This window comes from Stigmatopora nigra, chromosome 16 (assembly GCF_051989575.1).
Source record: "Stigmatopora nigra isolate UIUO_SnigA chromosome 16, RoL_Snig_1.1, whole genome shotgun sequence".
Classification (NCBI taxonomy): domain Eukaryota; kingdom Metazoa; phylum Chordata; class Actinopteri; order Syngnathiformes; family Syngnathidae; genus Stigmatopora; species Stigmatopora nigra.
Window position 1 is genome coordinate 5164590 of NC_135523.1, and position 218628 is coordinate 5383217.

General features: G+C 39.3%; 3 protein-coding genes and 3 long non-coding RNA genes across 22 annotated transcripts in view; 3 read left to right on the top strand and 3 right to left on the bottom strand.

Annotated features, from left to right (window-relative positions):
- Positions 1–1763, top strand: part of LOC144209462 (uncharacterized) — an 11369-nt gene extending 9606 nt beyond the window's left edge. The window contains exons 2-3 of the long non-coding RNA XR_013329136.1: positions 817–1085; positions 1170–1763. This is a non-coding gene — a long non-coding RNA (uncharacterized LOC144209462). The remainder of the gene's footprint in view (positions 1–816; positions 1086–1169) is intronic.
- LOC144209459 (uncharacterized) overlaps positions 1–11488 on the bottom strand; it is a 28482-nt gene extending 16994 nt beyond the window's left edge. Inside the window, exons 1-9 of one of the 12 annotated variants that reach the window (XR_013329127.1) lie at positions 11412–11488; positions 7746–7823; positions 4284–4337; positions 4144–4197; positions 2562–2705; positions 1969–2059; positions 1155–1256; positions 965–1079; positions 789–882 (exon numbers count right to left, since the gene is read on the bottom strand). This is a non-coding gene — a long non-coding RNA (uncharacterized LOC144209459). Of the gene's footprint in view, positions 1–788; positions 883–964; positions 1080–1154; positions 1257–1968; positions 2060–2561; positions 3134–4143; positions 4198–4283; positions 4643–7745; positions 7824–11411 lie in introns of those variants that run through there. The other 11 variants (XR_013329125.1, XR_013329126.1, XR_013329131.1 and 8 more) reach the window with 11 other exon arrangements.
- Positions 11489–21858: 10370 nt separating this feature from the next.
- LOC144209787 (uncharacterized) lies at positions 21859–182995 on the bottom strand. 4 transcript variants are annotated; one of them, XR_013329236.1, is made up of 11 exons: positions 182941–182995; positions 182748–182833; positions 182396–182531; positions 180178–180238; positions 166508–166580; positions 153081–153138; positions 114418–114571; positions 111182–111292; positions 110135–110308; positions 34518–34690; positions 21859–21929 (listed from the first exon to the last, which is right to left on the bottom strand). It is a non-coding gene; the product is annotated as an uncharacterized LOC144209787 (long non-coding RNA). The 4 variants fall into 4 exon arrangements; XR_013329239.1 differs by lacking the exon at positions 182941–182995 and having other exon boundaries at positions 182795–182833; XR_013329237.1 differs by lacking the exon at positions 182941–182995 and having other exon boundaries at positions 182716–182833.
- LOC144209785 (phospholipid scramblase 2) lies at positions 74010–76058 on the top strand. Its single transcript, XM_077736288.1, has 7 exons — positions 74010–74105; positions 74477–74556; positions 74636–74678; positions 74764–74984; positions 75052–75213; positions 75594–75755; positions 75850–76058. The coding sequence occupies exons 2-7, from the start codon at positions 74488–74490 to the stop codon at positions 75877–75879; spliced, it is 687 nt and encodes a 228-aa protein (XP_077592414.1). The 5' UTR covers positions 74010–74105; positions 74477–74487; the 3' UTR covers positions 75880–76058.
- plod2 (procollagen-lysine, 2-oxoglutarate 5-dioxygenase 2) lies at positions 80392–97844 on the top strand. 2 transcript variants are annotated; one of them, XM_077736289.1, is made up of 20 exons: positions 80392–80815; positions 85891–85982; positions 86169–86305; positions 86904–87067; positions 88557–88669; positions 88747–88810; positions 88973–89070; positions 89755–89856; positions 91433–91558; positions 91642–91763; positions 91980–92084; positions 92536–92661; positions 93049–93190; positions 93727–93789; positions 94583–94696; positions 94920–94985; positions 95135–95239; positions 96316–96462; positions 96685–96810; positions 97012–97844. In XM_077736289.1, the coding sequence occupies exons 1-20, from the start codon at positions 80713–80715 to the stop codon at positions 97165–97167; spliced, it is 2271 nt and encodes a 756-aa protein (XP_077592415.1). In that variant the 5' UTR covers positions 80392–80712; the 3' UTR covers positions 97168–97844. The 2 variants fall into 2 exon arrangements, with proteins under 2 accessions (XP_077592415.1, XP_077592417.1); XM_077736291.1 differs by lacking the exon at positions 93727–93789.
- A 3327-nt stretch (positions 182996–186322) lies between the features above and the next one.
- Positions 186323–215553, bottom strand: dipk2ab (divergent protein kinase domain 2Ab). 2 transcript variants are annotated; one of them, XM_077735889.1, is made up of 5 exons: positions 215342–215553; positions 206443–207320; positions 194437–194740; positions 191131–191467; positions 186323–186883 (listed from the first exon to the last, which is right to left on the bottom strand). In XM_077735889.1, the coding sequence occupies exons 2-5, from the start codon at positions 207094–207096 to the stop codon at positions 186829–186831; spliced, it is 1350 nt and encodes a 449-aa protein (XP_077592015.1). In that variant the 5' UTR covers positions 207097–207320; positions 215342–215553; the 3' UTR covers positions 186323–186828. The 2 variants fall into 2 exon arrangements, with proteins under 2 accessions (XP_077592015.1, XP_077592014.1); XM_077735888.1 differs by lacking the exon at positions 215342–215553 and adding an exon at positions 212535–213000.
- Positions 215554–218628: the final 3075 nt, after the last annotated feature.

Below are 218628 nucleotides of genomic sequence, written 5' to 3' on the forward strand. Positions count from 1 at the left end.
GGCGCAGAGGTTAAGTCACCAGTCTCCCGTCTGGGAGGTGTGGGTTCGAAGCCCGGTCGTGAAACATTTTCCCTTAATTGTTTTTGTGTACTTGTAGTCAAGACCTTCAAGTGATGACGGAGAAAAGTGTAGCCACTTGGTTGGCGCAGAGGTTAGTTCACTGGACTTCCATCTGGGAGACCTGGGTTCAATTCCCAGTCGAGACACATTTTCCCTTAGTTATTTCTGTGTACTTCTTGTCTAGAAACTCAAATGATTACTTAGGAAAGTGTAGCTACTTGGTTGGCGCAGAGGTTAGTGCACTGGACTCCCGCCTGGGAGACCCGGGTTCGCTTCCCGCTGTCGACTTTGGCTGATCACTACACCATGTAGTTCAGAAATTGGAATGACAAGGAAAAGAAGAAAAAAAATCTTTTTAATTTATATTAAACACTTAGTCATACTTTTCAGCAAAAGGTTATATTCCGAACTGCCTTCGGCAGTTCGGAAGACAGTTGAAGGACCTGTCCGTGCGAAAGGCGTTCTCGGGTCGGCCTTCGGCCGACCCTCGACCGCTTGCTTGGTCAGTCAACCGCCGACACCGGGGATCGATCCAACACCTCTCCGGCCGAAGGCGAGTGTGCAACCCACTACACCAACTCGTGCCCCACTTATACATAGGTGTTGAAACGTTTTATCCCTGGAAATGGGGTGAAACACTTAGTCATTTTTTGGACAAAATGCTTCATCCACTACTGAAGACTTATTTATTTAGTTAAACACTTAGGCATTAGAACTTATTCTTTTACCTGAATAATATTTGGAAAATCTTTGCAGGCACTGGGATTCGAACCCAGGACCTCAGCGGTGAGAGACTGATGACTTATCCACTGGGCCACCACTCTGCAAGATGAAATAGTAGTATTAGTTGTTTATTCTGGGAAATGGGGTGAAACACTTAGTCATTTTTTTTCCCAGATCATACTTAGAACTTTATGGTATCTTCAAGTGGGAAATGTTCGGTCAACACCAGCACAAGTTAGGTCACCTCCCTAGAACTCCTCCCACATCATCCACCTGGTGAAATCTACATACTACATCTGCAGGTGAGTAAGAAAAACAAAAGTAAACAAGTATTTTCTGCACGGCAACATGAATGTCTCTTTTAAACTTACTTTTTTTGTCTTCAGGTGTCCTCGCTCTCCACAGTTTGGGAAACCTTTGGCCGATGTCGCTGTCCATCCCACAAGTCATCCATTGTTGCCTTTGTCCCTAATCTGAAAAAATAAAAATAAATGTTGAAAGCAAAGTATCTCTTGTTCTATTATGTGATCTTGACTATTATTTATAAGAAATATATATATATTTTTTGTAAGGGGATGTGGCTATGAACACAGACATACTTTGATCGCTGCAACTATACTGTCGTTTTTCAATAATAAAAAAACCTTACTATACTCTGTTGTTTTTTAAAAAGCCTTACTATACTCTGTTGTTTTTTTTAAAGCCTTACTATACTCTGTCTATACCAGGGGTGTCAAACATACGGCCCGCGGGCCGGATCCGGCCCGTCTGGTGGTTTGGTACGGCCCGGGGAAGAAAGCTGCATTGTATAAAAAAAATATGAATTTTCTTTAAAATGTGTAGTTTTAGTATTGTTTTAGTACGCACAGACAACATGACTTGACATTTACTTATGTTCTTATGATATTCTCTTGTTCATAATATATTGTTCATAATGTAAAAGGAAAATTCTGTTAATAAACATTTTGATAATTTACTCATTCTTTGGACTAATTATTAGTATTAGTGACTAATACAAAGGAAAAAAAGTGGGCTTATTGTTAGTTCTATGTAATTTTGCAATGAGTTTACTGGTCCGGCCCGCTTGATCTCAAATTAAGATGTATTCGGCCCGCAGACCAAAGGGAGTTTGACACCCCTGGTCTATACTATGCATGGTCATTTTTTAAAGAAAAAAATACTTACTATACAGTGTGCGTGGCCACCGATTCAGGATGTTGTCCCCCCGCCTCTGGCCCGGAGACAGCTAAGATTGGCTTCAGCATCCTGTGCTACCCTAATGAGGATAAAGCGGGTCAGAAAATGAGATGAGGCTTACTATACATTGGAATTTTTTTTATATAGAAAATAGCCTTAGTATACTATGTCGTTTATTTCAAAGAAATAAAGCCATACTATACAAGGTCGTTTTCATTCAAAAAAGCATACAACGTCTTTTCTATTCAAAAAAGCCTTACTACACATAGTCGATTTTTAAGAAAAAAAACCTTACTATACATGGTCATTACCAAAAATAAATACATAAATCAAGTAGTCAGATATCACCAATATTACTGGAGAGCGTCTTTCCACAATCAGGATTTTCGGTATTATGACAAATGGTCTAATCAGGGAATTTCGAATTGGAAAAGCCATCATTGAGCAGGTTTCTGTCCTTGTGCGATCTTTGAAACGATTAAAAATACACTAAACGCAATTCGATTTGGAGATATTATGACTGCAAGTGGAACTATATCTTTATAGAAGCTTGCAATGTAGAAAACGGGAGCATTTCTTACCTTTTGGCCATGCGTCGAGTAAACAAAAGTCCGCCAACGTAAAAAACAACAGCTTCTTGGTGGACTTCTGTTCATGTCCTTTAACAAACGTGTCTTGGTTGGATCTGACCCAAATTAGGATGTTTAGATCGTGCGATTAAAAACCTGAAAAGAAGTTTACAAACAAATCAGAGAAAACAGGTCAAAGAAAACACGTTGTTTTCCCCAATGTCGTTTCCGGTCTCTTTGACTTCCTGGTCCCTAATGTGACGTCAATTCAGGGAACGCCCTCGACTTTTTATTTTATTTTATTTTTTTAAATATAGTAATCATTTGAAAAGAAAGATGGGATGCTACGCCCTTATATCAGATCAAACGTTTTTATTGTCATCATACACATCTGTGTATGTGTATGTTAATGAATAGTGTAGTGATCAGTAAAACTATAAAGAGATTTGAACCTTAGCTGCCCACATAGAGGTCAGGGGAACAAACCTCTAGGCCACAAAGTAGCCACACTCTATGTAGTAATTATTGGAAGGTCTTGACTACACATTGTTGTTTCTACTGAAGGGGAAAATGATTCCACATATATTAAATGATGGGTATATTAAATGGAGGGGGGGGGGGGGGGGGGTATATTAAAATATTTAATATACTCCCCATTTAACCATGAGTAGTCAAGACTTTCCAATAAAGGCAAAGTTAAATGTGTCCACTTTATATTGTAAAGGTTTGTTCACCTGACTGCAGTCTGGGCAGGTGTGGTTCAAATCCCAGGTAGAAATAATTTTTCCCTTTAGTAGAAATAATTTTTCCCTTTAATAGAAATAACCATGTGTAGTCAAGACTTTCCAATAAAAACGTAGAGAAGTGCGGTCACCATGGAGTAGACGTTTGTTCACCTGACTGTGACGTGGGCTGGTGTGGTTCAAATCCCAAGTAGGAATCATTTTTTCCCTTAAATAGAAACAACCATACGTAGTCAAGACTTTCCAATAAAGACAAACAGAAGTGTGACTACTTCATAGTGTAGTGGTTCACTCACCGGACTGCTGTTTGTGCAAGCGTGGTTCAAATCCCAGATAAGAATCATTTTTTACCTTAAATAGAAACAACCATGTGTAGCCAATACTTTTCAATAATTTCAAAGTTAAGTGTGGCCACCATGGTGCAGTGGTTCACTCACATGACTGTGGTCTAATCCCAGGTATGTATAATTTTTCTCTTAAATAGAAACAACCATATGTAGTCAATACTTTTCAATAATGTCAGAAATAAGTGTGGCCACCATGGTATAGTGGTTCACTCAACTGACTGCAATGTGGGCAAGTATGGTTCAAACCCCAGATATTAATCATTTTTCCCTTAAATAAAAAATAAAAAAAAAACACATGTAATCAAGACTTTCCAATAAAGACAGAGCAAAGTGTGTTCACTTCATAGTGTAGAGGTTTGCTCAACTGACTGCAATGTGGGCAAGTGTGGTTCAAATCCCAGATATTAATCATTTTTCCCTTAAATAAAAACAACCATGTGTAGTCAAGACTTTCCAATAATGTCACAGGCAAGTGTGGCCACCATGGTGTAGTGGTTCACTCACATGACTGCCGTCTGGGCAGGTGTGGTTCAAATCCCAGGTAGGAGTAATTTTTGCCTTATATAGAAACAACCATATGTAGTCAAGACTTTCCAATGAAGACAAAGAGAAGTGTGGTTACCATGGTGTAGAGGTTTGTTCACCTGACTGTGATGTGGGTAGGTGTGGTTCAAATCCCAGGTAAGAATCATTTTTCCCTTAAATAGAAAAAAAAACATATGTAGTCAAGACTTTTCAATTAGAGACAAACAGAAGGGTGACCACTTCATAGTGTAGTGGTTCAGTCACAAGACTGCTGTCGGAGCAAGTGTGATTCAAATCCCAGGTAGGAATCATTTTTCCCTTAAATAGAAACAATCATGCGTAGTCAATACTTTTCAATAATGTCACAGTTAAGTGTGACCACCATGGTGTAGTGGTTCACTCATCGCCTTGCGCCATCGTCTGATGCAAATGACGCGGAATGATCAGCAGCATGGCACTTTATGACGTGTCAATCACGCTGAAACAAAAGGAGGCAATGGAAAAAGTAAGGGTAAGGCAGAGGGAGGGAGTGAGCAGTCAAGAAGTGTCACTTTGATGAGCAAAGCATATGGACGTGCCCCGGTGGAGGGTCACTGCCTCTTAATCATGCCCCCAGTAACACATACATAATCACAAACATCATCATAATAATGGCTGACATGCAAGGTTCTACTTTTTACAGTGGAAGAAATATTAAGTCGACACAGACACTCATCTGGGTCTTTCCCACCTAACAGTTGTCACTATCTAAACAAAAACAATAAAATATAGCTTAGTATTACTTACTATTGATACAAAAAAAATATATATATATGTATGTATGTATATATATATGTATGTATGTATATATATATGTATGTATGTATGTATGTATGTATGTATGTATGTATGTATGTATGTATGTATGTACGTATGTACGTACGTACGTACGTACGTACGTACGTACATACGTACATACATACATACATACATACATACATACATACATACATACATACATACATACATACATACATATATATATATATATATATATATATATATATATATATATATATATATATATATATATATATATATATATATATATATATATATATATATATATATATATATATATATATATATATATATATATATATATATATATATATATATATATATATATATATATATATATATATATATATATATATATATATATATATATATATATATATATATATATATATATATATATATATATATATATATATATATATATATATATATATATATATATATATATATATATATATATATATATATATATATATATATATATATATATATATATATATATATATATATATATATATATATATATATATATATATATATATATATATATATATATATATATATATATATATATATATATATATATATATATATATATATATATATATATATATATATATATATATATATATATATATATATATATATATATATATATATATATATATATATATATATATATATATATATATATATATATATATATATATGTTTGTTAAACATGAGTATGGATTGGAGCATCCCTTTGTGTGTTCCCCCAACTGCTTCATCATGCCTGATTTCTTTTGAAAAAATATTAATAATTGTTGGGACTTTGGAGTAAGTTGTCTTGGTTATATAAAACAATATACTACCAAGAGAGCATTTACACTCAAACCTGAACATCATTTAAATTGCAAGCATATAGCTTCGAAATCAAACCCGGCTCAGGTCTTGTCTAAATCCTAACCGGCATCATTAAATTGACGCCCCAAATCAATTGTTTCCTGCACACAGCCAGGGTCGGCGGGTGCAAGCGGTGAGAGGCCCATTTGAGCGTGCCGGCGAGCAGGAAGCATCGCCTACCTGCCACTCATTAAAGCCACCACGAGTCAATAGAGTGTGTGGTGGTAGGGGGGTACGGATTAGACCCCCTCGTTATACCTGCCGCGCAATTAACACTACTTATTCTCCTTAACAAATAATCAACCGGCGGTGCTAATCATACAAATGCTTTAGTTTCTTTGTCGTTCAAGTCAAGGCTTTTTCCGCTAATGTTACTAAGAAGGAATATGAAATAGTTTGTGTGTGTGTGTGTGTGTGTGGAGGGGGTCTCGATGGGGTCTTGCTCAAGAAAACGTCGCGTTGAGGTGAATGGAAAAGGAGCAGCACACTTGAAGTGAAAGAGGACTTGACCTTTGCCTTAATGTGTCCAAACCGAAGCCCCCCCAGCTCTTTACTTTACAATGTCCCTCCCCCTCAGGGACAATTGTCTCTTTTGTAAAGAAACGCGCGCCGCCGTCACGCGTCCTTTTAAGCTTTTTCTTGCACGTTAGTCAACTTTTTCTCTATTAAAACTAAAAGGTCCATTAAATCCGATTAAATGTGGCAGAGGAGGGGGGGGAAAAAGCTTGAATGAACATTTTTTTTGGGTAAGTCTAGACTAATTGTGTCCATGAAATTGACTTTGGACAGGATGTTTTTAGAGGGATGTGGTTTGGTGAGCTTATGATGTGTTAAGATGGTTGAAATTGAAAGATAGAAGCTTTAAAAGGTGGTGGAATGGTATAAAATCATCAAGTGTTTGCTCCATTAAGGAAAGAAAAAAATTAGAATGATGTCTTGATAGTGGAATGTAAAAATGATCGGAAATTTGCAAGTGTGATGAATAGGATTGTGGTAAAAGATTGGCTGATGTGTTTTTTTTTTGTTATGCCAGAGCAAATATGACAGACAGAATGATGGTGTTGGGTTTACACCAACAATTGTGTCATTTTCTGGCTAAAGAACATAAAAGTTTGACTGTCAATGACCAAGAAGGTCAGTGATTGGACAAAATAGTTCTTCAGTTTGATTCTTTGTTTTATCTAAAAATGCGTCACTTTCCCAGGACACTGTTATCTATTAGAACAGCATCTTTTTTTCCAAATAGTTGTGTGTACTGTATATAAAACTGTCAAATAAAAGAGTGAAAATGAATTTGTGAATAAAATCGCACCACACTGAGCCGCAATAGGACTACAAACGACATTTTCCAAGAAACTTTGTGGTATCTCAGTGCAGATCTTTGCAAATTCCAATCTCACTATTTTCATTTTCAAGCTAGTTGACTGACCATTGTGGCTTTTCCTTCTTTCTGGTCTAGGAAAGAAGGGTGCCAACAATTTTGCTTGTGTTGTTGTACACATAAAAGGAAAGTGGGAAACATTTGTGTTCTGAGGGGCTGCTTTGCCACATGAAGCAACAATGAACTTGTCTGGAGTCTGAAGAAGGCACCCACTGAGTTAAAGTTTACTTTTTACCGCCTGGTGAATGTTGCGCTTTTGAGGAGAAGGATAGCCGAAACTAAAGCCCCCCAAAACCCCCCAAAACTAACCCCTCCCTGCCCTTCTTTGCCAGTCTTTTGGCGGATCAAAGCCGGTGAAAATTGGTGCCGCCGTGATGAACATTGTGGGCATGACAGGGCGACAAAGCAACGCGCTCCGCCAGACACGACACGCCGTAGAAAGGCTGAGAAAAGGCTAAAGGTGTTGATTTAATACCTCGACTCCAGGCAATGGCAGGATCATGCGACGAGTGAGAAGAGGTCAAAATGATGCTGAACACCAAGGATGATTGCCCTTAAAATAAAGAGAGAGAGAAGGAAAATCATTTAATATATAAATAAGCAACAACAATCCCACCCAAAAATGAAATAGATAGCACTTATAATACATAGTAAATTTGACCCAACAAAATAAAAAACAAAACAATGATTTTTAAGATGTGAAATGATAGTGCAATTATTATAATAGAAAAAATATTTACAAAAACAATTCTATTGTCAATTTTTAACATACCTTTTATCTAATATCAGCATAGATAATGAGTTATGTTGAAAATTGACATTATAATTGTTTTTGTAAATATTTTTTCTATTATAATAATTGCACTATCATTAGACATCTTAAAGCATTGTTTTTATTTTTTATTTGGGGATATTTCAATTCATAACTAGTGTATTTTTAACTTTTTTATTGATTTATTTACAACCAGTTAAAGGGTTAACTTACCTTTTATCTAATATCAGCATAGACAATAAGTTAAGTGAACCCTTTAACTGGTTGTAAATTAATCAATAAAAAAGTGACAAATATAGTAGTTATAAATTGAAACATCCCCAAATAAATATATATTTTAAAAGAGCAAAATGAATGACAAATCATAAAAAAATACACGATAAACAGACCTAAACGTACATATAACATGCAAGACAAAAAAGGCCAATAAGTGAATGAATACACCAATATCTGACTAAATAAACAAAAGACAGACAAAGCACAAAAATGAAATGACACGTGCATTCCAAAAGTCAAAAATACACAAGTAGAAGGAAACGAAATAACACATAAAAGGAATAACGTATCTGTATAAACAATGATAAAACATGTGCATGAATAGTCAAATGGACTAGTCTCAGGACTGTTGTGGCTCCAACAAAAGCTTCAGAGGTTACTGGAGCGCTTGGATAAATATTTGTATTCATTGGAGAAATGAGGATATGAACATGACACATCAACCTCCCCCCCTCAACCCCCCACAAAGCTCCCCAAGCGTGAATGCCAGCATTGTCTGCGGCTTTCGGATTGTGATCCACCATATCATAACCCCTGCGAAGCAAAAAACATCAATATCCCCGTGGAAAAGATGGGTTTCTATGGAAAACCCAAGAATTCTCTAGCATGGCGGGTAGAAAAAAAAGAGGGGAGGCTGCAAATGAAAGGGATCAAAGAGAGTCCACCCGGGGATGAGAGGGGGGAAAAGTGGACAAAAAAGATGGACCACTCTCACTCTTGAATGTTAGCAAAAGGTTTGTGTGTTAGAAGGAAAAAAAATGGTGCCACCATGACACATTTATTCCAAAACAACTAGTCTATATACCGCAATCTCCATTCCCCCATTTTAAAATATGTTTTACACCAATATAATTTAATTATATATACCAGGGATAGGAAACCTAAGGCTCGGGAGCCATATGTGGCTCTTTTGATGGGTGTATATGGCTTTCATATTATTTCTTCATTAGAATATTCTGCATGCATTCTCTCATTGATTAGCAACAGTGAAATATATTCCCAGAAGAATTCATACTTTTTTTTTACCTTCAAAGTGGTGAAATGAATAATAAATGCTCACATTTTCATGTATTATTACTTTTAAATTCTGAGTATGGCTCTCAAGGAATAATGTTTGAAATTATTAATTGTTTATGGCTTTCTTTGTCAAAAAATATCCTAAAATACCTATAAATGCCTATAAGAAAAAGTTGATACATGCCCAAACCATTCATATTTTACCTTGTATATCACTCAATGTAAATAAACAGTGATTTTCTCCATCATGATGTATTGGCTGGAAAAAAAAAACCTCCCATGATGCATCCTAGACTCAAATTAAATGGTAGCCTGTAAACAAACTAGGCTGACGTCTCAATCGTAGCCCCTCCCTTTACGGGAACTGGCTCTATCCAGGTAGCGCATCTGCATGGAAACAAGTCTAAAATCAACAAGGACTAACAGGAGACTGGTCCCTTTGTTGCAGCTCAGACAGCTGGCCAACCCTCTATTATTTCCCCACAGACTGACCGCATCCGTCCTTTAGACCCCCGCCGCCTCCTCTTCCACTCCTCCTGGCCGAACACAAAAAGAGAAGAGGGCTGTTCTGCACACTCGGGCCTCTCCGGGCATTCCTCACGCTTCCCTGTTGAAAAGAGTGGGAGTGCTGGAGGACACGGCCCGAGCCGTGGCAACACAAAGGTTTCTCCACCGGCGCCGTGAAAGACATGAAGGGGCGGCCGGGGTGTTTTTTTGGGGGGGCAGCGGAAGTGGTGTTATGCTTGAGTTGTCCTCTAACTAGCCATTGAGCCATTCACTTCACTTTACTCTCAATGAGGGCGTCTTCATTGAAACACTACCATTGACACATTTCACTCATTCTGCAAAAACTGTAGTTTGCTCATAAGAAACAGCATAATAGACTTCAAACTTATCAAGTACCAAATTCTGAATTTAGAATTTACCTTTGCTATTTTGTAGATCAGAGCCAATCAGGGTCAGTGATTCTTAGAGTATTTTGTATGGCTAATAACCAATAAAAAAACAACAACATTAAATATCTAAAACTCTGGAAAACGCATAACCAAAAATCCTGTTCATTACTCAAGGGAAGTGAATACTGACTTAGTGATTTTTTATTACTGTGACCTGTCAGAATTGGGCCTTCAATTTAAGACATTACTTCAGCAATCATAATCTGTAGTAAAATCCAAATGAAAACAGGCAAATATTTGGAACCAGTCATATTTTTCCTAATGGAAAAGATAACCTCAGTGTTTTAGTACTAAGGCTTACAGATATGGCCTAACTCAAGTTAAGGCTAATCCACAAATTCTATTATTATGACAGAAATGTATAAAATGCCTGTCAATATAAAGCAACACAGTTCAACATCATTGCAATATACATTGACATTAGTAGCCCTAATAGAGTACTTCTGACAGATTAAATTAAAAGTGACTTTTATTTGAGTCATGCTTTTTGTGGACTAGTCATTGTAAATAACAACAGTATTTGGAACACGTGGGGGTCCAAGTCGTCGGTATGCGTACATGTGGACCCCAAAGCGATTTCAAAATGGCTTCGTGATTTACACCCATCAGGCTTATAAAGGGCCCAGGCAGTGTTGACAGCGCCAGTTGACAGCTTCCTGCTCGCACTGTTTTAATGGCGGGCACGTAGCGTGCAGGGCCGCTATCACGCCGAGCAGCTGGCTCGGCCACCACGCACGCGTACAACACTTTATTTATTTTTTAACAGCCTAACTGCTACTTTCCATTCCTCTGTTACCTTTACGGTTGCCATGTCACTTCAACAGGGGGAAAATACAAGCGGCATGGGAAGGCAAAATGTCCTCTTTTGAAGGCACATTCCACAGCTTCAGGTGGTCAACATTTTTGGAGGCCATGGAGATAACCCTTGGGCCAAAAAAGTGTCCTGCCGCTTGGGATTTAACCTAATTCTTTGGATGGGTAATCATCGAGGCTTGTCTACTGTTTGGCCATGAATAGAAAACTGTGCAAAACTTTTGACATGTTTGCACAAATGAAGCAAGTGCATGAATCCTAAGATTTATAACAAATATGAAATAAAGAATAATGTTTTAATTATTACCTGTGTCTGCAGAAACACGGGGAGTCTGTTGGTTTTCCTTCTGTATGAGGTCCAATCGCCTGATTACTTTTGAATTCCTGGGATGGTACAAAAAGAAACACAAATATTTAACCATATTATCTGCAATTCATCAATATTTTTTTTAAAGAAAAAAGCCTGATTATACTTAGTCTACTTCATTATACATTATTATAATATGCCTTACTATACATGGTCCTTTTTTTAAAGAAAAAAGCCTGTTATTCTTACCGTAAAATTCTACCGAATGACTAAATTAGGACAACACAGAAGCAAATCGCATACATCTTATTGAGTGTTTTCAAAGTACTTTGACTCAGTGAGTTGTCAGCGGATGTGTGGGAGTCATGTGGAACACATGGTCCCCACAAACACAAGTGTCCTCTTCAAGCTTGCCTGCTACACGCATGGCCTCTGCGCGATGGCCCTTACACTTCACACATGTAGGTAAACAATCCTGCCTTGTCTGCAGCCGGGCCCTCGCCTTTCTACATGGCTGCAGAACATGTGTTGTGGCCAGAGAAGCAGCAAAGGTCGGGCCAGTAAGCTATGCTTTGAAAACTTCAAAGCAATTGGATGGGACTGTAGCTTTTAAGTTTTATGGCAGGTGTAAGCAGGGGTTGCTGACCAACACAGGGTGGTCTGCAACCAGGGCCGCGGGAGGCTGCCGTCAGGGCCTGACCGTCGGGGGTAGCAAAGAGTGGACCTGACCAGAAGGCCTCCTGTGCAGCGGGGGCCGCATTTGGAGCCTTGGATGTGAGCGGGAGCAGACCGGACACTTCAAGGGTCTCTGGTTTCAGAGGACCCCAGCAGGGAACGTCTGTGGCCAGCTTCGGGTACAGATACATTGGGCTAGAGGATGGCCGGACGGACGGAGGCCTGATGACCATGGTTTGGAGTGACCATGCTCTCAATGGCCCCCCAACGGAGCACAAGCAGACCTTATAGCAAGTTCAAAGGATGTGCTGGGGGTCATTTGCTGCATTTCATTTGTCTCGTCATCTTCAATGCGTGGCATTTCAAAGATGTCTCACTGTGCTTTAACCACTATATTACCTCCAACGACTTGACCTCATCCAACAGGTTGCAAAGCAATGATCTGAATAATTGATTAAAATCTGAGCATTTCTCCTGCTGCAACAAAGTAGGACCAAAACGAATTCAACCCAATCTGGTCAGAAACTGGTCAAGGGTGATAATTCTAATTGTTAAATCTATCTTGCAATGGTCAACACCAATTCAGTCCAAAACCTGCACTAGGTCAATTGTAAATTTCGGCCATTTACTGCTTAGAGCAGGTGAGCTTTGGTATGATTGAGGGACTTTAAATTTCAATAGGGTGCCATTCATTTGGAGTTTAAATGAGTTTAATGGTTAAATAATGCCTTGCCACAATTTGGACCTGCAAAAGTATGGACTTTTCTTGGTTTTCTACAGATAAACAACCAACTTCTTCAGAGATTCCAAAAGCAGGCTCCCCTAAGATTCTGACTGTCCACCTACTGGTGGCTATACTTCCATCTGGTCCAATAACAATTGGAACAAAATGGATGGAGGGTTTCCTCCGTAACTGTATCATTACCTGGCATCTATGTCGCTCAACAAAGCTCCAAATTCCCACCGTCAGGTGCACTCTAAGCGCACCATGGCGTGAACATTCAAAATGGAAACAAAATTGTCATAATAGCTCCTCTGGCGACAGAGTCGTCTAAATGGATCATCTCCTCAGCGTCACAATATCCATAATTATGCGTGACGAGCCCTCGGAAGATGTGGCGCCTTCCGCTTGATGATCTCGGAATGACAGCTCCCGTGACAGGCCGCTGCGCATAGAAGGGAATCCATTACTGGCGTAGGGTGAAGCAGGTGTGTGCATCCCAGATGGCTGGTGGGTGGGGAACGGGGTGGTCTTAATGACACAACGGCAAAAGTTAGCTCATGCCAGCCATTCCAAATTTACCAAGCGGATTACCATGTGTCAAATGACAATGAAGCTGTGAAACAAAGTGCACGTTTAAATGTTCATCCTCCACACAAGCACTAACAAATGTGAAAGCAGTCTGCATAAGTCACCATTACAAATAGAATGGCTGGCAGCACTCTTCCTGCCTCTCTATTAAATCAGCCTCGTTTAAATGAGAGTATTTTGCACCACAGAGGCAAAAAAATTATCCCACTAGAATGTTTAACTTCTCTCCATGTTACTGTTACGTCGAGCTCCTGGCGAGGCATGATTAAAAGTGCATTACCTGGGCCGGGCGATTCCCTGAATGAGCTATGCTAAATTGCTCCTTTTCTCTCTACCTGGTGATTAATTGAAGTTGCAGGGCCACATTTCAGCACACTTTGTTTTTCAGTCGGCGCTCATCCGCCGTTTATTCCAGACACATTTCGAACGTCTCTCCGGGAGTCCAATTAAGGATTTACATTGTGACAGAATTTTTCACTTTAATTACCATACGTTGAGTGGGCCTTTGACGAATTCCCTTATTTATCAAACAACACCGAGGAACGGAATTCATCAAGCAAATGTAATTGCGTCGGCTTTTGTCTCAAGAAAGCATTTTGATGATGATGAACAACTGAGTGTTGTCCTCACCGGTAAAATTGACTGATGTTTGATGCTTGCTTGTGAATGCTTTTCCGCTTGATGTAGTTAAGACATAAATTGGAACCAACAAGTGATGTGATCTTGGGTCCTGCATCTCATAATTATATTGTGCTAAATAAACATATATACATATATACAGAGATATAGACAGACACAGACATAAACAGACATATACATAGACATAGACAGACATTTTCATAGACATAGACATAGAAAGACATATACATAAAAAAAACATAAATACAATTTTTGTGCCTCTTATTTAACACTCATCTCCTAATTTTTGGGTAATTCAAATAATGACATCATGTTGTTGTTGTTGTTCTTTAAAGCAATGTGGAATTAGTCTTTGCTAAAATAAAAATATAAAAACTTTTGACTTATACAGTGCTAGGGTCAGACCAGAAAGTGGTTACAACAAACAATAAATACTCTAAACCAATCTGAAACTTCAAAAAGCCTGGAAGGCCACTGGCCCTGAATAAATGCAAATTCTTTCCATTTCTCGTGGCTCTGCGGGCTGACAGTTACACCACGACACAGGCAGACACTCAGTGAATAATCATCTCATTTCTAGAAAAAGACTTGAATAAATAAAACGGGAAAGCACAGCGACCCTCCTCCTGGTAGCAAGGCCGCCGGTAGTTTGGAGCTATCTACAGCATTTCCGCTTAATGCCCAATTTTCTGATGCCACATCCTTGGCATGACCCTACAAATATCCTCTGGGCCTCTTCATTAGTCCAGCTACGACTCCCCACTTAATTTGTCCCGGCAGGACATTTTCTTTTCCTTTCCAAGTGGGAATGACATGGGTGAAACTTGAAAGCATCACAGGGGCGCATTTGATGCATTTATATAGCGAGTAAATGTAAGACAAATCTTTCCCTTTCCTCACTGGCTCGTTTTATGACTCCGATCTCGTCATGGATTGATGCATTTTTTTTGTTGGGTGGGTTACCACTTGCTGCTCTCCAATTGACCTATCAGTGGAGCTTATGACAACGATGGGCGACCCCCAGAAGGTTCGCATCGGGGTTAACCACGCAAGGGTAGACTAAGCTGCTGTGTTTCGTTTTTTCATTGCCACGTGATGTCTCGTAATATCACCGTCCACACTTGAAAGCTTTCAGATGTTCAAACTTTGACTGGTATTGATTATATACTCATATACACACATATACACATAAATACATATGTATATACTATGGTGCACTTATAAATCTCAGGCTCAGCCAATCTACAAAATCATTATGAATTATAGTTCATATATTACGCTAGTCAGATTGATCATTAATAGGTCAAATATGTTGTGAGACAGAAACACCCAAGGGTAATGCAAAGGGAAATATGTAGGCATTAATCACTAAATGACTTTCTTAAATGTTGAAAGAATGCCTGTAGACTCCACAACAAATATTCAAGTGTAACTACTACTCGGCAGTGTCCACCTTAAAAAACACCATCCAGTCTTAAAAGCAAGATGCTCTCTCTCCTCCGAGTGGACGTCGCGTGTCGTTATGAGAAGCCCCCCTCACCCTCACCACACACCCACCTCCCTTCCTCACATTCACAGCATCCCACCTTGCAGGTTGCCGTCTGCCATGTAATTAGCACGGTTTCCACGGCGACCGGGGCAAGGTAATGGAAAGATAATGAGGGAACATACAAACCAGGTGGAGGATGTGGATACGACTGTAAAAAAAAAAAAAAAAAAAACGGTAATGAGGCGTTGGCGCTTGACCTTAAGATTGGTTCAGGAGAGGCGTTGGTGTTAAAGATGTTGGGTGGGGGGGGGGAAAGTTCATTTACTTTTTTCTTTTTTTTCATACCACTAGGGATTATTCCCTTTGTAGTTGGACCGAGTTGTGTGACTTTCTGTGTTCGTTTCACTGATGTTTTCTTTTTGTCGAATATAAAAGTCGATTCCCATGGTCGACTCGGCCTGTTGTTATAAGCTTTGCGTTTGATCTGTGATTAATATATACATATTACTTTTACTGTCCCACGTGTTTAGTCTTTGAATGATTCAGATGGGATTCGTCATTTTACACGGATGGATAACTTGAAGGAAAATGTTAACCTCTGTGGAGGACCAAACCTTTTTCTTAAGGTTTATAGGCAAAGAAATAATCATCTGGGTAATGCAGCTAGTGACACAAAGATTTTGATTTTGAACAAATTGATAATGTAATATTTCAACTAGATCAAATTAATCACTGTTGTTCTGGGGAAAGTGTAACAGGAATGTCTTTATACTTGCTATGTGCTTGTGAAATTTTACAGTAGTTTCCTTATGTGTCATTTTTTTTTTTTGCTAGTGAACAAAGAAAATATTTACTACTACAACTACTACTACTATTCACTACTTTAGGAATACACCAAATTGTAAAAATATTCAAGACGTCCCTGAAAAAAATGCTGTTTTATAATATAAAATGTAAAAAAAATTAAGATATAATTTTTAGAATGATTTATACTCCAACTCAATGGTTTAAAAATACTTTTGGGATTATTATATTTTTACTAGGTTTTCATAGCGAAAATCAGGATTAATTTCATGGCCAAAAATTTAAAAGACAAAAGTTCTCCTAATAAAAAAATAATACTGTACTTACAGTAAAGGATGATGCATCATCCTCGTCATCCTTTGGGGCTTTTTTGTCACTTTTTCGTCTGGATGAAATTTTAAACAGCAATGGAAACATCCTGGTATTTGATCAGAAGATGTGGACCTACAAGACAATAATAGGGGAGAAATTAAGTATGGGAAGGAAGAAATTGGTAGTAAATTAAAAAAATGGTTACTTTCATAACACCTGCAGCTATACCAAAACACATGGCATGAAAATGTCTTCATAAGAATACAATCAAAACCCCTCAAAAATAATGAACATCAATAAATCTAAAAACTTCAGCTTTGTGTTTTCATTAATTCCACAAGTTTTAGAGTTGTTGTTGTGACTTTTGTGCTCCTGTCTTTCATGTATTTGTTTTTCCTAAAACAAAAAAATGCTTCCCATTGAGCTTTTGATCTTTGTTGACTTCTGACATTTACGAGCAAAATTCAGATTGAAGTCCCCCCCCGATTTAGTCGAGCAAATCTTCAAACACTGCTACTACCATCGAGTCGTGTTGATTGAGTGGACGTTTTCTGTGCGCTCATCCCGGAGAGACCCCTACAGATTTACGGGGAGTCTCCACCATGGAAGGTCTACAGATGTTTGCAAGATGTTTTTTTTTATTCGCCCCCCCCCCCTGACCCGCTCTCAGATTATCCCCTGTAGCAAAATCTCATTAAAGCGCAATTTACAGAGCTGCACTGATGTTGCCATCAAGCAAAATTAAAGGCATTAATTTTTCACAGACACACACACACAATAAATGATGAAGGACGTTATGGGGGGAAAGTATTATCTTGAAATGAAGTCGCATTAAAATAAAAAAAGAAATAAATAAAAAAAAGACAAGAGAGCAACGGGATTGGACTAAGGGAAGATGTGCAAATGCGGCCCATTTAGTGGGAGCGAGGCGGTGCCGAGACGTGCACATTACGGGGCCTCCATGCTGGGATGGGATGAGGGACGGGGGAAATATGAAACCCCACATGGAGGCAGGCTATCACATGCAGCGGGCCGGAGGAGGTTGGAAGTGCACGGGCTTTTACAACTCCAGTTCAGAGAATGCGAGTGGGGTATTTGTTTTTAAAAAAAGTCGTATTTTTGAGTCATTATTACAAGGTTTTAGGAGCCATTAGGCCGCAAAGTAAACACAAAATCAGGAGGAAATGCATTATTAATAATGATGGAGATTTTTTGTTGTTGTTTTGATCGCCTTTTTAGTGAAATGGTCCTTATGGGTGGCCTCATGATATATGTGGGTATTCGTATATGAAATAGTAAATCATATTTTGTCAAGAAATTACAATTAAAAATTAGGCCATTGTTGTTTACGCTCATTAAAATAGTTATATATATATATTTTTTAAACTCATGGGACTGAAATATTGTATTTTTTTCCTTTTTGTGAAATTAATTTTGATAAAATGCCTTCAATTTGAGGGAAAAAAATACACCCAAAATTGAATTCATCACATTTAGTCATTAAAATACCTTTTTGTTCATTTGTATATTCATCATCCCATATATACCATAATTGCATCGTACATTTTTAAATATCACTTTTAACCAAGTAGCTAATTCAACACTTTATATTAATTAATAAGTATAATTTGTAATTGTATATTTTCATTAGATTTGTCGAACCCTCAAGGGGAAATTCAATTGAAGCTCAATGCATTATACAGTTTAATTTTTAATTGGAAATCTACTCATCCACATTTGACATAATCGTTAATTTTGGCTTGTCATTTTAAATATTTAACGCGTGGGAATGTTAACATATTTCCCTTCAATAATCCCGCTTTTCCTTTTAGGACATTTCTAACAAAGCTGTCGCATGAAACGTAGCAAATTTGAGTGATAACAATAATAGAGCAAAGCAATGCAACGTCTATTGATGACTAAATGGGGACTCCATCTTTTATGCCCATGAAAAAAAAGGGGGTGCACGTCGCAAAGCATGCAGAGCGGCTGAGGTGATTTATTTTGCAGCTACTGCGCTCCACGTAGGGGAACATTAAAAAAGTGGAGCGTAATATTGTAGTGCGCTGATTTATGTTAGCGTTTATGATTCGGAAACGCTGCGATTAACATTCAGGAGGATGAGGAGGAGGATGAAGAGGATGAAGACAATGTTTTGGATGCATGAGGCCTGCAATCATTTTCTTTAACCCATTAATGATCTCTATTATTGGTAATTCAAAGTAAAATTATCACGTTTTGCAGAATATTTAAGATGTTTCACTATGTGTGTATTAAAAAAGATTTGTCATCTACAAATTTTAGTCAGTTAAAAATATAGATTTTATTAATAATAAGAGTATAAATGTTATGTATTGTCTATATCAACCCTATTTTGTTACATTAAAAATATTAAATGCAAGACTTTATTTTAAAAAACTAATTTTACGACATGGAATACCATGTTTTATTCATTTTAATATTAATCATTCATTTGTTCATTCATCTAGAAACAAATATTCCACAATTCTTATTCGTTCCTCCAATCCTTCCCTAATTTCAAAATAATAACACCAACCTAATCCTAATTAAAACAATAATTTCAACTACTTTTAATTCCATTGAACCTTACATTAATACACAACAAGAATATTTCTAATGACAAACATGCTGTATAATTTTCCCCCGACAATTTTGCTACACAAATGCAGGTGTTTAGACGTTTCATTTGGTTTTTTAGAAAGGGATGCCTCAGCATGATGCACATTAATAATCTTGATACGTGTGTGCATGTGCATATGTGTGTGTGTGTGTGTGTGTGTGTGTGTGAGGGAGAGAGAGAAAACCAGACAGAGGAAGACTTGTTTTCTCCCCCCCAGCTAATGCCGTCAAATCAACTAAATATCAAAGATCTTTCCACGAGCAGTGCATTTTCTCCCCTTTTCGCATCCCATCCCACCTGCTGTCCCGGGTTAAGTTGTTTTCAATGCGGCTTCTATTGGGAGGCTGCACACGTCTGCACGCTTCAAATTCCATTGTCTTTTTTTTCTTTTCCCCCCCTCCTCCTCAATTTATCCTCAAATATCATGATAGACCATCTCTTTTGCATATTAATTTTGTTAGACTTGCCTCCTGTGGTCAGCGTGACCATTAGTGAGAGCGCTATGGAATTTATTTAGATTCAATTTGAGGAGGAAGATGTAGAGTTTAGAGTCATGTACCTTCTGCTTTTATTTATATTTTTGGGCAAGGTGAATGCGGGATCTTAATTACACATCCTTAATAAAAAACATCTCATAAAACTTCACCAAAATGATACTAACACCCCTGCACAAGGTGAAAGTTGATATTTTATCATTTGGCTGGCAGATTTGTTTGAAAAATCCCCCCAAAAAGAGTGAGATGTTCTGTTAGGGAGGGTTTTTTTCTTTTTTTTTTTTTTTGAATGGCATGGGAAGGGAGGAGGGATGGCTTCAAAAGCTGCTTACCAGCAGGGGGCGGCAGCATTGCATTGGAGTGCCCCCCCCCCCCACTACCACCACCAACACCACCACCCATGACCCCTCCCCTCCTTTCTCTTGCTTGTGGACTTTTCAGACATTATTGACAGTTGTTTCATCCCTGAAGACCATGGCAGAGGAATTAAAGCTGTCAACATGCCAGCCGATATCCTACTTTAAGTTGGTTATTATTCATCATATCTCAAAAAATGTTGCACTGGAGTGTGACAATATCAGAGATGAAGGGCAGAAGGGGGGTTTAGTGGGATGTAGAAATGTGGGCACCATTTGAAAGATGAATTATGTCCACTTTAGGGGCGAAATATTCAGCTTTATTGCCAAATAAAATGTCATCTCCTTTGCGTTGCCATGTGAATAGAATCTGCCCAGATAGAGCAAATATTTCAAAGGGAACACAACCTAACATTTTTGGGGGCAAGAATACCTATTTTTTTCTAATTAGTCATCTTTTAGGAAAAAATATGGGATTCTATTCAATATTATATCAGTGGAATAAGAATTAAACTGAATAATTCATCAATGTCAGGCATACTCAGGGCCCCTCATCTATAATTTTTTAGTTTTTAGTCATTTTCCCAATGGTGGTCTTCACCACAAAAGTGTACGTGTATGTGGCAAGAATTCAAACTAAAAAGTGCCAACTTGTCAGCTTATCTTTAGTGATGAGAAGTCATGAGTGCCAATATGACCATTTCATCAGAGAGGAGTGGTCCAGTGAGGGGGATGGGGAGGCAAAGGGGGCTAGTCGGGTGGTCATTTAGAAGATGAATCACACGATCCATTTTTTAATTTCCACATGGTGGCCTGGCGCCAAATCGCCTTGGAATTGGGCAGCGTGCAGGCCGGTAAGTGCATGGCGGTCATTTAAAGATGTGATTTACGAGAGTCATTAGGATTGGGGAACGGCCAGGGAAGGGATCAGGGGCAAGGGGGGTGCCGTCCTGGGCCACTTGTGCCCGGAAAATTCCATGAGCCGACTCAGGTGGGATTGTGGTCATCGCTCATGTCCTTGAGGATTGCACTGTGGATTTGCTGTGTGTTTTTTAAGAGGCGACATGTGTGCTCGATGAGCTCGTCTAAATTGTACGTCACCAGCCCACACCTGCCATTGTGCAAAGATTATAGGGCATCCTCACCTCTGCTCTTTGTTCACGTACAGCGCACGGGAGCCCGGCGGGGGTTCGCCCTTGTCGCTGTCAGGTTGCGTCACGCCCGACACGGGTCGCTTGTCAGCAGGTTTGCGTACATGTCAACAAATGACATGTCTGTTTTCAACGGAGGAACTGGTTGTAGCACTCTTATTCAAGAGTTTTAACTGGCTTTTCTTCAATGGGCCACTTTGGTAAAAGTGGCAATACTTGGATAGCGCAAAATGACACTATTTCCTCATTTTAATATTGATGATGTGACATCGGGAGCAGCGTGGGGTTCAGTATTTTGCCCAAGGGCGCTTAGACATGTCCTAAAGGCAGAAGAATGATACCTACAAGCTTTTGGCCACTCAACTATACCCATTCTATTTGTGATGAAGCTTTGGTCTAGCCAAAATGTTTGTGTGTGACAATATTTAAGGCAGAAGTTGATGTAGATACCCAAATTGAATTTTCAATCTTATTTGAAGGTTCTCCCTGTTTCTGATGTCGATTTTTTTCAATACTTTCTTTTCTACTTATTCTGACAGTGGGCTTGATATAAAACCAAATTATTTTGTAGCTTACCTTCCATTTGAAGGGTGTCAGCGACTGTCTTCCTGACATCTGGCAAGTCATCAGCTGTGATCGTGTAGCCTGGGGAATGAGAGAAAAAAAACAGTTTAAAGGCGATCAGAACTTGAGGAATGAGAAAAACAAAGGTTTTAAGTATTTGAACATGTCATGAATAGATTAAAAAATGTATGAGGTTCAAATTTTTCATGATGCATAAACTATATGAGATACATTTGTATGTGTGCCCTGCAATTGTCATTCAAATAGAGTGGCACAAAATGTTGACCAATCGGCTGAAGCAAAAAATACACCAAAAAATGGGGAAAAAGTGACAGGACCACCTCCGGAGCGACTACAAGCCCAGCATCTGTGTCAGATGTTGTTAATTAACGTCAGTATGTTCCTGCCTGCCACTTGGCTTCCTGTCCTTCGTGCGGGGCAGATTCCCAATGAGGAGGTGGTCGGGATGAGGGTACATATTATGAGGGTATATATTAGGCTTTAATCCAGCCTATTACAATTCCAGTTTTGGGGGAAAAACATTGTCTTATCAATATGTATTATACCATTATTTTTCTTCTTTTCAAGTCTGGCCTTTTTGGTAACTCGTAACTTCTAAAAAGAGATATTTGTTTGGAAAAAAAGCAAATTTTTTACATTCAGGCCATAATGTCTAGTTCTTGGTAAGATTGTAGTTTATATTTATAATTATTTACCTCCACGGGTGGTTCTACTTATTATTAGAGGCCATAACAAGTACAGTTGTACATCTTTACTTTGAAAAACACACACAAAAAAACACATACTGTGGGCTCTGTCATGTCTTTAGGGGATTTTTGAACTTAAAGACACTAAATTATTTTTAATGCCCGTACAAAAATAATAGGCTATTTTCTAAACGATGTGCCACGCTGGCGCCCGGCGTCATCAGGACGCCATTTCCGCCTCCCTGTTGATCTGCTAATTTGCGAGTGAGAGCACCTGGTGCGTGATACGCCGAGCACGGGGGCTCGGAAAATGCCCCATATTCTCAGCCGGTGTAGTTTATTCCCGTGTGGGGTGTCAGCAATGACGATGTTAGCATTAATGGCCGTGATTCAAATCAAGGATTTTGTTACAATTCATAATGTGGTTTGACATTCACAATTCATTTTCTTGCTTTTTATGTTTAGGTTACAGCAAAAAACATATTTCTTTAACACTAACTTGGTACCAAGGAACTATGTTGAGGTGAGCTCTTTTAATATGTAAATATATAATATATATATCCTTAAATATTTAGCTCAAGCTTTTTTTATTTGCATAAATTATATGCCAATCCATTACAGTATCAAGACTTTAAACTATGTATCTATGTGTAAATGGGCTGTTTTAAAAGGATTTTAAATTATGAATATGACACACTATTATTGTTATTTTTAGGAAGTGTCAATTATTTGAAAATATCTGTCTTTGTGTGGGTTTTGGTCCTTAACCATACTAAGCTTCTAGTTTGGGATATTGACTTCTATCAGGCGCTTATCTTGCTAACAGTGTTTTTTTCCTTTTTCTTTTTTTTTTTTTGGTGAATAGCCAATCGTAGCAGCAGAGGACCTGAGCACAGTTTGGGGTGGCGCCGCACCTCGCCACTAATTTCAGGGTTAGCAGGAAAAAAGCCCAACAGGAGGACAGCATTGCCATGGTAACCAGCTAAAAAAGCACTGTCCAAAGACTTGATAGGGGCCCTCGAATAATCAGTGGCCCGATGTCACAATGGTTTGCCACCAGTATGGAACAAAAAAATGTAACGCTATTGAATACGATTAGGACAAAAATATATATTTTTAGCAGCATTCTAACCAGGAACCTGAAATTCCATTGCCAATGGGCTGTAATTTAATTTTTTTTGGTGACTAAGAAGATTGACCACCTACATTCATCAAAAACTGAGATGATATGAACACGCAGGTACGACCCCCCCACCATCAGTCTTCATTTATATTTTTAGATGTGAGCACAATGGCCTCCATATCAAACATTTTAAATGATGCTTGAAATATCACGCGTTTGACTTTGATGTCACAGGCAATTAAATCCAACCTTACCCCCTTTCCCACCGTTAATAACAGCAATCTCGCCAGGGCCCGGTGCCTAATTAATATGTGCTATTTGTCACTTTGCCTTGACACATGTATATCAAAGTGGGGGACAAGAAAAAGGGGGGTGGGTGAGGCACTGTTTGGGTAAAAAGGCTGGGTTTAGGGGGGCTATGGGAGAAGATCTACAAGGGCTTTTCTTGCTGCTTAGCGACTATGCAGGTGTGGAGAATTTCTCAAGCTTTCATACCATTTTTCATATCTTTGTTCAAGTTCACCGACTATATGACGCTATCATGTTAGTTGAAAGCATTTCATTCATTTGAATGTATTATTCTTTGGGGAATAAAGGGATCTGGAACATTTGGATCTAGGGAGATTCTGCCAGGGGTCTGTGATCGAGACATTAAGAATATTAGCAGTTGCCTAAATAAAACAGAAATGACTGGTTGCATTGATTGTTTGTCTTGCTCACAACAAAAAAACTGACAAGCAAAAATATCCCTCAACCGCAATGTCATTACTAGATAAGCTAACAATCTGCTACTCAAATCCGAAACCTTCTGGCAGAAGCATATCACAGCCTCGAGATCTGGTCTGGCATTCGTCCTATTCGGGGTTCACATCTAAGGAAAGCAGTTTTATTGGGTGAACCAACTAATGTAGCATGCAGTGTACTTGCACTAGGATTTTATGCCACATCAAATGAGTCAATTAATTTGTACAATTCCAAAGGAGCGCATATTCAGAAGGCATGGCTCGGCATCCTGGCTTACTCACGCCGACTTGTGCTAAATGAATCATTTTGCCACACAATTAATTACACTTATGACAATTGCGAACGCCGCACCCAGACCTACTGGCGTGGCACTTTTCCCCGCCACGCTCCAAAGTGCGGGAGCATCCCCGCCCGTGATTTAGAGAATACCTAAACAGAAAGACCGCATGCCTCAGGCGGAACAAAATTAATATTTTGTTTCCCATCTGGTGGAATCAGCAGAATTAATGAGGGAAAGAGGCCCGTAGTGAAGCGTGAGCCGGGCTTCAATCTGCCTCTCTCTCTCTCTGCTGTTTGCTGTAGGAAGTGGGCACATTTTGGGGAGGAAGGGATGGGTGGGAGGTGTTTGATAGGGGGCTGCAGCAGCATCTATCACCCACAATGTACCATACTTATATACATATATATTTTCTATATATATAAGTGAATAACTGCAACTGTTTCAGTCATAGTACCTTGGCAATACAGGAGTACCTTCACTAGTAAGTGTCCCATCTTAAATTATTAGATGTATCTTCTTACATATAATACTGTGATGAATAAAGGAATACTACTCATATTTAAAGATGAGATGATCCAGAATGAGGTGTGAATAGAACTGCACTGAATTATAAAGAATGTGTAAGGGAAGCTCATCATTACTTTTCTTTTTGTAAACCTTTCCTACCCCCAACCAAATCACTTGTGTTTAACTTGAACGCTCACATATTAATTTTATTCATTCGCGGCTTCTATTTGCCTTTGTAGGGTGGTGCATGAGGGGGGTTTACTTTTATTCCAGGACGGGCACTCCAATGGTGTCATCCAATCTGACCACCCCATTACCTCCCTGGTATTCTTTTTCTGCACGTGTGATTCCCCCAACACTCTGTATCGCTCGCTCCATGCAGCATGGTACAGCCGGCAGAAGGTGGCAGTCGCCTCTTTGAAGCATAACTTCAATTACAGGGTTTAACCTCACAGGTCAGCCCTTGATTATTTACACAAAGCTCGTTGTCGTTCGGCTTTAAAGCCCCTATTTTTCTGCCTTTGCCATCACTACAAAGACGGTCTTCACTTGAATCAAATGTGCACCAACACTCGTCCCTCTCTGACCCGAGGCTGATATTACATGGTTACACTTGATGTACACACAAACACATTGGGTACAAAGATTTGTACAAAAAGAACATCTTAAACGAAAAGACTATTCACTTAAGTGCTGACCTTTACAAAGGTTCAACTCAAATGTCAGAATATATTTTTATAGGGGGACGAAAAACAAATACAGGTAAAATAACCAAACTTTTAACTTATAACACAATCCCCCACTACTACTACTACTATCACTACTACTACTATCACTACCACCACCATTACTACTACTACAATCACTACTACCACCGTTACTAATATTACTACTACTAATATCACTACCACCACCATTACTACTATTACTACTACTACTATTACTACTAATAATATCACTACCACCACCATTCCCACTATTACTATTACTACTACTACTAGTACTACTCAACCTACCTTTGAGGTTTTCCCACACACTCAAATGCCATTAACGTTGTAATAAAGTGACTTGAAAATGTGATGTCTTATGACTTCCTCACCCCTCTAAAAGCTTACTCGTGTCTTCTACATCCTGATAAATTGGGTCCAGGTAAAAGATGATCACACCAACAATGTCTTTAAATAATAGATTGCTTTACTGATCAGGTTGTTGTTGACTTAGCCTTTTCAATGCTCACTGTTGAGGCTCCACACAGCTGGTGGCTTTCTATTGACTTTTTGTTATTTTTTTCATGAGAAGGAAGTGGGCCCACTATCACTCCTTCTTAAATAATATACACAGGAAAATGTCAACAACCCCAAAATGTAGCGTGTCCTCCATTTGAGCTTTGGATGGCTGTCGTGCGCTGGAGCATAATGCGTGTACAGAAAACTACCGGGGCCTTGGTCCCCTCTGCACCAACCCCCATAAAAGTTGCAACTGCCAGCTCAGGTGGAAAAATGTAGCTGAGTAAAAGATGTATTCAATAAATAGCAGAGGCCAGCATGGGGCCGGGGGAAAGTGTGCATGAGACAGAGGTCTGTAGAGAGGAATATAATGGAGGACAAGGTAGATGGGGCATGAGTGTACATTAAACAGCAGTGTTTGATGCCTGGGAGAGAAAGCGTACCGCTGGGAATATAACTCTTAACTAGCATTGTCTGCTTTCAATTTTAAAGGGGAAGTCAAGCTTGGAATGTGTTCACTAGGTTAGGTATTATTTTTGGTTTTTCAATGATGGATCATGTTATACTTTGGTAAATTGTGTCAGAAATGGATGATTTGGAAAATAATTCATCTACAACTGTCCGATGTGTCCATCAGTTGGATACTCAGAGTATTGCCAGGAAGATCCTCAAAGGTTGAAAGCAGTAGGAGAGCATGTCAAGACCAAGAATGGTATGTTAAGAGTTGAAGATTGGATCAAAGTCGAGGCCAAGTCATGACTATGACAATTTAAAATATAATGAGACTAATATTGAAGCAATGAGAGACAGTAGAGGAGGAGCCTAAGACTGACCTTCATCAAGGCAAAGACAAGATGGAAAAGTTTGCAGACAAGCCTAATTGAAGCTAAAATCTGATCATAACAAAAGACAATGTGATAACAAAACGAACTAAACCAATACAGCTAAGAATGACCTCAAACTGTCTTCCTTTATGAACAGACACAAACAGATTAAAACCGATTTTAAGGTTAATTTAATGACTGCCTTGCCATCCTATAGTTGTCTCTCTATGACCAAGACAGAAACATGGCCTTCTATTGGATAAAAAAAGTTTTCATCAAAGATAAACACTGATAATATAGTGAAAATGACTCACGGCTCCCATCAGGACCTCTTCACGTTTGAATAGTGCGCCACCAAAGGCGATTCAGGTCAAGAATCCTACAGGAATATCATTTCTTTGTATCACCAAATTGTCTTCACTATGACTACCTCGCACACTGTTGAAAAAGCATCAATTTGAAGATGCAAGGTTTCAGGGTGCACAACAGTTGTTGTTTCCCCCTGCTTGTGTTCTTTTTCTAGCGGTCCCCAGGCGAAAGATTTGGCCTCGGCATGCATCACCGCAATCTAGTTTTTCCCCCACAGAGACATTGGAGAATGAGTAGAGTCTCCCTCTGTTCTGGACACAAAAAAAAAAGAAAGGAGAAAAGCTCCATTTTTCTTCACAAAGGAATTACCTACAATTCACCTTGTATGAATGTTTTTTAAATATGCGAGTCACGTTTTCACGAAAACAATACAGGAGTGGTCTTTAAAAAAAGTGCTGGAATTGTTTACACACAGCTGCTTTTGAATCTCAAATCTCCTGTTTGGTATTCATTGTGTTTTTTGACTTATCCAATCTAAGTTCGGTTGATTGATGGCTATAAGTTTTCCTCTGTAATTCACTTATTGTTTTAAAATGCACTTAAATGTCTGGTTAACAAACTGCAGTAGGTGGGATATAATTCAAACTTAGTTTTTTGCTTGTTAACGCAGAATGATTTAACTCGACTCTCCTCATCATGTTCCTCGGAGTTGAGTGATTTCAGTCCGCATGAAATCAAATGATGGCGACTCCCCCTGCATGTTATAGTTGTTGTCGTTACAGCCCGCAGACAAAACCCTAATCAGAGACGAGGCAGCCATGCGGCTAGGGCTTTATAAGCATCACTTTATCTCCGATATCATCAGCGGCCGATCATCAACTAAAAGTTAACAGCACAAACCCTGAGCTCCTTGATCTCCACGCGACGCACCACCATCATTTGTGGAGTTGCCCCCCCTTCCCACACCTTATTTTTTTTATCTTGTCTCTTGACGGATTATCATTACCTTTTCTTGCAAATACCACGCTCATTACGTTAGTGTACAGCCTAAACATTAGCAGTGCGAACCTATCTCTCTCCTTGGAAGGGAACGGGAAGAGAGGCGAAGAGCAATGGAGGCAATTTTTTTTTCTTCTTCCCCCCTCCAGCCTTAGCTTTCCAGCCCTGGCGCGCTCGGCTATTAACCACAATGAACGCGAGCTTTTGTTATTAACATCTGTTCATCAGGGATCGGGCCCAGGCCTAATCACCCCTCACACCTTCTGTTTCTGCACAAGAAGAGAGGCAATCAAGGGCATCATTTGGCAGCTGGCAGGAACTACTAATGCCTTTCTCCTGCTCCAACACCCCCACCCTCCACCATTTCCTCCTCCTCTCATCCTAAAAAAAATGTCTCTCTTATCCTCTTATATGATTCTTTGATAAAAGGAAACTAGCCACAGTGAAACGAATGTTTTTTTTTTTTTTTTGCAAGGGTCCGCATAGTCCGGCACCCCCTTGGGTGGCTCATCTCCATCTCTAATATCTATCCATTCCAGGCAGATGTTCACAGGTTCATATCAGTGACCCCCCTCTTAACTCCCCTCCTTTCCTATTTCATTCCCCTAAATAACATTCAGACCACCAGAGCAAGGGTGGAACCAAAAAAATATGGGCACAGTAAGAGATCACAAAAAAATAAAAACAAAAACAAAAAAAACAAGGAGACTCCACTGAAAGGTAACAAGATTGTAAGATTAGCAATAAGAGACATTTTGTCAATAACAAGTGAAAAATAAAAATCACTGTTTGGAATTCACCGTGGGAGGAATGAAAGTCATGCCGCTAAAGTATGTGACACATACACAAATACACAAAAAAACATTTTGGGTTCTTCCTATGTCGCAACGATTTCATTCCTTTGGCATCTCGTGCAAACTGCGATGTGTGTTTTCTTCCCTACCGCGACTTCATGCCAGACATGAAATTGTTCAACCCGTTCCAGCACATTTTGTATCCTTCTGTTACCCCAAAAAGAAGAAAAAAGACAAAGAAGAAGGACAGGGGGCATCTGTGTTTGTTGTGTCTGAATTGGTGGTATTAACGATGAGGACAGGACGACTAAGAACAACATGTTCTTTTCCTCCATCAGAGAGGGATGTAGATCACAAAAGTCGGCTTTGTAATGGCAGAGCCATTCTGGCCAAGTCAGCAGCGCACACGGTCGACATCTTTAGAGGACCGCATTTGGCAGGAGCTCGCTTCCAATTAGAGAAACCGCTACGACTGATCTCCACAAACCTGCTGTTAAAGAACGGGTGGTCCACTTAAATCTTCTAAGATGCGATTTTGACACGTTTAAATGACGTGTGATTATGTACCAAATTATTGGAAGCTGCCACCTGGCAGGTGAATTGAAGGGTTTTCGTGCAATGGTGGTATTCTTCATTTGACCACACCCATGGCAAACTACCCACTGGACACGCATACCTTGATCTGTTTTTACATTAAAGTAGGACACAAATAAAACTATGGACAGTACTAAACTGTAAACCTAGCATGCTTCTGGCTTCTGTTGCCATTTTTGTTTGCCATACAAATATGGTTGTAAATCAAAATAATTAGCCATTATTAAACGTTTATTTCCTTACATTCGAGTGTATTATTAAAAAAAGTAAGAGTTATCAAATATCGGTAACTTTCAGACTACAAATTGCTATTTTTCTGCCTGAATTATAGTCCACTATGGCTAATTTATGAATTTTTACAGGTTAGTCAGCTTAGTACATATCTCAAAATACAGTTTTTTGTTTATGCACAAATAAGTTTTTCTTATAAACTGGGTGAAAGTGGCCTATTGCCAGGTGTGCTATATAGTCAAATACATTATGGAAATTACTTTTCAATACATATAATTTGAATAGTTTCACCTAAGGGTTCATCAAGTTGTGGGCCTGATTTTGTTGGAAAACAAGGCACCGTTCTTAAAACATACATTACAGTTAAATCCAATATTAATTTCAATAAATATACACTACCAGTCAATGCAATCGTTCTCCAGTATTGGTGTCATGCTTCATAAATTATCATAAATGCTCAAATGTGGAAAACAAAGGCCTCCTTGCAAACTGCACTTCACTATTTACTATTCTAGACAAGAATCAGGTTTGAAATCTGAACTGTTGCATATGAACCGTGTCTGTGTTGCTTCTCACATCATAGGGAGTGATAATTGCTATCATTTCAATTGACTTAAGTCACCATCCATCCATATCCAAAACAAATTGAGCCCATATGCGTTGGTGCACGTGTTTGCACTGGATGTGTTTGCCCTCTTGTTCCAGCAACCTAATTGACTTAAGACTTTGGCGCCAAGACAGGGCGAAAAACAAGCTTTCTTACAACACTGAACCCACACACAAACACGGCCCCCCACCTCGAACACTACTGCTAAGTATGAGCAGGAGCTCTCTCTAATTAGCCTGTTTGTAGCCTTCCAGCATCACTTTTAATGAGCAATCCACTCCTCAAGGTCATTTTCATTTTTCCAGCTTGTGTTAATGTGTTTGTGTGCATTTTCATTTATTTCCGCCCTCTGTTTGTTTGTGCTTTTTTTCCCCAATTAAAAAATGTCTACTCAGGGCGCGTCCATCTGTTAAGTCAAGCGCAGTTATTTTTAACATCTTAACAGTTTTTATTTGTATTCTTTTGCTAGCTTTGAAAAAACCAAAGACGTGATAAGGACAATTTCCGAAATTGTGTTTTTCTTGGTCTTAAATTATGTTCATTCAGTTAGTTTATTAAATTTAGGGAGTCCCCTACCTGTGGCCTATAGTTGGCAGGAATAGGCTCCAGCACCCCCAGAACCATTGTGAAAAATGCTTAGTTTTAGGGGTTAATTTTATTTTATGTTTTTATGTTGCATTTAAGATTAAACATAAAACCAAGTAAATAGAGAGTAAGAATAAACTACTATTTCTGAGAGCTAATTGAGTGCAGTATTCATAAATGTTGAGTAAATACATTTTAAATTAATCCTATTATTTAAACCCTAAGCAAAACTAAAAATATTTTTAAAAGAACTGAAGAAATTTGAACCTTAAGTGATTCTATCTTCGATCTGAATATTGTAAATTGGAAGACATTTTACCAATACTCAATAAAACTAGCTCTTCTATTTTTTTGTCATGCAACATATAATTTATCTCCTATTTATATTTATTTATATAAAACCTATCACAACTCAGTGTCACAGATTAGGATTGAAAATATTTTTTAAAATATTTAAGCCTTAAAAATGTCTTTTAAAGACAGCAAACAGTTGGGCGTTTGCTGAAAATGATTGGTAGGGATGGAAACTGCTCAAATGGATCTGTAATTATGACCACGACCATCCGTCTTCTCCCACAATGTCATTTGTGGGTGAAAAAAAAAACCCGAAAGAAAAAAAAACAAGTGGTCACAAAGGAAAAGCAACCCTTGTTTCACTTTTTCTATGAATACAAATACATTACCAGATGATATTTGTGTCATTTTGAGACTCATTTGGAAAAAAGGTCCTCCTGTAATTCATATTTTGAAATGTTTCCCCATTTGCTCTGGTTTTCCATTCCCAGCCACGGGGGTCAAAGATGAAGCAGTCGCTTGGCATTAGTCACCAATGGCTTTTTGGTCATGGCTCACGACATTCACGCTTTACCCCAAACAGACAGGGGTCGTCAATTTTATTGTTTAAAAGTCATCGCGCCCGGGCTGTGATTGACTCCATTTTCTTTCATTTCTTGACCTAACTACCCGTTCAGCTTTCATATGTATTCAAGACCGCTCGTTTCCCCGCTTCCGCCACCCTCATTCTTCACTGACTGCTCTTTTTTCCGTAATGGCGCATGGTCAACCATTACCTCCCCAATGGATCCTTTCACCTTGGCGTCACCTAGACTGAACCAAGACCTAGAATTCAAGTCTTGGAAACCATTGCCCGACTGCTTAATCTTCGCCTAAATAAGGGCACGTGCAGAGGGCGGTGGCGTGCCACAGCGAGAATGATAACAGACAAGCTGGTCTAATCAGCGGAGTTCTCACATCCCTCTTAGGTGGCAAAACAAGTCCCACTCTATATTTATTTTAGGGAGAAAGTCAGATAGTTGTGCTGATTTCACCCCTATACTAACATGGACATGGACATATTGTTGAGGTCACTTTTTCATAGAAATATATATTCCAATGGTGTAGGTATCAATTCTCTAAAACATAATCTTTAATTTTATGGCCATCTTGAGTGATATAACTCAGGTTCTGTACACATTGTAAATATAACGTTGCATGGATCACCAAATTTTAGGTTGATGTTTCTTTGGGCAGCCTTAAATTGTCCAAACTTGTTTTTATTCTAAGCTTGGTACCATATCCTTACCATTAAAACAACATGTCTAATAGTTTTACTAAATGTGAATTTTAAAAAAAACAACAACACTGTCCTGTACATATCTAAATATTAAATTTTTAGCAACTGAGTTTTAGGCCGACAGAAGACTCGCCATAAATCATTCATGGACTGAAACCCACAAGCAATCTGTGTGGAACGTCTTGTTTCTTGGAAACTGTTGCATAATCATCATTCAAACAGGAAACATACTGACAAAGTAGTTCTTGTACTTTTCTACAAAACACTCTTCTCTCATGATAACAATTTACGAGGCCCTAAACAACGCCACGTCAATACGAATCGGGCTAGTGCCAGTTTCTACATGCCAACGACAGGGCGGGTGCTCTTGAAAACGATTGAGGGGGGGAAGGAGGAGGGATAGTGACGGATGTATCTTCGGAAAGTCATGCTAATGATTGAATATGCACAGATGTGCAGATAATGACAGAAGCATACGACTGACACGCAAAGAGCGCAATTGCGTGAGTTAAGTAAAATAGGCCGGGCCTGGATGGGTTAAATGGCAGCGATCCCCCCCTGTGTCGAGTGGGGGGCGGGGGATGTGGGATTCGTACTCCTGCTGCTGTGAGCGATCGCTTCCGCTCTCCGGGGCTCCAGTGTGGGGCCCCGGACTGGTGGCTGTTAGCTAGAGATGGATGAGCTCTCATCCCTGTCTCTACCCGACAAGTCTTCCACAGGCACAAAACAACACGGAAAACCACAACATGGAACCAGGAGGGAGGGGAACCCAACCAAGCAGACGGAACGATGACATCAAGTCCCACAAAAAAAAGCACGAGTGGAATTTGCGTTTAACTCTAAAATGGCATGTCGTATAATGGACGGCGCCACAGAAACGCTGTTTGAAACGACTAATGAAATAAATTGCTTCCATGAAGTAAACGTGTTGCTGAGGTTGGTGAGAAAAAAACGTCTTAGTGAGGATTAGAGGAGTGACAATTGGCTTTTAAAAAAAATTCCGATGTGTTTCGAGCTAACATTAAGAGAAAACCACAGAATTTAAATAGCAGTCTGCCGCTCCAATGGGAGTAAATGTCAATCACCTCCAAGCAAATAGATTTGTTTAAACCTTTTCTCTCCATTGCTGTATTTCATTTAGAGTGCTAGCTTGACCTACAAGAGTGTAAATTTAAAAGTTATTTGATTTACAAGCATGACTCGGTCTATTTTTGTTCTGTGTCATGAGGTAAAAATGTTATTACGAGCGAGCTTCAGTGAGAGCACCCTCCATGTGTTAAGGTTTAACATCTTTTATCCAGGAGTGTAATATTATCCTATTTTTGATCAATACAACATTTTTAAACTTGCTTTTATAATTCGCATATATGCTTAAAAGTCTATGTTGATTGAAAGTAACTTGTTTTTCAGTCATGTTGCATGTAATCACAATATGGTTAATATTAGTATGAAAAATTTATGGGGGTAAAAAACTAAACAAGCAAATAAAAAAAAGTAAGGATGCAGTTTTAGTATGTGTAGAAATTGTGAACCCCAAATTTTTGTGTTGACTTTTGTATAACTCACCTGAAAAATGTATCCAAAGTGAAGTTCTCCCAGCAGGTGGGGGTTCAAATAGGTCCAGGACCAGAGGTACCCTCAGGGGGGGTGGATCGGATGACTGCTACCCACAGGCTTGGCCACAGCTTGACCCGCACTTAAAATCAGCCCTGTTCTACCTCGTTGCTGCTCTCCCCGTGCTGAAACAACACAGAAAAAAAATGTGCGTCAAATTTTCGCAAAGGAGGTCACGTCGAGGTGTCGGGAGCACCTGAAGACACCGACCCGAACTTGGAAAAACACACAAAGGGTCGCATCATTGCTTTTTTCCTCTTTGAACGCATGTGACTCAGCCAAATGTGTCAATGTGTTCTACGTGTGAGGCCAATTTTTTTTTATACATTAATTTATGGTCTCAGTTTTATCCTGTTGGGCAATTTTAAAGACCAGTTCAAACAGGAGTGGAGCTGCTGAACATCTAAACAGCCGTCGTTGGCTTCCAGCTGCTAAGCCCAGTGACTGATGGGCCAAACTTGACCCTTTCTCTTAGAAAAAGGGATACCTCCACATCTTTTCAAAGTGACAGGAGTTTCATAGCAACAGAGGACTGTTTGTGGCCATTGCTGACCTTTAACAGGTCACCCAATGGCTTTTAAGGGATGTTTTGTGTTTGGGACTGATAATATAAACATTTTTACAGGCATGGATGTGCAAAACCAAGATGGCCTAATGGCAAAAGACAGTAATCATGACATATTTTCCTGACTATTAGTTGCACTTTGTCATAATTTTGCTGGACCTCCAAAAAAAATAGTTAAGTACACCCTCACCTTTCTGACCACCGAGAACCTGTTATGATTTTTTTTTAGGCTGTAGTTATAATGAAAAACGTTTTAAATAGATGATTACTTAGCCTGTTGTTTCCCATGTTATTGTTACTTAAATGTAATATAAAAATTTGCCATCCAGTAAAGTTCTGTAATTGTCTTCATTGATTATAGTGTGACAATTAAAATTTAAAGGAAACATACATATCTGCAAATAATAGAGCACAGTGCATGTTGTTAAATATGGTAAATAGAAAATTGTGGAAAAAATAGATTAATGTGATTGAGAAAAAAAGTACTGGAAATTTTGGATTATTAACACAAACATTGGTAAACAGCTCTCAGACCTAAAAATATTATTATAAAAGGATACACTGACAGTACTGTAATGATGTTAATGCTAAGCGCAATACATATTTAGTGATACATTATTTTTTGTTAGACCGCAAACGGCAAGCAGAAATTTTTGAAATGTAGTTTGGTTAGTGTTCCTAATAGTGTGGCCAGTGTTAAGCGTACCATGGTTTATTACAGACACATGTTGTAAGCCCTTACAGGTTTTCTCTTCCCCTTCAATGACAAAAGCAAGTCTAAGTGGGATTGTAGGGACGGGGGTCCGCGTGGAAGCATGCAGAAGCTGGTGGGGGGGTATGTGAGGAACCATAAACACCCACCAGGACTTCTGCTTCAAAGTGATGAACACCAACGAAAGCTGTGACGGTTGTCTGGTGCCAGACGACAACAAGAAGAAGAAAAAGAACATTTGACCACCTGCATGCGCATCATTTTCTTCTGTCGCCTCTCGAGCGTGACCGTCATCAAGCCACATTCTCTATCACAACGCACACACTAAGTACAGATAGAAAGCAGGTTGGACCTGATCCCGATGTCATACTGAGCTTCCTGAGCCTTCTCCTCCTCTTCCTGTGGCCACCAGGTCAAGACAGCTGTGGGATGCCATGATGGCTTCAAGACTCAAGGAGGAAAAGGATACAAGAGCATAGGGGGACCGAATATATATTCAGCCCAGTGATTCGGCTAGCTAGATATGATTAGCACAGGGGAATATTTAGGGATTAAAAAAGAAAGTTGCCTCCAGATGCTATTTAGAGCTGATTTTGACTGCAGGCTATTGAAAATCAAACATCTACCTCCTCTTATGTGCAAAATGGGGGTCCTTTAGCTATTACAATCAGGTTTTTTTGGAACATTTTACAGCAAACTCCCTACCCATACCACCTTTTTTTCTAGTTTAAATGGAGATAAATGCACGAACAAAATATAAACTGACATTTCTCAAGTGTATACTTCATTTACAACAACAACAACAAATTAAATACTGCTTGCTTTTGGCTGTGCACCTAATGAAGTATCCAATGACTCTCTATGTATTGTCCATATGGGGCATGCCCAATTTATTTGATTCTATATGATATGTATATGTATTCATTAGGAATGGCAGGCTGTTGTCGCCTAGCGGTCGTTAGGCAGAATTTAATATTTGCATAGCTATACTACATTGAAACCCTAGAGGAAAAAAAATAAAAATCAACACTAGAATGATGTCACTACACTTGAACTGGTGTGTCCATAAATTGTGTCACCAGATCGGGGGCATATGGACGTACTAGGACACGACTTCTTGTAATGGAGCTCCTGAGCAAGCGCCCTATAAAGATGCCAAGACATGCTTAAATATTTATGTAGATGAATGGAGTCATAAATAAATGGTTAAATGAATGATGGCCCAAGCCGACTCGACGGCAATAGATACGTTATGTTTTATTCAGGGGCCCCCCTATCTCGTCCGTAGAGAAAGCGCACTTATTTCCCCAGAAATCTTTTAATACGCCGGCTATCTTTATATTCGGTGTTAGTATATTAGTGCTCCTCTATCTAACAAAGCCATTTCCTCCCTTTAAAGACACATGAAAGTGGCCTTGTGTGCGTCCCCCGTGGGGCTATTGTGTGTCTGCGGGGTCCCCCGCTGGGGGAAAGCAGATTGCTGCTTTGGCACGCCCTCTATAGACCATTGCTGGAACCAACGAGAAGAGACGAATAAAAAAATAGCCTTTGAGAAGTTTTGGAAAAGAAGTTGGATTTATACAAATTAAATAAACTATTGCCTATCAAGCTTATGAGTGTTCTCTGTAATTATAGTCGCAGAAATATATGAGTTGCAGTATTTTATTGGCATGTGATTTCATGCCTATGTTAGTAAAATAATGTTTTGAAATGGAATTATTCAAGTGCAAACAGAAATGAAACATCACAAAAGTTACACTAATGTTTTGTAGGTATGCTTGGAGTTTTACAAGATCAATATGGATGATTTTTTAGGAGGTAAAACTTAAATACATCTGGGGCCCACCCCATGGTGCTTAAATAAAATACATTAATCTTCCACCTAGAAATTTGTACTGACCAAATGAGTATATTTCAATTTTCAAGGATTGTGATATTTAATAAGTTGACTGCTATTCAAATTTATGAATTGTACAGCTTTCCAAAATTGAGTTATTGTTGATTAATGCGTGATTCTCAATTTACATATTCCAAATTTAAATTCCAATTTAAATCAAAATTGCTCAAACATATACTTTCTAAGGTAATAATAACTTTCCAAAGGAAAGCCCATAACTACTTATTGCATCAATATAAATTCACTGATTGTCATCACATGAAACTAAATAGTAAATAAAAAACACTTGATATTTATCTTTCAAGAAATGCCAAATATTCTGATTCTAGCTTGTCATATTGATCATGTGATTGATTACAGTTCAAGATTTTACCTATTTTCTACTCTACTATTAGATAAAAAATAAAAAATGGGACCAAGGGATTTTGCATTGCATTTGCATTTTGAAATATTAATTACAGAATTTTCACTACAAAGGTACCTTTTGCTCTGAGGTTGTATTTAATTCATGTGAATAATGCATGGCTCTAAATGACCAAGTTCATCTATCATTTCTATATGAATTTGGTACACATCCAAATAAGGCTTTCTTGTCCTCAGAGGCAGGTCTGCGTACTCATTAGGATATTTACATTTATTTCTGACCTCAAATACACAATAAAATAAAATGTATTGACCATTTTACTGCGTAAATGTCACAGTTAATGTGTCAATTGATAAAACATATTTCCCCCTCATGTCCTCTTTGACCTGATGTGAACTTTTGCTTTAGTCACACTAGCAGTTAGCAGCTGCCTCTTAATTGTTCCGTATTTCAACTTCTATTTGCACTCTTCGTCTTACCGTGCAAATTCAACTTTATGTGCGTATTGGTGTTTCTAAATGACTCCCCGAGGGACCTAAGCTGTGTTTTTATTGAGATGAATTAAACAAATGCAAAGAAGCGGCCCTGACATCCCAGCAAATACATTATTTTTCGGGGGGGGGGGAGGTTAGACCAAGCAGAAAAGTAAAGGGACACAGCGGCAGTTTGCTACAAAACAAAAACAGCTCAAAAACCAAAGTGATGTTTCTTTTTTTTAGGGATTGGAGGAAGGTTTTTTTTTTGTTTAGGAGGGGGTGTTTGTTATTTGTGTGAGTGTGTATGTCTATGTGTGTGTGTGGGTGAAGGCTTTGAAGCCACTGCTTTGCCCAATGTGTCTTTATAGTGGAGCAGCTGAGGCCCCGGCCTGCAGCTTGCCCCAGTGATGCGGCTCAGACACCAGCTGCATTCACTGTCACAGACCTCTGGCGGGCCTTTTGAAGTCTTGGACCCCTGGCCGCCTCGACCAGGCACAACCGAAAACCATCTACAGTTAAATTTGTGAAGCAAAAAAACCAAGCAAAATCAACAACAACAACTAAAAAGAAAACCGGGAGGGGAGGAGTCACTCTTATTTACATGTATTTTATCTGGTGAAGAGAAAAATATATATAAGCCGTTTGATATCCGCCGACAAGAAAAACAACAAGCTGCTCTGCTTTGGGCACTCTGGGGTGTCTGACTGATTGACTGCATGGGCAAAGTTCCCAGGGTCCGTCTTTGTGTCCGACTGCTTTTCAAACAGCCCCAGGCTTGAGAGAGTTTCGCCTGAGGCTGAAAAATGATAAATTAGAATTACATTTTCCCAAATCAGTGTGTCTAGTTTGGACTTGAGAAAGGTGAGCCAACCAAGACGAGGCTGGGTCTTTCATCACGAGGGAATCAAATCAAAGAATTTGTTCCATTGGGGGGAAATGCGGGATGATATTAAGATGCAAAATAAGAAAGAGAGGGCCTCCTGCTGCTCTGCTCTTGCAGTCATAGGAGACTTTGTGACTTTGATTTGATTCCTGGTTGACGTGTTTACAAATTAGCAAAGTGAAACGGCCAACAAACATTGGAGGGAAAGTTGAGCTTATTAATGGAAACAAAATGAATGGAGTGAGTTAAAAAAGTGTTTGGATTTTTGCTTACCGCAAACCTTTCCAAGCTGACATTGGGCGAATGACAGATTAATCCACTGGCTAGTTGCCACTCACTAGACTGGACTCACTATTTCAAAACCAACCAACAAATTCAAATTCTGCAATAGTAGACCATTATATATAAAATGCCTCACCGTGTACAAATGCTTTAAACAGACATACAATTTAAAACCGCAATTAAACCACAAATTATCATCCAACATGACCTTGAAAAATAATGTGGCTATTGTCTTTGTCGTGTCTTAGTTTCGGCCAAGTATCAAACAACTGCAAATAACCAGACATGACTCTCCAGAAAAATAATCCACATGTGGCTTCACTTCATCTCAAGACAAAGTCATGATTATCTAATATCTTTTGTGGGGTAACAACTTTCCGTCAAAGGTTGGATGACACCGACATCCGTATAGCGATTGGCTTCACGAGAGTTGTTAGCCTTAAAGCCCTTATGCAAGCAACCCTTACATGTTTAATGGTGTTGTGATGCTAAGTGCGGGCGCCGCAAAGGTTACGCATTTGACGGATACGTATGCTGCCATACCGCAATTGGTCGCCGGGCAACGCGGCTGACTGATGCTCCTCTCGACCGTTGCGCCCTCCTCTTGATGGAAGAGGCTTAGCGTTAAATAACAAGTCAGCTAAGCAGGTGAAATATCTGCTGTTGCGTAAAGGTTATCGCAATATAACTGACGCAGAGTTACAGCCCAGCACAGAGCAACCGTGGTGAGGACAAAAAAGTAGGAATACTAAAGTCCAAGAATTCACAAAGCGTACCAACCTCTCTCACCTCTGCAGAATAATGAGATCTTTGAATTATGGGTTGTGTTACCGACTCATAATCACATGATAATATCTATTGACCGCCTTCGATTTGCTATTAGACCACTAGTTTAACTCTGAATGATAGCGGCAGATCTGTCAAGTCCAAGGCCATAGAGATCATTGACAAGCACCAATGACCCGTCTTAACGTCCCCCCAAGGTCCCCTTCAATGGCCGATCAATATGTGACCTCCACCGCTATTATTTACTGAAAATAGCATTGAAATGCCCATTTGGAACATTGATGTACAGTATCTGTCTGGGAGAGAAGGGGCTATTTTGCTCTTAACCTTGAACTAATGGCCATAACATGGTTGAATTATGGAGGATGTGAAATGATTGCAGAGCCTTGGCTAAAGGATTTGCTACACAAGCCAATAAAACATACGTACTGAAGATGTAGGGGTGGAAAAAGAGAAAAGGGCTTATATTCTTATAGAGGAAATATACAGGAATTCTACAAATTGTAAGCTAAAATACGACATGTAAAGTACTAACTAGAAATCATAAATACCAGATCCACATTATAGAAATCAACACAGGATTATCAATGGCAATGATTTAGTCTGACACCATTTTTCAAGATGTTATGAGTTGTTGGAAATAATTTTAGCCAATGCCATAGATCTCATTGGATCACAGATGCATAGTTCTTGCCATCCAAGCACCAGGTTTGTGTGTGTATAGTGGAGGTACAGTGGAATGGGGGTAGGGATGTAGGCACCCCATTACAGAGAACCTGCGGGGACAGAGTAGCTCTCAATGAGTGACCTTTATTACGAGGCAGGCCAGTGGGTCATTGAATGTGACAAATATGTATTAGTCTGATTAGGGCAGTGGTCTCAGTAAAGTCCGCAGGTGTCCAGCAGCACGACACCGAACTCTCTCTCTCTCCCTCGTGCTCGAATTACGAGCAGATGACTGAGGCGGCCATGTGACCTTTTTAAAGGAGAAAATGACTTTATATGTCAAGTAGGCAAAATAATACTGGGAGTGTTTTTTTTCACCCTTTGGCTTTGAGTATGTACTAATACTAGGAAAATAGAGTTTCTGTTGCTAGGGATTCAAACATTGTATGAAACAAGGGAGAAATGCCTGTTACAATGAAATATACTGGGTTACATTTTTGCATAAAAATATCAGAACTATTTATGTATGTTGGTGAGTCCCTGCATGTTTTTAAAGTTAAAAAGTCAATTTTGCGGACCCATTTTTCTAACATTATCGTACCACTCATCATTTCAACAATGCTCGCGTCAGTGTTTAAAGAAATGATTTATCTGCAAATTTGCTATTTGTTTTTCTCTATTATTTAAAAAAAAAAGTCAAATCTGGAAAGCACCGAAAAGACTACAGTCACATTTGGCCAATTAGTCTTTGTTTTCTGAAGTTTCCAAAGTTTTAGAATTCCCTTGGCAGTACAACAACATATGTAAAGTATGATTTGCAAACAAGCTTTTCATTATTTTGCATAGGATGTGTGTAACAGCTGTACACTTCCTAATAATAATCAGGATTGATAGATTCTATCTAGCACCAATTTCAGCCCAACCTAATAACGGCATGACCGCTTTGGGTTATTTTGACATTTATTCATGCTGCCAAACAATTGCAGAATCGTGTCTGTCTTTCAAGAAAATACGCTTGGACAGGTGATGCAGGTGAGTAATCCATTAGAAGGATACCGAATCCCTTGCTCAGCAGAGCACAGTTTGAGAGCGCCCAGCAAGACCCTGACGTGCTCCCGGAGCCAGGGCCTTGTCAAAGCCGAGGGGCGGCATGATGGAGAGCCCTCGCCGCGGTGCGCCGGGCCCCGGCCCTCACCCACGTACGATGATGCTACACCGGCTACGCCCACGGGCGCCCAATGGTCACAACACAATCCAGATGTACTTCAACTGCTGTGCGTGCGAGGACGCTCAGCAATTGTGATCTCCACGCCGACAAAGACTGGATACAGATGAAGACATTACTCCTGTCTGTTTGTCTCACGGGCCTTGGGATATTTCCATTATCGTGGGGAAAAATGTACTAGAATCCCTCAACCTTGTCAGCCAATGGCATGCGGCCCCAGAGGACGCCAGCCTTTAACTCAGAGGGACATTAATGAAAAGGCAACCTGCAAAAATATCACAAGTGCACCAGATAATGGCCAAGAGACCCAAGGCTGGATTTTGTTTCCTCATATATCACCAGTGACATCCTTAGTGTTCTGCATGAACCTGAAACCATTAGAGTGACAGCTCCAATGCCGAAACACTATCAAGTCAGGAAAATATGCATTTCCGACATGATTTGAATTAGTTATAAAAGAGGAAACTCACTGATTATCACCCATGTTGATATGCTAACTGTCAGAATTTTCAATTCTAGAAATGTAATGAAGGATCAAGCAGGTTTTTTTTGGTCCTCTAATAAATAAACGCTGAAATCAATACAAGTTGTATTGTTACAAATTAAAGCAAACATTTATTTTTTACTGTCAAAAACAAGATTGGGACACTAAATGTTGCCAAGATTATTGTGACATTGCTGCAAAATTTTGCCAGTGCATAAGGTCAATATACTACCTCGGTATATAACCTTATTGTTCATTCTCACAGCGAAGATTTCAACATTATACATCCATCCGATAAACTCTACTATCACTGCTATTTTTGTTCCTTTCTATTTCTTATACAAGCCATCATTCAATATTGATACAGCTGCGTTTTGACAGTAGCACAACTTAAGCAGACCTCATCAAAATACCATTACCAGTAATTGGAACTCTCTGTGTCTGGCTGCCCTCTAGGTGTTAAGAGCTGTCAAGATGAGTTACGTAAAGGACATGATGACAGGAGATGACAACGCTTGTGTGTGTGTGTGTGTTCATGTGTTTGTGTGCGTGAAAGGTCGGTCGCTTGGACAGTTCGCGACCCAGCGGGGACAGTGGCGCTCCGGCTGGGTAGGTAATGATATCAGATGCTGCTCTACACAACAACAGGTGCCTTGGCAGTGCCACCTTCTACCCCCTCACTGCGTCAATGACATCAGTGCCGACCTGGCGGGTAATTATAGCTCACCTATGCCTTTTCTCTTTACTATTCAAGCATGAGAGGAGAATATTTTTGTGGTAAAGAAGGAAATGGTACAGAGCTTTTGACAAGTTAAAGGAGGATTTACTTTAACTCTCTGCATTGTAAGTTAAAGTACCCTAAATACAATACACAATGAGTATAACATGTAAAGGAGAACTTAAAGGAATAGGTATAGGTATTGGATTGGTATCAGCAAATAATAGCTTAAAAATGATCAGTTTGGAACTACAAAAAATAGATTTGACTATTTAAGATTGACTATGGTGAGCAAAAGCGAAACTGTGCAAACCTTCAGATTTTTTTTCACCAATTCTACACAATTTCCTGTACTGTTTTTAATAGGCCGGTTTAATGTATGTAAGAAAGTTCAGTTTAACGATCATAAGACTTAACCCAACCTTAGGGGTCATATTAAGTGAGACATCATTCAGACCATGAAGTGAAGATACGGTCTGTAGTTTATATATTCGCATCCTTCACATGCTTCGGAAGCCTTGTGACTAATTCAGTGGAAAGAGCTCAGCTCAAGGGTGGAGAGATTGAGAGCAGATTTAGATGCAAGCATTTGGATGACCATATGGAACTCTTTGTGGCGCCAAGAGACCATGCCGTTCGGAAACCCGATCACCGTCTCTACAGTGACAGCTGGAGCCTTTGCATCATAACATTCATAGACTTCTAATTTGTCATAACCAACCTCCTGTGGCATAGAAATAACCGCCAGCATTATCTGAAAAACTATTAGGAAAAACACAGAACAATGGAACACAATAGTGTAATTTGATTAATCTACTGATATAATTCCGACAAAAAAATCCACCTTGGTCGATATTGAACAGATACCGATGAAGTTCATTTCTTAACAATGATGGCAGCCTTCCAGTGAAGCTTTTGAGGCCAGTGGTGCTAAATCAGGCTTCATACCAAAGATCACCAACAGAACCACGGTCCATGTCCAGACCAGTCATGACATAAGAACCACTGACATGCAAGATTTAAAGAATATACGCCATATTACATTATGTTCTCCCAGACCTCCGCGACAAGCAATGTTGCAAAACTGGATTACCTAAAATTCTACTTGCATAATCCTTATATAACACACAGCAACAATCATTCCAAATTCAAGCATTTCACCATTGCAATCACACCCAGCAAATCCCAATCCCAGGATTCTCCTTATCAATTATGGTATAGTATGCGATGCATCAAACATAGTGCGTAAAAAGTAGGCTTATTTCTTTAATTGTTCTTCTATCACTACACTATTGTTGCATATTTCCAAACTTTGGGTGGTCTACTCCTCCATATCGCCTCTCACCGGTTAGTCCAAACACTACAACACGTTTTGTCCATGCATAAATTAAACACGCGAGCTCATGAGTGTGTTTCTGTGTTCAGTGTGAGCATGTCCCACTGCACAAAAGGGCTTGTCAGTCGAGCTCAAGCGCTCTCAACTCAAAGGTCCCCAAAGAGTGCTGTTGGTTATATAGTAGCTTGCCTGTAAATATATAACATCAATATTTCATTGAACTGTTTTTTTCTCCCTTCCTCTCAGTGCACCTTGTTGTTTTCTCCCCATTTGTCAGAACAGGCCATGTACTTCATGCTCATCAACTAGAAAATCCTCCCTTCAATCTCCAGCGTGTAAAATGTTTTCTGCCTCAAGGCACAATTCTCTTGTCATTGTTGCACACACGGGGCCTTGTTTTCTTGTTTGGCTATGATGTAATTGTTTTCCAAAACAAAAAAGGTCTTGCGATCTATAAGCTGTTTCAACTCGCAGTAAGAGTGCTCAAAACCCCGATTGTTTCGCGAACAAATTAACGACTCTTTAACAGAGGCTGGCAGTAACGAGGGAGTAATTGCTCGAATGGAACCGACGTACCAGCGGGTCAAATAGGTCTTTTGGGCCGACGGCGGCGGTTGTAAACGAACACTTGAAGTCTCATTGCACTTAGAAGAGCTCTGGGAAAGGCTTGTAGCCCTTGCATTCACTATGGGGAAATAACCCGAGTGTTGCATTTATTTATTTATTTTTTTGCTTGCACAGTGGTAATGTTCTCTAATGCTGATGGTTGACTCACAGCGGGTGGTCTTGCAATTCTCAGGTGGGCCCTCCTAAAGCAGCAACTGCATTAAGTGGATGTGAGATTTTTTTTTCTTTTTCGAAATGCACCATTGCAGACAAGCTGCCGGTTTTGGCGTGACACCACTCGGGCTGTCAAGTGTTCTTGTAAGGCGCCATGTGTCTCTGACGAAGCAGAATGAGGGGGATATCAAATCCGGTTGGGCCGAAAAGCGATGGATCTTGTTTATTTTCTTCAAGCAGCAGCTCGGGGAGATCAGCAGACGGAAGAGACACGTTCAAGTGGCCATTGGGGAGAGTGTAAAACAATATGGGAATAATAGGCGCTCCCAGGCAAGACGGCAGAAACATTTTTCCACTTCGAAACTGCCAAGAGTTTTCCTCACACTGTTCGCATGCCCTAGCCTGACAGCGGCAGTAGAGAATCTAATTTATAATAAAGGAGCTAGTCAACAAATGTGAACACTAACAATGGGAAATAGTTTCTACAAAAAAATAAAACTGTACATATCTGTATTGCTGAAGTGTGTATTAGAATAGTATAAGTAAAATTGACATTTGGTGCACTACATTTTCCATGATATTGATGTGACAGTGACATTCTACTTTATATTTAGATAATGGATTAACAACTGTACAACTGTACTAACAATATATTTGAGCATTTTTGGTCCTTGTACAATAATATATTATGTTTAGTTTTAGTTAAGACAGTTTACAGCCCAATTCAAGGGTGAATAACTGCAATGTTAGCATCCTGAAGCTGTTTTTGAGCTTGCAGTTGGAAGCACAGTCGTCAAAAGCATTGAGAAAATATCATGAAAGCTGCCTGCTAGGCAACTTTCATATTTCGTATTTACAGATAGAGTCAGAAACATTATTTTACAATGTTTGAGCAAAGCATCTCGTTTGAGTGACTCACATACAGTATTGCCAGTGAATATTACTGGAAGTTCTATTTATATAAAGCCAGAATAGAATTGGCTAAGAAAATTCATATTCCTCTCGAGAAAATGTTTCCATGAGCACAGAACTTGGGCAAGAACGGGCAGTAGAAGGGTGGCGGGGGTAAAAGAAAAAGACACATTAGAAATGCCTGAGTGGTGAGAGTGAGGAGAAGTGTAACTTAGATATGTGTTTTTTGAGAGAAAGAGCTCACTCGAGAGGGAGAAGGCTATGGATTTTAATCCGGCAGTCGATAAAGGTCAGTGGTGGAAAAAGGGCTTTATTTCCTGGCTCCACATCAAAGTGTAAATCCGCTGATTGCGGTGCCGTGAATGGCGAGACAACAAGGCTCCATTTGTGGTCCGTTTCTATGGCGCAGTGTGTGTAAGACCCCGCGTGCGTTGCGACCATAATACAGGGGAGTTTCTATCCGGGGTGCCCCCCCCACAGATCAATGGGCCGTGTGACCTTTGCATTGTGCTGCCAGCTTGGCCCGTGATGTCATGCCATCTATCCAGTGCTCCACTTAAAGGGGGTGAAAGAAAAAGCCGAGCAAAGTCCCACACCTTCCTCCCACTGGGCAACAGAAAGGAAGGCGTGAAAGGCGTTGTCCCAAAATGTATCCACCTGGAATGGGAATTTTAACGTGGGCGCTTGAAAGATGATTTTAGCTCTCAGATTATTGCTGATTGGGGGCTGCGTAACAGTCTAAACAAAAAATAGGACTATCATCATGGATTCTAAATACTACAAATGTCTTTACTTTAGCTCAAAAAGTAGTACAATTATTTTTGGTTGAAGGTAGTATGGCTTTAAAATCAATGTACAAAAGTCAACCTCTCCCATTCTGTCGGATACTAAAGTATCAAATTACCGATTGCCATTCTTTTTTCTCTTGTTTTCTTTTGACCTTCCTCATTTCTTTTCGCAGTGTAAGCCCCGATCCCGTTTTTTGGAGTGTTGTTCGCCATTGATCTATTGCTATTGAAATCAAAACGTGGCGGTCTGGAGAAAAGAGGAGCCCTCTTATTGTTCTCAAGTGAAAGGTCCTATTTATAGGCGAGGAGAGACGATGGCAGCTGGTAGGTTCTTCCCTCTATAGAAGATAGAGCACTGTTCACACAGTTGTGGAGTGCGTTTGAATGGCAATCTAAAGAGGTAGGCGTGAACCATTTGTTTTGCCATGTTTGTGTTTGCTGTCAACATGTCTGTCTGTGTTGTGGGGCAGCCCCTTTTTACCGCCTCCCCAGAGGACCCCGCCCGCCCCGTACAAAAACCCACCCCCCCTCGCCCAGCACCAAACCCCCGCCATCAACCCCAACCCAAACTCAGACGTAATTGTGGCGAAGGACGGGTCGCGCCCGAAAGAGAGCCATCTTTGTGGTGGCGACAGATGTTGTAATTGCCAACTGATGGATCGCTTGTCCGAGACATCATTAGGACTTGGTTGGCCCCCACCGACCCATTGGGAGGGGAGGGAAGGGGTTAAATGAACGACGGGGTAAAGATGGAGCGAGCTCAGTCGGTTGAATGGATGGCAGACAGGGTCGCATATATCAAGGCTTTTGACTGTGGCCTTGGGAGGTTAATAATGTGATTGGCCACGCGTCAGAGGAGACACCATCCCAGATAAAAGAGTGGCCCTCTTGGCTCTTGGTGTGATGGCATGAAAACATCTCAAAGAAAGAAAACAAACTTTCAACGGTTTACTTCAAAGCCAAATAATGCCTGCTGACATTCTTGATGAATGGCGTACACATGCACATGCTCCCACAGATCGACACAACTATCCGAGTGATTGTAGTTAACGTCTCTAAAGAGAAGAAAAAGAATAGAAAGGGGACAAAAACACAAACTTTGTTGTCCACTTTCAAATTAATACTATTTATACTATTTTTTTAAGGGAAACTGCCTGCCCTGATAGCAAAAATATTGACAAAGAGAGGAGAAAATTTGTATTACCACTCTAAATTGACCAATAACAAAAGGTTTGGTCTCAAAAATCACTATCATATGACACATTTTAACTATGTATTCTGATCACAAAAATTCCAGACTAAAGATGAAGTAATACTTCTGACCTGGCTATTGTACGTATTATTGTTCAAGTGACCTCGTAAATGTAAAATTTTAGATCGTGTCCATGTTCAGGCATCCGAAAAGTATCCCGACCAAAGGTCACTGCAGTGCGCATTCACTCTACCCGCTCCCAGTTCACCCAAGATACATTTGTTTGTACATGCCACTGGATGGCCACATGCCCCGCCCCCTAATGCACACACCAAAAGCTCCCCAGAGGTCAATTAGGCCAGACAAGGAGCGTTCAAACAAAGGGTGCTAGAGGCCCGGAGCGGCGAAGGGAAGCACGTAATTAACAGTTATAAAGTACTTTAGTCTGTTAATTAAATTAGTTAATCCTTTTTATCAGTAATGCTTTGTTGAAGGGGGGAGTCTTCTGCCAGTGTCAAACATGGACTCCTTTCTCTCCCTTTCTCAATCGTCTGTGTGTGTATGTGAGGCATGAATGCCTGCTAATGGAGACATGCTAATGTGTTGCGATGAAACACTTGAATGCCCAGTACAACCCTTTTTTTTTTTTTTTTGCTCATTAACCTGGTAAAACGGAGTTAAGCTTACGGATGATGGCGTTATTTTACTTTTGATTAGATATCCACTCAACAAGAAAACGCAAGTGAAGATCAAATAGGACCAGATCATTTGAAATGGCTTCTGTTTCCTGATCAAACGATGACATCTGAAGTCAAATGATCATTTTCATGTGCTGCCAAGACTCATTCCTTTGTCCCTTCTGGACCCCCCCGCCCTAAAAATCCTTCTGTCTCGCACTCCAGACATTATTTAAATGAGGCCAGCTTGCCGTCAAATTTATTTTACAGCGCTACTTGAAGTCTTAACAATAACACGCATGTAATCCTGCCTGATGTCACCTCACATGGTGTGGACGTTTTTCAGGTGCGGTAACCTTTGAACATCAAAAAATCTTTTTTCCCTCTCGCTCCAAAAGAAAAACTATTTCAATAATCACTATTACGGCCTCCCGTCAGCTGCTGGACAGTTGGAACCAAAGTCCATTTGTAGAAAAAGACATGAACATGAGGTGAAAATCTACCAAATTAAAGTCAAGGTACATAAAGAAAAGTAATTGGAGTATTTTGTACTAAGTTTCCTATTTTGTAGTACTCTTCTTGTGCTTATTAGTAGTTAGAGAACATAGCACATGAGAAAGAACTATTTTACTACTTTTAATGTGCAGTTTTGTAAAAATCTAGGCTTGTTTTCTGTCACTTGGTTAAGACATTTGGAATGGAGGTACCCCATGATTGATCCAAGACATTTGCCAACGCGGTGGGTCAGCGGCAGACAAAAAGGAGGAGTTTGCAATCAAACAAACACTCCACTCGACCAGCTTGATTTGTTTACTCGTGTGACGAAAGCGTGGCTCTGATTGCAATCACTCTTGAGCATCCGAGGCTTCGTTAGGCCTGGCGAGCTCCTGATGATGCAGATGTGGAAGCGCATAATGCTCGTTACCCCGTGAATGTTGATGTGAATTCGGAGGTGGAGAATTAGCCTGGGTTAATTAAACGCAATTCCCAACATCCTCTATAATTGTGGCAACAAAAGAACAATGAATCAAATAAAATTAAGCTGTAAGCAGCTTGTTCAATGGACAAAAAAATATGGACAAAAAATGTTTCAGATGTGGCGCAATTACTTCTACAGAGAATCATTGGTTATTACAGAGGAAAATATTCCAGACATATTCATTATATGTATGAAAGATCAATATTGAGAAACCCCCAAAGATTTTTTGCATCTTTCTACTAGTCCCATATAAATGTATTAAAACAAATGTATAAAAACAAAAAGCTCAAGACATTAGAGAGCTGTTTTGATCAAAATAGAAGACTGACTCATGTAGAGGCAAAGCTAAAATAATAATTCAACATTAAACAAGAAAGCGCTCAACCAAAAGCAGAAAATTATACACAGGGTTTCAATTTGGCGGACCAAATTGCCAAATAAATTTAGTCTACCTCTAAAACTCACTTCTACCAAAGACTAGCCAAGATCCCGAATCGGATCCATGTAGAAAAGCACGTTCCTACAACAAATAGAACATTTTGTATTCGACATTTCCTTGATTTTTACTTCTATTACAAGTAACTACAATGTCAAAATGCAAGGTGTGGCCAGTAGTAAAACACACTTCTACTAAATATGCTGTCTATGAAATTGGATTTCCCATTGGAGACGCGTCACACAACAATGGAACACGCCACTCTTATCTGGTAACTTGAGGCTATAGGATGTAGTTGACAAAGTCCCCCAAGTGTGAAAAATTGCTCCTCTATAATTTCTGGCGCTCTTTGATGGGGATTTACGCTCAAATGAAAATGCATGCGAAATGAGCAGCCCTCTGTGGCCCCCACAGCGTGCAAAGATGGCATGCCGCAATAATCTTAAAAAATGTAATTAAACACAGATAAGATTAATACAATCAGGGAGAGATGATTGAAAGATGCTGTTGTCGTGCAGGAGGGTGGCGAGGAGCCCCCGGGCCCCTGGGCCCCCCGAAAACGAGGCGGCTAGCTGTGGGGAAGGAGGCCCTTTCGCGCTGGGATTATCTGAGGCCAGGTGGGGGAGCCTCGTGGTTGGAGCATTTAAATTAGCGCCGAGATGACAACCCCCATTAGGAGGGATTAAAGGCCCGCTGGCAGGCAGAAATGGGCTGGCACTGACGGGGGCATCCGTCAAAAAACACCCGAGGAGAAGTGGCACAAGTCAGTCACTGCGCCGCTGTCAGGTATTTTTTTCTCATCTTATTCACGCTTGATGTACGAAAGAATCGCAGTGGATACGTTTTTTTTTTTAGACTCAGCCATTATAATTGAAAATGCTTTAATTTTTTTGGGGCAAACTAAAATGTCGCTTTGCTATCATAGGTCGTGGCATCAAGAGGCCCTTAGATCATTTGTCTGCGGGGGGGAAAATAAAAGGAAACTCAAAGAGTCTAAACTCCCTTTTTAGGTCCCTGACCAAGATGACGGGAAATTTACAATGACCAAGAAAAGCAAATTTGTGATCCATTCAGCGGAAAATAACATTTTTTACAATGTCTAAATCCAATATGACACCCTTTGGAGGCATAAGATTATAGATGCATAAATAAAAACATTCATTAAATGAATACAAGGTGAATTCTTTCACCTTAGAATATTTCACGGGCAGCTACATAGGCAGATTTTTTGCAGCCTTGGAAAACAGGTTAAAGGCAGTTAAAAATCAAAATTTTAATGAGTAATATTTATGTCCATAACAAATTGTATCTTATTGCTATTTCCTATTGTCAAAAGTGACAACTATGCTCTTCACCAAACAATATCAAGTCCAAAAATAGGAGACACAAATATCATTACAAACTCTCACTATCAACATCCATTGCTAGAGTAACACTGCCTATTCCAAGCACCAAATGTTTTACTTCCAAATTCTCCTTTTCTAATGTAAACAACTCCAACATCAACAAAAAAAAAGCAACAGCCCAATCAAAGATCTAAAACTTCTAGTTTATACACACAATCTGCAGTTGACCAAAAGTGTGGTCTTCAATAGATTTGGCACAAAACTGAACTCAATGTCAATTCTGACAGAAGTTGTACTCTATGTTCAATTGAAAACAATAAATATTGCAGTATGTGCATAAATGAGCCTAAATACTACTTCAATGCGACTCTATTCCGGCGTATCACAGGAGAAAAACGGCTATGTTGATGGTCGGAATGTTAATACCTCTCTGGTCATGGACTCCTGTTTTAAGGTTTCTATAGTAACAATGCAACCTCTATCCTCATTACCACAAGTTCAGAAGTGAAGCCGCCCAAAGAAGCAGTCACCGCAGAGGTCCCCGCAGAGAGTAGTCTGCCTGGCGGGGTTGTGTAAACGTCAAAGAAATCTCAGTGAGGAATTACTGGCTTATTGCCACCTGACAGCACCACTTTTTTTTCTCTCAGGAAATCAAAACAATGAGTAGCAATCCGATTAAAACAATCTCCCCAAGTCCTGATTATCATAAGTCTGCATAAGAATAGCCCCTCGTGATGAAAACGACGCTAGGCGAATCCACAGCACTAAATATGTGGAGCCGCAGTCCTGTAGGACAATCACCGGTAATGCATCGCTCAGCTCGGCGGGCCGCAAGATAGGGGGGGTGGTGGTTTGCCGACGCTCGGCCGTGTTCTGGCTCGTTGACCGGCGCTGCTCGCTATAAAAATGTCATCTAGTTTGACGGCAGCTTGCAAACGAGAAATTTGACTGTTCGAGCCAAGCGGGGATGCAAGCGTAACCATTTTTAATGTCTTTTCTTCAGAAAAAACAAAAAAAATGCACTAAAAAAGGTGCACCCATTTATAATCATGTATAGTGTATGATTCATGAATATATGCTCACCATAGACACTTTCATTCCAAGGTTCACATCCTAATATTGTGATTAAAGGTCAGATTTTTAAGCATATTAGAAAATAATAACAAAAAACACCTTGCTATCTTTCTTTGAGAAGCTTTTACATGATTATTGTTAATGGGCAGAATAACATTCAGAAGTCCATTCATTTAAATATGAATAATAGTGGTTACAATGATTTATGTATAGTTTTAGTGCAATGGAATATTTTGGAAAAACTACAAGTATACAACAACAAATTGGCCACAAATATGACCAGCATTGTCATGCTATCATTTTTCAGCTATCATCTTTAAGTTTAATATCGAAATGTTTAAGTCTTTGGCTTGGTTGATTTCACGCCAAGATTTATCATCATAAAAATTGCATGTTTAACATTCATGATTGTCCAGAGTCTGGACAATCATATAGTTTGGGCTGCAGAGCTTTCTAAGGTGGAGGGGGATTGGGGGGATTTAGGGGGGTATAATTACAAACTACAATCCACACCGCTGGATAATTGCTTTGGATATCCAACAATTGCTCCTGTGCTGCCTTTTCAACACAATGGAGGAAAAGAAATGTATTCTTCTATGCATAAATTGTTCACCTTAAATGGACAAGATTGCATAGCAGGAATAATGGTTTAAACAACACAGGTGCTACTTGATACCAGGATGGTGGAACAGGGGGGATACGAGGAGAAGATGAAGAAAAAAAATGGTAACAGACAGATAACGTCTCATGTCACTGTTTGGTATTTGTAGAAAGCTCTTGAGAGAAGCTTGCCTGGAGCCATTGCACCGTTTCCGACAAAAACGAGTGAAGCTGGGCCATGTCCCTCGGCCTCACCCACACTCTACACGGCTCTCCAGCGGCAACAGGAAATCAAACAATTAGCGGGTGGGAAAGTAAAGGTCCCTTTTCGCCCTCGGGCACTAGTAAACACAACTGCAGCATTTTTTTTGTTGTTGTGTTTTGCGGCAAAAACGTCACAGTCATCTTTTGGGAAGTTTGTGACATGGCTTTCAAGTTATAAATATAGTATTCCTAAAAAATGTTACTTTGACAAATAGTGAATTTAGGGTGAGGGTTCAAGAATTTAGATTCTAAATAGCTCTAATCAAATGTCAATGAAATGTTGGAATCATTTGAAGCTTTTAGATATTATGAAGAAAACCTAACACTGAATTTTCAATGTTTTACAAAAAAAAACAATAGGAATAACAAATATTTTAAAAAAATACTTTGAATGTTAAATGAATATACATTGCAGCATTAGACTATTATAGTTATAAATTTCAATGCCACAAAAACTGCACTGCATCCAATGGAAATATGTCTATATATATTTGAATAAACTTAAATATGCTCCCAACCATAACTACAATAACAAATTGTCAGATTTAACACAAATTTGGTAGTGTGTGTGTCTCATATGAATGAAGTATTTATCAAAATTTTTTGGTTTAGACAGTTAATGACTGAAAGTTCTATGGTTGATCGTCCGTGCGTACTGGAAGAAACGTCCAACTGGGCATTGAAGCTACATTTAGAGTGACATGGAGCGGCTTTAAAGTATTCAGGAAAAGAAAACATGAATGTTGGCATATTGCTCTCTCTAAGTGGAATTCTTAACTATGGGAGCCCTTCACAGCGAGGGTTTTTTTTTTTGTTTACATAGAAAAAATGGGGGGGAAAGAAGTCAGTCCATGCAAGAAGACATTGCACACGGGACCTAAAGGGGCATCCCACACCAAACCCCCCCACCACCATCATCCAAATGGAAATATGGACGTTAAAAACATAAATGTACTCTCTAGCTAAGGTGGAATTTTCCTAGTTTGGTTTACAAGAAGACGACGCCCACTTCAATAGTACAATTATTAGCATTTTTGGTCATTGCAAACGCACTGATATTTTGTCAATACATAAATAAATATATGTATTGTAAATCTGGTAAATATGTAAACACGTCACAAGTAACTATAGAAAGTAATATTTTTTTTTTCTAGTATTGACCATAAAACGATTAGGTGGGATGTGAAGAAAATCTCTTTTCTACTGATTTCTTTTCCTAATTAGTTATAATGTAGTATAATTAGACAACTTAAAATCTGGGGACATATGTAAAATATGTATATTGAACTATTGCAAATTGCATCCTGGTTCTACTCAACTGTATACATTGACTTGATCTATGCACACATTCCAACCTCAGCATTACTACCATTGCTTGTTTGTGGAAGTCACATAAGCGAGGGATGTGCTGATACTCTACTGCCATCCAAAGGCAGCTGAAAGACACTGCTGTATCGTTTTAACTTGGGTGCACTAAGGAGACCGAGCCAAAAGGAGAGAGGTCTTCACAAGTAGAAAGTGCCATGCATGGATAGCCATGAAGAAGATAGAATCAAGACCCCGACTAAAACGGCTAATAGAGAGCATGTGAAATCCAATTTCTTCCACTTTAATATCCTGTGCATTATCTTGGCGGAATAACAAAAAGCTTGTTATGAAAAATAAAAATGTATTTTTGGGAGGGTTCTCTATCCCTATATGGAGTTTAAAAGTCTACAATCTACTGCAAGTTACTTTTTTACTTCTATAATCCAACCCCTATGGTTTGTTGTAAAGTCCATCATGTACAATGTATGGATTATTAAAGGCTAATGATCTTATTGATGGTGAAAAAAATAGCCTTGCCCATTGTGGGAAGCCTGCACAACCAAATTTTCTCTCAAAATGCCTGCCCGCTATAAACCAAAATATCACTACTTCCTTTTCACTTTTCTACTATAGTCCGTGCATCGCATCATGACATCCAATTAAATTTGGATCAATTAAAGAAACCAGCATCAGGACCAGCATCACTGATTGCTGGACATAATCTACACCGTTACATTTTAACAATCCAATGAAAAATGTCAAATTAGAGTGCTGACAACCCAGGAAACCAAGTGAAATGTTAAAAAAAAAATTGGTCAGTCCATTCCTAAAAAGTAGGACAAAACTTAAAAATATCTAAAACCTGACAGAATTCACTCACAGAGCAACAGTGCTCATATGGAGTGGCTATTATGTTCTTTGCAGAAACACTGTTACGCTGTTGCTAGGCGAAATTCCGAATAGCCCAATGAAGGAAAAGCACATAGAAAGTTTGAAGCTGACAGAAAAAAAGCATGTAAGGATTAAATACCCTCATTCTAAGAATAGTTTTACAGCATATGCACAGTACTTGTACTTTCCCACTTGACGCCCAACGTATACTTGCATAAATACACAATAGGTTGAGTGTAAATATGTGTAAAGTTTTCGCCGAGACAGATAAAGCCGTTTTTTTTTTGTTTTTTGTTTGCCGAGGCCCAGATGGCCCTGTCCCGATGGTGGTACGGCAGCTTTGATGGCTGTGAGTGATTGATTTCAGGCTTGACTGGCTCTGATAGAGTCCCCTCAGGAGGTGCCTGGCAACCGCGGGCCTACGCCAGTGGCTCTCAGTGCAGGGGGAAAATGAGATGGAGCCAGAAATTTTGCTCGCGTGCCCAGCAACCCCATTGGCGTCCCCCGTAGAGGTTCCAATACATCCTGGCCGTTTGCAAACCGCTGGAATTGGATAGATTTTGTCACTGGCCTCTGCTTTCAATGAAAAAGTGTTTTTAAAGCGGGGTAATTGGTCCTTCAATATGTCACAGCATGTTACTCGCAACACTAAGCACGTCTATTTTCGAGTACATTTCCCACCCAACTGCCTGTTATTTCTTTTACGCCGCCAGTTTAGCTTTAAAAAATCATTGGAATATTCGTCTCAATGAAAAATGTCACAAGTAATCTTTTATCTTTGGCTTATCAACAGTTCTTTTCCCTTTTGTCACTTTTAACAGTGCAAAATGCTATAATTTGCTCGGTTAGAAGATATTGACTGATAGCCGTAATGGAATATGACTGTCATCTCGGGGTGACAATTTTTCCGAAGCGCTGCCGCTGAGCCACGAGTTGCACTCGTCCAACGGGCCCAGGAGGGGGCTGGGGGGAGGCACTTGGCGCTGTTCATCGACATGTTTTGGCCCACCTGAGTCAGCTCACATAGCCAGCTCTACTAAGACGTGGTTTGACGATCGATTTGCCGTAAAAGTCCAAATGTCGTCCCGTGGAGAGACAGAAATAAAAAATGATGTTATCATCTCGAGCTGCTGGATATGTTTGGATGTGCTGGAAAGTTCTTGATTGAAAGGACAAATACATGAGCAGCATGGTGGACGAATGGCATGTTGACCTGGTTGAAAGAATTTTCCAGGTGGTCTAAATCCCAAAATGATGTTGGTAGGCATCGTGTTTTTTAATCGGAGAAGTTTCCCAGGTTACCTACTAAAAATAAGCCATAAATAAAGCCACCCCTCGAAGCGAAAGATTAGCTCGCAATTATGCTTTCACAGTGAATCACAGCGGTTAATTGCTTTAACCAAATAAACACACTGTGATTGGTCGCAGAGTTGGCGTTCCTAAAGAAATAATGCGAGTGAGCTGACACTGACATTAAGCAGGTAGTCCTTGGCTCCCTTGGAGAATTAACAAAGAGCCACAGTTCACTTGCATTGTATTCCATTGATTTCCATTATGCTTGTACTTATATCTGTTATGCCATTTATTGGCGCTCCTCAAAAGACAATGGAATGCATATTGGATTTAAAATGAAGCCATAGTGTTATACAATATGAAGTAGGAGAACCTTGAGGTGTCCCCCGAACAATCAGTTATTTTGATAGTCAATAATTAAATTTAATGTACTGACAGAGAAGTGTTTGAAAATGAAATGACAAAACTGGTTCTTTGACTTATGCTCTGAAGCAAATTACTGACACTTTTTTAAAAGTGATTATGAGTAAGGAATACATTAGTACGTTCTACTACTACTTTGGGTACAAAAGGAAATCGTAAAAAACATCCTTAAAGAGCATAAACAAACATTTTTCTGGCCTAATTGTACTCATGTGATTTTTTTATGTATTTCCACATGCACTTTAAAATACCAAAATGTAGTACTATGTTTTTATCGAGTTATTCAACTACAACTACTACTGACATTTGAATTAGTATGAAAGAAAGGACTGCACATGTTGGAAACTCCTTGTTAGTTCCCCAATATTTAGTCTTATTCCCAAATACAGTTACAAATGGGTGAGTCCAAGAAGAAGAAGAAGAGTACCAAGTGTAAAGCCTAGGCCAAAGCAAACAAACCTATGGAAAAACCTGACAAAGGCAGTCGAAATTCCCTTCCACAGTAAAACGAACTACTTTCCTTATACATTAAGACATACGACAGCAAAAGTACACAAGTCCCCCGAAGAATTTTACAGACTCATCGCGGTAGAAGAAGGAGGGTATGGTCGCCATTTCTGCCGCCTTTGCCGCAAGAAAACGCTCATAAATCTAGGTGGAGTCGAAGGGGCGGGCAACGAGGTGAGAGAGAGGGCAGGGACCGATCTGCCCGCCTGGGGTGTTTGGCATGTGCCCTCCCCGGGCCTCCCACTGGCGTAGGGTCAGGGTAAATAGAGGGGGGAGACATGGGCTGCCTATAGCAACCCCTTAGCAACCCCCTTTGCACGCCCACTTGCTTCCCTCCCTTGGCCCAAAAGTAACATGGAAGCAATAGGGGTGACCACGCTTTTGTAGCAAAGACGCAAGGCTACGGTATTCTCACAAATACCTCGACATTTTGAAGGCACTTCCATACGCATGTACGATAGATTGCGTAAGACTTACAAGAGCGGCGGGGGCAGATCCTGGCCGAGGGAAGTCGTCTCGATTTGAATGCGATGACGACTTAGCAAGCTGGCAACTGCGTTACACGCAATAAAAAACTATAGGAAACCACAGGGCCGACTGAGCCCGTAGGATTAGCAGCATGAAAGGAGGCTAAAGCTGTTTTATAACGTCGCATTTAATGTTCCATTCTTCGTCGGTGGCTCCAAAGGTTAACTTGCTCGCAGCTTGTTTGACGTTACATGAATATAAAGCATGGCGTACTAACGCCATGTATGGCTACGGGACAATAATGTACAGCAGGCCCTCCCCTCGTCCATGCCTCCCGCAGGAGGAATTCCCAACCCTCTCTGCAGGTAGCCAGGCAGCCAAGACCAGCAGAACATATGTTTTCCTCCCCTGGTCGGGTCAAAGATAGGTTGGCGGTTGCTGGTAAGAAAGGCTGAGGCTCAAAAGAATAATGATATCCACAAGAAAAGAAAAAAAATCTACGTATGGATGGTTTTTATAACAAGAGATGAGTGTGTGTGAGCAAATTGATCTGAATTTAGGATGATAAATATTGAACCATAAAGACAATTCTCGTATTTTTTACTATCAGCACAACCACATTGAATTTTAAACAAGCATGTGCTTTCACTGGATTTTTTAAGGAACAAAGAGTAATGGGACAAATGCAAATGAATTGTTCCCTTTTTGATACATTATTGTAAATTCTTCACAGTCAATTACGGCCTAAATTGAGTGCATTTACATCACATGAAGCTAGATTTCATAGCACAGATTTACTGCAACTATATTCATCTCCTATTCATTTTAAGCAGATTGGTTTCAAGTCAGGTGATTGACCTTGGCCCTGGTTTTTTAATTAGGTCTACAATGTCTTGTGTGTCTTGTGTCTGCCTTGCTACTGCAACCAAGAATTTTCCTGTATACGGGATGTAATAAAGTTCTAACTGTGGTGTACTTCATGTACAGAAAGCAATATGAATAACAGCGAGAAAACAGCAGTATTAAATGTAGCAACTACTCATTCTATAAAAAGTCTTCTAGTCCAAACTACGTGTTACCCTGCTTTCCCACTGCCCCCTCACGCCACATGTTCAAGCTGGGAAGCTCTCTGAACTTTGACCGCACAAGTTATGAATTTTCTTTTAAGACTTAAAGCAACTTATGGGAAACTTTTTTTTTTTTTAGTGCAGGGGGGCAATGTACACAGGATATTCATGTTTCAAAGCAAATGTGGAATTCAATAACACGCAATGGCTACACGTGTTTGTTTTGGTGCTTCCTCGCGTCTTTCTTAAAGCAAAATCCAAACCCAAATGATGTTGACGGTACCGCTGAGCAAACATATGTTAGGACTTAACACCCATCACTCAAATGTCTGAATACGCAATCATATTAAATGGGATATCATCTGGGAATAGAACTCAACAGGATGCTACGTGTGATCAGACAATAATATATTTGTCTTTAAACATAGTAAAACAGCATGCCGCTCATTATCCAAGTTCTATTTGAACCCCATTCCAAGGACTTGTCCTTGCTTTTTCATGGCGTTACATTCCTAAGCAGGGACATAAGCTTAATTTTTCAAAGTCCAACTCGAATTGAAGACTGAAAATCATAATTACAGACAATATTTCCATGAAAAGCACTGGTAGAAACATCCAGATAACGACAAAAAATCATGCCAACATTACTAAAGCAGTGTTTGTCTTGTTCCCCTGATAAATGTGTGCAGAAAATTGCTCAAATGGGGTAATTCTTTCAACTCCAAGCCAAATACTTTTTGATAATCCTCATCAAAATGATCCAAACTGATGCAATCTATGCCTCGGGCTAAGTTGGTTTTGCCTTCTGATTCCAAAAGTCAGCAAAGCACATACTGAAAGCACAAGTTCACAGATGTTTGCTTATACGTACATCTTGTATAGAAACTAAAAAGCCTGGAAGACTCCAGGGTCCCGTAAAATGAAACAACAATCACACTTAGGCAACCTATGCTTATTGTTTATCGGGTAGGTGGCAGCCATGACAGTGCCACGCACAACAGGAGGCCTCGTCTAGGCCTCGTCAACAGCGTGTAGCCACTGACAAAACCCTCGACAAAAGCCAGGCAAAAAAGCTTTCTTCCCCTCCAAAATACGCACATGAACTCCACTTCCATTTGTTCTTATTATCGCAGATGCGGAAAGGTGGCGAGTACAAAAAAATAACTAAATCGGACTTTCTTAATGTGCCAAAACTGTCTCACGGTTCCCCCCAAAAAAGCCGGGAAGAAAGCCCACTCTCCCAATCGGTCCTATTGTAGACTACATTTAGTCCATCATACAGTGGGCTACCCCTCAAGGACGGTTTGGATGAATTTGGGGGGGACATCTTGTGGGAGTGTGCGAAAAGCGAGTTAATGGGAGGAGAGTCGGCGTTGTTTGAGTGGAGAAAGCCGGCGGAGGAGGTAGTTAAAGAGCACAAGTGTGCCTGAGGGGTACTCAGTGTATCTAGGCTCACACTGGGAAAAGTGTATTTATCAACTTAATAGCGGGTGTCTGATTGAACATGACTATGATTACAGTAAAGTTGTTTCTTCTTTTGGCTCCTATTCCTCCCGCTGCTCTTCCTTCTCCTCATACTCCTACACGCCTTTCCCGCAATCCAGAAAATTGGGTTCATTTGTTGTAAAATGGTACAAAAAAATAATCATAATCACGTCGTGAAAGCTGAGAGACAAGCATTCACAATAATGCAATCAGCAGTCAAAATATTTTACCCAATCGGTGACAGACGACTTTTCGGTTGCATAAATAAATTTGAATCAAATCCGGTTAAATGCTGCACCCGTATTGGCGATCTGGATAGTTAAATGTTGTATTTTAATATTGGGAGGTGTCCAATAAACACAAATGTTGAAGCTTATGAGTATTGCAAATCCTATAAGTCAAGTTTCATCACATTTTTTTAAATGAGAGCCAAGTTAAAACAGTATACAGTGTAAAAACTGTCCATGTTGCATCTATTATTCCAGAATAAAAGCCACGAAAGAGGCAAGAAGTCCAAATAAACAGAAAGAGAAACGATGATTAGGAAAGAGAAGCAAATGCATTAACAAGACGAGGAGTCTGACTGTTGCAAGTGGTAGAGAGGGAGCTATTTAGCTGATAAGGCAGCCAAGGCCCTTCAGGTGTCTCCTGCTCCACTGCTGTGTAAATGAGCTCCAATTAAACAGGCGGGCCCTCGTGCTCGGGGTCTCCCCGCAGCCCCCAAAAAGCCTCCCCCTTGCTGCTCGCCCGTAAGGCCAAACCCACCCCACGGCTCCTGCAGCTGCTCGCTCACTCCCACTTTGTGTTTTTTGCTCACACTGTGACCCAAAGGTCTGCTTAACTTCGATGTCTGTCTGTGTGTATGTGTGTTTCTCTACGCTAGTCTGAGCGTGTTTGTTAGCCCCGCAGCATTTCCGCTTATTGTCAGCGCTCGATAAGTGGCGGCGTGGTGGGCGTACAGCATGGTAGGGTTTGGTTGTTTTGCGTATATTGCAGTCATTTATCCAAGTGTCGTGTTGAAGAACTCACTGGCAATTGGACTATATTGCACGTTTTGTTTGTTTGTTTATAGAATAATGCAAAAAATGTACTCAATTCAATGGAAGACACAGTATGGAACATTTATAAGAATTTGTTTGGTCACCTGAATAGTTGACTGTATGGTTTGATAATGAAATGACAATAAATTTGGGTGTTCACTTGTTGTTTTTCACATGAAATGCAAAATGAATCCTTCCAACTATCTTTATTTATCTTGTATTTTGTTAAAGTGTAATTATTTTTTTTTAATATAAAAATATTTCGCAAATGACTGTGGTTAAAAGTTGCATACAAGACAAAAAATGACAAGTACATCATGTCAATCTCACTTTAAAGTCTATTGTTTGAAATCACCACAAGGCTACAAAGTGGTAAACAAATGAGCCTTTGTCTCATTTCCTCTAATTTTTGGGCCAACCAAAATTAGGGAGTTTTTTTTCCTCTTTTTTTTCTATCCACAGCTTTTTGGAGAAGCCTTCAAGCCCTGACCAAACACGACATTAACAGTTTGCAAACATTGTTTGATTTCTCGCAAAGGCCTTTGCCATGCGGCGACCACGGGGGGTCCGCGAGCAGCGGGTGATTCGGGGCAATTAGATAAGGTGGCGATTTCGGCAGCCAGATTGGGAGAGTCGCCGCTTGGCCACGGGCCAGGACGCCAGGGGTGCAACCCCTGATCTGGCAGGAGCCAAGTTTAAATGACCACAGCCAGAAGAGGAAAGGATGGGGTGGGGTTGCAGTGGCTCTATGTGTGTGTGTGTGTGTTTGTGTATGTGTGTGTGATTCCAACATTAGATGAGCAGAAGGTTCGAGATGATATCAGTTTTGGCCCTGCAACAAAGCCTAAAGCTTGCTAAAATATGGTCATTTCAAACCAAACTAGCTATAAAAAACGGCATCTTTAAGTCCAAAAATGCACTGTACAAAAGTCACTTAATAAAATTACAATATTTATACTTTCTGAGATACTTTTTAAAACGCTATTTCACAATAAGAGCAGTTCTATACTCACTGAGCTTTGATAAAGGCTTAATTAACAGCATAAAATCTAGCATTTCCTTGAATCAAGTTCTGCAACATACGTTTTTCATTAAAAAAATATTCACTTGGCCAATTTTATGTTCTCTGGCTCAACAAAAAAAAATTGGAGTATATTATAAGTAACCATCAAATATGCCGCCCCCCCAAAAAAATGAACAAATACATTTCTCAAGAGTCCAACACTTTATGATTTCCATCAAACCCAAAGATTACTTCACCATGGAACCCTTCAAAAATTATTCATGTCAGCTAGTATATTCTTAAAGAAATACTATTAATAGATACATTAAAAGAAAAAACTATGGTTTTAATAAAGTACAAATGGTTTGATCTACATAATGTAGTATCTTTGAAGTTCTATGCAGTGAAAATGAAAATGAGAGTTTAGTATAGAAGGGGCTTTTGTTCCCGGTGGTCGAATACAATTGTCGGGTCTTACTAGATGTGAATGAAGCGATGGCGGCCTCCCGCCGATCGGAAAAAGGACAATTACCCATTCTTGTCAGCCACGCCTCGTGCATAATACATACCTGACATTATGCTAGCGTTACCTGCCACGTGTAACCAGTCTCACTCCAAATGATGAATATTTAAAATTGATGGCCGTGATTATAATACTTCCAAACCCCCACAAATGGGACATTTAGACATTAAGCTACATGTAATTAAGCGGGGGTGACATATTTGTCCCGTTTGTTAGAGGTAATTATAAGAATTTGCATCAAGGGATTTCTTATAGCTTGACTTTAGCCATGGTCGTATTTGATTAACATTAAAGTCAATTGAAGTCTTTAATTTTTTTATTTATGAGGAGGAGGAAAGATAGACCCAAGATAGAGACGGCCAGACTGGTGGCCCTGGATTGGTCACTAGTTCATTGCAAGTCTTATATGTAAAGACAGACTTTTCACACTAATTCCCAATTACCAAAATTCAAGATAAGGACAAAATACCCAATCCATACATTAGTCAATAATAATGGAGTCAAAAATACTATTATAAAACACAGTGTCTAAAAGTAAAAAGTAGAAAAATATAACCTCAACTTACATACAACTACAGGAATGTATCTAAGTGCATTTTAGCCAGGTATGGAAATTAGCATTTTATCACTCTGCTGACCAAGACTCAATGAAGTGATTGTGGTTTAAAAATGTACAAACTATTTAAAAAAATACCCCCACATAAAACTCTTCTGTCCCTTCCCATTGATGGTGTTTTTTTACTACGAGTGTATTTAATTGCATACATGGGTGGTTCAACCCAGGCGGTTGACGAGCCGAATCGTTGGACCATGGGGAATGATGGCCTAGTGGGAAAAAGTTACTTGGGTCAGCAGGCTTTTCTGTATGTCGCAAAATGCCGCCTGATGTCTACCTTGTCGGCAATGCTCTTACACACTGTGTGTAATGTCCCATAGCCCATCAGGCTTCCTTGTTAAAACTATAGGCTACCAGTGAGTAAATGATGGACTCATTTACAAGCAGAAAAAACACTATGGAAGATGAAGGAATGGATGAATGAACACTGTATTGAGATATTAAATGAGTAGATAAATTGACTATATATGTTTTAAATATAATGTCACAAACCCAAGCATAAACTGCGATAAGGTAATATATTTTCTTCTATCCCGTGATCTGCTGTAAAACAACATTTAAATGTTGGTCATTTATCTGCTGTCAGCATAAATATCAGTAAAAAATTGGACTGTTATACAAGGTGCAATATTTAAGATTATAAATCCGACATTATGATTCACACTTTTAATAATATGCTAAGATAGTCAGAATGTGCTCATTCCTTTTAAGACGACTAAACAAATCCCAAAAATTTCTGCCGATGTTGTCCATCATAATGACAAACTATGTTAGTTTACATTGGAGCTGCTTTACATAATGGGCCGCTAATAACTGACTTGGTCCAAAATGGGCGTCACTGTAAAGCAATATGGCTGAAAGTGAGTGACACAAGCCTCTTATGGGTAATAGTGTGACCCGTCGAAAAGATCAAACCCAGCACCCAGCAGCGATTCCTACCTCGGAATGTTATTACAGAGACAAAGCAAGGTCAAATTGCAAGGATGATGATTCACGGGAAGTGATTTTCAATTTTGGGATTTTTTTTTTGTTATATTGACCTTGGCGTTTTTGACAACGACATCCATCATGACCGAAGGCGCTTCAACAGGCAACTGTGCGGCCAAGTGAATCCGATTAAGGGATATTAGCAGTAGATGGATGCCGGACGTCAACGCGGTGGAGGGATCGAGCACTCAACATTCTTCATGCATTGCACTCACTTGACACACTGATTTAGACGTATTTGATCAACAGCTGCGTTGAGATTTTGATCGATTTGACAGCATCTTGCTGCAATCAATTGAATTAACAGCTTGCCAAAAAGTTTCAGTAAAAAGTTTTACTTTTCTATAACACACGGCGAACTACAAATACATGAGTAGACGTAAATAGCCACTAAAAAGTGAGCAGGATTTATAAAATAATATAAGAAATGCATGCAAAAGTGAGTTCAAATTAAAGACTAATGCATTGTACTTAGAAAAAAACAACCTAAAAGTTAGTGGCACTAAATTGTTGAAAAACTAAGAAAGTAACAATATTAAACAGCGGTATAGTATGTGTATAAACAAATAAATAATCTAGAGAGATTGATAGCATTTGAAAGCATTACAAAATAACTGTGATATGAGAGCCTGGCCTTGTAATAAAGTTGATCCACAGCTTAGCCAATATTTTGGCAGGATATGATGTTTTCTTTTCAGTGTTCACAAATAAGGGTGATTTTTACGAGTATTTCTGGACACTCCGGCAACACACACAAAAAAAAAAAACACACGCTAGCAATAACAGAAGCAGAAACATGTGAGGCATTCTAAAACATTCCGGGTTGAAAGAAAAAGGAAAAAAAAAACGCAACAACACCAGCATGGAATAAGACATTAACACGGTGAACGTGTGTGTGTTGGAGGTACTAACTGTTCTCCGCTGGGAGCATCCAGCCAGTGACCCCTAATTTCCAAGTGGCGTCGGCGGGTGTGTGTGTGTGTGTGTATGAGGTAGCAAGAACAGCACTAAGAACAGAGGAGCTTTGTGCATACCACGAGTGGCGTGCCGTCCACATGCTCCGGGCAGCTCATGTTTAGCCCACGGCAGCCCAGGGAGGAAGTCCCAGAACGCCGTGAACTTTGAACCCTTGGCCGACACTGATGCAGGCAGGGTGCTCGAGTATGTGTGTGTGTGTGTGTGGGTAGTCGAGGTTCAACACGCATCAATAAAGTGAACTACAGGCATGTGTATGTGCATCTTAATCTACAATATGTGAATAAAATTTGGACTAATCATAATATTTTATAATTATATGGATTATAATGAATACATGTATTGCCTCACATGAAAAATTATGCCTATTTTATAATTACAGGTGTTAAAAATGAATAAAATATTTTTTCTTACAGGAAATATTCTGCAAATTTTACAATTATAGGCGTTAAATTTAATATATTTACGAAACAAAATGCACATAATCTATTTAAATCAAACTGCCGACTACAAATTATAATGCACTAAGAAATGCTTTATGGAAAAAATATTTTTCCCCCTTTTCGTTAAAAGTAATGTGGAACAAACCAGATTAAAAGCAATGCAATATGATGAAAGATTTTAATATATTTTAAACTAACTTTCAAAATTGAATTACATTTTTACTTTAATGCAATCATTGCATTACTTTTGGCATTTTTAAAACTACATATTTAAAATGAAAAACTACATTCTACAAACCCTGACCAATTCAAACTTCACCTCTGAAAATGTTAACAATTACTTGACACATTTCTCTAAATACTCTTATTACTATTAAAAGTAATGGCACACTAATTCATCCAAACAACTTAATCATTTCTTCTCAATTTACAAATACATGACTCCAATTCCTCCTAAAACTCCAACTTTAAAAATGCTAAACAATTACACTTTTGACAGAACTACACCTTAAACAGGCCCTAAAAAATATATATTCCTAAATCCCATCCAAAATGTGTCCTCTCACAAACATACGCACATGCGCCCTCCTAAAAAAAACTGAAAAAAAAATCCCATTTTTCCTTTTTTATCAGCCTCAGCGTGATGGTGTTTTTCCACAATGGAGTTTTACGGCGTGCCAGCATGGCGTCGTGTCCACCCGAGAGGTGAATACCAGGTGCGGGGGGATCGTACTCGTGTTTTTACCACCATACTGTCCCATTTTTATCCAACACCACACACAAACATACATACACAACCTTAATACTACAACAGATGCAGTTATGCAGTTTGCATTTGTTTCCTATTGTTTCCCTAAGTGAAAATACAAAGCACAACGCTGACCCTCTACATCCCAAACATGGACTTTGAGCACCCTCTACACTCCAAAAACTAAAATGCATCCACCAAAAAAAGGGGGAATTTACAAGGAAAGGGGGGCTGTCAGAAGGTCCGGTCAAAAGCAACCGAGCGGCATCAGCAGTAAGCCATGTTTTGACACACTCAAAGGGTAAAAGAAGCTGGGATCTAACAGGGAGGGGTACAAGGTGGGTTTCAGAAGACCCCCCTCCTCCCTTTTTTCCAGACCCTTCCCTTCAACCACGACGGCCGGCCCTCGGCAGGAGGTAAACAGGGATTTGAAAAATAACACCTTCATGATCTACGGAGTTTAAGGGTAGATTGAGCTCTGCAGATGGGAATACATTACTCACACTCAAAAAAAAAAGTGGTTTGGAAAGACGGTTGAAGTTGTTTCCTGGTCATTTTTGAGAAGGCAGATATTTAGAATGTGAATACTGGAGTAGAAAAGGACTAAAGAAATACTCTGCAGTCCTATGGCCAAGTAGGAATAGGTATAAGTATATATGTACATATATATATAGTATATATATTCTCCTAATGTATACAATATGCGTTTTTTCAAATGGCAAACAATTGTGTTCCTGTTTTATCGTGGCTGGTATAGATAAAATAATTTCCATTTGTTATATAAATGTTTTGAATTCCAAATTTGATCAGGAAACAAACAGAAAGTCTTATGTGAAGATACAACTGGCCTCAGCTTGTATTTGTACTTTTACTTGTCCATAAACTCAAAAAAAAGGAGGGATTTACAGTAAAGGAATCTGTGGAATTAACTTTGGACGTTTGGTAGACTATCAAAAGTGGTAAAATCAAGTCTTGCTATAAATCATTCCTACCGTCCTCTCAAAATGCAGGCAAATATATTTTTCATTCCTTCGTTTTCTGAACCACTTGTCCTCACACCGGGGTGCTGGAGCCTATCTACATCCAATATTTGTTTGAGTTGACTACAAACAAAAATAGAAAGCCTTTCATTCTTTGACAGTTTTCTACTATAATAACAGCTTGTTCAAAAAATATACAGCTTTTTTGTCCTTTTTTAATGAATTCCATTTTAATAAAAGTGTATATAAAAGTCTATCTGATTCTCTTTGACATTCTGTGTTCTATTCCTCTCGCTCGACCGCCTACTTTCACGCAAAACACGTGCCTGATGATTTCCCAACCTGTAAATGTAACCTGGCCTTAGCGTTTACATAATAAAGTCAGCGTGAGTGCCAGTCAGGGTAGCAAACTAACCACAGAAGATGTGATGGTGCAATTGCCTCCCAAACAGTCATAGTACCTGTTTTGTTGGGGGGGTAGTATTTTGAAGGGCCTATTGGCATGACTCCATTCAAGGCTTTCACACCAGTCTCACTCACTTCTCACTCCACGGGCTATGCCTCGCAGGTCATAAATTAAGATGGAGAGGGAGTGAGGAAAGGCCGTGGAGGTAGCTGGGGGAATGTTGGAATCGAGTAGAAAGACCATATATTGGATGGCGGTTGAAGTTACAGGCAAGGGAAAGAATATCAAAAACGATTGACAGAATGAAAGAACAAATGAGTAAAATACGGATTTGTCGTTTAACGTGCAAAACGGTACCAAGTATAAATAGCATTCATATAAAAGAAGGGTTTAAATATGGAAATTGCTAATCTGCTGATAATAGGTGAAATGATATAATGAGTAACAGTGGTTAAGTTAGGATAGTCACTTTTGATTAGCTAAAATAAATATTGGCCTCCCATGTTGGATAGCCACTTTCTGGATATACAATTTTTTTTATTGAATCTTTCTTCTCTATTAGGTTCCGAATTGTTTATTTATTTATTTTTTGACTTTCAGTTCTTTTAACACAATTTTGTCCACTAGGAAGAGCAAGATAAAGCTTATTTATATTTTCTTTTAGGGTTATTTATGACTTATTATTTAAGTACGGGGCGTGCTTGCAATGTAAACAATATATATCTATTTTTTTTGTAATGATAAAATAAGTTATGCTCACATTCTATTTCTTAGTGGGCCAAAAACAATGTGCATGAATGAGAATTGCGTCAAAAGTAGCATCGGGTGGTCGTGGTGTGTCAAAATATGGTTACAGTGATCAAAACTAGCTCTTGTAAAAAACAAAGATGACAATGATGTGACTTTGAATGAAAAGTTGCTACGATGGAACGCTTTTGGGTGCCACCATGCTTATTCACATTGATAATGCGGCGTGATGGACACACATTGTTCTCAATAAGGCTGCCATACTCCACCCAGACATATGACAATGACCTTATGACCTCATAAGAGAAGCAGAGTATTGCAAACAGCTGGATGTTGGTGATACGCATTTTTGGAATCACTATATTACAAGACGTATGAACTCCATTGACAGAAAAAAAGAAAAGAATTGACCGATTTAAGATGAAGAAAATGAGTTAGTTGGTCTGTTTTCCATGTGAGAGCGTATACAGAACCATATGGACACCTTCTACATCTTCTCATTTCATACATGTTTCTTTTGACATCAATAACGGCGAGAAGTCCAGCGGCGTTTGGACCCCGTCCAAAACAATTATAAAGTTGCCGTGGAAACTGAGGTCCTGTGCCAGAGCGAAGCATACTGTCTCGGCTCAGATAACCCCCGTCGGAAAGTCACGGCGCACAAAAGCACTTGACGGGGGTTGCCCAGATGGGAGGGGGGGGGGGGGGGGGGTGATTTGAAAGGAAGGAGGGATGGGCTGAGGTGAGGAGACAAAAGCTAGGATGCGCATCAACACTGACATCACACTATCTATTCCGAACCATTCACTTGGTCAAAAACTATAGTACAGAATTCTCCACAAAAAAAATAATGCAAATATAGCTAGAATTTAAATGTAGATATTAAAATACACAGCACCACCATGCCCCTCGTGAGGATAACCGGCTTAAAAAAAATGTATGAACAAGCGACTTAAGAGTAAGAGGCTACCAAGTATTTTTTGGGGGATGTGAAAGTACCCGGGGAAAACCCACACGGACATAGGGGAGAACAAGCAAAATTGACAAGAAGGTCAATAATCCAAGGATTGAACCTGTGATTTCAGAACTGCGAGGTAGACATTGTAACCACTGTGCTGCCATTCCACTGCAAGTTAGCAGGAATATATATTTTTAAATATCTCAAAAACTGCAAAAACCCAAACTTTCACCTACACCAAACCATTCCCAGATTATGGGAGAAAATTAAAGCATATATTGGAGGAAAATATGCACATTTCACAAAGCAGAGACCTCAATGTTAAACCTCAAAACTATGATGCAGATATGCTATCCACCAAACTGCCCTCCCAAAATCACAATTGCAGTAAATATTGATAAATGCCACGAATACAACTTCTCTATTTATAGAAAAATGTGTTATACTTCAAATAAATGAAAAGCTCTAAAAAGTTATCTCAACAATTGACCCCATGGTGTCCATAGTTGTAACAGCAATACTTTTCAATGGTATTTTACCAGATAAAAACAAAAATATCAGAGTAAACGACTACCAAGTCTCTTCTGTGACGTACAATTCTAGGCTGGGAACACTGGAACCGAGGGTAATAAATTGTAACCTTACGCTAACCTAATGAAGAACGAGAGGGGAAAAAAGTGAAAATGGAGGTCTTTTTTTCAATTTATTTTTATATTTTTTTTAGATCCATCTCTCGGCGACCTCATTATACGGCCGAGGCGACAAGCTCGTTAGGAGAGCACGAAAGATTACTGGCGTGGCTAAAGAGCACGGCACAAACACAAACAGACAGATTGTAAAACAGGTAGGAAGGAATGTGGCCATCGTGCACACAAAGAGAAAACGAGTCAAACCCCCCGGTGGTGTAACGGGGCTCTTAAGAGGCAGAAAGACAATCTGAGCGCTTTTCAAAGACCCCCTGACTGTTTGCTGTGTTTATTCAGATGGGAACAGAGAAGGCCGGGTTTGTACTGCTTTGTTTTGATCTCACTGATGAAGAACATCAGTGTCAGTGCTCTTTTTGGCCATTCCAGGTGATAAAATGCTCCCTTGATGGTGCACACGGTTCTATTTTTTTGGGGGTGTGTGATTGCCCGTTATATGTTTGATAGCTTGGTGGGTAACATTAAGGACAATATAAAGAGATTTGATGTGTATAGTATAATAAAAAAATATTTTAAGTTAATTATGGAGTCAATATTAAGATTGCTGTTTAGGGTTTACTGTGTGGAATTTGTTAAATTACAATATGCTGTGAAAACCTAAACACTTTTAGCATTTTAATGCTCTGTAATGACCTAGAAAATATGGTGGGATCATTTTTTTTAGTGAATAAGAAAGCAGGAATTCGAGATCTCAAATGAATGATTGCTGTATATTTGTATTATTATGGACAAAATTGATTTTAAAATTCTAAATATTTTCTGCTGACATATTGTGGAGGCACAAATGTTCTCACATTCTAAAGGTTTTTAAGGTATTGTGTTTATAATTGCAACAAAAAAAATCACACATAAATATATGTGAATAAGAAAAGAACATCCGAATAACCCAAAATAGCAACACATTATTCTACTATGATTTGTTGCCATTTTTTTATTTCTTGAACTGACTGGCACACTTGCAACTATTCATAATTCTACCCACTATAATTTTTGCTACTACTTCAATGTTACCTTTTTGGCAGCCTCTATGAGAACGTCTAACTTCTTATTTCCACTTATTTTTAAGGAACAATCAGTCCTTGGTAAAACTGCTGTTGTTGAGTTTTGGAGTATATTTATGTCTTTTAAAGGTATATTAAAGGTCAGAAGAATAGTGGGGAAAAATAAAATTGATTTTAGTCTATATTTTTTAATGAATAGACTTTTTAACATGTTATTTTTGGAGTCAGGATTGTAGAAATTATATTCAAAGTTTTTACTTTTCTTTCCTTGAATGGAAACAGCAATTATTTTACTATTTTCCTATGCTGGCTAGTTTCACTGTGTGCAAAAATAACAACAAAACACGTGGGAGACCCATCCACCTCTTTGTTAAGGGAGCATTGTTTTTTTTTCTCCTTTTTTTACAGTTTCTGTTAGAGCTCGTTAAATTTCACGGGTCTTCGAACGTTTTGTCTGCTGACAAAGTCTTAATCAAAAGCATGACTTAAGTGTAAAAAGCCACGTAGTATTTCTACATCACATTTGTCTTGTGGCAACAACTGACGGTATACACATTGTTTTCTGGGTTACGTTGGGTCACTTGGGCAATTTGTGTTACCCGAATCAATTAAAAGGGGGTTTTAGTCGACGGAAACCAGCTGAAGTGTCAGCAGATCTGCGGCCTAGTCATCATTTGTTCTCATTAGTGTATCTCGGGAAGAAATCAGCACTGCTTGAGGGAATCTGGTGATTTTTTATACGCAAATAGGGAAAGTCGACCCGCTGGCGTCCAACAATTTGTAACACAGAGACACTGTGCATATCTGTGTGTGTGTGTGTGTGTGTGTGTGTGTGTGTGTGTGTGTGTGTGTGTGTGTGTTTGTGTCCGTGCACTATGTGTTTGATATGTGGGAATATTGTTGTGCTAAAATGAAAAAGATACAGCAGGGTATTATTAGCTCAATGCTGTCCTCTACTGGGCGATTTACATTAACAATTTAAATGCACTGATCATTATGAGATAGGCAAACTTTACCAAATGAACATTAAATTACACTTTAGAAACATGTAAACTAAATATAATTATATTGATACTTGAAATAAGTAATAGTTGACATTAAGGGATAGGAAGAATTTATCAGATGTATAGTTGACAAAGACTGATATGAACATACACTTTTTAGACATGTAAAAAAGTACAAGTAATATACTTATATTAATAGTTGAAATAAGAGTATAATAGTTGACAGTTAAAATAATATATATTGCATATTTTAATTGATTTCCCAATATCCCTCTAAATTATAAATAATGTATATTCTATAAACTGATATGGACAGTGTAGGGTCTGTAAAATGGTCTTGTATCAAATTGTAATGCATAAATTCTATCTTTTACTACAAAAAGATGCTGTTCAATAGTTGCCTCTTCATTGGATGGCAAAGAGGGAAGCGACGTGACGTCGCCCAATGGCATTCCATGTTTATTCTAAGGGTTCCGTTTCTGAGCGTCTCCTTATTTATACGAGTCACAGACCAAAATTCGGTGAGTAGTCGCGTATTTGACGGCTGGAATAATGCGCGCACGTGACGTCATTTGACACGCATGTCCACGGTCGCTCAGTGCGTGTGACGGACACAACAGGGACGCGCGCGTGCGTCTTTCTCTTTCGCTAGACTGTCATTGCCTTTCCACATGTGTAAACGGAATAGTATTTCATTTAACGATTAGTAATAATAATGAATCTGAATAATTGTATCTCCTACGTCAGGTTCGTATAGCCAAAATGTACTATTAATCCAGGGGTCGTGTGAATAAAGCCCACCGGATTAGTCTCCCGTTTGTTTACTACCGTATTACTAAAAATGAACGTTAGATGGTGACAAATATCAGTATTTACTGTCCTTCCTCAACAGGTTGAAAAGACATGAACATGTATGAGGTTCCTAGTCCGGGAATACCAGGATGTCCACCTGGATTAGAATATCTCACTCAGGTAAAAAAAAAACTATATATCCTGCAGATGTATCATCTTCCAAAAGAGCAAAGTAAAAACTAAAAAACTGCTTTTCTAGGTGGACCAGCTTCTCATCAAACAGAAAGTTGAGTTGGTTGAAGGTACGAAGCAAGTTATTGCTCTGAAATGATCAAATATTAAACATATTCAGGTGCCATCGTTTCAATGCACTGTCAAACTTTACAGCTCTGGTGGGTTTTGAAAGCAACAACAAGTACGAGGTGCGCAACTCCATGGGCCAGAATGTGTTTTATGCCGTTGAGGAGAACGACTGCCTGAGTCGCCAATGTTGCGGTCCAATGCGTCCCTTCTCTATCCATGTCCTGGACAATTTGGGCCAAGAGATCATCACCGTCACCCGCCCACTCAAGTGCATGTCCTGCTTCTTCCCATGTTGTCTACAGGAGGTGAGCCCATGTCCGAATTTTAATACCAATGTGAAAGAACCACAGATTAAGCACAATCTTTGTGCAGTTGGAGGTGCAAGCCCCTCCAGGTAACACTGTGGGGTACGTCGTGCAACAGTGGCACCCCTTTTCCCCCAAATTCATCATCGCCAATGAACTCACAGAACCAGTTCTTAAGATTCATGGACCGTTTTGTGGATGGAGCTGCTTGCCAGATGTGGATTTTGAGGTGGGTTAAGTGGTGAAGCCAAACACAGCAATCTGGTCAAGTTATCCAAACATAATTGAGGGGGAGGTAGGGGCGTTAAGGGGCTTTTACAATGCTATGAAGTATTGGATGCTGTTTCAGTTAGCACTGCAAATTCATATGATACAAGTTGGTCTTCATTCTATGGCTCAGTTCATTTTATTTGATTCGGGAGTCAAGATTTCAGCACGCTGATACAGAGCTAGAAATAACTGAAGCATAATATCAGAACTAGTTATTTGCCTGAAGTTAATAGACCAGCAGCCGGAAAGCCTGGAATTGAATCGGAATTCTGCCAAAGTTTGTGCGGTTTAAAAATCCAGATGTAACTAGTTTGTATTAATATACGACTCTTCTTCCAGATTCTGACCATGGATGAGGTCAACAAAATTGGGAAAATCAGCAAGCAATGGACTGGCCTTCTTCGGGAAGTGTTCACAGATACAGACAACTTTGGAATCCAGTTCCCGATGGACTTGGATGTGAGGATGAAGGCTGTCATGATCGGGGCATGTTTTCTGATTGTGAGTATTAGGACATATTTCCACTTCATCTATACATTGAATCATCGCCAGTTCACTATGCTCCCTATAACATACTTTGTTGTTTTTCCTACAGGATTTCATGTTTTTTGAGGCCACTAACTAAAGACTAATATGCTAACAAGCCATGCAGGATAATAGAAAGATGCTACAGAATAACACAAAGTGAGCTTCCCTAATGCCATAATGTGTCACAACTGTTCTGGAATTAATAGTATATAAAGAAAGAACATTTATAGTTCTAAGAAAATATGCTATGAAAAATGCATGGGTATGGAGACAAGAGGTTGGGGTACAGTGGATATTTATTTATTTGTGTTTTTATTTTGTCTTATATTCACATTTAAAAATGAGTGATGTAAAACATGCTCTTTGAATGCTTAAGCACTAGTTTATTCAAATAGTGTAGAATGCAATGCATTGAGTGTGGTCTGTGATTTAAATGTTTAATTTTAAAACTTTTATGCACTGAATTAGGTAAGTGTGCTTTAATGTGAATGGAATGTAAGCAATTATTTGAATATTAATTTGGGCATCAGAATGCACATGTTTTAGCTTATTCCACGTGAGGTCGCTATCTTTTCATGTGAGATACATTCCCAAAGACAACAGTCTGCATTATGTCGTGTTTATTTATTCATTCAAATAGCACTCTATACTTTTGAGCAAGCTCAGGTTTGAAAAGCATGCTGCTTGAATTTTAATTTCAGTGACTACTGGCTCACTTGGAAATAACTATGAATTGTACACATAAAATACTATGATGTTTTACTCTGAATATTTATATTTTGTATGTTTAGACACCAGCTGTTGACTGTGAACTACATGTATTGTAGCAAGAACTCTTAAACATGATTATTACTGATATAGAAGTATTTTTCTGGAATTAGTGTTTGCTTTGTTTGAAAAAAGTGATTTTAGTTAAACAAATAGCTTGTTTTTATCATGAATGTTTGTGTTTCACTGCAAAAAATTATAAGTATATTTTATGTGTCTGCTGTTTAGTGGAATAATTCATAAAGATACTAAGTGTGAATAGCATTTTTGACATAAACATTGGGCGATTAGAATATTTTGTGATGGATATTATTAGATGCTGGCATTTCATAGCACTCAGGATGGTTGTTAAAACCTATTTTTATGGGTAAGATACTGCAAAACTGTCATATATTTAATGCACTAATCTATTTTGAAGAAATACTGATAGCTCTTCAACAACGAATGTGAACGGATGCTTCAATATTTTAAAACACGTGTCAATATGTCAATTAAAACACAAACAATACAATCATTACAAGCTCTGTCTAGGAAGCAGACTAGTTCTGGAATCTCTGGTATTTGTGCACCAATCCAGTGCGATAAACAAATTGCCTTAGTGACATCTGTGCAAAGAGAGGGAGGACAACTCGTGTACACATTTGGAGTTGTAACAACAGATGCAAAACAATGAATGGTAATTTACATTTACCAAAGCGTTCAAGAGACGGAAAAAAACATGTAGCATAGCAATCAAAGTAATACCTATCCATTAAAGTAGGTGTGGTGGCACCAACATTTAACCTTTGGCTCAGTTTAAACAAAAAAATACTCCAAACAGATCCACCTAATGAAGTAATTCAAATCAAAGACAAAACAAAAAGCTTCTGGTGTATTATTAAAAGAAAAAATTGCTACCATGCAAATGTAAAAATCAATTACCTTTACATTCATTTAATGCAATGTGCTGCTCAAAGCTTCATAACTAGTTATTACTTTCTTCAAGGCCAGTTGCCCAGAAAAACTGCAATATTTATCTAACAACTCACGCCATTGAAAATTAACTTTGTGGGAAGCTGAATTTAAAGTCAAAACTTGAGTGAGAAAATATGTTGGTTATGGCTTATTTCCAATGTATAACATTACAGTTGCTCTTTCACCATTAGCGTCCAAGAATTCATGATTCTTCTCAAGCCGAATAAACACCGTAGCAACATGAACACACCAACCAGGGTCATTATGACATTTCAAGGTTTCCTTCAAACACATTTTTTTCCTCAATTGCTCTCAAATCTGAGCCATTTCCTGCAAGTCAGAACCACAGTGCTGAATTGAAAATAATGAATGTCATGATCGCATACGTTGGCAGTCAAATTTGAACATTGCCATAGAACAACAATGTTTGACGAATAACTGCGTCATTTAGAAATGACATCGATTGCTTTTACTAAAAAGTCCGACATAAATAAGGTACTGTAACCTCTCCAAAGTTTGTTTAGAAGTAGCCCTGCACATGTGGACGCAAGGCATAATTAAAAGAGGACTTGCTGTGCGTATAAAACTTCAAAGATCGTGTTTAAAATGCTGTCTTTGCATGTCCGACCCTTTTTAAGAGGGCCCACCATGGGCTCCATTGATGCAAAGTCAGTGGTACAAAATGACTGAGAGATGGAGAACGTTCTAATGATTTGGTGGAAAGTAATTGGACTTGCAGAGTGGTCAAAGGTCTAAAAATAGAAAAAGCCAATCTCTACCAGTCGTGGTGGACTTGTGGCTTTTCGGGGGAAATCGGAGGGGACCAAGTGTCTCGGAAACGTGGGTGAAATTGCAAATACAGCCAGATGTACCACCAAAGAAGAGTAACGTCATACTCAAAGTGTTGCCAAACCACAGGCAGTTATGTGGATCTGCTATAGCATTCAGTAGATAATTCACAAGAACTGACACTATTTTTTTTTTAATTCTAATGTTGTTGATACCATTTGGCTTTAACAGTTTTGCCACTTTTTCTTGTTCTGTTTCTCTTTCCTCAACTAACTTTTCTCAGCCAGCTTTATAGATTGACACCTACTTGGCAGTCTAATGCATCATCTGTTTCTTCTTTCAGTTGATTGCATACAAACTCCGCCTGTAAAAGGCAGTCTCCGTGACGGTGCCAGGAATAGAGGACGTTCCATGTAGCCAGGAAGCCGCCACTCTGTTTAGCACTGTTGCTAAAGTGAGGACAGTACAGTCTGGGTGTTTGGGGCTTTGTGACACCCAAATGAACTTAGATGAAAGCCCAAGATGTTACCACGTGTGCTTCACTAATGTGCAAGCTGCCTGGTAGCCAAACTGTAGTATTAAATGCAGGTGTTGGTCCACGCTTGGGTTCTCATGCGACCTAATTTACCACAGAAACTTTCCTGCTTCTGTATTTGTTGTTGTTGTTGTCGTTTTAAATTAGTGGCCCTCAAACATCTGTAACATGATCATCAGTGCTTTCGAAATTGAACTAAGATCTTTAGTGTGCCACAGTAAGGCATCAGGATGGATTTGCACCAATAACTTTTGGATAAATTATCAAAGGATAATGAAATCCAGATTTTTTGACATGTTCAGGTCATTTTTTTCTTTTTTTTTTGGCGCCCGATTGAGTGCATTGAGGGCAAGGCAGAAAATTACTTTTTCACATGCTGCCAAAATGGAAATGGATTTCAGTGCAAAATACACTATTTTTTAAAGTTATTTAGCAAATCTCCATTGATAATTGGGATTTTGCATGTAAAAAACAAAGAGGGGGGCAATTGCTTCTGTGCTAAACCTGCTTTGTGTCGAATGACCTTATTTTCTTTCGGTTTACAGTACATAGGATTACCAATTTATCTGGTGGTACTGTGACTAATGGAGAAACAATACTGAACTTATTTCCTTCTCTTTAATTTCCATTCATCCATTTTCAATGGTGTTTCACCTCATTAGGGACACGGGTGAGCTGAAGTCTTTACCAGCTGACTCTGAGCAAGAGGCACCCTTGGAACCCCAGACTGGTTGTCAGCCAATCGTACATTGCAAAACTCTATAGAAAAACAGCCGTCCAGTGCATGGTAAACGTCACAACCGAGAAACTGACATGCTAACTACTTTTCACCATGCCACTGCCCGTTCCGTCCTTTTATTCTTTTCTGTCCACTTGGCAGGCACTTCTGCCTCACAATTCTGGGATCTAGGGTTCAAGCTCGGCCTCTGTCGTTTCAATTTTCTCTCCATACTTGTTTGGGTTTTCTCTAAGTACTAGGGTTTCCTCCCAGACTTCTGAAACATAGTGATTAGACACTCTAAATTGCCCGTAGGTAGGAGTGAGTGTGTGAATGATTGTTGGTCTCATTGCACACTGCGATTGGCTGGAAACCAATTCAAGGTGTCCCAACCTATTATCTGGAATAGAAGGAATCAAACACCCCCCAACTCTCATTAGAACAGACGGCAGGGAAATTGAATGAATATCGCAACAGGCTTTCCATACTAGGTCTCATATCTGACTTCTCTTCCCTCCTTTTATAGACACTTCTCTCCTGCAAACACTCATGTTGACAACGAGAGGCTCTAAAAACACCCGCCAGACAATTTAAAGACTTGCATGTCAAAGCCACTGACACAAATACCTGATCTCACTTTACAATCCCATTAAAAGTAAAGTAAATACATACACCTTTGGGTATATGTACAGTATCTTGTCTTGTCTTGCTCCACTGAATGAACAGTGGCGAGCAAAGAAGGGGGAGTGGCGTGAAGAGGGGGTTGGTGTAATTGAGTGTGTAGAAAGGGAAGGAGGGAGGGTACATGGGGGGCTCAAATATAACTGCACTTGGCCAAACTTTCACGCTGGACGTACGCGTGTCAAGCACTGCTGCTATCTTCCCTCCCTCCTCGTCGCTCGTCCAAGCCTCGGGAAATTCTGTCGCTCCTTGTGGACTCTGTAACTGCGACGCAATTAACAACTGGAGGTCCCCCCTTAGAATCATCCTTGGAGTTAACTTTCTTCTCTGCGACTAACTAAGTCATTCAATGATTTATTGCCACTGTGCATTAAGAAGGGCGTAAAGACCCTGTGGGGTTTTGCTTATTATTCTGACCAAGGGTTTGGAGGCAAAATTAAGTCAAGACAAGTCCCTTTAACTGGAATCCTGCACTTTAATTCGGGATGGAGTACCTCAAGTTTTACCTTGTGTTTTCGTGCTGGATGACCTGTGCGAACACCCTCGGGTCCACTGACACCCCCCGCGGCGCTGCGTCTATTCCTAATGGTAAGAGGTTGCACGACTACCCCTTATTTATTATTTGTCCGACTGCGGCAATGTAGATGAGATGCCGGTTGCTTGCTGATGTGGGGATCCGCATCCAACACAGATGACTGTGCCGACTGACAGTTATCACACTGTTTTCATTATGTTATGCTGCCTGACATAAGTTGTTAAGTGTCATGAAAACAGTAAAACTCAAACATACATCACAAAGTGCGTGTTAGGCATGCTTTAGAAAACTAGAAATCGAATTTGATTTAGAAGTGCAGAAGCAGTTGTTATCCTTTGATTTTAAATGCTCTGCAACAGCAGTTTTTGCAGAATTTGGGTGAAATGAGTGTTAGGGCTCCCCAAAAAATATATAGTTATTTTTATTCAAGTCATAGAATTTTGTGGTACAATGGTTCAACATATATTGCAGCAATTTTCAAGAAAACATACAAATCATCATTTAATGCATCTACCAACATATCCGAAAAGAATTGCCTGCTTTGCCACAGCAACATTTAAACAACAATTTTGCCAACAATTATCTCTTTGACAACTGACTACAAAGAAAGAGGCATAAGGAACCTTTCAACTAGTTATACACCTTTCCATTGGTTCACCACCCTTTGTTTAAGTTACGTGATGCCAAATCAACATAACAAGCACGTAAAAACTAAAATAAAATGTGTTGAATGAATGTGTTCAATATGTTGAATTATATAAAGTGAGGCAGCTGAGTTACAAACTACATACTGTATTATTATACCTACTGCAAAGTTTACACGTGGATGTCTCCTAAATGCCACCTATGCAACTATTTGCCTGCACACTGCTTCTCTTTGACTTAACAGAGCACAATGGTGTTGATTCTGCTGGGTAGGGCCACCTGTTGGCGAGGCCCGTTTGGGAAAGTAACGTAACATTGGGACAACACCGACCCCCATCCCCCCAGTCGACTATTTGACTGGCTGAAAGAAGCCTTTGACTAATTTTGACATCATTTCTGAGTACTCCACATACCACTTTACACCTTTAAATATATATTTTTATCAAATCACAGTCAACTGCAACAGTGCCAGAAACAAAACAATCCATAAAAAGAGTGCATATCACCATCTAAATTTGGAAAAGAACTTTTAACAGGACAATACAACTGTACAATTACAGACATAACAAATGTATTTGGAGTGATGGTTTAGAATATTTCATGGCATATGTCAAAAGCATTCATTCATTTTTATGACGCCTGTCATGTAATTATTATGACATGGTCATAAGGAGTATTAACCAAAAGTACACTTTTTAGATGCCTGAAATTAGGTTGTAGAAAAATGTCATATTTTTTCTTTGCCTTATCCTACTGACAACTAGATGAAAACATAAATGAACTATTATTAAGACTTTTCATGACTGTTAGCAAAGTATGTGTGTGAGAATGTTCACAAATGATTCTAGACAGTGCGAATTTGCCGACTGTAATTTGTGACTGAAGAAACGGAAACTCCACCCACGTTTGTCCAAAACGTATAACCACTCTCCCCATTGTCTCCACCTCCATTCTAACAACTCTATTTGGCAGACATTGCCTGTAATCATATCTTGGGACACTACCAGTAATTCACCCAAAAATGTCTGCCCAGTGCCTTTTAAGAGAAATATGAACTGTATTGTCCAGTCATTTTTTTTTACAATGTGAATATGTGCATAGTCCTCTTTTTAACTGACTGTAAAACAATTTTAAGCATGCATTGTGGTAGCTTCATTCTTTTTTCTCTGTCTATTTTCAGACAGTAGTCAGAGAAGACGAAATATGCTTCCGCCAAAAACAACGCTGATGCTTATTTTCCCCCTGAAGGTTTTATTGAAATATAAAACTGCACAAGTGTGCTCATTCCACTTTAGTGGTGCAGAGTTCAGGGCTTTTAACTACTGTACGTTTTATTAGAGCTAAAATTGATCAAGAACTGTGACAATAAACTGAGAAAAAGTGAAATGAGTGCGGCAGGAATGCACCCAATTGTGAATAACTGCTGAATGTGATAATTGAAGGTTTCAGTAAACACAGAGCCAACTAACGATATTCTGAGCTTGGTATTTTTTTTTCCTGCAATGCAGCCACGTGGCTTTAAGTTGCAGTGTTGCTGCAATCCCATTAATTAAAATTACCTTTAATTTGAAAATAAAAATGAGAGCATGTGCAGTGGACAACCAAAATAATGTCATGGCAATTGGCTTTGTCACTTTTGTAATCCTCCCTTTGTCTGTTAAGCTCAGATAATTGCAAACACACGGTGTTATCATCTGACAGTACATGTAGAGGGGCTTAAGACTTTCCTATTAGAAAGATTAAGTAGCATTGGAATGCTGAAAGATATATTATTGAATGAATTGTATCAGATATGAGATAAGTAGACTACATGCCAGTAAATGTAATAAAATAATGTAAAAACTCTGAAATATTGTTTTGCTCACTTATATTTGTTCTCACGATCCATTTCTGAGCTTCAACGCACCAGTTGGTCATCCTGACATGTCACTATTCACTTAACATTTCACAGATCATATGTGTATGGTGTGGATGGATATACTACGGCAAAGACAATAACTACTATGCAAAACTCAAAAGGTGTACAAAGCTATAGACTAGATATTGTCGTATATTCACTAAGTGTCCGTGCTTATGCAGTCAGGAAATTCAATAATGATTTGTTCCGCCAAGTCTTCCTCTTATTGCTCCATTATTTCATTCCAATTTCAAAAACATGCAGCGTCTAGGTTATTCTCTGAAAGGAATTTTGTCCTGGATGTGTCATCCACGGGGAAATATTCTCTTATTCGCATGGCCCCGTTCGGCAAACATTCCCATGCTGCACATATTCCCCGCCCATGTGGGTTTCCCAGCAAAGTGCGAGTCACAAACGTTTTCACATCAATGCGTGAACCTTTTCTTTCGACAGCTGTGGTACGGTAAAAGAGAGAGAGAGGGGGCTTGGGGTAGTTATTCCAATTAAGTCCAATGACTGACTTCCTTAGGCAAGATTGAGATCAGTGGCAGCTACACAACACCTTATTTTATTATGAATTGTCAACAATATTTTGCCATCTGTCATTTAGCTGTGAAGTATTGTTAGTCTGTTTCTATTTACTTCGAGTTCAGGAAGAAGCAAAGAAATATGAAGTTATAAAAGCCTCTATATTGCAACTCAAGATAAATGGAATCACTTGATAGATTTTCCCAAATTACAAGTGGAAAGTACTTTAAAACACCCAATATTTAAACTACTTTATACACAAGCCCTTCAAAAAATGACAACTAATTGCATAAAATGGCTTCTCTCCCTACATTACACTTTTTTGTGTGATGTAAAGGTAATAACTTATTATAATAGTGATCAAGCAATAGTTCATGCAAGGCCACCGTGCACTACAAGTTTTCTTCCAACAGAAACTACATACAGAACATCTTAGTGACTTTCCAATAACGTCTCAGGAGAAATGCGTCTCATCCATCTGTTTTTGGAACCAAGATGTTTGCTTGTTCAGGCAGGAAAAACATTTTTGGCATGTGTTGTTTGCCAAAACTTTCCACTGATTTACATTTTAGGCCAGTTCATTTACAGCATAAGGCTATTATACCATAATGACCACGGCAAGCAAGATACTGGCATTGATGTCCCTTTATTCGGCCCAGTCTTATCTGAGTGTAATTACATTAACAGACCATGTTACTGAGTTGTCCAAACATTTTGATCGGAAACTCTTCTGGGAACAGACTGAGTGAAGTATGTTTTTCTTTGGGTCATCTTCTCACCATGGCGGGGGCAGCTGTGGGTCAGTGCTCGAGACCTCACTTACTGCTTATCCCCATCTGTCAATTGTAACTCTGTGTGGGCCTTTAAGAGTTCTTTTGTTTATTTGCCCCATTCACAAATGTATTTCATGGCCTAGTCTCACTCTTCTGGTAATGTTGTAGTTGTTTTTAAAGAAAACACTCACTGTTCATTTATATAGAACAGTGGCCAGAGACGCAGTCTGAAACTAGTTCATGCTGGTCCAGCAAACAAAAATCCATAGGGGAGTGAGTTTGCATCCACATTATCCCTACTGACATCTATGATAGCATCAGAAATAAATAGTGATTTCATATATTTACATATATTAATGGCCGCAATGGGAGCAAGCTCCAGGTCCCTGCTCGATAAATTTAAATAATGTAAGATCCTCAAAGAGCCATTAATATCTAATGTTACAGATGAGAATGACAGCATGAAAAATATGTTTCCCAGATGCCTGTGTGATTACTGTCCTGCACGGTGCTACATAGACACCTCAAGCCAACATTGATTCACTTGGATTAATCAGAAAGGGTCAGTGAAGTGCTATATGAAATCCAATGTCTTAAAAGTTTCCTTTTTCCCTTTTATTATGTGTTATATGGAGCTTTTCGGTGCTAAACCAGGAATCATTCCCAGTCGTAATGTATTACAAAAGAATGTCAGGAAATGGAATGAGACTATCGTTGTCAGTGGGAGTGAGATGGGGGTCGGATACATTTCATTGCAATCATAAGTACGAGAAAAGGAAATTACGTATTTCCAATCTGTCGGGTTTTTCTTTCAGTTCAAAGAAACCACTGTTATGTTCTTCATACTTTTGAGATTTTGGGCTTCACTATCACAACAGAGTTGATGAATAAGTACTTATTTGCACATTCTAAACTTGTAGTGCAGCCTTTTAAGGGAACTGATCCCATGGAAAATGCTTTTTTTTTCTTTTTAAAAATGCTAAAATCAACAGAATGGATGTAAACCAACTCACTATTTGAGGCCAGTGTCTACAATTTATGTTTAGTCTCACCCTTCTTCGAACCCAGTGCTTTGTGTAATGAAATATGATATCAATCTAGTATGTTGAAATCTCTCGCTTAGTATCTTATATCCAAATGAAAACCAGTGTTTAAGACCCCAACAAAACGGATTCACAAACAGCAATCTTACCCTTAGTTTGAAAATAAAAATGACATGGACAAACACTCCTGCTACATATTGTGGGCGTATTTCATTAATAAATTTGCATATTTTCCCCTCTAGAAAAATTGCTGGTGCTAACCGTGGCAACTGAAGAGACAGATGGCTTTCACCGCTTCATGCAATCTGCAAACTATTTCAACTACACTGTGAAGGTAAAAGATTTCTTTTGATTACCTAAAACATATTTTTCCTTCTCTCTTTCAATATCCATTCTTGAGTTAACCAAGCAATTACTAGCTTTTTTTACGACTGGGTCTGCATTCAGCACAATTTCTCACTATTTTACATGGTACTATCCCACTGTCCACTATTGGACTTGACCACATGTTCTATCACAGGTGTTGGGAATGGGAGACGAATGGAAAGGAGGCGATGTTGGCCGCTCTATCGGTGGAGGCCAAAAAGTCAGACTACTAAAGGAGACCATGGAAGGTCTAGCTGACCAGGTGGACCTTGTGATCCTCTTTGTGGATAGGTATGTGGCATTTAAAGATTGCCATTTCCTGCCTCTATAATTAGACCGATAGTCACGATTTCAAAGTCCTCATTCAAAAGGTGTTCCTGCAGTTTTTCACATCCTATCCCTTATTCAAGCAAAGGTGTTATATTGTGACAGCAATGTACTTCACACAGTGCTCCTAAATGATTTATGGCTTCACAAAGCCAATTGAAAGTTTTACACTGTTAATGTGGTTTGGAATAATGAAAGCTTTAGGAGTCAAATATGGCCACCCGAGCCGAAAGTGCTAATCTACGCGATATGTGACATCAATCATTTCTGTGAAAAGTGAACTCCACTCAAACACAGTTTTAGACATCAGAAGTGTTAGAAACAGCACATGCGCTTCACAGACTCTTCAAATGCAAATGTTAGAAGCCTACAGTTATGAATATTTCCATAAAGTGAATAAATGTATTCAATTTATGTTAGATGGAACAAATACATCTTTCCCATAACTGTTATGTGCCATAAAAAGGTAAAAAACTATATCATGACCCGAAGCAAGTATAGATACCAAAATGGTGACGGATTGAGCCAGTTATGTTTCATTTGGGCCCTTTTTCCATTCTAGCTATGATCTTATCTTCGCTGGAGGACCAGAGGAGATTCTCAGGAAGTTCCAGCAAGCCAATCATAAAGTAATTTTTGCTGCAGAAGGCCTGATATGGCCCGATAAGCGATTGGCTGAAAAATATCCCTCAGTCCGCAGTGGCAAGTGGTACCTCAACTCAGGAGGTGGGTTCCAAAACATTCCAAATATGCTAGGAATTTACTTCTTACTTTAACCTCTTGCTTTCTGCAAGATAAGGATGAGCAGGCCACATGATGCAAACAGAGGGGAGGGTTGAGTTCTGCTTTCTTTTTTTCATCATAGCACCCCCACTTAAGCCTAACATTTTTATTCACCCTCTCCCTGGCCATGAAGATTAAATGTAATCTAGAATTTCCAATCTGTAAACTGCTTATCACTCTACTTCAACTACTTGAGGGAAGTTCACCATTCACAAAGTAGTGGGCTGTCTGAAAGGAATGGCAAAAGACTCATGTTCATTTTTTTAAGCCCAAAACCACAAAACGTATATTATAGTTTTCTTTAAAGCAAGTGTATATTTTGACTGTCATTGCTATTTCCTGTAAAGGAGATGAGTCTATTCATATTACAGAATTATAAGAGCAACCCAAAAGGTCATCAATAACAGTCTATTTATTACAAATAACTGCATAACTGGACCATATTGGAAAAAAAGGGTGACTGCAGTACATTGTGATTTTGAGAACATATTGTATACCCCAAACCTGACTAAATGAAAGCAGAAAATGTTTTCCATAATATATTGATTGCAGTGCAGTCCAAGTGTCATGGGTACTGCATCCTACTAGGTCTCCAGGACACAAAATTACTGCCTTTACTGCGGTCATCAACATGTTGCGACCTCCCGTACTGGAGCCTTACTGCCTTGCTTCAGATCAAAGGCTGATTTCAGCTTTCATTTTCACCAGCATGACATGTGGCTTTGTCTCAGCTTTCTTAATGCGCCATATAAAATTGCTGGGTTTGCAAGCATTCAATACGATACTACAAAAGTGACCATTTGAATATTTTGGCCTTGTGACTGTCATTGTAGTCTGTTTTGATCTCATATGTGCCTGTTCTCAAGGTGGAAAAATGTATTTAAAAAAAGGAAAAGCTTTATATCTGACCTTGGATTGACTATAGAAATACATTTAATTTCAGTCCTTTACTGGCGATTGTTTGGCTCTGACACAACCAAAAATACTTTAACTACACTGTCATATTTGGCAATTAACCGACGTGTCAGCTCGTTTACAGTCTTAGAGTGCTTTTTTTCTAAATGATAGCCCCAACCTTGCAATCAGTCCATGTGGTCAGTATCCTTGAGGTACAAAAGCAGACAAGGAGCCAGTGGTTGTGGATATTGCCTTGAGACTATACATTTAGATGTGTTTTAATAGCACACAAAGCACTTGTCACTCTCCTGTCAGACTTTCAAATCATATGGTTGAAGTACATTTGGATCTCCTGAGGGATAAGTCTGAGCTTGGGAAAATTGGTGACAATTATACGGAAATCGTAGTTTATGGTCCTGGCTGACTTACAGTAATTGACTCCAAGTGGTTGCTAGTTGTATATGTATCCTTTAGGTTCTCCTGCACCCTATGTTATTACACTCGAAATGTGTTTCACAGTGTTTATCGCTTGCAGGGGTAATTGGGTATGCCCCATACATAAACCGAATTGTTTCACAGTGGAACCTTCATGACAATGACGACGATCAGCTCTTCTACACTAAAATATTTGTGGATCCTCTACAAAGAGTAAGTTCTGTTAACACACCTTCAAAATAACGGTATTTTCTTAACAAAGTAAGACTCAATCCACTACAATCTTCTAGGAGTCCCTCAACATGACACTGGACCACAAATGCCAGATTTTCCAGAACCTAAATGGAGCAATTGGTGAGAAATTCCAGAGAGCACACTTATTACATCATCCCCATGTCATTGACAAGTAGGAGGTTGGCTCTTAATATTTAAGTATTAAACCATTATAGGTTTTTGGCCATGCATTATGTCAAATTCCATGAATCCTGTTCTAAATGTGTTCCCCCCTTTTGGCAGATGAAGTGCTTCTCAAATTTGGAACAAACCGCGTGAGAGTCAGAAATACAGCGTATGACTCTCTGCCGGTTGTTGTCCATGGCAACATGAATACCAAAGTGAGTAAGAATTATTCTATTCATGGCACCATTCCATCTCTATTCATTTGTCAAAATTATGATGAAGCTATCCGAACTAAGATGGCACTGTTAAGTTAAAACTGATTCTTGTAAGATTGCATTGTCGGATTATTTTCTACTGACATGCATCTCCAGATATTTCTGATTGATTTCTCACTGACCAGCGAAATGTACACACTGTTCCTTCCTATTTATGAGTCACATTTACTATTATCCTTCATTGGGAGCTTTACAAGAAACTAGGTCATCAAGAGCCAGCCTATTTTCTCTGCTCTTTGGAATTACAGCTTGTGGATCATTCTCTAGCATTTTCTCTTGACTACTAAAAACTGAAACTGTTGAGTCATTTTTCCTAGCATTAGAACATCTGCATGATTAACTCAGAATGGTACGTGACACTACACCAATCAGAGCCACTCCCTCAAATGCATGATTAGTATAAATTTGCTATAAGTGAGGATTGTGCACAGCGTCATTCCTATAAATCCATTAAAATTTTACCCATCATAAAATAAAATTACTGAACTGTCATTCCTATAAATGGCCTCTCCCATGCATTAAAATGTTAGCCATCATAAAATATAATTACTGAACCAGGATAATGCCATTTTATTATCTTGACAATAATTTTCTGTAACGAGATTTGGATTTTCTCCCACGCAGCTGTACTTGAACTACCTGAGCAACTACGTTCCCAACACGTGGAACTATGAAAATGGGTGCAGCCACTGTGACGATGATGTCGTGCAGTTGTCTCAATTGAAAGTAAGTCCCAATTTTCCTAGTCAGTGTAATGTTTGTCTTGTGAAAAGTTTATCTGCGTCACTCCTCCTTGAGGATGAAACACTGCCTAACATCCTTCAGTGACTGTCTAGACAGTTTTGAGTAATGCCCTGATAGAGCTATTTCAACAGATAAGCCACACGATTGGTTCTAGCCACGCCCCATGGGCAAAAATAATAGGTTTTGTGCCCTCTGGATCTTTTAAAAAAGCACTTGTACAAGGGAAACAACTCGCACACCACCGTGGCACAGGATATGGCTTGTGTGGTTTTCGCAACGGCTCATTTAAAGGGGTGTCACTGCTGACCAGCCTTCCTTTATGTGGGCTTCTCAGCATAGGTTCGATACAAAATCTTCAATTATAGTGGTCATGTGGAAAAGATGTCACAGAGTTCAGCCAAGATTGTCAAATTACACTGAAGTGGAATGGCAGGAACTTGGAAACATTGCAAGCTATGTGGTTGTCTCTGTTAAAGCTAATCAAATTTGGGAGCATAAAACCTGCTTCAGTTCATTAATGTAAAACTTGAGCGTATAGTGTTGGAATATGGATCTTGTTTTAACTGTTATTGCAATAAATTATGAACTTCTACGCAGATGTAATTCAACTACATTCCCATTAGGAAACTCGCTTTTTCTCTCTTGTCTAGGTTCACAAAGTGTTGCTCTTTTACTTTACCTTATGGCTTCATGTTGAGATATCATATCTAGTTAATACTGAAGTTTTGCTTGCTTCTTTGTGTACTTTTCTTAATATGCAATTACATTTTTTTTCTGCCAAGGACAATCACAAGCTACGCAACCACATTCCGATGTTTTATTTTATACGGTAGTCTTCTCCAGAGTAAAAAAGCAAAACAACACTCCTCCATTTCCACTGGCAGAAGTCTCAACTCTCCCATTATGTGCATTAAAGCCAGACTTTACAAACCTTCAAATTAGATGCTGGATTTGCATCCCTTTTTATCCACTTCCCAGACTTTTACTGTGAACTGGTCAGAGCGACTGGCAGTCCAGGGTGAACTTTTGTGGCTGGAGCCAGGATTCGTGGGAAAAATCTATCCTCTTTGCATATTTTTTTCTTTTTGACAGGCTGATCTCACCAAACAAAGTTCTACGTGGCAATGTTTCTCAGTTTTAACAATAATTTGAACCAATAACTTTAACAGTGCCCTTTCATTAGCTCATCACAACCTGCAAACTCGCAGTAAAAATGCAGTCAATTGCAGCTGAATAGTCAATATTTTAAAAACCTGATATTTATTCACCCGATTAACACATTATTTTACTGAGCACTAAGAATGTGCGTTATAATTTTCCTCTCAGCTATTATCAAAAAATGCAACAAAGAATACCCAGCTTAATGTAAATCATGTCAACTAAGCCAAATTTAAATAAACCACAAAGTTCCACTGCTGACAATGCCATTTGTCACAATTTACAAGTTTAAACAAAGCTAATGTGAAATGTCAAATGTTTCTGTGATTTATGCCTAACAGGACCGACTCATGAACCTGTTTGAAATGTCTCCCTTCTGTTATCTGTCAAATTTCCTTAGGAGTATCCCAATGTGTTGGTGGGCGTCTTTATCGAGCACCCGACACCATTTCTTCCCGAGTTCTTCCAACGTTTAATTTCGTTGGATTATCCCAAAGACAAACTCAGTGTTTTTGTCCACAACAATGTGAGTATGTGCAATCAGAGCCACTTCTCGTTGTCATTGTTGGTATTACGCCTGTCTCATCTATTGATTCTTGCAATTGTCAGGAGGTTTACCATGAGAAGCACATGCAAAAAATTTGGGAGGAACATAAGAATGTGTTCCGCAGTTTAAAAGTTGTTGGACCGGAGGAGAATCTTAGCCAAGGAGAGGCCAGAAATATGGCTATGTATGTACAAATTGACCTAAGACATTTCATATTTGCCTTACTAATTTCATGTAAAGTGCTTTCAGATAAACTTTTGACAAAAAATGTTGGCATTTCCAGGCCAGTACCAAACTACTCCAAGTTGTTTAGTCTTTAGAATGTCTTGACACATACCTGGAAATCAAACCTACATAACAAGCCCAGTTATTTATTATAATAACTTGTCTTTGTCTTTAGGGATATTTGTCGCCAGAACGATACATGTGACTTCTACTTCAGCATGGACTCAGATGTAATGCTTACCAACACGCAGACTCTGAATCTCCTCATAGAGCAAAACAGGTAAGGAGTGGGCAACTAGAAAAACCTCCCACGTTGCTATTGTTGTTCATCAGTCTGTTGAATGTATTCTCCTAGTTTCAAAACCACAAGCACATTGCAGCAGAGCAACTAAGAGTTTAAAAATAATCTGCGTCGGCTTCCTGTTTTTGTCAACCACATGGAAATAGAGAAAGCATAGACTGTGCTAACCTCCAAGTGCCACTTTACATTACACAAAACAACAAACATGCAAACGCCTGTCTCCATTCTCCAGCCTAAAGAATACAAAAAGCCTTCCCACAAACTATACATTTGGCTACAATGTCCATAGTTTAGTGCTTCATGGGTTATTTTGAGGGGATAAGGGAATTCTCCGTTGACTATAGATTTATATTTCTTTAACCGCAAAGAAAATCCAGAAATTTTCATAACATACCACGCTAAACATATACCTGTTTCTCGACTCTCGCAGGAAAATTATCGGTCCCCTCGTTACTCGCCACAACAAGCTGTGGTCTAACTTTTGGGGAGCGTTAAGTCTGGATGGTTACTACGCACGCTCGGAGGATTACGTTGATATTGTACAGAGAAAACGAGTGTAAGTATAATGCCTTTTACTACACTTTCAACGCCTGGCTTGAAATATGCAAATTCCTGTTTCATGTCTGATGACAGTCCATCACTAAATTATCTTCAACTAGTGGCTAGCCATCATACCACATTTAAATCCAAAATCTCTTACATAAGATCTAAAAATACATAAAACTGCACCCAGATGGGGGCAATGGGATAAACACTGCCATTAAAATAGATCATCCATGCAAGGTAAGGTGCAGTAAGACCTCAAAAATGCAAATGATAACATTACGCCATCGTACCACACACCTTTAGAGATGTGTCATGTGGATTACAATAATAAATCTCCACTAACAGCCCAGCAACGCCCCAAATCATGCCTCATTTCTGTATGTTTCATTGTTTCCAGGGGTGTGTGGAACATTCCATACATGGCACACATCTACCTGGTTAAGGGCAGTGTTTTGAGGAAGGAGTTAAAAGAAAGGAACTACTTTGTTCTTGAGAAACTGGATCCTGACATGGCTATGTGTAAACACACAAGAGAGCTGGTAAGAACAGCTTTTGATGTAGGCTATATTTCTGCAACGACATTTGATTTAAATGCTATGAATGATGATGCCATAAAAGTCAGCAGCGCAATGGAAGGTGATGAATGGCAAGTATGATTTCTGTGTATATGTCATTGTGGCATGATGGTATTGTGGTGATGTAATGGTCAGCTTTTTGTGTTGTTGCATTTTATACCATTGTTTTTTTTGGCATTCTTGGGATAATAAGCACATGTTGGCAATGCGCGGTGCAAGTTTTTCTTTTCTGTTTATGACATTCTCTCTTTATCATTGCTTGAAGTTGTTGACATCCTACGTGTGAAAAGCACTCCACCAGTCCTAATTCCCACTCAGTGCATTTTGGGTTCCTGCATGTACTAGTTCCACTCTAACAAAACATCAGCTTCAGAGGGAATCCTGCTTCTTTTTTCCATGCAGCCACAATTTCTCGCCTCCCGTTATGTTACTGTGTCACGTGTATAAATTTGATATAACACATGTTATCTGATTTACATGATGCTTCTCCTTCGTTTTAGACCAGTCAGAGAGAAAAAGAGTCCCCTTCTCCGGAATCATTCCATATGCTCAGGCCCCCAAAGGTTTCCATTTGTTTTGATTACTGTTGTTATCTGAAAAGTTAGCTGAAAAGCACTCAGAAGCCATTCCAAGCTTCAGCTTGTCATCATAACTGGGTGGATGTTTAATTATTTCATAGCTACACATTGCAGACCGAACATCAACACGCCACTGTCGAGTTGATGTTTAACAAAACAGTGTTAAGGTTGTTTTGAAAACGATTCTGCTGTTTGAGGAGGAAGAACGCGAGAAAAATCTGCATACATTCAAGACCCCTGTTCTGATGCTGTACTCTAAAACCAACTGCTTTATCTCGACACACTGACCGACATCAGACTAGGCCTTTTGTAAAATAGCACAATGAAATCCTCACGTTATTTCCATTCTCATTTGGTGACAATGATATCCTATCAACCCAAATGCCTACCCAGCCTAGTCTGATTTTGAGTCCGAAACCTCCCCCGTGCCTCCTGTAGAGTAAAATATTGCACCCCATCTATCCCTGTTCTCCAACCCTTCCTATCACTTCACCAACCCCCCCAACCTGAACTCCCCTCATCCCACCGACAACCGTGTGAACGGCCCCTCCTAAGGCACTCTCAAACCACCCATAAATAATCTTAGATTATTTATATGGCTTCTGTTTCTGCTCTACCTAAATCAGAAGAACAAAATTTCAATTTGCTCTCAGAGTGCTAACCTTTAATTACGTTTGGGTATTAGCATGAATAATATATAGCTGGACTTTCATGTGAGACATTTTTAGGAGTGCATTTTATGATTTGTGTGTAACTAAGTCTTTCATGTCTACTGCAGGGAGTCTTCATGTATTTAACAAACCGCCACGACTTTGGAAGGCTCATTTCCGCAGCCAATTATAACACTTCTCATTATAACAGTGACTTGTGGCAGATATTTGAAAACCCCCTGGTAAGTTGCTACTGCTGTTACCTTGAATTTAAAGAGCTAATGAGTAACCACATGTAAAGCTTTATAATCATCACAAAAAGATTCAAGTTATGCGAAATGAGGCCTAATGTGGCAAGTGGCACCATGGGAGATTACTCTAAGAGGGGAGAGGATTAGTGCTGCCCAGTATTCAGCTGGTCAAATAGTTTGACAAAAGACTTATAGTATGAGTTTCTCTTTGCAGGACTGGAAGGAGAAATACATTGATCCAAACTACATGAAAATATTCACTGAGAACCACATGGAAGAGGTGTGTGTGTATTTTTGTTGACAAAGTCCAGCTGAATGCTTGACATGGATTTGACCATCTGTTTTTTATATAAATAATTGACATTGCACTGCAAACAACTGGAGGAGAAAGTGGGACTTAAAATAAATCTGTGTCTGTTTGGCCGGCAGCCTTGTCCAGATGTGTTTTGGTTCCCAGTCTTCACAGAAAAGGCCTGTGATGAAATAGTGGAAGAGATGGAGAACCATGGCTCATGGTCTGGCGGCAAACACGAGGTCAGTCCTGTTAGCAACACATCGCCAAGTACACTTTGGAAATCGATACATAGTTGCACTAGCCTTTTCTTCGTTCATGTGTCTGCCAGCTCCATTACTGTTACGGACAATTTGATCTGTGTCTAGATTGCTTTTTAAAATTTGTTTCTACAGCATTTAGTAAGAGGCGTTAAGCTGGAACTAAGGGAAGAGCCCTATAAATATTTGATAGACCTAATAAACATTCCAATAGTTTAGAGGCTCTGGCCAAAGAATAAACTTTCAAACATAGCAAAAAAACCTGGGAAAAATAGTCTTAGTTGGGTTCCGCATTTTTTAAAGCAACTGCCAGAATTGTTTTTCTGAAAAACAGGTCAAATCGAATTTTGTAAAAGAACTGCATAATTGACTTTGGTGCTGGTGTAAATTATCATTCAACCCTATGAGGCACATGGGAATCTTATAAAATTCATGGCAAAGGAGAATATATTACATAATTTTGTCTATCAAATCAATCGGCAGCAATAACCAGTTATTCTAATTTTGAAACAACAATAAAAATTGTTTTTGTTTCATTGCAAATAAGTGGTGTTTTAAAGATCAAATAAATAAAAAACAGACATGAATAAAAACAGTAGAGAATTAGGGACACCCTCATGGAGACTTATAAACTTTTTTTTTTTTTTTTTACAAGAGAGTCTGAGTCTGTGGCAGAAGACAGACATGGGGCCTGTAACTTAGAAGCTACTTCTTTTTGCTGGAGCGTTAAGGTCGTATATTGACCAGATGTGAAAGCAAAGTCGGCTGTCTTTAGTTCACAATTATCCACATTGCAAACAGTAATAAAGGGGGCTATGATGTTATGTTGATTACAGTTTTCCAGTTGTTGAGAGATTTACAATCAGCGCCCCACCAAAAATAATTATGTCACAACAATTACAATCAAACACCTCAATATAGCAGCAAAGTTCTCCTTAGTCAATTGTCGGTTTGGGAATGTCCTCAGTACATTTTGTCAATAAAACGGCATTAAGGAAAGAGCTATATTCGAGGTGCCTTAACAATTTAACTAATCTACGTTCCCTTTCGTCCACCAGGACAAGCGGATCTCTGGAGGCTACGAAACAGTTCCAACAGACGACATCCACATGAAGCAAATCGGATTTGACAAGGAGTGGCTTCACTTTATCCGAGAATTCATTGCGCCTGTTACGCTGAAAGTTTTCTCAGGATACTATACGAAGGTTCGTAAAGATTCAAGGAAGTTGTTGTTACAATATCCTATTTCCATTTCCCCAACTACAAGATAACAAACCTGGTACATGTCTGACACACCTCTCTAGTAGGCCAATACAAAACAGCTTGAGTAGCATAAAATGTCATCATCCCCAAAAAATGTGCACTGTTTGCTATGTGAAGACAGCTGCCAAATTCCTTGATGTACTGCATTGTTCATCCCATTGCAGGGTTACGCGGTCATGAACTTTGTTGTCAAATACACACCTGAGAGACAATCATACCTGAGACCACACCATGATTCCTCCACCTTCACTATTAACATTGCCCTCAATAACAAAGACGTTGACTTTCAGGTAAGGCATGTGCAAACTGCAGTTATGATATTTGTCATCTTAAACCCAAGGTACACCTATTACATAAAGAAAATGTCCAAGCAAACAACTTATATCCACCTTCTTTGAATTTAGGGAGTAACTAATAGACATCCAACCCAATTCAGACGCTCAGGTTGTCCATCGCAAATACGCAATTGACAATACACTTCTTCCTCTTAGGGTGGTGGCTGTCGTTTCCATCGGTACAACTGTTCTATCGAATCGCCAAGGAAAGGCTGGAGCTTCATGCACCCAGGACGACTAACCCATCTGCACGAAGGTCTACCCACCACCAACGGCACACGCTACATCGCAGTGTCCTTCATTGACCCCTAGAACAAAATTGTCTGATTCCACTGTAATTCAACTTTCTGACTGATCTTGTGTAGATATTCTTTTTTTTAAAGCTATTTGCTTTAAAAATATGTTTGATTGCATTCAGTGAATCTCTGTCAGACAGAGTTTTGACTGGAAAAGGGACGTGTTCAATTTCAACATTAAATGCACAAAGAGAAAGGCATTTGTCGAGCAATGTACAACTATTTAAGATGTTCACACTTAGTCCATAAATCATACAGTGTTCATTGTGTATTTAGTGAGCTAAACATCATGTTACCTCATTGCTGAATCAGGGTACAGTGCTGATTCTCTTTTGTGTAGCAGATGTTGTAAAAGTTAAAAACCAAAACATCATTTAAGTGTGTAAATTTGTCCTAAATCATCTTGTGCTAATCAACTTTTTTTTCTTTTTACAAAAATTGGTGAATCAAGTGAGTCGATGAGTTTGTGGTCTGATAATCTATTTTTGTATTTTGCACAACAGGAAAAAAAACAGGTCAGCAGAATTTATGGCATGTTCTTTGAATGAAGTTTGTTACTTGAAGGCCTGTCACTTGCCTCTGTTAAATTTGACATTCTTCATTTCCGAAAGAAACATTTGAAAAAAAAACAATGTCCTGCGTGAATGACATTTGCAGCTTTGCAATTTGCCGTTTTTAATTTATTGCCAAGATACAATAAAATCTTGAAGAGATTAACTATGGTTTACTCCAGAATTCTTCACAATGTAACCTTTCCTCTGCAGCCAAAATATCCTTGCCTCCCAATTCCTTTCACCTGTCCTTCACAGAACATATCACATGCAAAAATAATCTCTGGCTTCAGTACTCAACACTACAACAAATGTTTAAATGTGAACTGATGAGGTCCTTTAGTGCAAATGTAGTTCAGTTTACCTTGGGGAAAACTGTGTATACACATGCATGTGTGCACATGAAAGTTGGACACATGAGGAATGTTAAGCCTGGAAGAACACTGAAATGGGAGGGTCAAAGGTGGGGGCAACATATGGAAAGTGGAGATTTATTTATCTTTGTCTATCACTATGATGTATGACGTGTCGTAACCAGATCTGTTTGGATAGACTTGTAATCTAGATTTTTTTTTCTTGAATAGTTTACACATAATTTCCCCACACTGGAACAATGTAAACACCTCCACTACAGTTATGGTTAGATTTTACAAATCAGACTACACTGACTTTCCTGCCACAACGAGGCCCAAATCAGAGTCTCCCTAACCTGAAACATTATTTGCGTCTACCCCAACTTGGCTAAAGGCATTATGCATGAGTAACTGAACTAACTAAATAGTGAGAGTGATGGGGAAGACTGGGTCAGCTCCCTCTTCTCAAAGAAACCTTTGTGGTCATCATTTCGCTAAGACTACCATGCCTCCAGCCCCACTGAAAGGTGACATTGAAGGCAGAAAAACTTGCATACCTCCCCAACTTGCAGGTTTTTACAAGATTCCATTGATGCAATGAGAAAAACAGAGACAAAGAAAATATATATAAATATATATTGTAGTTATTGTGGGTGTCTGCTTGAAATGAGATGTATACATGCTGAGATCATTTGCTTCCGTGAATTCTGTGAAAATTCAACTAGGAGACAATCTTTTTATAGCCAAGATTTTGAGAGTTGCAATCTCAACTGTGTGTTGGGATGGAAAACATACTTTTATACAGTAGCGATTTAAAACCACCACTAACTATGGGGTGTAAATACTCCTCACTCAAAATATGGTTTTACAAAATGTATGTAAGTGCAAAAATGCCAACTTTGATTAAGACAAACAGAAACATGTTTTTTTTCTATATAAATAATTACAAAAAATGATTTTAAATAGGCTTCATTGTCAGTAAGATCAAGGTTTAGGTATTTCTGTTAAACTGAGTTTAATGGAGGACAAAACTAGTTCTAGAAGTGTTCTATTAAATTATTTTGAAGAAAAAAACAGTTGATAAACTAACGCCATACATGGTGTCTCAAACAATAATTTTAATGCAGTATTGGCTTAAGATTTAACCACAGAAAATGCAGTCTATGTCATGCCACTGTAAATTATGCAAATAATGTTTGAAGAAGTAGTCTTACACCAAGTAAAAGGCAGATGTCTATGGAAAATTCCACTCCAACTTCTAACATCTACATGGCAGCCTTTCTTCAACATGTTGGCTCAGTAAACTTTTCAAAGATCTTTGTTGCGTCATTTTTGGGCTTTATTTTCTTATGGAAACAGTATCTCATAGTAAAGTGTTAAGGTTGGCTTAAACTTCAGTGTTTTTCTTTAATGTCAGAAGAGGAAACTCCAATCTACCCTAAATTAAGATTGCCTAAGCGATAAAACTAAACCATAGTGTTACTGATGTTATGCTTTGGAGAGAACTGCATATTTACCCCCTATTTTTCCCCTTTTAACAAGCCATTTTTTCCATCAATAAACTAGGTGAAAGTACTACTTAGTCAAATTACACAGCAGCTTTGTAAAAAGTAATCAGCTACTCCACCCTCTCAGACAGATAATGATTTATGAATACGGCAAGATGAAGGAAGGATGGATAGGAGATGGGAGTTGTCCAAAACCACTGAAGCTCTGTTTAGAACTCGAAAAATACAAGTTGTACTGCATGCTTTTCTAAGAGCTAATTTGGGATACTTTGAATGATCCTTCATTCTGTTTTGTCTGGTTCCTATGTCTGCTGATGAAAGAATGGGTGTGTTTGGTATTATGGGGTCTTAGTGAGGGTAATACTTAAAAAATCGGTACAGAGAACCCATGAGCCCACAGACTACAGACTTTTTGGAGTCACACACCTAGTCAACTGGGTATTTAGGATGATAAATTGAGAGTAATCAACTTGGTGTGTTATCTTTTCAAGAAACCCTATATAGAATTATATGATAGTAACAGCAATACCGCATGAAAATGGCACTGCATTTTAAGGTGCTTAATATGAAGTCAGTGGAGAGTTTCCAAATTTGGAGATTGGCCAGAAGGAATGCTGCTTTCCAGTCAATCACCGCTTAAGCGGAACCATAAATGATAGGAATCACAGCACCGGTAGACATGACATAGAAAATTCTGGGACTTTGACTGTAGTAGGAAATTGGTGACAGCAAGGAAAATGATAGTAAACACCAGTGGGTGCATTTCAACGCCGTGAAAAGGGAGGAATTGCATTAGCAGGTCATTGAATTTGATCAAGTTTTATAGTGACAAGGGTTATTAAATTAACTTTCTGATCTAAATAATTGGGGTCGAGTCAGCGCTTAGGCCACAAAATTCAATTGCAGATGAGCAGTTTCAGGTTAAGATGCAGTCGTTTCTGGGTTGAAATCTGTCATAATAGCTTTTTATTTATTGCTAAAGTATAATTTGAAGTTCTACTTTTTTCTCGTAAATGGGTTTCTTCCACATTGCAGTCCAATTCCGAAGAGGAATTGCCGAGGGGGAGTGTATTTTTTTTTCCCCTCTCTGATCGAACCTTTTGCCCTCTGAGTCCCAAGCAACATAACGGCCACAGCAGACTAGTAATCACAAGCCATCTTGACAAAACCAATGGTTATTCACCACGATCCTCCTCAAAAACACTCTGGCATCGTCTTATGACAGACCGCAAATGGGGCTTTTTCTTTTTTCTACCTCAACTGAAAAAAAAAATGACCCAGCCTGGGCATTGTGGTTTGTCCAACAAAGCTGGGCCAGTCATTGGCTATGCTACCATTGATCTGCTTTATTTTTACTTTGACAGTTTGACAGGGAAGATTTATAACAGGATGTAATGCCTAAAAAACACATTTCCAGTTTTCCAATACCAAAATTCAGTTGATTTTGGTTTCTCACAAGGTATGAAGTATAATTATAGCTATGGTAATAATCATTCTTTAAGATAGGATCTTTCAGCACCATTTCCAATCAATTTTGGTAGGAGCACGATATGCTGCATTCCAATGAAAACACTTAAAAATGTCAACTGGAACCCAAGTGCAATAAAATAAAAGATTAGCAATTACAAAGTCTTACTTGAATTCAAAAACATTCAGTGGAACTTTACCAGATAAATCTACAATGAATTTTTTTGGTGTAATATCTTCATCACCTTTCTTTGTATCATAAAAACTACAACACTGGTCCTTTATATAATAGCTAACGTAGGCCGAGACACACTGCAATTATTACAGTATATACAGTTTATCTGTGTAATATCCAGGTGGGTTATGTCTTGTCTCGAGGACCATATTTAGCTTTTAGAAGGTCAAGATGGTAACACAAGTGCGAAGTGCAGTGCCAAAGTCAAGTGTTGGTCATTACAAAAAAACCAAGGACCACCCTTCACTTTTCCTCACTTAATCCCTCCACACGTAGTAAATGACAGAGTTAGCAACCGACGGGGGGAACGAGGAAGCCCTATTGAGCAACACAACCTCCCAGGAATGTAAATCTTGAGGATTGGCTTGGAACTCAAACGTTCTTCCGAGCCTCTGCTTTCTATAGGAATACCACCCATGATCCTAACACACCCAAAGTACACGGACATATTACAATTAATAAATAAATACAACGTTTTTTGGGACGTTTGTTAGTGTTATTGGAATTTTTTTGGCCTGCCATCTGAGCAGCTGTCAGTCATTTGCTTCCGCTTCTTTTTCAACATCAGCTTTTTCTCTAAACCATGTTGAAGCCATTTTAACTTCCACCGAATGACCTGTACATCTCCTCAAAAGTAAACTAACTGAAAAATCAAGGTTCATTTGACAACTAAACTTTGTTCATTGAAATATTTCCTGGTAGAAATATGCTGCACGTCTAATTTCATTCTGTTCTGAGGCTGAACTGAGGTCAGTTTGTGGTTACCGTGTGTTTGCCTACGTGCACACTGGCACTCAACATCCCATAATTTGTACTTACAGCAGCCGTATGCAACGCGTCCACACATCTGGCCACCAACTATGTACAGCTGTTTTGATGACTGCATTCATCTATCACACCCAATCACAACTTTGTATCCTAACCGCTATGCGCATTCATTTTCTATTGTACATATTTACATCACCATTGTAGGGAGAAAGTTACTGGCACAGCTGAAGCATATACTAGGCATCTTTAGTATACCTGACTTACAATTCTCATAGTTTTAGGTCAGGTTAAGAAATGTAAGGCACTAAACTTGCATCACAAACATACCAACATTAAAAAGAAATGAGCATAGATGTGTCTATTTTTAACTTGGATTCACATTCCCTATTGCATAGGACAATACTGTAAGACCTAAAAAGACAATTACTGCACAATAAATAACTGGTTTGTCATGGCCCTATTGTGGGTAGTTAATCACAAAACGCACTCAATCTCAACCATAAGGGAGAAAAGTTTTTCTTTTTAAAAGTATTTGCTCTTAAAGAAAAATGTCTTAGCGACAGTGGTCTGCTTCCAAATGTGGGCCAGTATGAAAAGACGGCATGAACATAACAATGAGTCACGGTAGTCTGGGCAGGGCTGACATAATTTCCTGTAAGCCACAGTGGGTCTGGAATTCAACTCCCCTTTAACAGACACACACACACAAAAGCCTTCGCTATAAATCTTGAAGGGATTTTTAAGATCACTGATCAACCTATAGACTTTTGTGGAGTTCATAAGCAGCAGAAAAGAGCAATAAAAATTGTAAATATGAGAATTTTCTACACTGCTTGGTGGGGAAATGCAGTGTAATTCAATACTCTCTTCTGCTCCCCACAAAACAGGCATCCAATGTTTTCCCTCTATTACGTCCCAGTGTGGATGGAACATTAAGCTAAATGCCAAAATGTCGAACTGTGAACTGATGAAGTTCTGCTGCCATCCCACAGAGGAAAATGGAAGGCCAGAATTTCAAACCGAAATCATTTGAAAAGATATACATACATCATCCACAGTCACTCAACTGTGTGCACTGCGTGATGGGAGTCACTAAATGACGATCAATCAAGACAGTTCCCTCCAGGTGGTTGGAAACTATGTGTGAATCGACAATTTAGTCATCGCAGCTGTATCTGTACAGACTGAAGTATGGGATAGACATCTGGTCGGTGAAGAACAGAAGTGGATGATAGCCAATTACGTTTGGCAGCAAAAATCTTTTACGTTCCTCGGGTCAGATTTTTCGGAAATCACCCCCCCAAAAAAATCTATCAAAATCATGCACACCGCCAATCCATGGGGTATCCCAAGACTATGTTCTGTAATTCAGCCTTCGAAGCATTAACTATATCAAGTTTATTTTGTATAATTGTCATTTTTCTAGCTGATTGTATAAACTACAAATACCACAAGATTAGTATTAAAACTTGAGTAACAATTTGCAATTGATTAAATAATCTACCATGTAAAATTTCACATGACCAAACGGGTTGATAATATGATGGTTTGAACCTCAACTTGCAAGTACATACAACAATGTTGTGGGATAAAACAAGGGTGTCCAACTCACAGCCGGTGGGCCATACATGGCCGTGCTACCCTACTTTTAATGGCCGGCAAACATAGTGGTTCCCTTGCATTCTGTACCCTTCAAATTTCAACATTGCTGTCCAAACCCAGTAAAGAAGCAAAGCAGATCTAATGAATGCTTTGCAGTATATACCTAGCACTCTGAATAATATCAATGTTGTTATGGTCATGTGTGCAAAATGCCGAACTAATTAGTGTCAGTGAGAGGCTAAGAAATTTCACTTTAAACAAAATCATCTTAACCTTCTCAAATGGCTTCAAGACTATTCCTTGAATGAAAAACCTAATTAAAATATGCTTTCAGCGTGAAGTTATGGCCTACACAATTAACAAAAGCAGAAAGTTAAATATTTGCTCAAAAAGATGAAGGAGCCTTGCGGCTAGTATGCCCTCCTGTGGCCAGCTTAGGGCCTGCCTGAGTTTCATCTAAATTGAGGGTCACTGGGTACTATCAGTCTCCTATCAGTGATTAGGAGGTCTGCAAAATAATTTGCAATCCATTTTTACTCTTTATACTTGAATAAAACAAAAGCCCAGTAAACAAAGTAATTAATCACCCCAGCTAAAATCAGTTTGAGGCCAATTAAAAGGCGCAAGATGAGTTTGACATTTAACATCTATATTGCAAGATGATTATGTTTAATTAGCTTGAAGATATGAGCAGGGTCCTTTGGTGAAATTCCAGTCCCTTACTCCCCCTCAAAATAAGCATCACTCTTCCTGTATGAGGCACAAGGAGGCGCCAACGAGTTGCAAATGTTTTTTAATCTCCAAATTCCCAAGCCCCTGAGAACAGTAGAAATATCTGAACTCCTAATTGACGGTGTGGGTTTTAAGTTTCAGCACTATTCATTGGGGGCAAAGTGGGTCAACATTTATAAACATCATTTAATAATAATGCCAATTCATTAGCGCAATACCCAAGCAATCTCTTTCATCAGCGGGATAGAAGAATGTCAGTGGGGGCTTTAAAGCACATCAGGCTTGGGGGCCGCGAGATGAGCGAGGGAATTGGGAAAAGGGGGATCGCATTGAAAACAGCAAGCGGCTCGCTCGTGAGGCTGCTTGGTGGATTTTTTTGCTCCTTTAGTGAATCTGTGATCACAACAGTGCTTCATTTGTAGAGTAAATAATGTTCTCATGTGGGACTCATTGATGTCTAAAACAGACAGAATAGAATGCATCTCATTTCAAATATGAGTTGTTTCAAAAACCTTAAATGGATGATGTTGGATTGAAATTCACTATCTAGATTTTATCGACAGCCGGAGGATACTAAACAAGTAAAAAAGATGGGAACAGTTGAGCAAACATTTGCATGCCCTAACATGTGATGGATGGCGGATGGCAGAAATGGTGACGCGACGCCAAGCATCATAAGATGTGAGGGATTCTTTTCAAGGTGGCTTTCAAATAGCTGGAAGAGGAGGACACTTATCTGGCAACCTGATAGACCTGGGAGGCAGCGTCAGGTGGCAAAGGGGGTAAAATTGGATGTCTGTGCTCTTCTTTGGGTCTGATTTATGATGGAAACCACAGGCACTTTGGTGCTGTGTAATTTTAGCAGCTGGCCACTGACTGCTGCACATTAACAACAACAATCCGATATGCAAATATGGGGAAAGATGAGGGATAATATTTCAATCCTAAATTTGAATGCAAAAAGCACAAGCCTAAAGAACCCTCTTGCAATTCAGTATAAAAATGACTAGTGAAAAGGTATAATAATATGTGAATAATTTCACACATAAGTTACACTGCAAAATAAGTCACAAAATAAAACAAATTATAAAAACTGCGATTTATAGTCCGGAAAATGCGGCAACTGTCCCTTTTTTTCTGAATATTCACACCAGAATGGTTGAAAACTATTCATGTATAATTCTAAATAGTCTAACAGACAATTGTCTTGCTAAAAACATGACCTTTAAAAAATGTTTGCTTTTCAAACTCCATGCGAGGGCGTTGGAAGAACATTTTCCACCTGACTGGAAATAACCAAGTACAGAATAAAAATAACCCTCTGTAGCTTTTTTTTAATTCACTATCACTTGTAGGACTGCATTTTCAGTAAACAAGCTGATTTCAAAGAGCAAAAGCTCTCACTGTGGAGTTAGTTCTTGTATTCTAGAAATGAATGTGCTCGTGGAGTGGCGTACATAGAAGTAGTACCTGAGAGAAAAAAAACCTGAGTTGTTAGGGCGGCGTTTCAATCATCCAGTTATCAAAATAATATACACCTATGGTATCAGCTGGGTCAAAGATATCAAAATGAAATACAGCGGATGGATTCTAGATTGACCCAATACACGTTTTGCTCACGCTGGGCTAGATTCCCCCTATCTTCTCGATCCTTATCACATGCTTCCTGTATGATTTTCCCGTGGTCTATCCAAACAAATAAGCAATAACAGATAAAGCGATATCTGCAACCATCCTTTCATAAGCCCTTTCATCATTGCTTGTTGTTGCAGTAATTCATCTTTGCGAAAGATGACAGAAGGCAAAAACTGAACAAAAAAAAATGATGACAAGTCGCCATGCTAACAACAGTAGTATTCCACAACAATTAATAATTGCCAATGAAAACCACCAGATTGGCAAATGGAACATGTTATAAAAACTGAAAAACTAAATGAATTTTGCTTAGAATGAAGAAGACATAATTGCTATAGGGGAATATAAGCAAGGCTAAAAAAATACCTCCATTATTGCCTCAGGGATAGAAAATAAACACATATTAATACTCAATAAAGCCTTCAGGCTGACCTTCATGGCTATTATACCATCATAATAAACAAGAAGAGAACTCTCACTAGAATGTTAAAGGTCAGACACACACTACTGCATTTTCTTAATGTATAAATTGTAAAAATCACTATTTACTTTACATATACACGTCTTTATCCATTATTTTGTTTTTATAAAGGGACGATCAAAATTCCATTTCATCTCAGAGAAGAAACCCTCTGACAATCTATGCAGTATTTTTATTTATTATGTTTGGCAGTAGTTTGCACTCCATCCCAGTGTAAATGCACCGAGGTTGGCCGTCTTTCAGGGATGCCAGCAAGTCCCTTTCACCCAGTTAAAAAAAACTTTGGATCCGTGTTTGACGACATCAAAAAGTATTCAACTTGGTATGTTTTCTAACAGATGGCTAGAAGAGCCAAAGCACAGACTGAATATCCTTACTGCACTGTCACTCTTCGTACCCCCCCTGACAGCTCGGAATGCATTCTTCAAAAACATCCGACACTCTAAAGGGAGCACGATAACTATAACTCTGATGGACTCATTTCCAAGGACCCAGCGTAAAAGTGAATTTTGCTATGCACCATATCCAAACAATTAATATTACAATTGCGCATAGGCTGATGATTAATAGCTCATGTTATCATAAACATTCATGAGCATTGTGCAGGCCTGAAATGCAGATAGTCATGATAATCATAATATTTGTATAGCGCTCTTGCTCAGAATACCAGAAGTGAATCACTGCTATTAAAAAAAGCGTTGATGTTAGCATTGTATTGGGAAATAGAAAGATTTATTAATTCCACTGTTAACAGAATGGACATTGATTTTTGAGTGTTATGAAGATTGCTGTGGGAAGCACCTCCATGCAAATTTAAGTTGGAGTGCAATAACAAAGGGATTAATCAGACAATGACGTAGGAAAATGACCAGTCAATATATGTATTAAATGAAGTTGACTGATAATTTGGCGGCCTGATGTCAAACTACGCCTACTTTCTTGTGTGTTTATCTCATAAAACAAAAGCAAATAAAAAAATAAAAATAAAAAAATCAGCACTTTATAGTCCCACAGCCTCGATATTCTTGTAAGAAAATCTGTTATTTACTCTTTGTTTCTCTTTTCATGGGAAGTGAAATGCACTCCAGGGATGTTTTTTTGACCTTTTGAAGCACAGTGGCTCACATCAACAGCAGGGAGCCGCTTCGTTTGGATTTTCTTCCTCTCAAGGGTGGGCTAACAATGAGTATGCTTCTTTGTTACTACTATGATATGGCAGTGTACATTGTGTACAGTACAATATCACATACTACGAATAATTAACTGTGAAAATATCGCAATACTGCCAATTCCTTCTTTGTTTGACACTCACACTAACGTGTTTTTTTTGCTCATGTCATTTCTTTTTCCACAGAATACAATAATTTCCAAATTAGTAGCTAAAACATCACGACGTGCGCAGTGGGAGGAATGTTGTTTACGAAAGAAATGCCAAAGCCTCTCTTTGAGGCGCACAACCACTTTACATCACAAAAGAGGCGAGCTATGACAGGGAACGCTAATTATGCACCTGATATTTACCATTCAGTCGGACAATCTGATATCGTGGGTTGTTCATTTTTTTTTCCTGAGATGATACTGACTTAATAAGGCAGAGGTGGTGCACTGGCTGACTGAGATCTTCCAATCAACATTCCACCAGAGAGGTAGAAGAAGAAGGCATACTAATTAGGAAGTCATTATTTCTTCAGAAAATACAGTCTTAAGCGTCTCCTTTGGTAGCCAAGCAATGGGAAACGTGTTCCCCCTTTGCAATCTGTCTGTATCTCACCTTTGTGCATTTCACAAGCAGACAAGCGCTGATGTGCAATGAAACCAATAACCTCAATCGTAGCCTCGAGGGCAACTGTTATTGCTTCCTAAATAGTGTTCGACAATAATCCAAGCCAGGATTTCTAGACTGGTTAAAGAAAAACAAACAAACCAAATTCCTCATCAATAAAAAGCAAAAAAAAAAGATTTATTACCTGTAATATGATGGAAATATCTTTTATAGATAGGAAAAATCAAAAGTAATGTGTTTTTGTTGTTGTTGCAATGATACTAGCGATATAAAAAAAGAGTCCATTTAGATTGTAAACAAGGAAATTTGAAAGTATACCCTGATGGGAAATAAAAGATGAATATAACTATTTTAAATACCATTGGCTAACACTACTTAGTCTGAAGGCAAAGTACAGGTCAGATCAATATGGCAAGCATGTCACTCGGATTGAAAAACAAACATCAAATACTCATAAAACAAACATTAGAAAGATTTCAGCGAGGAAAAACAAGACAAAATGTGCAAAAGATACTGCCTGAATTACCACAATTTCAGGGAATGAATACAATTTAGGAGAAAAATATAGGTTGTCCTCACAGAAGAGGCATAACCATAAACTACTGCAAACCAAGACAAGATATATGCCAAGTATGAAGAATCCGAAACCATTAAGGGCTCAGTGAATAATTCTAAAAATATGTTTCCACAACCTAAAGCTAGTCCAAGGATAAAAACGTAAGCGATTTAGTGGTTAAAGTGGTTGTCGTTAAATTCAAGACCAATCAGTTAATTCTGTACTTCTTATAGATGACCAAGAGGGAGTTTAATTGATACTTCATTAATCAATGCCACTTGAATAAACATTTGTATTCCCATCATGGATTACATTTATCTAAGTTTTAAAAAAAAATCATTTACTTCAATAGATTCTATCGTCGAAAATAAACGGCCGCATAGAAACGCCGCCAATCAGGGAATGCTCAAGAACAGCTAATCATCAGCTGTGTGGGGTTTTGCAGCAATCAGTATCCATGCAACTGTTTGAACTTTAGCCTGCAACATGATTATTTCTTTATTTTTTTATGTCTCGCTGTTCATGTTGGCATTTAATTAAAGTGCTGGAATTTTTCCTGGATACGAAACATGGGATGTGATGATTTAAGTCCTTTGTTGTTTGAATTTATTTCTCAAGTAAACGTATCAGGCCCCATTCAGTATTTAATTGAAGTCAGAAAGAATGCAACAGACTTAACTGTTCCCAAGCAGAAATGAAAATACTGCAAATTCCTATTTTACGCAGTGCACAGTTCAGCACTTAAAACTATTGGAAATGAAGGCGTATTATAATGAATCGACAAATTAACTCTGTGCGGCTGGCTGCAGATGTTCCTGCGCGCCATTATCGAAAAAGGTCAGGTTGTATTCTCGCAGTTAGACAACGCATACTAATTATTCAGACAATGCACAATATGTCAATGTTCCTTGAATTTTCCCTTTTCGGTTTACAGCTCTATGTCGGTTGGTCCAAATGATGAAGAAGGCTTAGGGCGTTAGGGAAATGTTTGAATAGGGGATTTCAACACAAATATTTGAATTGGGGGAGACCACTTTGAGAAGAAAAAATACACTTAGAAGTCTGAAATCAAAGTTATGAGTTCCTTCTATCCAACTACTTGGGCATCCTAACAGATGGCTATTCAGTCAGAGATGGTCAATATTATTTGCATGTTAAATCACTTACCTTCACTTTTGGCCATGGCCATCAGTTTTTACAACATATGATTTGTTTGAAATGTATTTTTAGCATTTGGGATTGGGGAATGTCTAATGGCGAACCTGACACATTTCTTATAACATTTAAAAAGAAAATACCATTACGGTCTTACCTTATTAATGAAGTCCATGCGCTGTCCTTCTCAATGATTGCATCCATAATGCTTTTGAAAGTTTTCCTTTTATGCCTTGCATTTTGAATGTCTCGAGTCCCACAGAAGAAAGGCATTCTCTTTGTTTTCAGTCAATTCAGCAGTAAAATGATTTCTCCACTGACTCTGTAATAGCTGGAACCGAGAACACAGGTATGAGCAACTTTGTCACAGCCTACAAATAAATCGCTTATTCCATTGCCAATTCCTGGGACTATTAGACCCCACTAGTTGGAGGTCCGGCTTCACTAATGCTTCATTTTTAAAGCCCAAATGCTAACATTACAGGAATACAGTTGCTTTTCTATAAATGATCTCAAACCATCAAAATTTAGTGCATACAGTATTCATATTTGCATATACAATAGTGAAATAAAGAGAGCACAATTCCAGTCAAAAGTGGCCACCTAAAATTAAAAAAAACAGTAAGTTAAATTCCTGATTAGTTCACTTATTTTTCTATCATAGGAAAAATACAATAATTATTTTTTTCTTCCTTTTCAGCTGTTGTCATATAGACAACATTGCAGTATGACTTCACATTTTACCTCTCTTAAGTACTCATAGTTGTTTAATGACTATAAATATATAGAGGTTGGTAATTTATGTAATAAGTGACAGCACCAATTTCCTGAAATTCCTCCTTTTCTTGTATAGATGGGGTCAGCATCATGCTCCATCAATCACAGCAATTTTGAATTATTTCTGTCCCTGGCTTCCCTTTCACAATCCAACATTTTGCTCCCATAAAAAGTTTAATAGAACAATAATTTGAACTGACAAATTTGTTACAGGGGATATATTTTCCCATGAGAAGACAGTCCAAGAATAAAAATCAGAATGCTTTTGTCAGCATTCCTGCAAAAAAAGAAATTTCAGTCGCGTTTTTTCTTTTTTTTTTCATGACCTCAGGTGACCATGATAGAAAAAAAAACGCACCTGCATTGACTCCTCGCTGTTTTCATTTTTCCTTCACGGTTACGGACAATGAGATTATAATAAACTTACTCTTGCATTGGTTGCTTTGCTTTTTGGGGGGTGTGAAGAGGGAAGAAACACCCCCATTTTCCAGTTTCCCTCTTCTGTTCCTGACCTGTGGCGGTCCTGCTCTCTCGCCACCTTAAATCAAAGACGTCAAAAGTGATTTACCCACCTACTTTTGTGGTTCCATTTAGCTGACTGGAGGAAATAACGACAGGCATAAATAGAGATATTAAAAAAAGACATCTGGACGCTCAAGAGTGCAGTGTGTACTAGGTTATTAACAGCTGGCCATGAGGCAGTGTCATAGTAAAGTTTATACATTCATAAAGCAAACTGACAGTGGGCCACTTGGATATACCAAAATAGCCAAAGATCAACAAGGTCATTTTTCCAATTACAACGCGCCATGTTGGATGCGAATGTAAACAATAGCTGCCGGTTAGCTTACAGCCAACTTTTCTATTAAGAATCCCTCATATTTCATCTTTTAGAATATGTTAAAATCTATAAATCAGTGTCGTCCCTTTAGCAAACAAGCATAGGCTGACGTTAGTACGTGTCTAAGAAAATCAGGATAAAATGTGGACATAATTTTATTATCGAATCCTGTTTATTTTCAGAAGTCTGGACTACTTGTAAAAAAGAATTCCAATTAAAATATTGGCAGATTGAAAAATAGCTCAGGAGCCATATAAAGTGAACTTTACACTAAACTGTGCAACTTTGTTTACCCTCTGTCATGATTTAGTCTGTTAAATCCAATTCAAAAAGAAGAGTGAGCTCCCCTCTTCAATATTTGCCACGTTCAAACGAGTAAAAAATATCAACACTCTTTTAAAAGCAGCTCCACAGCTCCAAAATAACACAAACACGTCTTGAGAGATACAGCTTAATGAGATGGAGCGCGGAGAGAGTTTGCATTATGGATGGAATGAAAAAGAACAGATTGATTTCAGATCCAAACATTGGTTTCTTTCATTTTGTTGTTTTTTTTTTGGAAGGGACGAGGAGAGCTCATCCTTTGAAGTTGTCTCTGGCATTATAATTCACTCAGTTATGAGACAGGAGAGATTCAAAAGAAGTGTTCTCTATTGGGGTTTCAAAAGGTAAGTGATGTCAGAGCCGAGTCAATCTGACTTTTATAGTTAAGTGCTTTGGATGAAGCCATGGATCAAATGTTGTCATTCAAAAGTTCTGTTCATATTAATTGGAATTCTTGGACTTAAACAACCAAGGATAATTTACCATTAGGACCGTTATTTTAAGCATTAAAGAAAATTAAGACATTAAGTAGATGTAAAAAGTCAAGTATGAGCAAAATCCATAAATGTTAATAAAGGATAAAGCTGTATGAACCAAGGAATAGGAGCAGAATAAAATATGGGACAGAAGAAATTTGGAGATAAAGTTTTTTTGTTGTTGTTAAAACAGATAAAGAAGAAGAAGAAGAAGAGGAGGATGAAGAACCAAGCATTGAACTGATCTTCAGAAGTCACCATCCCCACAGGGCAGCAAGCAAACAGATAGACTGTTAGGGCACATCGACATGAAATGCAGAGCAGCCAGATGGCACTCTGTGGGTGGCGCCAAGCCTCCTCTGATATCGGAGGTCGTGCTGCGTGAGGCCGGGTCCACCTTGATTGGTGTCTGTCCGACCCGCTGCCGGCTTGATAACTGGCATCGCTCGCAGTGGGACGGCAGTTCGTCCTGTTTGTGTGCTGACGGCACGCTCAGAACAGTCATTATGAGCGTGAACTGACTCATGTGGTCGATCCGTCGCTTGACCGCAAATAGCCCAGCCAGACTTTTTCTGGCAAAAAGACATCATGCGGAGCGCGGGGAGCAAATTGACACTAATGTGTATATTAATGTGTTCGTCAAAACAAAGTGCAGGATGTTACTTGTAGTCAGAGTATTGAGGTCTTTTACTGCAGACAATACATGAACTCTATATCCTTTGTCTTCATGAGGATTATAGGGTAGCTGAAGCCAATCCCCAATTCTACCGAGATGGTAGTCGTGCTTGTGCTTAATTTAGCACTGGTTCAAGAAATGGTCAGCAAACCACTAACTATGACAATGTGCATCATTGATGGTTAGAGCAGAAACATACAACTGGGTACTTGCAGTTTTCATTTGAGGTTAGTACTTGGCATTTTGAGCTAGTGTCATAGCAATGGTTTCTGTTCTGCATACTCATGTTTGCACACAGTGGATCTGTACTGTTTTACCCCAAAAGGGGCAACTATTAGAACTATGAAAATATAACACCAGTTCAGTTGGGGTACGACGTCTTAAAGTCTCAATTTCTTTTACTCCAATATGTTTATAATCGCATAGAGCTGCCACAAGACGGTGGCAAAAGCCTTTTTTTTGCTATTAGGCAACGCCATTGTTTTAAGTCTACTTTCCCCCTATATTAGAACTCTTATATTACAAAATATCCAATAATGAATCCTGCAATAATTATGGTAACATATTTACTCTGACTAATTTATTCCATTGATTTTTCTTTCCTCTATGGGAAACTGACAACTAGAATAAAATTGAAAGATATAAGGAGACAGGGCGAATCTGTCTTATGAAATGAGACATTTACTTGGTTGTTTAATTACACACTTACGAGGTGGGTGGGAAAGCAATTTTGGCAGCCAACTATTTGTAGATTCTAAAATGTACCCCTTTAAGGTGGTCTTTATTTCTACGTCATTTATGCAGGCTGCTTCACAGCATGTGACCATTAGTGGAAAATCACCGATTCGCTTTCAGTGAAGGGAAAAAAAGACATTTTGATCCATTCCTTAGACTTTTGGAAATACTGCATAAAGATTTGTGTTATGGATGTGATCCGGCAGGTCAACCATTACGACTTCATGCTCATTAAAAAAAGCTCCACTATGCCACTTTGGAGTTATAAGTCTGTCAATTCGCTTTATGTAGCTCACCGTGACAGGTATTGATGTTACTATATTGATCGTCTCTATACCAATAATCAAACCATTGTAGACTGAAAAATGAGTTGAGCTTTGAAAAAAAATAGTCTTTAAGATATCATTCTTTAACACCTGATTGTTGGCAACTGATTGGTTGAAATAAAACATGGCTGACACTACAGCTCAATATGATTTGATTTCTTTTTCAAGACTCTGAAACACAACTAAAACCTCATGGATTCAAATGCCGTGATAAAAGACATTGGGGTTTCTTAAAATAGATTTGCTAGGCTTCCTATAACACTGCATTGTGCACAAAGCTCTTACCATGAAGGGTTGTGTGACCCAGCTGCTCCCGGCCCAGAATGGCCTACACATCCTTGCTGCCCTTGTCACTTTGCTGCCTGCTCACCACCACTTGCCTTTCGCTGCCATGTGCAGATGTCGCACATGCCTCCTAGCAACGGCTGCAGCTCCAACCCTGAAACACACAATAGAAACACACACTCACACCTGTTCTGTTAGCACTTTTTGTGCAGCGAAAAACAGGCGTGTAACCACCTCATCTCGACTTAAAGCTGAACATGCATAAACAAGAGCATCTGTAGGGTATTTGGAGAACAGCCTTAGTGCTGAATCAAACTAATGAGAGCAAGTATTAGCCATCTCACACGATTTGCATGTTCATCCATCGGAAAATGTCACGCCTTTGAATCCACATATGTACACATCTCACAGTCTAAACAAGTCTGTGGTGATAGTTTGCATTATTGTGGTGTTTTTAGGGGGCTTAAATTTGGCTCATTTGGTCTTTGGGGGAATATGAATTCCAATTAATTGGAGAAGAGGACAATAACAATACTATTTTCAAGTAGAATCACCCAGTTGTCAGTTATGTTGGTAGTTTGGCAATTTCTTTTACACGTCTTTAATCTGTGACTGATTTCCAATAAACACATTCAATTTCTGCTAGAAAGCTTGCATGAAATGCTTTCCACGCGCCATGTGAACTTTTGAGGGATCTGCAGGGGTTTTGGGTTAAGGAGCAATTCCAGCATGTTATTACTTTGCCTGAAAGAGATGAGCAAGTAAGAACTGTTCGGTTGTTTTAATTTGTACGAGCAAGCGTTGGTGAAGGCAGTATCCTCCAACGTTTGCTAGCGGAATCAACTGCTCATGTGCAGAAGGTAACGTGATGAGAATAAACCTCTTAATATTGTAATAGTTCATTTGGAGAGTCTGTGAACAGCTGTTGAACAGGAGCTTTGATGCAGCCTTGACAGCACATTTCTAAAATGTAAGGTCCCCCACCCAGTCCAGCTGAGGCCTCCACACAAGCCTCAGAACCCCCTCTCCAAAGACTTTTCCCCGCCAGCTTCCGTTAAATTACCAGAAGGCTGTGGCGCGTCGACCTGATCTTGACCAAGGACCTTATTAACAGTTTGACAAGGGTCTTATTCCTTGGGTCTCGCCTCGAGAGAGCTGATTAGGCTAATAAAGCAGATCCACGGGCATGTACGGCACGTTGATTTGCCCAATTAGGGATGTGACAAACCCCAGACATATTCTATATGCAAGATGCTCCGCATCTCATGTTAGGATAATGACGCAAGGGAGGAACATTTCAAACTGGACTTGAAAGAAAAGGATTTAATATAACCCAGTTTTTTTTAGCAGACTTTGGCGTGTGAAAGACTGGTTTGAATAGAATGTTTTTATGGGTTTCTTCCATGAGAGAAAAATGAGCAAGGATCTTATTGACATGGAAAATGCTGTCAGGCATTTAGTTGCTTCAGTTAGTAGACAGTCTTTTGGTAAAGTTAAAACTTCTCTCTGCATAACAAAGCCTGGAGTCCCAAAGCCTTGGGATACAAAATATCGCACCACCAACGAAACAGCGGATTGAAGAGATTATCCTCAGGGTCAGGTTAAAATGAATTTTTGAGCACAAGAATCAAGCCCTGAGTTATGGAACCTAATTAGAGTGGATCAGCAGTAGGGTTTGGATTGAATATAGTGTTTTTAAAGGAATAAAAGTCAAGTAAGACCAAACTAGAAAGTGTGTGCATGTGTGTGTGTTGCTAGGATCATTATCCAGGGTTGTAGGCGAAGGTGACATAAATCACTCCTTGGTTTTCAGTCACATTTCACCTTGAGAGCACCTCGTACCGTTTTTTATCAGTATTAATGGTTGTTCCCCTCCTTAACTTCACCAGAGCTATTTCACACTTGGCTAACTAAGGAATGACAATGTCTCCTTGAATCTATATATAGCCTTTTCTTCCAAAATATTTTTAGATCTGGAATCTCAAGGTAAACATGTCTTTCTTTTAATTATGTACGGTCGTTGCCAAATGTACAATCCTACCGAGTTTTGATTTGTAGTAGTCCAACTTAATGGTTAACACAAACTCTGGCTTTGAGCGATACCAAGCAAACGACACTTGAAAAATGTGGGACGTCAAAGTATGTGAGGGACCAGGTACCTAATTCGAATACGCTGAAAGCTGTCGTCTTCCACTGTGGCTTAGAATGATAAAGCAGAAACAAGACATCAAGCCCAGGGATGAGATTAATAGTGAAACAGTGGTGAAAGAGCGGCTTCACGAGGAGAGTGGAAGCAGATCTCTTGAGCAAAGCCTGAAAATGATACTTCCTAGGGCAGAAGATTTGCTGGGTGGGTCTCGTTAAGCTTCCGCAAAGACGGTCTTCATGTCTCACCTCATGTGGCCTTCGAAGGAGCACCGAGCCTGGTCATTATCCACTTTAAATTTTGACAAACACTCAATCACAATTTGCAACCTGCAGCTACAATGTATATTTTTTAGATGTGTTGCATACAAATAAAAATGTTTAATGACGTAGTTGTGCTGCCACCAAACAGGACAGAATTTTATACTGGAGCTACAAAATGTCCTCCATCGTGTTGTCACCTTCAACTTGGAAGGTGAAGAAGAAGAAGAGTGTCCTTCCTGTTGGGATGCCAGCCCAGCGCAAAGTGAATGCATAAATTGCTTCTCACTTTAAATGAAAGCTCACATCACGATTCGGTCGTTTAAAGGAGAAAATGTGCACTCGGTGAAGCCAATTGGGATAATATTTCCCAATGACACCATTTTTTCGTCCGCCCCTGTAATGTCATTTAAATTTCTGCACATCCCTTCAGGTGAGAAAATGTGCCATGGGAAGAAGGTAAACTTCATTTCCTCATTACTGTATATCTATACAGCAAATGCAAATGGTGACCCCTCCTCAAAATCAATTATCTGAGCTCTAACGGGAAAGAAAGCTAAATGCTGATAAGACTTTGCAGACCTGTTTTTTTCCTTATTTTAAAGCAGAAAGAAAAGCGATTTGGTCCAATACCCTCAGGTTGAGTTTTTTTCGCCACTTTAGGTAAGAGAGAATTATTCATTGGACCCTCTAAGGAAAAGGTCGATCATTGCCAATAAGACACAGAATTGTTGGCACTTTTCGGTCACGCTCAGGAGGACGCGCGGATAATGTGGATTTTATGCCATATGCTTGCCACTGTTTTTTCTTAAAGGCACGGTTGTCAGCTGGCGATGAATGACTTCACGGAGGGAGCATATTCATCAAGGCACAGAGGGACTGCCACGCCAGGTGCGCTCGAGTTGTCACAAGGCAACATTGCCTTTACCTCAATGATGCTTTCAAATTTGAATGCCTTTAACTGAATTTATGCTAAGTACCAAACTTTTAGGGGGATTTGATCAATATTTAGTGATGATAGATCAATCTTACACTTGAAAAAATAGTTGGGAAAACTGGAGTTACTGAGAACTAGACTGGGGTGGGCTTTAAAAATAGAAGGATTTAATATTCTATGGCTGCAATACAATTAGTAGGATTCATATTTTGGTAGTTTATACGTCAATTGATGCTTAGTCGAGAAATGTCTTGAGTGAGAAAATCTGATTCACCTGCAAATGACGATTTTTTCCTTGGATGACATTATTTATTATGTGATAACCTTCAGTTTGATTTCTTGGACATTTTTCTCAGTTTTGTAATTTCAATTTTGTTGTAATGTCTTCAAATATGTTTGCCTAGTAATACACAGTTAAGTATTGTATTTTAGTATCTTTCATAACACAAGGTGAAAGCGTGAAAAAGTTTGGACAACTCTGCAGTTAGACAAGGACCACCACTTCCTCTAAAGGACAATCATATTGATTTTTTTGTGGGGGGTGCGGAATTTTAGCGCACTTCACAACCGTCATATGAACCTGACAAATTAGCCTCCTTATTCCTTTTGATTTCCAACACAGCACCATGACTCAAAGTCGTGCTGACCTTTTACAGGCAACATCTGTGGGGAGTTACGATTTATGTACGCCTGTGCGGGCTTCATGCCAGCACGCTGGATGCTGTTTTTCTACCATTAAACATGAGTTATATCACAGTTCCCATTTAATCATAAGCCCTTTTGTCTCCTTTTTTTTTGTATCCCTTGGCCAAATTGCAGACTTCGGATAATGATTCACTGCGAGCAACCTATCTGATAAATTACACCTCAAGTCACATTTAAAGGTAATGTTTGCGGGGCCCCGAGGACGAGTCGAACAATTCCATTAAATGTTTTCAATTGACCTTCACGGGTGTTGCTTTCCGTAGTCAATGTTCCCAACAATCAATATTGCTGCAATTCAACAACTTTATATTTCACTTCTGTCAAAGACATAATCAGCATCTGGCGAGATACTTAAAAAATACAATGACCAGTTAGTTACTCTATTCTAAAGCAAAAATATTAAATGTGAAATTTGACTAAAGTAGAATATACTGCATCTGACAAAGGCATAAAAAAAAGTCAAAACTGAAAAATGGCATGTCATGTATAATGAATGTAATGGGATTATAGCTCGTATATTTAAACTACTTAATGGAATAGTGCCTGAAAGTTTTTAGTTTTCTTTGTAATAGGATGAATTAAAAATGTCATTCCATGTATCGAATCCATTTCCTCATGTAAATGCATTTAATAGCTACTTATGTGTCCTTCTTCCATGAATAAAAACACATCCAAGACTCTGATATACCTCAAATTTGAGCTATTTTTGTAACACGTTAGTCCACCCTCACACCAGCCAAGTTTAATATCCCCAAACTACTTGAGTGTTTTGACAAGGGTGGACGGGCGAGCTTTGAGTGCAAAACTCACTTTCACGGTCCACTGCTGTGGCTGAGATACTTGCATTACCTACCATGGAGAGTTCCCAAATTGCCTTGACAGCAAACAAAGACAAAGTGTGTGCCGGAAATCCGTTTTGTCAAATACAACCAGATTCAGAAAGGAAAAAAGATTTCTGGTAACGAGCACATTTGCAAAATTAGAAATGCATCAGGGCTAAATGGCCACCCAAGTGTGTTTGTTATCAATTATGTCAGTTTGAAAATGTTTTCAACTTGAACAAGAACATGAATTTCCGAGATAGGAAATTTAGGGCAAATTTCACGGCAAATAAATAAGGCAACACACTATTTTACGCACGGTTACGTTTAAAGAGCCGGACTTACACGAACTGAGGGTGTTCAAACACCTGATGCACAGTGTTATATTAATGGACTGAATCAGATAATGTACATTGTATTTAATGGAACATAAATTTGAGATTGGGGCATATTAGGTTTGCTTAACGCTTTAATGAAACTGGACTTGTGTTAAAGGTCCTTTTTGTATTTCTCTCAGTAATTAAATGACTCTTGAAATATCAAAATGTTTTGCTTTGAGGAATTTTAACCCTTTTCGTTAGCTTAAGATAATTAAAGTTAGTACACGTTTATTTTATCCAACGGTGCCTTGGTATTTTGGGCATTTTAATTTAAATTGATATATGCTTTAAGTGAACTAATGGGATCAGATCTTAACTAACATTAAAAAGTGGCTTAGTAATTACTGCTGACTGCAATCCTACAGCTAAAAAGTACGTATTGAGGACTCTTGTGAGAAAAAACCTTCGGTAAAAGCAACCTACAGGTTTTTTAGGTTTTTTTTCTCCTCATCCTCAATGCTAAATGCCTCCATTGCCAATTTATGGATGTTACTCTTAGCCACAGAGGGACCTTGAGAGATGAATGACCCTATTAAGAAAATAAATAAGAGCTTGTTCAGACACTTAGCTTGACCAAAGGAAAACATTAAATAATTACTGTAATTCACTTAAGCTTCTTTTTTTAAGATGTGTAATGATTTTCCCCTTACCTCCTTGCAAAAAAAACTGCATCCAATGAAAAGAAGCTTAAACAAACAACCTCCGAATTAAATGGGATTCTGCATTAAAGTGCAAGAAAAACACTTCCAAAGACTTACTATCAAAAACACAGTTTTAAAAATGTACGCTACATATCTTTAAAAATGTTTGGCCAAATATTTGCATAAATATAGCTTTACACATTAATGTTGTTTTGGTAAAATTAGCCTGTTTGAGTGTGTAAAGCCCCAACGAATAGGGATCAGCCAATCTGATTACTTTAATGACTGCTTCAAGGTATGGACTTTATTTGTTCCATGGCCAAGTTTGTACCTCAAATAACTTTGCCATCTTATAAGTCTAATCAGAAAATATTTTTAAAGTACTAAAATGGCAATGCAAGTCAACACAACAGCTAAAAACAAAAACGGCTTGTCAATTCTTCACATACATTTTGACACACAAACAGCAAATCGGATCAAATACTAGATAGTAAATTTCAAACATGAATGGGAACAGAGTATTAGAATAAAGTACAGAGAACTGAAAAAAACTTCTAATTTCGCCTATGTTACATCACCAAGCCCAGGATGTAACATTGAAGTCGACAAGGTAGGTGGGCTGCGCAAATTAAAGGGGCAACTTTCCTTTTTCCTCAGCGGTATCAAATCAAACGATCTATCCAAGGTGGCCGACGGTCACCATCCATCTTTCCGAGCTGAATGTCCGCAGGACACGGCGCCACCCACCTCCCGCTTACCTCAATCGCAGATCAAACGTACCTTTTGAAGAGTGCACTTCCTCTCTACTTTCCACAGGCTAATGAATCAAACCGACCTGTTAATTATTCCGCTTGTAGGATGAGAATTTGAAATACATCACAGGGTTTTTTTTTGGGGGGGTGGGGGGATTCGATTTGTGTTTGATTCAGACTTTTAAATGTCACTATACTAGGAAGATAAGAAATGGTCATGTCTGCTAACACAGGTACACCAGCAGGGAGGAAATCTTAGAACAGGAAAGCAAAGTAAAAATCTCAAATAATAGAAAAAAGAATGATTTAAAAAAGAAGACTATGGATAGGATGAAATAGCAAAGGTGGGTTGAGCCGCTCACATACCAGTAGTGCAATTATTGCAATTATTTTCAGAGGAGCTCCACTAATGTAGTAAATATACAGTTATTGGAAGGTAATTACTACACAGTAATGGGTTGATTATTCGGGCATAGTGTGAGTATGCAGTGTTTGACTTAGAGCTGCGAACAAGCACCCTCTACAGTACTTCCATAGTTGATAAAATGAGTCAAAACAAATGCATATAACAAAAGCAAAAAATGTAGCATACTACACAAGCTTATCCTGCAGAAGTAAACTTTTTGTATCTTAAGAAACAGGAAGATAGATAATGAACTATCCATTTTACACCGTCAACAAGCCGCAAATGAGTTGGAAATGCCAAAAATGAAATAGATTTAAGGACGCCCCTGTTCTTGTTTTAGATCAATACTCGCCTCCTGAGTCATGATGTTAAATTAGAAACCAACGCCAAAACACGATCGATTGCACAGGCTGCCGTTTGTTCTTTTCATTTTCCTCCCCCTAGAGGAAACTCTCTTATATCATTATTTTACAGTGTAGCATTAATATTGTCCTAAAAGCAAAGGACTGGAATCAAATGATATACTAGTATGTAAGTCAAGAAAGTATAAAGACACCCTAACTAGTGATGAGCTGAGAAGCTTGCCTATACAAATCAACTGTCTGTACAACTGACATGATCAGCTATTGAATCAACCAAGTGGAATTCCTCCTAAGAGTGTCCATCATGTATTTTTTAACGAAAGTTGCTTACTAATATATTTTGCTGAAATAGTTCAATCCACACAAGTGAGTGGCAGTCTGTTACGGCTGTCAATCTGGATACACACTGTAGTAGAGTGTGTTGTTTTGTGTGTGTTGTATTTTTCTTCTGCAGATACCTGGAGCTGTGGCTCCACCCCTGTGGCAAAGTCTTGCCCAGGCCAACCCAGCTGTTACTAGTTCCCCATCATCTCTCCACCAATCAAAATCCGCTTCCTGACCATATTTAAACCCTTTTATTTTTCAGGGTTAGGGTTGCATATTGATAGAGGGTGTCCGAGGTCAAGTTCAGTTGTCTTAAAATTGGACAAGAAAGACATTCTTAGAAGATTTAGGAATTTGACACTTAAAATGTTAATAGCTCTAAATTTACAATGTGTAACCTATGTCTGAGTGACACTTCACACATTCAGACTAATGCTAAAATGATCAATGATCAACCCAGCCACATGGAAGATTTTTTTTTCTTACATGTGATGCCATCAGACATTCCCAAGGCTTTTGCCACCCTGAGAAACATGTGAAATTATGGTGAAATATCCTGTAAGTGTGAGCAAAGATGGAAGAATTACTCTTGGGTTTCCTAGTTCGCAGTTCAGAATTAGCCCTATAACTTCAAGTGACAACAGAATATAGCCAACATCTCTCATCGAATCAATTTGTCTCTGACGCAGGTGGACAAAAAAGCAGGTCAGAACGTCCGAGTTAACCTAGCGCAGCCTTCTCTAGAGACTTGGATTAGGTGTGATATTTGTCAAGCCAGTTCAATCAGATACAGCCAGAAAAACCAATCAACAGCCGTAACAAGATATCGTGAAAATTGCAAAATACCAGCCAAATATCTTATTTCCTTTTTCTTTCCCCACTTGGGCTAAGGTTAAGATGGTCTTGATAAAACTGTGCTGTTTTTAGCTCGACGGAGGCTCCAGATTGGGGAACATCTGCGACATTGGAAAGTCACTTACTGGTGTCTGAGGTGCAAGCTGGGGAATGAGGCAACAGCAGACTGCGTCTCTTCCTTTTGGATGAATCAATGCAACATGGTCCCTAACTATTTAGGCCAGTCAAGATAAAAATACCTTATACAGTACAGTGTACCAGAACTGTGCATTGACAGATAGACTATTGTAAGGCCGCGCCAGTTTTGACAGGCATCATAACTTAGATAGGGTTTTTGCACTGCTGAAAATGGAAAATTCTGTAACCAATCAGAGTTGGTACACAACCTCTTGTCCACACAGACTGGGGGGAAAAATACCACTAAAAATATACACCAAATGGCATGTCTTCCATCTTAAGTAGACCAAAGCACCAAAAACTAAAATAAGCTAATATAGATCTTCCTACTTCTACATCTAAACTACATCTTTGCTCTTTGGCGATGTTTATTAAAAAATATCAAAACACTACTGAATCACACTATATTGAGCTCATTGCATCTATAAACTGGATTTTCACGAAATAAAAGTGATGTTTTCCCCTGAGTGGAACACAAAAATTTGATCTGGCAATTGCCTGCTGAGTAATAAAACTTAAACGCCAACAGGCTTTATTAAGGCAGAGATCCCATTGTGGCAGATTGTGATGAATCACATATTTCAAATCTCTTGCAGTCTCATCTTGTTGTTTGCAGCAAAACGGCTGCCAAAGTGTCAACCCACCGACTGGGCCCGGCACCTTTACTCAACTTCCAAATTGGCTACAAATGCACATACACCCTGGTATTCCTGGTCTGCCCTCAAAAACATGCATTTGCAGGAAAAAAAACTCCATATTCCTGACATCTGATCCCATTCGACTGTCATTTACTATGTGTTTGCCATATTCGGTCGGAGGAAAGGCAGGTGGCTAAATTACTCCTCTTTGGGGCAACACAAGGCATGTAAATGACAAGATAGCAAAGCTAGTGAGGTGAAATACGTGTTGGAGCCAATGTGCCATGTTTCAGAACCACGGACAGCGGTACCATGAGATAAGGTTTGATTTAATTCCATGAAATGTAACTCAAAACTATCATGTCAGATTATCTTTTCTAATTGAAATGAATGGAGTTCTTGGTTGGTAAAACTGTTTGCTCGACTTCTCATTCATCTACACTCCCTGTCTGCTCACTCGTGTGATATATAACTGTCCTCATTCATACAATAATATTAGCAAGAATTAGGTTGTTTAACAAGTAGTGGGAAAGTGGCAGACAATTTGTGAGTTGTTTGGCTACTTCTTGTGATTTATTTATACAAGTCCTAAATAGTAGATGAACAAATCCATTGTGTCTCTAGAAAGGACACTTTTAGGTGCGGAATCTGGGCACTATGATTGTAAGATAGAAAATGCAGCGAGTACAGTATGTATTTTAAACATTGCAGGCCATTTTCTGAAATCAATGTCAAAAAATGAGTGGTATTAACAGTACTTAGTTACCTGGTGTGGTTGTTCAGTACTTAATTAAATTGTGGCATGCTGTCCCTATCCATTTCTCATTTTAAAAGAGTGGATTTGGGGCATCATTTAAAAAGCTTTTCACTGCTGTTACTTAAAAGCCTGCTGCGATTGAGAAATTGCCCCACAGGGTTTTTGTAGAATTCTTCCTTCCAAACAATTAGGGTCAAAGTTCTTTCATCAACTTTTTTTTCTTTTCTCTTATGGATATGATTGAATTAAAATGCATCCTGGGATGTAGTTAGGATATAATTATATTGTCACTATCTTTTTAGCTTCTCCAGATTCTGATTCACAAAAGCACAAAAATGACACCCCCGAGCCTTCCTTCCGCCAAGCTCCTTTTGCCTAACAGGTCGACTAATGGCCACTTAATAACCATCACCATGGTACCCTCGGTGCTTCAGTTGAGTGACAGCACTCAGGCGCCTTTATTACAATTTTTCTTTCTTTTTTTTTAACCCATGTCTTTTTGAAGCTTCAGACTATTTGAAACCACAAACGGAGCGATAACGTCACTGGAAGAAAGAACTCTCGAGAACAATTGAGCAAAAGCACTTGGTCATGCACAACCATGTTGAAGCTTGTGGAATTATGCTTGGCATTTCTGGGATATTTAACAGTTAATTGGCAAAATGTGGCTCTTTCATACACATCAAATTGCTCTTTAAACAATTTATTCCCAATCCTTTCTTTGGCAGCCATGGAAGTGATTACTTGGCCAGTAATTTTGGGTTAGAGTCGAGGGAATATGACACAAACCTGCCTTTCTCTGACGGAACAGGTTTTTCTGCATTTTTTCCTCTGTGACCACACAATGATTGCATATTTACATGTTAATTTTTGTAAATCTGAAGATTCATATGTTTTTTTTCATAAGGTTTAGAGCACCAATGAATAATCAGTAAAGCTTCAATAATAATCCTAAATCCATGATACATAAATGCCAATTTGATAATCTCATTAATTAAAATAGACAGAACATCTACACTATAGACTATATAAGCTAGATACCACAATACTCTAAGTACAGTATTTCCTTTACACTTGATTTCCTTTTCATATCTTTTAACAAAGTATGCTTTCATCTCTTTAAATATATCAATGCCTATGGACTATCTATAAAATATTATATTCCTGACATTCATTCCTCTTTATAGCATACATGAGACGCACATCATGAACCGTAATAGTGTTGCACTAAATCAGTGTACGATCTGCAGGAGCTACACTTCCATCTTACAGGAGCGGAAAAAAAGCTGATGAAATTTGGCCCCTCAAGCCTCAACTACGTACATCTTCGCATGCTCTGATTTGCCACAGAGTATGCCATTACTGCGAAACGTGCACTCTAACTCTGCAACCTACTTTTGAAGCAGCAAGGGCTTATTCCTCAAGGAAATCTTTATTCCTTCTTTTTTTTTTTAAAGGCGCTAACCAGATATTTACTTTTATCTTATGGTGCTCCCACTGTAGCAGCTGAAACATTATTGTTAGGCATTCTCACAGGATGCTGATTAAGAGGCATACAACATATGGATTTTACTGCTAAACAGCAGTGCAGAAAATAAGTACAGGGTGTGAACAAGGTATGGCTGAAAGAACTCATTAGTGTACTGTCACTAGAAATGTATTCCACAAAAGTAAAATGCTGCAAAAGGATCATGTATTTACTCGTGTTAACCTATTTGTGGCTGTGAGAAATCATGACAACAAATGCTTCATTCTCGAGAAAGCATGTGTGTAAAATCAATGTTGCCGCTCTTGACATTCTTTCAAAATTGTTGTCTAGAAGTACATTTGTGAGTCAAGTGAGACATCATTTGAGGAACAGATATGTGGTTACAACACCTGTGATTGTTATAAATTACACAGTGGGTGACCTTTAAGAAACCATTAGATTATAAATCAACAATTGCCTTAGTATACTAGAGCAATCCAAGTCTATCTACAGTTATTACAACAACTGTTTACATACTTCATTTGTTCTCATATATATATGCAACATTTTGTACTAAGCTTGCCATTAAAATACCTCAAAATCATTCAAATTTGATGGTTTGCTCTGATTTTGCACAATATAACTGCGGTCAGAAACTGTTTAAGAGCTCAATATTGACACCTCCCAAACTAAAATGGATCAGCAACTACTGTTTAGTGACTAAACTGAATTATCACAAGGTCTCATCCGTTCAAATATTTCCACAGGAACAAATGTCAAAACTTACAGTGCAACAAAGGAGTGCAAGTGATATGCACTATTTTCAACAAGTGATGTGATAGTGCAGCAGTTGGGGGGGTTAGGTGTTAGTGAACTCAATTAACATGTTTTGTTCAGCTGCTCAAATGGCAAGGTCTCAGCGCGGTTAGGCATATTACGAGTTGTCACTCAAGAAAACAAGAATAGAAGTGGAATTTCTAAACAGAATCTCTCAACCAAATTGCAAGTTGAATCAAAATTTAAAAAAAGAAAGAAAGATACACAAATACACTATGATGTAATTACAACGACCAGAATTGCACTTTTGCAGTATTCAAGGTTTAAATAACAGTTTTGCTTTTTGTTTAGTTATAGATATTCAAAAAGAACAAACAGCACTCTCTTTGGGACAAAATCTATTCAGGAAATAATACATGACCTGGAGTTTAATCATGTTCTATTCCAACATTAATGAAGAAAAGCACCACTAGTCATTTTACTGTTAACCTTTGTACTAGCCTTTTACTGAAAAGACAAATCGTGTGATCATTTAATGGTTGTGGGTGTGTTAAGAGTAATTTTTCCTTACTTATCTGCTGTGAAAATGGTGGGGAAAAGCAATTGGAGATGTTAAACCTATTTATTGTTTTCTGACTGACGTGATTTCGATCCATAGTTAATTTGGGTGTTAGTTACTAGATAAGCTACCAACATGAGACATGTTTTCTGTCTTTACCCTTCTTTCTATTTCAATTACTTTGAATAAATGGTGGCCACAAAATTTAGAAGTATGTTGCTCTGTGTCAGTCAACATTTTAATACAAGTGGACAGTGGCATATATGTATATTTATATGTGGGCCACAGACATTTTGGAGGAGCAAGAAAGTCTTTAGAGACATTTTCTAGAGCCGCCTGCTAGGAGATAGAACATTACCACAAATCCAGCCTCTTGAGGACAATATCTATATACAGGTTTGTCTACAACAGTGGCAGTTTTACCATTGTTGGATTACAATAAAAAGGGCAAGACTCCCTCTCCTCTGGTGTGGAGCTCGCAATGGTTTCTAAAAGCAGATATATCGAGTGCCATGCTGCTTTGGCGTTCCTCCTGTTAAGTCATCGCACACATAACCACGTGTTGTCATGCTCGTGTAATTTGGAATAACGACAGCTTGATCTCACATAGCGAGTCAAACACCATTGCAAATCCTATTTAGATGATTTACTATGAGTATTTTTTTCTCATTTGGTTGGGGGTGCGTGACTCCTTTTGTTCCATCTACGGAATGTCCCCTTGGACTCTATCGTACGATCACTCATAGGGATAAACGGCAAATATGAGATGCCGGGGAGGAGGCGAAGTGTAGATTTTGATTCTGAAAATGCATCAGCGATGGCATCTGGAATGAAAAATGTCAAGCCATTTTTAAACGTCAAAAAGGCTACGATATGAATCGGACTAAATTCGCTGTTACCGATACTGTATTCGTGGCAGGTGTTTTAATTCAAAGTGTACAGGCTACATATCTGTCCCCTTTAAGTACAGAAGAACAAATGTTGTTTCCAATCAGGGATCGCAAGAACACTGATCGTCACACGAGCAGGGAACACATTAAGAAATAACCTCACAGGGGCAATCTTTGAGAAAGAGCAGGCCACTCGGCATTCAGAGGCGCGCATCTCCTACGAGCATGGCATTAAGTCAAATGCCTCCCCCCTCGCCCCGCCGAATAATTTGCCGAGCCTGACCTCTGCTGAGATGATACCCGCCGAACACCGCGTACGCGGCAATGGGGAGCAAGACGAGCAAACTGAATGAATCATGAGGTTAAGAGTAAAATGAGGTATACACCTTCTCACTCAACCCTTTCATTTTCAGTGTCTGGATGAGACTGAAGAAAAAGATGAAAAGATTGCATCATGTAATTACTAAGACCTGATGCAATAAACGAACTGCTACCACTACAAAAGATAACGTTAATACATAAATAAGTATATTTATTTTAGTTGTATCGCTCGTGGAAAATAATAAAAACCCCAGTATAATTCCTGACAATTATATTGTATAGTAAACTGTGCTTTGCGTATATTTAAGACAGAGTCAAATTTAAATTCACTCAATAATAAATAAAGAATCTACTGAGTGGGTTCAGGGTTGCAGCCCATAGCGACTGTTCCAATTTAATTAAAAACCTAGCTCGGCTAAAAATACAGAAACTGATAACTGAAATAATGCCAGGTGGGCGGCTTGATTGAGTAAGGATTTTTCTGTCATGCTGGAAGGCAAGGTAACCCACGCCTTTGCAAAACCTTCTTTCTCTAATCCCAGCAGAGGCCCCCACTCCACTGAGAGATCAGAAACAGCAAGCAAAAGAAAGGAATGAAGCCATCTGCCAATTACCTGCCCCCTCCCAATAAAATACGCTCAATGGCTGAGTGACAGCGGTCCACCCCCACGGACCTGAGTGGGCTGTCATTAAACGCTGAGAGTCGCAGGTTCCATCAGTTACATGCGACTCAGGCACCGAGCGCTTTGACGTCGTAGGCGGCGTGGCAATAAAACACTATTAGAACTGTGCCGCTTAGCAGCGCCGTTAATGGGATTATTTCACCGTGGGTTATTACGCCTCCAGGAAACTAATTCAAATTTGAGAGGGAATGCGGAGGAACCGCAACATGTTACGGAAAGCTGGTTCGTATCCAATTTCCTATCCTCAATGTTTAAGGTGAATGGAAGGCTTGAACCTTGCTGATTCCAAGACCATCGACCAAATAATCATTCCCCTTATGGCAGATTTACTTGTATCCTTAAAGAGAGTACATATACTTTTGTAAAAAAAAAATAGACTGTACAAGAAGCGGAACATGAATTGGCGAAGATGTACAGCATTATTTGTTGAAAAACTAAATTGTACTGCAGAAAGTTCTGAGAAAAAAACTGCACAGACAGCCCAATATTAGGTTGAACTGAATCTTAACGAGTTACAAATTTGGTCAAAATATCAATAATCAAAGCAAACAGTAGCTGATTCAGCAAAGCAGCCCCAAATTACAAAACACAGTCATTATATTATAGAAAAACATTGTTCTGTGCATGTGGACATTAAAGCCTGTAAGAAAATGTAAAGTACCTCATCTTTTCACCCTGTAAATGCATAAAGGTTTTAACTGCCCACATCTTCTCAGAATTCAGCACAGAATGTGCAATCAACCAAAGATTTACAATAAGTGTGTGGAGGTTCAACTCAAGAGCCGGTATGACGTGAGAAGCGTAATGACTTTAAACTGTGCCACTTTTGTGGAACTCCCATGTAACATGGCAGCGAGAAGTGGCACCAAGTGGAAAGAGAAAAGGAAGGCGACAAATTGCTCTCCCCTGCTGATGCGAGTGTCCACTTTTAACGGAACGTTTAGCGCTCATACACGGGAGATAATACCAAGAGAATGACATCTTTGGCACACAATGCAAGGCATTGCGAGGATCGGAAAGCTACCACCTGTGTATACTCAGCTGTTGTCAACGTCGAGCACTCTACCGACAGCAGAGTTTTGTTGGCGTAACACAATATTGACAGAGCAGTGCCAGAACAAACGGCAGATAAGATCTAAATGAATAGTGTATCAACACATCAAAACATAATGACCCGAGGAAGCTAATCACAACAGCCAAGCGTTATTAGTATTCTTTATTTTTCGTGTGTCAAAGGGCCTTGAACTCAATTCCCTTTGTCCCGCTTACGGATCGATCCTCTACGCAAATCTCATTAAGTGCTTCAGTAAAGAGCCTCGTGCATCCTCTTTTGTCCTGCGTGGACAAGCAATGCAAGCCTGTGGCCCCTCAAGGAAAATCAATGGCAAAGACAATGGCGGCTCTATGCCAGACCCTCCAAGATAGGGACTATCAGCACAAACATAGATTCAAGTGGAAATTAAAGATGCTAGAAACAATGCACTGAATAAGACAGTGGGCAAAAAGAAGACTGTTTGTTGAAATGCTGAAAAATACAGAAGTAAATGCTCAACCACCATCCTTGCTAAAAAGTATACGATTTCTTATTTTTTGCACTGTTTCACTTTGAATTTCCAACATTGTCATCTCACATTGCAATTCCTCTAGAAAATGGCCAAATTTTAATAAGACCAAATGTTCTATAGATGATAACTAAAGATATTTGTTGCTTGGCAAAGGTAAATAAATGGTGCTTTTATTTCATTTTCACAATCTACTGTTATACACTATGTATTTTGACAATTCCATGGCTCTCTTTCTGAAAACGAGGGTATTTGTTAAAGAATGCCTGTATTACAGAAGTATATGTACAGACCATTTAATGACGTTTAATTGGATCTCTGCAATGATAATTCTTGTTTATTCAACTTGTGATGACGTCAATATTTGTTTATAAGGACTTGACCGCGTTTCCTCCGAGTGACATAACGCAGAATCCGTGGTCAAACTCTCTAGGGAAAACTCATTTCGCTCCCTCCGCAACCTCCCAAATTACACTGCCAATTACTCGGAGTGAAGCACCGTGCCACGGCAGGTTGCTGTCAAATTATTTTTTCTCATTTCCTCTTATCTGCCCAAGGAAAACAAGATATTTCACACGCTTATGCACATACGCCATGAGAACCCTGAGTGTCCTTGGTGGAAAACTGCAGAGAATTTATGGCTCATGGTGAACCCAGTGGCAGATCTCCCCTTCTTCTCTGCTGGCCTAAAAACTGTTGGAAGAGATATCTACATTTAAAAAATACTTTCTAATACTTGGGTTTCTTTGTGTGGGTTGTAGATAAAGACCATGAAAGGGAATATATTTTCTTTCTCTCTGGAACTACTGACGTCTTGTGTGAAGATAACCCAAGACCCAAATTAAATTAGAGCCTCATGATTTTGTTGTGTAACCAGCGATGACGATTGAAGTTAAATTATGTAACATTTTAGGCAAATGAACTATAAAAAGTGCTGAATTCTTATTTGTGTACCGTTTCATCCATCATATTTTATAATGGCGAGGAAATTTTCCATTTTTTATGTATTATTTTTTCAATGAGTGTCTAAGACAGCTCCTTTGTGCTCAGAATATAATGTATTTTTCATTGAAATATGACGAGTGCACAATGTGGTCTTTAGGTTTTAAAAAGAAACAGTAGCTAATAGCGTATACCCAACAGCCTGGGAGGCAAAATGAATTTAAAATCAAGAAGAACAAATGGATCGGATTAAATTTGCAATGCTGATGAAATGACAACATCACAAAATAAAGTATAAGAAACATTTTCAATGGGTGTCAAAGTGAAATACGATTCCGGCGTGAGTATTTAAAATGCTCGGATTAGTGTTGCCACTTGCTGTGACTCACCAGGGCCATGAATAAAACACTTTGCCTATATTTAACATGTTATCATGAACCCACAAAGGGAGTGTTTCAATGTGCCACTAGCAAAAAGTGTGCAAAGACGTATTCAGCAGAGGATCACTATTTCATCTTCCCCCCACAAGCAGAAATACAAATTATAACGTTTTCCTCAGCTTCGACTGTTACACAAGAAAGAAAAGATGCTTTATCTCCAGTTAGTGACCTACTCTACAACACTGCAAAAAGAAAGTATCTGATGTGTATGATTTATTTTCATTCTTTTCCTGTCACAATGTTTCCTTTATGAGACTGGAAAAACATGCTGAAGTGGGATGGCATTCTATTTTTTTTAACCGAGAGTGGTGGGAGGACGGTCAATGTGGATGTGTTGACCACTATTGTTGGGAATAATGGGACATTTTGCTATAAGCAATGATGTAACCCAAGCATATTCACTGCATACCTTGCAAACTGCGAGTGAGAGATCACAATATATCTAAATAACATTCATGCTAGTTTTACTGGCACATCTGTTATTTTGCGTTTTGTTAGGATTCAGCTAGTTAGTAGATCCCTGCTGTGGATGTCAATAAGAAACATCAAGATTCTTCTCAATGGCAATGCCTCCTATATAAGTTGTTAAAGTACCATAAAAACCTAATCATCATTAGGGCATAGTCATAAGGAAATAAAAAACACAAGTAGCAGCCTGCTGTGGTAATTAGATTAAACAGACTGGTGATACTAACTAACTATACCAAATAAGGGCTTCCATTGAAAACAGGCAATCTCTAACCTCAAGCAGGGGCACAGGGATGAGATGTTATCACATACAAATCAAGCCGCTTATCATTTGAAGCTGTGTGACGATACTCGGACGTGTGCAGTCCTACACCATGATGTCTTTTTTTTCCCAGTTAATGAAATGTCAGTCAAGATAATGAAATGCTGCAGCGCTTGACCCGTGTACGAACCTAGACGTGTCCCGTTTTCCATAGGCTTCACACGATGATGTTGAAAAAAAATGCATATTTTGTAAATGATCATCTTTTATAATATGTGTATAAACAATTGTAAACTTCCAAAACAGTTTTGAGACGCAGCCTTCCCTGCATTCAAATCATCAGTTTGGTATATTCCAACATTAAATCCTATATCTAATGCCATCCACAAATGAAACCTCAGAAAGCCACAGGAAAGGTTTAACAAAAAACGGCAGCCCATCACATTAAGGCGACAAACATCATTGCCTGCTGTTAAAGAGTTCAGCTCAGGCTAATGGGTTTTTTATTGACGGGCAGTTGGGTGGTGCACGGTAAACACAATGTCCCCCCTCCAACCCCGTCGGAGGGTGTTTGTGCCCTCCAAAGAGTGTCCATGTTATGGCAAACGTCAGTCAAACTCCCAGTGTCGATCCCGAAACAAGACCAGAAGGCAAAGGTTCTGTGAATTGTTTGCACTCTGATAAAAATCATCCCAAGCGGACAAATGAAGTGTCTTTTCTGCAGGGGCAGCGGCTTAAGTTCCACAGGGGGCTAACACTACCATTATTGGATTGCACTTTCCTTTCGGAGAGGACACCGTTTATCTCCGAGGTGGCTGATTCGTTGAGATGTCTTCCTTTAGTGTTGGTATTAGGGGTGACATTTTGAAAACGCTCAAAATGTGATGTCTGGAGTCGGGCAAATGTGCCGAAGGCAATGTCATTCTTTAAGAGAAATTTCCGAGACTTTCACTGTATTCTCGGTTCTCAACAACCTCCTCCAAACACAATTGACCAAAGAGTGTCACGTTCCCATTTACTGAATACATCTGTTTTGATAACAGCCTTATCATACATTAGGCATCTGAGACACATAAATAAACAAGCAGCTGACAGCCCCTGAATATTTATTGCTTTAAGCAAATGAAACCAGCTGCGATAAAATTCTTCAAAAAGGAGAGGTCAAGAATCAAGTACAATGGTGAGGCTTCCTGGCATCAATTGACAGCCTCACACTCCAACTACCTATTGTAATGAGGCCCGCGGAGACATAAACAACACACTACCAGCAGCAGGATATCATTATTTTCTCATGCTCCTGTCAAGAGCCACGCCTCCACTTCTGGCTAGAATCATTCAAATTACATAAGTTTTCAGTGTTTGATTAAAAACTGGTTGTTACAACTTGTTTCTCAATCGCCAGAATAAACATTTCCAATCTAAAAATAAAGTATCTCCAAATATGAGGCATGAGACTGAATTCTATTCCGTGTTTTGTATTTTTTTTTATTCCTACCTCCGACATGGAAATCAAGACACCATTTCAATTCAAACAGTCACCTGTCACATCACATCTTGTATACACTACTATGCAATCCACTTGCGGACACATAACGATGTCAGGGACACTTTCTATTCCGTGGCAAGCTATTTGTCATGTCGCTATCAAGCCAGTTTCCTGCAGTAAATCACTACACATGTTGGCTCAGCCACTAACTGTCAATGACGTAGCTGCCATTTATTGGTCATCATACCGACACAAACAGACAATGGCGTCACGCTTTTTGCAAGTGGGGGACTTAGACGTCCAGATTTAAAGACCCTGTAAAGTCAATTCGGAGATTTATTCCTACACGGTGGTACACTGCGACAACTGAAACACAAATTTTGTTCGTGACAATTCCCAGAGCTTTTTTATTTTTATTTTATAGCCACAGCCTAGCCAAGCAATGCATGTAATAAATCCACCACAACAAGCTTGTTGTCAATCCACACCCTAAGCATAGTGTAAACATTACTCTGTCAAGGAAAGGGAACTCTTTTCAGATGTTGTACTTCTCCCAACCCCGCAACTACAACTTATATCTCCTGTGACATTATGCTCTTCATACATTTTTAATAAAAACAATATGCGGCTGCTCTTTCAAGTATGAATGAGTGCAATGAAAAGTCAAAGATTTTTATGCTATTCATCTGCACATCATAAATACTAAGTCAAGATATAGAAAAAGGCTTTACTGACCACCATAAGGCTAATTTATACATTACCCAGAGAACAATCTGCGGAATAAGCACCAAGTTCTTGGAAGTTAAAATCTTTATAAAGCTCAAACACAAGGAAAATGAGTTTTGCCATCAAAAGAAGTCAGTAAATCTCCAGTTGATAGGATTAACGTTTATGTTTTGCAAGTTTTATTCCTTTTTTTTACCTATTCAACATGCAGCGTGACAACTAAATCTGCTGCCGATTCAAACACTTTTTTTTTAAATGCAGTGCGCTCATTCAGAAATATCCCAGGGTGATGTAGCCCGTGTGGATAATAAATCATGTGGTAAAATCATAGGTGTGAGCCTTGAAGCAAGTGTTGCTCTATAAATGTTTCCACCAAGGAGCTCATTTTAGACCATAAGCCTTTGAGAGGGAACCAAATCAAAGTTGCACTGTCCTATTTATAAAGAGGGGAATAAAATATAAGAGAATTTCATAAAGTCACATTGCCGGGTTGCAATTTCTGTTGCTTTCATGAGGACATTCTTCCAGTGTCTGGACACCATCTACTACGACATCTGACTCAACTTAAAACTTGAACTTCACTCGACTGGATAATCACATCTCCTGTTGATTTACAATATCTTATCTAACTGCCTAACACAAATGTCAAGAGGCTGATGAGTCATGGCAGAAGGGAGATGCAAAAGCAGGAAATACACACACTTGAGCAAAGGCAGACGTCTACTGTAATTAACATGGAGTAAAAGTAAAACATACCTTGATAAATTACTTTGGGGGGAAAAAACCTACACACAAGACACTAATATGACGATAGCTGTTGGCATTAGGAAATAATCCGACATCTACCTGCTTCCACTGCTGCACCTATAATCCTTGCTGATTTAAGTGTCTAATAGTGAAACGTACGAGGCACCGATGTTTTCAACCAGACACAAAATGTACCCCAGTTATTTGACAATTGCCTGAGACCACTTTACATCATAAACAGATTCAGCTCTGTCACTTTGGCAGAAAAAGTGATCCTCACGTGATTCCAACCTTAAATGTCATTTGTATAATTTCTATTAACAAAGATAACCCGGTGAAGACACATCGTCCTTGAACATCTTCAATTGATTTGGTTTCAATTAATTCAAAGGCCCAAGTATTACAGAGAGATCAGCAGGACTTTCTGCATGAGTGCACCCACACAAAAGGTTATAGACAGAGTGGATACAACACGTGAGATTTCCTTACACAGAAGCAATTGCCCATATTTGAGCTCTATTCTCCACTACAAGGACAGTAGTTCATTACTTCTATTTCCCAACAATGTGTGTATGTAAATGAATCACCTTAGGCACATGGCAGCACACAGAATAACCATTCCACTTTACTAGCTGAAAATTCCCACATTATATGCTTTGCTTGCCTTCATATTTCAGCTTGGTCAACAAATATGGCGTTTCATCAATAAACTCAACCCCACAGCTCAACCTTTACCCTAATGCTACACTTTGCACATTACAAAATAACTGCTGAGCAGCACAGTTGGAATGACCTCGAATTCAAGTGTAACAACACGCAAGGAATTTAGGTTGCAGTTATTTTTATCACCTCCAGTAGTCTTTCCCCTACAAAATAAATGTCATTAGGTCCCATCTATGCCTTGACGAGCAGCTCAACTTTCAGATGTAAATGATAAATGTTCACAAGAGCTGAAAAACAATACATCCACTTATCCCGAAGACAGTCTTCCATCAAGCTCCCATCTGAAGCCCCTTTTCCACACATACATTACCATTCACTCCCAGGTGGTATGCAAAATAGCAACGGCGAGTAACGTGGACTCCATTTCTCTGACAACTGTAATTTGAGGCGCTTGGCTATGATCGCCTGAAGACTGCCCACAATCTCCATCCCACTCTTTATGACACAAGCAAGTGCCGCTCCTGGTTCACACTTCATTACCCGCGGTAATGCGGCGGCACAATGATGTATGGAGCTCTCCGCCGTCTCAAGACTCGCTTCCGGCACAAATGGTCCAAGAAACTTGTAAAAGGCCTACAACAAAAGAAGTACTCCCAAACTAAATTGGAACTTTTTTAATTCCCTCTAAAAGTTGGAATCACAGCCACACAGAGCAGTCTTAAACATCTTTTCCGATCGATGTGGGAATGTGAAGGAGAAAAAAAAAATCATCTATGCTGTAACTGTTCTTTTGTGGACACAAATCTTGAACAGCATTTGGTACAATCTAATTAGATCCAACATAACTGAATGGCCCTTAACAAATTCACTTCAATGAAATACAGAAATCGCAAGTTGATTCCACTCCAAATACATTTGGTGATGGCTATGTGCATTGTAAGATAATTACCGCCAAGCCACCTGTGATATACGATAAATCCATTAATCGCAATTAAAATTAGGCCGGCAATTTTCCAGGCTGCAATTTATTGCTGCGTGGATGTTAAAACTTTGCCCATTGATTGCAAAGTTATTCAAGTTGTTGCTCATTGAGACACTGTTGAAAGTTCAGACCCAAAAACACCCAAATAAATACATTCTTTTTAAAATCGGAAAACACATTGTACAGAGCATTTTTACATAAGCCATTGCAATCTTGAGTGACACTTCAAACACGAAAACACGCTGGCTTACTCATTTGCAAAAGATGCAAAAAAATAGCAAATGTGTACAACAAATGACATGAAATCCGCCAGCAACATACAAGTGCATTTTTCCTTTTCAAAGATTACAGTTAAGCATAACCATTTCAGGTGCACAATTTCTTCTCATAGTATCATACCGACATAACAAAAACAGCAGTTGAGGCAAATTTGACTGATTGTAAGACACAATCATGTCAAATCAAGTTGTTTTCTGGTGTTAAATGTGCAAAATGGATGTCATCAGTAGCTAACTGTCAATTGTTTTAGCCCCAAAATTGAAACATTGGATTTTAGGCTGTAATTAGTGTTTGTTTTCCTAGCTTTCAACAAGAAAGAGATTTCAAAATCAATAAGAATTACCAAAGCAATCACATCCTTCAAATGTGAGTATATATATACCAAAAAAGGGACGAAATGTGCACCTTTTTATAGTTGCTTTACTATTGGAGTAGTCGTTCTTATAGGCGTAGTCTTGCTTTCAATAAATATTGAATTTTACTACATGCTAAATGCTGCCAGACATTTTTTTTCCAAGATGAATATTTTACGCCAACACCGAAGAATGGAGAGTCATTAAAAGCAAAGTGTGTCATATATTCGCGACAATGGGAACTGAGTGCGTCGTAGAGACACACAGTTCAGCGTAGGCTGCTTCGGTGGGTTTTCACGAGCCGGAACGTTATAATCCTCCTGTCAAACCTCAGCAGCACTTGTTTTATTCTCTCCTTTACACTTTTACTATTCCGTTCGGACCCTTTTTTTTTTGTTTTTCACGAGTCACCTAATTCTTTGCCCTGATCACCCTCCGGAGAATGTCACGCTCAAGGTTTAATTGGAAGAGAGTAGTGGCCCATACAAAGTATAGATTGAAGACACAGTAATAAAGATAAAGGGGATTTTGGATTAGGATACGGCACTAAGGTGGTGTTTTTGACTCAACTACCTGGTGTGAACCTGTGGGGCAAAATTTGAATTTAAAATAAATGGAAAAAAAAGGAAAATAATGAAATATCTAGTCGTTTGGAAGCAAAATCACAAACAGCGTGTGTGTATACGAACATAATATATATTTTTTCCTCATTCATTAGAAATGTATAGGCCAGTCAAAAACAATCTCCTGCTCTAGGTATTCCATCATAGTGGTAAATTATCTGCAAATAGGCATTTGCTTCGAACAGATGCTCAGCCTTATTGGAGGTTTTATAATGTGAAAATGGGATAATTTAAGTTTGTCCAAGTAAACTTTTGTTAAAAAGGTAGACTAGCATGTACTGATGCATAAACATATATATCTTTTTAAAACCTCAGCAAATAGCTATATAAAATACCATTAATATTTTATTTTTATGAATAGAATTTTTATATACAAAAATACCTAAAATAGTCATATTGGATATATACTTTTGTTATGCAGTATATATTTTATGCAGATTACTGCATACCAGAATTAACAGGTACAACAAAACTCATAAGTCATTTAATTTTCAACTAATAGGTGTACAAATATATATATATTATTTTTATTTTGTGAGTCTTAATTTAGTATAAAAAAAGTTTTTATGAACATTCTATAGGAGTAAAAAAATGACTTGTTATTGTTCATATCTTCGTATGTATGTAAAGAAAAAATAAGTCTTATTTGGTCTATCTGCTGCGGAACTAAGAGTGATAAAGTATGGTGATACATTTTCCAGACGTATTCATCGTTAACATTGCAAGTTGGTAACGAGGCCGGCGCATTGAAGGTCTGAGGGGTTAGTTATTTTGTCGTCCTCCGCAGACTGATTTATTGAGCTATTTTCCCAGAGAGGGTGGCAGCGTTCAAGGCGCCCGCCCAAACGCGCACGTTCTGAGAATAAACATGCAATTTTAATATACCAGGCAAGGTGAGGAAATGCGCAGCGGTTAATCAGGCTGTGGACTTTGAAGACTGCCGAGGGGTCCTGACGGAGCGCAATGCACTAGAAAAAGCCCATCTACAGATATATAACAAGAAGTCTATAAAACGTAAAAATTAGTATAATAAATAGAGTATAAATTGCATTCATGGGAAGGCAACTTATTTTCTCAAAGTTGGAAAAATAAAAAAACATTAAAGTAACAATACTACAATGGAGAACAATGGGCTAGATAGGCAGGCATCTGTTAACATAAGATTGTCAGATAACTATAGTTTTCAAATGATAAACCATAATGAAGTGCATTTAATTTTCCTGGCCCTTAAATTATTACCCTAGACTGCCCGGCTGGGGAACGTGGTTTAAGAACCACTACTCTAAAGAGTTGGTATTATCTCATTTAAAAGACACTACAGTAGAGACGTGACACTTTCATGGAATGCTTCCAAGAACGAAGGGAGGCCCAACTACCCTCAAAACCCGACACAGACTTCAGATCAAACGGTACCGATTATCCCCTCATTAACCCGCAAAGGCCTGCAAACAACAGTCACATAACAGCATCAAAGTAGGTCTTCTAATAGCTCTGTGTCGGCTAAAAGCTGCGGCGGGGCTGAGAATTACAATTATTACTGTTCCCCGGAGTGCATGCAGGCCCTTCACTTTTATTAGAGGGTCAGTGACTCGGGTGCACCATTGGCACAAAAATGTCTCCGAGCTAGTAAAATGTAGCAATGCAGCAATTGCGCTTGTTGATAAAACATGCAGAAAACTGCACACAAGTTACTCATTTAATGAGATCCAAGATAATAGCTGTATACAAAATTTGGCTTTAACAGTATGTTTTATTCATGTGGTCAAGGCCTTCATTGCGTCAAACAAAAAGCTTACTCCTAATATTTTGGCTCATTTATTTCCCAAAGAGGAGCAACATCTTGGAAACTTTTACACTTATAAAAGTAATCATTGCAATCATTGGTTAGGGTTTTATACATTGCATTGTTAAAATGGTTTCGTTTTATTTCTGAGCACGATTAATAGTGTTTTAATTAATTTAAATGGGTTTGATAAATTCAGATAAGTGTTTTAAAATGGGAGTATAATTGAGGATCAAACTAAACTAATCTTGTGGTACGAATGCATGAAGTAGAAGTGATCAAAATTTTAATATAGAAAATAGGTAAATCATTTATTGAGGCACAAAACATTGAAAGTGCGTTGGAGGAAAGCTCTGTGCGAGATAAATTGTTTTTCAGTGCTAATAAACCAAGAAAAACTGTCTAACGAGATGCAAGTAACAAAAAGATCTTTTTTGTGGAAGCCTATCAAGACTTCAACGACAGCAGCAACGAGACTAAACACTCCCAAGAAATAGAAAATTGAGAATTTTCTGTGTGAAGTTGATGAGCTGCTCTCGGGCCTTTAATGTAACGATTGATATGACACAACAAAGACGCCCTTTTTTTCAGGGGTGTTTGCGGCAAGATGAAAACCAAAATCGACTGATGGGGCATGAGAGTAATTTTCCATTGACCTTCAGATTTTTGCTGTAAGACTGTCTGGTGAACATAAACAACAGATAATTAGAATGGGAATTATCTCAAAGTTTTCTTTAATCTATTTTTATGGTCTATTTTTAACATGCTATCTATACTTATCCTACTTAACTTTATAGAGACTTAAAAGAAGCATACATTGTTTAGTCATTTAAAAAAAGGTCTTACAAATCAGTGACATTAATTTGTTAAAATTAATCAAAAGTGCTTGTTTTTCTGTTTTCTTTGGTGTGTGCAGGTCACTGTTGAGGACCTTCTATGACACTGTGGTGGCATCTACTGTGTTTTATGCAGTGGTCTGTTGGGGAAGTGGGAGCACGGAGAGGGACAGGAACAGGCTGAACAAGCTGATCAGGAGGGCCAGCTCTGTTCTGGGCTGTCCTTTGGACTCTGTGGAGGAAGTGGGAGAGCGGAGGATGCTGACCAGGATGAGGTCCATCATGGACAGCACCTCCCACCCCCTGCATGAGTCTGTGGAGTCCCTCCAAAGCTCTTTCAGCAATAGACTGCTACACCCTCATTGCAGGAAGGAGCGCTTCCGCAGATCCTTCCTCCCATCAGCCGTCAGGCTCTTTAACTCAAAAAGGCTGTGGGTTAGGACCTCCCGAATTTCGGATACAGTGTAGATGTGCTTGTATATATATGTATGTGTATGTATATATATATCTCACCAACACAGTTACCTATTTATATATTTATTCACGTATTTATTTACTAACTTACTATTAAGTACCCATTTGTGTATAATGCCTTTCCTATTCCTGCATCCTCACCCTCTTCCTATTGCAACAAAGAAATTTCCCGATTACGGGATGAATAAAGTTATCCAATCCAATCCAATCCAATCCAATCCAACTTAAAGTAGCACTGTCACCTTGAGTACGTCACTAATTCGATAGTGCATTGTATCCTCCTACGTTTTAGTTATTTTGTCCAAGAAATTCAATCGTTCGTCAATGAACAGAATGAATAAAGTTCCAGCTATTTAACTGAGCCATTGCTCCAAATGGAGACAGTGGAACAATGTACATCTGAGTGCGGAACAACTTTACGATTCGTTTTTAAAATTGAAGATTATTCAAGCCCCTTTGTGACCAAGTGATTCTTCTAGATTGGAAGCACATTAACATGCAGCTTATTATCATACCCAAAGGTGGTCGTGTGGATCAAAGACAGCAATGTCCTCTTTAATATTTCTGCCTTATTAAGGTACAAGGCTTTTTGGGAGTGGTGGCTTTTGTGTGCCATCTTCTCTTGTTGGCAGCCATGTGTCCTTTGTTCGAGAGCAGGAAGTGCAATATTAATAGCCGGGGTAAGGAAGCCCTCAAAGGGGTCTGCCCGGCGAGCGCAAGGCCTGTAATTGGTCTTCATGTGTCACCTGCTTGACTTTGACATGTTCTCCCTTACAGGGAACATACTGCCCATTAAACTTACTTTGCAGTCTATATTCATCACCCCTTTTCCCAATGTCATGATGAACTGACTTTTGCCAGTGCATTGTTAATGGAAGAATATCCATCAAGAAAATTGCACTATGAAGAAGTAGAGTTAACGGAGATACTGGAAAACCATACATATACATTTTAAAATTATTTGTATTGTTTTTGTTATAGTTGAAAGATGGAGAAATATAAAGTGGCCAATGCTTCATGAGTGTCAAAAAACTATGACTATGCGGGCGCAGCTCATTTGGGGTCCTATGTAGTATTATGCATATGAGTCAATTAAGTACTGCCTTTTTTGATTTCCTTGTCTTTCAATGAGATTCAAGTTAGACACTGTGGAAGTGCCCAATGTACAGCAGCAAGACTGAGTCGACTTAATACTTTAATGCTTATGTTTTGCCTGCCTCCCCCAAGTAAATGTTCTGATGAGGTGGACTGACGGATATCTGCTTACTTATCACATTGATCCTCTCTCAAGGAATACAATGTGTGCAATGTTTTTCTGGACTATACCAACAAACCCAATCTCATCCACCGTTTAGGTAAATATTCCCAAGTCCCTCTTGTCACTTTAGTCCAATGGCTTTGTAACTAAGGAAGTGGTGTCAAGTGTGCTCAAGCAGAGAGTTGCATGTATTCTTTGAGCTATCCATCATGTCAATCGCAAGTAAATTCAAAGCACTGTTGTTAAGTTGTTAGGCGGAAAGTAAGAATTGGAGAAAATTGGCACACTTTGTACAAGCTGGCACGGATTGAATCGTGCTTAATGTGAGCGTACGCTTGAATTGCAGCCGTGCAATGTCGTCCGTTGCACCATTCAAGTGAAGCAAATGGTTTATCGACCTCAACCTGTACGCAACTTAAGAGTGCAAGATGAGATGTAAATAAAGGCTGACGTTTTAATGAGATGACACCCACGCACTCTTTATTCAGTTGGGAGCATGCACGATCGGGCATGGGTCTGTTTTTGTTCTGATGGGCCAAATTTCATACTATGCATGTCATTTGGAATTATGACAGAATTTCAGGCCATTTTTAAGTTAGCTGACAAAAATGTAAGATCTGCAACCCCAAGTGCAGAGGCATGAATAGAATGCACCATTCTGCGCAATGATAAAGTGCTTACAAATTAACCCGTTGTTAGAGCCGTCTTTTTAACAGTTTTTCTAAGACTCAGACACAGTCCAAGTTGGCCCATACAAGTTTTATTAATGAGATGAATCAGTCCAAATTGATCAGGAGAGCCTTAGAGAAGATTATCAAACGCATTTGAGGAGCGAAAGCGAGAGAGAAAACGATCGATTCCCTGGATGCCTCGCAAGCTTTCCCACTGAAATCTCATTAAGGATGAAGAGGCACACCGCTGCCCGCCTTTGAGCACTGTTTACCATCTTCCGCATAGGATTTTCTAATTACGCCAGCGGGATCGATAGCGATGTATCTAACATACGTCGAAAGTTTGGCAGTGGAAGAAGAATTAAGGAATGAAAAAAGCAGACTTTTCGATTGAAAAGAATGTGTCCTTCAAAGCTTTGTCTGACAGGCGTCGAAGCCACTTTTTTTCCCCCACAATGAGGAATTCGAGTCGGGTACGCACCAATAAAAGAATGATTAGCTCAAGGTTAGCTCAGTTACAGCTTGCCATTTGCATTTGAAATCTTTTTACGTGTGGCTTTTCACAAGTTCCAAGTTAGCACGTCAAAGACATTATTTTGGGGGCTAAAAAAAGTCATTTTGACTAATTTGACATCACATTACTATCACATTACTTTAACCAGCATATTGTGTATCAATAAGCAGATTTTACAGCTCTCATACAAGCGAATGAAGCTAGCCAGCATATGTTAGGCACATTAGTCCTTGACTTATGAGTCCAAACCACAAGTTTGCGTCACTGTCAAATGTTGTTGAGGGTTGTTTTTCCACCCGCATCTGTTTATTAATGATTTATCATCTAAAACTGTTGGGAAACAATTGTTCATTGTCATACATGAGACTGACAGAAAGACTTCAGAACCTCTGTCTTCAACTTCAGGCAACGTGGCAAAAACCCATTTCACAAAGCTGTCAAAAAATACTCGCTGCTGTAATAGTCGATTTGAATGCACAGAAACATTGGTTTTGAGGAACTCCTCTCCATGAACTAATCAAAGGAAACATTTTACAGACATCTGCAGTGCATTTTGTACATATGGCGTGTACCAGGATAAGAATGAGTCAATTATCTCAAATAATGCTTCCTGATCCATCACAGTGCCCCAACTGGCATACAAAGCATTGTCTATTGACGTCAAATTTCCCATTTAGAACACGATAACTATAGTTAGATAAAGCTCAGACTACGTTGCACTCTGTTATCAGCTCCAAGGTAAACAATGTTCTTGAATTATATATCAAATAATGATTCATTGTTTGGTAGCTTATTATACTGAATAAAATTCAACCTCGTAATTATTCAAGACAATAGCTACATGCACTGTATAGGATTCCTCTGCAAAATATTGTGAAATAATAAAATTCATGTTAACAACACTTAAAATGCCAATGTTAAGTCTTTGTTTTAGGCTCAAGCAAAAAAAAAAATACATCTTTGGCTGCCCAACTTTGAACAATAAACTTGCATTCTACCTAAAACACTAAAATGCCAAAATAACCATGTTACCCAACTAACATTGATCCAAACAAAATGAGCCAGCCAACCTAATGAAACGATAGCTAAGTGCTCATTTGTCTGTTCCTAACGATGACAATAGTGTGACTACAATACTTTAAAAGGTCAATAATAGCAACATTTTCTATTGCACTGTAATCCTACTCACAACGGTCACCGCAATGCAACTTCCGTTAATTGCACGCAGGTGCTATAACACAGGGCAATAAAAGCCGGAGGATATTGCTGAGCACGGGCACGGACGGGCAAGAGGGACCCGTAGAGGAGGTATTGACACGTGGCGCATAAGCAGCCTCGATGCCCGTCGTCAAACTGTCTGTTTTCAAAGCCATCTGCTCTAATTAGCTATGGATTCTGCTCTACAATGGCTACGGTTCATTGTTTTGGCAGAATGGCATTTGTCCAAGGAGAAAATGTTTGAGACCAGCTGCTGCAAGCCAAAGTGAAACCCAAGAAAAATAAATAAATAAATTAAGAAGTAACAGCGGTGTTGGCCTAAGGATTTTCTTCGTCGTGACAGACTATTGCCTGAGGGATCGGCCATTTTTCATATTGAAAAACTGGAGATTCCTCATTATGGGGCAAGTATTCGCAAAATCCTGCAGCTTAAACCCTTATTACAACCGTTTTTACAGCCATTTGGAAAGCAAAACACCTAAGGGAAGTAACTGGAAGAAAATATGGCAAGGCTTTCCACGGTATTTTGGAATGTGCATAGAACGTTATTGGCTGTTCACACAAAATTGGCAACATATGTCAAAAAACGCCTTGGTTAAAATAATACATTCAGGATTAACCATCGGATCAATGAGGCCTCAACGGATTTGATTTGTTTGTTCAGAGAAGAAGTGTGGAAACTCAATAAGTTTATTGAATCAGTTTTCAGACTAATTCAAAATAATATCCATTTGTCAAACGTTTTCTTAGGTTTTTGAGAAATAGAGATGGAATTATTGTTGGTCAAGTTAACACTGTATTCATCTTGACTTTTCAGTCGGAACTTTACTCCTATTGACCAAGAGGAGTTGAAGAACTACTCCTACGTTCATCCCAGTCTTTTCTAAAAGGAATGTCTCTTTCCCTACTCAAGTTCAGTGTACTTTCCAAATGTTTCTGGCGAGGTAACTGTAAAAACATTATGATATTTAGTCGTGCTCATTAGTGATATCCCCCATTTTGGATTTATTATTCTCTGGCACTGCCCATTAAATCCCCATTAGCCGCTATTACAGAGGACCAACAATAACACCCGAACCGGGATTCCAACTGGAAATGTGTGGCAATTACATCATGAGCCAGGCCTATGTCAGCTGTAGCCAACGTACAGCTTACCCAACAAGCTCTATGTCAACAATAAGGCTAATAACAAATGGCCGGATTCATTTGCTTTAAGTGCAAAACATCCGTTCTGAATTAGGCCTTAAAAGCACACGTGTCAAGAGGAAAAATATTGACCCTCCATCTGCAATCCTATTCTTTCTCATTGCGCCACAGTGTGATGGATTAGAGTCATACTACCGAGTCAACGGACGCTCATTACCACCAGCAAAAAAGGGGAGTGAATTCAAAGTGTGAGATGCTAATGATTCGGCACAACTCTTGCATTTTCACATGAATATTTAAAAGACAACAACCAGAGGGAAGGCCATTAAAAGGGTGCAAGCATACGAGGCTATTTGTTACTCCTGCCTTGATTATTTCCAGTTTAAATGCCTTTAAAACACAAAAATTAGGACATAGTGTATGCAGCATCATGGCGGCTATATAAAAGCCACACTTTGCTTATTAAGCCTCTTTGTGGTGTGCTTTCCTTTAAAAAACACATTTTATAGAAGTTCATGCTTTCACATTCGCAATGGGGCTCAAATCACCATCCACATTACGGCATCATTTGTGCGTTAGAGACTTCTTGGTGCATTATGGAGGAAATGCAAATTAGCACTGTGGTTCTGCAACACAGTGCCATCGAAGCGTGGGTTTAATGTGCTAACATCACATTATCACAAGATATTACACAGAATTTTACAGCCAGTAAAGACATGACTAAGGAATAAAATATAGGAAATGTCTTTGGTAACAAAGTTAGGATTTTTTTTTTTAGATAATCCAAGTTACGTATATATGTATACATAACCACAGGTGCACACATATGAATTGTTTTTACCAATCAAAACAATTGCTATATATTTTACCACGCATAAAGATACCACTGATCAAGACTGATGACTATCAGATGAAATACAACTTTGCAGAACTATAAGCAAACTACCATATTAAATGCACTTTGGCCAACTTGGACTAAATCACAATTTAGCACAGAGTACCGCAAACCAATGTAGAAGCGCTTCCATTAGATAAAAATGTCGACAAATCTGCCTTTTGTCTGCCTAATTGCCAAAAATATTCCAAAACCCATGCGACAAGCTTCGCACAAATGTAAAATACCATTTGTATATATAATAAAATCATAATAATGGCATTTCTTGTTGACATTTTAAAATAAAATTACACAATCTGCATAGGACTTAAGTTAAATATAATAAGAACCCGCTAAACACTAATGGATAGAGTAAATATTTTCAAGGTGGAGTAAATGACTTGCATTTTTTTTCTACCATCGCCGAAAACCTCAGCCCATTCCCTAGACGTAGTGTATGATTGCTTCAATATCATGTGATCGATGCAGTGCACCACAACGCGTTGTCCTTTTCTGACAGTAGTATATATCACTTGGCTGGCAGGCATCTTGCGTTCAGGGGTAATAATAAGTGCTGATGGATGTGGCTTAAGGCCTATTAGCTGAATCATGTTTGCGAGTTCGTGCAGGTTCTGGCGTTCTATTTACCAGAGTCCCTTGCCAAGTCTTGGGATGCCGTGGTGTTTTGAGAGGATTTGCTCACCCCGGATTTTAGAAGTACTACTAGTATAGTATGTTTGCTGAATGGTGGTTGGGACCTCAAACCTAAAATGCTTGAAGATATATAGAATATATCCTGTCCTGTATACACAGCTTAAAAAGCAACAGAATTTCCCAAATATGGGATGAATAAAGTTATCTAATCCAATCCAATCATTAAAAAAACATACTGGTCAAACAGACTGAAGACAGATGACATAAAAATTAAAATAAGAAATCAAACTAAGTATTGAATCAATTACAGTCAATCCATAGCTTTTGTGTCACGAATCTTGACCGCCAATATGGACAATACAGTCCACTTAAGACACATTGGGTGATGCATGGTCCCCAGATACCCACAGGCAAATTGTGCTCACGCCATTACAGTTTACTGAAGCAGGGACTGTACATTTTTGATTAGTGCTCCATCGGGAAAATCTTTTAATGCACTATTTATTAAAAGCGTCTGTAACAAATAGGCTTGTCACCGATATCCGACGCTGGCAAGTACTTAAACTAATTGTGTTTCCTAGCTATGAAAGAGCCATTTCAATGACAAGTGTGGGGGCTCATGCTCATGACAGGAATAAGGATGCAGCGGTGGAGAGAATTTATGGAGATGCTGAAACAAAGTTAGGCGTAAAGAGGCCATATCAATAAACAGGAGACCCATTTTGTTTTGGGTGAATATGATAATATAACTGATGCATCACCTCTTAGTGTTATGATAGTGATTACATCCCAAAGCTCTTCCTTAACCGCCACTCAACAAGCTGACTCTTGTGCACATTTGGGAAAATTATGAGGACTTTATGCCAATGGATGTTTTGAATTATTTATATTTGGAGATTCATTCATTTTCTACAAGACGGTCAGTGGGTTAAAGGAGATGAGAAATATCCACAATAAATATCAATGAGACAACTTGACGACTCATCCTTTGACTTTTTAGCAGTACAAATATTCCCAGATACAATGAACATGTCAGCTTTTATTACAGCTACATTTTGCCCATGGTCTTTAAACCTCAAGAAGGCAGTGATAATTTCCTTTTCCCATTCCAGCGTCACTGTGGGACAAGTCCTTGCTTTCAAAATTTAAAAAGTGTGGAAATCAAAGCAACAGGACACAAACAACAGGAACAAAAAGCTAGGAAGTCTCTTGACTTTTCGTTCACTAAGAAATGTTAGCTGAATTAACAATTCCAGGTTGTTTGCAGAGTCCTCTCGCAAAAATATAAGCATGACTCGGTCCATAACAACATCCATTTGCAACACAAATTTCTCACGCTACGTGAAGACATTAATCACAGTAACAGCTAGAACTACCAACTCCAATGATCAAATCCATAACGGAGAGGCAATCAAACAGCATGTTTGCACTCCAGCCCACTTGGTATAAAGGAGCTGACACGTAGGAGGAGTGAGACAGCTTTATCACTTTGCTCAATTAATATGAAAACCATGCTGATTTTTGCCTTTGGGCCTTATTTTGGGTATGAAGCAATATAACAGGCAGGCATAAAATCAATACCATTACTGAATGCTACCTATTAATTTACCTCTCATTTAACCGTCCTATAACTTGAAGGTTAAAAAAATAAACTGGAAAAAACAAATCGTTTTCTCATATTGAGAGAAATTTACTCTTAATTTAACAAACTCCACTAACATAATCATCCATCATAATCCATTTGAGACATCTCTTAATGGTGCAATAGCTTAATCTGAAGGGCGTCAGTAACAGTTTCATTTATTAAAATCAACTAAGCAAAAAGGTTTGACATTCCCCATTGTTTTCTCCAATTGTTTTTTAAAGCGATTGTTTAGGAGATGATTAAATCCTTTAATTTCAGGATATACGATGATAAGGTCATTGTCCTTAAAAACTGTTTAATATTTCACAAGTCAATCAAGTAAATTTAACAAGCCGATAAAGTTCACATCTCCGTGGCCAATCAGATTGCACGTGGTTCCTCCCATTTGTGTGTTTTATTCATGAAGCCTTTAGCAGGAATGGAAGATGGAAAACTTGGGATGCTCAGTTATTGGTTCTTGGAGGGGTCATGGCTCGGTCAATGCTTCTTCTCAACATTCAAGGTAAGCCTCTGTGTGTATTATTTTTTCCATGACATTGCACCACGACTTATTTTGAACAGTGTTATCTGAAATATTTCAGATCAAGCTCATCAGATACTTCTAAAGTGTTCACAATGTGAACGTAAACTATTGGCAAAGAAGATTGATTTTTTTTCAATGTTGAAAGCACTGGGGTTTGATTCTTGCAGCATTTGTGCAAAGTCCCAAACACATTTTGCTATTTAGACATTTTCTCTGTTAGAGTGCTAAATGCCATAAGTCATTATTTTTATCTTACAAGATGAGGAGCGCTAAATTATAATGAGGCATGAAAATCATTAACACATCCTTAGTCCAATCAGGAGGGAGGGGAAAGGTCTCAAAGTTAGACTGATTAGTCGTGTATTTGCCACACTTGATTGGCAAAAAGATCATTTCAAAAGTCTGTGGTAGTCTGTTTCACTTTCAAATATGATTCAAATAAATAAATAAAAACAGTTGACCACAAAAAGGAGCAAAGTGACAAGATTAAAGATCAACTATGCAAGCAATGTGACGCAATGGCAAAAAATACACAGTCCAATATCTAAGCAAACAGGAGATCAAGTAATTATCTTACTGTAATACAAACACACTCCAGGGCACAAATGACTGCGGCACCAATGAAAACACTGCATTTGACTTGTAGGAAAAACAATACAGTTGGGATACTTAAAAAAAAAATAACTGCAGAAAGGCGGCTAACCAAGTTTAGTGATTTTGCGCTTCTTTCTGGTAAATCAGCCATAAACTCGGATTTAAGGATTTACTCGCAGATTGGATTCATCTGCTGCTGACAGGCTGTCGACGCCTTGAAGCTTGAATGCCACCCAAAGTTGTACACTTTGGATGAAAATGTTTATTCTTAGCGACTAATTTTAGCGGCGGCTTCATCAGCTACTTATTTTTGAATATTCATAAGAAGTCAAATTGGGAAACCAATATTTGGCTTTTTGAAGCACATACCATGGAAAGAAGTGTTATACGATTTCTGATTAAATGGGAAAGTGGAACTCCATGATAGTTTTTTTTCCTTTGTGGGGACAAATAGTTCATCCTTTGAAAGGAGGGAATTTTTCCTTTGGATGAAAAATAGCAAGCTGTATTCATTTATCAGTGGGGTCATCCTCTCTTTGGAATTTAGGCAAGGACACATTCAAGTTCTCGGAAGGACGCGCCCTCACTCCTCCACATTGAGAGTCACCCAAAACATCCGTTCAGAATGGAGCGATGAAAGTGTAATGAAGGCCGCTCGTATTTGCACCCGTTGTTCTAACACTATTTTTCACTTCCCACCACCATGCCCGCCGTGGGCTGTGACTCAGTGGCACTGACCCACAAGTCACCTCTCCCTCCCTCCTCAGACATTCAGCAAGGCCACCAGAGCGTGAGCGTCGCGGTGGCGGCGGCGGATTAAATTCAGGGGGCTGATGCTGCGCCTGATGTGAAAAGACATCTCTATTTATTCACCAAAACATTCTCAAATGCGCTGACACGAGACGTAACACGAAGCGACATTGCCGCTGCAGCCTAGCGCAGTGATTCGCACAGGAAGTGTTCCACATCGCAGCGTGGCGCCAGTCGAGCGTGCACACATCAAAGTGGGCGCGATTTGCTCCGGTTTCATCCCATATCAAACGATTCCGAAATGGAGCTCTGCGGCGCGATATTTTGGAGACTAACTCAGATTCCCTATCTGTGTCTCTCTCTCTGGATCAATAGGGTACAGAGGCTTGTTGTCTGCGATCCCCGAATCCTTTCAGGGGGCCCGCCTTTTCCAATATAAATGATAGACAGCGTTTTTAGTAAATGTGCGGGGAAGATTTTCCGCCTCTCAAGGAAACATACTCTAAAGTGGATCACACGTACACACAGTCTGGGTTTGCAATTTAAACGTAGCCCGGCCTCCAGCTTTATATTCATTTGTGCCAAGCACGTTTTTTAAGATGAATTACCCTGATGTGTGGAAGGATGGAATGGGTGTTTTTTTCTATTATTATTATTCTGCTCATCTTACATTTCCCCGAGATAAATGACATCTTTGTACCTTTTGTTCACCTTGCTCAGCACAGAGAGAAAAGCATACGCATGCATAATAATTGCGTGTGCCCTTTAAACATGATTTCATTTTCTATATTTGATTACTGTTGTTCAAGTGCCACTTAAAGTTATACAAGGACAATGCAAAGTGCAAAGTGTTCCAACCCAGTTTTTAAATAGCAAGCTGCTTTCAACCTCAGCCTATACAAATAGAAAAATATATGCAGTAACATAATTGCCTTCACCTGGCAGTCCAATGTTTGCATCACATTGTGTACTTACATGGTAAAAGCAATGAGAACATACGTACAGTGTGCATGGAAAACGTTTGAGTATCCTTGGTAACTCAAACTTTTCTTTAACCTTACCGTATGCCTTCTAATAGGCCTTAGCAACCATTCCTAATTGAAACAAACTGAGTTCCTTGTTATAATGGCTAAACTGCAAACCTTAAAAGTGACCATTTCCATTTGTTCATAACCCCCTAATCCCAAACCCTATTCCCCACAATGCGATCCAGTACTGTTATGCATGCAATTTCTGGCGGGATGACAATGGCTATACAACCGAATATAAACATCAGTAAAACTCATTACTGAATACTTTCATAGGTCAGCATCTGCTTATGTTGTACTTACATAACATCTGGCTTCAGAGGCATTCCCAGCCACGCCTTGCAGATCAATGAGTCCCAGCCTGCCAAGAGACAAAATGAAGTCTATAATAACACCGTCACTCCATCATGTTCTGCTGCAGTACATTACCTGCACCCCCAAAGAACCCCCCCCCCCCCCCCCCACACACACACCTCCTCTTCCCCCTATCCAGGAGGGATCTTCATTAATGCCCTGGCTTTACATCAAATACAGTGTGCTCTCCTGGTAATGAGATCGCGGACCAAGTAAAGTGAGGCCTGATTTCAATGCTAAACACGGGTCAAAGCCGAGACGACGACCTCCAACTGTTCCAGCAGTGTGGTGAAAAATAAATAGTAAAAATGTTTTGAAGCACATCCGAGTTGATATGTTTGTGTCCCATGTCCTCAAAGTATATTATTTTTTTTAGGATTTATTCAACTTTTTTCCCAAAGAAAACCTTTATCACCCAAGTTTCAAATTCTATTAGCCTTAATCAACTTACCATGATCATCACTACCAATAACAATGAAAAGAAAATGCTTGTTTCCAATTTTGTGATCAATATGTCAATACACTAGGAAGACTTTCTACACAAGAATACAGTACATGTGTTATTTTCACAAAACTGCTGCACATCAATCTCCCAGGCTTTATACACTCACGGGACAGAAAGGGGGTAGCTGTTGAAAAGTCAAACTGATTAAACCCAAAAAAATTGCATTAATTAAACATGGAGATCTTCCAGCAAAACCAAACTCCCCACTGTGCTTATGGGAGCCGACCCCGCCGGCTTTCATTACAGCGAGCAGCTGAGCAGAACGTACCATTGGAACTAAGCAATTGCCCTAAACAGTAGTGACTAATAAAAAAAACTGCGACTTACTGAGGCTATGAGTTAGATGAACAACAAAAATTATTTTCCTCGGAATCTTTGGCAAAATTAATAAAACAGCAAATGTTAAGTAGCTCAGTTATCACTGTAAAGTATAAACCTCATCCACTTGTGCCAGATCAATTTGAAATCAATAGAGTTATTCTTTGAATCCATTAAATTAATAAGAATACTGGCTTGATATGGAACAACAGTCTCTGATTGACTTCGCCGACACAGAACACACATCCCGTCACACAAGGATCAAAATCTATTGACGTCTTTGTCGTCAGTTAATCGGGGGGGTAGTGACACGTTGGTCTTCGCGAGCGTCTGTCAGGTCACTAATGGGATTCCGGGCTTCTTCTTTCATCAGTTGATGAATTCATACGGCTTTCAATTACCCGCGGCAAACTAACTTATTCATGTTAGCCACAGAGGGCAAGCTACGCACTCGATAAGGGCAATTGTTTTTCTCTCCCTGTTCTATACAGATCATTAGCTTTTAAAATAAGAAAATCAATCCCTGGAATCAACGAAGTAGGCCACGGCAGGGGATTTTTCGGGGGCTAAAGCATTGGAAATGAGTAGGCAGACAAAAGTATGAGTCAGACCAAGGACTCACGGTGTTCCATCGCCCACCTGGTGCAATGCCATCGGCGTTGTGTGTTTAGTATTTATTTATTTTTTAAATTAATGGTTGAAAACCGAACACGAACAAACTGCAAGGAATCTACCAGCATGGGGACAAATCAATCAGGAAGAAACAAACAAAAAGAAGACTTAAAATTGAGACTGCTCCTGCATAGTTTCCTGATTTGATACTAAATCATATAATGCAGGCTCTGAACACTATATCTCATCCATATGCCCAGCTAAATTTCACCATATGTTACATTTTAGCGCTAAACTCAATGGATACAAAGTTTAATAAGTCATTTTTGAGAGTGGGATGGAGCCATTTATTTTTAAGCTCTTGAAAAAACCCGTATGACACCCTCATTAATCCTCATGTTGCTGACAGCAGGTGGAAATTAGCCAGGCCAACACAAAAAAATGGAAAACCATTTTGAGTTCATTTAAACAGTTTAACAGTGTTTGTCCCTGTCCTTCTACTGACCGACATTACAGTCTCAAATTTTTGGTAATTAGCTGGTCGAAACCAGAGAGGTTTTGGTACCGTGCATTGCTGAAAAAAAACTGCATTAAACAATCGTAATGTTCTATGGTAAACATATTTGCCTCAATATGGGGGATGTTGCACCGATATTACTCCCAAATAAATCACTAAAAACATTCTGTTATATGTCTGGGGTCACAAAGCTCGTCATCTTATCAACCATAACTAAATGGGGTGGAACTTTCACGAAAGATCAATTCAAGGTTGTTTAGAAATGTTATATAGACTGCCTGTGCTGTAGCGAAATAAAAACTATTGGAAAAAATGCCACCTGTGCATTGTCTGCTTCTGTACAATCCAAAGTGGGTAAATACACCCAACGTGCCATCACCCTGGCTGTCAGACAGCCATTTGTCATGCCATCAAAAAAATACGGCGGCAGAGACCTGGAGCTGTCATACCCATTGGCGCGTGAATAACTCGCACAGGAAACAGGCCTTGTAATTATCCTCACCGCCACGTGTTCCTTCCCTGCGCATCCCTACATCGGTCACCGAGGTACAGAGTATTGAATTCTGATAGAATCTTTCCAAACAAAAGCCAAATTACTTCATATGTTGCCTTTGCCTGTGATCGTTCCCCTACTGGAACATTGGATCAAACGCCAAGGGGCTCTTCCTCAGTATTGGTATTCCAATCATGCGCTCGATGCACGATGAAGCGAGTGACCAATATGTAAGAACAACTGGATTAGACAGCGCTTTCACAGCTGATAGAAGGTATTATGCATTGATTCTATCCCCGTAGCTGCGGTGGTGTCACATTATCAGCAAAAAGTTAGCATAATGTGAAAATCCGCCAGGGTAAATTGAATGTCAAAATACGACAAAGACGCAGGGCTCACTTTGGACTGAATGCAAATGCGAGCGGCACACAGATGTATGTCCAAATCTATTTAACGGCGGTGAGTCACCGCCAACGTGAACGTCGACGTTATGAAAAGAAGCAAAAGTGACCTTTAGTATGCTAATCCAAACGTGTACAGTGGCAGTACCCTACAAGAGTAGACAGGGAAGACGACGATGTTTTATTAACACGCCTGCACGACTAGAGAGTGAACCGAATGTCACTTGACCCATAAAAAAAGGCTTGTCATCCATGCTGAACCAAAAATGTAGTATCTCCTTTGAGTATGTGGAAACAGATTTCAAACTTTAATCCTGTCACATGGGCCCGCCAACACACAACTACAACACGTGTCTTGTCTTATTTGCTGCTTTTGTAACGTGACTCTATTGCACCAGTCCAACATAACTATGAAACATGTTCCACATCGTTTAACCAATCAAAAAAAGCAAGGAAATCACACATAGGCGTAGTCATCATGTCCTTATTGTTCAGCACAACATGGAATGACACCATTTTAAAAGGCAGTAAATTAATAACATGTAATGGGTCATGATGAAAAAGACTCACAGCTGCCTGATCATTGTAGAAGAGACTTAAATAGGACAGCATAGAACTCTGTGATTTATAGTCGCATCACTAAAATGTTGCAAAAGATAGTGTATTGCACAAAAACTCACTTTAGACCTGGCCTTATGTATGAAAAGACGTTGTGTACATCCGTGGTCACATTCCACAATTATGTTGCAATATTCAAGTCTGAAAGCGGCTCATGGAACCTATTTTAGCTCATCTGAATTTTATCTTACAATTTTCCCCAGCAACCTATGTGAGGTTAGCAGATGAATGTGTAGACTATAAGAAAAAGAACAGTTATGTCTGCTTCTGCGAAGAATGAAGTCATCCCAGGTGATGAGAAAGAAAATGCATTGCCGTCCTTAAAATCACTGCCACGTGAGCCTGTTGCAATGCTCACGTTTTAGTTTCATCAAAATTAACAAGCAAAAAGAGAGTTGTACTCCATATTTTATATTTTGTCTCAGGGAATACAGCGACCAATGAGGCCAGCGACCGCAAAGAGAGCCTTGGGAAAGCGTGTCAGGACCAGTGACTCGGAAGGACTCGGCCTGATGCCAAGCCAGAACAGCCCAGCCGTGACCAACGACTATCACGGAAATGGCCATGAGCGTTTGTCAGGAACTGACTTTCCCTGCGTCCAGGTCATCAGGGAAAAGCTATATTTGGAATTCTTATGAAATTATCAGTGCAGATGAGGTTGGGGAAACATGAATCTGCAGCCAGGGTTAAATTCACCATGTCCCAGCTTGTTAGGCTTGAGAAAAGGTGTGGGATTTGAGTGTTTTGACTCGGATTGGACTTAGCGTGGGAATTGCTAGGCTGAAGTTTTCTGAAAACTTACATTTGTACTTTATTTTAAGATTATAACTTAAACTGATATGTGACATGAACATTTGCACCTTAATAAACAACAGCTCTTCCACCTATACTGAAACTCACAAAGCTTATGCTGTGTTTAGTCACACCCTGATTCTGTCAAGGTTCATCATGTGAACACCTCTGCCCCCAATCCTTGTCCAGGCAACTTGTAACCTCACGTTTTATTACTCAGCCTGACAGCCGTCCAAATGAATGCAAGCTAAAAGAATGCAGAGGGAGTTATCAGAAGCAGTAAAACAGATTACTTTAAAAATCATAATGTCACCATCTACATCCCAGTTGTTACCGAATAGAAAAGCATGGGCCCCGAGCGAATAAGATAAGAAGGTCGGTTCGGAAGGGAGTAGGCGGACAACTGATGTGACCTGAAGTTGCCAAAATAAGGAGGAAAAAAAAAGAATCTGTTCTCTCTGCTGTTGAAATACAAAAAAAAATGTCAGGTTTGTCCTTTTAAATTAAACCTAACTGACAACATTCACATTCATTATTCCAAATCTACAGCCTTTTCTTTCTACCATCAGCTCAGCTTTGCCTGTTGAATTATTCATTGAATTGCTCCATTAAGGTTTGTTGAAAGTAGATTTTTTTCTCAAGTCATACTATAATACTGCATGCGTTAAAATATCAATACGCAATGGATTATAATTAGGCTTTTGGAACTTGCAAAATTCATGTGAATTGAGCTGTTTGTACTTTATTTTCAATTCTAGGTGTATAGTCACCGTCTAGTAATAATGTACACTAAAACCTTGTATTTCAAACCTTATCTTTGTGTACTTATTCAGATTGTTTTTTCTCCAGGAGTATTGCCGTATCATCTTGCATTCCCAGACATGTGGCTGTATACAGGGCATGTGCATGTCCAGTAAAATCAAACTAATTTACTTCTCTTGTCTTTCCTGCACTCGACACTAATTTGTAACCTATCAAGAGGCCACAAAAGAGAAAAGTAGCTTCTAATTACACTTAATCACATCCAGCCATCCCGACAAATGATCCATGCATGTCATAAACCTCAACTGCAACTCTAAAACAAGTCTGACCTTTATGCAAATCCTTAAATAAATCAGCAAGGCCGTTAAAGCGTTAACAAGCTCGGTCCATCCCTTCATTCCCTCGCCCTGGTAAACAGGTCGTTAAAGGGTCTCCTTAGCCTAAAGGGGGGCTTTTCGACCCCGGGCGACACCCAAACTCTTAATGGCGCGGAAAATTAAAAAGGTTTGGGGTGGAACAGTCAAAGCTTGTTACCTTGTGTCAAGGGCTTGTTCGCCATTCACCTGCTTTGACAGGACAAATATGGCCCTCCGCCAACAAGCAAGGTCTAACAAGGTCTGCTATTAACATTCAAAAAAGCACATATGGACAAAATAGTGATTCCAGGGTCGGCATAAATCTGGCAATGAAATGAACACTAGAATTTTTTCTATGCTGGCATAAAACCTATTGGAAATGCTGACCAGAGTTCCCAACTAAAATTGTGTTATTCCCAAGATTCTACTATCAGCATGTATTATAGTTGCACTGATTCCAGCTGGAGTATGTTTTTATCTAATTAGATTTCAGCCTGGACTTTGTTGCAGTGTGAATGTAATATGCTTAGGGCCTTCCAAATCAGTAGTTAAAATGTAAATTCAACTTTAATTCCTTCATCTATCAGATTGCATTTTTTTTTCATACTGTGATTACTAAACCAGAGTGAAACTTGTTCCATCCAAGTTCAACAAATAGAACATGTAACTATCCAGAGAGAATATCATAATTGGCATTTCTAGTGAATATGATATACTACGTTTCACAAAATGGAATTCGAGCAAATTTGTCATTTCAGAGGTGAGAAGAAAACCAGTAGCCTCGCGTATATATAAGCAGCTTGCAGTTTCAAAAAGATTGATGGCCCCAGTCCTTGTGTAATATGTGCTGTATTGCACAATGACTGAACTTTCCAGTGGGAGACATCTCCCAAAGAAAATCATCAACATCCAGTTGACCCTTAGCCATGTAATATTTACTAGACCTTTCCTTTCCCCACGTCGTACAACAGTCTCCACTCATGCTGGTAATAAGTAGCCACATGCTGGAGGCCAAATACAGTGTCACGTCTAAATGCCTCTTGCTGCCGGTTTAATAAGTACAACAGCTGATATAGTGGTCACCATCCCTGGAGGCCACTTAAAAACTAACACCAGGATGCTTTGTCTTCATATGCGACCATTTTTTTTTTAATCCAAGTTCCAAATGGAGCCATAAAGGTTTTTTTTTTCTCCAGTGGGGGGAAACCTGACAGGAGCGTCAACAGCACGAGTCCTTTGTGCTAGTTAAATTCCGAAAGAGGGTGCGGATTGCACTGTTGAGGGACGCCAAAGGGGCTCGCGGCCCCTCTGATTGGTTGCAGAGGGAGGGAGAAATTGCTCGGAAAATGAGGACCTTCTACAGCGACCTCAATCACTCTGCTCTGCAGCTTCCTGGCGTGACTCTTGATGTTTTCCCCGCATTTTTCCCCTTGGGATTTACCACAGGGATTATGTGCAAGATTTACCTTGTGCCCTCAGTCAGTCGGCCATTCATTCACAGAGTTAACCAATGTGTATTGCTTTATTAACATACTGTAATCTGCGTGATGGCAACTACTAAGGTCCTCACAACACATGAATAGTGAACGCACTGTGTGCTTGTTTTTGTTACTGTCGCAAATCCGCAAATTGACACGCTCAATAAATCAGTGCACATGTGTTTTAGACAAGATGCTGGAAATCCACATAAACCAACGCAGTTAAGAGAGAGGATTTTGCATTCCTGTTATGTTTAGGGCCTCGCACTACTTTTGCTAGGAAAATATCACAAAAAGTGATGGAAATATCAAACAATCATGTTGACATTGTCACTTTACAAGGCTGTGTAATATACCATAATATATACATTATCTGATTTTTGAGTCCTTGGCCTTAGGGCAGTTGGGTATATATCTAACTTGCTCAATATTTTCTCTACATAGCAGCTCTTTTCATAAATAGGAAAACCACATAAATGTGTTTGGAGTATTGTCCAAAGATTACTGTTACATTCTCACCTTTGACCAGTTTACTCATGATCATTTTCAATTTTGGTCGTTAAAGAATATATATATAAATAAATAAATACAAATAAATGGACTCATGCACTTAAAGGGCATCTGAAATGCATTCTTAGAAAATGTATTGAATAGTCTGCAGCACTAAAAGCCTCATGAGTTCCATTCGGAAAAACACCAAGGTCCCGATGGCTGCAAACAATTCCCTGGCAAGAAAGCAGAAGACAGAAGTAATGGAAGTAATGGTTGAGATCCTTTTCGTGGTCAAAGCTCAGGCTCTTGTTGAATTTAGCAAAATAGCTTATCATATAAGAAAGGTAGATATCTTTAATAAAAACCTTGTTAGAACTGTGTTGAAGTTGCACATAAAAGACTGACTGCTTTGGCTGAATAAGAATAATGTGTTTTTTTTTTTTTTTTTTAGTTTTTTAATTGGTTATTTAGACAGAGTGACCATGAGCAAGATGTGCAGATGTGTAGTCTAACAGTGCTTCCTATATATATCCAGTACATCTACGCCCTTGGTCGTGTAAGTACTCTGCTTCCTCTGTCTTTTTTATGTTTGTTCCATTGGGACCTGTTGTCATCATACCAAGATGAGAAGAAGTTATGTCACCTTCAGTGGAAAAAAAAAAGAGCCCCCCACGGAGGGACGAGACAGTGATGCCATTTTCATACAAATATGCCTCTGTATTGTACGTGTAAACCATTTTTCTTCAAGAAAACATCACATTTACACCGATGGACAATTGAGGACAAAATCAGCCATTCTGCATATCTAATTGGAAATATTTTAGGCAGCCATGTCTAATAAATGCTGCATTAGTGCAAAAATAATGTTATGATCAAACACAATGTTGGTGCGGTGTGAAAAAAAGGGAATTTCTGACTGACATCTTAATTTAACTGCTCTAGTTTATATAGCTCCCACTGAAATGTACATCTGGTGGTTCATCAGTCCCTCTCTCCAGTGCCCTTGATATTTAAGCGGCTAGTTTGACAGGGATTCTCTCTTCCGCTTCCACTATCCAAAGTAACCCCCCTTCTGTAAATTGGAGAGCTGTGGGGGAGGGAAAAAGGGAAGAATGGAGGGCCAGGGCTGCTTCCATCACTTATCCACCACTCATGCATGATTGAGAGGCTTGTGCAAGCTTGAAGGACTGCATCATTTATACTGGGCTCCTTCAAAAATCAAGTGGCGAGCGACAGCTAGTTAATATTGACAAAGTAAGAGAAAAATTAAAAAGCAATATCAGGTGATGCCTCACTGATTGCACAAGTTGATTCCTTATGCTTCTACGCCAATCTTTTAGGGAGCACTCTCATGGAAGAGATATGGGGGGAAAAAATCCAGGAGTTCAGAGTTGCTAGTAGGGAGACAAAGGAATCCATCAAAAAGATGCTTGGGAAGAAGTCCATAAATAAAGATGGTGAGAAAAAGCTATTTAGGTTGGAAGGGTGTTTTCCCAACATCATTTTCCATGTCCTTGGCCTATCAGATTTTGAAGGTGATAATCACAGAGCATGGCTTGGCCTAAAATCAGAGTCAGCCATACACTAATATGTGCCTTTGCAAATACTGAACTGTTCATGCATTAGCATTTTGGAGCCCCTACAATTACAGATTTGTTACACCCCATGAGAGTGACCTTTAAAACTAACACGACCCATGGTATAAGTAGTACTAATGCAACGGTGCCCTATCTTATATTCACAAATGTTGCTCTGACTTGTCTACTATCAACGAATGTGGTAATTAGATGACCTAATTAATGATTTCAAGCAGCATAGAGCAATTTCTTCTAGCTCTATTTCTAACAAAGAGAGAAACTTCAGTGCAGAGCCTCTAGCCAGTAGAATGCAAGACAGTTCTGTCCACTTTTTTGTTGTTGTTTGTTTTTGCAGGGGCTCCCTCGACTGGCATTGGAGATGCAAAGCTTGCAGCTGTCAGTCACAGCTAAACATGGCAGTTTGAAAAGCATGACACAGCGCTGCAGGGTAGGGGCTCAGGTTCCGGCTGTTTGCCCATTGGTTTTCCGGTGGGAAACGGAGGCAACAGCCGTGTTTAGGTTTCCTCTTTGAACCCATTGCTCATGTGTACCGATCCCACAAGACTAGGAACAACAATGGTGGAAACATCAGACTTTTTTTTTCTTGGAAACAGGATGCAAAAATCAATACCTTTTCTCTGTTTGTTGTGGGGGCACGGTGATATACAATGAAAAGAAGATCATGACATCTAAAGTTTCAGATTAAAACTTCATGAAAGCAGAATTATGACAGGCACATTTTGAATGTCTTGTGTAGGGAAATGTATCAAAAGTCAGAGAACAATAGATAAGCAAATTGACATTTAGAACTGCAACGGTGCCAGGATGGCTCACTGATAAGATTGACGAGCTTCAGTTTGAACGACTGACTGAATGAACTGAACTTAGACGGGGGTGATCTATTGCAGTCTTATTGAGCTGATCTGATTGCTCTGTCGGTAGAAAAATCAGTGGAAAGAAAGTGGTTTAAGCAATTACCTTTCTGCTGCGAAGGGAACAATTTTAAAACACAAAAAAACATCAGGTTCTTGAAGATCTTCGAAAATGCAAATCAACATCCCTTTGGCAGAACCCTAAGGTCCAAGGAAACTCTGTGATATGCAAAACATTCTCAACAAAGAGAAGAAAAAAGAACTGCACAAAAGAATAGAGCATCGGCGCCATAAATCAACGTTAAATTCCGTAATGTGCAATACTCGAGGGGGGAGCGGCCTAGAAACGACTGACCGAACGACACCAAGATTATGACCTACCCCTGCTGCCGGCTGAAGCAGAGAGACTGTGAAGGACAGCAAAGATGGTTATAAATTAAGGAAGTTATAGGCGAATGAATAAAAGATGCACTACCCCATATGGACTTCTTCAGAACCGTCCCATTCGCTCACACTGCAATTCAAAAAAACATAAAGCATAAGGTTGGCCTCTCGCATCCTCTTGGCCCCGTCCATATGTGCATTGCAAGCCTGTGATAAGACTGTTGCCAAGTTGTGGATTCATCCTTGATTTTAAGGACCCACCAAGAGAGTCTTTTTTTTACATTCGCAGAAACAGGTGCATACCAATGCACCCAAACATTCAACCAATTGAGTGGCTGATTGGTGTTAGATTCAAGACCACATTATCTGAAACATGCCCTCCAAATTAAAAAAAAAAAGTTAGCAAGACTTTTAAACCAATGCTGCGAAGTTGACAGGTGTGTTGGTAAATGACAAGAATCCCCCTTATGAGTAGTGCTGGTACTCATTATCAAACAAATGAATTTTGAGGACACCAGAACGATACTATTTATTGGCACAAACCCTTCAACTCCACTAACATTTTGCTCTGGCCAGCATAGTTTTTCCAGCCTATCCCACACTTAAATCACATGCTGTGCCCTTTACTGTGTGATCGTGGTGTATCCTGATGGATCACCTGCAAAGTCTGATTTATGCCCCCCACTCCTCCCTCCCCAAAATACCACACAGTCCGTCTGAAATGTGTTATTACACCATTCATTTGCATTCATATGCAAGCACCTTGCTCGTTAGCAGCAATTAGGTTACCACCCCAACATGCACCCATGGGACTCGGTTGCTCCCGTAGCAATTTGTTCCTCTCCTACCGGTGCATCACAGATTGGATCCATCCGAGCCGTTTTCTAAGGTTATTGCAAGTTTTTTTTTTCTATTACCACTATGAAGAAATAATAGTACTTATATTTTGTTAGGGAAAGGTGAAAATTGATGTGACAGAGCTAATGGCAGAAAAGTGCAAAAATGCTTCTCCAATGTGTTAAAAGGTGGTTGACACATATATTTTAAGATGTTTCAAACTCTCACTTGAAAAAGTAAAGGTTTTTTTTGCCACTGTATGAAAGAAAATGATGCATCCATGGCACAGAGTACTTATTATATGCAGATGTAGCATTCTTCTTTTTGAAAAATATAGACTCGATGAGAAGAAAAAAGGCTCTTACTATATGGCATTTTACTGAACATTCAACTTGATTCAATTTAACAAATGTAAGAAAAATACAAGCTTGGGTGAAAACATAGGCCACAGGGGCAACTTGCCCCACAGCCTCAATAGTAAACTGAGCGACATGACGCATCAAACAGGCAGTGGAAAACAAACTTCAGCTTCAGCCCTGCAGCCATGAACCTCCACAAAATATTTCTAGATATATATATTTTTTTAAATCAAGGAAGCCGTCAACTGGCCGACCGGATTGCTATCAAACACAAACAAACTCCTGAGCCTGAAGAAATAAAAGACCAAGCTTGCTCCACGGTGCTATCATGCTGTTTTCTTTCAATAGGTTAATGCTTCATGGTGCCTGCGTAGGGATTTTAGTGTGGGCTTTTGATCCACCAGAAACCCACAGAAGACAAGAACATGCCAATTTAAAAAAAAGACGAAAAGAAAAAAATTCAGGAGGGTTTGTACGGCCAAACGTGGTTATGTCAACATGAAAGTTATCCAGCTTTTCTCGTTTTTAGGCTTAGGCTAGCTCTCACCTTACAGGCAACAACAACAACCAAGTAGGGGAAATGGTTGCTTGTGGTCTTTCTAAATAAGCGGTGCGGATGAGGTCTGCTGGCAAGCAATTTCTGAACAACCTAGGGTGTTCAGTAAATACTGAGAAAGAACTTTGGCTTTCCACTTTGGGTCATATAATGTTTTTGCAAAACCCACATTAAGGACGGCGGTTACATTTTTCTGTGACAAAGGTTGTTATTCAAAACTCAACTTTCAACTTTAAACTAGGTCCTTAAATAAACTAAATGTTTTTCATGTATTCTTATTTTATAGGCGCAGCATCAAGACACTATGTTGAAGGCTCCACAAAAGACAATTGGTTTAAATAAAAGACAAAGCTACGAAAAGGACCCCAGAGACTGCCTGGTGTTGTTGGCACCCTGATCTGTGGTACTTGAATGCATCCTCTGTACAACGGAGCTGCTTGATGAACCTACCCGCTGTGGAACAAAAGCTTCATATCCCTCGGCAGAAGTGCTACATTACAAGGGGTTAAAACAATATCTGCAGCGATAACTTCAACTCTGAATGGGAGCGTGAGATTTGCTCTGTTGATTATTCCGTAAGATGCCGTCGCCACTTTGATGCGTGATCATACTGTCGATGGCTCGGGGAGCGTACAGATAAAATGGCAGCGCCGTTTTCACGCCACCCACACTCGCTCACATCTACGTACTGCTCTAATCCCCAAACTGTTTGCCCTACATGCTGAAGAATAAAAAAAAGTGCACTGATAATGTCAAGTCTGCTTTGAAAGCAAACCGAGTTGTTGCAGGTACCTGCTAGGCTTGTGAAAAGCAGAATGAGGTGGCTCACTCGGGGGCATGAATGTTTGTCAAACATCATTGCTTTCACTTCACAGTCCTGTTCCAGTTGTATCGGGCTGGCGAAAACGGGATCAAATAAAGTGCATTGGAAATTTCTACCCAACATCCTTTAATCTTGGATAGTTCAGATTAGTCATGGATCTAGTCAGTCTTATTTCGGTCTTGGTCTTTACCCCAAAAAGTCTTAATCTTGATTTGGTCACAGTGACTCCAGGTTGACGTCCTTGTCTAGTCTTGGTCATGGTCATAAATATAAATAATATATAAATCAAAAGGCATAACATATCTTACACTGAAACCGCATTTTGTGCCAATGGCCTGGAGTTCCTAAACATTTTTTTCACTAAGTAACAACTTGTGTTTTGCCTCGTGTTTGATGTGAGTTTTTTCAATAAAATGCCCAATTTTCAAAACTACAGGTGGTGAAATTGTATATTTATATGATTTCAGTGCAGGCAGCATAGGTTCAGTTGCCACTCACTGACATAGAAATTTGCATTTGAAAGGCTACATGCCTTAAAGTGTGCCTGATTGATTGACGACCAGTCAATGGGGTTGTCCGCTATTTGTCCAAGTTAAATGAGGAAGGTGCCAAGCACAAACATACCTGAAGAGATAATGCAGGGTTGCCAGGTTTCCTCAAAGCTCCTTAATGGTACACAGTGAGTCCGAGAAGTTGACTGCAAGTGAGAAAAAAAACATGTCAACTTGTTACAAACAAATTCCAACATCACAATTAGAATGTCAACCAACATTCTCCGCAATGCTTCCCACTTTCTCTACTCTGTCAGAGTAGGAAACCAAAATAAAGCAAATATCAGAACAGCGGTTTGGAATCAATCAAGCCGGTAGAAATTGTAGCATCCGGAAACAGACAGCTACACAGATGGAATTTACTAGATACATGATTCACTGTACCGTGAATGGTGTCTTACAGAGGGGATGGTAACCTTTTTCCTATCAGTTTTCTTTATCCAGTCAGACTGTAAAAGTTCTTGCTACATACATGAATAAATGTGATTCCATAATGAATCCATCCATTAATTTTTTGTATACCGCTTATCACGTTCATGGTTGCGGTGAGCTGAAGCATAAACCAGCTGTCATTGGGTGATAGGCAGAGTCGGCCCTGAAGGCAATCGTATTTTCAATGCATGCATGTTTAAGGCAGTCAACTGCATCATGTGAGATGCAAAACCCAAACTATCAATTTTTTATATAAGTTCTGCCCATGCGCAAAGCCCATTAGCAGATAGTATCTTTTAGAATTTGGTAAAAATGGAGGTTCAAAAGCCAGAGAGCGCTACAGTGAATTATCCTGCCTATAAAAAGCTCAAAGCTACTCTTTCTGGAAAGTTATTTTAAATTATGTTTGCCAGGTGATAGTCTAACCTGCTGCAGAGAAAAATGTTGTCATTGTTAGGTTATCCCAGAGGGGAGTAAAATACAAAAGGAAGCTAATGCGAAATTCCCAGAATTGGATGAAAAAAAGAGACTTCATGGAGATCTGTTCTATTATTTCATCCTTATTTTCCTTGGAAAACCTGCTGTGGGAGTTTGCCGATCCTTGAAAACGGAAATTAGATGAGCACTGTGTTTTTCTGGTTAAATACTGAGTCCTAATTTCAGAGGCAAACTTAAAAACTTAACATAAAGCGCTGAAATATTTTTGGAAGAACTACAAAAAACGGAAATTGAAAGTGGATTATCATAGCCATTTTTAAACAGCAAATATTACAATTACTGCTTACTTGCAATAGACAATATGTTTTTTTGTCCAAACTAAAACGAAGACTAAATTCCAACGTGTATATGCATGTTATATGGACATTCATGACCTTGATTTTTGGACACGTTGCATTTTTGCACCGAAACTCAATTTGGACGTCGTCACTAATATATGCACTTTTTCTTTATTTAGCCACATATCTGCAGAGTAAGATGAGGTGAAACAAGGTGAGTCATTTTGGCGATACGCTTATTAGCAAGGACCCGAAGCAATATGTTATAAAAGACAGCACGGCTATCTGTAATAGTCTTCAATAAAAGGAATGGAATAGGGTCTTTGTCAGCAGATAGGGCATGTGGCATCTCCCCCACCCCCTGCTTGCCTTAGAGATAATTTTAAAAGAAAATTTAAAAATCAGCATAGATGGCAAACTGAATCTTTATGAGGCAAATTAGGCCGTCGCTGATAATTGCTTTTCTTAATGCCGTGTAAGTACAGTTTGAATTAGCAGCGGGCATTCACAGAGCAGATTAGCTGGTATCGGTGTGGCTCTCAATCAGTTCTCCAATCTTATTCCATTCACAATGGCCCTGGCTGTGAATTTTACACCTCTCTCACCGTCGCTAAAGCCGATGAATTAAAATGTTAGCTCAATTAACTCTGTCTTGTCTCACGAAAAAGAATAAGAATTGTTGTTGCTTTAAAAACGATGTCTCCAGCAAGATGTTTTGAGTCGATATGTGGCAAAGAAAGCGACAGATGGGCTCAGCTTCTCTTTGAAATCAGAGTCTCTTCATCCCACCTCATCATTCTTTCCCAACTCGTTTAATTGATTCCTCAGAGTTCATTTTCTCCTTGCACACCTCCGGGTGATGAAAAACTACGGATTTCGGCCTGCACAAATATTGTTGAACTGGGAGTCTGTGACATATGGAGAAAGTCCTGATGGGGCTTTTTTTTCTGACACTCCATTTTTCTATTCTCTCTTTGCTTTATAACTTGAGCGTCCCTCTCAAGCCAGCCCATTACGGATTTAATTGTTATTTTGAACTGCCAGCTAGTGGCACGCTGCCCTCACTTACTGTTTCCATGCAACTGTCAAGAGAATTTCTATTCTGTCTGTGAAGTATAACTGGGGCTGTACTGGAACAGGAAAAAAATGGCCAACACTAGTTTTAGATTGAATTACAAACCTGGCGCATAAAGTTTACTGAGGTAATAAGTGCTTATGATTGGAAAAAAAAACAGATCAAATAATGCATGGTAATACAAAAATTGTATTTTCTATTTTTTTAAATAATTGTACAATTGCATTACAATGAGAACAATGCACTCTATATTTTTAATGTTTAATGTTATTTGCTTTACTTCAACAATAATTATTGGGTTAAATTTGGACATCCCACAACAAGTAAACCCCTCCTTTTATCAGTGACCTATTTTCCTATATTACTATCATATAAACTTGAAAAGTGAAATCTTTTGTTCATAAACTGTTGGAGCAGTGTTTTATATTTCTTAGCTAGTCTGAATTTTGCTTTGTGGGAACCACTACGATAAATAACAGTGTAGTAAAATATATGCATATGTAGGGCAGTGGGGAATGGTGTGGCAAAAAGAAATATTAAGTTGACTGTGTTAGTAATATCAGGGAATTCTCGTGCACAGTAAATGGAGCTTATGAATAAGTAAGTGGCTTAAAAACCCGCTAAACTAAATTTGAAAGAACAAATCTGCTTTGACTGCAATTGCAGCGATGATGCATGAGGGCCACTTGTACTACGAAAGGTGGGGGTGTGAGATTGGGGGGGAAGGGTGCAGGGAGCAAAGCAAACAGATATGTTCCTGCCTAAGGCTACACTTAGAACTATTTTTAGATTTACACACTTCCAACTGTCACATGACCAAGCAGCAGTTCAGCCTGACAAACCAAGAAGAACTTCAGAACTCTTTAGGGGCTTTTCTCAATGAAAGCGAGACTCTCAGTGGCACCTTGTAGTGAGTTATTCATGGGTACTGGAAAGTGTGCACCGAACCAAGCACGTAGGAGATTAGCTGCTGATTAATTAACGAGCTATAACATTTATGCTTAAAATAACATTTTTGAGGGGTTTAAAAATAATCTTCATGAAGAACATTTGGTATTTATGTTTAATTTAAATTTGCGATAACACCATTGGAGATAAATATACTAACTATATATTTGAAGTGACATTTTTTTCCAGTCCTTCACTTTAAACATTATGTTTTCATTAGTATTAGTGCATACCCCAAATATGTTTTCTTTATAGTTCTAAATATTTTGTTTTTCGAATATAAATTCAAAGATTCTCTGTCAAGTATAACCAAATCCATTCCAGGTTCACGCGTGAGAAAAATGAAGAATCAGTTGCACAAGCGACCACTGATCGTTAATTTAACATTATAATTTCATTTTATAAGTGTATTCCAAACCACTTTTTATATAATTCTACAAATTGAGATTAACACAGCACTGCTGACTGATACCTGACATCCATCTTTGATAAAATGACAAAAAAAGAAGCCCTCGTTTGACATTCACTGCTACAGATGCACTTTAACAGGGCTTTTAGCATAATTTGTTTTCCCACTATACTTTTAACCGTCTATCAGCTAAGCACACTTGACAGTATTCTCAATCATTACAAATGTTCCACTTTGCATCCTTCCTCTGCATGAAGGCATTGTGATTTTTATTTAGAATCAGGGGTGGGAAGGGGGGGCCTGTCGAAAAGGTTTGTCACTAAGGTCAGCTTGTCCTTTGTTCACTGGGCGATGACACTTGAAGACCCGTTTACACCAATCAAATGTCGAGCATACACAAATACAGCTGCTTCCGTTCTCTCGGAACAGTGCGGGGGGGAAACTAACAACAGTCTTTCCACACTTGCTAATACAACTTGAGCATATCAGTGTTTACTGGTCTTGACTCATTTGCGACCCCACAGCACGGAAAATATGTTGTAAACATTGCCTGTCCAAACCGGTCGTCAAGGGACACAAGGGTTTCATTACAACTGAGGAAGATGGTAGATAAAGATGGTACATTTTCACCAATCCAGTTTCTTACAAGTGTAATGAGTTGATTGCAGTCGGTTTCTGCTTGTTTCACAAAAAGCCTCCGAGATTAAACTGTTCACATTCGGTAGCTGGAACAAAAACTACGAATCTTTGAATTTTTAAGAGCCATTATTTTATATAAAGACACAGGGATAAGGAACAGGCCTGACAGCGAAAAACTGACACCTATTATTATTTTTAAGGTTAACTGCCTGGCATCTGCTGGTGGTTGCAGGCCAATTGAATTGTTTCCAAGGATGAAATTCACAGTAGAGCAGAACTATAGATGTTTCCCACATGCCAGAGCATTACACTTACTACAATTAAATCATGACTTTACAACACTATCTTGTAACATCAGTTCAACTCTTTCCTGATTTCTGCACCATCCTACATTCCTTCCTCTTGACACACATACTACATTGCCAAACGAAACTAAACCACTGCAATGCATCGTAATGAAGCCGGCGAGGACACGGGAGCCAGAAGGGTGGATAATTGACCTTGTAGATTAGATTAATTACCGTCAAAAAAGAAAAAAAACATCCAGCATCTTCCTGCTGCTTTTGGAGATGCATCAATTACACCAACATAAACAATGAAATCTTGTGCATCTTACGCATTGGACTTTCTATACAAAGTCCAAGAATAGGAAGAAGAAGAATTCCCACAAGACGTGTCATGCACGAATCTAGCTGCCCAGGGTCAATTGTCCTGGCTTTTTTCACCCCCATCCCCTTTCCTTTTCATTCCACCGCACTAGCTGGTTTAAATGTAATTAGCTGTCAGGGCCAGTGAAAGCTGGTGCCTAATTCCCTTTCTATATGTTTTTTCCCCTACCATGAGCAAAGGCTGCATGCGGCGAAGTCTCACACTGACAATAATTAAAGCTATGCCTCGGCAGCTCGCATGGACATTTGTTTTCGTTGGTCAACTATGCACGCACACACACACCCACGTCTATGGGAGTAATTCGCTCCCCTTGTGGGATTTGACCACTTGAAAAAACAAGGCCGCTATACTTAACCACCCTTGCTTCTGCTCTCTGACAGTCTAGTTAGCATCTATCACAACTTTGGGGCAGTGTAAAGTTGCATTTCAGGCCTCTCATAAGAAGCGTTTCCCACTATGGTAATAAAAATGTCACAACATTGTATAAACAGCTGCATTGTCTTTTACTTCTGACTGACTCAAACATGTGTATATATACTATGCTATCTAGATATTGCCACATCTATCACTATCAGTTTTTATGGGGTTTTTTCGTCTACCACTATATCTAATTGGCTAGACAGACAATGTGTAAGTTTGAAAACTGAATACTCACAGAACTTTGACTAACGTCTGTACTTTACCACAGTGAAATCACTAATGTTTACAGTATATTTATGCACGCTTCATCCATAAAGTCATGTATATATGCAAGACACGGTATAAAACTTGGTTGTAAATCTAATAACTTACTTGTACTTGTCTGAGCTTTTCTACAGCTTTTGCTTTTGAACGTTTGCATAATGAAATTGGTTCATTCTGTTCTTCAATAACACTGAACACCAAATGGATTCATTTATACAATCACGAGATGTATTATGATGTAAAATCTTTTTTTCACAGTAGCCCCACTTTTGGGGCTTTTAAAGTCGAGATCCGATCTTGGCGAGGCGCTCTATTATTCATGAGAACACCATTTTAAACTTTGCTTAGCAGAACTAGCCGTCCTCCGGCTAATCTTGTCTCATAGCGTTCCGACAGCACACGCAACAAGAAGAAAACACTAAAGCATTTAAACATTGAACAAAAAGCACGGGCCGCTGAGTTCTGGGAAAGGAGCGTCCGGAAAAAAGAAACGACTCGCTCAGACGAGCCTCAAATTAATTTGCCCCTCTAGTCGTTGTTGTTAAACATCTGGGTTGTTGGGTAGTAGCCTAGTGGTGGGGGGGCTGACATCTGTTGCCATACGATTATCTTTTACTGCCTAGATCATCATTATCATTGTCAGCGTGTCATTGTGCATAGAGCAAGGCAATCAGGCTTGCCGCACGCTCACCTGAAAAAGTGCAAGGTAGGGGGAGCTTTTAAAAAGACAGAAAAAAAAAGCTGCCATGACATCACCATATTTTCTCTCCTGTGGATTGAAAAAAAAGCCTCATTCTTTTATAAAGGGATTCGCCTCTATGGTAACACTAACAATAAGGCGTCCTTGTGACCACGATGTTCTGCCTTTGCAAAAGAGGTCTGCAGATCTTTGCACTAATTAAGGGTGCAGAATACATGAGGACACGGTTGGTTTTGTTCCCTTCCCACGTCCATCTCGAGGTTGTGAATCATCTTAAATTCATATTCATGCTTTGCATGTTTGTTAAACATGTATTAAACTGCTTTACCTAATGCTGTTTCTATCATTAGGGATACAATGTGCAGGTTTAAGAGTAATTATGCTGTAGTCAACTTGCTAATAACCACACTATTCAAAACTGACCCAAGCTATCTTACCTTATTCTATCATAGAAGTACATAGAAGTCCATTAACTTTGCAATACCCAAAAGCTTTCACTATTGAAGACTCCAAATAAGGAGGTTTTAATGCAGTGGAAAGGCCTTCACACAGTCTATCGACATAACTGGCCCTTGAACTACTCCCCATGAAACAGCACACGATTAAATTCACTAACTGAAAAACTTCAAACTAGTTATCCAACTTTTTCCTATGTTTCAGAAAAAACAGGCTAGCCGATTAAAAAAAAGAAAATGAAAAAAGAAAACAAGCATTACCATTTCTTAGCCTTGACTTTTGAATGTAACATTTACTCAAAGCACGTCACAATCTGCAAGAGACACCGTCCTAAAATCAGCAATTAGAATCTAATAACACTTGGGAACACAAGTCAGGCGGAAAATAACAGTCCCCTTTGCTGATGTGTATGCCTGCCTGCAATCATGGCAGGGCCTGTGTGTCGCCGCGCATGTGGATCGCGGATGCTGACGATAAAACGCAATAATCAAATGTGCTCCCGTGAGGACCCGCCTCGTTCCTTGCTGCAGGAAAATTAAGTGTCCCTTTTGATCCGAGCGGCTGAATCGCGAGCGTGTAGAAAATTAAAAAGAGACGCATGCGGCACCTGCCTGGAGGATAAAACAATTCTTCCTTTTTATGCTCCATAGTCTGAGACTTTATTATCTTTTCTCTAAACGGAGCAGAGTGGGATGTAAGTGGATTTTCTGGACCGCTGTTTTCGAGCACCTGGAAAAAGTGACGGGGTATAAAGTAGATTCATGGCTTCCAAATATTGTAGTTTTTTTCGTTTTGTGCACAGGAAGAGTGGAAGGATGTAATGTCTTGGATAGCGGTATGCCAATGTTTTAAGGGATGTTTGGCTGAAAAAAATGGGAAAATTTGTATGACATGTTGACGGTTACTTAATTGAAAGTATACCTAAATATATTTGGGTTAAAATAAGTGTTCAATGCATGACTCTATGGGTCCCAACTTGGAGTAGGCCAAAGTACCAATGTAGTATTTACCACCTGAGAACTCAATCAACAGGCCGTTGATACACCAAGCGTCAACTCTAATTAAGACTTACATTTGGAGAAAAAAAATCTCTGATAACTATCCTCGACCCATTAAAAGCACTTTAAAATCTTGTCTCCTTTCACAACAAAAGGCACGGAAATATCCGGCGGCAGGTCTTGTGAGGATTCCAGACCTGCATTGCATGTGCAACATACTGGCGGTGATTCAGCCTGACACTTTTGGAAATGTTTGTTTCGTGACCAGAATTTTAAAAGTAGAGGCCCCGTTTGTGGTTAAGAGAGGCCCTCCCCTAAGGAGAGGTTAAATATGAGTGCGTTAAGTCAAGCGGTGGCAAAACGGCAAATTTCACACGCTGACGTTAAAGAGGCTTGCTGCTCAAGTGCATTCATTTCAATATCTTAGCACGCCACTTGCTACTACTGAAGAATGCAAAATACATAGCCTGATGATTTGAATTGTGAGAGGGTTTTGTTAACTTTCAAAACCAATCCTTTGTCTGTTTGACAGACAAAAACCAAACTTCAAATAGCCAAATGTTATTAATGAGGACTACTTCCAAGAAAATTTGGAAGACCGGCTCATACAGACCATATGTCGACAGCCTCACACCGAGCAAGGACATATGTGTGTGAATGTGTTTGTTCGTGCCACCTCGACGAGATACAACAATCCCAACGGATTCACTGATTCTCTTTTTTCATACAGCCCACACACAACAATTTGGCATAATTAACACACTTTCTAAAAATGACATATTGGATGGAACCCAGCCTGGAGTGAGGTTCCAGTTTTTTTGCTATTCTTTTTTAGCACAATTGCGTGACAAACAGCCAAGCAAAGAATGCTGGCCAAAACCACTGACTGAACAAATGTTATTTGGGTTATTCAAATTAAACAATTTCAAGAAGGCTCCTATTAGGGGGAAAAAAACATAGCTGGTTTCAGTTTATTTAATTTGTTTAATTTGGGGCACGAACAACCTAAAAAAATATCTATATCAGAATATTTTAGTCTTTTAAATGGACTCAGCCCAAATAAAAATGAGCCATATAAACATAAGTGTGATTGTAGAATGACTAGCTGGCAAACACTTAGTTCAGTTCTCGCACATTTATTTTTTAACTCTCCAAGTCCAAACAATGCTAAGTTAGGCCGAAGTAGCTGCGCCATCTTGCCTGTGTCGAGCAGATGGTGTTTTATGTATTTATAATAGCACAAACATTGTAAGACGCGTTTATTTTGGATTCTTTGCACACTAATTAGACTGACGGATGTGTTCAGTGCTAGTCTGTTTTTTTATTCATTTAAAAATAATTCTAAATAGGACGTTTGCATTGGTGCCACTTGCCATTTCGGAACATGTCGTTCGTATTTGTGATTTCCTCGAGCCGAAATATAAGAGAAATATTAACGACATTTCCCAGCAGTCGTAAAAAGGCGGCGAAAGTGTAGCGCTTGATGAAATCAAATGGGCTCATATACACGCCAGTCGCCATCAAAGCGACTTCCTGAGAAATTTATTGCTTTCTTTTTAATAGCTTTGGCTATTAAGACTCGGGCAGGTGATAATGGGCTCATAGTCGTCAGCGAACGGAATCGACATTTATTTGCACTCTGCGGAATCATCTGAAAGGACTGTCCAATGATTTTTTTTAATATGCTTCTTTAATTATTCTGAATTTGTCGCTCCCTTTTATTGAGAACTTAGTTTTAATATTGTAAGGGGGGAAAAAATTCAGGTCTATGGAGTCGTTTCAATTTATTACATTCTTACTTCCTACAATATAGTGAATAAAACAGCTTTCATGTAACACTATATTTACAAGAACCAAGATTTGGCTTCAGTCCTCTACCATTTTAAATTATTATTCTATGCAACTTCAATTGAAATAAATACCTGGCCTTCCCACCAACTTTTAAGAATCTCACTTAAATGCAAAGATCTATAAAAACAGACAAAATGTGGTCCTAAGAACAACAGCATGCAACACCACATCCCTGAGTATCATCACGGTAAATTGCTAGAGCATAACAATAAATAATCAGCCACTTCATTCTCTTCTTCAATTAGTCTAGAGTGACGTTCAAGGAAGGTTGAGATTTATCTGGGAACGACAGACTGTTTGCCTTTTTTTCCAAGGTGATTGAATTTCACCCATTAATGCTTAAAAGAATTATTTGCATGTGGGTGGAAAAAAAATAAACATCCCTAAGTTTGCAAATGGAAAGGAAGCCCACCAGGCTGGTTTGTTTGTTTGTTCGTTTGTTTTTCTCGTTGCTACCTTTGTGTAGGTTTGGACTGTCAGCTTGATTCTCAATTAGCATGGAAACTATGGCAAATTCATTTGTTTTGGGATATACCAGGAAAAAAACAGCCAACAGATAGTAGACATTTGCATGGACTGAAGAATAATCACTGAACTTGTCAAGACTGGAGGGACAATCAATGTCATGATTCACAATGATTGGATTATCCTGATGTGTGAGTGTGTGTGTATGTGTGTCAAATGGGATTTTGTTTGAAAACAATAGAGATGAACTGAGAAGTATAAATATTCAATATCTAAAAATGGCTCAAATTTGTAGTCAGCAATCAGTTCAATGTTTGTGATGGGAATCTGAATGATAGCTAATTTATCAAGGTACCACAAATAATCGTTTTGAATCTGACCCCAAAACAAAATTACACAAGTGTGAAACAGTATGGTAAAATGGAATATAAACATCGGTTATAGCCCTTTGTCATATACTACATACATGAGAGTTCATTTCCCGTTTCATTGTTTTTGAGGGAGGTGACGCATTACATTTTAGAGCCAGTCCACATTTTAACGACCTTTGGAAAAGCACGCCTGTCAGGGTCAAATACCTTACAGCATGGACTCAAAACTAAATACAACAACAAAACTGACCACTTCAAATAAAGCCTGGAAGCCTAGAAGAACGAGCTTGTGCAGTTTTAAAACCGCCCCGGAGAACCCGCCCTTATTAATGCCAGTCTACCACTATAGGCTTTAAGCTCTTTACGATAAACTCTTTATGTTTAAGTAGCACAATCCGCTGCGGAGGGAAGCCGCTGTTGGATCGCAGAAGAACTTTCTTTAGATTTGCTCTTTGATGGAGTCCTATGCCCGTGTTCTGTTCTGGCTTCGGATAGCCGGTATTATCCCAGCTTGGAGTGCGGCCCCGCCAATGGCACTATTGTTTTCCTCGATCTGTCAATGGCGACATTCCAACGCAATCTCCTTTTGTCCCATCGTCACATCACTTTTAGTAGAGCCAAAGCTCCTATCTGGCTTTTCCTTCCAATCTTCTGCTGCTTTAATGCCTCTGAGCCACAACGCTCTCATTTTTTGGATTATATAGCCCTCAAGGTTTTTTTTTTTTTTGTACTATCGTCTTCCATGCCTTCAATCTCACTTCTTTATTCCCTCCTGTTTTTCCCCCCATTGGCCACCTTCTTTTTTCCACAGATAGTGGGTCAATATTCACAATAAGCTTCTTATCCTAAACTCTTTCTCCCCTCCGTAAGATCACAGACTCCCACTACGTGATAGGAGTCGCTCAACTGGATTTTTCACGTTCCCTCCGTCCATTCGGAGGATCATTTCAAGCTGGTCTGACATTAGCAGAAAAGATTTTCCAAAAATAAGGACTGCAAAGTCTGTACCAGAGGCTTGCAGTAATTGTGGAGGGAAATTTATGGACACAAGTTATACTTAAAATGTAACGTGCAGTTGTCAATTTTGTGTAAAAGTAACATTTGGTCGTCTGTGGGAGATTATTCAAAAAATTTAGAAAATCTGAAGTTGGAGGTAATTCATTTGTATCTAAACTAAGAATTTGGTGAAAGCGCAACACTTAGTATTGAAGTCACTTGAAGTTATATTTAACAATGTAACAATTTTGAGTAAATCTTGCAACAACTTCACTCTCTTTAGTTTTTTTCAGTTTTTACAACTAAAAGTTACTTTTATATGGATTTTATTAGCCCCAAGAAGCTTGTTATGGACTCATCCCAAGGTGAATTGACGAGTGATGAAGGAATCAAGTTGCATTCTCATGAACACCCAATCCAGATCTTCAAATTCAATTTTACTACATTTTAAAACGTGCGGGAAATGCGCTCGCTTGTCAGATTTGATCAGAGAAGAAACACTAAAAACATACTCATCTCCTCACAGTTGGCTTTTTTATTGCACCCTCCAGTCTAAAAAATGTTCAGCTGGAAAAAAATAATAATAATAAAACAAAAGTCAAATCTCAAATAAAAACCAGCTGCCCCGGTCTGCGACTCCAATTACATTTGGACTTATCGGGACAAGAATACATACTCCAGAGCAAATTAAAACCCCTTAACACACACAAACACAGACACTCTGGGTGCAATTCAATTGGAAAACATGTAGAACTCATTTCCCTGACTGCATTGCCAATCTCTCCATGGGAGAAAATCACTATTTCTGAACATCTAATAAGATGAACCCTCACACTCGAGCTCTAAGATAAGGAGTCACTTGGGTGTTTGCTGAACACACAGCCGTGTGCTATCCGTCCCAAGTGATTCTGTTCCTCATTTGTCTCATAAAGCATTCGACTTTCAAAGCTTTTTTTCTCTAGTTTATCAGAGCCCTATAGCATCTGGCTAACGGGTGGCATTTGATTCCGGTGGCAGTTTGGTCAGGCTGCCTAAGGATTTTGGTAGTCAGTTGGAGGTGGCTGCTATTTAGCTACACATATAACAATTAAAAATAATAATAAGAGCTCAAAAGATGAATGCAAGTTGGGATTAATTCAAAACAAATATTTCCTATTCAGAGAAATCAAAAAGTTTGTTCCAACCTCAAACTATACTTATAATTCAAACTTTTCATTGAGCCTTCAATAGGTTTCAGTGTATGGGTATTGTATTAATGCACATTCATTTGTTATTATATTACATAAAAACCTGAAACAAAAATACTGCATTGAATTTTATAACAACTAGAGTAATAACTTTTTAAAATTATTGGCAGTATTCTTCTAATTTAAAAAAAATACATATTTTTCTGGTAAAGTTGTAATTACTCCCTTTAAATGAATATTTTAATTACAATTGAAATCATTTCATACCACTTAAGAAATGTTAAATTGTTCACAATACATGAATTAGACAAATGAATGATCAAATATTGAAAGGAATATGCAAAATGTACCGTAAATATTTGGCTAAAAACAAGGCCATATATTGCCACCCATGTTTTAGAATACTTCTTTACCTTAATTCTCACTATGTTAGTCAGTGGCAAATAATAGTTTTCTTAAGTTAAAGACAAATGTTGGCTGAATTCCAATGGCTATCCTTTTGGTAGCACCTAAATTAATTAAACAAAAAAATGACAACTAGAAGTAATGGGATTCCAAATAGTCTCGCTTTTTTTGTCCATCTCAGCTCCCTTCACACGTTAAGCTGACTGCTATCTTGGAGCACACAGTCCCATCCATCAGAAAAGGAGTGTGACCAAATGGCTTCCTTTTGCGTGACGCAAGGGTGGGAGAAATGTCAAGCGTCAAACTCCTCTAGCTCACGACATTGCATGATGGTTTAAATCTGCCTCACTGAGGCGGGAGGCCACGCAATGTCGCTCGCCAAATTTGACAGCTTAGTCATTCGTGAACATTACAAATCAATCCAAACGATCAAAGGGATTGCAAGTGCGCAAAGACTAAAAACAACTCAATTTCATGTCTGTTACAGAAATACATTTGCCACGTTTTGAGGGTTAAAAGTTTTTAAAGCATACTTTGGTTTTAAAAAAAAATAAATTAGGGCTTTATCTTTAAACAATGTCTGGGTTATTAGATGAAACGTCAATACTACAATATATATGAAAACTAAGCAAATTTAAACTTGTAAGTGTTAAATAATAGTATAAAAAGTCACATAACCTACCTTATGCAGTTGTGTCCAATTCCGCATTCACATTGTCAGTTGAAAAAATAGTACTCTCCCCCTACAAAATAAGAAATAATAATATTTTTTACAATTCACCACAACATAACATTTAAGGAGACATTTATTACAGTTACACGGATGCTTAATTGGACCTATTTTTGGATTCACCTACCAATCATGACAAATATAACCTTTCATTCCATGATTGGCAACACACCATCATCAGTTCTCTTTGATTAGAGCTATTATGCATATTCACATATTTAAAAGTGTTTTTATTTTTTGATGCTCCAGGTGGAGGCCAACATACACAAAGCCTATGTTTAATCCACTTTTGTCTCCAACGTCCATAATCCTCTTTTCCGGCAGCATACAACTCAAAGCAATCTTATTTCGATGCCACGACCGCGATAATCACCTCCATCTCCTTGTGCGACCAACGCGCCGCCGTGCATGCTGTAATTATCCTCCTGTGCGCAGATGGCAACGTTTGATTGAATTTTTTTTCATTTTTTTTTTTTAAGGGGGCGCAATGAGTGGTTTATCTACAGTCTTTTCGGTAGAATGGTAAAGGTAGCAGATGGAGATGTAGGTCACAGAGTTTCCCCCCAGCCCATGTCGCGCCTCTGCTGATCTTGTCGAGATAAAGACAGGCTTGTTTCAGGACTCCTATCAGATCTCCAAGCCCCTTTTTGAACTTCCTGTGTTCCTTTCCAGTCGTCTGAAGAGACCATGTCACAGTAATTACCGCGCCTTGATATCATCTCGGCAGTTTATGCGAGATTGGGAGCTCTTTCCAGGCATAAGACACCCTTTAGACATGGGCTGGACATTTCTTTGAAAAGACACAAAACTAGACATATGGTGTGACAAATGTACCATGGACCTATTCATGATTCAATATTCCAAGAAGAATAAAAAAACATTCACAATAATTCCCTTATTATGTTCGAGAGTTTCTTTTAAACAGTCTGTATTTGGCAGCCAATAAGAAAAGAGAGAAAAAATATTTGTGCAATGTAGCAGTCTGAGTTTACTTGCCAGATATGTTGAAAACATTAAGTACTAGCCCAGAGGTGGGCAAACTTTTCGTCCCGTTCTTCCCGTTTTCAAAAAATAAATAAACATTATTTGGACAACATCAACGGGCCGGATTACAACGCCTCACGGGCCCGATGTGGCCTGCGGGCCATAGTTTGCCCATGACTATACTAGCCATTTTTTTCGAACAAAAATAGAGTAATTGATCCGCCAAAAAATAAGCAAGATGATTAATAAATAAAATCGGATATGGCCCGGCCTCTAGCCATTTTTTTCCCTAAACATCCCTGCTTGAAGCTTTGGTGCGTGCATTAATGCAAACGGGTTAACAAGAAGCTTAATGATGTAATCCGAATCCTGTCTGGTGCACCCACAGCGTCCTCTCAGTGACTTCAACGTAGGTCAAAGTTCATAAAAACTCCTCTGACAACTCCGCATCAGAAGTTGGTAAGAGTTGATGCCATCACCCTAACCTTGAAATTCAGTTTGGCGACATTATCCAAGGCTTTAGGCTCGAACCATCCCTTTCTGTCATCTTTGATCTATGACCCACATCCTTTTCTCTGACTCTCGGGCTAATCCTTTTGTTTCCCTGCATGGCCTGCGAGCACCTAAACTCATCTAATCCACGGCGGCGGCTTTATGCCAACGTTAGATTTCATCTGGCGCAAGCATCTTTCACGATAATCGGCTTGTTTTCCCCCTCATCAATCGCTTCTCGGCAAGGAGACAAAAGGTATTATCGATGTTCTGTAATATTTTTCTACAATCCGTAATGACTGCTTTATTATTGGGGACATGTGCGCTTACGTCATTTATTTTTTTTAGCAGTGACACACAACGCGATGTATTTTAAAAGGTGCAATGAAACCATTAAAAAATGATCATGCTGAAAAAGAAGGATTAAAAAATACATCCAAAGTAGGTTTGATTACCATTACAGGGTTATAGAGGTAAATATCATTCATCTATTAATGTATTGAGCACTGGGAAGCATTTTGATGAGTGCATTGGAACCATCAAAATATGCATTTATTCTGCTGTTGTCTATTAAGCAAGCAATAATGTGTTATGCATGAAACAGAATGTTAATTACAGTGAAATAATAACATTGTAGCCAAATCGTTAGAACACGTGGTAACTTTTTAGGTTGCATAAAGTTTGAGGCTTGTACCTTCTGATCTGCAGGGTTGACTTGATCGTTTCATGCATCTTCAAACTGGGGTGCAGTCTTTTTTGTGGGGGTCATCTGGGCATCCAAAAGTTTATTCAGATGGTGTATCCGATGTCAAATATTTGTCCTTAGCTACCTGTGCAATGCAGAGATCGAGATCATCGTCCATTAATACTCTGGTATGGGGGAAATTAATACTGTAAAATTAATAATGCATAACAATAGATCGAGATCTTACTTTTAACACAGTGTACACACTTAACGATAGTCATCATCGTGACTTTTTCCACATATTGGAGTTAATAAATATAAAACATTACCCGATTCATTGATTTAAGAGAAGCATTTGTACCGCATTGATTTAAGCGGAATTCAGCTATCATGACAATCAAGATGCACCTGTGCCCTCTCAGGAACCTACGATCTCCTCCACGATTCCTGTAAGAGGAAGATTTTTGAATTAACAGGTTGAATAGATCTAAACGTGAATCGGGGGAGAATATAAATAAACAATTTTATTAAAGAAACAAGCGAAGGTGACTTACACCACAATGTCATCGTAAAAAGCAACGATGCGTCAACGTCACGATTGCCAAAAGCTGTTAGGTCAATCTCGTTTGAGAGTTCTCGCGAGAACGCATTCAGGGACGATGATGCGATCATGATTGACACAGATAATAAGATATAAAGTCAAATAAAATACAGCACAAAGTTTTATACTGGGAATCGTGTTATTTTCAACTATATGTTATATTGTACTATAACAACCGAGTGTTTTTAGATATGTTAGATTCTGAGAAACAAGTTTAAATCATCCCATAATCACAATTATAGTACAGATATTAAAATCATACTGTTACTATACCACCTTCCAAAAATACTGCACAAACAATAAAAACTATTGATTATCAATGGAGCAGAGCAATTATTTTTTTCCCAAAATGAGCAATCTAAAAAGTGGTTTATTGCATGTTAACATTGACCTTGCCCTTAAAAAAACTATAATCAATTTCATAAATCAAAATCCAAGTTCACCCAGCAATCCAAACACAACCCACGAGTTTCAAAGAGCAGAAAACAAAAACCCAGGCAGCTCTCCAACAAAAACAGCCACACAGCAGCAAGTATGACAAAAACATCAATACTCCATTGACTTGACTCTCCACTTAGTGCTGAAACAGCTCCTTTAACACGCTTTGTCTTAGCACCCAAAGAAATACTACCCGCTTGAGAAATAAGATTTGATTATTTCTAATATTCTCTTTATAAGTAGACGATGAGTAATGGGGTTAATTGGAAAAACAATGTTTTTTTTTTAATTACCAGAAAGGACAATAAAAACATTGCCAAAATCCACTAACTGTGGCCAAAGTAGTTTTGACCTGAAATTGCCAATATGTAAAATCACTTGGATTATCAATATATATTGATTTGCCTTAAGGTTATATTATCTGGCCTTTAAATATCGCTACATCCCAAAGTACATTTGCTTTGACGGCCTAGTAGACATTTTTATTAGCTGTATACCCACTTGGCAGTCACACAACACTAGTCAACAAAATGTTCGATCGGCCCGCTGCGCAGTTCGTGTCTCAGCATTCACACGGGAGCTTTAACTTGCTGATTACGCGTTTTCTCCTCAGCGCCCGCCGACAACGAGCAACTAGAACTGTCCGTCATTCCTCCGTGCCATGTTGTTTGAAGCCTGCTTCAACAAAATTCCCTCCCTACATGTTGAACCCAAGTAACGAGCATTGCCTTGCTTGGAAAGTCGCATTTCCGTTTGTCACGCAGGAGCTAGGCTCTGTGCAACAAGGCAGCAAAAGATTTCACCATCCAGATGTGCCTGAAAGGGACAAGCTGTGTCAGGGAGAATCTCTGTCCTCCAACTCACAGTGAAACTCAGAGCAGGTTCAGGCCGAGCGGCTTGAAATTTTCCGTGCTGTTGCTTTTAGTCAAATGTTACCCGAAGGAGAGCGGACAGTCGTCAGAGCAAATGTTCCACTTTGGCCAACTCGGTGTGTCGCTAAGTGACGGATGCTTCCAAACGGAGGCCAGCTGCCGCTGCCTTGGGGCTTGAGGGGCCTTTTCTGTCGAGATACTGTGAACTGCATGGAGGGGGGTCTCTTTTGCAATCAGTGAAAAATCTATAATACAGAAAGAACATTTGTTTTTCTCTTTTGGAGGGTTTGTGGAATCAATAAAAAAGACATGCAAGTCATGTTTTTGAGACAGAAATGTCAACATTTCTTATCAAAACAAGTTGGAGCAAATGTCTGAATGCTAGAAATACCTATGAAATATACCCAAGTTATCTAGAATTCATGACAACAACTTTTGGGGAAGGCCAGTGTGCAAGAGAAATAGTAAATAGGACTAGACCAGAACAAGATTCATGATGATTATAATGCTGGTCAGGTTTGTTTCAGCTGCATTTTAACTATTAAACAAAGTAAAAACATTCTTTTTTTTTTAGTTCAGTGACTTTTAACCCAATCCGTGACAAAGACTACTGTTGATTCTGAAAGCAAAAGGCTTGAAAAAAAAGTGTAAATTTATTACATCTTTATTACATCTCAATCCAGACAATGGCCCATAAATTGAGAAACGCTCTATGTAAAAATGACATAGAACTCTTTAGGAGATTAAGCGTGCCCTCTTGTTACTCGCCTTCATCATTGAGATAATAGTGTATTCCGAGCAGGGTTGCATAATTGATTCTTTTGAATGTGTGTTATATTTAGATTCATAGCGGAGGGTGTTGGCGAATATACCTGGGGAGAAGAGGATGAGAAGTAGTGATGATGATGATGGTTGCGATGTCTGTGTGAGATGTGAGGCGATGATGAGCTTCCACTCGTCGGGCCAAACGAGTCTTTTCCACAGCAGACGATAATGTGCCTTGTAAATGGCTGCACGTCCCGTGGTAATAACATGGCGAGGCTTGCTGGGCTCTTGCCGGATGGAGCTTGTCTGATGGCGCCAATGACCTGTTCCCTGTTAAGAGCTTGGATGAGGGAGACGCAGCATGGATACATTGACTGGAGGGAAACAAGGGGGGGGAAAGGAGGATTGAGGAGATCTGCCTTAACAGGTTATGCATCACAACTGCTTCTTGACATATGTTAGAAAAGATACTATTTGTGTCATTGTAATTCTGACCATTAAATGGAATAGGAGTTGAATAAGGAGTGTTCTATACTTTGTACTTGCTGATTACCAGTGTTAAAACAACCAAACCAAGGATGCTCTAATAAGAATGAGCTGAGGTTTTTTTGTTATTTTTAATTTTCCAGGGAAAGCTTTAAAGCTCCTTAAGGTGTAAAAATGGGCTTAATTTTGGGTAACAATTTGCTAATCCAATTTAAGGTCAGTTTGCATCAAAATGGTTGTAAAGTTACCAATGGTAAATATAGGAGTCTTTCCAAAGACTGGAATATTAAATCTGAGAAATGTGTTATCCTGAATGTCTTATTAAATTGGTGATGTAAAAGATGTGAACATTTACTAATATTTTGAAGTAAAGACAATTGGTATATGTTATGCATTTGTGTGATATCACAAAACTGAAATTTGCTGCTTATTCTAACCCAGTTGAGTTATTCCTCACTTCATGGATGAGTAATAACTGGAAACTGTACAACTAATTATAAGTGTAAGGTTTATATGCAGCCTTACGTGTAATTTATACAAGAAAGTAGAAAAGGGGGATGAACAGAGTGGAAAAAAAAAGATCCGGGCCGTTATCTTCAAACTGTTGCCCTTCGTTGGCAAAGCTAATAATGATTTCTCAAGCACAGCCTTCAGACACGTTGAGCAACTCTTTCCTAACATAAGTTGGCCTTGAAAACGGTAATCCCTTTTCAGAAAATAACTAACGCCGTATCAAGCCTTGGGCTTACAATTCCTCTTCAGTAGCTGTCACTCGTGACTAATTAGAGGCCGAAAAGACATGGGATTCAATCAGAAACTGCTTTTTCCTACAAAAAAGGTCATCGCAAAAATCAAAAATTCTAGAAGCGTTTGGCATGTACATTAATGACATAAAGTAAATGTGATATAATCCATATATGTCGCGAGAATTGTCAATAAAGCAGTATCTGTCAATGTTGACCATAATTGCCAATAGGGACATTTTTAACTGACTTTCTGAGGTCCATTTTTTTTTTTTAGTTTTTTTAAATGTTCCTTCTTGGAAATCTAAAACCTGGTAAACTAAAGACCCCCACAAATCTTCAACCTTCTCAATCCCCGCTTTCCAACTTTCCAAATTTCGAAGCCGCGTCTACGAACTGTAGTCTACGACAGCTTATCTAAATGAAGCATAGTCGACGCGTGACATAATCACGTTGAAAGGATGTTAGCAGCCTGCCAGGAACATTGCTCCTAGCAACCACTGTGTTGCATTAGTGATGATTTAGCAGGAAGACTCCTCAGGCTCCGGATCGCTTCACCTGAGCCATGAACAATGGCAAAAATCCACCCCCTCTGTAAAAGAAAAAAAAACAGAAATAAAAACAACAACAAAAGACCAATGTGTACATAACACACAAACACTTCACAGGATGTTATTCCTAACCTTCCACTCACAAAACCCGCCTCCCTTTCCTTTCCCAAAAAATAAATATATAGGTCATTCCAGGACTAAAAATGTCTCTGTGGGCCTGAGGCTTGCCAATGCATGAAATAGACTTTACAGCATGTCCACCAAAAACTTTGCTTTTTGTAGTTACCTATTTTTCATCCGGTTGCACTGCTGTTAATCTTACATATGGCGTCCGTATCCACCCACCAGACCACTCCTCCCACAAGCCTACCTCCCTTTTTTGCTTCCGACCTGAATAAGATATCAGCAGTTTTCTACGGGAAGACGACAGGCAAGGAGACGCTTACATCCAGATAATACGTTTGCGGAACACTCATACAATGATATCCACCTCTGCCTCTCGTACTCGTATCGAGCTGATAAGAACCGAGTCGGCGGTGGATTTCATAATGGAGGAAATGCGCGCCTAAATGGCAATTATTCCCAATTTGCTTGCAACAATTAGACAGTCCGAACTTTGATAATGGAAAAAAATACTGCAATTTATTTTGGTTATAGTCAATTTATCAAACTAAACATTGTTATATTTTTATGTGAAGACAGAAATGAACTGGAAAGCTTTGAATATCTGGAATAAGAGAATAAATGTGATGAAAAATAGGCTAAAATGAAAGTGAACTCACCTTGAAAAGAGTTTAGAAGTGTATCCATTTTTTTTTATTTGGAAAGGAAAATTTTTTCCCAAAAGTACTTTATATCAGCAACTAAATTCTGTTGATCAAACATTTTTAAGATCGTTTTTATATTACAGCTCAATTCGCCATCGTAGAGCCAATAAAAGTGACACTTTGAAGGTCTAACTTTTGAGAGGTTGCATTATTAAGTATAGTTAATAATGACTTTGTACTGTTGAATAACCTTTAATATCTGTTGAATATTTTTTTGCAAATCGCACAGTATGCTTCAAATTAACGTTACAAGCACATAAAAGGGTGGCTGGATTTCAGGAATTGCTTGCCTGGGACTCCTTTTGAATAAAAACCAAGAAAAAGAAATCAAAATCCATCTGCAAAAGGGTCTCAAAAAATGTATTATATCAGTACTTGGCCCCAAAAAACCCACTGATTATATTATGAGAATGACTGGTTTTATATCTCCCTTTTAATGTTTAAGGCTCTGCAGTAAAAGCATTGACATTTCACTGTCTGTATAAAATCCTCACGTGTGAGCCTGCAGAAAAATATCACTGACTAATGTGAGGCTAAATGAACATCCACCACCATAATGAACATTTTCTTCCACTTCTACTGCTAATATACACTAAACTAAGAGTAAACCTAAAGCTAAAAGTGACTCAATGGAGTCATTTTAGCAGCTCTATTTGCTTTTCGACCCACTCAGCAAACCTTTGGTTTCAAATTACATTTTTTTTGTGCTTTTCCAAGCATTCTTGCCACCCGAGTCCTAATGTTTAAAATTACCGTGGCTTCGTCTCAAAATGGCCTTATGTTTATTTAAACCTCAAGGGCAGCAGTGGGGGTACGAGTCTGTGGTGTTTTCCTACGTCCAGCCAACCGACCCTGGAGCCATTCATCAGACCGAGAGCGTTTTAAAGGCTTAAAAAAGGAGGTTTGGAGGGGGATGAGGGGGTAGCTTGGAACAGAATTTACCACACAGGGCTTGACGTCAGGCGCTCCCCACAAACCAGAGGGTGTGTTCAACAGAGACAATTATAGGAAAAAGAGAGGAAAAAATGATTTAAGAAAGGCAATGAGAGAGAAAAGTTTTAAATTTGCAAAGAAGTGGATTTTCGAAATCAAAAGTTGTAAAAGCGTCTGTTTTTGTATCTCCGAAATCTGGCATTTGAAAGTTGTATAAAATCCAATGATTGTATATCATTTGACTTTGCACCAGGGAAAAAAAATATGAGTTGCAAATTGCAGTATGGTTTAAAGAAACTTGAGTAGACAACAAGAGGCGCTGAGCCAAAAAAAAAAGCCAAAAGATGTGAAAGATCAAAAAAGGAGGAGGAGGAGGAAGGAAAGCAGCCAAAATCTGACTCGGTGGATTCAATTGGGAGTCTGAAGTGCCGCCAAAAAGTTGAATGAGAAAAGGGGAAAAATAGCGATCAAGAGAGAATCAAGAAGGAGCATGAACACAAGTGTGAATTTCTATATATAGATATCTTCTTTTATTTCAATAATTAATCCCACTAAAAGTTGCAAGGACAACTTTTGAATGAAAGGCACAGGAACAATCAGACAACGCTGATATAATACTCAAAAGGAATTGGACAGTACAAAAGTGGACAGTCACACACTTACAAACTCCTCTGAAGGGAAGTCACTTTTCCAGGACGAAGGGGAACGAATCGGACACAACAAATAGGTATGATCAAAAAAGCCGGTAGGCAAACTATTCCTGCTTTTTTTCCCCCCTTTCACTTGTATTGCTTTTGCAAAACTACACCGTCTAAAAAGTAGACGGTCATTGACCACGTTACGTGACACTTTGCTGGGCATGACAGAATCACAATACTGAGAAAGATGGAAAAACAAGATGTACTGGGCGGCAAAATGTCCAAAATATTGTTTTCAAGACCTTGACAGTAAAGGGAAAAGTGTCAAAAACGAACAATGCAAAGTCACATGGTAAAAACAAAACTTCCTTGCAAATAGTGGAACTTATCTACTTGGATAAGGGAGCAGTCTATTGACAAATCATAAAAATAATATAGCAAAATGCCAGGGAGAAGGTACTATTCCATTTGAGTCTTTTAGAGCATATTCATCTCTCCTGCCAGATTTTTATTCAAATGGGGGCTACTTTTAAAAAGTAAAGAGAAAAGACAAGTGAGAAAATGCTCAGGCGTGTCACTCATCAGAACATAAAAATTGAACTTAAAAATGTCCGTTTACTGGAAAAAAATGCTTTTAATTGAATTTAGAGTTTTGTTTAAAGAACATTTTTGAAACTGCACGCTAAAATAGTTCAGGAGTAATAAAAACCTGACTTCAGATTAAGTTCTCCCTCTAGAGGTGCTGCTTTTTTGTTGTTTTCTTGATTATCAACTTTTGTTTTAATTGGCTACTTTGGCCTTAAAGGACGGAATTTATGAACTGAGGTATTAATAGTTTCGTTTGTCCATTTGAATGACACACCTGTAAGCAAGAAGGATGGCCAATATTCGCAGAGATGAGTTTTAGATCCTATATTTCTACACTTTGCACTGAACTTTACCTTCAACCTCTATGGTGCTTTGGTTTTGTCATTATAGCTTATCCAGTAGTAGCCGCTCCTTTCCTAAGTGGGCATTGGTCACTGGTTCCTAGTTATAACTTATCCAGTTAGCACCTCTCTTTTCTTATATGGGCACAGTTCACTAGTTCCTATTATGGACATTTGGAAGAGGGAGAAAAAAGATGATTGCCACAACAATGACAGACCCTGCGAACGATTGAATTGATTAGAGCGGCAGACTTTTAAGACTTCATCCAAGCTTTCAAGGGAGGGGGTTGGTTCCTCGGTTGGACCTGACAACAGAAGATTCATGCTACCCCTGCATTACTAGCAGCATGCTACGGAGAAGGGAGGGAGAAAAATAAAAATAAATCAATGTCGCGGCTAAAAAAAAATGTAAATGCACCAATCCACGTAAATCTACCCATGGAAAAAATAGGATGAAAAGGTTAGATCCCGAGGGCAAACTTTCTCATAGGTGTTCGATTCAATGTTATCATGAAACACGATGATGAAATGAAACGGCAAGATGAAGGATGCGTGTGTTCGTATGGTGTAGGTTGGGGGGAGGATGGGGGTCAGTGCCGCTTGGTCGCACATGTTGCATTAGCCTGCAAGCAAAGTGTCGCTCAGAGTCTGCCTCCTTCCTTTAAAGATGGCGCAACCAACCGAGAAGGTTGCTCCTGATTCCTATCGCGCTCTCGCCTTCCCGATTCCCAGTAGAACCTCGTTAGTGGCCGACTCCTCTTTTTCGGGCAGCAGCAAAAAAATCAGTCAGTCAGTCGACAAAACTGAAAGGTTTTTTCCTAACGCAGGAATTTGGGGCGCTTTCCTGCTCCTGTGCAAAAGGAGAGCTAATGACATCAAGGATCTCAAGAGTTTGGAGCATTTAAGAGGTCCGGGATCCAGTCTCTCGGCGCGTCGGGTTGACGCCAACTCCATTAATTACCTGGCGGGTGAGGTGGCGGCCGATAGCCGCGTGAGGTACTCGCGCAGTTCCTTTGCCGCTTGGAAACGGCCATAGCGCTTCTTGGGCTTGGTGCACTCGTCCAGCAGGGCCTCCAGCTGGCCGTCTTTGGCTATGTGGGTGGGTGGATCATGGAGGAGGCCCCCGGTGGTTCCCCGCCATGTGGCGTAACGCGACAGCAGGTTCTGGCACACGGCGTAGTAGTTGTGGTCCACGGTGACCCGGGAGCACAGGGAGTCCTTGGAGAAAGAAAGGCAGGCCTCTCGGTCGCACTCTTCAAAGCGGCTCTCGTACCAGACGTCGTAGTTTTCGGGCTTGTCTGCAGGAGGGGGAGACACAGAGGCAGCTTGCTATAGAATCATTACATTAGAGGTATCGTGCGATCGGAAATGGTGCCAATCAGGTCAATTTTGGGTAAAATCGGGTTAAAAAAAGGGAGTATTTGCTCCTACTATTTTTAATATAACCCGCTGAGCTGAGAAACGTAATCACCGCCCAATTTAGTCCGCCGAATGTATAATTTGCGATGTTGGATTGTAATTTGTTAAAGTCTTGCGTTGCCAGAGGACTGCTGTACAAAAAAATGCAATTAAATGTCTAACTAGACTTTTTAATCGAGGATGGCGGGGGAGAAAAATGAAGTAGAGAGGGCCAAGAAGTAAGAAATTTAAGCTCCAAACAGACAAAAAAAAGAAACTACATTTTATCTCACACGAACAAACAACACATCTAACAACAAATCCACCATACTCCACATTTATCAAGTGAATAAGGATTCTTGCTTGATCTTATTTCTTAGTACTTTTTACTCAAGGGGTGAGTGATGTGGGGGAGGAGGGAGCCAAGAAAATAAACAGGAATGATGAGGAGGGGAAAGTGGTGGAAGGCAGCGGGGGTTGCGTGGATGAGGGAATCCACAAGAGGATGCAAATACATTCCTGGGGCATTGGTGTTAATTCACTTCTTCTTTGGCTCATCACAGCAACTCAATCAAACCATCAAGTGCTGCCCTGCGAGCAAAAAGCAGTCCACGTGCACACGCCCCCAAAATAGGAGGGGCGCTTTGACATCAATCAGTGAGGTTGATTAAGATATATCTGCATACATGTGAGCGCAACAGCAACTTTGATAAAGATGTGTGCTCAAGCACTGAGGTGAAGTGACAGCAATTAATGTTTCTGCACTGCGCCGTGCCGTTGATTGACAGGTAGCACCGAGAGTGTGCCATTCTTCTGGCCACAATTATATACACTTTAAGCGGTACAACAGAGTATGAAAAAAGGAAGCAGACGAAAAGCTTTTTCACAAGGACAAAGCTGAGCTAAGCAAAAAAAAAAAAAAAATGAGAAGGTGGACTAAGGAACAGAAAGCAAAAGAAGCCCATTTCCTTCTTTTGTTAATGCTACGTTGAGGGGCACAGAGTGTGACGAAGGAGAGTTCCAAAATGGTAGAAAATCATTTTCAGTTGAAATGAACTGGAACACATACGGTATATGTGGATGGTAGGTCACCTTGTCTCAATTATTTCCCAATAACCATCTCCTGAAAAAGTACATCATTGTAGGGGGACACAGGGGTTGTAACCCAAAAGTACCATTGAGGCACCCTTGGAAATTTATAGCTGGAGTCACATTTATCGCATAGTGCAAAATTACATACCAAATTCTACTTTACAATGGGTTACATTAAACTGTAGAAAATGTCATTTTATTTCTCTAGATTTGTGCGGCAGCTGTCTGGACAGCCAATACTTCAGCATAAATGTTGTTTATGTTTGTTTGCAATACCAGGTTTGCTATATCTTATCGCGGTTATTTACACCTGGTATTTCAAAAACACATTGTCTTGCAAACAAACACTCAAAATGGTTTACTGTTTAATCTGAGTGCTTCAGTCTGAAACTACCTTACCTGGTCTAAAAAAATCACTCATTGAAAGAGGTGCCCTGAAAACCAACGAATGGATGCACATGTGAATGCACCATAGGTTTCTCAATAGCCTTTGGACTCTAGTGTTCAAATGCCTTACAATTAGTTAACCTCCACGACAAGGAAATGGCATCCATTGCAGTAATGGACTGTGTAAAACATGTTTAAACCAACCAGTTTGATTTAGAAATCAATTTTCCTCGCTTGAAAATGATGAAACTCAATCACCAGTTACTTTCGCCCTTGAACACTAATTGCCGGTCACTGAATTGTCACCTTGTAAGGGGGGTTAGAGTGAATGTCCTACGGCCTCTCTGCACGCGGCAGCGACCTTGTAATACTCATTACCGACATCGACACCCGCACTTCCTCCACGCTGAGCCACGACACATGGCACGTGCACAAAACGATCCGGGCACACCGACACAAAGGAGGTCCCATAAACTTGACGAGCTGGCCCGGGTAAGCTGCTTGAGTTGTCAAGCTCTCTGTGTCTGCCAGACAGAAAGTGTCTAGAGGCAGGATTGGATTTTAAAGCGAGTAAAAGACACAGCGGGTCACCCTGGAAAGCTTGCAGCTATCGGCTACAAACGTAACAAATGGGGGATGCTGCTTTACCATTTGGCCCGAACTGGTTGTCGGGATGAATTCATCAAATGAATCCTCGTTTATCCATAACAGTATATGTAATGTAAGAGTACTCCCAATCACAAAACTGAGACAACACAAATTGGTCCCAGGTAGTGCCTTAGGATCTCAAATAGGATTTCTAGATACAGGGACAAATCCAAAGGATGGTCCTCACGCACAGTGAAGTAGCCCCAGGAAGGCAGACCGAGGGGTAGGGATCAGTCACGCAGTGCGTGAGATGTATAGCGCCGTCCTTGTTATGAGGTTTATTTCAAGAATGCGGAGGGGGATGGAGGGAGTGAGCTCATTATCGGGACCATGGTTGCTTTGATGGGGATGAACATGTTGAGGGCAGAAGAAGTGGTACTAGATGAGAATATTCTTAGAAGAGGTTTGGACGAAGCAGAAGCTCCTCCCAGGAGCATTCCCAGAACAGTGTTGGCCCGCGAGACTACACTTAATAGATCGCATGCACAGTAGCATTTAGTGTTTTGCACTGCACGCAAGTGTTGGTTTATATTGGATTGATGTGCTTTTTTTGGGAGAGGTTTTCTTTTACAAGACCCGAGGCATAGTCAATTGCTATTAGGGATATTGTTGGTTAAAAATTTCAATTATTTTAGTGTAAATTGTTAATGCGCTGATATTCTAGAAATTGTCATGGGAAGAATTGCCATGGCAACTGAGAGAGTAGATGGCCAGAAGGTGTTCAGCTATTGATGTTACTTACTCTGCTTGATCAGTCGCTTGTCAGCCACGAGAACGTTCTCGGCATCGACGACGATGACCTTTCCGTCTCGGGGGCCGACTGCAAAGTTGTCGAAGCTGACATCCAGTAGGTAGAGGGCAAACTCGAAGTCGTTGTTGGTCAGCTGCTCGGCGATGTCCATCAGCTGCCGCGCCAGGTCGACTCGCTTTTCCCAAGGCGCGTTGTAGTAGCTCCACAGCTCCTCGCCCACGTAGTTGACGGCCACTACACGACCACACGCCCCCAGGTACTTGGCAAATGGCCAGCCTTCATCTGATGGAAAGCTCTGAGAACAACAAACACAAGAAGAGAGAAAAACCTGAGTCGAGCTGACAATTGCAATGAAGTCGACTGTGCAAAGGAAACGCGTAAACAAAAGAGCCAATTGGTCCAACAGGCTACATTTCTTGTTGTCGGAAAGTACTTGTTTAACTTTCGATATTAACTGTTTTTCTCTAACAAAGAGAAAAAGCAAATAATCCCAGACATCAAACACCAAGTTGCCGTGCAGCCTTGGGTAACATTTGATACGGCAGCGTAAGCACAAGAGTTGAAAATCTGCCAAAAGGAGCGCATGAAACCAAGCCAGCACTGGCTACAGCGGATTAAATCTAATAGAAAAGGAGCCAACTTGCAGTGAAGCCCTAAAGGGACAAGCCTATATCCGCTGTGTGCGATTCCAGAAAAAACGATAGGTTATTTGTGGCAGCAGAAGGTTTAGGTATTTATCGTGTTGATTTTAAGCGCTGTATGACGTTGTCTAACTGCATTTTTCAGGATTGGACTGGCAAACAAGACGTCAGACCATTGCAGGGCGAGCGCGATAAATAATTACAGGGCACTACGGTCAGACGGGTGTGGCATCCCCTCATTTAAATCTGATTCAACCAACTAACTGAAAAAGAACTGCCAAAATGGATGATCAAATGCAACCACTTATAAAAGTAGCTATTATTTCCTACTACCTCCTCTACATCCCTAAGAACTGATTACCACAAGGAAGTAGTTAATGCAAATAGTGTTGACTGCAATAACATGTCAATTGTTTAAGAAAAACATTGCATTTCTTTTAGAACACAGTAGTTAAATTCAGTTTTTGCAATTAAAAATACTGCAGATGTGCCAGATCAGAGGCTTAAGAAATGGGCTGCAACTTCCTATGTAATGAATACCACAAAAGCTGCTGTTCCTGGCAAGGCAGCCGCCACACAGTGACAGAGAGGAGGGTAGGGAACTTGTGTTTCCGAGTCCTGAAACCTGATAGCGTTGGTGAAATGTCAAGGAACAGAGCATGTTACTCCTGGCAGGGTGTGAACTACTCCTGATCGCCATGTCACACTGTCACCAGAGGAAACGTGACGCTCAGCTGGCTCTCAGTGCCTGCAAAGAGGCTTTTGCATATGCATGGAAACATCTCTTGAAATATTAATGAAATACAAATTATTTAAACGTATATCCCTATTCTCACGGATCGCTGCACATTGACAGGGTAGGAAACTTAATGCACATAAGTGGATATAACAAAAAAAAATAATATATAGCTGGTTGAACAAAAGCGGAAATATATTGCTCAAACGTTAAAGCTGTAAAAGGCAAAGAATGTTTTGTTCTTTGAATGCAAATCATTCCAAGAGCATTGAAAAATGTACACACCAGTACTATACAGTTTTGTCTTACGAATTGAAATCAAAAGGGCGACCTTTTTGGAGTGATGCAGCAGTCCTAACAACTTTTTCAAAATTGACTAAGCTGTAATTTACCAAGTGAACTGAAGAGAAACAAAAGCAGTCAGTCAGTTAGCAGCGTAGAAATAATGCAACAATCCAAATATATTCCCAAAGAAACCTTACCCCAAAAATGACTACCGAATGGAAAAATGATAAAAAATTCATATGAAAGCATATCCGAGACAAACCTACTCACGTCTGTCTGTTTTGTCATATGAATGTAAACCATACCCTGGTATTTTGTGATATTAATGTGACCAAAATAGACGCAAGATCACAGGGAGAGGACAGAAAGAAGGTGCAAGCTGTGCAGCTTCAACTGAAACATTTCCCAAAGGTATCCCAATCAATTGGGCACAGACAAAATTGCGTCCAGAAAGCACAACAGGCTTCAATTCAACTGTCACTTCATTTGGGCCTGTCATCTTGTCTTGGCTAGGACTCATTCCCTATTCCGTCCTTACTTTTGGATTAATAGCCTCTCACAAAGACTTTCCACATTTGTAATATTGGCAGAAAGGAGGAGAGTGGCATTTATTTCAGTACATGCTTAAGTGTCCACTGCTTTGTTATGGCTTGGACACAACTGACAATTTAGAGAGATGCCAGAGGAATTTTGGATTAGAGTCCAAAGAGGCTATATAGCTAAAGTGGCTTTCTACACGTACAAAGTGGGTATAGCAAGATTAGATTGAAGCCGGATCATTCGATGGTACATCCCTATCAGGCCCGCTTCCCTTTGACCCAAATTCAAACCTTGGATTGCTCCATGGTGATGAAATTCTAAGCAGCTCTTAGCCATGTTGACAAAACTTAGCCTCTCCAATGTAATAGCTAAACCGGCTTTGTAAAAATTCCATCCTCTCTGCTCAGTGGCCCTGGACCAGGTTGGATAAATAGGAGTCTAGAGGAAGCCAAATCAAAAGGGAGTAAACCCGCATTGGCCTGCCCTCTTTTGTTGTCAGTTTACGCAACCCAAGTGCCGGAAGCTCGGGGTGGATATATGAAGGGTGGAGGGGGTAGGAAAAGGATGATTAACCTCAGGCTACTTTGAGACTTACTGTCAGCATCCGCTTTGAGAAGGCCTCTGTGTCTTTCAGAACCCGCATCCTCTATTCTTAACATAGATGCTGCTCATTCAAACGCACTGACGTCTTTCAGTACGCTTCATCAATTACGGAGATTGTCATAACTCGTATGTGGGTGCCATTTTCAATGAGCAGCCTATATTTACTTCTGAAATGCAATGGGGCCAAAGGCGAAGACTACAGAACGCTAGCGGACATGAAACACTCAAACTTCCTATTGCCGAGCTTGACAAATACACCGCATGTCCCACCAATCATTCTCTCTCAGCGCTCTTTAAAACGGTAAATCTGCAGAAGCCATTACCGTCTGCAATGAGGCATAGAAAGAGGAACACAATGAATTGGCTAAACTATGAGACTATCTGAACAGAATTGGAAGGTTTCTGTGACTATGTGGTGCATGCAGGTTGTAAGTTTTACCATTTGTCTCTTCTGGTTATGCAGTAAATTTGAAATATGATGAGACTGCAATTTTGGTTATGACAATCCAACAATTTTTTGTGAAGCCAAGTCTTCTCTTTGCTAGTTGAAATGTATAAATATTGTATGTGGAAAAAGAAATAAATTTTAAAGTGTGCTTTTCAAGTGGCTAGTTGCAGCATATGAACAATGGATATTCAGCATGAATTATTTGCACACAGGATCATTATTTTACACTTTCAGCTTTCAATCCTGTGGCAACTGATGCTTCCGCTCTCAACATAGTAGCAAAACCATTATAGGCAAGCATAGTCCACACCCTTCGTTTAAGGTAATTATCTGACTGAAGCAACCTGTATCAGCAATGTGATACACACTTTTGGGATAAGTTGTAGTCTGTCACTAAAGCCTGTAGTAAAACCATAAAGTGATGTTGTATATCTAATTATAAAAACGACAACAACCTTAACAAGCCCAGTGCTGAAAAAATCTAATCATATTGCTACATCCACGGTCAATGTTCAGACTATGCCGTAAAGTCATTGATCAATTTGTGGCTATGGACAGGAGTTGCATATCGCATGTCATACTTCTTTTAAGACAGGGGAGTTAGGGAGTTATCAAAACATGTGAAAGTAATAAACAGGAATGTCAAACACTCACACAGACAAATGTGAGTGTTTTTATTACTGGTGACCTCACGGTGACTTCTAGGTTCAGCCCTTCCTAAACCTAAAAAGGTAGAGCCGGTAGAGCACAACAGCAGCATTGAATGGAGATGTGTGTGCTTTCCGCTCCCCTTCCTTTAATACAACAGACACACTGGCGTCCTCCCGGGGGTAGGGGGGGATTGGAGTGGGCTGAAATGAAACGGGGCCACAGACAAATGGGCAGCCTCAGGAGGAGGAGGATGAAACGACTAGAGCGAGCGGCACAGGGAACACACACCTGCGTCCTGACATCTGCTGACAAAGACGTGCCCTTCTACTGGACAACTTGGGGGAGGGCACGAGCGTGCATGCGGGACTTCGAAAGAAGCTCTTTGTGCGCGTGTTTGTGTCTCTACGTGAAACTGTATCCCACCGCATATGAATGAGAAAATGCAACGTGACCGGAGCTGATAACAACCTCTTTTCAGGGGCCGAGTAAACATCAGCAGCTCCCAAGATATTGCCTTGGCTACCATGCAAGAACACTGGCCAATCAACTATACACACATGCAAGTGAGCAAATACTGTGGCGCAGAGCTGCATTGATACTTGAAAGCCTTAAAAAATTGAAGTGGAAGGTAACATCCATAAATCAGTGAATACATAGAAAATGTGTAGTTATCCACACGAATAGTTCATGGTGTGGTTTAAAATGTTCAACATTTTCTGTCCTCAACTAAACCCAAACGTTTTTATGACAAGCATGTTGGGACAGGACTCTAGAGGCGAGTTCCGAAGATCAAATGATCAGCGTCGCCTGAGGAAGTGTGGAGGGCAGAAGCGTTCGTGACAGACACCACACAAGAGAACGGTTTCTCATTGACGCAAGTTTTTTGAGGCTGAGTCAGATGTGCCTTTGTGATGCTGTGACTGGCATTCTGGGGTCAGGAGGGAAAAACAAATGTCTTATTCGCCTTGTGCATGCATGTCTAGGATGTGTAGTGGAGCCCCTTCTGGTATTTTGAGGGCAATTGAAGTCTCAAATGGTGTCTGGTAGCCCAATGCCAGTGTTCATACCTCACTAGGAAACAGGCAATAATCACCCCATCCTTGCAAGCATGGTCCAAGATATTTTCTGTGATAGCTATTGCCCACAAAGTAGCTCATTGCAATCACGGTTCTGTTGACCAAACCTGCATGCAATGGCTGCAACGTTGTCTTTTGTGCATAGCTATAAATTATTTGTGAGCAAAGTGAATTGAGAAAGTATTTCTGTAAAAAGATAAAAAGATGTGCAGTGTGGTATGATTATGAATTTCTTCCGTCTGCCTCATTACTATGGACGTCGTTCAAAGACTGCAAAGTCACCCTCTGTGAAGCTTACAGCCTTCCTGGGAAGAGAAGAAATTGGTCTGTAAAAACAATTTAAAATAAAAAAGAATTCTGAACACTTTTGTAAACATTACATTTGACTGTAATGGACATTTTATGCATAAGAGTTAGTTTATTGGCATGAATGCAATCTCTCCACTGCTTCTTTTTTGTTGCATGTCAAAACTCTGATTAAAGCATATCAATTAGCTATGCTTAAACAATGGGATTGAAATTCCTTTAAGATATCACTTTGTAGCTCTTGCAATAGACAATACTTTATGAAGCCTGTTGATAAATGAGTCAGTTTGAACATGTTTTTTTATCCTGACTGTCAAATAAAATACTACATCTACTGAACACAGATAAAAGAGGGCAAGCTAAATATGGTATGTTCTGTCGTTGGAGTGTAAAGGAGAATGAAAATGAAGGAAAAAAGAAAAAAAGAAGGGCAAAGAAGGAAGGGGCAGGCCTAGTGGTTTCGAGTGATAACTGTGTGCTGACCTGAACCTGAGCCACGGAGTACAAACCTCATAAATCCCCTTTACTGGGAAAGCCAGGAATGTATAAAGTCACAGGCAGGCAATGTTGAATCAGTCTGGGTGGTTGAGCCGCCCACGCAGACTGGGGAGGAACCCAACTGGAACGTGGGCCTCACTTCCGATGGCTGTGGGTTTGAGGTCAGCATCAAGGGTTGTGAATAGCAGAGACGGGGGCAATTATAGAGTGGCGTTGAGCGTAAAACTGCTCTAAACACTGCTGAAGATAGATAGAGCCATCTCAAAACGCACTATTTCCACTTGGAGAAGAGATTTCATGAAACACTCACATAGAAGTCTAGTGCATTTAGATCTATTGATGCTGTGTCTTGAGCAAACATTTTCCTCTGACAGAAACCAAGCGCCTTGTACTTTAAATGCTATAGACAATTTTATCACAGAGGGAAAGTGCTTAAACAAGTCTTACTGTAATATAGAGATGCTGGAATCTCCTGGGCATCCAGGGGAGCAAAGAGCTACTTTTTACTGATCCATATTGGTTGCGTTTGTGTTAAGAAGCCCAAGGGAAAATGTGGATTGTGTGTGACTTGACTTTGTCCTGTGTCCTACAAACCAGGTCAGTGGATTTAACACTGGGGTGGGTAGCAGGCGTTGACAGAAAGAAGCTTGAGTTGGGGGATGGAGGGGAAGCTGGTGGGTGGTATAAGGTGCTCCAGTAGGGGGTGGGAGGTCGGGGGGGTCAACCACAGGCATTTATACCTAACCAAACACAGCTGTCACGCATGTGTTTGTTAAGGATTACGGGGACACAAGCAGACAGCCTCATTCAAATGGGAAACAACACCACAAGGCACTGTTTAGCTTGTACAACAGAGACTGCCATCAAACTTTTCCCTACCCTCCACCCTCCAACAAGGAAGCCATCCAATGAGGGCATCCAAAAAAGGGGAGTTGGGCCTGGATAACTCTCTATCCTAACAGGATTCAGTCTGTACACAAAGGACTAGAAGAATAATGAAGGGGGGGATTGGGACCACTTGAATCAGGGTTAAGCGGCATAAACAGCTCCTCTCTTATGGGCTAAGGAGAGTCACGATTCACAAGAAACAGGAACAAAATAAGGAATTAATCTCTAAAGACTATTTACTTTTGGACCTCAGCCACTGAAACTGCCTTGGGGGAAAGGAGTTAGTGTTACCACAGAATTGAAAGCATGTCTGTGATTACAAGGATAAAAACTGCTTGAAAAAGCCAAATCGGGAGTTTGTTGCAACCAGTAAAATAAAGTTTAAGGTTGCATTGAAAATTATTTACTCCTGCAAAACAGGACTGCAAAACTTTTATTTAATAAGCAAAAATTTGTTCAAATGTAATCTTGTATATTAAATTGGCTTCTTCATTGACAATGAACTGATGATGGGAGAGTCATGTCTCATGTGTCATTTTCACCAAGTGTGCCAGAATTACCAGTTTCTTTTCACTTCAGTCCCCAAAGAAATTGAGGATTGTGATTGATTATTCACAACCTCATTAAATTCACAAGACTAAGAATCACCTTCCCTTCCAATGGGGAAAAAAAACAAAGACCACAGCATGCTGCTGGAGTTTTTGATTATTTTCTTTCACATTTATGTAAAGTTCCCGCTGTCCAAAATGTTAGCATCGACAATAAGGTCATCCATCAAATCTGTGCTCTGCTTTTTTTCTGCACTGCTGCATCAGTGTCATATGTTGTGCAGAAAAACAGATGGCTCTACACGACAGGATCTTTCTGACAAGCATGTTAGTGTCAGCCAAGGACGAGTGTTAAGAGAGGAGGTGGTTCTTGGGAAGGTGGTAACGAAAAGGGAGGCAAAAGCAGCACAGATTTGAGTCTGGAGGAGATGAGAGTACCACTGCCTGGGTGAAGCCCACAGCCTGTCAGTTCCTATTCTGAGCTTCACTGAGCAAAACAGAGCAGAGGAGCAAAAAGGGTGCGAGCAAAGTCACATGTTCCTGGCCCACTTGCAAGGCTTAATGATTTGGAATGGTAGACCGGGCAAAACGAATCAAATTCTCTGTTGGACCAGATGTACGGTGGTAGCACGTATAACACGAGCATCACCTGATGAATCAGTGAGTCAGTTAGCCAAAGGAAAACGTGCCAAGAATGGCAAATTAGCTGCAACAAGGAAAAGACTTTATAACCAATGGAGGGAAGAGAAGCGAGATCAGCATTTCTAAATGCAAACATCCTCAGGCATGTTCCATCTAAAAAAACGAGTGCAACAAGCTTTGCAATGTTTTGGCCTTTTTAGTGAGGCACCCAATCAGAAATGGCACAAACACCCATCTGCCATTTGAAATTATCCACATTTCAGTTCCCGTATTCTAAACTGAGCCTTTACCCGTTGATGTAATGTGTTTTTCCAAAATATTAACTGCTCCAACAAGCAATTTAAACATATAATCAAGTTAAAATGTTGGCCTTGTATCGAGCGAATTTGGAAAAATTACCATCAACCAATTTGACCTGCCTGGGGGCAATGATTGTCTATTGGACTTCCGAGTTAGTCAGTGTCTGTGGACTTGCTATCAGAATGTTTTGTATACTGTGGCTGGTTAGGAAGAGCATTAGAGCATAGTAAATTTGTGCATTTTACAAAGACGTATGCAAGAACTCAAGAGGCACTCCTCGCTGCGCAAATAATTTTCCACGTTCTCTAAAGCAGGGGAATGCTCACTGAGCCATTCATTACACAGTGCATTGAAGGAGAGCAATACTGAAAGCAAAGCAGGATGGTGAGACAAACACCGAGAGAAGACTGATCTACTAAAATATGCCTGTAATTATTTCCCAGTATTAGCCCTAGGCATCTCCTTATGACTTGATTTTCGTGCAAACTGAATTATGATGTCAATTTAAGCAGGACGCCAAATCAATTGACCAACATCAGGTGACTTTCCTTACTGAGGAGGAAGACAAACTTATTTATATTATCTGATGAAATTAGCATTTACTGTATGTTCAGCGGCCACACAAATTAACATAGAAACACAAGACAGCTGTAGCACTATAATTGGAAAGCTTTCCACTATCATATTAGACATGTCTATTTCTTTTTTTTTTTAAGGATTGTCAGGGGAAGCCCATTTCTGAACATTTCAAGGCAAAGTATTCTGCATTTAACAAGACAAATGAATGATACATGAGAAGAGCAAATGGAGATGGGGACTATACTCACCTTGAAATACATTTTAAACGGTTATTTAACTACACACTTACTGTACAAAGGTTCCTGGGTTTACAACAGAGTGATGTTCCAACTAAGGTTACATAAGCAAAAATTGTACAGTCCGATCTCATGGTACTAGATGGCAAACATGAAATGATCATATTAAATAGAGTTAGCACAGTGACAACTGCATGAAAGTTCTTGCTGTGTGACTGCATTCTTTCACAGCTGTGCAAAACATGCATGCAGAATATTGTGAAGGATTTAGCTTTTGAGTGGATATTTTTCATGTGAAAGCATTGCATTCAGCCAAGAGGAAACCAAGGAAGGACTGCAAATGGCTTTTTGTATTGTACTATGGTCATTTTTGTCCTCTAAAAATATTTATTCTCTAGGGCCAAATGGTCTTTCATATGACAGGAATGGGGGCTGTGTTTGCGTGTGCGCTATGTAGTGCACAACAACACACAGAAACGGGCCATTGTTGGCCTGGGCCAAAACAGCACAGCAGATTGTTTCCCACTGACAAAGGAGGTCTGGTGTCTCAGAGAAACGGGGCCGATTTACTGCCAGTGGCCTCAAAAGTAAAACACAAGCCATTCTGAGAGCCAGAGCTCAGCTCAATGAGCAAACAGTAGAAATGTTGCACACATTATTCAAGTGAATAAAGCCAGAGGAAAGGGATGCACTGCCAACCAACAACAGCAGGAAATCACTTGTACTACGGATGGTGAACCTGAAAATTGTAAATCTTGCAATGAAGGCCTTAGAATTTTACTGAACATTGCAACAAGACAAAATAAAAAAAGAAGTGGTGGGAATGCGGCTTTATGAAACCTTCTTCTTGCTCATTTATCTGTTAAAACCCAGTCTGCACATCTCAACTAATATAACCCCTGTCAAAAAGGAAGACCTACAGCATGTTCTCTCCTCCTATTAATCGTCCATAGCGTACTGCCTCAAAAGCATGTTCATGAGATATTTTAGTCTTTCCGACCAGTGAAGCCAACATACAACCCGAATTTGTCAATCCCCAGAGAGATTTCACAATGTTATCGATGTAATGATCTGCCATCTACGTTATACACATCAATGTGAGGGTCTGAAACACACAGACTTGGACTTGTGGTAGAATGCCAAGAGCCACGATAATGAAATAATCAAGAGTTTGTGAAGCATATACCAATACAATGAAACAGAGGAAAGACATAGGCGGAAAAACCAAGGCAAGAGACGGATAACGGGGGGAAGGGGAATGACCACACAAGGCTAATCAGGCGTTATGGATCAACTGGAGATAAAAGCAGCTGATCTCGCTTTTTGTCTTCTGGAATGCCTGGAGGTGTCCGCCCGGATGAGTAAAAGGCGGAGGGGGGTTGTAGGTCAGTCTGTGAATTATTGAAAGTCTACATGGGCTGTGACCATTGTTGTTCTGTCGAGACACGGTCAATGGCGGATTTAAATTGAAATTGATTGGAAGCTTGTAAATCACAGAGGGAGGCAGAAGTGACCGCGGTGAAGGGGGGATGCTTCTATGACCCTATGAAGCCTTTCTGACTTTCTGAATAGCAACTTAGTGTCAAAGCTAAAGCATAAAAGCTTGAAACTGACTTGGTTTTGTCTCGCTGTAAAACTAATCAGTTGGCATTGAGCTCATTGGAAAATAAGCCAAAATTTGGCATCTTCAAAGAGTGTCCTTAAGAAGAGTGATCATCCTGATTATACCCACATAATGTGCGGGATCTGAAATTAAAAATAACATCTCCTTGGATGCAGATCATGTTATGAAAGCATTTGCTTCCTGTTATTTGTTCTCACCTTCATTTCTCACAACACTACAAATAAAAGTAAACATAAGGCAACCACATTTCACTGTTATCATTGTTCTCAGAATTTACATTCCGGAAGCCAATGTCTGCAGACTCGCCTCGTACTTGTTGCGTTTTGAAAGGCAGCAATGTCAGATGCACACTCCCAACCATGCAGTCAAAGGCTCCACTCAGTCAGTCAGTTTTCATTTGGTGCATTCCCACCTTTTGAAAGTTACAGCAGAATATATTAAGGCTAGTTCAAAAACTTCTCCCCACCAATCCCTGATAAATTGCATTCTTATTAAAAAGCAGAAATAACAAACTAGACAACACAGGGCAATTCTATGATATACTACATTCCAAGCACATTTTCCCACTGATGACAGCAGCCGACTGGACATGTATTAAAATTAAACAGAACTTGGACCATTTACAAATGCAATCCTGAATAATTCAAATATGCCCTACATATAGTGTTAAATATGCAGTGTTGCCGCCAGCAAAAGCCTCTCATCTTCAGGGAGGCCACAGCTCTCAAAACCATCCTTTAGAAAAAAAATATACTATAGGTCCTTCGGAGGTCGGATAGCTAGTGTTGCCAAAAAAATCTTAAGCAGGTGCAACAGTTCCTCCTAAATCTACAAGATTTTTTTTTTACCAAGTAATTTCCTGAAAGAGCTTTATTTACAGGTGCTTAATGGTCAACTTATTCAAACAAAAACCTGAAGTACGATAACTACTAATAAATTACCTCTACTTGATGTAATGATTCCAATTTTTCATTATAACTGTCAGTGGATCAGCTTACACATTTCACCTTAAACTCACCTCTATCCAGGTCAGTCTACCTGTGTGGAGTTTGCATCTTCTCCTATGTGGGTTTTCTATGGGTACTTCAGTTTCCTCCAACATTCCAAAGACATGCACGGCAGGCTTATTGGAGACTCAATTTTTTTGTGAATGATGGTCTGTCTCCTTGTGCCATGCGATTGGCTAGCCACCAATTCAGGGTGTCACCCGCCTCTGGCCCGAATATTAGCTGGGATAGGTTCCAGCACCCCCCACGACCCTAGTGAGGATAAAGCAGTTCAGAAAATGAGAGAGAGGTGAGAACTTACCTGTTTCAAGAGTCTAAATCAGAGCTTCAACAGTTTTGTGAATATTAAGGCAAATGTAGGCAGAGGTGTTAGGACTAAAAGATATTACCTGGAGTACAAGTGGTTCCGGGTTGAACGCCAAGGTCATAAGGAGCTGCATTCTCTCCGTATCCTTCAGGTTTTTAAGTAGAAAGCTGCCAGAGTCTTTGGTCTCAGCGTACCGTCGAACCACACGATCCAGCAGCCGCTGAGAGGGACAGTGGACCAGGTCTGACCATCCCTCGACTACTTCTGGAGTAAGTAGACGAACGTCACCATTGATCCTGGCAAATTCAGTTTTATACATTGCCTGGATAAGATCGCAGCGTGGCCTTCCTGTGGCCCTCTTGCAGATCTTCTGGTCTATCTCGGCCAGCTCCTGGTTGGAGCCGAGTCGCTTCAACACGATGCGACGCGTGCCCTCCCTGGGTTCCCCATACTGGGCAAAGTAAACATTCTTGACGTTGAACATATCGAGGAATCGCAGCCGCCCCCACGTCTCAAACGAAACCTGTCCGTTCATGAATTTGCGGCACCAACTCGTGCCAAAGCAGGCGGGACACTTGTTGAGGTTGATGAAGCGTCGATCTGTGAGCTCATTCTTTTGGAACGAGGCAAACAGGTTGTGGGTGTTCATCAGTAAAATGACAAAAAGCCCCAGCACAAACAGGAGCTTGAGACAGCGGTACAGCCGGCCAAGTTTGAGAGGAAGGAAGCGCAGCATGGTGGGCGCAGGATAAGGTTGGGAAAGGGTGATGTCTAGGGATTTGGCGGAGGGAAAGGTATCCAGATGGTTGTCAGCGAGTTGACTTCAACGCCACCCCGTCATGGTGCATCAGGTTGGCATCTAGAGCAACAAGATGGGGTGAGGTTTGCAGCCTCCGTCTGTGGCTGGTTAGTCATGTTCAATCAGGTTTCCGATGCATGAGCAACCTTGGGCCAGGAACTCTGCAAGTACATAAAAATAAAGAGTGGCAAACTCATTACATCAAGTCATAGCAGAAAACAAATTCACGGAACTGTAATTATCCATTTTGTTCTTGGCCAACTAGTAAATGAAAATGTAATGTATGATACCTCTAGAAAAAAAGGCATTTTTGAGAATAAGGAATTGGCAAACAAATTTATTTCAATTGAGTACGTCTGGGAGCTTTTTTTTTTGCTATTCGTGCATAGATGAGATGGCTCATGGCCAATTCAAGAAAAGCTTCCAGCGTCTGTTTGAACATTTTCTCTCTAGGAAAATCATTTTATGTATACTTGCAATAAAAAGAAAAAAGCCTGGAGATGGCGGGGATATAAAATTACCAATCAAATTAAGACTAAACCGCCTGCTTCCCAGTGCAAATCAAAGTGTAGTGCCATCTCGTACTGCAGTTGTATCACCTTACAAGTTTTGACTTTACAAATTGAGCAATCTCTTGTTGCATTGTGACAAGAGCCAAGTATATTCTTTGATTAAAGCTGGCCAGCTTGTTCCTTAACACTTGATGTTCTTTGAAAAATGACCTTTCCTACCATCGCCAAGTTCATGGCTTTAAAAATAAAACCATAAAAACACAGCCATAAACTCTACTGCCACCAAGGGTCGTGCCAAGAATTGACTACAAAACAAAGACACCACAATCTGGGATCAGGGACAAGAGACTTTGTCTAAGACTAAATCATGTTAGACTTCCAATCATCTTTTGAGCAGCTTTGAGCTTTAAGATGCTTCAAGAAAGACAATGAGGGCAGCCATGCAAATTACCCGCCTTCAATTAGAGCTCATTAGAACATGCCTATTAGACTAGAGCGAGGGCGCGGCTAACGAGCAAGCAGATTAGTGTGGAACACACTGACAGATTCCTTGTGTTAGGCCTTCAAGATGCGGGCTCATGTCGGGGGGCTCAGAGTGGCCCAGTGAGCGACAGTGCAGACTGTCGAAAATGTGTAGCCTCCGATAAAAAAATGCATCCACCTCCATCTGCGCTTACCTAGTCCAATATTGCTAAAAATAGACAGAATCCAATTAAGAGGATGTAGACACAGCTGCACTGCATTTTTTTAAAGAGGAATCTAGATTTATGCACAGTGTCTACCTGCTCTCACTGTAAAAACCTGTGAGTGTTTAATGTACCATAAACAAGAAGGAAAGCCTGAATGGTGATCTGCTGCATCCGAATGCCATTCATTGATTTATGAAATCATAAAAAAACATCATCACTTTAAAGATTTTACGAGTGAATAATGTTTAGGGCACATTATATATACAAGGTGAGAGCCACAATACGGTGAGTTATGTTTTGGAGGTGGGTGGATATGTACAAGGCAATTCTTTATGCTTTTTGAGTTGGAAAATTGACTAGAGCGCAATCTAAAATAAACCAAAATTTTGGACCTCAGCATCACGCCGACTTCTACAAACTGTCTGTAGTGATAATCGAAAAATACACAACAATAACATCTCAAGAGTAGGGGCCATTTTGCCTGTACTAAAAAGCCAACAGTGTAATTTGATAGTGACCCAACAACATTTTTTTTCTTAAAGATAATCGTATTGGTTTAGAGGAAGAAAAAAAAGGACAGAGTCAGCCAACAATGTCAATACAGGCCAAGAAAGTACAACTTTAACATGTCACTACAAGAAGTAAGTGTATAGCTGGAGGGGGAATAAATGTAATATCATATCACGTTGCAGTAAGATATTAAATCAAAAGCCATTTAGCTTATGACATAGGCGGTTAGGGCATCGACATGGCTGCCCAGATCTTGGGAGTAGATATAAGATTTAACTAGGATCAGAAAGGGGCTCAAGGGATGGAAGAGGAAAAGTGGTTAAAAGTCCCTCACCTTCACGGAGTACTTGAAAATACCTCGGACAAACTCGGACAGGGTAGAATAATGAGATGCACTGAGGGGCAACATAACATGTAGCGTCTTGCCCTCTCCTGAGAGAACAAGTGTTAGGCCTCAATTACCCAAGGAGCATTACCAGGATTATGTCAATGACCGTGTTAACTGCAGCAGCAAAAAAGATAATGCACACGGAGCAGGTTTTGTTTCTGTTAACAACTGGCAAATGGCGTTGGTAACACCGGCCAACATACATTAAATGCACAAATAAACCATTATAATAGCTTTTTCTTAACACAAATCAAAAGTGAATACAAGAGAAATGCAGCATTGATATATAAGATAAAAGTGTAGAACATACTGCCTTAGAGCAACTGTGTAAATGGCAAGTCATAATGTGGATATTATTCCCTAGTAATTACCCTTCAACGGCTGGTGCTCGTCATTAACTCACTGTCTCATACAGTAGAGTGTGTTATCACAGCTTGCCATGCATATTCAGCTTCAGTTTTTTGGGATTCCCATTGGCTTGGAAGGTCGCCCCTCTGGTTTTAGACAAGGGTAAAGACCACTTAATGCGCTCTATGGAATCTAGTCCCCTCTTTCATTCTGAACCAGATGCTGGCCAACAGAATAGAAATGGAAACCCAGTGAAAATTAAGCCTGAGAACAAACCTTTGCCCAATGTCAAATTAGCCTCTCTCTCTATTGCATTTCACCCCAGCGACGGCTTGTCTCCTGCGGCATGCCAAAAGCAGGCTAAGGAGGGAAACCTAATACAGAGCGGAAACCCTGTTTAGAATAAGCAGCAAATTGGCTCATGTGAACAGAGAAACTTTTTCAGCACATCTGCTGTTTTTCCCGTGCCTCACAAAAAAACAGGCAAAGAGAAAGGGGCAAAATCAAAAGGCGCCCCCACTCTGCATGCATGGGAAATGAGCCCTGCATACAAAACGTAGGTTTCAAGTTGGGGCAGATGCTAAGAGCCGCAAAATGCCTCATTACCGGGAGGAAACAGGGGCACGATGAAGCGAAAGCTAGGCTCTGTGTTGACTTAAAACAGAATGACAAAGGTTGCGACAGGCGGCGGCGGGTGACGCTGTAATATTCTAATACTTCATCTCATCTTCAGCAGCAGGGTTTGACAGGATGAACCAGATAAACTGGGGAATTTTCTCAAGGGATGATCTACATTGTTCTATCAGTAGAATTGGATTCAGATTAAGATATTGAGTTAATCCTACTGACTTCATTGCAACAGAGGTGAATCGAAATTGTTGAAATGACTTCATTGCATCTATAAAGGTCAAGGACTGGCCCGAAATAAGTACACAAAATTGTACTGCGACGATACTCTAACTGGAGGTTAACCATTTAATTGAAAAGTCATCAATTATTACACTAATCAACTTTTTTTATTGATAAAAATCAAAATATTGACAATTTCTTCACACTACTCTTAAACTTATCATGTACAATTTCTGTACTATCAATTTAATAAAAAATATCTTGTTTTCCAGAAAACTAACATAAAAACTTCAATCCACTACTACTTTTTTACACCAGCACAGTAGCATCTTACTTAATAATCAATATTTCAACAGCAAACATGTGCATTATCGCACAACATTACCAACAGATATTTTTGGGAAACAAAAAGAAAAAATGAGCTAATGCATTGCTCACAAAAAAAAATATAAAAAAAAATGCAATGTGCCAAATTTTGGGAGTAAAATACCCCTACTTAGAGGCAATCTGGAGCCCACAAAGACCACCCAAATAAAAATAAGAGCATTTAACACTGTTTGTGAGCGGCTTTAGTGAAAAGATCAGACGAGGCTCCCACTTTCCCACCCAGCTGTCACTGCGACGCAAAGCCCCAGTTGCCAAGGTTATCGACTAAGGGAGTCAATAATGTTTGATCGCAAATACAAAAAAAAAAAAATACACACAAGAAAGAGTGCAGACGAGACGATCCTAATGACACAAGCGTTTTACACTCTGAGATGAAGATTAAGCCTCCAAAAATCAGCACCAATTAACAGAAGCCACCCTTTGCCTCTCATAGGGACTTTATCAATCCATAGTTGTATTTATTTTCCAAGATCTCAGGGTTAGAATGTATGTACTCCACTCTTAGATGGCTAGCAGTTTATTTTGATTGATTTTAAAGACTTACCTGATGTTTAAAGGCTCAAGCAATTCAGACCGCAGTTGAAATAAACACACACTATGCCTAATATAGAATCATTTAGTACTGGGCCAGCATTCCAAAGCACTGCCAAGGTTGTTAAAATAATCAAAAGAATCCAACATGAAGCCACAGCGTTATTTTATCAATGACACACACGAACCAAACCAGGTGATTATTAAATTTTCAGATCCACTGATTCATTAGGCTCATATTTACACTTTTAATTTGCTTGGGATCACCAAAAGAAGCGTGATCTTCCAGTGAGAGCTTTGTGGTTAACATTTCCAGACACCCCCAGGCCGCTGAGCCCAGTACAAATATTCTCATTCGAGGGAAACAACACGAGTCTTCATAATAAATTAAGATCCGTTGTGCAAGCAACGAATATAGATAGGGGTCACTTGCGAGGAGGGGAGGGGGCATGGCAGTTTCATTTGCATCAAAAAGGGGTCTTGTTTCATTTCACATCCTGGTAATTTTCTCTAACAAATAAACAAGGCGAGCAATGCAAATAGAAAACAAATACATGCAAATATCCTTGGCAACGGCTGTTGAAAATGTCAACAGGTTATTTTTTTAGAGGAAGGGGGTATCAAACATAGACATGGGTCAAAACCCAAAGTGATCTGAATGAGCCTTTTAAATGTGGATGTTTAGATTCATTCAAAAAGACATTTTAGGTCAATATTATGGCATGCTTTGATTTATTTTAAGTTGGTTTTGGGTACTGAAAAAAAGGGTATACAAATGCCCTGGTGGTATTTCTATTTATTCTGCATTTAAAGCATAAATAGATGAACTTGGGAACACTTTCACAAATGACAAAATGTTTTGATCAGGTGACAAATGACTCATAAAGAGTTGTTTTCTTGCAAAAACATCACACGCATCCAACTAGAGTTAAAGTTAGCTGTTTTGTCACCACTTGCAGAAGATGCGGGCATCTGATAAGAAATGTTCTTATCTTCTTCCATCAGAGAAACAGAAAATGCAACTCAAGTGTCACGCGAAACCTTTTGTAAAAGAGAAAAAAACACACATGGAGCCATTGACAAAAAAGAAAAATACATTGATGCCAAAATAAAAAAGAGACACTATACCATGCAAGCCAAGTTGAAATCAAGCCAACAAACCTGAGAGACTTTTCCTTCTTTTCTGTTTAAGTAAAGAAAAAAAGAATAAGCGGACGATCGGATCTCACTGGGTCATTCTTCAAAGTTTCACGCTTCACAGAAGGCAACAAAAAGCGATGAAAAGGCAGTTTGTAGGGGTTTGTTTTCCCATCGATCAACAACACGAGAGCTTCTCTTCGCGGTTCCTCGTAGTAGCGGCTCCCCGCGCATATAGCCAGCTAGCCTGCTAGCCGCCGAGATAAACAGTTGGGTGATCGAGTCTTAACTCTTCGTATACCGGCTCATCGTGCGTCCTTTTCACAAAAGAGCCGAGTTCTGGGGTGCCGCGTGGAAATCCGTGTGTCTCCGAGTGGCATGAGTGCCAATATGAGGAGAAGAAGCGTGTTTGTTTTCCCCTTTTCTCGCCTGAGTAGCGGATCACCACTCCGCTCGTCTACAACCACAATAGAATGTCTCCCGACTCTTTTTCAACAGCAGCCTTTTTACGACACCTACCGTCTGTTTACGCCCGCGTTGCCATGGCGACGTATTCAATCCCGTCCCCTCCAGAGTACAAAGTTTGTCCTGAAATGTGTTTCGTGCATGATTCTTATTACATGTAATTTCCTACAGATTATTTATATTTGTATTGCAAAAATGTTTTAATTATATGGCTTCCTAAATGAAGGGGGAAAATGACACATTCACGTGACTCGTTAAAAAACAGAACTCAAACATATTTATAAAAAGTGAACCGCCAACTCATTTGTGTAACAGAAAAAAATGTAAATTGAGCACTTTATCATTAAGACCATGTTAGTACCATCATAATCTGCAAAGTGCCGCACGTGCCAAACACAATTTGCACTATCCGGGTGACCAATTGATTAATTATCCACTAATAGCCGACTCACACCCACAGAATACAACAATAAGTGTCCAGTCCATGTTGGTTTAATGTTTGAATATCGGCGTTGATTACTTTGCAGTCACTGCCATCTCCTGGTTAAAATAGAAAAGCCAATTGTAGGGCTTGTTGTTTTACTTTAAAGATGTTTCACAAAATATTTATGGAAGCACATTTTCCGATTAGACGTGAACGTCTCAATAAATAACGCACAAACCAGTATTATTATATACAGATAATATAAAGCCCACTAGAGAAAATTGAAATATAACTGTAAATAAACAGAATGAAAATGAAAGAAAATGAATGTTGCACCATAATCTATAAGTGCTGTTGGTGTGGATGTTTATAACAATGAATAGCAACAAACAACAGTCATTTACTCCTTTCCCACTTTTATATATTCAAAAGTATATGAAATATTCTGCAATTATCTATTCCATTCAGTCCGTAGCTCAATTCAATTATTTTTTTGGTGATTCCCTCGAGTTATATTTCTATTTACATATCAAAACTCCATAAGGACATTCAGGCAAAAGTAGTCATTAATATTTGATTGAATTGCATGCATTGCTGAAGATATAAAAATTCCTCAAGTAATACTACAATAAGTATATTTTCTTTTTAGTATCCCCCAAACATACACACACAAGCATATTTTTGTTTTTAATACGATTAGGCGTTGCCTGATGGTGTGGAGGTTCACTCGCGGGCTTGATTCCCACTGGTGGCGGGATTATTGTTAGTTGGAATGGTCGTGTGTCTTGCTGTGCACCCTGTGACTGAGTGGCGACCAGTCTGGGGTGTAGTCTGCCTTTCAAAGTCAGCTGCCTCTTAAAAAAAAAAGCTTAATCCTTGTCACATTGTCACAGAAATGTTACTTAGAAAGCATGCAACAAAAACATAGAAAATATCTGTTTGTCTTTCTTCCTATCTGAGTTTGAGAGTGATATTCCATATGGCTGGAGAGGAAGTGGTGACCCATGTTCCGTGCAAATTACCTGGGCCAAGTGCATCTCCCTACTCTGCTGCTGCCTCATTAGCAAACGTGCAACCACAAAGGCCATCACACTAGCCGGGACCATTCTGTGTTGACTTCACGCCATTAAGTCTGATTCATAAGGGGACCTTGCATGGGAAGATAAAGATTTCATTGCATTACTGAGTCCATTATGCACCACCAGGGAGTTTGTGGTCTGACGAAGTATAGTGTGCAATTATTGTGTACGCCACACTTCCATACCCACTCTGGTGCAGGTAACCCTTAAAAAAAGCCATGAGCGTTATGCATAATTTATCAGTAACAGTGAGCTGCATTGGTTTTATGCAGAAATCATGCAGCTGAGGAGATAATCAAATCTGTTGTGCAGTGTGCTTTGTGGCAGTTGCACTAACAATGCTGAGCATTTTACAATTGAGGACAGTGCAAAAACAATGCATATATTGTACAAGAAATCGAGAGATGCAAAGTCCATTTCTTTTCTAAGCATGTTTATATTTCAAATATTTTCATGCCTTTTGGAAAAAGGATACATTGCATTGTAAATTTCTAAATAAACAAATTGTACGCAGAAGAATGAAGTAGTTTGTTTCTTTTCTCCTCCCATCTTGTTTTCCACATTGAGTTTGCATAAATTGTATCATTATAAATGTTATCCTTTTACTTTTAAGGTTATTTGAGAGTAGGCACTTATGTTATATTTCTGTTTCAATTCCGAGCACAAAAATAAATCAATACATTCTACATAAATTTGGGATTGCTTGAAATATTTTGATCAGAAATACAAATTTTCCCTATTAAAAGAAAGGGGAAAAACTGTTCCTGGGCTGAGTATCGTTAAAAAAAGGCATTCCGATTGTGGAGCTATGCATGCATAACAAGCAACTGTGCTCAGTGGGTCAAAAAAACAAAACAACTCACGCGTGTAGGTTGCAGCTATTAGCTTCTGGGCCATTGAGCGGCATTAATCCACCAAATGTTTGCCCACGTGTCTTGGTGTTTAGTCTGGATAATTCAGTACTGACAGCCACATGCCTTCTGATCTTGTAAAAAAAAAGTCTTAATCATCTCCAAAGGCCCACAAAGCAATAAGGCTAATACTGTTAAGCCATGACAGGCCAGGCAAGGAATGTCAGGTTATGTAAAGCACCTGGTGGATGACTGTTGATTTGGTCTATTTATAGGGTTATGGACAGTTTAGTGTCTAAAAACATGATCCTCTGGATTTTTATGACGCAAAAAGGCAAGAATAAGACTTGTAAATGCTGACCAAGAATAAATTACTGGTACATGATAGGCATCAGTTATTTTAGGATGGAGAAATCCTCAAAGGAGTTTTGTTAGTCTTTGACATAGCAGGTTTGTTTTATATTTTCATTTATTTCTATATTTATTTATTTGTAGCAAACCTCACATCACCTCATCTTCTATCTTCAATGGAACTGGGCATGCTGTCTTGTCAGGCCTGAAAATTTTGAGGTCTAGGAAGGAATTAAGGTCTATTCTGTAGATTAAGACTGGAGTATTTAAACAAAAAAAGTAATCTAGAATTTCAACAGTAGATGGCACTCTTAGTCAGTATAAAGGAACTCATGGTTTATTCACAGTATGTATTCCAAGGTTGTTTTCATGTTTGATTGCATCTTAGTTTTATCTTTATTTTGATAAATACCTGATTGGTTAAATGCTTCAATATGAAAACACACATCTGGATGCAGTGGAAATCAGGGGAGAAATCAATGAAAGGAAGCTAACTGACATTTTGGAATTATTTAATATTATTTAATTTAAGTATTGATGGACAAAATATAATATATGATTCAGATATTTCTTTGGCCAGCAGAGAAGGCCTTGAAGGCATGGTACTGTACAGAGAAGATATAAGAGGGTGTGGGCTGATACACCCAAAAACGGCAGAGCTGATGTCTTAACATAAATGGACTATTTTTATAACTCGCACCAAACTGATGCAAAACTAACCAGCAATTGCAAAGAGTGAGTCAGCATATCTTACACCATCATGGCAAAATGCATTCTTGACAGCCCTTTTTCTTTCGTTAAAGTCTCTTCTGAGACGTCGCCTCTTTTTTGGTCCTTTGCTTCCTCCGACGTGGGAAACTAGGCCGATTTTGACAAGCCAGGTCACGTTTACATTCTTTGACGCGCTGGTGGGGTTAGTTCACGAGTCAGGGGTATGCTGAGAGGGGTGTCATGGAAGTGACGGACCGTTACTGACTCTGTTTAGAAACCTCTGTGCCTCCCATTGGCCTGTCATTCACTTCCATTTCAAAAGCGGATAAACAGGATAAACAACAAACTCAGTTCTGCAGTACGCGATAAAGTCCTTGTGCCCAATCCTAATAACTGACCTGGGTAGTTGGTCTTTTAAACAGAGTTCTGGAGCATGCAATATTCTTCGTTCTAGCCACTTCAAACACAGCTCTCAATCATCTCGTGAATTGTGGCCTCGAGCATGAATATTATTTCAGACACATCACAGGGATCTGCTTCAGGTTAGCGCATACAGATGAGAAATAGGAAAGAGGAGAAAAGCAGTAAGAAAAAAGAAATCTAAAACATATGATCTAGTGATTCTTTTTGGTATTTTTATTTACAATTTTACACTTTTCCATCTTGACCTTAGAATTAGAATGAAAATATCATCACTGAACATGACTTACTTTGACCAAAAGGATAAATAGATCTTATTTAAACTGTATAGTTGCAACAGTTTGGCCAAATCTGACCTATCGAGGTTTCCAAATGACCTCTCGTTGTTCTGCTGCACGCATTGGCTCTCCGTGTGTTTCCAATGGTTACAGAAAACACTTGTCAGCTGTAGCACAGGGGGAGCCATGGCAACACTACTCGCCACCTGTGTGTGCGTGTATGGAAGTGCTCTTTCTTTGTGTAAAGTGCATGGACATGTTGTTGTCAGCCGGGAAACATTATTGGCTATTTTCTCCATCTACTGTACTGAGTCTGCTGTCTATACTTTTTTTTTAAAACCTTTTAATGTTGTTTTCTCTTGGGATTGTTTACTTCAGATGACATGCGCTGTGGATCATGTTATTCTTTGAGGTCAGGGTGGGCTATTGTGTTTACTGATCAATTTCTCAGGCGGATAATGATTCTTTCAAGCCATCAATGATTGTTGTTGAGAATTGCGATTAAAAAAACTGTAATAATGACTGTTAGATACAGTGATATAGTGAGTAGATATCGGCAAAAGTATGACTACAAATAATGGTCTTGTTTACTTGTGTCAAAGTGGCGGCCCGGGGGCCAAATCTGGCCCTACGCATCATTTTGTGTGGCCCGGGAGAGTAAATCATGAATGCTGACTTTCTGTTTTAGGATTAAATTAAAATGAGATGTGTAATAAATGTCCTGATTTTTCCCCTTTTAAATCAGTAATTGTAATTTTTTGATCATTTTTTCCTGTGTTTTTAGTTCAAAAATCCTTTTGTAAAATCTAAAGATTTATTTTAAAAGCTAATATAAACATTGTTTTAGATCTATGAAAAACTGAATATTCAGGGCTTTAAATCCATTTCTTTTAATCTTTTTATAAAAATAAATTTAAATATTTTATAATTTTACACTAGATTGGGAATGGATAGAATTTTCTACGGGGATATTGTTGGGTTGATTCCAGCGTGTTTTTCAAAACTTTCCCTTTATTCAGTGCTGAATTCCCTTGACTCTTCCTTTAGATTACAGCTAAAATGATACCCGTGGCCTCGCTGGACATTGTCATTCAATTTGGCATTTCTGAACCCCCTAACATGCAATCTGACTGTTTTGTCTCTCGAGTATCAGTCTTTGACTTTTTATCAGATACTGCTCTGTCCATTCAAAAGTTTCAAGTTATCATATCAAACCCTCAAATCAGGGGGAATTGTGTGAGAGTTTGAATCATAGGGGCCTATGTGTATGATAAGCAAGGTGTTGTGACAGAGAAGGCAAGGACAAAGGACAACCACATCCTTTTGGATGCTGTCAAATCAGACAAGACCTCTGTCAAGGATGAAGAAGACGGGGAGATAGGAAGCCTTTTTAGGCAATGGGTATAACCTGGGTGAATGGGAAATGGGTGCATTTCTGTTCTCAGAGTATCAGTACCTTAACAAAGCCAGAATGGCAGTGTCTGTAAGGGCATTGCACAATGCCAGGACCTGACACTGACTTTTCCTAACGGTATCAAG

What these genes read in the sequence shown, in the direction of transcription:
- LOC144209785 (XM_077736288.1), top strand. Translation starts at nt 74,488, where the DNA reads ATGAACATGTATGAGGTTCCTAGTCCGGGAATACCAGGATGTCCACCT. An exon ending in GATTAGAATATCTCACTCAG is followed by an intron (nt 74,557 to 74,635) that starts GTAAAAAAAAAA and finishes CTGCTTTTCTAG; the next exon opens with GTGGACCAGCTTCTCATCAA. An exon ending in TCGGGGCATGTTTTCTGATT is followed by an intron (nt 75,756 to 75,849) that starts GTGAGTATTAGG and finishes TTTTTCCTACAG; the next exon opens with GATTTCATGTTTTTTGAGGC.
- dipk2ab (XM_077735889.1), bottom strand. Translation starts at nt 207,096, where the DNA reads ATGCTGCGCTTCCTTCCTCTCAAACTTGGCCGGCTGTACCGCTGTCTC. An exon ending in CGGAACCACTTGTACTCCAG is followed by an intron (nt 194,741 to 206,442) that starts GTAATATCTTTT and finishes TGTTGTTCTCAG; the next exon opens with AGCTTTCCATCAGATGAAGG. An exon ending in CAAGCGACTGATCAAGCAGA is followed by an intron (nt 191,468 to 194,436) that starts GTAAGTAACATC and finishes CCCCTCCTGCAG; the next exon opens with ACAAGCCCGAAAACTACGAC.
- plod2 (XM_077736289.1), top strand. Translation starts at nt 80,713, where the DNA reads ATGGAGTACCTCAAGTTTTACCTTGTGTTTTCGTGCTGGATGACCTGT. An exon ending in GTGATCCTCTTTGTGGATAG is followed by an intron (nt 86,306 to 86,903) that starts GTATGTGGCATT and finishes TTTCCATTCTAG; the next exon opens with CTATGATCTTATCTTCGCTG. An exon ending in ATGGCAACATGAATACCAAA is followed by an intron (nt 89,071 to 89,754) that starts GTGAGTAAGAAT and finishes TCTCCCACGCAG; the next exon opens with CTGTACTTGAACTACCTGAG.